Here is a 288,358-nt window from a genome sequence, read left to right on the forward strand (position 1 = left end):
GGATGTGTGTGATGTCCTTAGGTTAGTTAGGTTTAAGTAGTTCTAAGTTCTAGGGGACTGATGACCTCAGGTATTAGGTCCCATAGCGCTCAGAGCCATTTGAACCATTTTTTTTAAATTAGCACTGAAGTTAGCCAGTCAGACGGTTGCGAGCCCAAATTCAAACGGCCCGCCAGATACAATAAATTAGTGTCAGTTGTTCTCATAGCGTAGATGACAGCGTACGTGATTGCTCAGTTTTTGGCCCGGGTTCGATCCGTACTACCATACGACCCCAATTTTTGTATCGCTCACTCGTTCGGTTTTAGGAAACGAAACGAAGTACACATGTTTGGTGACACTGTATTCGGCGGACCGTTCGAATTTGTCCGTATAAAGGCCTAATTGGCTAACTTCATAGCTAATTAACTCGGGAACGGCGCAACGTAGCGTTTTTTTTTAATTATTTCTCAGCCCAACTTACCCTGCAACACCCTTATAATCTTTTCAGGCTGTTTCTGACTATCCTGTATATTGTTTCATCCCCTATTTCAACTCTTTGTTGATCTACGTCTCTGAAATGAATACAGTGCCGAACGATATGATGTGGTGTTCCAGTTTTTCTACAGTGACGGTGTAAATTATTCAACTTATTTGATTCCGGCTGTTAGCACAGAGGGACATTCTCCAACATTAATGACAGTAGTTCAAGGAGAAAGACACGGTAATTTTTCAAGCTGCGACATTCTCGTGAATAAAACAGTGACCCATATAGAGAATAAATTTCCTTTAATTTACGTCTATGGTCACAAACTTTTGTTCACAGATTACCGGTTTCGATCTATAATGACCATCTTCAGATCTGTGTTTTATAAAAACAGTGTCCTAATGTACTTCGGCCACAGTGGCATCGTCAAATGTTAAATGCAAAATCAGCACCAGCGTCGTCAAATATATATAATAACAGCATATGCACGAGTCATGCTGTCAGTAGCACTACATTTAACATTCGACGATGCCACTATGGCTGCAGCACATTTGGACACTGTTTTTATAAAACACAAATCTGAAGATGGTCATTATAGACCGAAACCGGTAATCTGAGAACAAAAAGTTTGTGACCATATGTAAATTAAAGAAAATTTATACGGTAATTTCGTCCACTGAGTGTGTTAAGCAGAAGGTACGGCGCAATCAGATCGTCGTGAAAAATACCTGCCCGGAAATTCATGGTAATTCTCTGTTGTTGGAACACAGATTTGGCTTTTGTGAATGGTGAATATTTCTTCCCTTGTGAAGGCAGTATCGTCAGTAAACAAAGTACGCGTTGAGAACGCCAGGAAGTTTACAATTTGGTATAATACCTTTGTCAGGATTTTACACGCTGGGAAAAGTCATCAGCTTATAGGTCACGTAACTTCTGATACTTGAATGGATACATACCCGCACCGTGCAGGACGCTGCACCTACTGGCGTTGGAGGTATTTAGTTCCTTGGCTATGGAACCTGTGCTTGTGTTGGGCCTGACCTCGTTTCGCTGTAATACAACTTTCTCAAACTGAGCAGTTTGAATACTACGAAGTCTGCCAACTTCCCGTTAGTCTTGTCTGAGGGAACCTGTTTCACGAAGACGATCATCAAATCTTTCAAAGGTTACATGATTTGGTAACCTGCTCCCCGGTAATAGTTCTGCATACAGACGCTATGCTGCTCGTCTGTTACATCGTGTTTTCTCATAAATGAGATGCATGTAAGCTACTTCATCTGATTAGCACTCTGGATATGCATTCGGGAGGACGGCGGTTCAAACCGCGTCCAGCCATCCAGATTTAGGTTTTCCGTTATTTCCCTAAATCGCTTAATGCAAATGCCGGGATGGTTCCATTGAAAGGGCAAAGGGCACGGCCGATCTCCTCCGTCTTTCCCTACTCCGAGCTTGTGCTCCGTCTCTAATGACCTCGTTGTCGACTGGACGTTAAACACTAGTTCCCTCCTCCTCCTTCTCTTCCTCTCACTAAGCTAACTCGTTTAGAGTCTACCTAGTCACCAAGAACCTGTAAACATCAGTAGAAATTTTCATGTAAACACAACATTACATAATGATTAATAATGTAATTGTTTATCCAGGGTCGTGGACGCTGCTAGCAGCAATTGAAACGTATCCTTCATAGTAGTAAGATGTGACAGTGTTGCTGATCCGATTCTAGTGTCAACGTGTTGCACACTAAGAAATCAAAACAACTGTGAACGTCGGTATAAGGGAAGTCCAATGTCAGGCCTTTCACGAACCCACGAGACCCTGTGAGTCTGTGACATTTGTGTCACGTAATAGATGTTTCTTTTTATCTCCTCTAATAACTTTACAAATTTATATACTTATTTTTTGTACACCCTGTATGTTCCTTGAATGCTGTAAGCTGAAAACGGAGATTCAGATAGTCTACACGAATAGAGACTTTAGAACTTGTAAGTAGGCTGTTTAGGTTTTCTTAGCGCTCTGTATGAAAATCACTGGCTGTGCTGTGTGCAGTCTGTGGCTGGTTGGCATTGTTGTAATACTCGCCATTGTAGCGTTGGGCAGCTGGATGTTAACAGCGCGTAGCGTTGCGCAGTTGGAGGTGAGCCGCCAGCAGTGGTGGATGTGAGGAGAGAGATGGCGAAGTTTTGAAATTTGCAATACTGGATATCATGAACTGCTATATACATTATGACTTTTGAACACTATTGTAGTAAATACATTGTTTGTTCTCTATTAAAATCTTTCGTTTGCTAACTATGCCTATCAGTAGTTAGTGCCTTCCGTAGTTTGAATCTTTTATTTAGCTGGCAGTAGTGGCGCTCGCTGTATTGCAGTAGTTCGAGTAATGAAGATTTTTGTTATTCTGATCTTTTATGTATTTACTTATGTCATAATTCCTGTAACACTGATGTATATATCTATTTCTATTCTTTTGTAAAGGCTGTATTACTACAAATGTTATCTGTATTGTTATGTTTTTAATGATGTATTTTGTACCTTTGTTATTGTATTCTTATGTTATAAAATTGTAATTGACACCAGTTCATCAAATTAAGTAACTTGTAAGTCACATTTCACTGCACACGTTTCTGTTGGTCATAGCATATGGACAATACGTGAGAAGTAGGGACTGATAGTGTTTGCACGTGTGTTAATAATTCAGCAAGGGACTGGATAACAGCATTGCTGGTTCGAAGGACATTCCAAAAACTTTGTGAGTGCACAAGTGGTGGTTATGGACTTGCTATATTATCTGCAAGACTCTTCAATGGTGATTGTGCACCCGCACAGTCACAACAGATGGCTGCTGGCCATCTCTACAAGGACTACAGTGGGTCTGCATCTCTGATGGCCCACCAATATCATTATTTCTACAAGGACTGCAGTGGGTTTGCATCTCTGGTGGCCCACCAATACCGTAATCTCTACCAGGACTACAGTGGGTCTGCTCTGTGATGACCTACCTACCAATATTCTTCAAAACGTAGAATGACTCTGCTGTGGGTTTGCTCTGTTGTGGCCCATTACCTGTCAGCATGTCAAGAGTCAGCACTGTCTATCCGTTGGAAGGACAACACTACTTCTTCAAGACTGCATGGAAATCCACTACTTCCGTGTGCATTGTCTTTTACTGCTCAGACTTTGAGAAAAGAAACGGCAGTTTCACTGTGATGAATGATCAGGACTGTCTTTATGGACTGTGAGAAAATTTTAGCTTTTGACCAACATTGTATCAATACGTGTGTGCATTTGATTTCTTTGTTATTGTAATTGTGAAAAAAATTTAACAAATATGTATTGGCCAGTGCCCAAAACAATTTGAAAATTTTTTTGTGGGGAGCATGGGGGCTATGTAAGTAGGCTGTTTAGGTTTTCTTAGCGCTCTGTATGAAAATCACTGGCTGTGCTGTGTGCAGTCTGTGGCTGGTTGTCATTGTTGTAATACTCGCCATTGTAGCGTTGGGCAGCTGGATGTTGACAGCGCGTAGCGTTACGCAGTTGGAGGTGAGCTGCCAGCAGTGGTGGATGTGAGGAGAGAGATGGCGAATTTTGAAATTTGCAATACTGGCTATCATGAACTGCTATATACATTATGACTTTTGAACACTATTGAGGTAAATACATTGTTTGTTCTCTATTAAAATCTTTCATTTGCTAACTATGCCTATCAGTAGTTAGTGCCTTCCGTAGTTTGAATCTTTTATTTAGCTGGCAGTAGTGGCGCTCGCTGTATTGCAGTAGTTCGAGTAATGAAGATTTTTGTGAGGTAAGTGATTTGTGAAAGGTATAGGTTAATGTTAGTCAGGGCCATTCTTTTGTAGGTATTTTTGAAAGTCAGATTGCGTTGCACTAAAAATATTGTGTGTCAGTTTAAGCACAGTCGTATATAATTTTTCAAAGGGGACGTTTCATAAACTCTCACTAGTGCTATTCCACTTCTGTGGTCCCTGCTCTAAAATAGTTTGCAGGAGTCTTTTAGCAAAGCAATAACACGCCGATGACAAAGTCTTAAGCGGAGCGATCTTCCTCCGCTATGAAAAGAATAAAAAATTCTCAACAAATCACCGTGAGTCAGGCCAATAACACTAGCAGTGATTTCCATCTGGAAAGAATTTAAAAAAGTCCGTTAGTGACTGGTTTTCAGCTCCCAATCAAAGGAAGATGGATTTTTTATTCACACATTCGCCGTAAGGTACGGGTAAGTGCATTTCCTTATAGCATTTATTACGTAAATTATTTTTTAGCCATTTTATGTTAGTTATTTGCAGCTTTGCTGTCCTGCTTCCAGTGAACTGCTTCTAAAATTCAACAAAATGGTTGCTGAAATCCAAGAGCGGTTAATGATTTAAAGGTATTCTGATGACATAACATGAGCATGAAGAAAGATGAAGCACGTGCTTAGTAATGACCAGACTGTTCGTTTTGCTCCAACTGTATTTTTTCTTTATTTTACACACGTCTGTCTTCAATGCGTTGACATAGTCTTTTATTTTGTGATGTGATTATTCCGTACTTTTACTTACAACAATTAAATATTTGCTTACAATGCATCCATTTGTGCCACAAGAATAATAAACAGACCGCTAAGTAAATTTTGTTTTCTTCTTGGTTTTATTTATGCTAGGAAAGGAAAATGACAGTGGACATAATAACAGATGTGATTACAACAAAAAATAACTTTTTGTTTCTAGTGACACAGAAAACTCTAAATACAACGTCATTTTGATATTTACACTATGTGCAACACATCATCCATATTTATACACTTTATTAAATAGGAGTGCAGCTCTTGTATGACTGTACACCAAAGTCCGACTCTGGTAAATAGCACATTATCGTTCTTCATATACATTGTTTGATATGCTAAAAAGATATACTGTAAAAACTGCTTACAAATGAACGAAATGAAAATTCAATTTCCGTAACTGAATTCCGAAACAAAAAAAGGGTATGTTCATCAAATGGAAATGAAAATTGGTATCTTTCTCTTATAGGAAATTCTGATACTGCAGGTTAACAAATACCAAACCATTTGTCTCACAGATAACGATTGTGAAGCAACTGTTGCGAAAAAACGCTTTTAATGCACCTACGATGTCTTTGACAACTTACATCACTTAATACACGGACGTTTATTCAACTTCTAACGATTCATTAGTTCTTTTTTGTCTAAATTTCTTTTCTTTTTAAACTATACCAAATATGAAATAATTCTTATAAAACACTGCACGAAATAAATTTAGTGTGGACCAGCAGCTTGCGGTGTAGCGTACTATGACGAGTAAAAGATAACGAGAAGTCAGTGAAAGATGGAAATATAAATTACTTAATAATATGTTTACATATCCTCACTTGTCACATATATTGATTCGTGTAATGCTTTGTTACAGAGTCGGAGCACTTCGAATCAGGTCCTCTCGAGAATGGGTTCTAAATGGAGAGGTAACAGAGACGATAAGGACTATTCTGAATGTGCAAACAACCATGAGTGTTTGTTTTAAGTTTAATACCTCATATGAAACTTAGCTTAAATCTAACAGCTTTTCTGTGTTTATAAAAAGACATTCATGACATCACACATAAGGTAACCACAGAAAAGGAGATTATACTGTGCACGGGCGCAGTTTATGATAGTTGCTTTGGTCCATTACCATTTTTGCTCACTATATGTATGTGCATGAAGGCCGTCTTGCATTCTGGAATGTATAGAATAATACACACAAGCACACATACACACACACACACACACACATACACACACACACACACACACATACACACAAACATTCACAGAGGGCGAGAGAGAGAGAGAGAGAGATAGACAGAGAGAGAGATGTGAAGCTGGAGACAAACGGAGAGCGCAGATTCGTAGTTAAAAATGTTAGTATAAAAAGGTGGCTAAGAACAGTTTTATGTACAGAACAATAATATTTACAGTAAGTGTTAACTGGTTAACTGTGGGGACTCATCTTAATTAGTAAAGCAAAATTACGAATCTTGGAACTGGTTGATTTTAAAAATGTTGATATAAGAGATAACATTTTATATAGCATAATTTTATTATTAGTCCGCAGCTCGTGGTCTAGTGGCTAGCGTTGCTGCCTCTGGATCACGGGGTCCCGGGTTCGATTCCCAGCCGGGTTGCGGATTTTCTCTGCCTGGGGACTGGGTGTTTGTGTTGTTCTCATCATGTCATCATCATCATTCGTGAAAGTGGCTAGATTGGACTGTGTAAAGATTGGGACTTTGCATGGGCGCTGACGACCGCGCAGTTGAGCGCCCCACAAACCAAACATCATGATGATATTGTTAATTTTATCTCTATTTGGGAAATGCATGCTTCATACATATATACGTTTTTAATTCTTTTCTTTATGGTACCCGTATCGCAAGAGAAACTTTGGAATAACTGACAGAAAATAAAATGTATGCCGATAGCCGACAATAATGCACCTACTGGGCGAACAGATAAGGCAGGACATATGTTACTGTTAATACTGTGGTGTGACAGCCAGACATCACACTTGCTAGGTGGTAGCCTTTAAATCGGCCGCGGTCCATTAGTATACGTCGGACCCGCGTGTCGCCACTATCAGTGATTGCAGACCGAGCGCCGCCACACGGCAGGTCTAATCCAGAGAGACTCACTAGCACTCGCCCCAGTTGTACAGCCGACTTTGCTAGCGATGGTTCACTGTCTACATACGCTCTCATTTGCAGAGACAACAGTTTAGCATAGCCTTCAGCTACGTCGTTTGCTATGACCTAGCAAGGCGCCATATTCTTCAAGAATATATTCTGAACAGATATATTGTGAATCATGTACCGTCAAGAGCGACGTTCATCATTAATGGATTAAAGTTAAGTATCAAACTAATTACGTCCGCTTTCTGAATTCTAATTCCTTGTCATGTTCCAGACCTCACGTCAGTATAGTTCTTCCCTCCTCACGCCAGCCTGCGTGAGCTAAAACGCGTGCATTTCGGCCTCCTTTCGTAACACGGTATTGGCTCTTCAGCCAACACAACAAATACAAACGATGTGGAACTTCATGAATTCATGAAATGGTGGTTAAGGCCGCTAGTGGCAAATTTCCACGCCGAGACTGTATATTGAAGCTTGTCCATAGCTAAAATAAATCCCATTAAGTTGCAGGAAATTTTGTTGTGTAGTGCCTTAAGAATGTAGAGTTAAAACAAACAGTAAAAATCGTTACTTATACGAGTAGTAGGTGTACTGAAAACTCATGTCCCAAACAATTTCTGAACCGACCTCGTATTTGGCACTTGCATCTGCTTGACGAATTGGTATTCGTAGGATAGTCATTTATCAGCGTGACGAGAATGTTTTGTTTAATAATCATTCTCGCTCGTATCGCACATTGATGACATCGTTTGCACGTCTAATGGTTAAATCCACAATCTGAACGCCAAGAGTCTTGTCTCTTCAGCGCAGAGGTGCTCTTGGAGAGATAACTTAATCGCAAGAGCAATTCTGACTGTATGGAATATCGTTATTTACGTGTGTCATGGTTGAGTTCATATATGAAACTTATCGTGTAAGTAGCAGATTCTCTGTGTACAGTATAAGGCACTCCCTTTTTATTAGAAACAGGTACATACAGTTAAGCAACATCGCTCGATCTCTGTTGTATACGCAAATAGTAGGTGACGATTAATTTGATGTAAAAATGTAGGTCGATTAATATCTTTATTGACTCGCTATACGTTATTACCTAATAGGAAAGCCGGTCGGGGAGGCCGTGCGGTTCTAGGCGCTACAGTCTGGAACCGCGTGACCGCTACGGTCGCAGGTTCGAATCCTGCCTCGGGCATGGATGTGTGTGATGTCCTTAGGTTAGTTTGGTTTGAGTAGTTCTGAGTTCTAGGGGACTGATGACCTTAGAAGTTAAGTCCCATAGTGCTCAGAGCCATTTGACCCATTTTTGAACCTAATAGGAATGGGAGGGAGAGAGTGGGAGGGAGGGAGGGAGGGAGGGAGGGAGGGGGAGAGAGAGAGAGAGAGAGAGAGAGAGAGAGAGAGAGAGAGAGAGAGAGGCTTTTTTCATAAGAAAGTGTATACAGTTTGTAAGCAGGTTGTTTAGGTTTTTATGTTGGTAACGCCATGCAGCGCTCTATATGAAAATCACTCTATGTAAGTAGGCTGTTTAGGTTTTTATGTTGGTAACACCACGTAGCGCTCTATATGAAAATCACTGGATGTGCTGTGTGCAGTCTGTGGCTGGTTGGCATTATTGTAATATTCGCTATTGTAGTGTTGGGCAGTTGGATGTGAACAGCTCGTAGCGTTGCGCAGTTGCAGGTGAGCCGCCAGCAGTGGTGGATGTGGGAAGAGAGATGGCGGAGTTTTGAGAGCGGATGATCTGGGCGTGTGTCCACCAGAGACAGTAAATTTGTAAGACTGGATGAATGACTTTTGAACACTATTAAGGTAAATACATTGTTTGTTCTTAATCAAAATCTTTCATTTGCTAACTATGCCTATCAGTAGTTAGTGCCTTCAGTAGTTAGAATCATTTATTTAGCTGGCAGTATTGGCGCTCGCTGTATTGCAGTAGTTTGAGTAATGAAGATTTTTGTGAGGTAAGTGATCCATGAAAGGTATAGATTAATGTTAGTCAGGGCCATTCTTTTGTAGGGATTATTGAAAGTCAGGTTGCGTTGCGCTAAAAATATTGTGTCAGTTTAGTGTTGATCAGAATAGGTAAAGAGCGAAATGTCTGAGTACTTTCAGTTTTGCTCAGCTGTTTGAAAATTAAATAGCGTAAGAGTTTTATCAGCACAGTCATTCATAAATTTTTCTAAGGGGACGTTTCAAGTTTATACTGGAGGTACAGAGAAGTGTCGACTTTCTGTTCCTGACACACACCCACACCGACACACACACACACACACACACACACACACACACACACACACACACATATATATATATATATATCTATATATATATATATATATATATATATATATATATATGCGCGCCTTTGCTCCACTTATCCTCGGCCATATATGCACAACCTTTGGACTGTATATCCTTTACTGTACAATACTGTTTATCGTCGTCTTACTCCTTACTCCTTTATCTCGTGACAGAGGAAGTCCCTTCATCCCGAAAGCTAGAAAGAGGACGGTTTTCCGCTTGTTTGCCGACGTTTCGTCACTAGCTGTGTGATGGTGTGAGAGCTGAGTAAGAGTCAGTTGCAGAAGCGTTCAGAAGGGCTGCGAGCCGTCGGGCGCGGTGCACGGGTCCCACTCTTTGAGGCCGACGAGTCGCGCACTTTCCTCCCACAGGCGACGCGCCGTCTCCCCGTCCCGAGCCCGCCTCGACGGCATCGTCCGTCGGCAGTCGCTGTAAAAAACTCATCTCGTCAGCACTCAGCTGGACACATACATACTCAGAATACCTCAATTAACACTGAGGTGACAAACGTCATGAGGGAGCGATATACACATACAGGGAAAAGTATTTAAACCGACAAACTCTGGGAGGTTGTAGGGGACATCAAAACAAATATTTTTCCTGTTGTGTACATAGTTCCGCGTAGTCAGCGCGTACAGAACTTTCCCACTAGAGCGCGCCCCGCTAAGCACAACAGCGCAGGTGCAGCGCTCGTCCATCTCCGCACTACGAGATGGCGCCGCCTTAGAGACGGACCAAATTCTGCTTCCGCCGATCCGCGTATTAATATGTAACGCAGCCAATGAGATTGCTGCTAACGTAGAACCTTTTCTCCTCGCGGATCACACTCGTGCAGTGATACCTGAACGCGCGAGTTACTATAACGAGTGTACAGACCTCCGATCAGTCAGTCTGCATTTGTCTGCATTAGTCTGTACCAGTCTGCATTTGTCTGTACCAGTCTATAGTCAAGTTTCAGTCTGCGCCTAATAAGATTATCATATTCCTGTACATAGCCATGAAGATAAATGTATAGACACTTTGTCAAGTATCAGAGATATGTGAGAATAAGATTAACGTACCAAGGTCAAAGGAACTTCAGATTGTCAGTTGTAAATAGCATCCAGAATCAAGTTAAGTAATGTTTATGCTTGTTATTATTTTAATAAATGTGTGTAAAAATTAATCAAGTTCTGTTTAAAGTTGGTCACCGTCAATCTGCTACTCTAAGCGTGCAAGTGGCATTTCTATCGTCTGACCTAACGGCAGAAGATAAACACGCCACAATAAGACCACGAGACATATTGCTGACACTCGCCTACTTCGTTAGAGCGACAAGTCAAATAATCTGATGGTGTGTGTACCGAAGGTCTTACAGCATGCACACCACATTTCCCTAATGTCGTTTGTTCCTATGAGGAGTATTTAAACCGGTTGAGGAAAATTTCTCTGGCGGCGAATTAATTAAACCAACAAACACTTTTCCATCTATTATGACCAAGAGACAACACATTAACACAACCGAATTTCAATTACGGTAGTATTTCAAAAATTCATCCATTGACACGTAAACAGAGGCTACACCGTCGGACCATGTTCTGACAAGGGCAAACACCCCAGGAGAATCCTGAATTGTTCCTGCTGCTGCTACTATCCGGGCAACCAGATCCTCTTCTGATGCAACAGGAGTTGCGTAAACAAGGTTGCGCATCTCTTCCGACACAAAAAAGTCCAGAGGGGACATATCTGGGGATCGAGCAGGCCATGGTACAGGACCACCTCTGCCAATCCACGTTTCTGGGAACCGTCGGTCCAGGAATCGACGCACACGACGAGTGATATGTGCCGGCGCCCCGTCATGTTGGAACCACATGCGTTATCTTGTAGGGAGCGGGACGTCTTCCAGCAATTCTGGCAATGTCCTGGAGAGAAAATTGTAATGGTGCCTGCCATTTAATGGCCTAGGTAGCAGATACGGCCCAGTTAACCAGTCCCCAACAACACCGACCCACACATTAACGAAGAATCGCTCTTGATGAGCGCTAGTAACTGTGGGTTATCCTCACTCCAAACATGCGAACTGTGCATGTTGAAGAGTCCATCACGCCCGAACGTTGCTTCATCGGTAAACAACACAGAGGATGGAAATGTAGGATGCATTTCACACTCTTCCAGGTACCACTGCGAAAACTGTGCTCTCGGTGGATAATCAACTGGTTCCAGGTTGTGGACACGCTGTAAGTGAAATGGACGTAACAATTGCTCTCGAAGGACTGTTCTTACATTAGTCTGATTCGTCCCCATGTTACGTGCAATTGCACGAGTGCTGATTGAAGGATCCCACTCCACATGCTGCAAGACAGCTTCCTCAAATTGCAGCGTTCTTACCGTGCGACGGAGTCCCTGTCCAGGTAATCTGCTAAATGACCCGGTCTCATGCAGACGTTGGTCCACAGCAGCAAAGGTCGTATGATGCGGGATACGGCGATTCGGATATTGTTGTAGATAAACCCGCTGTGCAGCTCGTCCGTTGTGGTGTGTTACGTAGTACGCACCAACCATATCACTGTACTCACTCCAGGTGTATCGCTCCATTAGTAAACAGAGACAATACACTACTACACTGGTGGACAGCAGTTGCGTACAACTGAAGAGCGTAATACGCCCTCTTAACAACTGAAGAACGTAATACGGCCTCCACCGGTTTAAATAAGCCTCATAGGAAAAAATGACATTAGGGAAAATATTTGTTTAGATGTCCCCTACAACCTCCCAGAGTTTGTCGGTTTAAATACTTTTCACTCTGTATACAGACGGTGGTAGCATCGCTTACGCGAGGCACAAAAGGGCAGAGAATTGGCGGAGCAGTCATTTGTACTCAGGTTATTCGCATGAAAAGGTTTCCGCCGTGATTACAGCCGCACGACAAGAATTAACAGAATATAAACGCGGAATACACTGAAGAGCCAAAGAAACTGTAACACATTCCATATCGTGTAGGGTCCCCGCGAGCACTCAGAAGTGCCGCAACACGACGTGGCATGGACTCGGCTAATGTCTGAAGTAGTGCTGGAGGGAACTGACACCATCAATCGTCCATAAATTCGTAAGAGTACCAGGGGGTGGAGATCTCTTCTGCACAACACGTTGCAAGGCATTCCAGATATGCTCAATAATGTTCATGTGTGCGGAGTTTGCTGGCCTGCGAAAGCGTTTAAACACAGAAGAGTGTTCCTGGAGCCACTCTGTAGCAATTCTGGACGTGTAGGGTATCGCATTGTCCTGCTGGAATTGTCCAAGTCCGTGGGAATGCACAATGGACATGAATGGATGCAGGTGATCGGACAGGATGCTTACGTACGTGTCGTACGTACGAGTCGTATCTAGAAGTATCAGGGGTCCCATATCACTCCAACTGCACACATCCCACACCATTACAGAACGTCCACTAGCTTGAACAGTTCCCTGCTGACTTGCAGGAACCATGGATTCATGAGGTTGTCGCCATACCCGTACAAGTCCATCTCCTCGATACAATTTGAAACGAGACTCGTCCGCCCAGGCAACATGTTTCCAGTCATCAACAGCCTAATGTCGGTAGTGACGGGTCCAGACGAGGCGTAAAGCCTTGTGTCGTGCAGTCATCAAGGGTACACGACTCGGCCTTCGGCTCCGAAAGCCCGTATCGATGATGTTTCGTTGAATGGTTCGCACGCTGACACTTGTCGATGGCCAAGCATTGAAATCTGCAGCAATTTGAGGAAGGGTTGCACTTCTGACACGCTGAACGATTCGCTTCAGTCGTCGTTGGTCCCGTTCTTGCATTATCTTTTTCCGGCCGTAGTGATGTCGGAGATTTGATGTTTTACCGGATTCCTGATATTCACGGTACACTCGTGAAATGATCGAACCGCAAAATCCTTACTCATCGCTACCTCGGAGGTGTTTTGCTCCATCGCTCGTGTTGCGACTGTAACACCACGTTCAAACTCACTTAAATCTTGATAACCTGCCATCGTAGCAGCAGTAACCGACCTAACAACTGCGGCAGACAATTGTTGTCTTATATAGGCGTTGCTGACCACAGAGCCGTATTTTACCTGTTTACATATCTCTGCGTTTGAATACGCATGCCCATACTAGTTTCTTTGGTGCTTCAGTGTAGTGGTTGGAGCTACACGCGTGGGACGTTACATTTCGTAAATTCATTAGGGAATTCAATATTCCGAGATCCACAGTCTCAAGAGTGTGCCCAGAATATAAAATTTCAGGCGTTGCTTCTCACCACGGACAACCCGTGGCCAACGGCCTGCACTTAACGACCGAGTGTCAGTACTAACAGGTAATCAACACTGTGTGAAGTAACTGTAGAAATCTGTGTGGGACATACGACGAATGCATCCGTTAGAACAGCGCGGTGAAATTTAGTGTTAATGGCATGTGATGGCCAATGCGAGAGCCCTTGCTAATAGCACGACGTCGCCTAACCTGGGCTCCTGACCATACTGGCTGGAACCTTGATGACTGGGAAACCGTGGCCTGGTAAGATGAGTCCCGATTTCAGTTGGTAAGAGCTGATGGCAGTATTCGAGTGTGGCAAATACCCTAAGAAGTCGCCGGCCAGTGTGGCCGAGTGGTTCTAGGCGCTTCAGTCTGGAACCACGCGACCGCTACGGTCGCAGGTTCGAATCCTGCCTCGGACATGAATGTGTGTGATGTCCTTAGGTTAGTTAGGTTTAAGTAGTTCTAGGGGACTGATGACCTCAGATGTTAAGTCCCATAGTGCTCAGAGCCATTTTTGAACCCTAAGAAGTCATGGGCCCAAGTTGTCAACATTGCCCTGTGCAAGCTGGGGGTGGCTCTATAATGGCTGTGTTTACATGGATTTGACTGGGTCCTTTTGCCCAACCGAACCGATCACTAACTGGAAATGGTTATGTTCGGCTGCTTGGAGACCATTTACGGCCATTCATGGACTTCATGTTCCCAAACAACTATGCAAATTTTGTGGCTGCCAGTGGCCCAAGTCACTAGTCTGGACAGTTCGAACGAATGATTTGGCCACCCAGATCACCGACATGAATCCCACTGAACAGTTATTGGATACAATCGACAGATCAGATCGTGCACAAAATCCTACGATGGCAACGCTCTCGTAATTATGGACGGCTATAGGGTCAGCATGAGTCAGTATTTCTGCATGGGACTTCCAACGACTTGTTGAGCCGGCCGCGGTGGTCTAGCGGTTCTAGGCGCTCAGTCCGGAGACGCGCGACTGCTACGGTCGCAGGTTCGAATCCTGCCTCGGGCATGGATGTGTGTGATGTCCTTAGGTTAGTTAGGTTTAAGTAGTTCTAAGTTCTACGGGGCTGATGACCATAGATGTCGAGTCCCATAGTGCTCAGAGCCATTTGAACCATTTTGACTTGTTGAGTCCATGCCACATCGAGATGCTGCTCTGCGCTGGGCAAAAGGAGGTTTGACATGATATTAGGAAGTATCCCATGACTTTTGTCATCTCAGTGAATTTTATAGGCAAATAATCAAAAAATTTTGATGATGCATATTGCACTCCTTTCTGAGGCATTGACAGCTTTCATAATGGGTAATATAGTTCACTTTTTCTTCTAGCGTTTTAGATATGGGCATTACTATTTTTTCCAAATAGTGCTGGGTTATTCATGACTAACTTCGCTAGCATTTTGAATTGATTGTGATGGACCTTTTTGGACCTTTTAGACAGACATGAACAGGAACCACTATGTTCTGACCATAAGGGATCATTTCTCGTATGATATGGGAATCAGCAAGCCGACATGGTGGGACAGGCAGTGGTGAATAAATGGTTTCTAAAATATAGTGTTCCAGAAATGTTAATCACTGATCTACTCAATACTGATGAAGCAGTTGTGTCACTTGTTAGATGTTCATAAGCTGAGGATAAGCTCATTGCACTCACAGGCGAATGGAAGAATGGAGCGTGCACATCGAACGATAATAAAAATGTTAAATCACTACGTGAGCAGCCACACGATGACTGGGATGATTTATTGCCACATGTTGTCATGGCTTACAATTCAATAATCCTTGAAGGTACAGGCCTATCGTCTTACAAAGTAGCGTACATTCGAAAAATGCCGTTCACATTTGAGACAGTAAAAACCTAAGGTGGGAAAAATGGTGAGCCAGAGAGAAATTTTACCAAGACACTGCGAAAGATATGGAAGCTGATACAGAGAGACAATACCAAGGACACTGAACATCAGGAAGGGATAGGCAATGAAATGCTAAGCTATTGGAGTAACGTGTGGGTCAGTGGGTAATGCTGACGAGCCCATACACCCCAAAGGGGAAAATTTTCGTCACCTGGTATCACTGTCCATATTAGGTTATATAGATGACTTTGCCAGTCAGTGTTAAATTGTGGCTTGTGAGATGTACAACGATCGTACAAATCGGAAGCATACCTCCTTTTCTGCAACTGCAACGCATACAATATTTTAGTTCCACTAAACCCTGTATGAACTACAATTTTACAATAACGCAAATGGTGTTCAGAAACGTCGAACATTTGTCACACCAAACCCAATATGGGCTACAATTTTACAATAAGACAAACGGCATTCAGAAATGTCGAGCTTTTGCCCATCCAAAACTCTGTGATGAGCTCTATTAATATCTCGCTTAATGTTTACTTCTGCAAGACGCTGAAAGATCACATTCAACATCCTCGAGAGGTCAGTACAAGGACCACGAGAGTACTTTTTTTCTTTTCAGTTTAGGTCTCTAGTCTCCAAATCAGAAATTCTACCTCTATAGTCGCTGTCAACTTTTGCAATAAAAAAATGTACATAACACCAGCACAGCATCAGTTTCGACAGTCAGCTCATGACGATATCAACGGGGGTACTCGTCAAATGCTTGAGACAACATTCAAATCTAATGAGGGAAGCAAAAGGAGAGCATTTAATCCAAGGATGTTGTCACGATACCCTACATTCCCATAACAATATAAACTGCATGACAAAAAAGGAGAGGAGAAAGTAAAATCAAACTTCAGTTGTTGAGAGGGTATGTGATGTTATCTCAGTGATTACAAAATCGAGTCAAATTTACAAAATAAAATAAAAAACGTAGCAGTATGAGCAAACTTATCAGTATGACGTTGCAGCCCCTCTCAACTGGATATATGCTTGTGGTTGGGAAGTGTGTCAGAGAGCCGTTGTGTCCTCTCATGATGCAAGCTGGTTCACAACTGTTGTAACTGATCTTTGATGTCCTGGATACTGGCATGGGGATGGAGTTGATTTCGAAACTGGTCTCACACATGTTCTATCTGATAAAGGTTTAGGGATCTTGCCGGCCGCGACAATGCCTCAACATTACGCAGACAGTTAATAGAGACGAGTGCCATGTGTAGTCAATCACTGTGCCCTTGAAAAATGGTACCACAATTCTGTCACATGAGAAGTAAAACATGATGACGCAGGATATCCTGACGTATGGTTGTACCATCAACGTTCCCTCAGTCACTACCAGCCATGTCCTAAAGCTATACTCTACAGCTTCCTAAACCATGAGGCCAGGAACACCGCCTTTCCGAAACGCTGGGGGAAGTTACCTCTCGCCATGTCGCGCCATCGCTGACGATTGGGCCGTCTGGGGAAGTGCAGAACCATGATCCATTGTTGAGCACAATTGCTGACGCAGTCCATGATTCCTGGTAAGGAATATAAGGGACCTGAACAGCGTAAGATGTTGAGTGACCTCCGTGAAGGACACGGAGATGCCGCGTACACGTGTGAGGCAGCTTTATCAGCATCTGACAGTCTGAAAGGGGGCTCACTGTGGATCTCCATGTGGCTGCTGGTCGAACTGTGCAATAGCCAGATTTGTGAGTCGTTTGTATGTGACAAGAAGACACTAAATGGTTCAAATGGCTCTGAGCACTATGGGACTTAACTTCCGAGGTCATCAGTCCCCTAGAACTTAGAACTAATTAAACCTAACTAACCTCAGGACAACACACACATCCATGCCCGAGGCAGGATTCGAGCCTGCGACCGTAGCGGTCACGTGGTTCCAGACTGTAGCGCTTAGAACCGCTCGGTCACTCCCGCCGGCCAAGAGGACACTGTTGGACTGCGTGGGAATGAGAAGATAGACACACTCATCGTCAAGGTTGCGTTCGAACAAGCTTGACCACCACGAGGGAGGATCGCCGTATTATGTACCAGACACATTGTAACATGTACACACCATCTCCTGCCATCTGAGAACAAGTAATGGACTCCCTACAATATTTGTTATCCTGAACTACTGGCCAGAGATCAATACCTGCCAGACTAGGAAGTTACTTTCCCACGGCCAGGCTGTCGTTAACACTACAACAAAAACGGCTGCATTTGGTGTTTTACCACGACCGGAAATCACGGACTGGTGATGAATTGCGTCCGACTGTGTTCAGATACGTACCGCAGTTCTGTGCTACCCCAGAGTATGGCATCAACATGGGGAGAAGTCTCATTCTACCATTGTTTTGGAGAGGCACTGCGGTGTTGCTGTTGGCTTCGTGGTGTAGGGAGACGTCTGGTATAAATTCAGGTAATGGCTGGCAGTGACTGAGGGACACTGATCGCATAAACTTACGTCAGGACATCCTGCGTCTTCATGTATTAGTTCTTATGTGACTTTATTGTGGTGCGATTTCTCTGCGGGAAAATGCTCGACCACTCATGGCACATCTCTCTACGAACTGTCTGCGTGATGTCGAGGTACTTTCGCTGTCAACAGGATCCCCACATCTGTGACAGGCAGAACATGTGTGAGACGAGCACGGACATAAATCTGTCGGCCTCAGGAAAGGATACGACGGCTCTCTGATACCCTTCCCAACTGCACACATAGTCAGCAGGGATGCAACGTCATACTGGTAAGTGGGCCCAAACTGCTTGTAAATTTGACTCGATTTTGTAATCACTGAGGTAACGTCACATCCCCTCTCAACAAATGAAGTTTCATTTTATATCCTCCTCCCCTTATGAGTGCTTCACTTTTTTGTCAGGCAATTTATAATGCTGAAAGAAAGATTGTGAAGGTTAAGAATAACCTTAGTTAACTAGTTTATGAATGTGTGTACTTACAACAAAAGAAAGCAACGAGTGGATGAACATAGAAAGAACGTAGAAAGAAGGATCCTTTATTGTATGATTATATGATAGCGGAACAAACACTGGTAGCAGTTACTTCTGTAAAATATCTGGGAGTATGCATGCGGAACGATTTGAAGTGGAATGATCATAGAAAATTAATTGTTGGTAAGGCGGGTACCAGGTTGAGATTCATTGGGAGAGTCCTTAGAAAATGTAGTCCATCAACAAAGGAGGTGGCGTACAAAACACTCGTTCGACCTATACTTGAGTATTGCTCATCAGTGAGGGATCCGTACCAGATCGGGTTGACGGAGGAGATAGAGAAGATCCAAAGAAGAGCGGCGCGTTTCGTCACAGGGTTATTTGGTAACCGTGATAGCGTTACGGAGATGTTTAACAAACTCAAGTGGCAGACTCTGCAAGAGAGGCGCTCTGCATCGCGGTGTAGCTTGCTCGCCAGGTTTCGAGAGGGTGCGTTTCTGGATGAGGTATCGAATATATTGCTTCCCCCTACTTATCCCTCCCGAGGAGATCACGAATGTAAAATTAGAGAGATTAGAGCGCGCACGGAGGCTTTCAGACAGTCGTTCTTCCCGCGAACCATACGCGACTGGAACAGGAAAGGGAGGTAATGACAGTGGCACGTAAAGTGCCCTCCGCCACACACCGTTGGGTGGCTTGCGGAGTATAAATGTAGATGTAGATGTAGATGTAGAACACCGAAAGAAATGAATAAGAGAATGAAATCTCTTGCTACTCGTTGTAGAAAACGAATTTTTCATGTGTCTCAAACGAAGAATCTAACCAATGTGTTTGCCAGTTCTAACCTACGTTAATGACACATGGAACTTACACTGATCTACCAAAACATCGTGACCACTGCCCAACGCGACACTGGATGCCAGCCTGGTGGCGTCGCAGGCCTGTGACGCGGTAACAAAAGTATACAGGCTGAGCAGACACGGTCAGGGGAACACCTTAGCCAAGGTATGGGCTGTAAATGGGGAAATCCATTGAGATATGCGACATTTACAAAGGGCAGGCTATGGTTATGCAGAGCCTATGAACGAGTATCTCGAAAACGGCGAAGTTGGTCGAATGTTCATGTCCTACTGCCGCGAGCATCTATGGAAAGAGGCAGAAGGACAGTGAAGCTACCACTGGGCGCTAAATGGTTGGACGTCCACAACTCTTCACAAAATGTGGCGTTCGGAGGCTTATCTCCTCTGTAAATAGATGGATAGATGGTATCTCTCCCGAAAAAGCACAAACTGGTGCACGCACAAGTGTCTCGGAGCGCATTGTTGAACATGGAGTTCCGCAGCATACCACCCCTACGTGTTCAGATATCGACCCAACGACATCGTCAATTACAATCGCTGTGACCATCTGGATTCGACCGTCGTTCAATGGGAATGTGTCGGCTCTTAAGGTGAATCACAGTTTTGCTACACTACGCCGATGGTCATCTCCGCAAATGCTGTCATCGAGGTGAACGGCGGCTCGAAATGTGCAGCGCGCCACGGATGCAGGTCGGTGGGAGCAGTATTATGCTATGGGAAATATCCTCCTGAGCTTGCGTGGGCTCTGTGAAGTAACCGAAGACACGCTGACAGCTGCGAACCATCTGCATCCCTTCATGCTTGATGGCTTCCCCGATGGCGACGCCATCTTTCAGCAGTATAACTGTCTGTGTCTCGGAGGCAGAAACGTTCTACAGGGGTTTGAGGGCCGTTATAGTGAACTCACGTTGATATCTCAGCTACCTAATTCGTTTGAAGTAAATCCTACGGACCTCATCTGGGTCGCTACCGGGCGCCATCACCGCGTGTGCAAATCAACGACCCGTTATTTGTGCGAATCGCATTACCTGTGTTTAGACATCTAATGCCACATACCTCCACAAACCTACCAACAAAATGTCGGATCCCTGATATGCAGAATCAGTTACGTACTCCGTTCCAAAGACAGACAAACAAGCTATTAAGCAGGTGGTCATAATGTTCTGCCTCATCATTGTAAATGAGCGAGGATAACGAAACGTTATGAAACTATAAAGCAGATGGGCGGACCGAAAAATTGTAATATGTTAAGAAGTCTGGAATAAGCCTTCATCCAAGAGTCCACGATGATGATGATAATTGGTGGTGGTGATGACAGTGGTGGTGGTGGTAGCGGTGGTGGTGGTGATGTGATGATGTTAAGTGGGTGTACCTGTAGTAGAGTCCAGTTTCTTTGCTGAGGCTCTCCTCCACAGCGCAGTAGATGGAGGTCTGCGCCCCTTGCTCAGGAGACTTGATGACGAAGCGCGCCATGTTGTTGAAGAGCCAGGTCACCCCAGGGAAATACGCCGAGTCGAAATGTCTGCTCAGCTCAGTCGCAACGACTCCTGGGTGCAAGCTGTATGCTGTCACGCCAGTACCTGCAACCGATCACATCTCTCTAGTCTTGCCAGCTCCGACAAGCAAAATCCAGCTTTATCTCCCATTTCTAATGGCTTCAGGGTTTCGCACTTTTATAGTTTTAAATAATGACATACCAGCACTGCTTATAATGTCTAACTTTCGAGCGTTATATTTACGTTTACCTGTTGTTGAAGAGAAGTTTAATGAGAAATACCAATATAAAATACAAAGAAGTAAATAACTGCGAAATGTATACGTTAGAACGTAGTGTTCACGTGTTACCTGTCTATCACTAATACCACAATAACCTCTAACTACATTTTGAGGCTTTAATTCCACTTCGTAGTTTAAGTAAGCTCATTAGGCCGTAGTATAAATAGGTAAATCACAATTCCAGTCCACAATAACAAATATGTTTGTTGTTTCAGAAAGTACATTCATTTAGAGTTGTATACTTGTGTAACGGGAAGAGATAATGGACTACAGCAATTGTCACGCTTATTATCTATGACAATGCTGTATACAAATTATCCAGTTAATAAGTACTTTAAAACAAATGAAATGGTATTTGTAATAAGATAATATGAAAAGGGAGTCTCTGATTCGTGTTTAATAAGTTAGCTTCGTAAAATATAGGTGTGGAGCTGGACATTCATGATTTCCATTTTCTTGTGATAGTTAAAAGTCTCTTTTATGTTAAAATTTTCCACAAATAGTAAGTTTCAGTGCAAAATCGGTATGCCTCATTGATACCTGTACGATCAGTATGTGTTGAGAAAAAGGGATGTTGACTTGAGAAGTAATACATATGATTGTTGCTTGCTTGGGCTGCATATGCGTAGTTCTGCTTTGTGGAGACTCAGTTTTTTTTACACAAGATACTTAGCAGTCGTATTCGACTTGGGTAATATTAGTTCTTTGTTTGAGTTCACAGTTTTGTTATAACAAGTGGGAATCAACATCGCATTTCCGTTCAATCATCTGGGTTTATAAGTTTATTTTGTCGCAGCTTTTTCACTCCTTAGATAATATCAAGGTTGTTAATACTAATATGGGGTGATTTTCCTTGTCTTTTATATGTCTGTGTTCACGTAAATGCACATGGTCCGCTGAAGGGCACTTTTATGTGAAACATGAGATTTTGCATACATTTCCTGAGTAATATATATTCACTATTCATAAAATTTGGGATTTTATGTACTTACTTTTCTCTCCTCTGGTCTTTATTTAAATCCTTCATGTGTCTACTTAATAACTACGTTGTCGAACGAAATATATTTCGCTTTTACTATATGTCTGGCAACGGCCTTGCCGCAGTGGATACACCGGTTCCCGTGAGATCACCGAAGTTAAGCGCTGTCGGGCGTGGCCGGCACTTGGATGGGTGACCATCCAGCCACCATGCGCTGTTGTCATTTTTCGGGGTGCACTCAGCCTCGTGATGCCAATTGAGGAGCTACTCGACCGAATAGTAGCGGCTCCGGTCAAAGAAAACCATCGTAACGACCGGGAGAGCGGTGTGCTGACCACACGCCCCTCCTATCCGCATCCTCAACCAAGGATGACACGGCGGTCGGATGGTCCCGGTGGGCCACTTGTGGCCTGAAGACGGAGTGCTGCTTTTACTATATGTCTAGAAGAGAAAGAAAAAACTGCCTACAAAAGAGATAATCCCTTCTTATTTTAAATGAAATTTACAGCCAGTCAGATAGGGTCGTGTTACAGTGGAGCTACAAGGCACATGGTTGCACTGGAGAGACTTATACATTTTAGTATCACTCTAGCTTAACTCCTTTCAATTTATTACGTGTTGTGGAATACAGAGGGCAAACACGTTTGCACTGCACTAATTACGCCTCTCTTACGTAATTCATAGACTCAGCGAAGAGCTGCTTGATATCTATTGTAAGGATTATGGTTTCAGTTTTGTCGCGGCTTAGCTTACGTTACACCTCCTTCAATTATTCCGTTGCACTGTGAGAAAGTTCCCTGTTGCTACCAAAACTAAAACAACCTTATTCAGAACGTGTTTGTTCACTTACGGGTCAGATTCCATATAAAGGGGAATGTTTAGGGGCATTACAACCGGGGTCAAGGTCTCATGAAATCGCAGGCTAAGGTATAAAGTAGGGACAGGCTTTCAACTTTTAACTTACTTGCAAGTCATCTTTGAGAGCTTCTAAGCTGACAGCATAAAACACTTTGTGAGAATTCTGAGTATTATACTGCAAAGGTTTTGGACTTACATAGCTGCTCTCATTTCTGTATGAAAACACTGTTGCTTCCCGAACCAATTTGAAACCGTGTTTGTCTAACACCAACGCTCCCACGTAGCTCCAAGAACGTATTTCGGAATGTAAGATGAAATGCTGTTATGAACGAGCTTCATGCCCAAAGAAGTTGCTATATTGTTGTGTGGCGTTGATACTCATTCTCTTTAGTACAATAATCCCCATTGTCCAAATATAGTTCATACCTTTCAATTACTAAATAGATGCAGGTCTCGCCAGTTGCGCCTGTTGTTATTACAACCGCAGGGTTGGAAAGATAGCAACTCATAACTGCAGGCACACCGTGGGGAAACAACGTAAAAGGATTTAGAAGCGTAATGCCTGTATCATGAAGCTATTCGGAGGTACTACAACCGACAACCGTATGTTACGAGTGTGAAACAACGTGCACTTGAATTTGATTCACTGGGAGGTCACAGCCGGACTGAGATCAGCCGATGACTTACGATCATGGTCAAGAGTTTTCTTGGCCGCTGTTCGGCATAGCAAACATGTTAGAACGGAAGACAAACATCAGCCAGACATCTGTATTATGTGAACAGAATATACCTATCGGCGTCAACCATACCGCCCGCTGTTACATCGCGAAGTAGAACGTGAGGATTTCGACGAGCTGATAGCCACTTGCTCCTCTTGCACGCCTTGCTTCTCAAAATGAGTAGACTAAACTTCCTTAAGACGTGTCTTGCAGTTAGAGACAGGTAAGCGTTTATCGATGTGTACAGGAATACATTGCATGAACGGTGTCTAACAACAGGTGACTTTCAAGGCAAACTGCAATCTTTTTGTTTAGATAGACCTTACACAGCGTGGACAGTGACTTTGCGATGTAAAATACCGGGTGATCAAAAAGTCAGTATAAATTTGAAAACTGAATAAATCACGGAATAATGTAGATAGAGAGGTACAAATTGACACACATGCTTGGAATCACATGGGGTTTTATTAGAACCAAAAACATACAAACATTCAAAAAATGTCAGACAGATGGCGCTTCATCTGATCAGAATAGCAATAATTAGCATAACAATGTAAGACAAAGCAAAGATGATGTTCTTTACAGGAAATGCTCAATATGTCCACCATCATTCCTCAACAATAGCTGTAGTCGACGAATAATGTTGTGAACAGCACTATAAAGCATGTCCGGAGTTATGGTGAGGCATTGGCGTCGGATGTTGTCTTTCAGCATCCCTAGAGATGTTGGTCGATCACGATACACTTGCGACTTCAGGTAACACCAAAGCTAATAATCGCACGGACTGAGGTCTGGGGACCTGGGAGGCCAAGCATGAAGAAAGTGGCGGGTGAGCACGCGATAATCAGCAAATGACGCGCGCAAGAGATCTTTCACGCGTCTAGCAATACTTTGTTTTTTTTGGTTCTAATAAAACACCATGTCATTCCAAGCATGAGTGTCAATTTTTACCTCTCTATCTACATTACTCCGTGGTTTATTAAGTTTTCAAATTTATACTGACTTTTTGATCACCCGGTATTTCCTCTTTCGTCTATAATGGAGCAATTAGTGGCCATCACAAGAAAGTTGGAACATTGATAGTAACTATTTCAGGCACAAAGGGCTCGTGGCGTATGGCCATGTTGATGCAATCAACTTAAAATTTTTCCAAAATGAATTAAAGTAATGACAAGACCTTATCCCTGGCTCGCCAGCTCATTTAGTGTTACGACAATAGGTTTTTTTTCCTCATCACTGAGACCTGCCACTCTATTACTTGGGAGACCCTTCAGGCTTCAGGCTACCCATACAACGTCGTGCACAGCTCAGTATGGCCCATGGAGGTCATAAGTTCGAGCAGATCCTTCGGCTAACAGCATACCGAAAGTTGCGTCGTTTATCGTATTTAATAACAATTCTCGTACTACTTCGTCTGTTCCACAACCAATTACGTGTTACTAGCGACTATGCATAAGCTGATAAAAAAAAACTCGTTGCAAAGGGGTATTCTACATTGCCGCATATAAGGTAAAAGGCGAGCATGTTAACGAACACTGTCTAAGTAGGGTTCGAAAGCCCTTCTACCCACGTCTGAATACTACAGCGTTTTAACCCCTCCCCCCACAAATGAACTAACTGATCAAAAAATTAGAAGAACATGACTTTGGGCGTGTGACATAGTCCACTGTTCAGAAATTAACCAAATTATACATTCATAGTTCACAGATTAAGTACACAACATAACGTCATTGAATCCTCGATCATTTATACATTGAAGAACCGAAGAAACTGGTACACCTGCCTAATATCGGTGTAGGGCGCGCGCGAACACGCAGAAATGGTGCACCACGATTTGGCATGGACTCGACTAACGTCTGATGAAGTAGTGCTGGAGGGAATTGACACCATGAATCCTGCAGGCCTATCCATAAATCCGTAAGACTACGAGAAGGTGCAGATATCTTCTAAACTGCACGTTGCAAGGCATCCCAGATACGCTCAATAATGTTCATGTCAGGGGAGTTGGGTGGCCAGCAGAAATGTTTAAACTCAGAAGAATGTTCCTGAAGCCACTCTAGCAATTCTCTATGTATGGAGTGTCGCATTGTCTTCTGGAATTGCCCAAGTCCGTCGGAATGCACAGTGGACTTGAATGGGTGCAGGTGATCAGACATAATGTTTACGTATGTGTCATCTGTCGGAGTCATACCTAGACGTATCAAATGCCCTATATCACTCCAACTGCACACACCCCACACCACCGTGGAGGCATCGCACAATGGGAAGGTCGTCACATCTCGCCTTAACCCCCCCCCCCCTTTCTTTCGACGCCTTTGCAATGGGGGTCAGAACAACGACGCCTAGCGTTGAAATCACGCAGTTTTCTTATGGGTGGCAGAGGAAAACATTTCAGACACACCGCCGTTCAGAATCGACACGAAAAGGCCTTAGGGAGTGCATAAATGGCGTCGATGAAACCACCCCTTACTTTAGGACGCTTACTCCAACACATTTCGCTGTCGAAAATGATAGTTTGCAGTGCGATGAACAACAGTACGACGCTGTTGACAACATTTGAAGGTGATCGCTGGTCTGTAGAGTGCAGTGCGACCGCAGTTTTTGCTCTAGTGTAGAGGATAGAACCATTAGGAACCATTCAAAACCATTCGACGAAATTGGAAAGCGAGTCGAAGCAGCAAAGAGTGCTTATGCTTTTTCAGCCCTCCTGCTTCGCGGCCTCCTGTGGCGTGATCACGGAGGGTTGCGGCATTGACACGTGCATCAATAAAACGACATGGGATCCCTCTAACTCCCTCCAGTTTGGCAACATCCTCTGTGCCACCTTCCTGCCTTTGCTGAGCAGTTTAAAATGTGCCTGTGTGGAGACAAACCGTGACTGAGTCCTAGGCGCTTGCAGATAGGCAACCCCTTGACACCTCTCCCATTCCAATTCCCTACCGTCAGATGCAACAACAGCAGTGTTTGTTTTTCCCTCCTTTACATAGACTGCTTTAAGCACTAATTTTCTGAAGTAAACAAGTACCATACCGAGGAAAAAGTTTCTGATAATTAAAAAAAAATTAAAAACACAAACTACAGAATTCATGAAAATGGTGTAAAAGCTTTTTTTACCATTTCATTTGTTATTGGCATTTGAGATTGTTCAATGACTGCTTTTTATTCGCAATATTCAATTTTATGGTGCAGATAACAATCTCTGCATTCATCTAGCGAGTAAACCTATTCATTTCTTTGTACTTTTTTTTTTTCGAAAGGGACGAATGTTTGTAGAACACCTGTAAACTGTAGGTTGTATAAAACTCGATTGAAATGGTAGACAGCCACTCTCTATTTTCAACATGTTTTCCTCTCGCTCTTAGATGTGTATTTTGTGCTACAAATGGTTTTTGTTTTTAACACTACTGCTGTTGCTCTGAAAGACAAGGTGCGATAAAACAGAGATAGTTGGTGTACACTTTATTTTCATTCCCTTTAAAAAAGCAACGTAAATAGTAAAGATTAAAGTATCATGGAAGTAAATGTTAATAAAATGAGACACAATACAACATTAGCAGTTCGTGAGTGTGATACGGAGTAACTAGGGATACACCCTGCAGCTAAATGTCTCCGGAAACATATTGCTGTTAGTTTCAAAGCCATTTATGGAGTTTAATGTATTTAGGATCTCTTGCTATTGTTACAGCGTTTGAAGTTGAGAGAATTCCTGTCAGTTCTGATACACTAAGGGTGGAATTCATTCCCACGATCTCTGAACCATGGTGAATCGGTGTTTTATGGCATATACAAGGTGAGTCACGTAAGACGCAGCACTCGTTTTATTCGTGAACGGTTCCAGATATCGAAACGAGATTTTCCGCTGTTGATAGTACGCTGAAAGGGCACGTACTTTTCTACTCTTAACTCTTGTGTCGAAAGAGATATTGAAGCAAGTATGACTTTTTAAACACAATGACATTTTTTAAAGGGCCTCCGAAAACGCTTGAAAAAGTGAATACAGTGGTATAATTCTTGTTAACTTTAAGGTTAAACTCTCACGAAAGAATCCGAGAGTATTTCTTGACTGCACTGCAGAACTAGCAGGAGCTGTGTTGTCTATCCGCAGGTCTTTTCTACTTCAACGCTGCCTGCAGACATTCACACCAATGAGAAGACGTTAAACGTGCTACCGTCATACGGTGCCGGCCGCGGTGGTCTAGCGGTTCTAGGCGCTCAGTCCGGAACCGCGGGACTGCTACGGTCGCAGGTTCGAATGCTGCCTCGGGCATGGATGTGAGTGATGTCCTTAGGTTAGTTAGGTTTAAGTAGTTCTAAGTTCTAGGGGACTGATGACCACAGATGTTAAGTCCCATAGTGCTCAAAGCCCTTTGAACCCCCCTTTGAACCGTCATACGGTGAATATCAAGGAAATGCAGTCGAAACAGTACAGCGGTATAGGGATGTCTGTCCTGATCGCCATAGTCCGTTGCACCAGCCACTTGAACAAATTCTTAGATCTCTATTACGAACAGACAGCGCTTGCAATTGGCTTTCGGAACGTTGCCATACAGCCATCTCACCACTGGAAATGTTATACTACAGTTTGGTTTGACAATTTATTGTATACGTTAGTGTAAGTCGTACTATGGTACGAAGTATCCACAGCTCGTGGTCTTGTGGTAGCGTTCTCGCTTCCTGCGCACGGGATCCCGGTCCGATTTCCGGCGGGGTCAGGTATTTTCCCTGCCTCGAGATGAATGGGTGTTGTTGTGTTGTCTTCATCATCATAATTCATTCCAATTACAGTCGGAGGATGGCAATGGCAAACCACCTTCGCTACGACCTTGCCTACGTCCACTGTAAACAAGCAGCTTCAACGTCAGAGGACGAGGATGAAAACAAAATGGTGGCGCGAGAAATACTGCCAAGGCACAGGGTGACAATTATTGAACTATATGAAATAAAATCGTCGTAACATCTGAACGGTTTACGAAAGGACATTCAAACTGCGCGGTTGGCCGCGTGGCATGAAGGTTGATTAGTATGCGCATGCGCACGCGATTTGCTGTTGTCGGCCCACTTCGTCAATAAGTAAAATTGACGCATTTGGGGGACTGAGAATCCGCATTTCACGATCGAGAATTCTCTTCACCCTCAACGGGTGACTGTGTGGTGTGCAACGTCCAGTCACGGAATAATCGGTGGAATATTCCTTGATGGCACGGTGACTACCGAAAGGTACGTGGAGGTTTTGGGAGGTGATTTCATGCCCATTATCCAAAATGACTCTGATTTCGACAATATTCAGTTCGTGCAAGACGGAGCTCGACCCCATCGAAGCAGGAGAGTGTTTGATGTGCTGGAGGAACGCTTTGGGGACCGCATTCTAGCTCTGGGGTACCCAGAGGACACTGGCATGGACCTCGATTGATCACCATATTCTCCGGATCTGAACACACGCAACTCCTTTGTGTGGGGCTATATTAAAGACAAGGTGTACAGCAACAACCCAAAACCATTTCTGAGCAGAAAGCAGCCAGTCATCGACAGCATCGATGTTCACACTTCAGAGGCTCATGCGGAATTTCGCTATTCGTCTGCGCCATATCATCACCAATGATGGCAGACACATTGAACATGTCATAACCCAAATCCGAACAGCTGTAGTGACGTTTACATGTTGAATAAAGTGTGTGCACGCCGTAGTTTGTAACTACTTTACGTGTTTTCATTATTATTATTGTTATTATTATTATTATTATTATTATTATGTAGTATTCTGCCTGGTGGCAGGTCCATGTCTTCGTACGGAGAATTTCTGATTCCACTGTTCCCTGTCTTCGGTTCCTTCCTTCAGTCTGTTGTATCTCCTTCCAGCTTTCATGTCGTCCAGATGTTGAATTCTTCTTCTTCCTCACCCTGCGTTTCCTCTGAGTTTCCCTTCGATGACATCACGTATGAGTCCCTCATGTCTAAGTACATGTCCAATTCAGTTGGCCTTTCTCTGAAGAATTGTACGCAGAATACTTCTCTTCTTTCCTACTCTTCGCAGTACATCGTCATTTTTTATGCGATCTGTCCACTTTATCTTTTCCATTCTCCTCCAGCACCACATTTCAGAGCTCTCTAAATATTCTTTCTCCTTCTTTCTCATGGTCCATGTCTCTGCCCCATACAGTGCAACGCTCCAAATGTAGCACTTTATCAGTTTTTTCCTCAATGCCAAACTGAACTTGCTGGCCAGCAGAGTCTTCTTCTTGTTGAAAGCAGCTTTGGCCATGGCAATTCTTCCTCGGATTTCGTGGGTGCAGTGGGCATCCTTTGTGATAAAACTTCCCAGGTAGTTGAACTGATTCACATTTTCCAGTTCCCGATTGTCAACAGTTATCTTCAAGTGTTTCTCACGTTTTGATATGCGCACCACTTTTGATTTTTCGATGTTGATTTCCAAGCAGTATTTTCTTCCCGTTTCCACCAAATTGTTCATCACGTGTTGGAGCTGTCTCTGGTTTTTGGCGAGCACTACCAGGTCGTCTGCATACTTGATGGTGTTGATGAGACGTCCTCCTACTTTGAAGTTTCCGCATCCTTTCAGCGCTTCTCTCGCCAACATTTCTCCATACAGGTTGAAGATACTTGGTGACAGACAACATCCTTGTCTCACTCCCCTTCCTATTTCCAAACTGGTCGTTTCTCCATAGTTCAGTTGTACCTTTACCCTTTGTCCTAGGTACAAGTTCCTTATAAGTCTCCGATCTCTCCACTTGATTCCTATTTCCGTAAGGATGTTCATCAACATATTCCAATTGACTCTGTCGAAGGCCTTCTGCCAGTCTATAAAACAAACGCAAACTTCTTCGTTATCGGTCAAAACTCTCTCTTGACAATAACTTCATTATGCCAGTGGCGTCACTGGTCCCTTTTCCTTTCCTGAAGCCAAACTGGTCTTCTCCCATCACTTCTTCAATTTTGTTTTCCAACCGTCTATTTAGTATTCTTGTAATGATCTTTGTCACATGCGATATCAGACTAATTGTTCTATAATCACTACTCTTCTTGACTTGCTTTTCCTTCTCAGCAGTAACCATTTTGACGTCCAAAATGACTTCAGGCCATTCTCCAGTTTCATAGATTTTGTTTATGAGTTGTGTCAGAACTTTAAAACTTTCATTTCCCATTTCTTTAAGCAAATCCACTGGTATGTCGTCATCCCCTGTAGCTTTCCTACTCTTCATGTCCTTTATCGCCTTCTTTACTTCCCTTGTCAGTATACTGGGCCCTTTTTCATCTTCATCAATAGCTTCCTCTGGCTCTATGTCGATGTCATCTGAGCGATGTTCTGTATCATATAGTTTCCTTATATATTCTTCCCATGTTTTCAGCGCTTCCACTTGTTCAGTAACCACTTGTCCTCTAGAATCTTCTATTCCGAACGTCCTTACACATTTGTTTTCTCCTTCTCCCAGTTCCTTCGTTTTCTGGTACATGAGGTCGTACCTTCCTCTTCTTTGTAGTTCTTTCATTTCGTCACACATTTCTTCTAAGTACTTTTCCTTCGCTTTGTCTGTTTCCGAAATGAGGGCGTTGTTAAGTCTTCTGTATTCTTCTTCATTAACATTTTTACACTTCCTCTTTTCCTCCATCTTCTCCAGCATCTCATTGGTGATTCAGGGTTTTCTCCCTCTCTTTGTTTCCCTCCCAACTTCACTCTTGAGAGTATTTCACAAAACCATTTTTCATATAGTTCAATAATTGTTACTGTAGTGGACTGACAAGACAGCCATTCCACAGTGACGGGTAACCGAAAGGCACGCGTTTACACACGCCGGCTGGCGTTAGGTCTGAAACAGGATACGTAATGAATGCTATAAAGAAAAGTACGTAACTGCTGGAATACTTAACTTTAATCCATCATTTGTATACAGCATTCCGGATGATACAAGTGAGACTCTCTCTAGAAATGGTTAATGGCGCCTTGCTAGGTCGTAGCCATGGACTTAGCTGAAGGCTAGTCTAACTATCTCTCGGCAAATGAGAGAAAGACTTCGTCAGTGTAGTCGCTAGCAAAGTCGTCGTACAACTGGGTCGAGTCCTAGTACGTCTCTCTAGACCTGCCGTGTGGTGGCGCTCGGTCTGCAATTACTGACAGTGGCGACACGCGGGTCCGACATGTACTAATGGACCCCGGCCGATTTAAAGCTACCACCTAGCAAGTGTGGTGTCTGGCGGTGACACCACAGTTACCCTCTATGGGGAATCAGCCGGACAAGTGTCATTTGCATCTTGTATCGACGCAAATTCCACCCTCGACATCTGTCACAAAATCAGGCACTCGAAGGACGTGATTTCGAATGTCGTATAGAATTTTATCGATTTACTCTGCAGCACTGCTTTTTTTTCAACGTGTGCTCTTTACCAACGAAGCAACGCTTACTAACCGCGGTTATGTAAATTTACATACTGAACTACTTGGAAGTGGAAAATCCACGCTGGCTTCGTCGGGTACAACACCAACGACCATGGACCGTAAATGTATGGTGCAGCAGTATAGGAAATTCCATTGTGGGACCTTACTTCATTCCAGTGGTGTTAAATGGAAAAACATGTGCACACATTCTTACCAACATCCTACCTGTTCTTCTAGAAGAACAGTGTATGTGGGACAGTGTATATGATTCCTACACGACGGCTGCCCAGCTCACTCTTCGCGGTTGCAACGCAAATGTTGAATGATAAGTTTCCTGGGCGTTGGTCCGGAGGGAATGCTGGAGTACAATGGCTGGACTTGGCCACTAATTTTACTCCTCTTGATTTCTTTCTATTTGGAGCACAGTCTATGATGAAGCCCCAACTACGCCAGGTGATATGCGCCGTCGAAGCGCCACAGCATGCAACGACATACCATTCAACGTACTTTCAACTTTTCATTTAGCTCTCGAACGGCATTTTGAAATCTGTCTTGCAGTCGATGGTAAACAATTTGAGCACATAGTTAAGTGTAAAACTATCTTTCGCTAAGAAAAATATTTGTTTTGCGGATGACAAATTCTCAGCCGTTCTGAATAAAATGTTTAGTTCATTTGAAGTGCATCCCATATAACCACAATTTCGAGCAGTACCTATATATACATTTGTCCAGCAGCGGGTGTTTTACCTTCAAGAAGCATTCAGGCATTTCCAAGCAAAACCTCGAATTTGAGATAGCTTTCCTAAACCCCATCTGATGCTCTAGAAGCTAGCATATCCCGTAGTTCTATATGTGATAATTATAGCTGATCCTGTATCTGTGTCATGAAGGAAATGAAGTTTGATCGAAATAGCGTAGGTCTGTCTTGGTTGGTTCAAATGGCTCTGAGCACTATGGGACTTAACATCTATGGTCATCAGTCCCCTAGAACTTAGAACTACTTAAACCTAACTAACCTAAGGACAGCACACAACACCCAGCCATCACGAGGCAGAGAAAATCCCTAACCCCGCCGGGAATCGAACCCGGGAACCCGGGCGTGGGAAGCGAGAACGCTACCGCACGACCACGAGATGCGGGCTGGTCTGTCTTGGTGCATCAAAGATCTGCTTTGCGATGTTTCCACTGCAGTACCCGACTCTGGCCGCATTGCTTTCCAATTTCAATGCATTTCTCGGATTCTTTTGCGAAAGCTTACAACATCGATATTAACAAGCGCTGTATTAATTTAATTTTCTCTTCAAGAGATACTGAATGTAGTTACGAAAAATATACGATTCCACACGCAAAAGAATCATACTTGTTTCAATATCTCGGTTGATACCAGAGTTCATAGTGTTAGCCGTACAAAACATTACACGTATCTCAGCACACTGTCATTTGCGGAAAACTCGGTTCGATATCGGAAACCGCTTGCAAAGTAAAGGGGGGGGGGGGGGGGGGGCATGTGGTCATCACACCGCTCTCCCGGCCGTATGTCAATTTACGAGACCGGAGCCACTACATTTCAATAAAGTAGCCCCTCAGTCCTCACAAGGACTGAATGCACACTGCTTGCCAACAGCGCTCGGCAGACCGGATGGTCACCCATCCAAGTACTAGCCCAGCCCGAGAGCACTTAACTTCGATGATCTGCGGGAACCGGTGTTTCCACTGCGACAAGGCTGTTGATCCATTACAGCATAGCCCACTTTTTATGGCTTCGGCACCATATTTCCCTGTCACAGGTATCTGCATCACTGATGCGTCGCTTTGGAATTCCAGCTCGGCCTGGAACTTCCACTTGTGAAGCTCCTTTTGTTTTGTGGATGGCAGGTTTCGCGATTGCGACATTCATTCTGCAGTGACTTTTGCAGCTGTCGTACTCTTATTTTTTGTCACAATCTTCTTTATTGACCGTCTGTCACACTGAGTCAGCACAGACTTTGGTCCGTGTTGTGACTTAGCGGAAGCCGGCCGTTGTGGACAAGCGGTTCTAAGCGCTTCAGTCCGGAACCGCGCTGCTGCTACGGTCGCAGTTTCGAATCCTGCCTCGAGCATGGCTGTGTGTGATGTCCTTAGGTTAGGTTAGGTTAGGTTTAAGTAGTTCTAAGTCTAGGGGACTGCTGACTCCAGATGTTACGTCCCACAGTGCTCAGAGCCATTTGAACCTTTTTTTTTTTTTTTGACTTAGCGGATGATATTTTCCACTTTCTTTGTATGCGATATAAATCTTCGATACGTTGCCTCTTGAAACACCAAACGCTTCGACTGCCTTGGTTACTTAAGCACTCACCATATGAATACCAATAATTTTCCCATGTTTGAATTCACTTAGCTCTGACATAATGCACTCTCAACTACACAGAACAGGGTTCTGATCAGAAGACAATGAATAACTGCCGTGCAGGGTCAAATACAACAGCGCAACCTGCAACCTTGGCTAACTTCTGCATTTATGTTCAAGCATGCATTTTCGCGGTGTTTCCATATTTTTTGTGCAGCTCCCGTTCATGGCACACAATCTGTGTTACCGGGTGACTGTAACTAAAGTACAGGTACTCAAAGAGCGGCTGTAATTTTCGTATGGCAGAGAATCGTGGTATATATTCTAATGCGTCAATGCGTAACCGATTTACACTGGAAAAAAATTATACATTTATAGGGTGTAGAATAATATCCGCTGCCAGTCACAATTGTAGATGATTTTATTTAATGCACGACTAATTTCAGGTTTGTTCGTGCTCTGTGTTGGAATCACTGTTCAAATAAAAAACAAGTAATGTCATGATGACTAAATAGATCTAACTGAAACAATTGGAAATTGGTAAGCAATATGTTTCGTAATGTACTATAGTACTAACATACAGCTGGGATATCCATGTCGTTTCCACATTACATTCCTCACATTTTTACAAAAATAGCTTGATGTTTACGTATTAACTGTAACTATACATCATGGTAAATACTGGTACTACCATGCTATGCCTTTGATACGTTATTCCGCTGATGCAGCACATGTTATCAATATTATGCTTTTGTAAAAGTGTGATGAATGTAATGTGCAAACGACATAGATGCTCCAGCTGCACGTAAGTACTATAATACTTCACAACGCATGTCGGTTACCAACTTCCAGTTGTTTCAGTTAAATCTATTTAGTTGTAATTATATTATCTATTTTTTTATTCGAACATTGATCTCCAACATTGAGCATGAAACATGTAATTGAATGTAAAACCACCTGAAGATGGGCATAAGCCCGAAACTGGTCGCATATTAAATAAAATTACTTTCTATTGTGCCTGGTAGCGGTTATTGTTCTACACCCTATAAAGGAACAGTCACGGAATTCAGTTGCATCCATTATGGATAAAATTCACGGAAAACATTTCGTTCCAGTTTTGTCCACCTGGTGGAAATCTGAGCTGTTAGTACAAGAAAGCTGTATAGAAATATTTCCATAGGCAATGGATTAAAAATGGGACGTGGGAGAAAATCTCGAACAAGTGAGAAAAGCACAATGTTGGTTTTATTGCTAACCACCGTTTACACAATTTGTTCAGTATGAACATCTGAGACGTCGATGAGATGTTCCATACGTAAAACGACGTTATCATCTATTGCTTGCAGCAGTTTCAGTTCAATCTGAGCAACGTGCTCCTGTATACTTGCTCTCAGATCAGGCAGAGACCTAATCTGTCCCTGGTGAACACGTTCTTTTAGATACCGTCACAGTCAAAAGTCACCTGGATTCAGATAATATGATCTTCACCTGGAAAACCTCTGGAGATATCACGTTCGTGGGAGGTTGCATTAAGCAGAACTTTCACTGGGCAGCCAACACAGGGTGTTATCCCATCTCGCATGAAGACAGAGGTTTCGACACAGTTGCGCTCTTCCAAAGCAGGAATCACATGCTGTTCAAGGATGTCTCGATAATGTGCAGACGCCCTCTGGGTGTATTATCTTCAAAGAAGAACGAACCGAGAATAAAGGAGCTCGTGAATCCACACCACAGTCACATACGACGAGTGCAATGGCTGTTCGTTTACGACACATGGTTTAACAGTACCCCAAATTCGGCAGTTCTGTATATTCACCGCAACCTGTAGTGTAAAATGTGTCTCATTGCTCCATAGAATATTGCCCGGCTACATGTTGTCAACTTTGACCCCTGACAGATACCGAACTGCAAACTGAGAACGTTGCTGCTGATCATGAGGTTTCAGTTGCTGTTGCGTCAGGATCTTGTACGAGTATCAGCGTAAAATAGACAGCAAAAATTTTCGTACTGTTGACCAGGGGATGGACATCTCACACTCGTCACACACTGCACGAGCACTAGCGCTATCTGGAACACATGCTGCATAGTCAGTTACAGCAACAGCAGCCTTGTAAATAATTTCCACTGGGATAGGATACATTCCTGTTCCAAGGGCCACACCAAGCTCAGCAATTTTTTCGAATTTCATTATCATCTTCTTTAAACCATTTAATGACATGTGGCCTCTCCTCAGACCTTTCAGTTGCCGATATTCTCCCAATGCAACACTGCAACTGCTACCGTTCACACAAAAAAGTTTCACTAGCAGCACTCGGTCTCTCTTTTCAATAGCCATACTGTTCACTCATGTTTGGCTTATCAAATGACAGCGCGGATGATATACCGTCATACAAACAGTGTAGAGCACCAGATTTACACCTGGTGGCCAAAATTGGAACTAATTTTTTTCCACTGTCAATCTGTTCTGCATTGTCGCATTAAAAAATCTACCAAGTTTCACTGCCATACGATAATTACAGCGCACACTGGACCTCTGTCAAAAGCTGCACTTTAATTATAACCACCCGGTATATGCTGTGTTGGCACGTGTAGTTCAAAAAAATGGTTCAAATGGCTCTGAGAACTATGGGACTTAACATCTGAGGTCATCAGTCCGCTATAACTTAGAACTAACAGATAAAATACGTATTTCTCAAACATTTTCTCTGATTCGTCACTTCCATAGTGTTGGAAGAACTGAGGACATTAAAAGTTAAATATAATCTTATGGAGAATAAGGACTACTTATTCCCTAATCATTTTCTCTCCATACAGCTGTAGTAGCCTAAGATCAAAAGAGGGAAAAAACACAATTTATTCCTATCTAAGTGTGTGCCCATTGCAACACATACAATGAAGTCCTGTAACTGGGAATTAAAATGCAAGCTCTGGTGATATCCTATACCAAATTTGGTTGAACGTCAAGATTAAATAGTATACAGGGTGCGTCACTAACTATTGCCACCTAGAATAACTCCGAAAGTATGATAGGAGCTGAAAAGTTTGTGGGACAAATGTTGCATGGGCAACGGGAGCCATAATATGACGTTGGTTTTTTGTTGCTAGGTGGGGTCGCTTCAGAGATATGAAGATCAACTTTGTTTTTTTAAATTGGATGCTGTAGTTTGGTGCTTATTTTCTGATAGCTGCTATCGAGACGAATCCAATGATGTGTAATAGTAAGGTCTTTGAAAGTCAACGAGTGTCACAAAGATGGCATGAACGTCCATTTACAGAAGGTGTTCGAAGTGATGACCACTGGTATCAATGCAGTGCTGCAATCTTCTTATCCTGGATTGAGTGGTATTCCTTATCACATCGGCACTTATCGAAGTACATGCTCTGACAACTCTCTCTCGCATATCTTCAGGTGTAGTTGGTACGTCTTTATAAACAATGTCTTTGACGAACCCCCACAAGAAAAAATCCAGAGGCGTCAAGTCCGGCGAACGAGCCGGCCACGACACATCTCCTCTGCGTCCAATCCAACGATTTGGGAATTGTCTCTGCAACTCATTTCTAGCCATCAGCGAAAAATGTGCCGGACACCCATCGTGTTGATACCACATTCTGTTCCTTGTCCCTAAAGGTATTTCTTCCAATAACAGACCTGATGTTTCTTGCAGGAATGTGGTGTGCTTCCTACCATTAAGATTTCCTTCGATGAAATAGGGGCCTATAATTCTGTCTCCCAGAATCCCACACCATACATTCACCGACCACGGGTTTTCTACGTCTACATCTACAACCATACTCCGCAAGCCACCTGACGGTGTGTGGCGGAGGGTACCTTGAGTACCTCTATCGGTGCTCCCTTCTATTCCAGTCTCGTATTGTTCGTGGAAAGAAGGATTGTCGGTATGCCTCTGTGTGGGCTCTAATCTCTCTGATTTTATCCTCATGGTCTCTTCGCGAGATATACGTAGGAGGGAGCAATATACTGCTTGACTCCTCGGTGAAGGTATGTTCTCGAAACTTTGACAAAAGCCCGTACCGAGCTACTGAGCGTCTCTCCTGCAGAGTCTTCCACTGGAGTTTATCTATCATCTCCGTAACGCTTTCGCGATTACTAAATGATCCTGTAACGAAGCGCGCTGCTCTCCGTTGGATCTTCTCTATATCTTCCATCAACCCTATCTGGTACGGATCCCACACTGCTGAGCAGTATTCAAGCAGTGGGCGAACAAGCGTACTGTAACCTACTTCCTTTGTTTTCGGATTGCATTTCCTTAGGATTCTTCCAATGAATCTCAGTCTGGCATCTGCCTTACCGACGATCAACATTATATGATCATTCCATTTTAAATCACTCCTAATGCCTACTCCCAGATAATTTATAGTATTAACTGCTTCCAGTTGCTGACATGCTATTTTGTAGCTAAATGATAAAGGATCTATCTTTCGTTGTATTCGCAGCACATTACACTTGTCTACACTGAGATTCAATTGCCATTCCCTGCACCATGCGTCAATTCGCTGCAGATCCTCCTGCATTTCAGTACAATTTTCCATTGTTACAACCTCTCGATACACCACAGCATCATCTGCAAAAAGCCTCAGTGCACTTCCGATGTCATCCACCAGGTCATTTACGTATATTGTGAATAGCAACGGTCCTATGACACTCCCCTGCGGCACACCTGAAATCACTCTTACTTCGGAAGACTTCTCTCCATTGAGAATGACATGCTGCGTCCTGTTATCTAGGAACTCCTCAATCCAATCATACGATTGGTCTGATAGTCCATATGCTCTTACTTTGTTCATTAAACGACTGTGGGGAACTGTATCGAACGCCTTGCGGAAGTCAAGAAACACGGTATCTACCTGTGAACCCGTGTCTATGGCCCTCTGAGTCTCGTGGACGAATAGCGCGAGCTGGGTTTCACATGACCGTCTTTTTCGAAACCCATGCTGATTCCTACAGAGTAGATTTCTAGTCTCCAGAAAAGTCATTATACTCGAACACAATACGTGTTCCAAAATTCTACAACTGATCGACGTTAGAGATATAGGTCTATAGTTCTGCACATCTGTTCGACGTCCCTTCTTGAAAACGGGGATGACCTGTGCCCTTTTCCAATCCTTTGGAACGCTTCGCTCTTCTAGAGACCTACGGTACACCGCTGCAAGAAGGGGGGCAAGTTCCTTCGCGTACTCTGTGTAAAATCGAACTGGTATCCCATCAGGTCCAGAGCCCTTTCCTCTTTTGAGCGATTTTAATTGTTTCTCTATCCCTCTGTCGTCTATTTCGATATCTACGATTTTGTCATCTGTGCGACAATCTAGAGAAGGAACTACAGTGCAGTCTTCCTCTGTGAAACAACTTTGGAAAAAGACATTTAGTATTTCGGCCTTTAGTCTGTCATCCTCTGTTTCAGTACCATTTTGGTCACAGAGTGTCTGGACATTTTGTTTTGATCCACCTACCGCTTTGACATAAGACCAAAATTTCTTAGGATTTTCTGCCAAGTCAGTACATAGAACTTTACTTTCGAATTCATTGAACGCCTCTCGCATAGCCCTCCTCACACTACATTTCGCTTCGCGTAATTTTTGTTTGTCTGCAAGGCTTTGGCTATGTTTATGTTTGCTGTGAAGTTCCCTTTGCTTCCGCAGCAGTTTTCTAACTCGGTTGTTGTACTACGGTGGCTCTTTTCCATCTCTTATGATCTTGCTTGGCACATACTCATCTAACGCATAATGTACGATGGTTTTGAACTTTGTCCACTGATCCTCAACACTATCTGTACTGTATCTACAAAACTTTTGTGTTGAGCCAACAGGTACTCTGAAATCTGCTTTTTGTCACTTCTTCTAAACAGAAAAATCTTCCTACCCTTTTTAATATTTCTATTTATGACTGAAATCATCGATTCCGTAACCGCTTTATGATCGCTGATTCCCTGTTCTGCGTTAACTTTTTCAAATAGTTCGGGTCTGTTTGTCACCAGAAGGTCTAATATGTTATCGCCACGAATCGGTTCTCTGTTTAACTGCTCAAGGTAGTTTTCAGATAAAGCACTTAAAAAAATTTCACTGGATTCTTTGTCCCTGCCACCCGTTATGAACGTTTGAGTCTCCCAGTCTATATCCGGCAAATTAAAATCTCCACCCAGAACTATAACATGGTGGGGAAATCTACTCGAAATATTTTCCAAATTATCCTTCAGGTGCTCAGCCACAACAGCTGCTGAGCCAGGGGGCCTATAGAGACATCCAATTACCATGTCTGAGCCTGCTTTAACCGTGACCTTCACCCAAATCATTTCACATTTCGGATCTCCGTCAATTTCCTTCGATACTATTGCACTTCTTATCGCTATAAACACGCCTCCCCCTTCACTGTCCAGCCTGTCTCTGCGGTAGACATTCCAATCTGAGTTTAGGATTTCATTACTGTTTACGTCTGGGTTCAGCCAACTTTCTGCCCCTAGTACTATATGGGCGTTGTGACCGTTTATTAATGAGAACAGTTCTGGGACCTTTCTATAGACGCTCCTGCAGTTTACTATTAGCACATTAATATTGTTATTCCCTGTTGCATTTTGCCTACTCCTACATTGCCGCGTCTCAGGAGGCGTCTTGTCGGGCCTAGGGAGGGAATTCTCTAACCTAAAAAACCCCCATGTGCACTCCACACGTACTCCGCTACCCTTGTAGCCGCTTCCGGCGTGTAGTGCACGCCTGACCTATTCAGGGGGACCCTACATTTCTCCACCCGATAGCGGAGGTCGAGAAATTTGCACCCCAGATCTCCGCAGAATCGTCTGAGCCTCTGGTTTAAGCCTTCCACTCGGCTCCAACCCAGAGGACCGCGATCGGTTCTGGGAACGATACTACAAATAGTTAGCTCTGATTCCACCCCGAGAGCGAGGCTTTCCGCCTTCACCAATTCCGCCAACCGCCTGTACGAACTGAGGATGACCTCTGAACCCAGACGGTAGGAGTCATTGGTGGTGTGAAACTTGCTGCAACATCGATTTTCGGTTGCCCAATAGTGCATATTATGCAAATTAACATTTCTATGGTTCGTGAATGCAGCCTCGTCAGTGAATAAAATCAAATTAATAAATATGTCATTTCTCTGCATCTGAAGTTGCATCGACAGCATTCAATGCGACGCATACAATCCGTACCAATTAATTCTTCGTGGAGACTGATGAGCTAAGGATGATATTTATGGCGATGCAGAACACGAACAACACTACTCTGGCTCATGCCTTGCGATTTGACGCGAACTAACAGAAACATATCTAACCACAGTGGCAAGAGTACCAATTTCCGTTTCCTCGTTAGTAACTTTCCTTTGCCGGATACGTTTCCGATGCGTTAAATATCCAGTTGTTCTCAATTTATCACACATATTTAAATGTACGACGTGTAGGGTGAGCACGTCGAGGACATCTTTCAGCATAAAAGTCTCTAGCTCTCACTGAATTTCGTTGGCATTCTCTGTAAATGAGAAGAATATCGACTTGTTCTTCGAAGGAATACATCATTCACATTCGCTTGATTCGATGATACTAGTCTTACCGTTCCTGTTAGTGCTGTAATGCGAAACCCGTCGAATGGTGTTTAGAAGTCAGTGGCATGTTAGATGGATAAGCCGTATTCGGCGAATATTTACCATTTGCACGATATACGAGAGAGAATTGTCAGACCATGTGCTTCGATAAATGCCGGAGTGATAAGGAATACCACTCAATCCAGGATAAGAAGATTGCAGCACTGCACTGATACCAATGGTCATCACTTCGAACACCTTCTGTAAATGGATGTTCATGCCACCTTTTTGACCTTCGTTGACCTTCAAAAACCTTACTGTTAAACATCATTGGATTCGTCTCGATAGCCGCTACCAGAAAATAAGTACCAAACTATAGCATCCCATAAAAAAAAAGTTGACCTTCATATCTCCGACGCAACCCCACCTAGCAACAAAAAACCAGCATCATATTATGGCCTCCGTTGTCCCCATGCAACATTTGTTCCTCAAACTTTTCAGCTCCTGTCATCCTTTCGGAGTTATTCTAGGTGTCAATCGTTAGTGACTCACCCTGTATAACGATATCGGAAAATTACTTAGGGATTAGTGACATTTAATACATTAAAAATTGCAAACAGGAATTTTTTTTCAAAATTTATGCATAAATAAATACACATGCAGCGGCTACCGAACAATACTGGAGTTTATAATAACGAATATAACTGAAATGTTACCCACCTATAGGATTCCGGACAACTGTAAAGAAAAGAAGTCTGTCTTAAGAATATTAACTAAAGAAACAGACTAATAAAAACACACTAAAGATGAGAAACATACACACACTATAACGCTGCGCAACTAATTGCAAATACTCTTACTCTTCGACTATGTACTACGTCCTACAGATAGTGTAATCATCAATCTATTGTCAAGCCGATACTGCAAGACTTAAGTGATAAACATATTCATGGATAGTCGATACATAGAGACTTTTTGTTATAATTTACATGTGACTTAGACTCTTTATCATATAATCTGTACTTTTGTTGGTATGACATGGGCTCTTTATCTTATAAGGTATATTTTTGTAGCTACGTTTCAACGTTTCCTGTGGTCTTGTTAAGGGGCACTGAATCTATATAAAATTACAATAGTGCGCTCTGAAGGAGCTTGTAAGCCACTAACATATAGGTAGGAAAAACTCAACGCTAACTGATTTGAGATTTCAGCGAAACCATAGAATGAATTTCATAAAACAATGACAGTATTTTCTGTCACTTATTAAGTTGCCTAAAGCTCTCCGTAACATAGTGAAAGAGTGCTCAACAGTTTCCTTGGTTTCGCGTTGCTTCCTGGGGAGGTTCCACGTAGAGGCTAGTTGCTTCCTTAATTAGGTCAACCAGTATTCTTCTCAGCCGTTTTCTGTTCCTTTCGCTATTAACAGTAAGACACTCCTGTAGGCTATCTTTTCTGTGCGTAATTTGGTCAAAATACTTTTACTTACGCCCCAAAATTCAACCTCCTATTGGGCTATCGTGATTCGTTTCTTAGTTATTGTGGTCTTCAGTCCGAAGACTGATTTCATGCAGGTCTCCCTGATATTCTATCCTGCGCAAGTCCCTTCACCTCCGAATAATTACTACAACTCACATCTTCCTGAATCTTGGTCTACCTCTACGATTTTTACCCCCCACACGTCCCTTCAATACTACACCGGTAATTCCTTGTTGTCTGAGGATACGTCCTGTCAACAGAATCCTTCTTTCAATCAAGTTCTGCCGAACATTTATTGTCTCTGCTCAATACTTCCTCATTAGTTACGTGATCTACCCATATAATATTCAGCATGCTTCTGTAGCACCACATTTCAAAAGCATCTATTCTCTTCTTGTCTCTACGGTGGCAGGTCCGAATCCTGCCTCGGGCATGGATGTGTGTGATGTCCTTAGGTTAGTTAGGTTTAAGTAGTTCTAAGTCTAGGGGACTGTGTTAAGTCCCATAGTGCTTAGAGCCATTTGAACCATTTAGTCTTGTCTAAAATGTTTATCGCCCACGTTTCTCGTCCACACATGTCCACACTCCACACAAATACCTTCAGAAAAGACTTCCTGACACTTAAATCTATATTCGATGTTAACAGATTTCTGTTCTTCAAAAGGCTTTTCTTGCCATTGTCAGTCAACGTTTTATATCCTCTCTACTTGGTCTTCATCAGTTAATTTGCTGCCCAAATAGCAGAATTCATTTACTGCTTTTAGTGTCTCGTTTCCTAATCCAATGCCATCAGCGTCATATAATTTAATTCGACCACATTCCATTATCCTTGTATTGCTTTTGTTTATGTTCACCTTATATCCTCCTCTAAAGACAGTCCTTTGCATTCAACTGCTCTTATAAGTCCCTTGCTGTCTCTGACAGAATTCTTGCCGGCCAGAGTGGCGGAGTGGTTCTAGGCGCTACAGTCTGGAACCGCGGGACCGCTACGGTCGCAGGTTCGAATCCTGCCTCGGGCATGGATGTGTGTTATGTCCTTAGGTTAGTTAGGTTTAAGTAGTTCTAGGCTCTAGGGGACTGATGACCTCAGAAGTTAAGTCCCATAGTGCTCAGAGCCATTTGAACAGAATTATTACGTCATCGACAAATCTCAAAGTTTTTATTTCTTCTCCCTGAACTTTAATTCCTTCTCCAAGTTTTTCTTTGGTTTCCTGTAGTGCTTTCTCACTCTTCAGATTGAATAATATCGGGGACAAACTACAACCCTCTCTCACTCGCTTCTCAACCACTGCTTCCATGCCCTTCGACTCTTATAACTGTTGTCTGGTTCCTGTACAAATTGTAAACAGCCTTTCGCTCAGTCTGTTTTACCCCTGCCATTTACAAATACTGTAAATGTAGGTTTGTCTTTCCTTAACCTATCTTCTAAGAGAAGTCGTCGAGTCAATATTGCCTCACATGTTCCTATACTTCTCCGGATTCCAAACTGAATTCTCCTGAGGTCGGCTGCTACCAGTTTTTCCATTCTTCTGTAACGAGTGTGTCTTCGTATTTTGCAACCATAACTGTTTAAACTGATAGTTCTGTAACATTCACATCAACACAAACTTTCTTTGGAAATGGAAGTACTGCATTCTTCTTGAAGTCTGAGAATATTTCGTCAGTGTGATACAACATGTACACCAGATGGAGTAGTTTTGTCATGGTTGGCTCTCCCAGAGGTGTCAGTAGTTCAGACGGAATGTCGTCTACTCCATGGGCCTTGTTTAGAGTTAGGTCTTTCACTGCTCTGTCAGACTCTCGCAGTATCGTATCCGCTATCTCATCTACGCCCTCTTCCCTTTCCATAATATTGCCAATACTGTCTTTCTATCTGAGCACTTGATATTCGTATTGATGCTTCTCTTTTCTCCAAAGGCCGCTTTAATTTTCCTGTAGGCGGTATCTGTCTTTCCCCTAGTGAAATACACTTATAAATTCTTACATTTGCACTTCATGTAAATCTCATTTTTTAGAAGTTTGTATTCCCTTTCGAATGCCTCATTGTCTGCATTTTTATACTTTCTCTTTTGATCAGTTTAACTCAATATCTCCTGTCATATCCAAGGATTTCTTCTAGGCTTTGTCTTTATACCTGTTTGATCCTCTAGTGCCTTCACTATTCCATCTCTCAGAGCTAACCATTTGTCTTCTACTGTATTCCTTTCCCTTGTTCTAGTCAATCGTTGGCTAATGCTCCCTCTGAAACTCTCAACAACCTCTGGTTCTTTCAATTTATCCAGGTCCTATCCATTTAATATCCTACCTTTCTGATATTCATCCAGTTTTTATCTACTGTTCATAACCAATAAATTACGGTCAGAGTCCACATCTGCCCGAAATGTTTTACAGTTTAGAGGCTGGTTCCGAAATCTTTGTCATACGATTATGTAATCAGTCTGAAACCTTACAGTGTCTCTAGGTCTCATCCACGTATACAATCTTATTTCATGTTTCTTTAACCAAGTGTTAGTGATTATTATATTATGCTATTTACAAAAGTCTACCAGACAGCTTGCTCTTTCATTCGTTTCCCCCAGCCCATAGTCTCTTCTTTCTCTTCCTTTTCCTACTCTCAAATTCCAGTCACATAACCCAATTAAATTTTCGTCTCCTATCTAAATAATTTCTTTTATCTTATCATATATTTCTTCATTCTCTACATCATCTGCGGAGCTAGTTGGCGTACAAACTCTGTGACGGTGTAGGCTTGGTGTTTAGTTGTCTACGATAATGCGTTCACCGTGCTGTTCGTAGTAGCTTACCCTCATTCCTATTTTCTTATTCGTTATTAAACTTACTCTTGCATAACCACCATTTGATTTTGTATTTATAACCCAGTATTCACCTAAACAGAAGTCCTGTTCCTCCATCCACCAAACTTCAGTACTTCTCACTATATCTAACTTTAACCTATCCATTTCCCTTTTTAAATTTTCTGACCTATCTGGCGGATTAAGGGATCTAACATTCTACGCTCCGACATGTAGGATGTCAGTTTTCTTTCTTCTGATGACATCTTCTTGAGTAGTCCCCGCTCAGAGATTCGAATGGAGGACTATTTGACCTCCGGAATACTTTACCCAAAAATATACCATTATCATTTAAATGTACAGTAGAGTTGTATGCCCTCGGGAAAAATTACAGCTGCAGTTTCCCCTTGCATTCAGCCGTTCACAGTTACAGCACAGCAAGGCCGTTTTGGTTGATGTTACAAGGCAGATCGGTCAATCATTCAGACTGTTGTCCCTGCAACTACTGGAAAGGCTGCTGCCCCTATGCAGGAACCACACGTTTGTCTGGCCTCTCAACAGATACCCCTCCGTTGTGGTTGCACACACGGTACGGCTAATTGTAGCGCTGAATCACGCAAGCCACGCCATCAACGGCATCGTCAGATGGTCATGGGGGTCTACTGAAACTGAAATCCTTACTGTGACCACACTTCTCCATCAGATTGGTTCGAGTGCATGACTTCTTCCACCGCCAGCCTTTCTCATTACCCACTCCTTGTAGCCGTATATCACTGACGAAAAATTCTTTTCTCTGCCTTTGATTTCATAAGGAACCATTGTGCACAGTGACCGTAGGATAGAAACACAATTATCAGTCGCTACCTCATTGGTTTCCTGGTATTCTTGTATATTCAGATATCGGTTATAAATAGCTATCTTCAGTGCTAAAATATAATGAAATTGCAGAATAAGACTGATTAACGTAAACAATAAGAAAAACACTACATTATCCAATATCAATGATCCATTCTACTCAACATACTTTTTGAGTGAGTAATAAGCAAACAAACTCGCAACAGTAGATGCCACCATACAACTTCACTGGTGTAAAGGCAGAAGAAAACTGATGTAGTCGTTTACAACAAATACAGCAGCTTCAGTTTCTGTCATGTAGCCTACGGACCGTCCTCTATATTAAAAAAATAACTAACACAGTTTTATTCCAATATAGTAACTGAAAATCATTTTTAAATAAATAATATTAGCAACTGCATTGAGGTGGCAAAAATCATAGATACCATCTAACATCGTGTCGGACCTTCTTTTGCCTGGTGTAGGACAGCACCTCAACGTGGTATGGACTCAAGTCATCATTGTTTAGAAACATGTACCCCGTTAATGGCTACAAATGGTCTCCAAGCAACCGAACGTAACCATCTCCAGTCAATTATAGGTTCATCTGAACCAGAGGGCCGGCCGAAGTGGCCATGCGGTTCTAGGCGCTGCAGTCTGGAACCGCGAGACCGCTACGGACGCAGGTTCGAATCCTGCCTCGGGCATGGATGTGCGTGCTGTCCTTAGGTTAGTTAGGTTTAACTAGTTCTAAGTCCTAGGGAACTAATGACCTCAGAAGTTGAGTCCCATAGTGCTCAGAGCCATTTGAACCATTTGAACCAGAGGACGCACTCCATCCCATGTAAACACAGCCCACCTCATTATGGAGTCACTGCCAACTTGTACATAACTTCCAGAATGAGATTTTCACTCTGCAGCGGAGTGTGCGCTGATATGAAACTTCCTGTCAGATTAAAACTGTGTGCCGGACCGAGACTCGAACTCGGGACCTTTGCCTTTCGTGGGCAAGTGCTCTACAACCTGAGCGACCCAAGCACGACTCACGGCCAGTCCTCACAGCCTTACTTCTGTCAGTACCTCGTCTCCTACAGGAGAGCTTCTGTATAGTTTGGAAGGTAGAAGACGAGGTACTGGCAGAAGTAAGGCTGTGAGGACGGGCCGTGAATCGTGCTTGGGTAGCTCAGATGGTAGAGCACTTGCCCACGAAAGGTCCCGAGTCTCGGTCCGGCACACAGTTTTAATCTGCCAGGACGTTGCGCATACCTCGTTGATGACCTGCGTCCGTAGCTTCGTGGGGTCTGCACCACACTCGAACCCTACCGTCAGGTCTTACCAACAGAAATCGGGAATCATCTGACCAGGCCACGGTTTCCTAGTTGTCTAGGGTATAGTCCATATGATCACGAGCTTAGGAGAGGGGCTGCAGGCGATGTCGTGCTGTTAGAAAAGGCACTCATGTCGGGTTTCTGCCGCCATAGCCCATTAATGCCGAAATCGTCGCACTGTCCTAACCTATACGTTCGTCGTACATCCCACTTTGATTTCTGATGTTATTTACGCAGTGTTGCCTGTCTGTTAGCACGGACAACTCTACGCAAACGCCGCTGCTTTCGGTCGTTCAGTGAAGGCCGTCGGCCACTGTGTTGTCCGTGGTGGGAGGTAATGCCTGAAACTGGGTATTCTAGGCACATTCTTGACACTGTGGATCTCGGGATTCTGAATTCCTTAACGATATCCGTAATGGAAGGTCCCATGCGTCTAGCTCCAACAACCATTCCGCGTTCAAAGCTTGTTAATTCCCGTCGCGCGGTCACAATTACGTCAGAAATCTTTTCATGTGAATCATATGAGTACAAACGACGGTTCCGCCAATGCGCTGCCCTTTTATACGTTGTGTACGCGATACTGCCGCCATCTGTATGTGTGCATATCGTTGTCCCATGGCTTTCGTTACTTCAGTGTATAGGTAGGGAAATGATTACAGTAAAACTTCTTTTATACGTTTTCTACTAAAGAGTTTATCTCACTTATACTTTTTTTTCGTGTTTCGGCGAAATATAAACAGTGTGCAAAAGTTATGATGCAGTGTTTCAGAGTGGGTTGCCAGGCCGATATTAGACTATAGTAAAATTTGACAGTGTAATAAGGACCGTTGTCAGAGTAGGGGCCGCGCGGGATTAGCCTAGCGGTCTAAGGCGCTGCAGTCATGGACTGTGCGGCTGGTCCCGGAGGAGGTTCGAGTCCTCCCTCGGGCATGGGTGTGTGTGTGTGTTTGTCCATAGGATAATTTAGGTCAAGTAGTGTAAGCTTAGGGACTGATGACCTTAGTAGTTAAGTCCCATAAGATTTCACACACGTTTGAACATTTTTTTTTCAAAGTTAGGCAGTGGCCAAATTTTGTTTGATCAAATCTAGCGCCTCGCCTTAGATTTAGATAATGTTTATCAGTATGACTCCCAAATTTTCATGGTGCGTCGCATATATAACGAAATGGATAAAAAAAATATTTGGGGCAGATGAAGCACTGTGTAGCTTACGACATCCCGAATACAAAAACAGAATAAAAAGTGGGAGATATAAAAAAAATGTGGATGCTATTAGCCCTGAAATACGGCCAGGATACACCTCTGAGAATATAAAGGAGAAAATCTACAACTTCTGTGAAAGTAAAAATTTTTCATGACTGCAGTACGTATTAAATTTATTTGCCTTCACATATTCCTCCTTCACTGCGTAATAAATAGTTTCAAACGTTCCTGGTATTATTTTCGTCAATGTGCACTGCAGCATTAGAGCACTATACCGGTACTGTAAACTAGAGTAGCTAGATGGTTCAGATGGTTCAAATGGCTCTAAGCACTATGGGACTTAACATCTGAGGTCATCAGTCCCCTAGACTTAGAACTACGTAAACCTAACTATCCTAAGGACATCACACACATCCATGCCCGAGGTAGGATTCCAACCTGCGACCGCAGCAGCAGCGCGGTTCCGGACTGAAAGTCCTAGAACCGCTCGGTCACAATGGCCGGTAGAGGTGCTAGAAATCGCAATATTACGGTAAGTCTGTCTTTTGCGGATGTAGCGTTTCGGAGGAGAGTGTTCAGCTTCATAATATGAGGAGCCACTTTCTTGAGCACATACTGAAATATACTCTCGTTCTTTCCCAAAGGGATTTTCATGCGACTTTACGTCCTCGACCTGCAGCTCCCGTAGCAAATTTTGTTGTATATCTTTCGCATCTCGCCGTGAAATCCACGGCTTCACCCAAGTATGTTTCCTTTTCTTGTGCTTCTCTTGCAAATGCAACTGGAGTGCACGCAACTGCAGACCAGGTATAATTTTACTTACGGCATGGGTGGCGTAGTGTGTTGATGTCAACAACCATTAATTGCTGGGAATTCATTTCACCAAGAAGTAAGTAATTAAATCTGTTGTTGCTCTATGGTTGGCAGATTCTTGTATGTACCCTTGTCCGCTAAGTAAATTATTTATACTCAAAATGAACATTTCATAACAAAACATTTGCATTATATGAAGATGGTGTTGCCAACATCAGCACACTACACCCCCGATACCGTAAGTGAAATTGAACTGCAGAGAGCACTATTAAATCGTCGTCGGCCGTTATGAAGGAACTTTGACGAAATATTTGATGACAGTGTAATGCCCCCTTTTGTGCCACGTCTATCCGAGCGGTCTAAGGCGCTGCGGTCATGGACTGTGCGGCTGGTGTCGGCGGAGGTTCGAGTCCTCCCTCGGGCATGGGTGTGTGTATTTGTCCTTAGGATAATTTAGGTTAAGTAGTGTAAGCTTAGGGACTGATGACCTTAGCAGTTAAGTCCCATAAGATTTCATACATATTTGAACATTTTTTGTGCCACGTCAAAGATCATTGTCAAAGAATAATTGATAGTATAATACCGGCCTAAGCTGCATCTATTAACACGGCACCGCGGTTGCCAACTAGAAAATCACTTTTTTGCGAGCATCCGAATCCAACTAACACTTAATTTTTAATGTGTCAGACTTGAGATTGTTTTGTCCATTGACAGATACGCAACAACAGTATAAACTACAATAATAGAGTCGTCACAAAAACCAGATGTTATACAGAGACTGTACAGTATTGGAAAGTATTGGAAAGTACTATTACGGAACTGGTGATAGCCATAGGGAAGGTTGGTAGTAGGCGTAGCACTCATTTGTTTTCCCAAAATTACACGGCTTCTGCCGAACTAGGGCACAACTGGACAAAAATTGTTGCATGTCACTCGGGAATCCCGAAACTCATCACACCTCATACTGTATAGGCTATAGTACCGTATTACTGTATTTCTAATTATTTTGACAACAGGTAACATGAGTGGAAGAAAGACGAAAAGCAGTACTATCGCTGGAAAGCTACGAATTTTGAGAGTCGTGAAGGAAAACAGTAATCAAAAGCGAGTGGATATTGCCAAGGAAATAGGAATTTCTGCATCTATTTTAAATTTTATAGTGGCAAAGGCAAAGAAAATTGAAGATAGTGCTTGTGTGTTCGGTATTTCTGCTAGTAAGCGGACACGCATTCAGGGCGGGAAATATGAAGACGCGGAAGATTGTTGCAGTGGTTCAGACAACATAGAGCAGAAGGCATTCCTATTAGCAGCCCAATGCTTTGTGAAAAAGCAATGAATTTGCAATTCGACTCGATGTGGAAAATTTCAGTGCTTCATCAGGTTGCCTGCACAAATTTAAGGTAAGACATGGCATCAGCTGTCAGAATGTATGTGGCGAAAGCAAAAGTGTCGAACCTGAGACAGTGCGAGATTGGAAGGAAACCCGTTTGAAAGAACTGACATCCCAATATGCTCCTAAAAATATTTTCAGTGCGGATGAGACGGGCTTGTTTTGCAATGTAATGCCTGACCGCACAATGGCATTCAAAGCCGAGAACTGCCACGGAGGAAAACAACGTCTAACAGTGCTGTTATGTGATGCGAGTGAGAAGCTCCCCCCGCTTACGATCGGTAAATTTGCCAAGCCCCGTTGTTTTAAGAACATTATCACGTTTCCCACAAAATACACTAGTAACAAGAAATCGTGGATTATGACAAAAGTTTTCGAAAGCTGGCTTCGAAGTGTCGATGCGAAAATGGGTATTGCAGGCCGGAAGATTTTATTGCTCGTAGACAGGTGTGCAGCACATCTTCCCCTTACTTCCTATTTGAGATATGTGACCGTGGAATTCTTTCCGGTGAATTGAACGAGTAAACTCCAGCCACTTGACCTTGGAGTAATACTTAATTTCAAGTTGCATTATCGCAAAATGATCGTGCGGAATGCCATCAGGTAAACATCGAAAAAAAAGGAAGAAATGAAAATAAACATTTTACAGGTAAGATTTTTACTTGCCATTTATTTCATGTTATGTTACCGGAGCCAAAGAACACTTCGAGAAACTATTAATGAATTTGTTTCTTCTGATAGGCAGTGCACCACTTGCAGCTTCATGGCACAGAGTTTCAGACGATACCATTCAGAACTTTTTTCGAAAAGCCGGATTTGGAAATTAAATCCATGATCATGGCGGAAATGATCATACTAACGTTACTTCATCTAACGATGAAGAATGGAATCGACTTGAAGAGAAGGCACCATTTGAGGATCCGTGACGTTTAACGATGCAGTAAATACGTTAGAAATAATTAAACAATTTGTGACGCGCCGCGATGTTTCTGACGAAATACTGACAGAGTTATCCTGTTTTGAGGGTACAATGTACGCTATTGCCGCGTCAAGGAAAAAACAAGTAAAAATTACGGACTTTTTTACGAAATGACGTTTTCTTTGGTGTATAGGTTTACATTTTTCGTTATATCTTTGTTAAGTATGGTACCTAGTAAGCCTATATAACATTTTGTAGAATGTAATTTTTGATTTACTGGATTTTTTATTTGCGTTTACCAATTAATTTGATAGTATGGTGCTATATTTCATATATACGTTTTTCACACTTATACTTTTTTTCTGCAGTCCGTTGAAAAACGTATAAACGAAGTTTTACTGTAATTCATTGGATTCTTGGATCCGAAACAGTGGAGTTAAAACCTACGTCTTTAAATAGAGATTTAAGTTTTGCCGAAACTGAAATGTTTTTACTCCCGTAAAAAGTTCACTCCTTTTTCATAGGCAGTAGCCACAATATTGCATTAGAAACTGAGCGAAATGGCAGAATGGTAATACATGAACTCGCATTCAGAATAAGGACGGTTTAAATTACTGTTCAGCGATCCAATTATAGATGGTCGGTAGTTTCCCTAAATAACTTAGAAAAAGAACACAGCTGATCTCCTGTCCTATTTTTCCCTAATCTGAAACTGTGCTCCTTCTGTTGACGATGCGTTTTATTTCGTTGAATCTTTGCAGACACACTGTGTGATGTTCGTCATTCACATTATTTTGGTGTTGGAAACTTATTGGAATTGAAACTGGCAGGATATTGTACACGTTTGTGGTTAAGGAAGTTTTACCCAGTTGAAAATCGATTTCTGCGTAGTTGTAAGTGTGCAAATACTGCAGTTAAACTAGAACCTGCATGCCTCTGGAGTTTCTGCAGCGACGTTTCTCGGCTGTATGACCTTGAACCGTAGGAGTCTACTGATGTGTATGAATAAAACGTGTTAACGAGCGCTAACATAAAAGGGAAATCAGCCCGCAGCAACTGGGTCAGAAAACACGTAACAAACTAGGGGGACTGCGGTAAAGTTAGTTGCTATGTAAGCACCTTGGGGCTTTTGATTTCGCGTTCAGTATTAAACATCACTATCTAAGTTAATTATATGGCCTGGAACATACTACACTTTGTGTCATTACAGTAAATGAAACTGGCACAACTGCGCAAAAGCAACATCTAAACGACAGCAAAAACTGCCAATGAAACTTAATGACGCGCAAATTAGGTGCGTGCCGCAGTGCAAGGTGTTGTATATCATTTAAAGCAATGGAAGCTCACGTTTCGAGGAACTTACGGAATTACAATAAAATAGGGAATATATGTAAATCAGGCGAAAGAGGAGGTGTACCGTGAACAAGCAAAGGGAATTACATTTCGCAGATGGAGGAAATTATACCAAAAGTGGTAGAAATAGAGGAAGACAAAGCAGTTAAAATTGCGTTAGTGAATCAAGAGAGAGAATAGAAAACGGTGGATTTAAAAACTAAATATTTCTTGCGTCTGCACAACAATACATTACGATAACGCTCGGATCACAGGTAAAACACAAAAAAGTTTGTGGAACGTTCTTTGCTAAACCTACAGAGCAGTGTGTGTTTTGTGTGCTGAGCTCCCATTCTTGGCATTCTACCAACCTTCAAGTCGTTTACCCAACTCTTTGGTGAACAGGATATTGGCAAGCTTGCTTCTCGCGTAAGCGAAAGTCGCGTTGTAAGATTTCTCCCACATCAGGTCGTCGAAGTCGATAGAACCACCTGTAAATCAGAGCAAACGTTATGGCGTGGTTGACTTTTTACAGAAATATGCTTTCTTTAACAAAGATTCTGTATATTATAGTGGGGAAAATCTCTTAAGCAATACAGACATGTTGAAACACTTAAAATAAACGTTCGTTACAACAATATTACTAAGGAACAAATCCACGAATGGAAGGTAAAAGCATTAATAGATGAAGAATTGAAGTATAATCTCGGTTTCTCCGCAAAACTAAAAAAATTATTTTGTTCCAACAGAGAAAAGATGTAATACACATACCTGTAAAATACACTCCTGGAAATGGAAAAAAGAACACATTGACACCGGAGTGTCAGACCCACCATACTTGCTCCGGACACTGCGAGAGGGCTGTACAAGCAATGATCACACGCACGGCACAGCGGACACACCAGGAACCGCGGTGTTGGCCGTCGAATGGCGCTAGCTGCGCAGCATTTGTGAGCCGCCGCCGTCAGTGTCAGCCAGTTTGCCGTGGCATACGGAGCTCCATCGCAGTCTTTAACACTGGTAGCTTGCCGCGACAGCGTGGACGTGAACCGTATGTGCAGTTGACGGACTTTGAGCGAGGGCGTATAGTGGGCATGCGGGAGGCCGGGTGGACGTACCGCCGAATTGCTCAACACGTGGGGCGTGAGGTCTCCACAGTACATCGATGTTGTCGCCAGTGGTCGGCGGAAGGTGCACGTGCCCGTCGACCTGGGACCGGACCGCAGCGACGCACGGATGCACGCCAAGACTGTAGGATCCTATGCAGTGCCGTAGGGGACCGCACCGCCACTTCCCAGCAAATTAGGGACACTGTTGCTGCTGGGGTATCGGCGAGGACCATTCGCAACCGTCTCCATGAAGCTGGGCTACGGTCCCGCACACCGTTAGGCCGTCTTCCGCTCACGCCCCAACATCGTGCAGCTCGCCTCCAGTGGTGTCGCGACAGGCGTGAATGGAGGGACGAATGGAGACGTGTCGTCTTCAGCGATGAGAGTCGCTTCTGCCTTGGTGCCAATGATGGTCGTATGCGTGTTTGGCGCCGGGCAGGTGAGCGCCACAGTCAGGACTGCATACGACTGAGGCACACAGAGCCAACACCCGGCATCATGGTGTGGGGAGCGATCTCCTACACTGGCTGTACACCACTGGTGATCGTCGAGGGGACACTGAATAGTGCACGGTACATCCAAACCGTCATCGAACCCATCGTTCTACCATTCCTAGACCGGCAAGGGAACTTGCTGTTCCAACAGGACAATGCACGTCCGCATGTATCCCGTGCCACCCAACGTGCTCTAGAAGGTGTAAGTCAACTACCCTGGCCAGCAAGATCTCCGGATCTGTCCCCCATTGAGCATGTTTGGGACTGGATGAAGCGTCGTCTCACGCGGTCTGCACGTCCAGCACGAACGCTGGTCCAACTGAGGCGCCAGGTGGAAATGGCATGGCAAGCCGTTCCACAGGACTACATCCAGCATCTCTACGATCGTCTCCATGGAGAATAGCAGCCTGCATTGCTGCGAAACGTGGATATACACTGTACTAGTGCCGACATTGTGCATGCTCTGTTGCCTGTGTCTATGTGCCTGTGGTTCTGTCAGTGTGATCATGTGATGTATCTGACCCCAGGAATGTGTCAATAAAGTTTCCCCTTCCTGGGACAATGAATTCACGGTGTTCTTATTTCAATTTCCAGGAGTGTATATGTAGGTGCTTACACCTATAATCAAATAATTATTCCTAGTACAGAAATGAATAGGCGTTTTATTTACAAAATGGATATCTAATTTGGTGGTGTCTTAGGTTTATAAGCGTACCACTGTGCGCATTGTTTGAGCTTATTATGTCAAACTGGTACAACCAAAGTTGGGTGGGAATCACTTCTGAAATGTTACCGAATAGACCCTTGCCAAGATCTCGTTTGAACTGAATTCAGAGCGTCCATAGTTTCAACACAGTGGAATTTATAAGGTAGGAAGAATCCAAAATTTTTCTTTCCAGTCCTAATGTAGTAACAAGAGATGGCTTTAGTTACAGACTGGTTGCCTTACAGACGTCATTTTAACTGAAGAGAAGGCAAGAGGGCAGATTTAGAGTTAAAAGTTCAGTCAATGACGAAGTCATTAGTGACGGATACAAACTCTGGGGGTGAGGGAGAGAGTGGAGAATTAAGTTTCAAATGGCTCTGAGCACTATGGGACTTAACTTCTCAGATCATCAGTCTCCTAGAACTTAGAACTACTTAAACCTAACTAACCTAAGGACATCACACACATCCGTGCCCGAGGCAGGATTCAAAGCTGCGACCATAGTGGTCGCGCGGTTCCAGACTGTAGCGCCTAGAACCGCTCTGCCACACGGGCCGGCGGAGAATTAAGGGACCGTATCCAATTCACAGAAACCATCCCGCCATTTGCCTTAAGTGAAGTAGGCAAAATACGGAAAACCTAAATCTGGATGGCTGAACTTGGATCAGAACTACCGCCATCGCGAATGTGGACCCAGTGTCCATCCAGTGCACTCAGAATCTGAAGAGAGTTTTGAAATACACTGGGGTGACAAAAGTCATGGGACAGAGATATGCAGATACACAGATGGCAGAAGTATCGCGTATACAAGGTGTAAAAGGGCAGAGCATTGCCGGAGTTGTGATTTGTACTCAGGTAGATGGAAATGCCGTGTAGCTACGGCCTCCCGTCGGGTAGACCGTTCGCCTGGTGCAAGTCTTTGGAGTTGACGCCACTTCGGCTACTTGCGTATCGATGTGGATGAAATGATGATGATAAGGACAACACAGCACCCAATCCCTAAGCGGATAAAATCTCCGACCAAGCCGGGAATCGCCGGCCGCCGTGGTCGAGCGGTTCTAGGCGCTTCTGTCCGGAACCGCGCGATTCCTATGGTCGCAGGTTCGAATCCTGCCTCGTGCATGGATGTGTGTGATGTCCTTAGGTTGGTTAGGTTTAAGTAGTTCTAAGTTCTAGGGGACTGATGACCTCAGATGTTAAGTCCCATAGTGCTCAGAGCCATTTGAACCATTTGCGACGGTACTAAATATACAGGATGATTCTTACTAGCGATTAAATATCCCCGAACGGACTGAAGCGCCTAGAACCGCACGGCCACACCGGCCGGCACCAAGCTGGGAATCGAACCCGAGCCGTTAGGTATGACATTCCGTCGCGCTGACCACTCAGCTGCCAGGGGCGGACCTGTGCTCAGGTGATTCATATGAAAAGGTTTCCGACATGATTATGGCCACACGACGGGAGTTAACAGACTTTGAACGCGGAATGTTAGTTGGAGCTAGGCGCATAGGGCATTACAATTCGGAAATCGCTAAAGAATTCAATTTCCTAGGTCCACAGTGTTAAGAGTGTGCCGAGAATACACAATTTCAGGCATTACCTCTCACCACGGACAACGCAGTGACCGAGAGCCTTCACTTAACAACCTAGATCAGTGATGTTTGCGTTGTCAGTGCTAACAGAGTTGCAAAACTGCGAGAAAAGACACTGAAATCAATGTGGGACGTACGGCGAACGTATTCGTTAGGACAGTGTGGCGAAATTTGCTGTTAATGGGCTATGGCAGCAGACGACCGTCGCGAGTGCCTTTGCTAACAGCACGAGAACGCTTGCAGCGCCTCTCTTGGACTCGTGACTTTATAGGTTGTACCCTAGACAACTGGAAAACCGTGGTCTGATCAGATAAGTCCTGATTGCAGTTGGTAAGAGCTGATGGCAGGGTTCGAGTTTGGAGCAGACCCTACGAAGGGTATGCATGTCCAAAGAAACATTGCATCGTAATCAGAACAACACAGGAACTGCAATATCTTATTTATCTGCCAACACCGGCAAGCGACTATCCAGTATAACGTCTAACCTTCACGGGAATATACATAATGGCAGTTCAGATCGTAGACTCATTGTTGACGACATATGGAAATTTGGGTCTGGTCGTGAGACGTGCATGGATAGCCAAATGGTAATGTGACCACTCATGACAAGCGGGAAATACGGATTCGAGTCCCGGTCCGGCACAAATTTTGATTGTCATTCCATTCTACAGCTGATGGTAGCCACTATTCGCAATTGCGAATTCATTTGATGTGTGTTGTAACGGCAGAAGTCGGCGCAGTGCCTATTCCTTTGAACATGCATGCATGTCCAACGGAACTTTGTATCGTAATCAGAATAACACAAGCACTGAAATATCGTATGGATCTAAGTTGTCAACAAAGCACTGGGCAAGCTGGTGGTGGCTCCATAATGGTGTGGGCTGTGCTTACGTGGAACGGACTGCGTCCCCCGGTCCAATTGAACCGATAATTGACTGGAAATGGTTATGTTCGGCTTCTTGGAGACAATATGCAATCATTCGTGGAATTTTTATGTTCAGATGGTTCAAATGGCTCTGAGCAATATGGGACTTAACATCTGAGGTCAACAGTCCCCTAGAACTTAGAACTACTTAAACCTAACTAACCTAAGGACATCACACACATCCATGCCCGAGGCAGGATTCGAACCTGCGACCTTAGCGGTCGCGCGGTTGCAGACTGTAACGCCTAGAACCGAATTTTTATGTATGACAGTCGTCATGTCACCGGGCCACATTTGTTTGCGACTGGTTTGAATAACATTCTAGACAATTCGAGCAAATGATTTAGCCGCCCAGATCGCCCGACACGAATGCTATCGAACATTTATGGGGTAAAATTGAGAGATCAGTTCGTGCACAAAATCATGCAACGGCAACACGTGCGCAATTATGGACGGCTATAAAGGCATCATGGCTCAGCATTTCTCCAGCGGACTTCCAACGACTTGTTAAGTCCATGCCACGACGATTTACTTAAGGATTGTCTTTAATGAAGCTGGCAGTTAGAATTTTATCTGCTTGGCATTATGAGGATTTTGCAGCGTGAAATAATTTTACGCTGACCACTGTAATACCATACCCACATCCCAGCTCACTAATGCACTCTACAGCTGTGATGCGTGACCCAGAGGTGGCCAATTCGAGTTATTAGTAATACCTGATGTCGTCAAGAGTGGACAAAAACTATCTTGTAGATGGTTTAAAAATATCTTTAAAACTTGTACATCTTTTTTATAATAGTCTAGATCTCAAATAATATATATAATAGTTTCAGGTTTTTATACAACCATCTTAAGATCATTCAGATCATTCACGGTAAAGTAGTGAGTCAGCATATGGAATAAAGATGCACTGTAACATTTGTGTAGCTTGGTACAAGTTGATACAAGAGGCAACTTTGATAAATGCTGGCTATACAAACACGATAAAAGGCTGATCCTAAAGCGTCAAGTTTGACCAGCATAGGATACCTACATGTAATTTGATCGGTTTTCATAAGTTGACTTTTGTAACGATGAAGTCTAAATATTTTATTCTTGACTGCTATTTTATTAAGCATAGTTTACGATCAGACTTTTTATCTTATTTGTATAGCCTGCATTTTATCAAAGTTGTCTCTTGTATGAGCATATAGCAAGTTTTGTATGAGCATATAGCAAGTTATACAGATGTCGCGGTTCATCTGTATTCTACGCGTTGACATAGTGCTTTACCATGACTGAACTGAAGTTGGTTGTATGAAAAACAGAAACTAGTTGTCAAATTTTAAGATAGTGTATTATTTTTTTAAAAAAATTTAACGTCTAATTATGGTGGTTAGAGACTTTTTCGTCACTCGAAGGAGAAAAGTTGGTGTAAAATTTCAGATTACCAGACTGTTTGTCAATATCGTGGGCTAGATTTCACATCTATCCATGACGTATTATGATGTGAGGGCATACGACTTTATTGTAACGTTATGCTCAATTAGCCCCTTCGTTCTATTCTAGAGTGGTGGGCTATGTGCCAGGACCGAATTTCGTCGTTTCCATTTCTTTGTTTCATACTTATAATTGTCCATAATTAGACACACGCTTTATCACGACGCTTAACCACTTTATCACAGTGTTCAACGCATCTAACGAAAACCGATAAAAATGGAGCAGAGCCTTTGCGTTCAAAGTAATCGCTCTGTACATAGAACTAAAAAAAATATTTTTTTAAATACAATTTTTCCCACAAGTTCGAATCTACCCGTCTGTTTCAGGTTCAGATATTTATGTTCTGAACGTTTAACCTATTATTTCCTTCTTTTTCAAAGGAGGATAATGCAACCCATATCTGAACTACGATTCAAATATCTAATAACCCGGAGATAAATTGACAGTGCAGTTGGTGTCTAAGATTAGAATCCTGTCGCGGAGCTGTCTCGACATTTACGATAGTTATCCTCGAGAATGTTGACTCGCCTACACATATTCATCTAAATTTAGTTCATTGGCTGTCATACAAAACAGGATAACTAGCCTTCCATTTGAAGAACATGGTCAATGCTTTCTTGTCTCAGGTTGATGGAGAAGCAACAAATAGAGAAGAGCAAGAATCTAAATTTGTGAACGTCCAGTTTTTTCTCATGATGCAGATGCAAGGCTTAAGAGGGCACATAGTAATCCGGAAGACAAGAAGGAAGTAATTTCTTGCTGCAGTGCCGTCACCTGGGCAGCCAGATAATCTCGTTTGCTCGCGGGTCTTATGTAACACGTCCCACATACGGCCCATGGCGGAGCGCTATCCTGCTTCTGCATTGGTCGTTTGAGAAACGGAAGTACATCTTCGATTTCTTGCAGCACCTCAAAATTATAACACGTAAAGGTAAAAAGGACTCTCGAGCACACTCTTGGAAAATTCGTTTTGTGGCTCGAATTCAGAGAAACAGTATCTGAGGCAATTGAGAGATTTACACCAAACAGAGTAATAAAAGATGGCGCTGATACCCCATGTTACACAACATAGGTCGGAACACTGTTGCAGAAGCACCAAAAGAATCACGCCAAATGTGAAGGAACACAGTCTCCAATATCGACGATGTTTTACTGAAGCTCGAAACTTAGCATGGGCCCCAGTGCGAGATGCTTTTAATAACTTCCACAACGAAACTCTGTCTCGAAATCTGACAGAAATTCCAAAGATATTCTTGTAGTATGTAAAGTACACTACCTACAAGACGCAGTCAGTACCTTCACTGCGCAATTCCAATGGCAATATAACCAATGACAGCGCCACTAAAGCGGAGTTATTAAACACAGTTTTCCGAAATACCTTCACCAAAGGAGACGAAGTAGATATTCCAAAATTCGATCGAGAACAACTGCCAACATGAGCAACTTAGTGAAGAAGCTTGAATCACGTTTATACAATAACCCCATACACAGCAATCATGTATGTCCGCTCGCTTGAAGAAAGATTCGTACCAAAGAGTGAAAAGTTGCACAGGTTCCACCAAGACTCAAGAAACGAAACAGGAATAATACGCAGAATTACAGATCCCTATCACTAACGTCGATTTGTAATAGAATTTTGGAACATATACTGTATTCGAACATTATGAATCACCTCGAAGGTAACAGTATATTGTCATAGTCAGCACAGATTTAGAAAATATTGTTTTTGTGAAACTCAGCTATCTCTTTATTCTCACAAAGTAATGAATGCTATCAAGAGGGAATCTCGAATTGATTCTCTGTTTCTAGACTTCCAGAAGTGTTTTGATACCGCTCCTCACAAAAGACTTCTAATCAAATTGTATGCCTTGAGTTGTGTGACTAGATCCGGGATTTCCTCTCAGAAAGGTCACAATACACAGTAAATCATAGAGTAAAACAAAGGTGATGGCTGGTGTTCCCCAAGGAAGTGTTATAGTCCCTCTGCTGTACCTAATAAACATAAACGGTTTAAGATATAACCTAAGCAGCCCTCTCAGATTGTTTGCAGATGACGCTGTCATTTACCGTCTAGTAACGTCATCAGAAGATCTAAACCAGTTGCAAAACGACTTAGACATTAATGGTGCGAATAGTGGCAATTTTCTCAATAAGGAACAGTGTGACGTCAGACACATGAGTACAAAAAGAGTTCAGTTGCATTTCGATTACACAATAAATCATAAAAATTTAAAGGCTGTCAATTCGACTAAATACCTTGGAATTACAATTACGAAAAATTCATTTGGAACTACCGCTTGTATACTGTTGTTGAGAAGGCACACCAAACACTAAGTTTTAACGGCAGAACACTTAGACGATGAAACCGGTTTACTAAAGACTGCCAACACTATGCTTGTTCGTCCTCTGCTAGAGTACTGCTGTGCTGCACGTGATCCTTACCAGATAGGATTGACGGACGACATCGAAAAAGTTCATATAAAGGCAGCTCGTCTTGTTTTATCACAAAATAGGGGAGAGAGTGTTACAGTTATGATAAGCAACTTGGTATGATAAACATTAAAACATAGTCGTTTTTCGTTGCGGCCTTCTCACGAAATTTCATTCACCAACTGTCTCCTCCGAATGTGAAAGTATTTACTGGAGAAGTGTCATCATAACAAAATAACAGGACTCAGAGCTCGTACTGAAAGATTTAAGAGTTCATTTTTTCCACGGGCTGTTAGAGGAACGGTAGAGAAGTAATTTGGAGGTGGTTCGAAGAAACCTCTGCCAGGCACTTACGTGTGAATTGCAGAGTAGCCATGTAGATGTAGATGTAGAATACGGTGTAGGAAATCCACTGGCATTCAAAACAGCTTCCGTACGTATCCAGACGGATAAATACTGTACACTCATGCTCTTTAAGGATAATTGCAGAATGTGGTGCCGCACAATGTGGCACTACACAAAACTGGCGCTAATAGCATAGGCACATAGGGAACACACACGACACAGATCTGCTAGTCCACGGTGTTGGTGGTAAGTTGAGAAAACCGTCCCGAAACACATGTGCTACAAAACACCACTGTTTCTTGCACATGTACCCCGACATCAATATGGGATATGATCACCATGCACACGTACACAGGCCGCACAACGGGCTGGCATTCTCTGAATCAGGTGGTCGAGCAGCTGCTGGGGTATAGCCTCCTATTCTTGCACCAGTGCCTGTCGGAGCTCCTGAAATGTCGTAGGCATTTGAAGACGTGCAGCGATACGTCGACCGAGAGCATCCCAGACGTGCTCTATGGGGTTTTGGTCTGGCGAACAGGCAGGCCACTCAATTCGCCTGATATCCTCTGTTTCAACGTACTCCTCCACGATGGCAGCTCGGTGGGGCCGCACGTTATCATCCATCAGGAGGAAGGTGGGACACACTGCACCCCTGAAAAGGCGGACATACTGGTACAAAATGACGTCCCGAGACACCTGACCTGTTACAGTTCCTCTGTCAAAGACGTGCAGGGATGTACGTGCACCAATCATAATCCCACCCCACACCATCAAACCACGACCTCCATACAGGTCCCTTTCAAGGACATTAAGGGGTTGGTATCTGTTTCCTGGTTCACGCCGGATGGAAACCCGGCGAGAATCACTGTTCAGACTATACCTTGACTGGTCCGTGAACATAACCTGGGACCACTGTTCCAATGACCAGGTACTGTGTTCTTGACACCAGGCTTTACGGGCTCTCCTGTGACCAGGGGTCAGTGGAATGCACCTTGCAGGTCTCCGGGCGAATAAACCATGTCTGTTCAGTCGTCTGTAGACTGTGTCCTGGAAGAAAGGATATCGCTGAGATATGGCTTAGCCGCAGCCTGGGGTGTTGTTTCAAGAATGAATTTTCACTCTGCAACCGAGTATGTGCTAATATGAAACTTCCTGATAGATTGAAACTGTGTCGGACCGAGACTTGAACTCGGGATCTTTACCTTTTGTGGAAGTAAAGCATCGAGGAGGAGTGGGAAGTCGTACTCTGGTAGCTCAGTCGGTAGAGTAATTGCCCGCGAAAGGCAAAGGTCCCAACTTCGAGGCTCGGTCCACCACACAATTTTAATCTGCCAGGATGCTTCACTTTGCAATTATTGCTATAGAGGCAGTTTTGCTCAATATTTCTGCAGGAGACCTCCAACGACTTGTTGAGTCCATGTCACTTCGAGCTGCTACACTACGCCGTGCAAAAGGAGGCCGTACATGATGATAGGAGGTATCTTATGCCTTTTGTCACCTCAGTGCATGTTGCAAAATGCCACGCATAAAATGAGATTTTTCTGAGGTTCTATACCTCGGATTCTATTGGTCATAGGTAGCGTCAAGTGTTATGGACAGTCGTTGGGCAGGTGGCCATTAGTATACAAAACAGAACGGTTGTTTTACTCTAACTATTCGACAGCACAGGATGAAAGTTTGACTATTACACTCTTTCTCCAGCTTAGGCAAATGGAGCAAATCGGTTGTTTTTTTTTGCGTTATATGTGGTCTATAGCCTTAGGGGCATCTTGCCAGGAGATCCTCCCCCGTCTCGACAAGCGTCTCGTACACAAGACGTTAGGCATGACTCCACAAGAAGAAACCAAGTGGAGTCAGATCAGGAGGATGAGCTGTCCACTACACAGGGCCTCCTCTTTCTGTCTACTTTTCAGGGAAAGTTTGACACAGATGTTTACTAACAAGATGTACAAAACGAGCTGGGACTCTTATCATGCCGAAACAACGTACATGCATCACGTCATGTGCAGCGCATTTACAGTTTTCTGTATATATGTTTCAAGTTGTACGTCCATATTGTGGAACAGTTTCACGACCCTTCAGCATTTGCAACTACACAGATAAATAAATTTAATTAATAGGTCTCGTATTCCACTACCAGAACCTTCCCGCAATAACTAAGTTGTTTCTGGACCGTGGTTTCTTATTTCACACTGGTACATTTCACTGTCTCCGTCATCCATGAAATTTCAAATCATCGTCACGGAGATGACAACCGTAAAATACCTAGGAGAACCCGTATGGAGCTATCAAAAGTTGAATGCCCACGTAACAGTGGTAGCAGGAAAGGCAGATGCCACGCTGAGAGTCGTTGGAATAATTTAAGAAACATGTAATTCATCCACGTAAGCAGTTGCTTATAAAATATTTGTGCTACTGATTCTTGAGCATTTTTCATCTGTCTGGGACCTTTACTAAATACACTGAAGAGCCAAAGAAACTGGTACACCAGCCTGATATCGTGTAGGGCCCCCGCGAGCACCCAGAAGTACCGCAACACGACGTAGCGTGGACCTGACTAATGTCTGAAGTAGTGCTGGAGGGAACTAACACCATGAATCGTGCAGAGCTTCCATAAATTCGAAGAGTACGACGGGGTGGAAATCTCTTCGGAGCAGCACGTTGCAAGGCATCCCAGATATGCTCAATAATGTTCATGTCTGGAGAGTTTGGCGGCCAGCGGAAGTGTTTAATCTTGGAAGAGTGTTCCTGAGTCCCTCTGTAGCGATTCTAGACATGTGATGTGTCGCATTGTCCTGCTGGAATTGCCCAAGTACGTCGGAATGCACAATGAACATGAATGGATGCAGGTAAACAGACAGGATGCTTACGTACGTGTCACCTGTCAGAGTCGTAACTAGACGTATCAGGGGTCCCATACCATTCCCAACTGCACACGCCCCACACCATTACAGAGTCTCTACCAGCTTGAACAGTCCTCTGCCGACATGCAGGGTCCGTGGATTCCTGAGGTTGTCTCCATACCCGTACAAGTCCATTCGTTTGATACCATTTGAAACGAGACTCATCCGACCACGGAACATGCTTCCAGGCGTCAACAGTCCAATGTCAGTGTTAACGGGCCCAGGCGAGGCGTAAAGCTTTGTCATGCAGTCATCAAGGGTACACGAGTGGGCCTTCGGCTCCGAAGGCCCATATTTACGATGTTTCGTTGACTGTTTCGCACGCTGACACCTGTTGATGGCCCAGCAATGAAATCCGCAGCAATCTGCAGAAGGGTTGCACTTCTGTCACGTTGAACGATTCGCTTCAGTCGTCGTTGGTCCCGTTCTTGCAGGATCTTTCTCTGGCCGTAGCGATGTCGGAGATTTGATGTTTTACCGGACTGATATTCACGGTACACTCGTGAAATGATCGTACGGGAAAATTCCCACTTCATCGCTAACTCGGAGATCCTGTGTCCCATCGCTCTTGCGCCGAATACAACACCACGTTCAAACTCACTTAAATTTTGATAACGTGACATTGTAGCAGAAGTAACCGATCTAATAACTGCACCAGACACTTACTGTCTTATATAGGGGTTGCCGACCGCAGCGCCGTATTCTGCCTGATCACATATTTCTGTGTTTGAATATGCGTGCCTATACCAGTTTCTTCGGCGCTTCAGTGTAGGATTAACAGAAGAGATGGATGAGATACTACGAAGATCAGCACGTTTTGTTACGGGTTTGTTTAGTCAACGCAGGGCGTTATGCAGATGCTTAACAAACTCCAGTGACAATCGCTGCAAGAGAGGTGTTGAGTTTCAGAAAGAGGATTAATAATGAATTTACGGAAGCGTACGTTAGAAGAAAAGTCGGACTACACATTACTTCATTCCACATGCTGTGGGGTGTCGGTTTTGCTGTTCAGCATACATCTAAGATTCTACAGTCTGATCTCCGGTGACCTACAGAGAAGGGAATCACCCCATAAGTTCATCCATGTTAATTTTACGGAATTAATAGTGTCCCGCAAACAGAAACATGTTAGTGAAATGATAATCAGTCTAATAGAAGCGCCGGCTGCTGTGACCGAGCGATTCTAGGCGCTTCAGTCTGGAACCGCGTGACCGCTACTCAGGTTCGAATCCTGCCTCGGGCATGGATGTGTGTGATGTCCTTAGGTTAGTTAGGTTTAAGTAGTTCTAAGTTCTAGGGGACTGATGACCTCAAATGTTAAGCTCCATAGTGCTCAGAGCCATTTGAACTACTTTTCTAATAGAAGTGGCCGAATCAAGCATGAAAATATGGCTGCCAAACCGTGCACATAGAGATATTAATGAGGGGAGTTCATCTGTCTATAACAGAAACAGGTGGTCAAAATGGTAATCAGATTTATCATCGTAGAGCATCAACATGTCAGTTACCTACTGATATAACTGAATGATCATTTAATAAGCGGACAAAGAATTATAGTCGTAAAATCAAAGCTTGGCATAGATTGGTGAGCACGAGTAAAGCGTAATTATGAGAATAAATTGCGGATATGACCAGTGACTGCAAGAGTGGTTAATGGTTGAAGAAATAACATGGAAAAGCATGTACAAACACCAGTAAGATCGCCGAAGTGCATCATGAAAGCAACTAGCTGGTTGCAAGACGTTAAAACTGTGCTGTTGGTCCCTGAAGGGCGATGAATGACATCGCTTCCTTACTGAAACAGTGATGGCAGTGTCGGCCCATTCTTACCATACTCATGCAGTGTGAATGCAGAAGGTGGCCGCAGTAGCGGTTCGAATTCTGAGTTTGGCCTGTCCTCTACAATAAGTGCAAAAGTCCTGCAAGCTTGATCTGGCAGCAAGTCCGTCGTTGGTCTGCACATGTTCTCTGCACTTGTTCTACGGCAAGTCAATTCATCGTACTATTTACAAACACAGGCACTGATAAAAAATGGATCTGAGCACTATGGGACTTAACATCTATGGTCATCTGTCCCCTAGAACTACTTAAACCTTACCAACCTAAGGACAGCACACAACACCCACTCATCACGAGGCAGAGAAAATTCGGGACCCCGCCGAGAATCGAACCCGGGAACCGAGGTCGCTACCGCACGACCACGAGCTGCGGACGAACACAGGCACTGCAATGTCGTACTTATCTGCCGATACCAGGCTAGCGACTTTCGGTTAACTGTCTCTCTTGGCCGAGAATTACGGTAAGTGTACGAGCACAGGCTAATGGGACATGGATGAGGAGGTATGGAAGTCTGGTTTTGGCCGTGAAGCGTGCACGAATAGCCGAAATGGTGAGAGAAAACGCCGGCCGCTGTGGCTGAGCGGTTCTAGGCGCTTCAGTCCGGAACCGCGCTGCTGCTGCGGTCGCATGTTCGAATCCTGCCTCGGGCATGGATTTGTGTGATGTCCTTAGGTTATTTAGGTTTAAGTAAGTCTAGGGGACTGATTACCTCAGATGTTAAGTCCCATAGTGCTTAGAGCTATTTGATTTTGAAAGCAACCGCTCACGACAAGTGGCAAATACGGGTTCGAGTTCCGCTCCGGCACACATTTTCAATGTCATCATTCCATTCTACAGTTGGAGGTTGCCTGTATTAGCAACTGCAAACACATTTCCTGTATTTTATAACAGCTGTAGTTGCTGGTGTCCCTGTTCCTTCGGACATGCATGCATGTCCGGTAGAACATTGCGTCGTACATTCTACGAACACAGGCACCGCAATATTGTATTTATGTGTATTTGTTCTGAATTGAACTGCGTTGTAATAGTAGTAATAATACATGACTAGTGACTAGATTAATTATTGTTTTACTTTTGTAGTATAATAATGATAATAATAATTTTGTGTGGCTCAGTGGCGAAATGCGAGACTTCCAATTGGACGTCACTTCGGCCACTTACGTGTCCCTAATTTACCCTAGTTACCCAACCAGGTTAAGGGGAAATAGGATCCGTACCACATGCCGTTCATAGTAACTCTTTACATCGTAGGAAGGTGAAGGTTGAATAAAACGTAGCGTGAAAAATCCACGTTCTGGTTGGAATCCGGCCCTTCGACCTCTCGTTTTCCAGGCACATGCTGTACAGCTAGGCCATCAGGCCCGATACTTTCGTAATGCGTATAAGTGAAAGAGAATTTTTCTGTAAACAGCCTTAGTCTATTCGCCTCAGTTAACATTCTCATCCTATGCCGATATCGTTTTCATTTTCTTAAGGTAACGAGGTGCTGTCAGAGGCGTATAAATGCAAATGCTTTATGAAAATGTTCGCTGATCAACTATCTATACCAGTGGTTCCCAACAGGCGATCAGTGGACCACTGGGGGTCCGGGAGCCATGCCAGAGGGGTCCGCAAGATGCAATTAGAATAAAATATATATCAAATATATTTCGTATAACAGATTTTTTGTCTTGGACGCTTCCTGCATGAGCACAACTTTAGCGAACGCTAACTTCTGCGTCTAGCGTCTTCCTAGAGCCAACTGACACTAGCACACTCTAGCGCAAAACTAGAATTAGATAGAGGCAAATAACTCTGCTGTATGCCGTTAGACTGCGCGCGCTGGTTGTTTGCAGCTGACAACTGAGAGTCACTTTACACAGAAACTCGCATTTCCGACGACAATCGGCCATTGTTAATTTATTGCCAGTTCTTTCACAGACTGTGTTGTTTACATATTCAGTATTCTGTATTAAAACAGTAGTGTTTGTAATGTGTTCATGAAAAACAAATATAGGAACCGGCTCTACATGCGGTCGGATTTCAGAGTGAAAGTTTCAAGTTTGGAACCTAATGTTTCAGAAATAATGGACTCAAAGGTCAGATTGAACTCATCTCATTAAGAACTGAAAATTAAAACTAACTGTATACTGATTGAGTACTGTTTTCTAACTGTATTGTTTCAAATAAATAATACCTTGTATGAAATTAGTGTTTTTTTTATTTTTCACACGTGCCTACTCCATGCAACCTCAAGTGCAGTACACTGGAAAGACCAATACAATCAGTTTTAATTTTTTCCTGTCATTTTCAGTTCATACTCAATTTTTATTTTTTTAAGGAGTTTGATTTGAAGACAAAGATTTTGAGCAGTAATCAAAAATTTAACAATAACAATGATAGCTAAATTGAAAAAGTTTTAAGCTCAATATTTTTTCAATAACGAATATGTCAATATTTTTTTCTAAGTACCAAAAATAGAAAACGTATAAAAAGACTCTTAATTTGGCTTTTTTAGGTACCTGATACTGTGATATGACAAGGTACCAATCATGCTCGATGAGGGGGTCCTCAAGAAAATTTTGTTGGGAACCCCTGATCTATACAATACGAGTATCAGCTGAGACTCGTAACGTTTCAGTTTGAGATCTAAACTTTCTACCCACTTCGGCAAAAAACAGAGATCTCAATTTGTGCATGGAGTGGCAGACGTGATTTTCTTGGGCTGACATTTACATACACTTGGACGTCGTTAGCGTGTAGACCTTCAGGTAATCAGTCCTCGGTCTGAAGTCGACGGCAACAACATGTGCAATACCCTCTACTTTCACTGTCTTCCGTCCCACTTCCCTGTCCCCCACCACTCTCACCGCGGGACAGTGACAGACAGAAAGACACACTGCACTGCGCAGGGTAAAGTGCCACCAACCTAAATGCGCTAGCGAAGAGACGTTGACGATCCGGGCAGGAGCAGACGCGCGTAGCCTGGGCAGCAGAAGGCACGTGAGGAGGAAGTGGCCGAGATGGTTGACACCCAGCTGCATCTCGAAGCCGTCCTCCGTCACGGCGTGCGGGCACGCCATGATCCCTGCGACACAGGCCGAATGTAAGCTGGATTGGCGATTACGATTACAGGAAAATACAGGGTGTGTACAAAAATATGGAGGCATCAAAAACACAACACATTTACATACCTAATACACTACTGGCCATTAAAATTAATACACCACGAAGATGACGTGCTACTGGCGCGAAATTTAACCGACAGAAAGAAGATGCTGTGATATGCAAATGATTAGCTTTTCAGAGCATTCACACAAGGTTGGCACCGGTGGCGACACCTACAACGTGCTGACATGAGGGAAGTTTCCAATCGATTTCTCGTACACAAACAGCAGTTGACCGGCGTTGCCTGGTGAAACGTTGTTGTGATGCCTCGTGTAAGGAGGGGAAAATGCGTACCATCACGTTTCTGATTTTGATAAAGGTCGGATTGTAGCCTATCGCGACTGCGGTTTATCGTATCGCGACATTGCTGCTCGCGTTGGTCGAGATCCATTGGCTGTTAGCAGAATATGGAATCGGTGGGTTCAGGAGGGTAATACGGAACGCCGTGCTGGATCCCAACGGCCTCGTATCACTAGCAGTCGAGATGACAGGCATCTTATCCGCATAGCTGTAACGGATGGTGCAGCCACGTCTCGATCCCTGAGTCAACAGATGGGGACGTTTGCAAGACAACAACCATCTGCACGAACAGTTCAAAGACGTTTGCAGCAGCATGGACTATCAGCTCGGAGACCGTGGCTGCGTTACCTTTGACTCTGCATCACAGACATGAGCGCCTGCGATGGTGTACTCAACGACGAATCTGGGTGCACGAATGGCGAAACGTCATTTTTCGGATGAATCCTGTTTCTGTTTGCAGCATCATGATGGTCGCATCCGTGTTTGGCGACATCGCGGTGAACGCACATTGGAAGCGTGTATTCATCGCCATACTGGCGTGTCACCCGGCGTGATGGTATGGGGTGCCATTGGTTACACGTCTCGGTCACCTCTTGTTCGCACTGACGGCACTTTGAAAAGTGGACGTTACATTTCAGATGTGTTACGACCCGTGGCTCTACCCTTCATTCGATCCCTGCGAAACCCTACATTTCAGCAGGATAATGCACGACCGCATGTTGCAGGTCCTGTACGGGCCTTTCTAGATACAGAAAAATTTCGACTGCTGCCCTGGCCAGCACATTCTCCAGATCTCTCACCAACTGAAAACTTCTGGTCAATGGTGGCCGAGCAACCGGCTCGTCACAATACGCCAGTCACTACTCTTGATGAACTGTGGTATCGTGTTGAAGCTGCATGGGCAGCTGTACCTGTACACGCCATCCAAGCTCTGTTTGACTCAATGCCCAGGCGTATCAATGCCGTTATTACGGCCAGAGTTGGTTGTCCTGGGTACTGATTTCTCTATGCACCCAAATTGCGTTAAAATGTAATCACATGTCACTTCTAGTATAATATATTTGCCCAATGAATACCCGTTTATCATCTGCATTTCTTCTTGGTGTAGCAATTTTAGTGACCAGTAGTGTACGATGAAGGAAACCGTTGGCTGTAAGAACGTCTTCCAGTCCTCTCGGAATAAATAAATACAGGTCCTGAGTGGTTTTGAAGGGAATCTTATACCATTCTTTCTGGAAAATAATGGCAAGTTCACTTAACTATGATTGAGGTGGATAGCGATCACGATCCTTTCTCTCTCAAGTAGACCGCAGAGACTCAATAAAATTCAGATCTGGTGACTATGGTGGCCAGGGAAGATGCGTCAATTCATTCTCGTGTTCACAAAAACAGTCCTAGACGATGCGAGCAGTGTGGACAGGGGTGCTGTCGTCTTGGAGCATCTGTTACGGCGTCAAGTCAAACGTCAGCACGCCAGTCGGGAACGAGAGAGAAGAGATGGCTGTGAGAAGAAGTCAGCCAACAGCACGCTGACCGACTCCTCTCCTGGACGACAACGCGAAAGCAGCAGTCCCTATGTGAAGAGATCAAAAGAGCCAAGCTCGACTGGTCGCGGCCCAGTTCTACAGACGCTATAGAAGCGTCACCTCTAATCACTTGCTAGAACTGTCTATGTAACACGGACTTGGTAATTGTTATACTGAAGAGATTTCTTATTTTGTCTGCCGCCCTTTGCTTGCGACACATCTGTGTAACACCAGGTTAAGTATCGCATTTTTTTCATTTTGTAATAAAACTCATTAATACGATTTGTTTGAATGTTGTCTAGCGATCCGAGAAAGCAGGTTTCCTGGACACCCCGTATTTGACGACTGGGTTGGATTTAACAGCATCACCACCACTGGAGAACAAACATTGTACCATGGGATCGGCAAGATCAGCCAAAATACGACCTTGCTGGGTGAACATGGGTCTCATGGAGTACCACGATGCGACTGCCCTAATAGAACACCGCCATGTTTTACTCTTGGCGCGTAAACTCTGAAATGCCAGCCTTGTGGCCGAACGGTTCTAGGCGCTTCAGTCTGGAAACGAGCGACCGCTACGGTCGCAGGTTCGAATCCTGCCTCGGGCATGGATGTGTGTGATGTCCTTAGATCAGTTAGGTTTAAGTAGTTCTAAGTTCTAGGGGATTGATGACCTCAGATGTTAAGTCCCATAGTGCTCAGAGCCATTTGAACCACTTGAAAACTCGGTAATAACATGGAAACAGTGTGACTCTAGACTCCGACCAAATGGCATTCTTCCGTTGCTCAATGGTCCACGTTTTGAGGCTTCGGCACCGCATTTTCCTGCAATGGGAATTTGCATCACTGATGAGTTGCTTTGATATTCCAGCTAGCCCTGCAATTCCCAGCCTTTGCAGCTCCCTTCGTGTTTTGATGCTGAGAGGGTTCGCGAGTGCGACATTCAGTTCTGCAGTGTCATTTGTTTTGTATGCGACAGTCATTCAGATTCCCTGACCGAGCGAGGTGGCGCAGTGGTTAGACATGGGACTCGCATTCGGGAGGACGACGGTTCAGTCCCGCGTCCGGCCACCCTGATTTAGGTTTTCCGTGATTTCCCTAAATCGCTCCAGGCAAATGCCAGGATGGTACCTTTCAAAGGGCACGGCCGACTTGCTTCCCTAATCCGATGAGACCGATGACCTCGCTGTCTGGTCTCCTTCCCCAAATAACCCAACCCAACCCTCAGATTCCCTGCCCAGCAAGGACGTGGATATGTCGGAGGCACTAAGGCTGCGAGCGGCGACTGCGGGCCGCCGTCGTGTAAGGGGAGCGACCGCCGAGGTATGCACATCACGTGTCTCGACTGTCTGCCATTGAGCCTGTGGCCCTGGCTCACGGCGCAGCTCATAGCTTGCTGTACTTTGTAGTTCTTAGTATCGCGCCGTTGCACAGCCAATGATCAAATGGCTCTGAGAACTATGGGACTTAACATCTATGGTCATCAGTCCCCTAGAACTTAGAACTACTTAAACCTAACTAACTAACCTAAGAACATCACACAACACCCAGTCATCACGAGGCAGAGAAAATCCCTGACTCCACCGGGAATCGTACCCGGGAACCCGGGCGCTGGAAGCGAGAAGGCTACCGCACGACCACGAGCTGCGGACGCACAGCCAATGTGACTGAGTTTCTTTTCCAGTCTCGAGTGGTTACTGGTCTGGCTGCTGTATACCCATGTTCAGAAAAAACAGAACACCTTGAACTAATAAAGATAGGACAGTCATACTCACAAGATGTACATAGTACGTTCTGCAAAAATGATTAGCATTTGAGCCATGTCGGCCTGTGGGTTCAAGGTCAACAGCTAATCACAGCGCATCACCATCTACCGGTAAAATGTGCCTGCGGATCTCGTTGTCGTTACACACCGAAGGCAATCAGTGTGCTTGAACGGACGTGCAGGATGCCTCGTAGACCTATGCGTGAACCGTATGAGGTGAATGCAGCATGGATGGTTATACCACAGGACGCCATTCGTGCCTTATACATGTCGATGTCGTCACGCATGGAACAAGTTACCGGAAGTGAGGTGACTGAAATGCTAAACATTCCTGCAGAACACACTTATTAATGTACATGTCCTGTATATATGAACGTTCTGTCTCAAGTCGTCCATCTCCCCCACTTCGTTTTTCATCTCCTCCCCCTTTTCTTTCCCATCATCTGTTCAGGTTCCCCCCATGTGCCCTCGGCTGTGGTGTGTCATATTTGTCCCAACTTTTTAGTGCAGTGTTCAAGTGTGTGTTCAGTGTTGTGCGTCTTTCCAAAGTGTTGCGAAAAGAAATCATGCTGTCGCTGGGTGTGATTTTTATATCTCTTGCGAACAACCGCGCGACCGCTACGGTCGCAGGTTCGAATCCTGCCTCGGGCATGGATGTGTGTGTCCTTAGGTTAGTTAGGTTTAAGTAGTTCTAAGTTCTAGGGGACTGATGACCTCAGATGTTAATTCCCATAGTGCTCAGAGACATTTCAACCATTTTTTCTTGAGAACAGAAACCAGACTGTCGCCGTTTTTTTAATCGTCTGTATATTACGTTACCTACCTGCTTCCTGCGTATTTTATTCGCATCACCAACCCTTTGTTTTATGTTTTAAGTTCCACATTTTCCGCCATTTTACCATTTAAGTCACCGATTTTATCGCCTGCTTTTATTATTTGTTATCTTCATTTTTTAAAACAAATTCTGTAGGCTGAAGAGCGGCGTACTAAGCTGCTGACAGTCCGCCCCCTTGTGGGGGAATCGAATCTCAATAAAGGGGAAAAAAAAGAACTAGTCGTTGTCTTCGCTACGTCCCGGACTTGCTAGTGCTTCGTTCACATCGTTAATTCAGTCTATTGCGGACGTATAGGAAGGCGTGTTCGTTTCTTTGTGGTCACTGGAGCAAGTGACGATCAACACTCTACCTACGCGACGCAGGATAGAAAATTTGCAGCTGTCTTCCTCTTATATCTGTCGTCACAATCCTCTTCAATGACCTTCTGTCACGATCACTCAGAACAAACTTTCGCCAGCGTTGTGACTCATTGGGTGACGTTTCTCCGCTGCGGTGTAAATCTGCATCATGATGCCTCTTGAAAGCTCAAACACCTCGGGTGCCTTGCTTACGGAAGCACCCATCATTAGAGTTCCAACAATATTCCTACATTCCAATTCCCTTAGCTCCGACGTAATGCACTCACAAACACACAAAACTGTTCTGGACACGAATGACACTTGCAGTGTATTGAGGGCATTGCATAGGTGCCGTTCATTGTCAAATACAACAGCACAACCTGCAGACTTGGTTATCATCTGCATTTATGTTCAAACGTGCGTTTCTCGAGGTGTTTCCATATTTTCATCCAGCCTCTGTATACTAAGGACAGGATAGATTCCTTATGCATGACCATATTCTGAGCTGGTGCTGTCTCACTACATATTGGCAGCCAGTGCACACGTAACAAACTCATTTCTGGGTATGAAAGCGAAGTGTAAAGTTCTCCGTCTGTCACGGAGATAGTATTGATATTAATGTAACTTTTTTTTGCTACATTGGTGTACGATGCGCAGTAACTTAGGCTGTAAGGGGTATAATACCAAAACGATGGAATTACTGTTTTCTCAATATGTTTTACATTTTACAAAAATGAAAAATAAAAATTGGACAAGTGTGAGTAGGACTCGCGCACTGAGGGCTCCGTACAAATTTAATGATGTATATAGACAGTTGATCCATTGACCCGCCACGTTAGCCGAGAGCGCTAATGCGCTGCTTCGTGGACACGGGTAGGCGCGCCGGCCCCGGATCGAATCCGCCCGGGGGATTACCGACGACGGCCGGGTGTGCCGGTCAGCCTGTATTTTGTTTTTAGGCGGTTTTCCACATCACCCTAGGTGAATACCGGGCTGGTCCGCATGTCCCACCTCAGTTAGACGGCTCGCAGACACCTGAACACTTTCGCATTATTCCATTGATTACACTAGTTGCAGACATTTGGGGTACACTAATTCCGTCCCGAGGGGTACGGGGTGGTAGGAAGGGCATCCGGCCACCACTTAATCTAACATTGCCAAATCCGATTAACCAGGCCGACCCTGCGTCCCTGCGGGAAAAAGGCACAAGCGAAAGAACGAATAGACAGTTCATCCATCCTGAGACTCGAGAATCTCGACCATTTCTCCTTCCTATTATCGATATCGACAATGGCAAGATATCGTCCTGGTAATAGCAAGACCGTATCAAAATCTTTGCAGTAATTCCTAAGGCTAGCTCGGACGAAAATTTAATAGTCATGGGTGACTGGAATTCGAGTGTAGGAAAAGGGAGAGAAGGAAACGTAGTAGGAGAATATGGATTGGGGCTAAGAAATGAAAGAGGATGCCGCCTGGTAGAATTTTGCACAGAGCACAACTTAATTATAGCTAACACTTGGTTTAAGAATCATGATAGAAGGTTGTATACATGGAAGAACCCTGGAGATACTAAAAGGTATCAGATAGATTATATAATGGTAAGACAGAGATTTAGGAACCAGGTTTTAAATTGTAAGACATTTCCAGGGGCAGATGTGGACTCTGACAACAATCTATTGGTTATGACCTGTAGATTAAAACTGAAGAAACTGCAAAAAGGTGGGAATTTAAGGAGATGGGACCTGGATAAACTGAAAGAACCAGAGGTTGTACAGAGTTTTAGGGAGAGCATAAGGGAACAATTGACAGGAATGGGGGAAAGAAATACAGTAGAAGAAGAATGGGTGACTTTGAGGGATGAAGTAGTGAAGGCAGCAGAGGATCAAGTAGGTAAAAATACCAGGGCTCTTAGAAATCCTTGGGTAACAGAAGAAATATTGAATTTAATTGATGAAAGGAGAAAATATAAAAATGCAGTTAATGAAGCAGGCAAAAAGGAATACAAACGTCTCAAAAATGAGATCGACAGGAAGTGCAAAATGGCTAAGCAGGGATGGCTAGAGGACAAATGTAAGGATGTAGAGGCTTAGCTCACTAGGGGTAAGATAGATACTGCCTACAGGAAAATTAAAGAGACCTTTGGAGATAAGAGAACCACTTGTATGAACATCAAGAGCTCAGATGGAAACCCAATTCTAAGCAAAGAAGGGAAAGCAGAAAGGTGGAAGGAGTATATAGAGGGACTATACAAGGGCGATGTACTTGAGGACAATATTATGGAAATGGAAGAGGATGTAGATGAAGATGAAATGGGAGATACGATACTGCGTGAAGAGTTTGACAGAGCACTGAAAGACCTGAGTCGATACAAGGCCCCCGGAGTAGACAACATTCCATTGGAACTACTGACGGCCTTGGGAGAGCCAGTCCTGGCAAAACTCTACCATCTGGTGAGCAAGATGTATGAAACAGGCGAAATACCCTCAGACTTCAAGAAGAATATAATAATTCCAATCCCAAAGAAAGCAGGTGTTGACAGATGTGAAAATTACCGAACAATCAGTTTAATAAGCCACAGCTGCAAAATACTAACACGAATTCTTTACAGACGAATGGAAAAACTAGTAGAAGCCGACCTCGGGGAAGATCAGTTTGGATTCCGTAGAAATGTTTGAACACGTGAGGCAATACTGACTTTACGACTTATCTTAGAAGAAAGATTAAGGAAAGGCAAACCTACGTTTCTAGCATTTGTAGACTTAGAGAAAGCTTTTGACAATGTTGACTGGAATACTCTCTTTCAAATTCTAAAGGTGGCAGGGGTAAAATACAGGGAGCGAAAGGCTATTTACAATTTGTACAGAAACCAGATGGCAGTTATAAGAGTCGAGGGACATGAAAGGGAAGCAGTGGTTGGGAAGGGAGTGAGACAGGGTTGTAGCCTCTCCCCGATGTTATTCAATCTGTATATTGAGCAAGCAGTGAAGGAAACAAAAGAAAAATTCGGAGTAGGTATTAAAATCCATGGAGAAGAAATAAAAACCTTGAGGTTTGCCGATGACATTGTAATTCTGTCAGAGACAGCAAAGGACCTGGAAGAGCTGTTGAACGGAATGGACAGTGTCTTGAAAGGAGGATATAAGATGAACATCAACAAAAGCAAAACGAGGATAATGGAATGTAGTCGAATTAAGTCGGGTGATGCTGAGGGAATTAGATTAGGAAATGAGACACTTAAAGTAGTAAAGGAGTTTTGCTATTTGGGGAGCAAAATAACTTATGATGGTCGAAGTAGAGGGGATATAAAATGTAGACTGGCAATGGCAAGGAAAGCGTTTCTGAAGAAGAGAAATTTGTTAACATCGAGTATAGATTTAAGTGTCAGGAAGTCATTTCTGAAAGTATTTGTATGGAGTGTAGCCATGTATGGAAGTGAAACATGGACGGTAAATAGTTTGGACAAGAAGAGAATAGAAGCTTTCGAAATGTGGTGCTACAGAAGAATGCTGAAGATTAGATGGGTAGATCACATAACTAATGAGGAAGTATTGAATAGGATTGGGGAGAAGAGAAGTTTGTGGCACAACTTGACCAGAAGAAGGGATCGGTTGGTAGGACATGTTCTGAGACATCAAGGGATCACCAATTTAATATTGGAGGGCAGCGTGGAGGGTAAAAATCGTAGGGGGAGACCAAGAGATGAATACACTAAGCAGATTCAGAAGGATGTAGGTTGCAGTAGGTACTGGGAGATGAAGAAGCTTGCACAGGATAGAGTAGCATGGAGAGCTGCATCAAACCAGTCTCAGGACTGAAGACCACAACAACAACAATTACAATTTAAGAATTTTCGGATTTTTTACTTGTACTTTGCAACCTTACTCCTTGCCAAATTTAATGATTGTAGGCCAACGGGTATACTTTAGGTTTTGATGAGCGAGTTTGCGAGTGTTAAAATATGTCATAAATGGTCGTAACTTTTAATTTCGTTGACTTAGAATCTTATATTTTTGACACCGCCAAATGACAAATTTCAACCTGATACGTCAAACTTCATGAGAAAAAGGGGTTTTAACAGAGGGATGGAAAGTCGGAAAACAATTCGCAAAAATGTGTCATTTTTGTGTCTTATAATAACAAATTGACAATTTTCGTATTTTTTCCTTCACTTGCACTGTGAAACCTTGCTTACTGCCGAATTTCAAGATTGCAGGTCAACGGGATCTACTCTATAGGTTTTAATGAGTGAGTTTGCGAGGATCAAAATGTGTCATGAGTGGCCGTATCTTTTGATTATATCGACTTAGGTGTTTAAATGTTTTACTCCGCCAAGGGACTGCATATTTTAGAATGTGACATAAATCTTAAATTGATACGCCTATTCGTTCCTGATGAAGAAAAGGGTCTTGACAGACAGACAAACGGATAAAAATGGTAAAAATATTTTTTCGTGTGATTTAATTACAAATTAACAATTTTGCGGGTTTTTTCCTTTACTTGTACTGTTAAACCTTGCTTCTTGCCACACTTCGTGGTTCAGGTCAATGGAAAGTATCCTATAGGTTTTGATAGGCGAGTTTGTGAGTATCAAAATCTGGGGCATAAATCATTTGATTGCATTGACATGGAAGCTTAAATATTTTCACTGGCAAGGGTCCGAAGGTCTTAGTATGTAGCGTAAATTTCAACTTGAAACGTATGCTCGTTCCTGAGAAAAACGGCTCCTTTCAGTCGTACAGACAGACAGACAGAAACTCGGAAAACAGAGTCATTCTGTAAGGGTTCTGTTTTTACCAATTGAGGTACGAAATGCTATAAAGAGGGCTTTGCGTCTCATCGACAAATGGGTTGTTAAGACGGTGAAATTTACAGCCCAAGCTACGTCGTTTTGGCCTGAGACGGGTCAGTCAGAACCGACCGAGCACCACGTGATCTTCAGCCGATGGCGTCCTTCGGATGTGGTATGGAGAGGCGTTGTGTAAGCACGCAGCTGTCCCGGCCATTGTCGGCTTTGCAGATTTTGGAGCCGCTACTTGTCATTCAAGTAGCTTTCAGTTGTAATCACGAGCCTTAATGGACTTCGTTCCAGTCCTCGCACCAAACAAAATCTCTGGCAATACCGGTTACAGGGCCGTATCCGGGTCATACGCATGACAAATCAGCCGCGCTGCCAACTCAGCTACGAAGGAGGACAATTCATAACCGACGCGGCAGTTTTTTAGGCCTACCTCTTTACGTCCCTAAATGACTTGCATAATCGATGATTAGCTACTCTGCCAGAACTAAGCAGTTGGCGGACACACTCAGTGTGCGATTTGTGCTTTTACCAGTGGGGGGGATGTCTTAGGGGGTTAGTATAATTATATATGTTACTAGCTTGGACCGTGGCCTTACCCATGGTTAAACAGTTAATTATAAATAGATGTTAATGCCTAAACTCACTATTCACGCGTATGCACTATCAGAAAAGCCATCCCTTGTTATATCTTTAAAAGTACATTATAGGTAAATCTTATTTACAAAATCATCTACATACAGGTATACGAGGGGAATTCAAAAAGTAAAGGCACATTTGTGAAAAGCTGTACTTATTCTGATGATAGAAAACTGAAACATGCGTTATTTTTCTACGTAACCTCCCTGGACTTCAATGCAGTTTTCCCGACGTTTTACGAGTTTTTTTATTTCATCAGAAAATACGTTTATCGGTTGCATCTGTAACCAATTTTGCACCGCAGCAATGACGTCTTCATCACTTTCAAATCTTCTTCCTTGTAGTGCTTCCGTTAAGGGTCCAAACATGTGAAAATCGCTTGGAGCCAGGTCTGGACTGTATTGTGGATGTTCCAGCACCTCGAATCTCAACTCATTTATTGCGTCGTCTGTCCGTTTGGCAGAATGTGGGCGAGCGTTATCTTGCTGCAGGATGGCACCTCTTCACAGTTTTCCACGACGTTTGGATCTGATTGCAGGTTTTAGTTTCGTACGCAACACATCACATCCACCATACAATACAGACCTGGCTCTAAAGCCTCGTTTACACTGGGGCGACGTCTTGCAACATTGTGGCATGCTACGGAAATGTGGCGTGCGTCGTTTTGTCATTTAGTTCTAAATGTTTTGAAATGCTTAACTACTACATAACACTTTTTCAAAATTAATAAGTAATCATATTAATAGTATTAATAGTAAACTTTCAGTGTTCGGTTCCACAAATTTAAATTATATGTAAAGTTTTACTCCAGTGCGTGGGAAATAAACATCCCAGGTTGGGATGCATTAACTAAAACCAGAGGAGGGGATGGTCTGATGCAGAGGGGGGCGGTGGGGGGAAATCCCCCCATCCCCCCCTGCAAATCGCACACTGGACACTGATGTTAAAACATCGTTTCATTATTCATGTGTCGTTCCTGGATTGGATTTTGCCTACATAATGTGAGCCTTACTGAGAGCACATATCTTGCTACGCTCTTCGTAACATTCGGTAGCTACTGATTTGTCTTAGTGCGTGTACTTTCTGTGTTTTCGTAGTGATAGTTTAACCTGTACATATTGCTCAAGTTTGAGTGTTACGGGATTTTAAGGTGCTACCTCGTCGAAATGTGGCCCCGGTGGTGAACAAAACGAACGACGCAAATGTCACTGTAGTGGCTCGGAAAGAAACTACCTGTAGAATTTTGCCCTGGGCTCTTTGTTGGTTGTATTGCAGGATTTTTTAAAACATTTTTTGAGTCATCATTCTTCAGACTGTTTTGATACGGCCCGCCACGAACTCTTCTCCTGTGCAAGCCTTTTCATCACAGAGTAGCACTTGCAACCTGCGTTCTCAATTATTTGCTGGATGTATTCCAATCTCTGTCTTCCCCTACAGTTTTTACCCTCTACAGTTCCCTCTACAACCATGGAAGTTATTCTCTGATGTCTTAACAGATGTTCTATCATCCTGTCCCTTCTCCTTATCAGTGTTTTCCACATATTCCTTTCCTCTCCGATTTTGCGCGGAACCTCCTCATTCCTTACCTTAGCAGTCCACCTAATTTTCAACATCCATCTGTAGCACCTCATCGTAAATGCTTCGGTTCTCTTCTGTTCCGGTTTTCCCACAGTCCTTGTTTCATTACCATACAATGCTGTACGCCGGACGTACATTCTCAGAAATTTATTCCTCAAATTAAGACCTATGTCTGATACTATCAGACTTCTCTCGGACAGGAATGCCATTTTCGCCAATGCTTGTCTGCCTTTTATGTCCTTCCTCCGTCCATCATGGGTTATTTTGCTGCCTAATTAGCAGAATTCCTTAACTTCATCTACCATCTACTCCGTGATCCTCAATTCAGATGTTAAGTTTCTCGATGTTCCCATTTCTGCTACTTCTCATTACTTCGGTCTTTTTTCGATTTACTCTCAGTCCATAGTCTGTACTCATTAGACTGCCCATTCCATTCAATAGATCCTGTGACTCTCCTTCACTTTCACTGATGATAGCAGTATCATCAGCGAATCTTATCACTGAAACCCTTTCACCTTGAATCTTAATTGCACTCTTAAACCTTCCTTTTATTTCCGTCATTACTGCTTCGATGTGTAGTTTGAACAGTAGGGGTGAAAGACTACATCCCTGTCTTATACCCTTTTTAATCCAAGCACTTCGTTCTTGGTCTTCCAGTCTTATTGTTCCTTCTTGGTTCTTATACATATTGTATATTACCCGTCTTTCCCTATAGCGTACCCCTATTTTTCTCAGAATTTCGAACATCTTCTAAGATTTGACATGGTCGGATGCTGCTTCCAGGTCGATAAATCGTATTGATATGTCTTGATTTATCTTCAGTCTTGCTTCCATTATCAACCGCGTAGCTAGAAGTGCGCCTTTGATGCGTTTACCTTTCCTAAAGCCAAACTAATCGTCATGTAATAGGACCTCAATTATCTTTTCCATTCTTCTGTATATTATTCTTGTCAGCAACTTGGATGCATGAGCTGTTAAGCTGATTGTGCGATAATTCTCGCTCTTGTCGTCTCTTGCTATCTTCGGAATTGTGTGGATGATGTTTTTCTAAAATTCTGGTGGTATATCATCGGTCTCATACATTCTGCACACTGACTTGAATAGTCGTTTTGTTGCCACTTTCCCCAATGATTTCAGAAATTCAGATGTAGTGTTACCTATCCCCTATGTCGTATTTGATCTTAAGTCGTCCACAGCTCTTTTAAATTCCGATTCTAATACTGGATCCCTTACCTCTTTCCTGTCGGATCTTGTTTCTACTTCTGTCACGTCATTAGACTTGTTCTCTCCCTCATAGAGGCGTTCAATGTAATTTTTCCACCTAGCCGCCCTCTCCCCTGCATTTAACAATGGAATGTCCGCCCCTGGTAGCTGAGTGGTCAGCGTGACGGAATGTCATACCTAACGGCCCGGGTTCGATTCCCGGCTGGGTCGGAGATTTTCTCCGCTCAGGGACTGGGTGTTGTGTTGTCCTTCTCATCGTCATTTCATCCCCATCGACACGCAAGTCGCCGAAGTGGCGTCAACTCGAAAGTCTTGCACCAGGCGAACGGTCTACCCGACGGGAGGCCCTAGCCACACGGCATTTCCAACAGTGGAATTCCCATTACACCCTTAACGTTACCTCCCTTGTTTCTAATTTCACAGAATATTGTTTTGACTTTTCTAAATGCTGAGTCAGTCCTTCCTACAATCATTTCTTTTCGATTTCTTCACATTTTTCCTGCGCCATTTCGCCATAGCTTCCCTACACTTTCTATTAATTCCATTCCTAAGTGACCTGTATTTCTGTATTCCTAAATTTCCCTGAAAATTTTTGTGTTTGCCTCTTTCATCGATCAGCTGAAGTATTTCTTCTGTTACCCATGGTTTTTTTGCAGTTACCTTACTTGTACCTACGTTTGTCTGTTCAACAACGTATAGTCATGTAAAATTCACCAGACAGTCACGTAATTATCATTTATTTCAGGGCCAATTGTCGTGTATTTGTACCTTGATTATTGTCCGTATGTCGTAACATACTCGTGGTGACGCCGTGCTCCAAATATCCTGCACCACAGTTGCTAACTGTACGGAATGTAATCCCGTTGCATGTGTGCTACTTCACGGTAATTGCCACTTTCACGACCTTACATCAACAGTTCATCTCTTTGTTCTTGGTTTGAATAAAGCACCGTTACTAACACACTAACAGCGCCCAGTTGCATAATTCACTAGTCACTGTTCCTGTGGAATTATGTCGACCTTCCTGTAAATCGCGTGCTGTTAACGCGAATGATCGTAGATGCCATTTTTGTTCTATACATCAGAGCAAATGTGATTCGTACTGCAATTAGGGTTTTACAAGGCCCTACTTCGTGCAGTGCCCTGAATCTCACTACCATTGCATTTTAGGATATCTGGCGTAGTAGTCGTTAACCTACAGTAGAAGCGAGCATTCGAGGAACTTTATTTCATTATAAATGACTCTGCAGAGCACTGTAAGATATTATATTTTGAATGTAGTTAGACCGACAGTAATACATTAGTAGTACAGTAAAAAAACCTTGCGTAAGGCCTACAATTGTCTTAGTCGTTCCATAGCAAAATGTGTTTCGGAGGTTTCTAAAAATTCCTAGTCCCATGTAAAATCTTTCAGCGTTTCTATAGATTCCATCTAGTAGCTCATTAATCAGTCTAATGCCGAAATAAATAAAAATGAAAGACGAGAGCTTACAGCTCATTATCATCGTTATATCATTATATTTACTTACCAGTGGAAGGCAGTGAAGTTAACACATACGGTATTGCAACTATAGGAATCGAGTATGGCGCCAGTCCCTATTGAAATACTTTTTAGCTTCTACAGTGAGTTCGCTAAGGATTTAAGCTTTTCTCTTAACTTTTATTGGTCGAAAGTATCTCACAAAGCGATGGGTTGTAGCAAAGAGGACAGACGTCTTTCCTGTATAGAAAGAATGAAATAATACAAACGCACAATTGAAGAGGTCGACGGAAGAAAGTAGTGAATGTTAGTCTGATCTAGTATGTGTATTGTTTTCTACTCCTCCACGTGATAGTAACACATGCACTTATGTTCAGAAAAAAAACGTAACACTTTGAACGACAAGAGATAGAATATTCGTATTCACAGGACATGTACAGTAGTACGTTCTGCAGAAATGATTAGCATTTCAGTCACCTCGGTTCAGCATCTGTCCTGTTGCTTTGTAGGCTTTGTAGGGCCCAGAGAACTTGTTCCATGGGTGATGGCGTCAATGCGTATCAGGTGCGAATGTAGTATAGCCATCCACGCTGCATACACCTGATTCCAAAGTTCATCTGTGATGGTCGGCATTGGCTCACAGCGCTGCACCCGTCGTTTCACTATACCCCGCACATTTTCGATTGGCGACAAGTCTGGTGATCTGACGGGCCAGGGAAAAAGGCTGACGTCCTGTGACACCAAGAAGGGGCGTGTTTGTACAGCAGTATGTGGTCGTGCATTGTCTTGCTGAAAAATGGCGTCTGAAGTGTTGTGCAGAAAGGGAATGGCTACGTGTCACAATGTCATTAACGTAGGGCACACTGGTCACAGCACCCTGGACACGCACCAACTGTGATTTGTGGATGTACCCAACAGCACCCCATACCATAAGGCCTCGAGTTGGCGCTGTTGACGCTGAAAAGACGAGTCTATCCTTGGCTCGAGGTGGTGCAGTTTGGACAAAATTTGTCATTCCTGCGGTTCCTGTAAAAGGGAGAAAGATATATTACCACTCTTGTTGATTGGTTCTAGCTGTGTAACCTGAAAAAGAGAAAGATACACCCTGGTGGGGGGATTAGTAAAACTTCATCCCTCAGCAGGTCTGGCCAACGCGTGGTTGGCCTGTGATGATGTTGTTGGCCCAGTCCACGGATGAGCCGGTTGTGGGAGTGTCCCGTCTTCTCGTAGAACTTCCTGGCGATGGCGCGAAACCTGTCTCGGAGAGGCAGGATCCCGGTGTCCTCGTGGAGTTGGCGCGTCGAGAAGCGCCTCGGAAGATGCATAGCAGTCATAGGGCGCGGTTCCGTATCCGCTGCTGAGTCACAATGTGAGCATCTGCGGCTTTCCCCCAGACCACGGCCGTATACTCTAACAGTGGGCGAACCAATGTTAGGTACAGTGTAATGCCGTGTTGCGGTCGCAATGACGACTGCGGGTTTAGCAGAGGATACAGGGCGCGAAGGCGTCCAATTGCTCTCCCTTTCACATCACGGATGTGATGCTACCAGGTGACCCTGCGGTCTAGGGTAACCCCTAGGTATTTCGCAGTCCCATTGCATGGGATAGGTACTCCCAGGTTTTCGACTGGCGTAAGCTCGGGCGGCAGAAGTCTTCGGGTGAAGACAACTGCCTGGCTCTTCGTGGCGTTGAATTTCAGCCGCCACTTTGTTGCCCATGAGCCCAAGGCGTTGCACCCGCGTTGGAGGCGGTTTCTCAGCACTTGGGCGTTCATGCTGCGAGTGAACAGGGCTGTATCATCAGCGTACTGCGTCAGTTCGACTCCTGCCACTTTCGGGGCGTCGGCAGTGTAGAGGGAGTACAGCGAGGGGCCGAGGACCGACCCCTGCGGCACCCCTGCACGTATCTCCGGTCTGTGGACGTACCGTCGTCAGCCCTCACGCGGAAGTTTCGTTCAGACAGGTACGACCGCAGTAGCGTCATGTGGGTCGTCGGTATCCCTTTTCAGAGTTGGCGCTGTATGTCTTGGGCGAATACTGTGATGACGCTCCCCTGTCTGCGGCTAACCAAAATGTGGTGATCGTTTTCAAACAAACAGAACCTGGATTCGTCCGAAAACACCATCTGAAGCCACTCCTGTCCACACTGACGTCGTTCCACGCACCACTGCCGTCTATCACGTTTTTGCACATTCTTCAAAGGTAGGTGGCGAAGTGGACGACGCGCACGTAACCCGTACGGTCATAAACGGCGTCGGACTGTCGCTCCTGAAAGTATACGATGTGTTACACTGTTCCACTGTTGTGCCAGAACCGAGGAGGACTTAGATCTGCCCTGCAATACCATTAGGATGACATGTCGATCTTCTCGGGGGGGGGGGGGGGGAGGGGGGGGGGGTCTGGGCTGTGCGACCTGACGTATCTCGTCGTGTTCTACCGCCTTCTGTGAACCATTCTGCACACTCCCGTTGCACTTCCAAAACACGAGCAGTAATTTTCCGGATGTATTCATCACATTCTCTCATGCCAATAATGCGACCCGTTTCAAACTTTACTGAACGTGCATACGTCTCCGAGGCATCCTGCACGTCTGCTCAAGTCGCACTGATCCATTACCTTCGGTTCATAGCGACAACGAGAGCTGCAGACACATTTTACCGTTGGGTGGTACTGCGCCGCGATATCGATGTTGACCTTGAACCCGCGGGCAGACATGGACCAAATGCTAATCATTTCTGTAGAACATAGTAATGCACATGTGCTGTGAATATGAACGTCCTATCTCTAGTCATTCAGGTGTTCTATTTTTTCTGAACATGAGTATGTTAGATATGTACCGCAAGAAATCACATTCTGTTATACACGTTGTCTTTAACCTTACTGTGTCCAGCGTCTTGTCTTTCAATTTCATTGCACCTGCCGGCCGTTGTGACGGAGCGGTTCTAAGCGCGTCAGTCCGAAACCGCACTGCTGCTACGGTCGCAGGTTCGAATCCTGCCTCGGGCAAGGATGTGTGTGATGTCCTTAGGTTAGTTAGGTTTAAGTAGTTCTAAGTCTAGGGGACTGATGACCTCAGATGTTAAGCACCATAGTGCTCAGAGCCATTCGCCATCATTGCACCTGTAATATGAAGTAATTCAAAAAACGCTGTTGTAGGTTACGATTTTCTTCCACCGATCCCATAAGTTACAGAGTAATATCACAATTTTTCTCTCTACATCGGAGTATTTAACAATGTGAAACTTCCTGGGTGGTTAAAACTTGAGTGCTGGACAAGGACTCGAACCTGAAATTTTTCACTTTCGGCGGCAAATGCTCTATCGGCTGAGTTACCCAAGCACGACTCAGCACCTGTCCTCGCAGCTTTACTTGTGTCGATACCTCATCTACTACTTTCTAAAGTCCACAGAGGTTCTCCTACGAAAGTTGCAGGACTAGGAAGGAAGTATATTGCGGAGATATTGCTTAGCTACAGCCTGGCGCAGGTTTCCCGAATGAATTTTTCACTCTGCTATGGAGTGTGCGGTGAAATGAAAGTTCCAGGAGGATTGAAACTACGTTCCCCACAGGGAATCAAACGTGTAACCCTTGCCAAGGCAAAAGAAAAGCGTCTTTCAAAAGATTAGACTGCACGCCACGTAACTTGGCGGGTGGCCAGAGACTTCGGCACAGCCAGCTGTTAGTAGTGGTGGGGGAGCCACGTGTTGCAATGTCGCCAGACCGCGCGAGCTGCTTTCCGTTTGGCACTCCCCTACTCCACTCGGCCCATTTAAGTTACGTACCCATACAAGAATGATACAAGCGCAATAATTTACGCCTTTTGTGAGGAAGGTCACGTTATAATACTGTGTGCCTTTAAAATATGGGGCTGTATAAAAAGTCTAACGAACAGTGACAACAATAACCGACAGATCGGCTTTATTAGTGGTTTCCGGCGATCAGTGCTAGAATATACAGTGAGGAATAATTGGAGAAAACCGCGACGTGTTTATCTTTCCCGTTAACACTAAGAAAATCCGTACATCTTGTGATGTCTTGCAAAATAAAATTTAAAAAAGAGAAGAAAAGAAACGTAGCGGAAAATGTATATTTATTGACACGTTCTGGACCAGCAGTGACATCCTCAAACAATTTTTATAATATTCAAAAAATGTTGTGCAATACGTGTGATTACTGGGAAAAACTGTGGTGCATTTACGAGCATTTATCTCTCTCTTCCGAACCCAAATATTACGTTCCCCTCGTGATGGCTTAAAAACTATAGTATTAATTATTTATTTTTTTCAGGGGAACATACGAAATGTATACATGCCATTTTTAAATAAGTTATGCAAATGTCTGAGCGATCTAGATGTGCAGTATCTTTTCGGATTACAGCTGAAAGAATCTTACTTCAGAAAATGTAAAAAAAAGTCTGTCATACACTAAAAATCATTATTAAAAAACTGAGTTTTCTGTTTCTAGACATCTCACTTACAACAAATGAAATATAATTGTCGTCGATATTGTTTCCATTGTACATAGTTATTACCATACATAACATAAAACAAGTTTCCACTCGCTGTTTGTTCGGGATAATCTTGGCGAAAGCAAGATAATCTTTCGAACAAAAATTTTCGAAGAAGATATTAGAATATTTAATCACTGCTATAACTGACGTCTCATGTGGAATGAACGAATGACTAATTTTTCAAAAGTGAAGACAGCATTCCGACTAGCATAAATACAAAAGAAATTTTACATGTTTTTACGGATAGCAGTCAAACTTTAAATGGAGTTCACAAGAAAATCGACGAGTGTGACTGTTGAAGACCGAAGACAAGCTTTAAAAAAATTCAAAAATGGTTCAAATGGCTTTAAGCACTATCGGACTTAACATCTGAGGTCATCAGTCCCCTAGACTTAGAACTACGTAAACCTAACTAACCTAATGGCATCACACACATCCATGCCCGAGGCAGGATTTGAACCTGCGACCGTAGCAGCCTCGTGGTTCCGTACTGAAGCGCCTAGAACCGCTCGGTCACAGCAGCCGGCTAAAATAAGTCCACAACGAAACTCCATAAAGAAGTAAAATCTTTGTATAATTCCATTACCAGCCACGTAAACCTAGTCTAGAGTTACATAATGTAGGCTAAAGTTGCACGATATATTTTTAAATGTAATAAGCACATTTAGCCCAAAAATCGGCTTCACCCTCCTTGTCTGACGCAAACGAATCAGAATCGCGACGATTAATTATGAAAGGCTCCATCACCAAGTCTCTGTCGATTTCCTTTTTAAAATCTTCTTGCTGCAGTGTTTCCGAATTTCTGACGCAGTTAGCCCATCTAGGGATGGTTACACTGGTCACTGCTTCATTTGTGAGTCTTTCGACGTCAGCAGTCCGGAAGGTGCTATTTCTTTCGGCCATATGGCCTTTTAACTCGTGCCCATACCATTTCAGTAGGATTGTGCTGGCAGGAAATATAGTGGTAACCTGATTGCTTGGTGCCCATGCTGTCTTACAAGTTCAGCTGTCTTGTAAGTGCGGTATTTAGGTTTGTATGCATCTACGAGCACGAGTAATTCTGCCCTGGTTTGTGGCTCAGTGTGAAGAATTCCATTAGATGACAACCATGAAATAATTTCATCCTTTCTGGTATTTGAAGTAGGAGCCTTATTCACTTGCACAAAGTGCACACTTGCATTCTCCACGAAAATAACAGAATTCTGCCGGCCGCTGTGGACGACCGGTCCTAGGCGCTTCAGTCCGGAACCGCGCTGCTGCTACGGTCGCAGGTTCGAATCTTGCCTCGGGCATGGATGTGTGTGATAGCCTTAGGTTAGTTACGTTTAAGTAGGTCTAAGTGCAGGGGACTAATGACCTCAGATGTTAAGTCCCATAGTGCTTAGAGCCATTTGAACCATTTTTGAACGGAATTCTCTGCCAGGTTGTTGAACAAACCACACACAGCGTCAGTCATTTCAGAGTGGTAGTCATCTGAATTCTCTGAATTTGATGCTTTAAATATTAACTCACTTTCTGGTACGAAGTCTGTCTCCGCAGAACCATCGTGGAGCACACAATAAGGTGTCTCCCTTTGCCCACAGGCCTCTTTCCTTCTTTCCTTCCAGCAAATTGGTTTTGAATGGTTCTGGTTTATGTACGTTTCACGGAGATAATAAACAGGTGACTTTCCGGCTTGTTTTATCTCGTGAACTGTTCTCAAGAACACAGTTCTTGCTGTTACAGCGTCATTTCTCTCCAAGAGCACTTTTATAGTCATTGATCCCTCTGTATTTATATCCCATTTCCCTGAATATTCTGAGCATGGTAGATTTGCTGCTGTTGAAACTGTCTATTTCTCTCACGTATGAACATAATTTATGTAGTGTCACCGCCAGACACCACACTTGCTAGGTGGTAGCTTTAAATCGGCCGCGATCCATTAGTACATGTCGGACCCGCGTGTCGCCACTGTCAGTAATTGCAGACCGAGCGCCACCACACGGCAGGTCTCGAGATACGTACTAGCACTCGCCCCAGTTGTACGGACGACTTTGCTAGCGACTACACTGACGAAGCCTTTCTCTCATTTGCCGAGAGACAGTTAGAATAGCCTTCAGCTAAGTCCATGGCTACGACCTAGCAAGGCGCCATTAACCATTTCTGGAGAGAGTCTCACTTGTATCGTCAAGAATGCTGTATACAAATGATGGATTAAAGTTAAGTATTCCAGCAGTTACGTACTTTTCTTTATAGCATTCATTACGTATCCTGTTTCAGACCTCACGCCCGTCTGCGTGAGCTTAGCGCGTGCCTTTCGCTTACTTCCGAGTGGCGTGGCTGTCTTGTTACGCCACAACAATTTATTTGCCATAGGATATTCACCTTCACTACACATGTTAAATATTTTGCACTGTAATACATTATTGTTGAAATCGTTAAGTTCACCTATGACTGTCTTTCGATTTCGGCACTTTACCGGGCGATTTAAAAATAGGTGATCCATTCTCTTCAGCAGGTGCGTTGCCTTTACTCGCAATCCGTTTAACTGTTCTCAACCGGATACCGCACACCCAAGCTTTCGTTCTTGGCACTTGGCAACACCAAGAGACGCTTGGCGATCAGACGTGGACGCCGCTCCCATCTCCAGTGTAAAGAACTGATACACACGAGACACTGTTCCTCTCGTCTGCTTGTGTAATACTGGATAAGATTTTGCTTTTGCCACTCATACTGATCAGATTGCCTCGAAATAACTTCCCAAAGAACACCATGCAGAATGATAAAAGCAGTCCTAAACTCACCCCGCACAGTACAAAATAGACACGGGCGTAGCTATGGTTGATTCACTGCTATTGGTCGGCAGATCACATGACGTATCCGCGCTTCTGCGCATCTAGACATCACCTGCCAACTTACGTGACGTGCTCTTCTAGCAGAATCAGAAAACACCAATCGTGGCAAAAATGTCTCCCCCTCTACATACACGATATCTCACAAATCTTGAACGCAGATGAATAGTTGGATTCTGTCTTCCTAGATTTCCGAAAGATGTCCATCATCGAATTGCTCTGCCGGTTGGTGACAACGGCATGAACCTGGTAGGTACCTTACCAAGTACGTGGTAACTTTGAAAAACTCCTGATAGACTGAGCTTACTACGTAATTCTCCACGGAAAATACCCATAAAAAAACATGTAGAGTGGGTGTATCACAACGAAGAGCCATTAAACAACAATTTTTCTCAGTGTATCGAAATAAGTTTTCAGAATCTGTTAGCAGCAATCTCAAATTACTCCTTAAAGGAAGCTACTGACGTCTACAAAAAAAATTCCATATAGTATACATCAACCAGAAACAATGACAAAACAGTATTCGATTGCGCAATTAGTGATAAACTTTTGCACGCTGTCACACCGTTTGAATATCTGGTGGTAGTTACAGGAGGCGATATGAAATGGAACAAACACACAAAATCAGTAGCAGGGAAGGCAAATGGAAGATTTAGATATCTTGGGAGAATGGTGGGAACGTACTGAGTACCTGCAACACTGTCTTCGGACTTATTCCTGATACTGCTCAGATGCTTGACAGTCTTGTCAAGAACAGGTCTGTGTGACTGATAAACAGGTAAATAAGGTTTTAACTGACCTCCTTAGTTCCAACAAAAGCGCTGCTATAATTTCCAGGTGCGTAACTATAGTTCTTCCAGGGGTTGCTATTTTTATTAGCGGGAAACACCACTGTACAATAAATGCGTAGAGTGTACATTTGTGTGGAGATATAGCTACTGTACAAAGCCAGCTAGCTCTTCATAGAAGCCGGCCGCGGTGGTCTAGCGGTTCTGGCGCAGCAGTCCGGAACTGCGGGACTGCTACGGTCGCAGGTTCGAATCCTGCCTCGGGCATGGGTGTGTGCGATGTCCTTAGGTTAGTTAGGTTTAAGTAGTTCTAAGTTCTAGGGGACTTATGACCTAAGATGTTGAGTCCCATAGTGCTCAGAGCCATTTGCCATCTTCATAGAAAAACCACAATGGAAGCTGCAAAGGGCACGTAAATTTCGACGTCTTTACATCTCAGTCTCTTTCCTACAACTTATTTAGCTACTTTCACAAATCATGTAGAGTTGGGGGGGGGGGGGGAGGACGGGACTCGCGTAGGTTTTGAGCAGGTTGTTATAGGAATGCCACTGTACTAAGTCACATCGACTTAGGCAAAACAGTGTCGGGAGAATAACGTGATTAGAAAATACACTGAAGGAAAAAAATCGCGGCACCAAACAATAATTTATGTACAGGAATGAAATTTCGAGAAGGCATTTTCCTAGGTAACTTATTTAAGTGATTAACATTGCAAGATCACAGGTTAAAGTAAGCGCCAGATAAGTCACTGCAACAGTGAAACGCTGGTGCATTAGTAACCGGTCTAACAGCCAGAATGTTGAATGCAAGCATGCAAACATGCATGCATTGTGTTGTACGGTTTGTGGGATGAGTTCCATGTCTGTTGCATTTGGTCGGTCGATACAAGGACGATTAAATGCTGTTTGTGAAAGACGCAGGTGTTGTCTGAGCCGCGCGGGATTAGCCGAGCGGTCTGGGGCGCTGCAGTAATGGACTGTGAGGCTGGTCCCGGCGGAGGTTCGAGTCCTCCCTAGGGCATGAGTGTGTGTGTTTGTCCTTAGAATAATTTGGGTTAAGTAGTGTGTAAGCTTAGGGACTGATGACCTTAGCACTTAAGTCCCATAAGATTTCACACACATTTTTGCCGGCCGGAGTGGCCGTGCGGTTCTAGGCGCTATAGTCTGGAACCACGCGACCGCTACGGTCGCAGGTTCGAATCCAGTCTCGGGAATGGATGTGTGTGATATCCTTAGGTTAGTTAGGTTTAAGTAGTTCTAAGTTCTAGGGGACTGATGACCTCAGAAGTTGAGTCCCGTAGTGCTCAAAGCCATTTTTGAACACACATTTTGAACAGTTATCGACTGATGAAGTATCGTATGCGCTCGATTGGAGACATATGGTGATCGAACAGGCCAAGGCAACATGTCGACACTCTGTAGGAGTGGGTTACAGCAGCGCTATGAGGGCAAGCGTTGTCCTGTTGGAAAACACCCCCTGGAATGCTGTTTATGAATGGCAGCACAACAAATCGAATCACCAGAGTGACATACAGGTTTGCAGTCAGGGTGCGTGGGATAACCACGAGAGTGCTCCTGCTGTCATAGGAAATCGCACCACAGACCATAACTCCAGGTATAGGTCCAGTGTGTCTAGCACGCAGTCAGGATTTTGGAGCATATACTGTACTCAAACATTCTGAATCACCTTGAAGAAAATGACTTATTGATACATAACCAACACGGATTTAGAAAATATCGTTCTTTATTCCCATGAAGTAATGAGTGCTGTCGACAAGGGATCTCAGATCGATTCCATATTCCTAAATTTCCAGAAGGCTTTTGATACCGTTCCTCACAAGCGACTATTAATCAAATTGCATGCATATGGAGTATCGTCTCAGTTGTGTGACTGGATTCGTGATTTTCTCTCAGAGAGGTCACAGTTCATAGCGATAAACGGTAAATCATCGAGTAGAACAGAAGTGATATCCGGCGTTCCGCAAGGTAGTGTCATAGGCCCTCTGCTGTTCCTGATTTACATAAATCATCTACATGATAATCTGACCAGTCCCCTTAGATTGTTTGCAGATGACGCTGTAATTAACCGTCTAGTAAAATCATCAGACGGTCAATTCCAATTACAAAATGATCTAGAGAGAATTTCTGTATAGTGCGAAAAGTGGCAATTGGCATTAAACAAAGAAAAGTGCGAGGTCATCCCCATTGGTACTAAAAGAAATCCGATAAATTTTGGGTACACAATAATTCGCACAAATCTAAGGGCTGTTAATTCGTGTAAATACCTAGGAATCACAATTACGAGCAACTTAAATTGGAAAGACAACATAGATAATATTGTGGGGAAGGCGAAACAAAGACTGAGCTTTGTTGGCAGAACACTTAGAAGATGCAACAAACCCACTAAAGCCGGCCGCGGTGGTCTAGCGGTTCTAGGCGCTCAGTCCGGAACCGCGTGACTGCTACGGTCGCAGGTTCGAGTCCTGCCTCGGGCATGGATGTGTGTGATGACCTTAGGTTAGTTAGGTTTAAGTAGTTCTAAGTTCTAGGGGAACCTGCGACCGTAGCAATCGCGCGGTTCGAGTTCTGCCTCGGGCATGGATGTGTGTGATGTCCTTAGGTTAGTTAGGTTTAAGTAGTTCTAAGTTCTAGGGGACTGATGACCACAGATGTTAAGTCCCATAGTGCTCAGAGCCAAACCCACTAAAGCCGGCCGGTGTGGTCGTGCGGTTCTAGGCGCTTCAGTCTGGAACCGCGTGACCGCTACGTTCGCAGGTTCGAATCCTGCCTCGGGCATGGATGTGTGTGATGTCCTTAGGTTAGTTAGGTTTAAGTAGTTCTAAGTTCTAGGGGACTGATGACCACAGATGTTAAGTCCCATAGTGCTCAGAGCCAAACCCACCAAAGCCGGCCGGTGTGGTCGTGCGGTTCTAGGCGCTTCAGTCAGGAACCGCGTGACCGCTACGGTCGCAGGTTCGAATCCTGCCTCGGGCATGGATGTGTGTGATGTCCTTAGGTTAGTTAGGTTTAAGTAGTTCTAAGTTCTAGGGGACTGATGACCACAGATGTTAAGTCCCACAGTGCTCAGAGCCATTTGAACCAAACCCACTAAAGAGACAGCCTACATCACACTTGTCCGTCCTCTGCTGGAATATTGCTGCGCGCTATGGGATCCTTACCAGGTAGGATTAACGGAGGGAAGCTTGTTTCGTGTTATCGCGCAATAGGGGCGAGAGTGTCACTGATATGATACGCGAGTTGGGGTGGCAGTCACTGAAACAAAAGGGGTTTCCTTGCGGCGAGATCTATTTACGAAACTTCACTCACCAACTTTCTCTTCCGAATGCGAAAATACTTTGTTGACTTCATTTTTTCATTGACTTCATTTTTATGGATGACAATGCGCCATGTCACTGAGCCAAAATTGTTAGCGATTGGTCTGAAGAACATTTTCGACAATTGGAGCGAATGATTTGGCCACCGAGGTCGCCCATCATGAATCCCAGCGAACATTAGTGGAGCATAATCTAGAGGTCTGTTCGGTAACACTTTCGCTCTTATGGACGGATACAGAGGCAGCATGGTTCTTCATTTCTGTTGGGAACTTCCAAAGACTTGTTGAATCCATGCCACATCGAACTACTGCGTTGCTCCGGGCAAAAGAAGGTCCAGCACGATATTAGGAGGCATCCAACACCTCAGTGTCATATCACCGTAATAAACTGCTAGCCATTAAAATGGTTCAAATGGCTCAGGGCACTATGGGGCTTAACAGCTGTGGTCATCAGTCCCCTAGAACTTAGAACTACTTAAACTTAACTAACCAAAGGACATCACACACATCCATGCCCGAGGCAGGATTCGAACCTGCGACCGTAGAAGTCGCGCGGTTCCGGACTGCGCGCCTAGAACCGCGAGACCACCGCGGCCGGCCTGCTAGCCATTAACATTGGAACATCAAGAGGGATAATAACTAACGATTTTTTTCATATTGTGTGTATACAGTATAGCAGTGCAGCAGCGCTGCCTGGCGTAAGCCACGCAGTAATCATGCTGATGGCAGTGACCATGTGGTGCAGCATTTCACCATCGTGGCCCGTCGCCGTACATTGATACAACAACTCGGTCAGCAATCAGCGGTGTTATCAATCCAGCGCGTTGCTGCGTTGCAGCAGGTGAGCTACTTGGACGCCTGGATATTTGCATGTCAACATACCTGGCCCTGGCACGTATAAATTGCTGAATGCCCAAACGTCAGGAGGCATCGAATCTGTGACAGCTGTGGAGTTGGCTACCGCCACGTGGCCTGGTGCAATCACCATCGGCCATCAACTTATGGGTCCGCCAGCTGTATGGATCAGCATCAGCTCTGAAGGGCCGAGGGCCGAACTAGCTCCTTCCCACTCAGCAAGCGCAGGCAGCCAGATGCCGGGGCCTGGGTTTGTTCCCTGGATGCCACTGTCCCCACAGCAAGTCGTCGCCGGCCAGCCAGCAACTTTACAAGGCCACCTTCGGAAACGTTCATTCAAATGATGTAAAATGTGATGTTCTCCATAAAGGAACTAAAAGGAGAAGACTAACATTAATTGAAATTCTGGCCATTAATAAAGACCACTCAGAGAATCCTTACCTGGTCCTTAATGACCAAAGACAGTTCCATTACTCACTCTTATTAAAGTAGAAGCCTATTATTATTTCTCTCACCATTAGCTAATAATCTGCCATTATTCCGTCTGTTCATCACATTCACCAGTTTGTCCATATGACATAGTAGCCTGTGGCATTGTTCACTTGTAGAACATTTCTGTTTCATAAACTCACGTCGTTTTAATATTTGAATATACTGTAATGTAAGATTTATTTGTTCAGTGTCTCTTTAGGCAGTACATCCTGCTTGTGTTTTGGGTCGATATAGTCGTAAAATATTATTGTGGAACATTAATATCCTCTTTCTCTCTCTTTCCTGGCATTTAATCCCGACTAGCGGGGTCTGCTGGTTAACTAGATGTGGCATGTTAATTTGAAGTGGTGGCCAGATGCCCTGCTTGTCGCCACCCTGTGCCCCCCGGGAAGGAAATTGTGTACCCCCACTGTCTGCGACTAGTCTAATACGTGGAATAGTTTGAATGTCTTCAGATGTCTGCGAGCAGTGTAACTGAGGCAGAACGTGGGCACCAGCCCGGTATTCTCCTAGCAGGATGTGGAAAACCGCCTAAAAACCGTATCCAGGCTGGCCGGCACACCCGCTCTCGTCGTTAATCCGCCGGGCGGATTCGATCTGGGGCCTGCCCGCCTACCTGAGTCCAGGAAGCAGCGCGTAAACGCTCTCTGCTACCCTGGCGGGTTACAACATTAATATGCTGTATTCAAGTTATTAACAAAGAAGTATATATTTTTAGAATATGGAGGAATCGTAGAATTTCATTAAATAAAAGATACGGCACAGCCACGGACTTAATAAATCTGACGTATCGGCTGTGCGAACCAGAGGTAGCCAGTCGTCTTGAGTACGTAATGACCCCCATAGCTTAACGTTAGGTCCTAGGCCCATATGACGATGGCGAACGCAGTCTGGCAACGTCTGCCGGCCGCAGTGGTCTCGCGGTTAAGGCGCTCAGTCCGGATCCGCGCGGCTGCTACGGTCGCAGGTTCGAATCCTGCCTCGGGCATGGATGTGTGTGATGTCCTCAGGTTAGTCAGGTTTAAGTAGTTCTAAGTTCTAGGGGACTGATGACCACAGATGTTAAGTCCCATAGTGCTCAGAGCCATTTTTTTTTGGCAACGTCTGTTTTCCTCGGAACCACCACACGTGGATACATCTACCGTAATGCTGTATGCTCAACTTGGACTCGTATGAAAAAAAATACGTGCGGCACTCCTGTCTCCAGTGTTCTCGCTGAAGCAACCCTGTCGGTCAGTCGGTCTCTGATGCCACGTCAAGGGATGCCGCAACTATGGTCGCCCTACTGCAGTTCTCGGTGCTCCAAACGTTGTCGCACTGTCCGTGTGGATACCTATGTTGCTGCAAACAGCCATCTGAGTGGGTCGAAGAGTTCTCAAGTAACAGAACCCAGTGTGTTGTCCTCGACGGCAAGTCTTCATCAGGGAGACGGGTATCGTCAGGAGTGCCACAGGGAAGTGTGACAGGACCGCTGTTATTTTCTGTGTACATAAATGATCTGTTGCATATCTATGTAAACGATTTAGGAGACAATCTGAGCAGTGTAGTATATGTCTGGTAACGGCATGATTGTTAGAGTAGATACACCAAACAGCTGCTTATAGTAAGTAATCTTTAATTACGACAGGCTGTTTTGGCATAGTTGCCATTTTAAAGTACCTGCAATTGGTATCTGTTGTGTACATAATCCCGCATAGTCAGCGCGAACACAACTTTCCCACTACAGCGCGCCCCGCTAAGCACAACAGCGCAGGCGCAGCGTTCGTCCGTCTCCGCACTACGAGATGGCGCTGCTATAGAGACAGACCAAATTCTGCTTCCGCCGATCCGCGTATTAATATTTAACGCAGCCAATGAGATTGCTGCTAACGTAGAACCGTTTCTCCTCGCGGATCACACTCGCGCAGTGATACATGAACGCTCGAGGTATTATAACGAGTGTACAGACCTCCGATTAGTCAGTCTGCATTTGTCTGCACCAGGCTGTACGAGTTCTACATTTGTCTGTACCAGTCTATAGTCAAGTTTCAGTCTGCGCCTAATAAGGTTACCATACACCTGTACATAGCCATGAAGATAAATGTATAGACACTTTTGTCAAGTATCAGAGATATATGTGAGAATAAGATTAACGAACCAATACCAAAGGAACTTCAGATTGTCAATTGTATATAGCATCCAGAACCAAGTTAAGTAATTTTTATGCTTGTTATTATTTTAACAAATGTGTCTGAAAATTAATCAAGTTCTGTTTGAAGTTGGTTACCGTCAATCTGCTACTCTAAGCGTGCAAGTGGCATTTCTATTGTCTGACCTAACGGCAGAAGATAAACACACCACGATAAGACCACGAGACATATCGCTGACACTCGCCTACTTCGTTAGAGCGACAAGTCAAATAATCTGATTGTGTGTATACCGAAGGTCTTACAGTACGCACACCACAGCATCCATACCTATTCTCCCAAAAATTGTAATTACAAGTACTTGAAAATGGCGATTAAGCTGAAACAATTTGTCATAAATAAAGATTACTACTATAAGCAGCTATTTGGTGTATTTATTCTGACAAATTGCGAAACGATTTACATGAGATACCTCAATGCCTAGGAATAGAAAATCTCGTGGGAGAGGCGAACCAAAGACTGCATTTCATCGGCAGAACACTTAAAAGATGCAACAGAGCTACTAAAGCGACTGCTTACACTACACTTGTCCATCCTCTCTTGGAGTACTACTGTGTGGCGTGCGATCCTTACCAGCTAGCAATAATGGAGTACATTGAGAAAGTACAAAGAAGAGCAGCACGCTTTGTATTATCGAGAAATACGGGAGAGAGTGTCACGCACATGATACAGGCTTTGGGGTGGACATCATTAAAACATAGGCGTTTCTCGTGCGGCGAGATCTTCTCACGAAATTTCAATCACCAACTTTCTTCTCCGGAGGCGAAAATATTCTGTTCGCGCTGACCTACATATGGAAAAACGTTCATCATAATAAAATAAGAGAAATCAGAGTTCGCACGGGGAGATATAGGTGTTCGTTTTTCCCCGCGCTGTTCGGGAGTGGAAAAATTATTTTGAAGGTGGCTCGATGAACCCTCTACCACGCACTTACGTGTGATTTGCAAAAAATGGTTCAAATGGCTCTGATCACTATGGGACGTAACTGCTGAGGTCATCAGTCCCCTAGAACATAGAACTACTTAAACCTAACTAATCTAAGGACAACACACACATCCATTCCCGAGGCAGGATTGGAACCTGCGACCGCAGCGGTCCCTCGGTTCCAGACTGTAGCGCCTAGAACCGCTCGCCAACCCCGGGCGGCTGTGATTTGCAGAATATCCACGTAGATGTAGATGCAGATGAAGATTACTCAAGATACGTGGCGCGACTGCACTATCCTGCACGGCCGAGTAAACAATGTGTATGTTCTTTGGGACGCCAGCCGCGCTTGGCTATTGAGATCCTGTATAGCGTTGAGTATGGCCCTCCTGAACTCATAGACTCTATATTAGCATGACAGTCACGGATCCTGGTAATCGTGAGCAGCAACATCACTGACACCTGGGAACCAAGCCTGAAGGGTAACAGACTGATTCGATATTTCTAGAATTTTGTAAGGTATTTGATACGGCGCTACACTACCCACTGTTAACGAAGGTACAAGCCTACGGAATAGGTTCCCAGGTCTGCGAGTAGCTCGAAGGTTTCTTAAGTAACAGAAGCCAGTATGTTGTCCTCTACCGCGAGAGTTCATCAGAGACGAGGGTTTCGTCAGGAGTGTCCCATGGAAGTGTGATAGGGCCGCTGTTTTTCCTGTGCACTTCTAAATAACTGATCTGGCGGACAGGGTAAGCAGCAGTCTGTGGCTGTTTACAGATGAAGTTACGGTGCACGGGAAAGCGACATCGTTGAGTGACTGTAGGAGGATATAAGATGACTTAGACAAAATTTCTAGTTGGTGTGATGAATCCCAGTCACGTCTACTAAATATCTAGGCGTAATGTTGCAAAGCAGTATGAAATGGAGTGAGCATGTAAGAATTGTAGTAGGGAAGGCAAATGGTAGGCTTCGGTTTATTGGAAGTGTGGTTCATTTGTAAAGGAGACCGCATATAGGACACTAGTGCGACCCATTGTTGAATACTGTTAGAGCGTTTGGGACCCGAACCAGGTCGGATTAAAGGACGATACTGAAGCAATTCAGAGGGGGCTGCTAGATTTGTTACCGATAAGTACGAACAACACGCAAGTATTAAGGAGATGCTTGGGATTTCAAGTGGGAATCACTGGAGGGAAACGACGTTTTATTCGAGGAGCACTATTGAGAAATTTAGTGAATCGGCATTTAAGGCTGACTGCAGAACGATTCTACTGCCGCCAACGTACATTTCGCGTAAGGACCATGAAGATAAGAGTAGAGAGATTAGGGCTAGTACGTACGGAGGTATATAGACAGTCATTTTTCCCTCGCACTATTTGCAGCCTGAAAATGAAAGGAAATGACTAGTAATGGTACAGGGTACCCTCCGCCACGCACCATGCAGTGGCTTGCGGAGTATGTACACTGATAAGTCAAAACATTATGACCACTACCCAAGGCGACATTGGATGCCTCCTGGAGGCGTTGCAGGCACGTGACACGGTAACAAAAGTTTGTAACCGGAGCAGACACGGACGGGGGATCATCCTAACGAAGATATGGGCTGCAAATTGGGAAACCCATTGAACTAAGCGACTTTGACAAGGGACAGATTATCGTTAGACAGAGTCTGTGAACGAGTATCTCGAAAACGGCGAAGCTGGTCGAATGTTCGCGTGTTACTGTTGTGAGCATCTACGGAAAGAGGTAGGACAATGAAACTACTAGTAGGCGCTAAATTGTTGGACGTCCACGACTGTTCACAGAACGTGGGGTTCGGAGCTTTATCTACCCTGTGAAGTAGGATAGTTGGTGATCTGTGAACCTCTGCCGAAAGAGTACAGCACTGGTGTGTTTCGGAGCACATAGTTCATCGTACGTTGTTGAACATGGAACTCCGCAGCAGACCACTCCTACGTGCTCACACGTTGACCCAACGACATCGTCAGTTAACAACTGCAATGGGCACCGGACCCCGGGACTCGACCGTTGATCAATGAAAACATGTAGGCTCTTCTGGAGAATCACATTTTTGCTACACTAGGTCGATGGTCGTCTCCATAAACGCCGTCATCGAGGTGAACGGCCCGTGCAGCGCGCCACGGACGCAGGGTGGTGGCAGCAGTATTATGCTGTGGAAGACATTTTCCTGCACTTGCGTGGGACCTGTGGTAGGAACTGAAGACACGCCGACAGCTGCGAACCACCTGCTTCCCTTCACGCCCGATGTTTTCCCCGACGGCGATGTCAGCAGTATAACTGTCCGTGTCTCGGAGCCAGAATGGTGCTACAGTGGTTTGAGCAGCACTATAGTAAGCTCACGTTGATGTCTCGGTGACCAAATTCGCTGATGTAAATCGTATGCAATACAACTGGGTCGCTGTTGGGCGATATGACCGCGTACGCAAATCAGCGGCCCGTTATTTACGCGAATTGCATGACCTGTGCGTAGACATCTAATGCCGCATACCTCTAAAAAACCACCAACAAACTGTCTGATCCCTGATATGCAGAATCGGTGACGTACACTCCTGGAAATTGAAATAAGAACACCGTGAATTCATTGTCCCAGGAAGGGGAAACTTTATTGACACATTCCTGGGGTCAGATACATCACATGATCACACTGACAGAACCACAGGCACATAGACACAGGCAACAGAGCATGCACAATGTTGGCACTAGTACAGTGTATATCCACCTTTCGCAGCAATGCAGGCTGCTATTCTCCCATGGAGACGATCGTAGAGATGCTGGATGTAGTCCTGTGGAACGGCTTGCCATGCCATTTCCACCTGGCGCCTCAGTTGGACCAGCGTTCGTGCTGGACGTGCAGACCGCGTGAGACGACGCTTCATCCAGTCCCAAACATGCTCAATGGGGGACAGATCCGGAGATCTTGCTGGCCAGGGTAGTTGACTTACACCTTCTAGAGCACGTTGGGTGGCACGGGACACATGCGGACGTGCATTGTCCTGTTGGAACAGCAAGTTCCCTTGTCGGTCTAGGAATGGTAGAACGATGGGTTCGATGACGGTTTGGATGTACCGTGCACTATTCAGTGTCCCCTCGACGATCACCAGTGGTGTACGGCCAGTGTAGGAGATCGCTCCCCACACCATGATGCCGGGTGTTGGCCCTGTGTGCCTCGGTCGTATGCAATCCTGATTGTGGCGCTCACCTGCACGGCGCCAAACACGCATACGACCATCATTGGCACCAAGGCAGAAGCGACTCTCATCGCTGAAGACGACACGTCTCCATTCGTCCCTCCATTCACGCCTGTCGCGACACCACTGGAGGCGGGCTGCACGATGTTGGGGCGTGAGCGGAAGACGGCCTAACGGTGTGTGGGACCGTAGCCCAGCTTCATGGAGACGGTTGCGAATGGTCCTCGCCGATACCCCAGGAGCAACAGTGTCCCTAATTTGCTGGGAAGTGGCGGTGCGGTCCCCTACGGCACTGCGTAGGATCCTACGGTCTTGGCGTGCATCCGTGCGTCGCTGCGGTCCGGTCCCAGGTCGACGGGCACGTGCACCTTCCGCCGACCACTGGCGACAACATCGATGTACTGTGGAGACCTCACGCCCCATGTGTTGAGCAATTCGGTGGTACGTCCACCCGGCCTCCCGCATGCCCACTATACGCCCTCGCTCAAAGTCCGTCAACTGCACATACGGTTCACGTCCACGCTGTCGCGGCATGCTACCAGTGTTAAAGACTGCGATGGAGCTCCGTATGCCACGGCAAACTGGCTGACACTGACGGCAGCGGTGCACAAATGCTGCGCAGCTAGCGCCATTCGACGGCCAACACCGCGGTTCCTGGTGTGTCCGCTGTGCCGTGCGTGTGATCATTGCTTGTACAGCCCTCTCGCAGTGTCCGGAGCAAGTATGGTGGGTCTGACACACCGGTGTCAATGTGTTCTGTGTTCTTTTTTCCATTTCCAGGAGTGTATTTCGTTCCAAAAACGGAGAAATAAGCTGTTAAACAGGTGGTCATAGTGTGTTGGCTCATCAGTGTATGTCGATGTAGATGAATGATAAACCGCAGTCTCCACAGGACACGATGCTACCAGTGTCGTATATTGGTGTTGGTAGACGTTTCGCCTTCTTATACGAGGCATAACCCGATTTTCTCACAAAGAACCAACATTCAGATACGATTTCTGCGTGAGAAACCCGCTGCATGATATTTTCTTCCATTCAGTGTGTAGAAGGCGTATCTCATACCTATACTGATGAGCAAAAACGTTGTCCACCGCGAACTTGAATGCCTCTTGGTGGTATTGCGGGAATGTGGCGCAGTAAGGAAAGAACGTTAGCGGAAGAATTACAAAACGTAGAGGTCGGTGGATTACCCACTGTGTCAAATGGCTCTGAGCACTATGGGACTTAACATCTGAGGTCATCAGTCCCCTAGAACTTAGAACTACTTAAACCTAACTAACCTAAGGACATCACACACATCCATGCCCGAGGCAGGATTCGAACCCGCGACCGTAGCAGCCGCGGCCCACTGTGTAATCCAGAATGGGTAGCGATCTGTGGCAGATCTAACTACAGAGTTCAAGGCTTGTGCAGGCACAAATGTTTCTGAGCACACCGTTCAAAGCCATTGTTGAACGTTGAGTTCTACAATCCTGCTCATAAATTAAGGATAATGCTGATACATGGTGAAACAACGCTCTGGTGGGTGGTTTGCGGGTTTAAATCACATCAGGGTATGACTACGCGGTGCATTTAACCTGCGGTCGTCGTACGGTGGCGCTGGCAGCAGTCCACATACGCAGAGGTGTGTTGGTACATGTCAGAGTACGGTGTAGCGAGTAAGTGTGCAGACGTTTCCCGAGGTGCTAATGGTGACTGTGTGTTGAAAATGGCTCAAAGAACACATATTGATGAAGTTATGAGGGATAGAATACTAGGGCGACTGGAGGCTAGTCAAACACAGCAGGTCATAGCACGGGCCGTCCGTGTGCCACAAAGTGTGATCTCAAGATTATGGCCAAGAATCCAGCAGACCGGAAACGTATCCAGGCGCTACAGTACGGGACGTCCACAGTGGACAACACCACAAGAAGATGGATATCTCACCATCAGTGCCCGCTGACGGCCACGGAGTACTGCAGGTAGCCTTGCTCGGGACCTTACCTCAGCCACTGGAACAGTTGACTCTAGACACACAGTCTACAGACGACTGAACAGACATGGTTTCTTCGCCCGGAGACCTACAAGGTGCATTCCACTGACCCCTGGTCACAGGAGAGCCCGTAAAGCCTGGTGTCAAGAACACAGTACATGGTCATTCGAACAGTGGTCTCGGGTTATGTTCAGGGACGAGTCCAGGTTTAGTCTGAATAGTGATTCTCGCCGGGTTTTCATCTGGCGTGCACCAGGAACCAGATACCAACCCCTTAATGTCCTTGAAAGGGACCTGTATGGAGGCCGTGGTTTGATGGTGTGGGGTGGGATTATGTTTGGTGCTCATACACCCCTGCATGTCTTTGACAGAGGAACTGTAACAGGTCAGGTGTATCGGGACGTCATTTTGCACCAGTATGTCTGCTTTTCAGGGGCGAAGTGGGTCCCACCTTCCTCCTAATGGATGATAACGCACAGCCCCACCGAGCTGCCACCGTGGAGGAGTACCTTGAAACAGAAGATATCAGGCGAGTGGAGTGGCCTGCCTGTTCTCCAGACCTAAACCCCATTGAGCACGTCTAGGATGCTCTCGGTCGACGTATCGCTGCACTTCTTCAAACTCCTACGACACTTCAGGAACTCCGACAGGCACTGGTGCAAGAATGGGAGGCTATACTCCAGCAGCTGCTCGACCACCTTATCCAGAGTATGCCAACCCATTGTGCGGCGTGTGTACGTGTGCATGGTGATCATATCCCATATTTATGTCGGGATACATGCTCAGGGAACAGTGGCGTTTTGTAGTACATGTGTTTAAGGACGGTTTTCTCAACTTGTCACCGATACCGTGGACTTACAGACCTGTGTCGTGTGTGTTCCCTATGTGCCTATGCTATTAGCGCCAGTTTTGTGTAGTGCCACGTTTTGTGGCACTAAATTCTGCAATTATCCTTAATTTATGAGCATGAGTGTACATTACACGATCCCTACGTGTTCCTGTGTTGATCGAACGACATCTTCAGGTACGATTGCAGTGGGCACAGAATCAGAGAGTTTTCACCATGGATCAATAGAAACCAGGTCGATGGTTGGGTCCTTACACGCCGTCATCCAGACGAATGGCTGCTTGAAACGTGCACCGCGTCACAAATGAAGGCCGGTGAGAGCAGAATTATGTTACAGGGTACTCTGAGTTGAAGTTCTGTGGGACTTATGGCAGTACTCGAAGACACCATGGCAGCAGTGATTCGTGTGAACATTATTTCGGCCACCTGCATCCCTTCATGTTTGAAGTTTGCTCTGACGAGTACAACATCTTCCAGCAACATAACTCTCCGCTATACAAGGCCAGAATCGTGGTGTGGGATCATGACGTTGAACTTACATTGATGTCTTAGCCAGCAAATGCCCCTGAAATGTACCCACTGGAACACATATTGGGTGCTCACAAACAACCGTCCCGTAATTTGCAGGAATTTAGTGACCTGTTAGTAGACGTCTGGTGCCGTATACCTCTGGAAACCAATCAAGGACTTGTAGAATCCATGCCAAGCAGAATCGCTGTTGCGCTGTGTTTGAAAAGTGGACCAACACGCTATTAAATAGGTGGTCATAATGTTTTGGCACATTGGTGAATTTGTGCTGAAATACTAATCGTTTGCATATCCAAGCATGTAATACACGTCGCGGTAGTCCACCTGCTTAGCTGAGTGGTAACGTGTTTGCCTACCATGCAGCGGGCTCGGGTTCGCTTCCCGGCAGGCTTGGAGATTTTCTCCGCTCGTGAACTGTGTACCGTGTTGTCCTCATCATCATCTCATCGTCATCGACGCCCCATGTGGCGTCACCTGAAATAAGACTTGCAACCAGGCGGCCGAACTTCCCCGGTTGGGGCTTCCCGGCCAGCAATGCCACACGACCTTTTCATTTTTTTTCTTCCCGGTAATTTGACGTTCGTTGAGTCCCGTTTCATTGTGTTGCGGGTTTAATGACCAGGAGCGTATTAAAGAGCGTGAAGATAGCAGTGAGATAACCAAGTAGAGATAAGAAACACGACTACGAAGGAGAGTGTGTGGTATCGTCGGAAGAGTGAGTTTCCAGGTGAAAGTTGGTACCTGACGACGGAGCCGCAAGCTAAAAACAGTCGTTGCTAGACGCTGCCACGTATGAGAGACGTAGGTACAGACACGCACTAAGGGGGTTCGGTACGCTGCTGCTGCTGGAAGTCTACTTAGCAGCGCCGCTCGCCCAACTCTGTGATAGCCGACTATGGTAGCAGCATCGTCACTCCTCAATCCAGCAGCCAGATAGTATTATAATTCAGAACTGCATACCAAACTTACAGTTAAGTGTACATTGATATTAGTATCTCATTTGGTATTGTTCAAAATAATAACTATTATCTCTGTAGTCTGCGACGGTACTAGCTGGCCGCTGTGGACGAGCGGTTCTAGGCGCTTCAGTCCGGAACCGCGCTGCTGTTCCAGTCGCAGGTTCGAATCCTGCCTCGGGCATGGATGTATGTGATGTCCTTAGGTTAGTTAGGTTTAAGTAGTTCTAAGTCTAGAGGACTGGTGATCTCAGATGTTAAGTCCCATAGTGCTTAGAGCCATTTGAACCATTTGCGACGGTACTAAATATACAGGATGATTCTTACTAGCGGTTAAAAATCCCCGAACGGACGTAGATGAAGTTGAGACAAGTAAGTTAATGTCAGACACATGGGGCGGCAATTGTCGGGAAATATCCCGAAAGTGGATGACAAATGTTGTACATGTGACGTCATCAAATGACGTACCTTGCCACACATGAGGCAGTGGGTTTGTCGACGTACCGTCGCTGTTGCACATCGCCCCTCTAGGCTACTCTTGTTTCGAACACCTTTTGTAAATGTGATTTGTTGTAAACGTAGAAGTTACAAATTATTGTCCTCGCTGTAACCAAGCAAAAGCTGTTGTTATTTATGTTTTGTACGACTTTGTACACGATGGTAGCGAGAGGTGAGCTACAGAGTCGTGCAATTACTGTCGTCGTAGGAAACTTGGATAGGAGCAGAGATGATTATCGAACAAGCCTCACAAAAAGGAGTCAATGTGTTCATATCTGAAGACTATGGCGGTCAATCGAGGACCATGCCAGAGGCCTCTGGGTATCCCAGAGCCAGAATGCGGTCCCCAAAGCACTCCTCCAGGACATCAAACACTTTCCTGCTTCGATGGGGTGAGCTCCGTCTTGTATGAACCACATCTTGTCGAAACAAGGGTCACTTTGGATAAGTGGGATGAAATCATCTACCAAAACCTTCTCAGGTACTCCAGAATGAGATTTTCACTCTGCAGCGGAGTGTGCACTGATATGAAGCTTCCTGGCAGATTAAAACTGTGTGCCGGATCGAGACTCGAACTCGGGACCTTTGCCTTTCGCGGGTAAATGCTCTGCCTGGTAGAGTACTTGCCCGCGAAAGGCAAAGGTCCCGAGTTAGAGTCTCGGTCCGGCACACAGTTTTAATCTGCCAGGTAGTTTCTCACGTACTGTCGGAAGTCACTGTGCCATCGAGGAATATCACACCGATTATTCCGTGACTGGACATTGCACACCACACCGTCACCCGTTGAGGGTGAAGAGACTTCTTGATCGCGAAATACGGATTCTCAGTTCCCCAAATGCGCCAATTTTTCTTATTGACGAACTCATCCAAATGAAAGTAGGCTTCGTCGCTAAACCAAACCATATTCACGTCAAAATCCTGTTCGTCAATTCCGTGAACAAAACTGTTTGTGAAACACAGCCGCTGTTACATGGCCCTGAAGCTTAATGGCAGATGGGTTCGAATTTTGTATGGGAACAGATGCAGATCTTCAACGACAAAAGAAAGTTCAAATGTGTGTGAAATCTTATGGGACTTAATGGCTAAGGTCATCAGTCCCTAAGCTTACACACTACTTAACCTAAATTATCCTAAGGACAAACACACAAACCCGTGCCCGAGGGAGGACTCGAACCTCCGCCGGGACCAGCCGCAGAGTTCACTTCAGCGACAATTCGTCGCAGTGTCTCCCAGTTGATTCCCACCTGTTGTCCAGCTCGTCTGATCGAATTCCTGGGTCTGGTTTGAAACACAGCACATGTCTTCTCGATATTTTTAGACGTTTTCATCCTTTTTGGAGGGCCGACATTGCCACCAGTCATCACGAACACTACCCGTTCTCTCAAACTTGCGAATCAAACTCTTGATTGTTAGCACACTTGGACCGGTTGTCTTCAGCTTGAACTCGGTCGCAGACTTCCTTTGAGCCGGAGTTGGGTTGTTATTGCTCGCGTAGTAGGCCTTCATAAGCGCTATACGCTCAGGTACGCTGAATCCTCGTGACATTTTCATGTACAAATGGCCGACAACAAGGTGCGCGCGCATGCGCATACTAATTCCCATCATGCACCGCGGCCAACCGTGCAGTTTCAGCGTCCTAGCGCAAAACCGTTCAGAAGTTACGACGATTTTATTTCATATAGTGGCATCATCTATGTAGCTTCCGGGTTTTTTAAACGTTAGTAAGAATCACCCTGTATACTGTCTTTCATGTGGACAAGGATTGCACATAAATTAACTATTCTTTCTTAAAGAGTTTTACTAAAGTAAAATAATCTTTTACGTGTGCTGTACTTCACGATGGAAGTTGAAAAGGATGGAAAACTTCCGTTTTTAGATGTCTGGGTCTAAAGGAGGGATGATGGGACAATAGGACACAGTGTTTATCGTAATTCCACGCATACAGACGGATATCTTCATACATCAAGTTGTCATCCATCGGCCTCCTCCAGAAGTCAACCTATGGTAATATCATCTTACTGCGGCATACATCAAAGAGAGTGTTGTTGTTACCGGCGTTGTTGATGAGCAGGTGTATTTTAGGGTGCTGCTCCAGGAGCCGTCGTGCGCAGGCGCGAACTGAAGTGAGAGACGCGAGGTCCAGCCTCTGGACGTGCACCTGCCCCGCCCCCTCACAGCTCTGCAATCGCTTCCGAAGGTCCTCCGCCGCTGTTTCCGCCTTTTGCTCGTCTCGGCACGCCAGCACCACGGTCGCTCCTGCAAACACAAATCATATCATTGTTTCTCTCGAGGTGTACACAATCTTTGTGGGCCACCATCTGCAGCTTGGGAACCCGTAACAGGGTAATAATAATAATAAAAAAAGTTATCTGTGTTCCCGACAATAGAAATACACTGAATGTACTAGACACCACTGTTTTTAAACCGCTATTTGACTACATTTCCCGTGTACATTCTAGATTTAGGCTGTGGCTCCGTTTGGAGATAAGTCAACGATGAGTTTATGGTATGGCCACATGAGAGGGAGGCTCTGGATCGTTTCCTAGATAATTTTAATTGTCATAATCCCAATATTAAGTTCACAATGGAAGTTGAAAAAATGGAAGACTTCCGTTTTCAGATGCCTTGGTCTGCAGGAGGAATGGTGGGGCACAGTGTTTGTCGTAAGCCCACGCATGCTGATTGATATCTTCACGCATCAAGTTGTAATCCATCGTATCAACGCAATGGGGTCCTACGTATATTGGTAAAAGAGCTTGCGCCATCTCAGATTCAGATAGTTTGACACAAGAACTGGATCATTTAAAAGCTGTGTTCAAGCAGACTGGTTATACCGACAATCAGATCGGTCGTGCTCTACAGATTGGATCTTCGCGGGAACCAACAGAACATACAAGCAAATCGGTGGTATTCCTACATTTCGCGTAGTGTAATGACTGGAAGTTATCTCTCAATATTAGTAAGTGTAAACTACTGGGTATAACAAAGCGAAAATCCCCATTAATGCACGAGTCCAAAATAAATGCCCAGTCTTTGGAAGCGGTAACATCAGTCAAGTATCTGGGTGTGACTATTCGAAATGATCTCAAATGCAACGTTCAGATTACACAAGTAAATGGTAAGGCGAACTCTAAATTGCGGTCCATTTGTAGAATCCTGAAGAGATGCAGTCCTTCATCAAAGGAAATTGCTTACAATACTTTAGTTCGTCCAGCCTTAGAGTATTGTTCGTCTGTATGAGACCCTTACCGGTTGGGTCTGATTCAAGAGATTGAGAAGATCCAAAGAAGAGCGGCAAGATTGGTAACTGGTACATTTAGCCATCGCGAGAGCGTTACAAAACTCATAGAAAGTTTGAAGTGGTTCACACTTGCTGATAGACGACGCACTAAACGGAAGGGACTGCTCGCTAAATTCCAAAATCCGATCTTCGCCGAGAACGTAGAGCATATATTGTCACCACCAACTTTCATATCGCGAAATAATCACCATTGAAGATAAGGGAAATTAGAGCTGGTACTGAGGCGTTCAGACAGTCGTTTTTCCCTCGCGCGATCCGCGAGTGGAACAGTGAGGGGGGGGGAGGGGGAAATATGACTTTGGCTCGAATAGTGCCCTCCGCCACACACCGATTGGTGGCTAGCGGAATATATATGCAGATGTAGATATGTAGATGTAGAAGCATCTTTTCAAAAATAGGAAGAACTTTAACGAGATTTGATATTAAAAGCGTATTCCGTCCGCCAGATAAGTCTAGAGCTTTGTTGGGCTCGCCGGCCAGTGTGGCCGAGCAGTTCTAGGCGCTTCAGTCTGGAACCGCGCGACCGCTACGGTCGCAGGTTCGAATCCTGTCTCGGGCATGGATGTGTCCTTAGGTTAGTTAGGTTTAAGTAGTTCTAAGTTCTAGGGGACTCATGACCTCAGATGTTAAGTCCCATAGTGCTCAGAGCCATTTGAAACCATTTTTTTTTTTTTTTTTTTTTGGGCTCAGGTAAGGATGATTTTGGTTTGAGGAAGCCCGGTGTCTACAAAATTCCCTGCCATTGCGGGAAAGTATATATTTGAAAAACGATTCGTAGGTCGAGGATCGATGCTTGGAACACCATCACCACTCGCGTTTACTTCAGCCAGAAAAATCTGCGGTTGCGGAACATTGTCTGACTGAAGGACATAAAATGGTGTACGATGAAACACAAGTGGGACTGTTTAGTGAATTATGCTATTGAAATCCGGCTATCTGACAATATTATAAACAGAGATAAGGGGTATCCTTTAAGAAAGAGTTGGAGCTCTATTTTGTTTGACATTAAAAAACAACGATGTTTGTTTCGGTCATAGAAAGCTGTCAGTAGTGTTCGATATCGATTTATAGTTTCCGCGGCTTTTCGCCACCGGTGGTATTTTTAGCCTTGCGCTAGAGGGCAGTTATGTTAGGGGACGCGCGAGACCTTGCAGACTGTGTATAAAGGAGTCGCCGCGGTATGTTTGATTTCAGTTCCGGCGAGTTATTGCGACGGTTTACTCAGCTGAAGATGGCGGCCAGGTGGGCCGCCGAAATATTGTGTCAAAATGACGTTATGTTCCGGCTGGAATATCATAGATTTAGGCTTTCACGCCCTTATCGAGTACGATGGCCATTAATGTATTCTGCTATATAAATGGTGCAAAATTAATGTCTTGTTGGAATGCTACACATTATCGTACAGGCACATCATACATGGACAATCAACCCAAGGCAGGTAAACACCTGTTCACCTGCTTTGGGCTGATTTTCCCTGACATAATGTGCTTGTACGGTAATGTGCTACGCTACTACAAGACGTTAATTTTATACCATTCATATCATGTTAAGTAAATGCGTTGATCTGTACATACGTCATTCTGCACAGTACACAACAAAATACGTTAATGTTCTAAGATCATTGTACTCGAAAGTGGCGTGAAAAACGAAATCTAGATGGTGCATTGGAAATATACAGATACATACAATCAAATGTCGGTGTAATGCTTCAAATGTACTGTATGATTGTAGCTCAGCATCACCGAAACTTTTTACCAGTGTTGTTCTTGTTGTGGTCTTCAATCCGAAGACTAATTTGATGCAGCTGTCCATGCTAGTCCATCCTGTGCAAGACTCTTTATCTCTGTATAACTACAACAACCGACTTACATTTGAAACTGCTTTGCTATATTCGAGCTTTAATCTCCTTCTATGATTCTCTGCAATTTTTATCCCCCACACTGACAATACCTTGATGCCTCAGGATGTATCCTATCAATCCATCCCTTCTTATAGTCAAGTTGTATCACTTCTTTTTCCCCCAGTTCTATTCAGTATCTTCTCATGGCCAGGGGTTGGTCAAAAGCCGTGGAGAAGGAAACGCCTCTAGGATGGGCAGCCAAACATAATGTCGATGGTCCACCAGGTTGGGGGTTGTGTGGAGGGTTACATCTCCGCTCGCACAAAAAAATACATTGGTGAGGACTGTCTACAGAAAGGAAAATATTTGGCCCCGAGAGGGACACCCAGTGACAGGAATGGAGGATATTAAACGACCAGGAACTGGCTGATATATACTCGCAAGCTGATATTGCCCGAAGGATAAAGAGAGGAAGATCTGTTATGGGCTAGAGACCTAATAAGGATCGAAGAGGAAAGACTACCACAGATATCATTCTCAGGATCCGTGGAAGGCAGAAGGGGGTGAGGAAGGCCACGGATAAGATGGGAGGATGATATCAGTAGGGATACGGAGGCGACTCGCCTGAGAATAGGAGAATGGGCTACGAGAAGCAAGGAACAGAAATGACTGGTGGAGGAATGTAGAAAACGCAAATGGTCTCCCAGGCCATAGTGACAGTTAAGAAGAAGACTCTCCTCGCATATTATTCGATCTAACCATCTAATCTTCGGCATTCTTCTATGGCACCATATTTCAAAAGCTTCTATATTCTTCCTGTCTGATTTTCCTATCGTCCACGTTTCACTTCCATACAAGGCCTCACTTCTGACAAACACCTTTAGAAAAGGCAACCTGACACTTAAATTTATATTAGACGTTAACAAATTCCTCTTGTTCAGGCATTTTTGTTGCTATTCCTAGCCTGTACTTTATTTTTCCCTACGTGAACCATCATCAGTTATTTTTCTCCACAAATAACAAAAATCATCTACTACTTCCAGTGTCTCACTTACTAATTTGATTCCCTCAGCATCTCTTGATTTACTTCGACTACATTCAGCTGCCTTTGTCACTATCTTATTCCATTTTATTACACTACAAGACAACATATTTGCATAACAATGATCATCAGACAAAGAAAAATCTAGTATATCAGGCATCTGGTGTTTAGATGTAAGGAAAAAACACGGGTAATTATATGATAAATGAAAAGGTGAACAAAAACTATCAGTTGTCTACATGGAAGTTAGTGTAACTGTTAAGATAATTCCACATTGCGCCAGGGAAGTTGTGACGCGAGCATGTTCTGCAGGACTGAATGCAGCGAGTGTCGAGCTCAGCCAAACGAAGTGTGTGTGTGTGTGTGTGTGTGTGTGTGTGTGTGTGTCAGTGGCGGCGGTTGATCAGAGGAGATAACGGAGGTCGGACCTCTTCACATTTATGTGGTAGAATTGGTAGTAGTAGCAGCAATAATTATTTTTACAATAAACCTTTATCCACTTGTGTCAGCGGGCGTGATTCCTTCTAAACCGCCCGCACTAAAGAGCAAGTCAAAGTGCGAAAGCATTACCGTTCATGTCACCGTAACCGAAGGCACACGAAGGAGCGAAGCATTTGGCGAGAAGGCCAAGTATATGTCAGATCGTCTGTAAACGCTCGGTTGCCGTGGTAACCAAGACGTCACTACTAGGAACAGAGGCGATACAGGGTGTCGTTGCTGTGTGCTTCCGAGGACGGGAGACCAGTTGCTGCCGTGCCGCCTCTCTACGTTTGTCTTAACGTTAGTTGCCCCGTGTCCTGCAGTTATTCCGTACGCAGTGAATATGGATAAACTCTACCTCGTAAAAGTACTGATGTAACTCTTTCGAGTGAGTACATAATTACTACGTTGCAGGAGCTGTCATTTTCAAGGAGGTGTGGAATTGAACGACGTGAAATTTTGAAGAAAGGACGTCCAATATCGGCGTTACACCTTCTTCAGAAAGATAAGTTATAAAATACGAGCCTTCCATAGTTTATGCTATGAGCAGCACAAGTGGTTATGTGCTAGCCCAACAAAGGGAAAAGCCGCCCGGGGTGGCCGAGTGGTGCTAGGCGCTACAGTCTGGAACCGCGCGACCGCTACGGTCGCAGGTTCGAATCCTGCCTCGGGCATGGATGTGTGTGATGTCCTTAGGTTAGTTAGGTTTCAGTAGTTCTAAGTTCTAGCGGACTGATGACCTCAGAAGTTAAGTCCCATAGTGCTCAGAGCCATTTGAACCATTTGAACAAAGGGAAAATTATTCAGCTACCCATGTTTGCTATTAAGCGCAAGAAAAGCTGTATGGTCCACTTAAGGTTTCAACAATCTGAAGAATCTGTCTAGTGGTTTAGTGCGGCACATTTCTTCTAAAGATCATGCAAGTAATTTTATTTCACACAAAGAACAAATGCAAACAAGTGTTTAGTATTTAAGAGCTACTTAATGAACATTGAAAACTGATGAAAAACAGACACGACAATGAAGTGAAAGCTAACAGAGACCCCAAGAAAATTCTAATTGACGCCAGAAGTCTCTTGTGTAAGTATGAGGCTGCTTTCAGACAGAAGATTCCCTAAATCTTTCACAGCCATTTTTAAACGTGCGCTAAAGAGAAACGAAGATCTGAAAGCATACTACAAAAAAAAAAAAAAAAAAAAAATGGGCTGTTTCTGGCAATTTTCAAAAACCGTACAGAACGAACTGATTGAATGTATAAATCAGGAGATTTGTGTGAATATATACATTCAGATTTGGATAGAACCTTCTTTTATATCTGTGTTGTGTATGAAGCGACAGAAGTTTCAGAAAAGTCACAGTGCTTCGTTGTTGTGGGACTAGTGGACTCCACGGCGACATTTAAAAATATTTTTTTGGTTCTCATTATGTTAGGGAAGCTAGAACGGCTACTGCTTTATTCATTGTACTGAGTGGCGTATTTTTTAATTATGATACGAAGGAGAAACCGGTGGTCCAAACCTATAATAGTGGCTCCGTTCTGGCAAGAGAATTAAATGAAGTGCAAGCTAATGTCCATGAAATTATCTCCCTCCCCCCCTTCCCAAAGCTCTTTTAAGTCACTGTTTTTGAAATTGCTTAGATATACTTTTGCAGTAGAGCTGTTCTTGCACAAAACAAATAAGAATTTTTTTCTCCACGCTTCAGGTTATCCCTGCTTTCTTCCAGCGGATTTACAATCGCACTGCAATTATCGACAGTATTGTTGGTAAACAGATTCCTTCGAACAGTGAAACGAGAGGGAACTGTAACGCCAGAACAATATCTGCCATTCACGAAAACCGCCCTGGTCTAAATGAGGCTTTAAATGAAATGATTGACTGTCCAGAGTCTAGTGCAACGACCAAAAGGGAAACCTGTGGTTTCAAAAATAGACTCCTGGACTTTGACTTTGTTTTCCTTTTCTCTACTTCTCATAGCACATTTTTAAAGGCATTCTTCAGAAAAAAAAAATAATTCAGAGTTTTGCAACAATGCCGTCTCACGATGCAATAATAAATGAAGATAAAGGGATAGACTTCTTAAATTCAACGAAACGCTCGTCTATATCGCAAGCTGAGACTTCATTGAATAGAGCTGAAATGACGGATGATTACATTGGCAATCCACTGATGTCATAACACAAACAGTTGTACTTCGAGTTATTAGATAATATTGTAACACAACTGGAAACAAGATTTTCACATTGTGATAAACTGCTCTTTCTTAAATTAGGCGATACTACTCATTAATTACTATCAGCATTTCCCTGTAGACGGTACGGATTCATTATTACAAAAGTACGGTGCGTCCTTCAGTCGCTCGCAGTTGCGTGTAGAACTGAAGGCTGTATTTTCTTCCCAGCATGAGGAAACATTTAAATCCATCAGTTTTGGAGAGGTTATCAAAAGAATTATTGAGAATGAAGCGGACCAAATTCTTCCACAAGTTTTCAAACTATTTTGTCTAATTTCTACCATTTCTACATCAAGTGCTTAAGTCGCAAGGAGTTTTTCTTCTCCAAAACGCGTAAAAACGTATCAAAAGGACATTATGGCCCAGTATCGCTGATCAGCTCTTGCTTGTACCTCAACTGAAAACCTAATACTGCAAACACTTGAAAGTCGAGAACATGGTATGACGATGTCACTGAAAGATTCGGGAAGAAAGAATATTGTCGAGTTAAATAGTTTTAGTGAAACGCCCGCTCTATCAGATCGTTTGTAAATAAAAGTATCATTATTATTATTATTATTATCAGCAGTAGTAGAAGTAGTGATAGTCGTCGTCGTCGTCGTCTTCTTATTAGTAGTGGTTGTGGTAGAGGTCGTTAGGAACCCTAGATATACTCGTATGTACATCCAAAAGGAAGGAAAGGGTATTTTCCAAAATGTTTCCTGGCCTCCCCAGAATTTAGGCTCACTGGTGTGTGTGTGTGTGTGTGTGTGTCTGTGTGTGTGTGTGTGTGTGTGTGAGAGAGAGAGTTTAAGTGTGTGTGTGTGAGTGTGTGTGTGCGGGTGGATGGGTGGATAGGTGAGTGTGTGTGTGTGTGTGTGTGTGTGTGTGTGTGTGTCCGGAGCGATATTGACTCATTTCCGAACTAAACTTTATCGTCCAACACTTACAGTCCATTCTGATGAACAACTGGAACTTTATCAGACATGATCTTGTAGGGGGTGGTATGCTGTCGCCCCCTCTTACCTCTGAAGTGACTTACGCTGCCAATTATAGGGCGACCTATAGTGTAACGTGGACTTCGAACCACGCAGTAACTAGCCATTTTTACGTTCAGATTTATATATCACTGCCAAGCTAAAAGATGCGATAAGTGACTGAAAAAGAAACCCACATGTTACGATTTGCAGTTCGACAGTTACCTACTGAGCAACATTGCCATAATTTATACATTAAAAATGGAAAATAAAATATCTAGTTTTACTTGTTCCCTATAAATTTGTACTCCTTGCCTACCAAGGACAAAAATACCGACTGTTTCGCCATTCATTTGCCCTAAGTATCCAACTAAGTCCGCTGCTCTCATTTCACAGCACAGCACGACAGACTAATACCCTCATCGAAACGAACGTACTACGTATGGCCGAAATACGGCGGACGTGATAAATTTGGTGACTTCTGCTAACACGTGTGCTGCTTTACTATGTTTTTATTTCTATGTTTAATTTTCTGCCCAAGTCGAAAAAGCGGACAGTCTTGGAACATTGCTCTTTACATCCAGATTCCAGTGAGGTATGAATGGAACAAGCGTATAGTTTCGGAAAGTGTCTCCACTTCCGTCATTTGCCTTACAACTAAGAGAAACGTCACGAAATTCTTGGATAGAAATGGGGGCTGGAATTAGTTTCAACTTAGAGGTAGAATAATTATGTTTCACTCAAATTATGCATATATCTAAATGTGCTAAAAGAGTAAAGTCGATGAGTTGCAGTACATGTTGCCAGTCATGCGTACAAGCAGGACTTGAGGCGGTTGAACATTGGCCTCATACACGAAGAGATTACTCCGGAAAATAGAGCACATCATGTTTTCAATCTCAGTAGCCGTCGAGGTTTTGAGAGTGCAAGGATGCTACAAGCTATCACAAAACGAATACGGAGAAATGAGGCTGTGCGAACAATGAGCAAATTCGTACGACGTTGATAACACTGGTGGCTGAGGCCCTCGGCGGTTATTCAGCATTATGATTAGAAAGTTTTTCCTTCCTAGTGTAAAACGTCGCCTTCCCTTCGCGTAGAGTGAGTGTTGTGTCTTAAGTGTATCTGCCCCGTGCAGGAGACCGTATATGTACCAGTAGAGTTCTTGTGCTGTGTTTGTCTAATTGATGCGAAGAAAGAAAGAAAGAGTGAGAGAGAGAGAGAGAGACAGAGAGAGGAAATGGGAGAGGGTGGTTCAAAATGGCTCTGAGCACTATGGGACTTAACAACTGTGGTCATCAGTCCACCAGAACGTAGAACTACGAGGTGCATTCAAGTTCTAAGACCTCCGATTTTTTTTCTAATTAACTACTCACCCGAAATCGATGAAACTGGCGTTACTTCTCGACGTAATCGCCCTGCAGACGTACACATTTTTCACAACGCTGACGCCATGATTCCATGGCAGCGGCGAAGGCTTCTTTAGGAGTCTGTTTTGACCACTGGAAAATCGCTGAGGCAATAGCAGCACGGCTGGTGAATGTGCGACCATGGAGAGTGTCTTTCATTGTTGGAAAAAGCCAAAAGTCACTAGGAGCCAGGTCAGGTGAGTAGGGAGCACGAGGAATCACTTCAAAGTTGTTATCACGAAAAAACTGTTGCGTAACGTTAGCTCGATGTGTGGGTGCGTTGTCTTGGTGAAACAGCACACGCGCAACCCTTCCCGGAAGTTTTTGTTGCAGTGCAGGAAGGAATTTGTTCTTCAAAACATTTTCGAAGGATGCACCTGTTACCGTAGTGCCCTTTGGAACGCAATGGATAAGGATTACGCCCTCGCTGTCCCAGAACATGGACACCATCAGTTTTTCAGCACTGGCGGTTACCCGAAATTTTTTGGTGGCGGTGAATCTGTGTGCTTCCATTGACCTGACTGGCGCTTTGTTTCTGGATTGAAAAATGGCATCCACGTCTCATCCATTGTCACAACCGACGAAAAGAAAGTCCCATTCATGCTGTCGTTGCGCGTCAACATTGCTCGGCAACATGCCACACGGGCAGCCATGTGGTCGTCCGTCAGCATTCGTGGCACCCACCTGGATGACACTTTTCGCATTTTCAGGTCGTCATGCATGATTGTGTGCACAGAACCCACAGAAATGCCAACTCTGGAGGCGATCTGTTCAACAGTCATTCGGCGATCCCCCAAAACAATTCTCTCCACTTTCTCGATCATGTCATCAGACTGGCTTGTGCGAGCCCGAGGTTGTTTCGGTTTGTTGTCACACGATGTTCTGCCTTCATTAAACTGTTGCACCCACGAACGCACTTTCGACACATCCATAACTCCATCACCACATGTTTCCTTGAACTGTCGATGAATTTCAATTGGTTTCACACCACGCAAATTCAGAAAACGTATGATTGCACGCTGTTCAAGTAAGGAAAATGTCGCCATTTTAAGTATTTAAAACAGTTCTCATTCTCGCCGCTGGCGGTAAAATTCCATCTGCCGTACGGTGCTGCCATCTCTGGGACGTATTGACAATGAACGCGGCCTCATTTTAAAACAATGCGCATGTTTCTATCTCTTTCCAGTCCGGAGAAAAAAAATCGGAGGCCTTAGAACTTGAATGCACCTCGTACTTAAACCTAACTAACCTAAGGACATCACACACATCCATGCCCGAGGCAGGATTCGAACCTGCGACCGTAGCAGTCACGCGGTTCCGGGCTGAGCGCCTCTAACCGCTGGGCCACCGCGGCCGGCGGGAGAGGGTGGAATCCGTTGTCTGCACTTAGCCTCCTCTTCTCTATCACCGCGGGGTCCTATCCGGAAAAACGAATCACTCTGAATAGTACCATATGCAAATACCAGGGCAAATCGTGTGACACAAAATTTTGTAACTCTGAAAGACATGTGTCGTATACACTGAGGTGACAAAAGTCATGGGATATCGCCTAATATCGTGTCGGACCTCCTTTTGCCCGGCGTATAGCAGCAGCTAGACGCCGCATGGACTCAACAAGTCGTTGGAAGTCCACTGTAGAAATAATGAGCTATTCTGCTTCTATAGGCGTCCGTAACTGCGAAAGTGTTTCCACTGCAGGATATTGTGCCCGATCTGGCCTCCCGATTTTTTCCCACACATGTTTGGTGGGACTCAGGTTGGACGATCTAGGTGGCCAAATCATTGGCTCGAATTGTCCAGAATGTTTTTCAAACCATTCGCGAACAGTTGTGCCTCAGTGACATGACATCGTTGTTTCGGAACATGAGGTCCACGAACGGCTGCAAATGGTCTTTAAGTATCTGAACATAATTGTTTCCCGCGGGACAGCAGCGTGGTCTAAGGCGTTTTGTCACGTTCCGCGCGGCTCCCCCCGTCGGAGGTTCGAATCCTCCCTCGGGCATGGGAGTGTGTGTTGACCTTAGCGTAAGTTAGTTTAAGTAGTGCGTAAGCTTAGGGACCGATGACCTCAGCAATTTGGCCCCATAAGACTTTACCACAAATTAAAAAAAATAAAATTGTTTCCAGTCAATAACCGCTCTCGCCGACCGGTGTGGCCGTGCAGTTCTAGGCACTTCAGTCTGGAACCGCGTGACAGCTACGGTCGCAGGTTCGAATCCTGCCTCGGGCACGGATGTGTGTGATGTCCTTAGGTTAGTTAGGTTTAAGTAGTTCTAAGTTCTAGGGGACTGATGACCACAGATGTTAAGTCCCATAGTGCTCAGAGCCATTTCAACCAATAATCGCTCCAGATGAACCAGAGGACCGAGTCCATTCCATGCAAACACAGCCCACACCATTATGGAGCTACCATCAGTTTGCAAAGTGCCATGTTGACGACTTGTGTCCATGGCTTGGTGGGGTCTGTGTCATACTCGAACCCTATCAGCAGCTCTTACCAACTGAATTCGGTACCCCTCTGACCAGGCCACGGGCCGGCCGGGGTGGTCTAGCGGTTCTAGGCGCTCAGTCCGGAACCGCGGTACAGCTACGGTCGCAGGTTCGAATCCTGCCTCGGGCATGGATGTGTGTGATGTCCTTAGGTTAGTTAGGTTTAAGTAGTTCTAAGTTCTAGGGGACTGATGACCACAGATGTTAAGTCCCATAGTGCTCAGAGCCATTTCAACCAATAATCGCTCCAGATGAACCAGAGGACCGAGTCCATTCCATGCAAACACAGCCCACACCATTATGGAGCTACCATCAGTTTGCACAGTGCCATGTTGACAACTTGTGTCCATGGCTTGGTGGGGTCTGCGTCATACTCGAACCCTATCAGCAGCTCTTACCAACTGAATTCGGTACCCCTCTGACCAGGCCACGGGCCGGCAGCGGTGGTCTAGCGGTTCTAGGCGCTCAGTCCAGAACCGCGGGACAGCTACGGTCGCAGGTTCGAATCCTGCCTCGGGCGTAGATGTGTGTGATGTCCTTAGGTTAGTTAGGTTTAATTAGTTCTAAGTTCTAGGGGACTGATGACCTCAGAAGTTAAGTCCCATAGTGCTCAGAGCCATTTGAACCATTTGAACCAGGCCACGGTTTTCCAGAGTCAAGGGCCCGCCGATATAGTCACGAGCCCAGGAGAGGCGCTGCAGGCGATGCCGTGCTGTTAGCAAAGCCACTCGTCGCTCGTCTGCTCCATAGTCCATTAACGCCAAAATTCGCCGCACTGTCCTAACGGATACATTCGTCGTACGCCTGACATTGATTTCTGCGTTTATTTCAAGCAGTGTTGCTTGCCTGTTAGCACTGACAACTCTACGCAAACGCCACTCTTTCGGTCGTTAAGTAGAGGCCGTCGGCCAATGTGTTGTTCGTGGTGAGAGGCACACTCTTGACACTGTGAGTCTCGAAAATTCCCTAACGATTTCCAAAATTGAATGCCCTTCCGTCTTGATGAAACTACCATTCCGCATTCAAAGTCTGTGCGACCATAATCACGCCGGAAAGCTTTTCACGTCAATCATCTGATTGCAAATGACAGCTCCTCCAATGTACTGTCGTTTTATACCTTGTGTACGCGATACTACCGTCATCATTGTATGTGCATATCCCTGTACCACGATTTTTTGTCACCTCATTGCAGTTCCAAACGAAGATGGATGCGAATAGCCTTGTTCCTTTTTTGCGTAGGTGTAATTTTAATGTGTATGAAATACACCTTTTGTCTTAGTATCTAGATAACAGAGCATTCTGTAGTAAGAAAATAAATGCATCGAGTGAACAGTCTTGGGAAAGCACTAGAAAAAAAAAAATGGTTCAAATGGCTCTGAGCACTATGGGACTTAACTTCTGAGGTCATCAGTCCCCTAAAACTTAGAACTACTTAAACCTAACTAACCTAAGGACATCACACACACCCATGCCTGAGGCAGGATTCGAACTTGCGACCGCAGCGGTCTCGTGGTTCCAGACTGAAGCGCCTAAAACCGCTCGGCCACCCCGGCCGGCAAAGAACTAGATGTTATTTTAGTAGTGAGTCGCTTCTCCTGCTCATTCCGAATGAGAGTCCAATATCTGGCCTTCATAAGTATGTTGTTAGCACAGCGATACATGCCATTTTCAGTTACATTTAATGAGAGACGACCTTCGTAAGTTTGTTCTTCATATGTGTTGCGCCTGTCACAATCAGTGGCTCAGTTGCCTTTTGTTTAGAGCACGGCATCGATCTCATTTCAAGAGAAAGCGTACTGCATGAATGAGTTTGCATGTAAAGCGTATTAGATGTCATAACAGTACAGCGACACTTTAGAAAGTTCACGTTTTATTTTCTTTAAATTTATATTTCAGTTCGATCTTGGCTAATAGCGAGGTTTCTCCGTTATAGACTCTAGGACAAAAAAAAAAGGTGCACCACGAAGCAATTATCCGAAAGGAACGGAAATCGGTAGATGTGATGTACATATACAAACAAATGATTACAATTTCAGAAAAATTGGATGACTTATTCGAGAAAAAGAGCCTCACAAATTGAGCAAGTCAGTAGCGCGTTGGTGCACCTCTGGACCCTACGCAATCAACTATTCGGCTTGGCATTGATTGAGTTGTTGGATGTACGCCTGCGGGGTATCGTGTCGAGTTCTGTCCAAGGGCATGTTAGATCGTAAACATCTCGAGATGCTCCAACCGTTCTCAATTGAGGAGAGATCCGGCGATCTTGCTGACCAAGGCAAGGTTTGAAAGCACGCAAGCCGTGAGCGGGCGGGAATTATCTTGCTGAAATGTAAGCCCAATATGGTTTGGCACGAAGGGCAACAAAACAGGATATAGAATACAGTCGACGTATTGCTGTCTTGTAAGCATGCCGCGGATGACAACCAAAGGGGTTCTGATATGAAAAGAAAAGGTGTACGAGACCATCACTCCCGGTTGTTGGCCCTATGTCGGGCGACAGTCTGGTTGGTATCCCACAGCTGTCTGTGGCGTCTCCAGACACGTCTTCGGCCTGAAATCTCATTGACTGGAATAGAATTGTCTTCAGTGATGAGTCCCGCTTCGAACTGATCCCCGATGACCAGTGAAGACGTATGGGTCAACGGCCCGGACAGTGGTGGGATACTAACCTGACTGTAGCCAGCCATAAGGCCCGACATTCAAGAGTGATGGACTGGGATGTCATTTCTTTTCATAGCAGGACCCCTCTTGCTGTCATCTGCGGCACCCTTACAGCATAGCAGTACGATGACGATATTGCACGAGGGTGAGGCAAATGGAAACCTTAAATACTTTTTTTAAATATCATTTATTGTGCAGAAGTGGTACAAAGCTGTATCACTTTTCCACATTATCTCCTCCACGCTCAATGCAGGTCCTTCAGCCCTTGCAAAGTGCATAAATTCCTTTAGAAAAAAATTCTTTTGGTAGTCCGCACAACCACTCATGCACCTCTTCATCAGTCCCTCTAAGCATGTAATGCTCCAAAATGACGCCTTTTTCGTCCCAAAAGAAAGTCAGCATAACCTTCCCTGCTGATGGTTCTGTTAGAAACTTCTTTGGTTTTGGTGATGAGGAATGGTGCCATTCCTTGCTCGATCTCTTCGTTTCCTGTTGGTGGAAGTGAACCCTGGTTTCGTCCCCAGTAACGATTCTTGCAAGGAAGCCGTCACCTTCTCGTTCAAAGCGCCGAAGAAGTTCTTCAGAAGCATCAACACGTCGTTCGCTCGTTTCAGGAGTCAGCTGCCGTGGCACCCATCCTGCAGACACTTTGTGAAACTGGAGCACATCATGCACAATGTGGTGTGCTGACCCATGACTAATCTGTAAACATGCTGCAATGTCATTCACTGTCACTCGGCTGTTTTCCTTCACTACCTTCACTATGGCTTCAACTGCTGCAATGTTCTGTGGAGTCACAACTCGTTGTGCCTGACCTGGACGAGGAGCATCTTCCATTGAAGTCACACCATTTACGAACTTCCTACTCCATTCGTAGACTTGCTGCTGAGACAAACATGCATCACCGTACAGAACCTTCATTCATCGATGAATTTCAATAGGTTTCATACCTTCACTACGCAAAAACCGAATAACATAACGCTGTTCTTCCCTGGTGCAAGTCGCAAGTGGGGCGGCCATCTTTATACCGATACTGCGACGGTATGAGTGCATCTGCACTATGCTGCCATCTACAGGCGATTCTGCACGCTGTTTGTAGCTTACCAACTTACAGGATAACGGCACGAAATTTCGATTTCTTATTACAAATTTAAGGTTTTCATTTGACTCATCCTCGTACGTTCGTTTTGTTGCCCTTCATGGCATACCATCCAGAGCTTACATTTCAGCAACATAATACCCGGCCGCTCACGTCTTGAGTTTCTGCTGCTTGACTTCGTTCATATCTAACCCGACCTTGGCCCGAAGGTCGCCGGATGTTTCCCCATTTAAGAATATTTGGAGCATTATGGGCAGGGCCCTCCAACCAGCTCGGGATTTTGACTATTTAACGCACCAGTTGGACAGAATTTAGTAGGATATCCCTCAGGAAACCATCCAACAACTCTGTCAATCAATGCTGAGCTTAATAACTGCCTGCATAAGGGCCAGAGGTGGCACAACGTGTTATTAAGAAATAGTTGAAATGTCTCTAAGCACTATGGGACTTAACATCTGAGGTTCAAAATTCAAATGGCTCTGAGCACTATGGGACTTAACATCTATGGTCATCAGTCCCCTATAACTTAGAACTACTTAAACCTAACTAACCTAAGGACATCACACAACACCCAGTCATCACGAGGCAGAGAAAAATCCCTGACCCCGTCGGGAATCGAACCCGGGAACATCTGAGGTCATCAGTCCCCTAGACGTAGAACTACTTGAACCTAACTAACCTAAGGACATCACACACAGCCATGCCTGAGGCAGGATTCGAACCTGCGACTGTAGCAGCCGCGCGGTTCCGGACTGAAGCGCCTAGAACCGCTCGGCCACAGGGACCGGCAACGTGTTATTAACTTGCTCAATTTGTGAAGCTCTTCCTCTTGAATAAATCATCCAATTTTTCTGAAATTGTAATCATTTGTTTTTCTACATCTACATCCATACTCCGCAAGCCACCCGACGGTGTGTGGCGGAGGTTACTTTGAGTACCTCTATCGGTTCTCCCTTCTATTCCAGTCTCGTATTGTTAGTGGAAAGAAGGATTATCGGTATGCCTCTGTGTGGGCTCTAATATCTCTGATTTTATCCTCATGGTCTCTTCGCGAGATACACGTAGGAGGGAGCAATATACTGCTTGACTCCTCGGTGAAGATATGTTCTCGAAACTTCAACAAAAGCCCGTACCGAGCTACTGAGCGTCTCTCTTGCAGAGTCTTCCACTGGAGTTTATCTATCATCTCCGTAACGCTTTCGCGATTACTAAATGATCCTATAACGAGGCGCGCTGCTCTCCGTTGGATCTTCTCTATCTCTTCTATCAACCCTGTCTGGTACGGATCCCACCTGGTGAGCAATACTCAAGCAGTGGTCGAACAAGTGCACTGTAACCTAATTTCTTTGTTTTCGGATTGCATTTCCTTAGGATTCTTCCAATGAATCTCAGTCTGCAACCTGCTTTACCGACGATCAACTTTTCTGCGCATATACATCACATTTACTGATTTCCGTCCCATTCGGACAATTCCTTCGTAGTGCGTCTTTTTTTCTGTCTTAAGAGTGTATTTTGTTCGCATTGTTTCATTATTCTGTCCGCACGTTCACTCTTTTTAGTATGGTGTCACAGTATTAAATACGAAGTTACATGTGTTGGTCTGCGTTATTCATATAAACCAAAGAATAAAAACTACCTGTAACTCAATCGAAAGACTTGTAAATGAAGGAGCAGTGATTATATTTTGAGTTCTTTTAACAAGCACGTTGCAAATGAACAAGATGACTTACCTCTGCGGGCCAGGTCCAACGCAGTCTCTTTACCGATGCCTGTGTTGGCGCCAGTGATGATGGCCGTCTTGTTGTCGAGACGCGCCTTGCTGTAGCATCGTCCACTAAACACAATGCCCATCTTCTTCGAGCTGCAACATAAGGCATTTTTAAGTGAACCACCGCACAAGAACATACGCTACACATTACAAGTTCAGCAAGGCGTCCTATAAAACGCATTGTTACTAATTGGTGCTGATATACAGCAGTCCCACATTTCGCCTTCACGACGACTCTTGTCACTGCCGAAATATAAAATTTAGCCGTTGAAGACCAAAATGTAATGTTGGTATATTTCGTTTTGGTCGTGGTTGTTTCGCTAGGTTTTCACTTTGCAATGATATCGCAAAACGTTCACCTCGGCTAGTTTGGGAGAACTAAAATTTTCACATCGAACTTTGACCATTTTTCTCAGCCTGTTACTGTGCGAGATTGGATGTCCGTGGCAACAACAAACGAAGCTGTATGTTCTGTTCTGTTATATTACCGAGACATCGTACACTATCTACTGTCTCCACGAGTTGTGACGTCAGAGTACTTACGATACCACTCCCAGGAGCCGCCTCGGTGCTTGTGATACTTAGTGAATGTCGTGTCTTTCAAGTAATCAGTTAATTTCTTTCCGTTTCGGGACTTCACTTGCCTCTTAATTGACTGAGTTCATTGAAATGTCAGGTGACAATGTGGACATCATCAGTACTATGTATAGGACGTGCAAAAAAATAGAACAGCAGTTTCATAATATTTTATTCAATTATTTTATGTGTGTTCGAAAATAAAACGGGACAAGCTGTGACCTTGTTGGCTGGACTAATCAATAAAGATACTGAGGATGACATCATAGATTAATTTACGATGACCTCGAAACAGACTTCTTGTGAACCTATGGATCAGTCAGCAGTTTCCTTCGTACAACTGTGTCTGTTTCTAAGGCGTACTAGTGTCTTGTCGCATGTCGCTATACAATTATATATCTACAATTAGACTTGCCTTGTTCTTCGCAAATGAAATGCAATAAGTAAAATGTACAGCAGTGAAAGCGGAACCACACGTAGCGAAAAACGACGAATCCTTTCTCCGGAAGAGAAAGTCGCGTGTTAGAGGAGAACGCCGAGTTCGCAACTGGGTCAGACGGACTTCTTCTTATCTTGTAGCTCCTGACACCACTCGGATTCACACTCATGCGTGATAGATTTCGTCAACAGCAAGATTATGATTAGCAGAGGAGCAGGGGGATATATGGTTCACCGTTTACACTATGTGACAATTTAATTTCCGTAGAATTCTATCTGCTCTGCTGCCCAGTAGAGACACCATTTACGAAGGATATCCAGTAAGTAAGTTTCTCTATTTTATAAAGAACATTACACACAATTTATCATTTTGAAAAAAAAATTTTGACATTGTACACTGCTTCTGTTGCGTTTCTGCGTAGTCGCCACGTTTTTCTAAGTATTTTTGGTAACGTGACACATGCTTTTTCAAGCTAATGTTTATGAGGTCGGGTGCTGCGCTCGTCTTGTGGAATCTGCGAGCTTCCATCAAAATAAAACTTCTTGGACTTATGTCTCACAAAGTTCTCTTTCTTTATGACAATGTTCGGACTCATACATGTCCAACGACTCAGGCAGAGCTCGGAACATTCAACTGGGAAGTGCTCCCCCATCCTCCATATTCACCAGATTTTGTCCCAAGTGATTTTCACATTTTCCCTCAATTCAAAGCTCATCTAGGAGGCAAGAACTTCAAAAAGAAGATGAAGTCACACCAACAGTGAACAGATGGTTAGTAGCGGAGGTTCCAACCTAGTTTGGAAAAACTTGTTACCTTACCAGACGTACTTTGAAAACCATGGTGACTATGTAGAAAAGTAACAGATTGTACAGTGTCAATAAACTTATTTCAACATGCTAAATTCTGTCTAATATTTTTCCTTTTATAACAATAGGGAAACTTTCTTATTGGGCCCCCTCGTAGTTCTGACTTTTAAGTAGTTTGTAGAACTCCTATGTGGTAGAAATTGTTTTTATTTGCTATGTACAAGTATTGAATAGTTTTTCCAGCCCTCAGCTGGTGGGATGGATGAGCAAATTTAGTTGCTAACTATCCCCCCTCCTCAAAGAAATAATAATGAATTATGTTTCGAAACAATAAAAGAAAAACATATATGTCCACCTGCACTTCAGAATGTTGGTAGTACATCAAATTGTTTGAAACTTTAATGTTACACGATTAATTGTAATCTTGTTCATATTTGTCATGTTATTGTGAAATAACTCCAGCGAGTACATTACTTTTAACAACAAAGTTTATTTCAATCAAGTTCTCTAGTAAATTCATTAATGGCAAAACCGGTTTCGACTGATTTGTTACTATCACTAGGCGAAACCGCTTTAAGTATTACAGAATTTTGTGCGATCATTTGACTGAAATAAACTTTATTGTTCCGCTAAGAGTGAATGTATCTACCCAACCTCCCTTCCATCCAACCTCATGTCAATCCACCTCTCACAACCTCTTAGTAATTTTTGGAATTCGAGTGCTGCATAATATTTTATTGCCACGAAACCGTTTTAAACTCAAAGAAATATCTCTCAGTCGTAGTCGAGATAAGTAAAGAGGGGAAAAAGTAAGACCATCCGGATGGCACAGGAAAAATGCGTGGAGCACAAGTGTCACACATAATAAACAAACTGCATCTCTAAAGGACATAGCGTGTATTCTGACGGCAACGGGTTCTTAAAACAGGCCACCATACACTGGGATTGCGTTTTAAAAAAATCTGCTGAGCTGTGGCTACGTGGTGAATTAAGACAGCGGATTCCTGTTAACGAGGAGGACACGACAATTGGCAGCGCCCGATTTCCAAGAAACGTTGGTTAGTGGAAGAGAACTCTCAATAAGCGAACACGGGTCGCGGGTTGTACGTAGATACTCGATCGTTTCTGAGAAAAGGACGGTCAAAGTTTCCGCCGTAATTTATATGCCTTTTAGCATGCAGTAAATTCAACTGAAGCGGTGGCACAGTAGTTAGCGTCATAGACTAACACTTTTGCGACTCGTTTTCGAAATCCGGTTACTGTTTCTATTTTATTTCATAGTAATTTTATTTTTTAATTTTTAATTTATCTACCCATGATGCTTCTTATCAAATTAGGAGATATAAGGGCGTTATATTAATTGTAAAATTACAGTTGGGTTTCACAATAAATGTCGTATATTTCGTAATATATGTATGTATGGTATTTTCAGGTGTTACAGTCTTTTTAAATTCTCAAATTCTTATATTTCATTCTTATATCAGTTCTTATATTAGTTCTTACATTTTATTCCTATGTTTATTCTTCAGGAAAATTTGTTGCTTTCCCTTGGATGATACCTTTGTAGAAAGACTGGAAACATGCAAATTCCGAACACCACGAGTACCTCGCGAAGACAAGTTTATCATAGCGACATTTCTTCGTATGAATCTCACTCGAGAAAGCAACGTCGTTAATATTGTTAAATATCTGACGCGTTGGTAGTAATTTCGTGGTATACCACGCATAATGGATAATTTTTCCCAAAACTGTCACTTGCAGTTGAATATGAATCATGATACACTACTGGTAGTTCACCGAAAACAATTTCAAATGATTATCTAATTCATTTATTTTTTAATTCATTTACCAGACAGGCAATTGCTAGACGAACAAGGACAACGTTAATCAAAATATCCACGGATGTACTGCCGGTCTACAGTGTCCAACGGGCACAATATTTCGGCGGTCAGCTGATGATGGCGACATGTATGATCGCCGAAATATTGTGCCCGTTGGCCACTGTAGACCGGCAGTACACCCGTGGATATTTTGATTATCAAATACGCTGGGAGAAACTCAAGAATCACATGGAAAACGTTGTTTCAGCATACATTGGGAAATGGTCGTGTAGTAATCTTCTACGGACTTGGTCAAGTAAATAAAAAATAGAAACAAAAATAAAATAATAATCCAGTTTTGAACATTTTTCGGTGAAATTACCGTAGTGTATCTTGATTCATAATCACCTACGAGCACCAGTTTCCTGAAAAATGATCCGTTAGGTGTGGTTTGCCGCGAAATTATTATCAACGCGTGAAATCTTCAGCAGTGTTAGCGACTTTCCTTTCCTGCGAGAGATTCATATGGAGAAATGTCGCTGTGGTAAACCTACCTTCGCGCGATGCTCGCTGTCTTCGGAATTTGTATGTTTCCACCGTTTCAACGATTGTTATCACCCATGGGAATGTACCAAATCTTCCTGCAGAATAAACGTAAGGAACAAAATGTAAGAACTAACATAAGAACTGATAAAGAATGAAATGTAAGAATTAATATAAGAACTGCTATAAGAATGAAATGTAAGAATATGAGAACAGAGTGAATTCTCACTCTGCAGCAGAGTGTGCGCTGATACGAAACTTCCTGGCAGATTAAAACTGAGTGCCGGACAGAGACTCGAACTGGGACCTTTGCCTTTTGCGAGCAACAAGTGCTCTACCAACTGAGCTACCCAAGCACGACTCACTCCCCCTCCTCACAGCTTCACGTCTGCCAGTATCTCGTCTCCTACCTTCCAAACTTCACAGAAGCTCTCCTGCGAACGTTGCAGAACTAGCACTCCTGAAAGAAAGGATATTGCGGACACATGGCTTAGCCACAGCCTGGGGGATGTTTCTAGAATGAGATTTTCACTCTGCAGCAGAATGTGCGCTGATATGAAACTTCCTGGCAGATTAGAACTGTGTACCAGGCCGAGACTCGAACTCGGAACCTTTGCCTTTCACGGGCAAGTGCTGTACCAACTGAGCTACCCAAGCAAGACTCACGCCCCGTCCTCATAGCTTCACTTCTGCCAGTATCTCTGGTAGAGCACTCGCCCGCGAAAGGCAGAGGTCCCGAGTTCGAGTCTCGGTCCGGCACACGGTTTTAATCTGCCAGGAAGTTTCACATCAGCGCACATTCCGCTGCAGAGTGAAAATCTCATTCTGGAAGCATCCCCCAGGCGCTATGGCTAAGCCATGTCCCCGCAGTATCCTTTCTTCCAGAACTGCAAGTTCTGCAAGGTTCGCAGGAGAGCTTCTGTGAAGTTTGGAAGGTAGGAGACGAGATACTAGCAAAAGTGAAGCTGTGAGGGCGGGGCGTGAGTCGTGCTTGGGTAGCTCAGATGGTAGAGCACTTGCCCGCGAAAGGCAAAGGTCCCGAGTTCGAGTCTCGGTCCGGCACACAGTTTTAATCTGCAAGGAAGTTTCATAAGAATATGAGAATTAAAAAAAAAATTATAACCTCTTAAACTACTATACACACATATATTGCGTTATGTACGACACTTCATTGTGAAACCCAGTTGTACTTTTGCAATAATATAACGCCCTTGTACGCCTTAATTTGATAAGCATTCTTGCAGTAGCCTTCCAAGGACATGGATGGGTAATCAAAAGAAAAACAAAAAAACAATAACTGGGTTTCGAACACGGGTCGCGAAAGTGTTTAGTAACGACGCTATCCGCTGTGCCACCGCTTTGGCTGAAGCTACTGTGTACTAAAAGGCATATAAACTGCGGTGGAAACTTCGACCGTCGTCGTCTTGGAAACGGTCGAGTATCTACGGATAAGCCGTGAGACATGTTCCGTTATTTTGGCCCCTCTTAATCTGAGCAAAGTTTCTGGGAAATTGTATGGTGGCACTTGCCATATTCTCGCCTGAGTAAGACTTGGGACACAGCAACGACAGTCGGTGGAAAGATCCACTCACGCTACGCCAACTGAAGAGCAGAGACGACACCACGCAGACGCGTCGCGATACCTGCGGTGGCAGCACACACACTGAGGACTGCGGCTCGGGTCCCGACTGCGCAACTCTCCCAACTCCCACCGCACCCACCACACCACCCTCCACTGCCACTTCGCCAGCGGAGTAGCCTGGCCCAGCTGGCGACAGCTGGAGGGACGTGTGTGGGAGGGGGCTTCAAAAAGTAAGCTGCAAATTATTACAGCAGGCCAAGTAAACTTTATTGAGTGCTGCACCACATTTCAAACTGACCCACACACCATTTTTGAAAATAGTCATCAAGTCTCTGTAAACAACGTTCTACCAGTCGTTCAATTCCTCGGAAGTAGAAATCTGTTTCTTGGGCACAGAGCTATTCGAAAACCGCTGTGTGAACGTTTTCATCTTTCCCCCACGTGTCCTTTCGGCTTGCCAAAGGTTGGATATTGTATTGTGTAAAATCTCGAATTGCCAATCACCATCACTCACGCCTGTGCGGCATTGGCCAAGTAGTTGGCATCATCTCACTGCGGTGTGCGCGCATTGTACACTACTGGCCATTAAAATTGCCACACCAAGAATAAATGCAAATGATAAACGGGTATTCGTTGGACAAATATATTATACTGGAACTGACATGTGGTTACTTTTTCAAGCAATTTGGGTGCATAGATCCTGAGAAATCAGTACCCAGAACAACCACCTCTGGCCGTAATAACGGCCCTGATACGCCTGGACATTGAGTCAAACAGAGCTTGGATGGCGTGTACACGCACAGCTGCCCATGCAGCTTCAACACGATACCACAGTTCACCAAGAGTAGTGACTGGCGTATTGTGACGAGCCAGTTGCTCGGCCACCATTGACCAGACGATTTCAGTTGGTCCGAGATCTGGAGAATGTGCTGGCCCGTACAGGACCTGCACCATGCGGTCGTGCATTATCCTGCTGAAATGTAGGGTTTCGCAGGGATCGAATGAAGGGTAGACCCACGGGTCGTAACACATCCGAAATGTTACGTCCACTGTTCAAAGTGCCGTCAATGCGAACAAGAGGTGACCGAGACATATAACCAATGACACCCCATACTATCACGCAGGGTGATACGCCAGTATGGCGATGATGAATACACGCTTCCAATACGCGTTCACCGCGATATCGCCAAACACGGGTGCGACAATTGTGATGCTGTAAACAGAACCTGGATTCATCCGAAAAAATGACGTTTTGCCATTCGTGCACCCTGGTTCGTCGCTGAGTACACCATCGCAGGCGCTCCTGTCTGTGATGCTGCGTCAAGGGTAACCGCAGCCATGGTCTCCGAGCTGATACTCCATGCTGCTGCAAAAGTCGTCGAACTGTTCGTGTAGTTGGGTGTTGTCTTGCAAACGTCCCCATCTGTTGACTCAGTGATCGAGACGTGACTGCACGCTATTGAGAGATGCTTTAATTTGAAATGCAAGTAAATACGCTGTTTAGTTTGTCTAATATTAATAACAGAAGATTATCAATTTGTGCGCCCAACCTCCGAACGCAGCAGCCATTTGCAGAGAAGGATCACAATTTAGGCGGTCTTTCTCACGATCCCCATACCTAAGAAACCACCTGTCATCGCTACCTTACACCACATTACGTCATCTTGCCACTGCTGCCTTCTCAATTGCTCTAAGAAGAGCTTCTAGTAGCTAAATATGATGGCTTCAAAGCCAAAAATATTACACATCCCCCTCCTTCTGAGATTTCGAAAAATTGGTATGTTCTCGCAGACAGCAATCAATTTTGGGAATAAACAAATTTTTATTCCAATTTTTGTCAATTTTTAGTTATCATCTCTCAAGAGCCATATCATTCCACTATACTTGTATTTTGTCAGCGTTTTTCAGAAACACAGTCTACTTTATATTTTTTCATTCTCAAATTATTAATCAACATTTGTAATCATAGATTTAATTAGTTTGTAATTAGAAATAACTGACTGTTACCCTCAATAAATTCGTGTACCACCTTATATCCCAAAATCATAAATCTTTAGTTACACTTTCTATACTAATTACATCATTGTTTAAATAGTGACGATTTTCAAAGTTGCATCATTTTGCACCTTTATGTTATTGACGGTCTTTTTTTAGTTACAATCTTTCATTTCTGCTAGATTACTCTATAGTCGTCCGCTGTTTCCTAGCCAAGTTTCAATCACAAAATTTTATAATGCTGTTAAACTACTATCGGCGCATTGCAGTCCATTAAATTCGATGAAACGTTCTTTAAACTTTTCACTTTTCCTCACCATGGCGTCCTGTACTTAATTATATTTGAATGCATCGTAAAGACGACCACTTCAAATGGTTACAAATAAAACAACACAAGATTTTGTTGTCCATTATGTGATCTTGCTTTGTGAAACCGCCGACTTCCAAAGTGGTGTTGAGTTCCACAACTATCAGTCCATTCTCCCATCTCCAGCCTCAGCATACAGCTCCAGTGCAATTCAATGAAACAATACAAAATGCCTTAAATTACTTTCCTATAATTTTACACAAATTTTAAGTAAAGATGTTTCCATACACTATTACAATATAAATACATGATACATAATATATTGTTTTGAGTTTGGATGTTTATAGACAATATCATTGTTTACATCGACAGTGGTACATCAGAAATTTTGTTTTGATCACAGCTGTAGCTATATGCAGATTCGCACTCTTGAAGAGCTCTGTGGTTGCTCGCACCATCTGTTACTAATGAACTGCTTCGCTAATAACTCACGCCGCTAGCAGGCGTCACTTGCTATGCTCTTTAAATCTTATCTACGGAGGCTTACAACTGCGATTCACAGACATATCGAGAGAAGCTTTTAGAATCTTGTTTCGTACATAGTGCACAAAAACTCATTTATCAAATCGTTGCTTCATTCCGCTTTATGAGCCATCATTCCTTCTACATTTGAGTGTCACTGTTGCTACAAAAAGTACTAGTGGAACTCTATTTATGTAATGACTGTGTGTTTTCTACTGACTTTCATATACGAACGGTATGTGAGTTTGTATAATGTAGGGGCCAATTACCTTATTCTTAGCTAGACCTTTATTCCACATTCCTTCCATATTTAAAACCAGTGTGTGTTATTACTCTCTATACTTCATATTACATGGCCTTCTGTCCAAACCTTACTTTCTAAGTTTATGTTTTATGAGATTTCCACGTCAATGTTGGGTCTTATGTCGACAATGTGTCTACTCCCTTGTACTTAATAAAATAGTTGGCGTAAACCACTTTGCCCATAAATACTACTTAATGGCAGACTTACATGTGGCCTTTTGCGTTTCTTCCCTCACTCTTCATAAATGACTGGCCGACTTTCCTGTCGCCCAGTAATAATACTTCAGCTTTCCCTTTCTATGTACACAATTGGCCCACTTTTCTGTCGCCTATTAACCATAACCTCTTTGGCAGGACAATTCCCAGCCTATCAGTGTATCATAAATCATTGCAGTGGAAAAAACGCCGCCGTTTCAATTCATACTAAATAGTAACGATATGTCTATGTTGACACAATCTGTAAGTCATCTCAAGACAGCATTTAATTATTTCCACTTTTTTTTCTTTTTTTTTTTTGCCTCCATAATTTCTGCTATGGTATATTTTCATATTCACTTACCTGGTTTAGCATCACCCTCTTCTTATGCAATCCTCAGCTTATTTTTATGCATTATTTCATCTGTGTTATCTCTTGTTTTCCTAATCATAAAAGGTTTATGTATCGTTGTTGTAAATATCTAAAAGTTGTCCCACTACGTACCTTATATTTTTTATGTGCGTTAATATGGTCGTTGTGTCTTGTTGTAACTGTATACTGTTTTCTCTTGCTGGTGTATCTGTAATCCTATATTGCTAAACTCAGGCCTGTCCACGTAATTCCAGTAAATGTCTGTTTTTCATCCATGTTAAGCAGTAGTTTATTCTGCTGGGTTATTTTGTTTGTGTAATAGCTTGTTTCTTTATTATCACATTCCTGCAAGAAAATTTGCTCATCTTAGCCTTGATAGTGAGGAGCGTTAAAGAAAACAGATTTAGTTCTGAGTGAAAGAAGGGGAAGAACTAACAGCAGGATAAGAAGATGAAGTATGCTGTCAGTTAACTCGGGCACCTGGTAATCGCCAATTACCTAGCAATACAAAGAACGTTATTGCCCCTGAGGTTAGTATTTATAATATTTTTTTCTTGTCACTGACTCAGATTTCATATATAATTGTTGTGGCAGTATTTCCGTGGCAGAATGAGGCTCTTCATTCAAAAATTTCTCAAATTCAACCACGTAATCTACATGATTAGTGAACTGATAACTTTGTCTCCCACAGACGAATACAGTATACATTTGACCATTTTTTGCTAGCGGCCTATGAGAGAAGCTGGCTGTCAAGACTATGTTTATTGATATCTTGACGCCATTGAACTTCGGTAAAGGATCATATAGTACCTTACTCCTAACCATTTGCGTTCTAATGACATTTTCACTATCAACCCTTCTGTCTACAAATACTTCACCTTTCGCTGTTCTGCGTGCTCCAAGACCAGTCTTGATTCAAGAATGGTTGAACAAATTCTTTATACGTTTTGCATGTGTTAGTCACCCCTGTTCCCCGTGATTCAGCTTTTCCTTTTGACCTACTGGCCACGAAATCGATCTTTTGTTGTGAAAACATGGTTTTAGGAATGATGCTCTCGAACTCTCTAATAAAGGCTACTAGCTGTATAGTTGCCTTACTAGATAAATGATGGCATTTAAATGCATTAGCGAAATTTGCTATGTCACTTACATGAGTAATACCTTTCTTTCCTGTACACACCAAATTTCGACTTTTTGTTTAACTTCATTTTCTATTTTGTCTTACATCTCATGAAGTACTTTTTGCTCTATTTCTCTCAGTTTGCTCTGAATCGCAAATGTGTTGCCTTTACAAGAGGATTTTACATGTTAAAATATTACGATTAAATATTCCATGGTCGTTTTGATACTTTTTATATTATTCGTGATAACTTTGCTTTGCTCTTGTCTTACATTACTAATGTCATTAATTGCCGTTTGTATTCCCGCTTTGGTCCTGCAAATTCTTATCTAACTTTTTGATTTCGTGGTCGAACTTTTGAGTCATTGCTGTCTTACAAACTTCTAATTTTTTACGCCATTCTTTTGTTTCATGATCCATCTCTTTGCAACTCCCTCAGCTTTAGCTTCAAGATTTGTACAATTTTGTTTCAGAGCATCGAACTTAGCGATAATGTGAACCCTTCATCTATTTTATTTTTAGTTTTACTTAATTTCTCCTAATTTTCCTTTTGTTCTCGCAAATTTAATTTTCTTAATTCATCTTTGTATTCTTTTTTTGCTTTTCTTCATTTCTCCTTATATCCTTTTTGTACCTCTCTTTGTTCTTGTAAAATTAATTTTAGCATAGACCTTATATCCTGATTGGTAAAGTGTCAGCTGATGCTGTACCATGACTTAATGTATGTAACTCATCTGTTGGCTCGTTAGTAATGTCGACGTCAGAGTCATTTTCTCTGGAATCGTCATTCCAATCCATTATTTCATTTTGACTATGTACCACATACATTGCCACTGTTTCCCACTAAATCTACATTTTCAGTGTTTTCATTATTAGTTAACCTTACACTCCCAGTGAAATCATTCATGGCTACTTCAGAATTCTCAATGAGATTATTGGTTGTATTGTATTTACTACACTCCTGGAAATGGAAAAAAGAACACATTGACACCGGTGTGTCAGACCCACCATACTTGCTCCGGACACTGCGAGAGGGCTGTACAAGCAATGATCACACGCACGGCACAGCGGACACACCAGGAACCGCGGTGTTGGCCGTCGAATGGCGCTATCTGCGCAGCATTTGTGCACCGCCGCCGTCAGTGTCAGCCAGTTTGCCGTGGCATACGGAGCTCCATCGCAGTCTTTAACACTGGTAGCATGCCGCGACAGCGTGGACGTGAACCGTATGTGCAGTTGACGGACTTTGAGCGAGGGCGTATAGTGGGCATGCGGGAGGCCGGGTGGACGTACCGCCGAATTGCTCAACACGTGGGGCGTGAGGTCTCCACAGTACATCGATGTTGTCGCCAGTGGTCGGCGGAAGGTGCACGTGCCCGTCGACCTGGGACCGGACCGCAGCGACGCACGGATGCACGCCAAGACCGTAGGATCCTACGCAGTGCCGTAGGGGACCGCACCGCCACTTCCCAGCAAATTAGGGACACTGTTGCTCCTGGGGTATCGGCGAGGACCATTCGCAACCGTCTCCATGAAGCTGGGCTACGGTCCCGCACACCGTTAGGCCGTCTTCCGCTCACGCCCCAACATCGTGCAGCCCGCCTCCAGTGGTGTCGCGACAGGCGTGAATGGAGGGACGAATGGAGACGTGTCGTCTTCAGCGATGAGAGTCGCTTCGGCCTTGGTGCCAATGATGGTCGTATGCGTGTTTGGCGCCGTGCAGGTGAGCGCCACAATCAGGACTGCATACGACCGAGGCACACAGGGCCAACACCCGGCATCATGGTGTGGGGAGCGATCTCCTACACTGGCCGTACACCACTGGTGATCGTCGAGGGGACACTGAATAGTGCACGGTACATCCAAACCGTCATCGAACCTATCGTTCTACCATTCCTAGACCGGCAAGGGAACTTGCTGTTCCAACAGGACAATGCACGTCCGCATGTATCCCGTGCCACCCAACGTGCTCTAGAAGGTGTAAGTCAACTACCCTGGCCAGCAAGATCTCCGGATCTGTCCCCCATTGAGCATGTTTGGGACTGGATGAAGCGTCGTCTCACGCGGTCTGCACGTCCAGCACGAACGCTGGTCCAACTGAGGCGCCAGGTGGAAATGGCATGGCAAGCCGTTCCACAGGACTACATCCAGCATCTCTACGATCGTCTCCATGGGAGAATAGCAGCCTGCATTGCTGCGAAAGGTGGATATACACTGTACTAGTGCCGACATTGTGCATTCTCTGTTGCCTGTGTCTATGTGCCTGTGGTTCTGTCAGTGTGATCATGTGATGTATCTGACCCCAGGAATGTGTCAATAAAGTTTCCCCTTCCTGGGACAATGAATTCACGGTGTTCTTATTTCAATTTCCAGGAATGTATTTCGGATTCATCACCAAAGTTTGAATTTACATTTTCACTTGCGTTATTTGTGACTAAATTTGACGTATCATTAAACCGATATCTGTCTTCACTACCATTTATTTGTATCCGACCCACCGGATCGTCACTACCACTGTGAGATTGAACTCCTGTACTTCTGAGAGCGTATCTTACTTCCGATTCTCCAGATATTATACTAATACTACTACTCTAATTACAAATCTTAGACTGCTATATGCAAGAGCAACACTTACACTACTTTTCTTCCACCACGTACTGCCGCTGATTCTCGTAGCTACGGGCTGCACCGCTGGTTGCAACTCCGCTGTTGTGGTGTGCTGAAGCTGGAACTTCAAACTCTCCCTGTGTTGCTAAATGCGCCGCCCGCTGCTTGCTATCGCCGCACCTGTTGTCTGTGGCTGCTTTATACCCTGCTCTGCACGCTGCGCCGACTCGTAGCATGAAGAATTTGAAGTGACGAATTTTAACGCAGTCCCATGGGCCACGCACACAACGTTAACTTTTATTTTCATAGCACTTCAGCACTTCCTATACCTCAGAACTTTCACTGTAACGATGAATTTGATTTTGCAGCATCAGATATTATAGTTCAACTAAAGTTAAAAAAAAGTTCACTGTTCAAAGCCTACTAATCACAACTGCCATGCAGTTCTCTGGTCAGTCACAGTTCACACGTGTCACAGTCCTTACACATTTCGCTGGTCGGTTACAATTCACAGCTCTCGCTAATAAAATCTAGCCTCATAATTCCAAAGCACTTCGATTTCAAAGATTATTCCAGCAAGGGATGTCATGTACGGCAAGTTGAAAGATAGAGGGAGGGAGAGAGGGAGATATAAACGTGTGTATGTGGTAAGCCCCTTAGCTCGAAAACTTCTCAAGTTGTGACCGAGCGGTACTAGGCGCTTCAGTCCGGAATCGCGCTGCTGCTACGGTCGCAGGTTTGAATCCTGCCTCGGCCATGGATGTGTGTGATGTCTTTAGGTTAGTTAGGTTTAAGTAGTTCTACGTCTAGAGGACTGATGACGTCAGATGTTAAGTCCCATAGTGCTTAGAGCCATTTGAATCTGATCTTAGAGCCGAACCACTATGCGTGCCATCCAAGTTAGGCGCGATACGACCACCGAAGTGCTTCGTCTGCCTTTTCATTTAGCGTTGTTTATTATTAACACTTGTGCCAGCCGTGGTGGCCGAGTGGTTCTACGCGCTTCAGTCCGGAACCGCGCGACTCCTATGGTCATAGGTTCGAATCCTGCCTTGGGCGTGGATATGTGTGATGTCCTTAGGTTAGTTAGGTTTAAGCAGTTCTAAGTTCTAGGGGACTGATGACCTCAGATGTTAAGTCCCATAGTGTTTAGAGCCATTTTTTATTGACACTTGTGAAACTATGGAAGGACAGCACGCTAGTGAGAGATGCTTTAATTTAAAATGTAAGTAAATACGCTGTTTAGTTTGTCTAATATTAGTAACAGAAGAATATCATTTTGGCGCGCAACTTCCGAACGCAGCAGCCAATATTACGCAGCAAATATTACAACGGCACCACAGCATGGTAATCGTATCTGAAAAAAAACTCGGTTACGGTGCGCCTTTCATCATAAGAAATCCAATTTTAAAAAATCAATGAGGTTGTGGTCCAAACAGGGGGTCTTGCGTGGCATTCTGAGAAAGAAACAGCCGTTGAAGAAGTCAAAAGAAGGGCCTGGTTCATTGCCGTTTCTACACAACATTCACACCAGAAGTATTTCACGTAAGCTTCAGGCGGACCGATGATCCTCGTGCGCGACGCAGCACCGTCAAAGATAAGGAGAATTTTTGCGCAAACTAGAAGGAACCAAAGGCAAATACAAAATCTTTTTTTTTAACTGAGTGGTGAAAAGTCACGTAACACGTTGTCTCATTTGAAGCTGTGCCTTGTACGTCACCCGAATGTTAGGTTAGGTGGGGTGTGCGGCGAGAGCGTAAACACGATACCTGAGAAGTCTGTCATAGACAGCAGTGTAGTAAACACGGCAACACGTTGCGATTCAGCCGACTTTCTGCGTGGGATGATAACCGGTGCAATTGGTGAATTTGGGTTTCCGCGGACAACGGCGTCTGCGGTGGATCTCCAGTGTTACGGAGACAGTATGTTCAGTGGAGTAAACCACCGGACAGGCCGATCACAAGTGTTTGACGAAAGAACGTCACGTCGCTCCACAGAGCCACTTCGGACAATCGGTGGAGTAAGCCCCACTTACATGAGGGGCTTTCTGGTCAAAATCGACTATTCGAAATGCGTGCGCCTTTCATGCTTGCGTGTTAATCAGCAACCAACCACAACGCGAGCGTGTCTGTGCCGAGTGTGGAGGTCTATATTTCCGAGTATGTCGCACACTCAGCGTGCGCAGAAGCGGGGGACTATAGCTGCGTCTGCTAGCGTCGTAAGTCGCGTTGATCATCACTGCAGCAGGAGATTCGTACATAGGCTATTGCCTGTATTTGTCACACTAACGACACGGGTAATTTGAAAATGGACAGAGGTGTCCGAAACTAATCTCCATCAAGAAATAAAGAAATAAGATACTTCTCAATGCAACTTATGACGCTGCTACAGCAATTTATTTCAATTATAAGACAAGTTGCGGATCTATTTTTCACCTGTGGCATGCTGCAAGTTCCTAGAGTTTAGGAATAATAATAGATGAAAATCTAAATTGGCCTGCATGGCTTTTCTCAAAAGATGGTTCAAATGGCTCTGAGCACTATGGGACTTAACAGCTGTGGTCATCAGTCCCCTAGAACTTAGAACTACTTAAACCTAACTAACCTAAGGACATCACACACATCCATGCCCGAGGCAGGATTCGAACTTGCGACCGTAGCAGTCGCGCGGTTCCGGACTGCGCGCCTAGAACCGCGAGTCCACCGCGGCCGACGGCTTTTCTCAGGAAAGCTCACGGCACCTGAAACTGGTTGTGAATACCTTAACCACATTTCACTATCATATGCACAGCTGTCCGGGCTGCAGGCAGACAAGCGCAGAGATTTCCATACCCTGTATCTTCTCTACTGTCTAATCAATGAACACTGTTCTCATATCCCTCCTCCACCTTAACGCTCTTGTCTGAACAACACGGCAGAAACCCCCGTTCTCATCAGAGCAAAATCCTTTCTGTCCCACTCCATTGTCCAGCTACCTTCTCGGAATCCTTCTGAGTAGCAGGAACCCGACTCTGAAATAACCTACCGTATTATTTTAGAGAACTGAAACACACTCTCAGCTTCAGAAGACAGGCAGTCGCATATCCATTAAAGCAACAATAAGATTATCGTTATCCCTGAAAACACTCGTTACCCTTGTGCCCTCTTTCCAAACGGACCTCCCATATTTCCCAGTATTCTTCGCCGATGTAGTCTCCTTCAATTTCCTTTTCCCAGAACTCGCTGCTTCAGAAAACATCTATTTTGTAGACCTATTAATTCTTCTTACATCTATCAATATCATTATTGTTATTAATGTCGTAATTGTTGCCATTATCATTATCACTGTTATCACTATTTGTGGTTGCAGCTGCAGTCGCACAAGTAATTCCATTATTGACTTTGTTAGTTCATAGCCAGTATGCTCGTAATTTACTCCCACTTCAACTTTGAGACAGTTATTTTAATATTAGTTGGTATATTAAAATTGTTACTTCTTAGGAAAGTATGACGTAATAGATACTGAATGTTTGAAACCCTGGTCCGATGTAAGAGGGGGCCTTATGGCCCTAATCAGATCATGTTAAAAAATTAATTAATTAATTAAAAAATGTTTATCACAGACCAAGAGAGATTAGGTAGTGTTCTCGCTCCCAGAGCATGGGATCCCGGGTTCGATTCCCGGCGGCGTCATGGATTTTCACCTAACCCGAGATGACTGGGTGTTGTTGTGTCGTCTTCTTTTTCATCATTCATCCACATTACGGCCGGAGGGACGCAACGGCAAACCACGTCCATTAGGACCTTGCCTAGTACGGCGGTGCCGGTGTCCCGCATCGTTCCCCTACGCTCTGTCAAGAAGCAAGGGACTTCATTTCCATGTCCACCAAGAATAACTCTCTGAATGTCCTAAATGAGTTACTGGGAGGGGCACGTAACTAAAATAAATAGATCTTCTGGCATTCTTTGCTCATAATTCACAAGATACAGTCCAGAGAGAAGCCTCTGGAATAATTCAATCCGTAATTGCTCGAATTTTACGTGCCAAAAGGTTCCATCAGTATCATGTCACATCATCAGCAGATTAATCAGCGGGATTTCAGAGGACACAGGGAATCTTGCCATCTGGTTCTGAAGCGACACAAGGACAATAAGTTCTTCCTTCAAATTATTTTCTTGATCCAGGAATTGATATTTCACGTCATAGGACGTTGGAAGTAAGACATTACATCATTAGACCGTTGGAATTCGCATTGGGTGAAGCAGTTTGAACAAGAAAAGATGTTGATTGTGAACTTTTGGTGTGAGATTATTGAAGATTATGCAATTTTTCTTCATTGTCTGAAGAAACGTAGTAACAGTGACGCAGAGTTTCTTACCGAAGTGCTACCGACTCTCCTAGAGGAAGTACCACTTACAATTAGTAGATGAATGTGGTACCAGCACAATGCTTACTGTCTGCTGTGGCTAGGAAAGCGCTCACCCAGCTCTGTCCTGATCGGTATATATAACGTGAAGGCGTTATCAGTTTGTGTGCACATTCGTCTGAAATGGGACTGGTTATTTCTTCTGTGGTAAACGCATAGGTGAAAACTGTTCATGGGTTCCGGAATCATAAGAGGATTTAAGATACTGCACTATTACAGGGAGCAACGATACCAAAGGAATCACTTCAGTCTGTCCAGTAAATCCTCGAACCAGCGACTGATAAAGCTTGCAGCAGTAGACGGTGCACATTTTGAAAGATCGATGATTTAAACAGAATTTTATGGAAGCGTTTCTGAACACTTTCTTTTGTCTTTTTTTTTCGCTGCTGTTTCTGATATAATTTTTCAATGTAAGTGTGCATCTCAAAATGCTAATATTTTATTTCATGCAAATTTATTGTTTAATGATCTTTGTACTCAGTTTCCCGTTTTATAAATCCATTCAGTTTGTATTATTCACCTATCTTCCAGATACAAAAGCATAATTGTTATTATAGTTAACTCATGACTGTTCCTTAGTTGCTGTGTCCTTTGCCCCTCAGTTGTTGTATTACTGGTTCAACCACATTTAACCAAGTGTGATTATTCAGACAATGGGAACTCATGGTGGGAATATCAACCATGTAGGAAATGATACATTGCTACTTACCGTAAAGTAGGCACGTTAACTTGCAGACAGACACAATTAAGACACTTAAATAAAGCTTTCGGCTAAAGCCTTCATCAGCAAAAGAGAAGCGCACACCATTCATAAGCCATCAGCATTCTAGACCGAGTTGCCGGAGTTTGTTGTCATGTGCCCGTGAGGTGTGCTCGCCGTGTGTCTGAATGATGTGTGCCACTCTTTTGCCTGTGGCCGAAAGCTTTATGTAAGTGTCTTTTAATTGCGTCTGTCTACAAGTTAACGTGTCTTCTTTGCGGAACTATACGTCCATAAAAAAATCTTCTTTACGGTAAGTGACGATTTATCTTTTCCTATACTATCAAGTATGGTTAGTGTCGGTTTCAAATAAAAAATTTTCACAACTGCTATGAATTGTTGATTAGGCCTTTTTAGCGGCGACAAGTTAAAGCGTCCCATCAATCGAATGCAATCGTTCCGCATAAGAACTTTTGTATATGACAGCGTTCCGTTTGATGCGCAAAACAGATAAACCAATGTTCTAATGCACTGAATAGCCAAAGAAACTGGTACACCTGCCTAATATCGTGTAGGGTCCCCACGAGCACGCCGAAGTGTCGCAACACGACGTGGCATGGTCTCGACTAATGTGTGAAGTAGTGCTGGAGGGAACTGACACCATGAATCCTGCAGGGCTGTCCATAAATCCATAAGAGTATGAGGGGGTAGAGATCTCTTCTAAATAGCACGTTAGAAGGAATCCCAGATATGCTCAATAATGTTCATGTCTGGGGACTCTGGTGGCCAGCGAAAGTGTTTAAACCCAGAAGAGTGTTCCTGGAGCCACTCTGTAGCAATTCTGGACGTGTGGGATGTCGCATTCTCCAGCTGGAATTGACCAAGTCCGCCGAAATGCACAATGGACAGGAATGGACGCAGGTCATCAGACAGGATGCTTACGTACGTGTCACGTGTCAGATTTAGACGTATCAGGGGTCCCACATCACTCCAACTACACACACCCCACACCATTACAGAGCCTGCAGCAGCTTGAACAGTCCCCTGCTGACACGCAGGGTCCATGGATTCATGAGGTTGTCTCCTTACCCATACACGTCCATCCGCTCGATACAAACTCAAACGAGATTCGTCCGACCAGGCAACATGTTTCCAGTCATCAACAGTCCAATGTCGGCGTTGACAGGCCCAGGAGTGGCGTAAGGCTTTGTGTCGTGCTGTCATCAAGGGTACACGCACGAGTGGGCCTTCGGCTCCGAAAGCTGGTATTGATGATGTTTCGTTGAATGGTTTGCGCGACGCTGACACTTGTTGATGACCCAGCTTTGAAATCTGCAGCAATTTGCGGAAGGGGTGCACTTCTGTCACGTTGAACGAGTCTCTTCAGTCCTCGTTGGTTCCGTTCCTGCAGGATCTTTTTCCGAGCGCAGCGATGTTGGAGATTTGATGTTTTACCAGATTCCTGATGTTCACGTTACACTCGTGAAACGGTCGTACCTGAAAATCCCCACTTCATCGCTACCTCGGAGATGCTATGACCCATTGCTCTTGCACCGACTGTAACACCACGTTGAAACTCACTTAAATCTTGATAACCCGCCATTGCAGCAGCCGTAACCGATCTAACAACTGCGCCAGACACTTGTTATATAGGCGTTGCTGACCGCAGCGCCGTATTCTGCCTGTTTACATATATCTGTATATGAATACGAGTGCTTGAACCAGTATCTTTGGCTCTTCAGTGCATTTTAATTTCTCCGGGACTAGTTCTCAGACATTGAAGGGTGTTAACGCGATTGGCTTTGCCTTGTTGAAGTGCATGATATTAGCAGCACAAATGATTATAGTACGAGACGAAAAAACAAAGTTGATACCGATGTGAATTTTAAAATTTTCCCGTCGAATTAAATGTTAAAGTCAACGCATAACATTTCGACTGTACACCAGCCGGTCAATTTCAGGTGAGCCGTCGAAGACTGATGAAGACTTTCTCCGTGACGCCATTTATAGCGAGCTGCGAGTGTTTCAGGCATGCGTCAAAATTCGAGGTAATAGACGGACAACACTTCCCGGCGGCAGCGCCCTCGCTGGTGGAACCGCGGAACTCAGCTATCCTCTGCGCACTCTGTCATTGAGATGATGGGGTTCCACGCACTGTCCAACTGGTAGCCGCTATCACGGTTCGTCAGATTTTCCGCCAGGCATATTTCCACCAATTCTTTAATAATGGAGTCCCAAATAAATGTTGCTGTGATCAGAACCATAGTTCTATCATACTCCATTGAATGTCTAATGGAAGCACAGTGTTCGACAGTGGCGGATTTGCTTGGTTGCAAAAAGGAGAACGCAACGTTGATATTCGGTGAAGCGTTCTTTCACAGTGCCTGTGTCTGTCCTACGTAAGCCATACCACACTTACAAGGTGTTTTGTAACTCCCGGTCATCCTAAATAACAAAGTATGCTTCACAGATCTCAAAAGGTCTGCAGTCTTAGATGGTGGACGGAAAATCACTTTCGCCTGAAATTTACAGAGGATTCTTGCTATTTTAAATGAAGTATTGCCCGGAAAAGGAAGAAAATCTAAAGATTTTGCTGGCGTGTTCTCCTCTTCTTTGCTAGACAAGACGAAGACTAGATGCCATTTCAGAAGAACTGTACCAGTTACATCTAAAGGTTGCAGCACATCGCTCTTCTGTATCATGGAATTGAGTTGATGGATTGACTTTGTTCAAGTTCGGTTGGATCCACAAGGATGCAAGTTTACGGCAGATCTCAAAATTTGATCATCTGTTGCCACAGGGGTCATCGTCGCAAGAGGTAACTTCAAGATGTTCCGTTGTCAATTTCACGGAGAAACATTGACCGATGCGACGCTGTCTGTATTAAGCAAGGGGCTCAATTTCATACCTACACCTAGAACTCTGCCTTTAATTAGTTCTGTGTGGGTGTTGAAGAAGCCGTACAACGCCTTCCTTTGGAAGCTGCAGAAGAAGTAAGAAGGGAAACTTTTAATGTTCTTTCGAAAGCTCCTCCTCAACGTAGTAACTTAACCTCTGCAAGAGGGGCTGCACTACGAAATATACGAGAGGACGCTGATGTAGTGGTACTGAAAGACGACAAAGGTAATGCAACGGTTTTGTTACCTCGTAGTGTGTATGATGATAAGATGTATGGTCCGCTAAGTGACTTAACCTATAGGAGGATTGATTATGACCCTGTAGGACGTGTACAACGGAAAACCTCTGCGCTAATGAATTTCTCCTCCTCACCTGAAGAGATCATTGAGAGTTTAAGACCACATGATTCTGTACCACCAAGACTCTACGGTCATTCAAAAATTCATGAGGAAAGGGGTTCCATTACGTCCAATAACGAGCAACATTGGAGCGCCTACATATGATTTAGCCAAAAATCTCGCTTCTTTGCTGAGACTGTTGGTGGGAAAATGCCGACATCACATCCGTAACTCTGCTGACTTAATCAATAGACTGGGGCTCTCCGTCTAAGCAGTTCTGATCATTTGGTTAGCTTTGATGTCGTACCACTTTTTACAAAGGAACGTCTCATTGATTCTTTGGCACAAATTGGCAAAAAGTTTCAGGTGAAAATCACTGCTTCGTTTCAGAATGCTCTATCCTCAACCTATCTTATATTCAACCAAGAATATTCTGAACGGACTCAATGCGTCGCCACGGGCAGCCGTCTGTCTCCCTTGGTGGCCAACATTTTTATGGAGGATTTCGAAGAGAGAGAGCGCTTGAGTCAGCTGCCATTAAAGTAACTGTATTTTGGAAGTATGTGGACGATACCTTCATAGTGTGGCTTCCTGGAGAAGATAAATTGATGGAGTTTCTTCACCACCTCAGCTCCATTCATAACAACATTTGGTTCACTATGGAAATGGAGAAATGGTAGTCAGCCTTTCTTGAATGTCTTAGACGAAAGAATGAGGCTCTCTGGGGCGTTCAGTTTGTCGTAATCCCACTCATACTGATTTATATTTGCAAGCGTCAAGTTGTCATCACCCGTCGCAAACACTCGTACACTCGTGCAATTCAACAAGATTCATTTTACAAATGTATCGACCGATTATACCACAAGCTTAAACTAAAAATCAATTGTCACTGACTCAGTACATTTAACTTCTTATCTAATACCCTCATAAATTTCTTGATTTTTTTTTATTATACGACGTCGTTGAGGTGGCTCCAAATGTTAAGTCGTATCAGAATGGGAATCCGTGTCTGATGTGTTTGTTTCAAAGTGGATAACATTACCAACCTGTTTTGCTGAACAATATGATGCAGTGTTCAAGAGACCGAAATGTGTTCTGGAGGAGCATATTTCAAGTATAGCAATGGATGAGATGGTGCAGTTGTTAATGCACTAGATTCCTTTCGGGAGGTACGGAGTACAAACTCCCATCCAATCGTCCATATTTAGGTTTTCCGTAGCTCCAATAAACTTTTTAACATGAATCCTCGGATGTTTCCCTCAAATGGTGCACCGTAGATTTCCTTCCCAATCTCGTCTAATCCGAGCTTCTCATCAGACTCTGCTGCTGTTCCATTTCTGATGAGCTCTATTTTGATGGGGCATAAGACCCCATGCTTCCTTCCTTTTTTTCTATCTCTGCTCTAATATCTCTGGTGAGATACTGATGTGACTCGATATTAATGTAATACAACATGTAACGGAACTGAAATGATGGTGGGCTGACAGTAATTTGGAGCCCGAGCGTCTGAAACGGGCGCGCTTGTGTGAGACTGCCAGGGAGTGCACCCTGATGCCATCTATTGGCGAAACTGGGAATAGCGCTGCCTGTCAGACAATGCACTAAGCTCTCAGAGTCAAATGTATTCTTTTTCTTGGTAATTATAAGTTATTACTGTATAATTTAATGTTGTAAAGCACTAGTAGTAAATTATTATGATTGGTATGGACTCCAGGGTAGTAAATATAAATATTCTTAAATACTAAATGATTTCGGTAAAAAGGTGGTAGGGGAACGCCCCCACTCTTGGTGATACGAGCGTAGCTAGGGGTAGCTGGAGACACAGGGACTGAACAAGGAATGGCCTGGGGAGTGTTGACGTGATCGGACGTGCGTAACTGTGCTCACGCAAAAGTGATTGTGCAACAGCGAAGAGGCGAATATCGTCGCCGTTTGTGGAGTAGAACGCGACGAATGGTTGTCGAAGCCGCCTCTATGCCACTGGGGCTGATTGTAAGAGTTCCTGCGCCCAGAATTTATGGCGGACGTGCAGTAGCTTATACGAGTGCTGCAGCTCGTAGTTCCAGCCGCCATTAAGGGCATGAGGCGTGAAGAGCTGTGTTAGCCACGTGCATCTCACCACCAGCACCGACACGTCTACCCAAGGCAAGACTGCTTGCAACTGTTAAGTCGAACTTTGTATACATGTAAAAGGAGAATACCAGTTTTCTTTTATGCAAGTGCAGAGGACAGAATATAGTAATGAGTAAAATTACGACGCATGTTGTTCATTGTAAAGTGTAGTAACCTCAAACATAGTATAGTGAAATCAGACTGAGGCCACCATCGCCTCTTTCATTTACAATTCTTTTGGTTGTAGAATACTTTAGCGTATAAGAATGTTGAAAAGAGCAATGGTCACACCAGAATGAGTCGCCTATTTACAGTTACTTAAATTTTTCTGAGCAACCTTTCAAGTAAAGTCACTTAACTGATTCTGTATCAATGGTCCAAAGAGTAATATCCAAAATCATTAAATAAGTTGAAGGATAGAATTTTGTTAACCGAAGTTGCATAAACTGTCTTGGTAGTAATTACCAAGCCACCTCACAGAAATTGAGAGAGTATTTGCTTTGTAGAATCATCTAGAATGATCAGAAATAGTAATATTCAGAATTAAGTTTAAATTCAACTCAAGCCATTTCACTTTGAAACGAGCCCAAAAATTGATTTATTCTTTTGCTCCTTCAGAGCTGGCGACCGTAGTTATAAGTATTTTCAGGAGGATTCGACGGTAAGTCTGCTGCTCTCGTCGTGCTGATAGGATTATCCACTGCTGCTAGCAGTGGTGATTGGATACATAAGCTCACTACCAAGTTAAGTGGGTCAGGTAGGCAGTGTTACCGTGTGAACTGTAGGGCACTGTAGGCCGTGGATCGAACCCGTTCAATCATCACAGCTCTTAGGGAAATAGTCCGGTTAGGAGTGTACTATTCATTAGGTAAATACTGGCGAGTAACGGTCAAAAATGTATACGCAAGTGAATTTAGCAAGGTCCACGTAGCACCTAGTTAATGTGGTGCAATGGCGAGGGTAGGAGTGGAGTAAAAGTGAGCTGAGCTTGTGGCAGCTGTGCCGGATTCAAATATTAACTATGTGAATCCACTACTGCCTCTTACCATTGGGACTGAGCTATTTACAGTTAAAATACGTAGCAGTAAGCGCAAAGGCGTGACAGCTACAAGTCCGTATTGGTTTTATACATACGGAATTGGAAAGTGGGTCATTCCGTCAGTGGAGGGGGTTAAAACAACCGAGTCAGTGGAGAACATACCCCATTTACTGATGGAAAGATTCAGCGGTTCGGTCGCAAACAGTATGACGATTTACCCATAGTTAAACAATAAGTTCTACCGGAATAGCCTTAAGTCAACACGTGTAGAAACAGCAATAAAGTAATTAGCTACACAACAGTTTCCGTACGCTGCGGGATATAATTATCGGCGGTTTATGGGTCGGAGGATCTGCAACAATGTAAATAATTCGGTATCCGAAGGTCACTTATTATGTTGTCATCATCCCATCTTTGTTCATTCAAGTAAGATGAAATTACATCATATTCAAGAGGAGCGCAAGAAAAGTTCCTGTGGGCTTTAATCTATTTAGTTATCCTGATATCAGTTTTCGCCTGCTGAAACAAATCTTTATGACCTACGACTTCGAGGTGTAGTACTGATTCTTCAGTAATTAAACCGGGCGAGGTGGTTCAGTGATTAACACACTGGACTCGCTTTCGGGAGCACGACGGTTCAGATCCGCTTCCAGCCTTCTTGATTCAAGTTTTCCACGATATCCCTAAATCACTCCAAGGAAATCCCGGGATGGTTCCTTTGAAAGGGCAAGGCCGATTTTCTTCCCCAACCTTGAAAAATCAGAGCTTGTGCTCTGTCTCTAATGACCTCAATGTCGACGGAACATTAAACCCTAATCTTCCTTCCTTCCTTTTGCAATATTTAACACGTTTAATGGATGTGATACTGTACAAATTACTGGCAAACGCATGTACCTATTGTTTCGCTTTAGTGCCCAGCCATCATTGACGTAATAAATGAAGGACTACTCGCTCCTTCTTCTCGAAGACATCGGAGGAAACCCATCCTGATCTTACTGGTGGAAACATCCCTGAAATCAATTTTAAACACTAATAAAAGTCATAAAAAACTGAAATCAAGATGACTGGTCCTAAGTTCAAGTCCAATAATGCGTTAATACAGCAGCGGCATAACTGAAAATAAGTAACATACAGAATGAATAATATTTTTATGCAAAGGTTCTGTTGCGATACGGGTATCATATAGGAAGTGCAATTGAGAGAGAAAAATGTGAAAAGGTTTTAGAATCAGCAACCTGCAGGACCACTCGAAGAAATAACATACATGATGCACAGCAGAGTTGGCTGATCCCGCAAGGGGTTAAGTCTCCTAAACCGGGGAAAATTCTGTATTTGTACCTACTGTCTTTATTTCTTTGCACGGTGCGAAGTGAAACTCCTTACTATAGGCGAGTATGGTGCATGAGGGTGGCTGTGTAGTGTTTGCAGTGTTGACGGCAAAGTGAAGGGAGAAGGTGAAACGCGCTGCCGACTCGGAGCCTGCTTGTCCCGAACACTCGAGAGGACCACCGGGTTGAACTTTCCGATCAAGAGTGCTTCATGCCCTCATTCCATGAGGCACCGAGCAGACTTCTTAAGATGTAACCGAGAACATCGGCGCATAGTGTGGTGAACAAGAACTGTACACCCTCACTTGATGACGAAATAGTTTCAGTAAAAATTTCTACTAATATCAGGGTTCAAACCGAGTAATGCAGGATCGAGCGCCATACCATACACTACGGTGGTGGGATATCCATCTTTTCTCCAATGCTATTATAAATCTCAATACGAGGTGCATTCAAGTTCTAAGGCCTCCGATTTTTTTTCTCCGGACTAGAAAGAGATAGAAACATGCGCATTGTTTTAAAATGAGGCCGCGTTCGTTGTCAATACGTCCCAGAGATGGCAGCACCGTACGGCAGATGGAATTTTACCACCAGCAGCGAGAATGAGAACTGTTTTAAATACTTAAAATGGCACGTTTTCCTTACTTGAACAGCGTGGAATCATCCGTTTTCTGAATTTGCGTGGTGTGAAACCAATTGAAATTCATCGACAGTTGAAGGGGACATGTGGTGATGGAGTTATGGATGTGTCGAAAGTGCGTTCGTGGGTGCGACAGTTTAATGAAGGCAGAACATCGTGTGACAACAAACCGAAACAACCTCGGGCTCGCACAAGCCGGTCTGACGACATGATCGAGAAAGTGGAGAGAATTGTTTTGGGGGATCGCCGAATGACTGTTGAACAGATCGCCTCCAGAGTTGGCATTTCTATGGGTTCTGTGCACACAATCCTGCATGACGACCTGAAAATGCGAAAAGTGTCATCCAGGTGGGTGCCACGAATGCTGACGGACGACCACATGGCTGCCCGTGTGGCATGTTGCCAAGCAGTGTTGACGCGCAACGACAGCATGAATGGAACTTTCTTTTCGTCGGTTGTGACAATGGATGAGACGTGGATGCCATTTCTCAATCCAGAAACAAAGCGCCATTCAGCTCAATGGAAGCACACAGATTCACCGCCACCAAAAAAATTTCGGGTAACCTCCAGTGCTGAAAAAATGATGGAGTCCATGTTCTGGGACAGCGAGGGCGTAATCCTTACCCATTGCGTTCCAAAGGGCACTACGGTAACAGGTGCATCCTACGAAAATATTTTGAAGAACAAATTCCTTCCTGCACTGCAACAAAAACGTCCGAGAAGGGCTGCGTGCGTGCTGTTTCACCAAGACAACGCACCCGCACATCGAGTTTACGTTACGCAACAGTTTCTTCGTGATAACAACTTTGAAGTGATTCCTCATGCTCCCTACTCACGGGACCTGGCTCCCAGTGACTTTTGGCTTTTTCCAACAATGAAAGACACTCTCCGTGGCCGCACATTCACCAGCCATGCTGCTATTGCCTCATCGATTTTCCAGTGGTCAAAACAGACTCCTAAAGAAGCCTTCGCCGCTGCCGAGGAATCATGGCGTCAGCGTTGTGAAAAATGTGTACGTCTGCAGGGCGATTACGTCGAGAAATAATGCCAGTTTCATCGATTTCGTGTGAGTAGTTAATAAGAAAAAAAATCCGAGGCCTTAGAACTTGAATGCACCTCGTAGACCCTCACACATCGCTACATTACAACTTTACAGCGGACAATATTTCGCATATCTGTTGCCAAATAACAATATAGGATATCATATACAGGGTGTTTCAGAAGGTCGTTTAAGAATTTGGAGACAGGTTCCTTACACCAAAACAAGAAATTGAGTCCAGTAAAAATGGACTCTAAAATGCACATCTTAAAAGCTATGTGTACTTGTTCATGCTCAAAACTGCAAGACACATCTCTTCTACCGCAAGCTCTTTCCTTTCCATGTGTTGGGAGGAGCCAGTACGTACCAAAACATGAAAGGATAAGTACAGCATACATGGGCTCTGAAGTGCATACCTTAACAGTTATGAGGGCTGATTCTTCTTGGCTACTCTGAAACACATCTTAAACAAGTGTTCGTAGCCTTAAACTATGCACTTTAGAACCAATATTAACTGGGCATCCTTTCTTTTTTTTCCACACTACCTCCTCCCAGAACATGCAAAGCACAGAGCTTGCAGTAGAAGGGATGTGTTTCGCAGTACCGACGAGGAACAGGTGCTCATCTACATCTACATCTACATCTACATCTGCATTTATACTCCGCAAGCCACCCAACGGTGTGTGGCGGAGGGCACTTTACGTGCCACTGTCATTACCTCCCTTTCCTGTTCCAGTCGCGTATGGTTCGTGGGAAGAACGACTGCCGGAAAGCCCCCGTGCGCGCTCGAATCTCTCTAATTTTATATTCGTGATCTCCTCGGGAGGTATAAGTAGAGGGAAGCAATACATTCGATACCTCATCCAGAAACGCACCCTCTCGAAACCTGGACAGCAAGCTACACCGCGATGCCGAGCGCCTCTCTTGCAGAGTCTACCACTTGAGTTTGCTAAACATCTCCGTAACGCTATCACGCTTACCAAATAACCATTTGACGAAACGCGCCACTCATTTTTGGATCTTCTCTATCTCCTCCGTCAACCCGATCTGGTACGGATCCCACACTGATGAGCAATACTCAAGTAAGCTCGAACGAGTGTTTTGTAAGCCACCTCCTTTGTTGATGGACTACATTTTCTAAGGACTCTCGCAATGAATCTCAACCCGGTACCCGCCTGACCAACAATTAATTTTATATGATCATTCCACTTCAAATCGTTCCGCACGCATACTCCCAGATATTTTGCAGAAGTAACTGCTACCAGTGTTTGTTCCGCTATCATACAATAAAGGATCCTTCTTTCTATGTATTCGCAATACATTACATTTATCTATGTTAAGGGTCAGTTGCCACTCCCTGCACCAAGTGCCTATCCGCTGCAGATCTTCCTGCATTTCGCCACAATTTTCTAATGCTGCAACTTCTCTGTATACTACAGTATCATCAACGAAAAGCCGCATGGAACTTCCGACACTATCTACCATGTTTACTCGACATTTTTTCCTGTTTTGGTGTAAGGAACCCGTCCCAAAATTTTTAAAATGTCATTATGAAACACTCTGTATATGATGAAAATTAAAAGCCACATCTACGCCTACGGCGAGACTCGAACCTACCATCTTTTCTTCATAGTGGGTGCCACAGCAATGAATTTACTAAAATAAGGTGGCATTTTCCACTTTCCCTGCAATAATTTTAATAATTCACAACTAGTTTCAGTCTTCTAGACCATTCTCAAATGATTTCGTGATTCTGAAAGAGAAAACTATCCATAAGTATTGAAGTGGTATCGTTCATAAATCTGTGTTACCTATTCGTGTTGGTTCACATATGCTGTCTTGTTGATTTGACAGCTTGATATTTGCGAAAGTATTAAATTACTCAAAGAGTAAAGCTAAACATGGAATAAACGGAATAATAATTTCATGTGCTATGACTGTATATTTATGTGTGTATTTGAGGAGAGCTAGAAAAAAGTAAGAAATAAAATAGTAAGCAAAATAAAATAAAAATATTAAAATATATGGCAAGGTAAGATCAAATTTTAGATTTCATTTTATTGTATAGATTGTTTTTATTGGTCATTAGCAGAATGCGGCAACAATTATATAGATAATTTTTGAATCGTCATTAACAAAATGTGACTGAAGTTATATAGATGAGTTTTAATCGGTGAATAGTAGAATGTAACTGAAGTTATATAGATGATATTTGATCGGCCATTAGGAGAATCAGAGTGAAGTTATATCAGCGATTTTCCCGTCTTACGAATCATAATTAATTAAGTCACTTTTAGAGATATTTCTGATGCAAAAAACGCTCTTGATTAGTTTAATGCAGCAGGGACAGACAGTTCTATGGTTATCATGCATGTTAGCAGTAATAATAATGGTGCAGGTAAATAGTTGTACAAGTATTAGATATAATAGGAAGAACAATGATGGTGATGATAGTTGTAACAATAGGTAAAACAGTTTTATTTGCTGCTTTCTGGCCGTAGCATCATTTTTATGTACCATACAACTGGGTAACTTTGTGACACTTTTAGCACTTTTTGGAACATAACCCTATGTAATTATGTAATGCGACATTTAGCTTCCAGATATGTGGAATTTTATAACCTTTATCCACTAATTTTGGGGGACAATAAAGCTTTTATGTGCACTGAGGTATTCAGAATATGGAATATTAATAGTCACAAAGATACCTCTCTCTCAGAACCACAACGTGACATGAGGGTAAGACAGCGAACGCAGAGTTAAATTCACCTACCAAAAGGATGGGCTGTTTATGACACACAATTATTTATGTGTTACAAATTTCCTCAGTTTTATGACTTTTGTGTTACTAATACATAGAAAAACATTTTTCACATGGTTTGCCAATTTAGTGAAATTAATTTTTCAACTTTCTTAAAATTTAAAATGATTATAGACCCACACAAATGAAGTGACGCAATTTCAGAGACTTTACGCGTCTCAAACAGATATGATTTTATTTATATGGACTGAAGCGGCGAGCGGAAATTTGTACAAGTCCGGGAATCGAACCTGGGTCTCCTGCTTACTAGGCAGGTGTACTAGCCATTAAGTCACCTTTTTTTGGGGGAGGGGGGGGGGGCTCCATCCTCCCCTCACAGCCCAGCCTTACACTCGCCAAATCTCGCCTTCGTCGGCGCTGCCGCATAGGTCATAATTCTTGAATTATCGACGCGAAGAATTGTCACATGTTTGTTTCCATGTATGCCTTAAACTGTGAAACAAAACTGAAGCAGGAACCTAAGGTAAAATAAATTACAGATTGCCACTTCCAATGGCGAGAGTTCTTTCTAGGACATAGCGCATAACAGTCAAAATGGTGATAGAAAAATTCGTAAGAAATATTCATTCGGAAACATTTTCACAATTTGAGTTACTATGCACTGGCTGCAATGAGATGCCTGTTAAGAAGCTATATATCTTTCGACAAATGAAACAAAATTCGGCTCTGAAGGGGTCTGCCATATTAGGACAGTTTTCATTTTAGAACCAAAATAAGATGATTTCCAGAGTAATAACAGAAGAGGAAAGAATAAGTATTCCGCTTCCAGTTAGCAAAACCGTCCTCCTTATAGTATCCTACATAAAGCAAAAGATAAAAAGTTTTGAAATAAATCATATTTATTATTCTTTTGCAACTTCAAAATGTTCTTCTGCAATAGAAAACGTGCACTCTTCTAAGTTCGACGTTTTGTCTGTTAACACGTAAAACACAAACTGTCCCAGAAGCCACGAATAACTGTTACTCTTTGCGGACGGGTAACATTTCCAGTCGGGTTGTAAAGCTTCAGTCTATTGGTATATGACTTTCTGTGGTTCTTTTGATAAATGCTAACTTCTTCCTAGTCCAGTTCCAAATTCTGATTTTATTTTCACATAATACAGTTTCTACACGCTGACGTTTGTCGTAGTATGGAGACGGTCTCAATTTGTTTTTGTACAATCGTTCCGCTGTGGACATGGTGTCGTACACGACGTCATGCTATACGGCACTGACTTTAGTTGGTAGAGTTTTATTGTTGATATTTATCCAAATGTTCATCCAGTTTTTCGCAGGATATTTTACCTCAGTTGGGTTGTGAAGATTATTTCTAGTAATATAATAATAGACGGTTCTGGTATTGCATTGTGCTGGAGGAAGTCTTAGATAGCTCCAATCGACATAGTACTTTCGGACGTAATCTAGGCTGGCATCTATACGTGCTGCATTAAAGGGAGCGTTTCTCTCCCCAGGATCTAACGAGAGGAATAGAAGTTTCGTAATGCCTGCCTTAGTGGCATGTGTTAGTTTGAAAGCATGAGTTAGAAACAGTGCGTCACAACTAGATGTAACGTCTTTAATTCGAGTTCCTCCTTGTGCCGCTGCAAAGTCGTCGTGTGGAAGAGTACGTTGAAGATATGTTGTTTCCATACATATGAACACGCAGCTGCTAGTATTTTCTGTGCAACGAGGTGCGGTATCGGTAACGCTGCTGCAGCATGATACATTTTGCTGATTATATATATTTATAAACTGAGCTTTCTGTAAACGATCTAAGGATCGCGAGTTATGTTGCTTCAGCAGGGCTCTGATGATATTAAATTTCCGCTCCCAGTTGTTCATAGCCATGAGCTTGGGATTCGTCCCTAAACACAACCCGTGTTGGCGTCTCTCTTAAGTTGCATCTAACCAATGCGCACCTACTGCACTATTGTAAGAACCAAGATGCATTATTTTGGATTTTTGAAGATTCAGTTTTGTGCCAGAGGATCGTGAGTATTGGTTTATCACACGTCGCACTTCATCGACGTCACTGTTCGAAATAATGTCATCAGCATAACCGTGACAGACTGTCTTAGTATTGAAGACCCGTAGTCCTCTCAACTTGTGGTGCCGTGTGTAAAGCAAAGATTCCACCGCGATCGAATATAATGTCATAATAGACAGGAGGCATCCTTGACGTATTGATTGTTGAATTGGAGATGCTTCAGTCAGTTGTTCATTGATTTTAACCCTTGAGAAAAAATGGTTCAAATGGCTCTGAGCACTATGGGACTCAACATCTTAGGTCATAAGTCCCCTAGAACTTAGAACTACTTAAACCTAACTAACCTAAGGACATCACACACACCCATGCCCGAGGCAGGATTCGAACCTGCGACCGTAGCAGTCCCGCGGTTCCGGACTGCAGCGCCAGAACCGCTAGACCACCCCTTGAGAAAGCACCACCGATACATTTACGTATGACAGTTATAAAGTGATCGTTGAAACCCATTTTCTGCGTGGTGCTGAGTAAGAAGCCATGATTGATCCTACCAAAGGCTTCATCAAAGTCTAAAAACAATAAGGAAAGACTACTGTCATTTACCAAAGTGATGTCTATTACGTTCCTGTACTCCTTTTACTGCACTCGTTTGGTAACGACATATGACATTTTTCAGGAGGGGCTTCAACCATCTATTCAAAATACGAGTGAGAATTTTAAAGTCAGCGTTGAGTAAAGTGAGTGGTCGTAAATCATGGATCCTCTTGCTGCTCGGTTATTTGGGAGTACAATCATTGCCTCCGCAAATGTAGGACGTAACGCCTTGTTGGTTCATAACTCATCGACCTGGAGGCCATCGGGACATGCTGACTTGTTCCTCGTAGCGTCGTTAATTATGGTTTTTATTTCGTCCTGGGTTATATGTTCGATTAGGCTGGCAATGTCCTACTCACGTATTCCCGTCGTAACGTTTTGCATATTCGGTCCACCAAATTATTCACTCCCGATACTTAGTTTGGGAGCGTAAGCATTTCTACCAAGCCGGCCGGTGTGGCCGTGCGGTTCTAAGCGCTTCAGTTTGGAACCGCGTGACCGCTACGGTCGCAGGTTCGAATCCTGTCTCGGACATGGATGTGTGTGATGTCCTTAGGTTAGTTAGGTTTAAGTAGTTCTTGTGGTGTCACCGCCAGACACCACACTTGCTAGGTGGTAGCTTAAATCGGCCGCGGTCCATTAGTACATGTCGGACCCGCGTGTCGCCGCCATCAGTACTTGCAGACCTAGCGCCACCACATGGCAGGTCTAGAGAGGCGGACTAGCACTCGCCCCAGTTGTACGGACGACATTGCTAGCGACTAGACGTACGAAGCCTTCCTCTCATTTGCCGAGAGACAGTTAGAATAGCCCTCAGCTAAGTCCATAGCTACGACCTAGCAAGGCGCAGTTAACCATATCTGTAGAGAGTCTTACTTGTATTCACCATAGAGATGTACCACACAAGAGAATAAAGTTAAGTATATGAGACGCTCCGTTCTTTTCTTATTAGCATTCATTAAGTATCCTGTTCCAGAACTCACGCCAGCCGGCGTGTGTGTACGCGTGCCTATCGGTAACCTCACCCTGTGTCTAGACTGTCTTGTATAGACACAACAGTTCTAAGTTCTAGGGGACTGATGACCTCAGAAGTTAAGTCCCATAGTGCTCAGATCCATTTGAACCATTTCTACCAAGTTGGTCCGATCTATCTATTTGCGTTCCAGCGTAGGTACCCCTATAATACTTCGAATATATTGTTTTATGGCGGTCTGAATAGTGTGTTCTCCTCTTCCATCGTCCGCCAGCGCGGTTATTATTCTCTGTTTCCCTCTGATTGTCTCCCTTTTTACGTGGTATTAATACGTACGTTCCGGCATAAGATCGTCCTTACCTCGGGCTCGTTACGCACCCTGTCCAGACGCTGCTGGACTAGGGCGATTACATTCGACTTAAAAGCGTTTCAACTTGATTATATTAGCCGAAAGGCCATCTGGTTGTTTACAAAGGTGTTGCAAACAGGAGAAGTTTGTTTATGCCATTACGCTTGGATCTTTGCATACTGTACAATGCATTTACGAATGAAAGATTTTGCATGTTCGGTCCACCAAATTATTCACTCCCGATACTTAGTTTGGGATCGTAAGCATTTCTGCCAAGTCGGTATGATCTATTGCTTATATTCAGCTTCCTGCAATAGTGAGATCTTAAGTTGCCATACTCCACGGCCACGAAAAGATTTTGTCGGATTACCTGAGTGAAATATATGGTATGAACAATGGTCGGAGAAGCTGATAAGCCATATCTCTGTCATCGATATTGCGCATGAATTCTTTGGCAACACAGATTCTGTCTAACTTGCTTGCTGATGTGCTACTGACATAACTATAACCGGTATGGTGGGGATTCAACTAAGTCCAGGTATCTTGCGGTTCTAATTCATTCACCAATGTTTGTAGCTCTTGACACGAGTTAAAATTAGGCGCCTGGTCTTCACAGCGCAGCACACAGTTAAAATTTCCGGCAAGCATGGTGGCGGCCTCAACGTTCGCTAGCATTTCAACTATCCAGTTCCGATAAAAGCTACTTATATGCTGTCTTTCGTTAGTCCTATCTGGCGCATATGCCCCAATCCGTCTCTAAAATATCTTGAGCTAGACGTCCAATACCCTCTTTGAAAAAAATTGCTGCTCCTCCTTCATTTAGGATGTTGACCATGGTTTCACAACCTGTTATTTCCGCTACTTCAATTGCTACAACCTCTTGTAACATGGAAACATATGTATCAGCGACATAAAGATAATCCTTCAAAAACAGTAACTTTACCACCAAACTTATCCGGGAGACATTGATTGTAGCCAGCTTGTAAGTCTGCATATAAATGCTTGCTATTGCTCAGTATCTTCCGACCAAAGCATGCTCGGATCCCGAAGAGACGGGGAAGTTGCGAACACCATTGTGTTCATGTGACTGTGCACATGAACATCCCCATCCTGAATGGGACCCATTATCCTCGTTGCATCAGCCACTAACGTTTCTCCTGTTGAGATTTCTTAAGCATTTCTCTGGTGTGTGTCCTTTTCCTTTCTAATTCTTGTGTCTCTTCCTGACTTTGTATTCTAGGAGGCCATTTCGTTTGTTTACACGATTTTTTCGAATTGTCCTTACTTGATATTGGATGATCAGACCGGTCGTTGAAAATTGGGTTGTTCTGGTATGTGTCCTAGTCAGCTAGCATGTCGCTCAGTGGAACATCATATGGATTGCCGCCTAATGGTACCTCGGGATGTTTCACAACCACAATACTTTCCTTTCCAAATGTCTAGCTTTCGTCTAATTTCTTGAGATTAGAGTCTCCTGCAGAGACCTGATTTGAACATTTTGGCAGGGTAACCGTTGGACTCTATTCGTTCGGCATCACCCAATTTGCAGCTGAATCCTAATTCTCTTCATTTTCTCCCCAACGCAATATGTCAGGATCCTGCCAATTCCCGGTTTCCTGCAATGGGGCTGACAAAGTCTGCGCATACGTCGGTTTTTGTTGATGTCGGAGTTCGCCCACGGAGGTGAATGCCTGGTTTTCCCTCCGTAAAGATTTAACACGGGAGCTCGTTGCCTTAATATGATCCGTGGATCCAAATACTACGCAGGTCCTCGGTTGGCCATCATAAACATCTAAGGCTTTGAAGACTTGAACCATAATATACGACGGGATATGCTCATGAAGATCAGTTTTAACATTTCGCACACCATTGTCAACAGTGAAATGTTTGTTGCCCGTCCATTTCTCATAATCTGCAAAACCGTGCCATAAGACATCAACGCTTCTTTGATGAGATCGAACTTCAGTTCAAAAGGAGGTTGAATACGCGCACAGATCGCAACCCTAAACCGGCATAGCTAATCGCAGTTGAACTACAGGGTGTTTCAAAAATGACCGGTATATTTGAAACGGCAATACAAACTAAACGAGCAGCGATAGAAATACACCGTTTGTTGCAATATGCTTGGGACAACAGTACATTTTCAGGCAGACAAACTTTCGAAATTACAGTAGTTACAATTGTCAACAACAGATGGCGCTGCGGTCTGGGAAACTCTAAGGTACGATATTTTCCACATATCCACCATGCGTAGCAATAATATGGCGTAGTCTCTGAATGAAATTACCCGAAACCTTTGACAACGTGTCTGGCGGAATGGCTTCACATGCAGATGAGATGTACTGCTTCAGCTGTTCAATTGTTTCTGGATTCTGGCGGTACACCTGGTCTTTCACGTGTCCCCACAGAAAGAAGTCACAGGGGTTCATGTCTGGCGAACAGGGTGGCCAATCCACGCCGCCTCCTGTATGTTTCGGATAGCCCAAAGCAATCACACGATCATCGAAATATTCATTCAGGAAATTAAAGACGTCGGCCGTGCGATGTGGCCGGGCACCATCTTGCATAAACCACGAGGTGTTCGCAGTGTCGTCTAAGGCAGTTTGTACCGCCACAAATTCACGAAGAATGTCCAGATAGCGTGATGCAGTAATCGTTTCGGATCTGAAAAATGGGCCAATGATTCCTTTGGAAGAAATGGCGGCCCAGACCAGTACTTTTTGAGGATGCAGGGACGATGGGTCTGCAACATGGGGCTTTTCGGTTCCCCATATGCGCCAGTTCTGTTTATTGACGAAGCCGTCCAGGTAAAAATAAGCTTCGTCAGTAAACCAAATGCTGCCCACATGCATATCGCCGTCATCAATCCTGTGCGCTATATCGTTAGCGAATGTCTCTCGTGCAGCAATGGTAGCGGCGCTGAGGGGTTGCCGCGTTTGAATTTTGTATGGATAGAGGTGTAAACTCTGGCGCATGAGACGATACGTGGACGTTGGCGTCATTTGGACCGCAGCTGCAACACGGCGAACGGAAACCCGAGGCCGCTGTTGGATCACCTGCTGCACTAGCTGCGTGTTGCCCTCTGTGGTTGCCGTACGCGGTCGCCCTACCTTTCCAGCACGTTCATCCGTCACATTCCCAGTCCGTTGAAATTTTTCAAACAGATCCTTTATTGTATCGCTTTTCGGTCCTTTGGTTACATTAAACCTCCGTTGAAAACTTCGTCATGTTGCAACAACACTGTGTTCTAGGCGGTGGAATTCCAAAACCAAAAAAATCCTCTGTTCTAAGGAATAAACCATGTTGTCCACAGCACACTTGCACGTTGTGAACAGCACACGCTTACAGCAGAAAGACGACGTACAGAATGGCGCACCCACAGACTGCGTTGTCTTCTATATCTTTCACATCACTTGCAGCGTCATCTGTTGTTGAAAATTGTAACCACTGTAATTTCGAAAGTTTGTCCGCCTGAAAATGTACTGTTGTCCCAAGCATATTGCAACAAACGGTGTATTTCTATCGCTGCTCGTTTAGTTTTTATTGCCGTTTCAAATATACCGGTCATTTTTTAAACACCCTGTAGATTCGCCACTGGAACGAAGAAAGTTCTGGAAATCGCCTGTTTTTGCCATAATCCGGGTACATGTTTCAGCGTCTCGCACTTTAACATACGCTGCATTACCAAGTAAATCATACGTCGAACCGTGAACGTCATCATCTTGTAAACTTACCTTTTCGAACAACCAATCGTCGAGTTCAAACACTTTCGGCCTGTCATATCCGTATAAGAACGAAAACTTTATCGTAGACTTCCTACTCTGAGCTTCCATAGCTGGATGGCTATGTCGTACTCAGAAGCTACAGGGATACATGGCCGACGACGCGCCCCACTCGCGGCGAGCTCCGCGCGCGACGGCGGCTAGGTCAGCACCGTGTCCTTGACACAGTTCTGCGAGCCGCTCCGCCACAGTGGTTTAGTTACTTGCGCGTCAGTACGGCAAGGACGCCCAGTGTCGATGGCTTTGTGCGCCATAGCATTAGACCGACTCCTCCGACATACGCCCAACGATTGCCGTGGGGTCGCAATAGGCAACGACTAGCTGATTTGCAGGGCTTATGCTGATGACCTCGGAGTTTTCATGGAACAGCGAGCAAATGTGGACAGGCTCGCCAGTACGAGAAGGCAACAGGAGTGATTGTCAATCCCAAGAAGACAGTGTTATTCCCCTTGATGCGTCCCGGGTGGAATATTCAGCGGAACTGGTTCTGTGTCCAGAGACAGCACGAAGTCCTCGGAGTCGTCATGTCTGCAGACAGTCCGCTTGCTTAGCTGAGTGGTACCGTGTTTGCCTACCAAGCAAGTGGGCACGGGTTCGATACCCGGCCCGGTTGGAGATTTTCTGCGCTCGTGGACTAGGCGTTGTGTTGTCCTCATCATCATATCATCCTCATCACCGACAAGCAAGTCGCCCAATGTGGCGTCGACTGAAATAAGACTTGCACTAGGCGGCCGAACTTCCCCGGATGGGGCCTCCCGGCCAATAATGCCATACTATCATTTCATTTTTTACCTGCAGACAAAGGAGGCGCTCAACTGTCGTACCTCTCTGCATACAATCAGAGCGGTAGGCAGAAATCTTCGGTCAGGGCCATGGATCTTCACGAAAAGGTGGAGATCATTAACATTTACATCCTAGCAAAGGCCTGGTATCTGGCTCAAGTTCTGCCAGTACCCAAACAAATAGCATGCACGATTAAACAGGACGTATATTGGATGTTGGGTAGGGGTGAGGAGGGGGGGGGGCAAATTTTCAAGGTCTCTGTGCAAACTTATAACTGAGTCATGAAGATGGCGGACTGGGGTTAATAGATTTCCAAGCCAAATGTGCGGCGCTTTTCATCAAACGCACCAAATCAGTGATTGAAAAATATTCTGTAATATCGAGCCACAATCACTGGATGTCCCCATCCAAAGCAGCAGCATCCACTCTGCGCTAAACTCTGCCCTTCGGTTTTACCTCGACACCAGCTACCTTCTAAATAGTGACCTGAGCCGCAACATCCACTTCGTGGATCTCCAATTCGGTATAAATGGGAGTTGCGACTGCCACAACACAAGTGGAACAGTGTGTGGCAAAACCTAGCCTCGAAGGTTCTAACTGTGAGTGTGCGCACAACGTGGTACAAGGTCGACAATCGCACTATTCCAACAAACCCAAACTTTCCTCAATTCTCCTAATCCGATCCAGTGACTGTGAGTGTGTGGTGAAGAGAACGCAATTGAACATCGCTTTGCGTGCCGCAAATTTCGTATCATCTGGGGCACTGCAAGGGACATGCTGCGATTGATAAACAGAGTTGCTATGAATCACATTACGGTGTCAGACGCCATCATATCACAATGGATGGTGGTGATTAGTGTTTAACGTCCCGTCGACGACGAGGTCATTAGAGACGGAGCGCAAGCTCGGGTCAGGGAAGGATTGGGAAGGAAATCGGCCGTGCCCTTTCAAAGGAACCATCCCGGCATTTGCCTGAAACGATTTAGGGAAATCACGGAAAACCTAAATCAGGATGGCTGGAGACGGGATTGAACCGTCGTCCTCCCGAATGCGAGTCCAGTGTGCTAACCAATATCACAATGGAATCCCTATCCCCGAACACTGAAAAATGCCACGACCTGGATTGTAGGATATACAATTTACGCAATATTTTCCTTAAAAATGGCTGATAAATTGGATTTCCTGGTGTATTTGTGGAACGAACATGGAAAGGAACAAACACGACAGAAACATAGTGACACCTTGGCCAATATCCTGAAAATAAAATTGCAAAAAGCGTATGGTGATAAGGGACTATGACTTTACTTGTTCTACCCCTTCTTTTGTGTTAACTTTTCTTTTCATTTAATGTGATTTCGTGATTTACTGTGCTGCCTGAAGTCCTTATTTACTTTCCTACACTCCATGAACTGCATATTTTCGTTATGTAACTTCGGTTAGAAGAGCACTAACTGAAAACAGACTTAGGCAGCCTTGTCCCATGAGTGTGATGGACTTGCTTGGTGTTGTGGATATTCCAATGCATGTCTCCTTGTGTGTTGGAGCTAGGCGGCTTGTGTATTGAATGACACTGCCTAAGACTGGACCTGCAGAACAGCTGGAAGAAACTTTTATTTCCTTTATCTTAAGGTACATTTTTATTTGATTTTACAACAGGGTGTAACCTCTGGGGATGAACTTTTACTTTTAAGTGTCAGTGAGGATGTCTGATGCCAAGTTCAGCTAATTTGTTTTCAATATTTCCATTGGGTGTTTCCGATTTAGAAGACAATTATTTTGTTAGTGACTAAGTACTTCGAGAACGACTATTATTTTTTTGCAGCAGCCAGTGACTGTTTTTTTTTTTTTTTTTTTTTTTTTTTTTTTTTTTTTTTTTTTTTGCCTACAAAGTAAGGCTACAGGCTTTAAACTCTACTGCCGAACTGTCAATTCGTCCATTTGCTGCACGTTGTGGTTTTGTCCTTCGTTCTTTATTTGGTTTTGAGAAAAGGAACAGTAGTCAAGATATTCATTTCTCAAATCTGATTCATGAAGAAATACACATTCTGTTCCACTATATATCGAGAAGGTTTATTTCACCACAAGGAACTTCCGTCACGGAACATGAACCATGAGGAACATCTACAATTTCATTTCATTTATTTCATGATTTTGTTTACATTGCTCTAAAGGTGGAAAGATTATGATCATCCTTTGTCGGAAGATGGCATCTATATGTTAATTTACATAAAGCAGTGAAGCTCGCAGAAGAAGGCACCCTTGCAGAGCGCAAGGGAGGCCCTATCCATAAAAAGAAAAACAAAACCAAAAAAAATTGCCGCATCCGGATTCGATCCCTGACATTGGCACACATTTCCTCTCGTTGCTTCAGTCTACGTACAGAAAATTATAGACCTATCCTCATTGAAACAAAATAAAACTGAAAAAACTTAACTGCATAAGTAAGGTGATTAAACGAAACTTTTATATACTTATTTATGCATTTGATCAGTTGAACCATGTGATAAATAAATAGGTCACAAAATTTGCATTTAACACAATCTAGGCAGTTGCTTCAAACTGTCAGACACTTGCAAGTTCAGTGGTATGAAGAAACGAATTCGTGAGACATTTAATACGACATTCTGAACAAGTGCATGTTACATTTATAAACGAAGTTATAATGCGAAATAAAACTTTGTCTTTTTAAATAAACCGTTCCAAATGTCCCTAATTAAATTAAGGAGACTTGTTTTCTACAGTTTAAACCGTTACACTTGTTTCTGCAGGTATGTGTGCTGTCACAAAGCTACCCCTATAATCTATGGAAATAATTTTTCCCCTTTCCAGTGACTGTGGAAAATTTTTGTAAAATTTAAATATTATACACAGTGGTCTGCACATGTAACTTACTTACGTTATCTTACCTTCAGTTACACAGTTCTTCATTTTTATCGGCAGTAGGAGAAAGCATCCAAAAAATCCACAAACAAAATGGTTTTGTGACCACTCAAGTGTAACGCTTGTGCTTGTAGCTCCCATCGCTAATTGTAGCACTGTGCATTAGCTCACTATATTGGAACTGTATGTTGAATGTTGACCCCAGTTACAGCATTTAAGAATAAAATACCACAGCGTGCTATTATTACAAAGTAATATACAGAGTGCTTTACAAATCATGTTACGCACTTCTATAGGTTGTAGAGGGAAATTAGTAGACCAAGTTTTACGTAGGAACCCATGTACGGAAACGTCATCCGACAATGTTACAGAGCTTCAAAGTTGTAGGCGCGGGGGCCTGTAAATGTATGTACATTCAGGGGGATTTCGTGATGATGTTATAGTCTTTCAAGGACGTCGGAGACGAATAAATGTATCAGATTGAGGTAAGGGTCCTTGGTTCGGAAATGATCGAGTCGATAGCTACAAGCGAAAATCAATCTGATACCTCCGACTTTGGAATACATGTACCAGTACTATTGATGCTAAGAATGTAGGGTATGTAAATTTCTGAAGTGGTAGTACGGAACACGGCAAGAAAAAAAGTCTAGTAAACATGGACTCTAAAATGCAAACCTGCGAAGCTATGAGCACTTTTTCATCTTCACTAGTGTGAAACACATCTTCTCTATTGAACAAGTACTCATAGCTATTAAGGTATCCATTTTAGAGCCCATGTTTACTAGATATTTTGTTTTGGTCCATATCACCACCTCTGAAAGTTGCCAACCCTGCAAGCTTAGCAACAACAGTACCGGTACATGTCTGTCAGAAGTATCAGAATGGTTTTCACTTATAACTTTCGACTCGTTCGTTTCTGATACGGGAACCCTTACCTTAAACTGATATATTTATCTTTCATCATCATCTCTGAAATTTTGTAACATCATTACGGATTCATCCTGTACATACAGGGTGTTCGGAAATTACCGTTACAAATTTCTAGGACTTTGTAGAGGGGAGTAAGTACAGAATATTTTGAATAGGCATCCATGCCCGGAAACGTCACCTTTCCGTTCTATGACGATTCCAGTTCAGATGTTTAATTCATCCACTTCTGCAGGAGGAATGAATTAGGCGTGATGCAGTATAAGTATTGGGTAACAATTCGAAAGGAAATGTAACGAAACATACATTTATCACTTAAGCAGATTTGTCTGTACTAACACTTGAACATTACGCTCTGTACTTGCAGCACGCTGGGTTCTGCTTTGTTTTGGAATACTGTAAACACGTAATGCTTAAGTGTTAATACAAACAAACGTGCTTAAGTGATAAATGGCTGTTTCGTTATGTTTCCTTTCGAACTGTTTTGAACATTATGTTCTACAAGTGCTGTATGCTGGGTTCTCTTTTGTTTTGGAACAATTTAAACCCGTAATGTTTAAGTGTTAATACAAACAAACGTGCTTAAGTGATAAATGGTTGTTTCGTTATGTTTCCTTTCAAACTGTTTTGAACATTATGTTCTACACGTGCTGTATGCTGGGTTCTCTTTTGTTTTGGAACCATTTAAACCCGTAATGTTTAAGTGTTAATACAAACAAACGTGCTTAAGTGATAAATGGCTGTTTCGTTATGTTTCCTTTCGAACTGTTTTGAACATTATGTTCTACACGTGCTGTATGCTGCGTTCTCTTTTGTTTTGGAACAATTTAAACACGTAATGTTTAAGTGTTAATACAAACAAACGTGCTTAAGTGATAAATGGTTGTTTCGTTATGTTTCCTTTCGAACTGTTTTGAACATTATGTTCTACACGTGCTGTGTGCTGGGTTCTCTTTTGTTTTGGAACAATTTAAACACGTAATGTTTGAGAGTTAATACAAACAAATGTGCTGAAGTGGTTAATGGCTGTTTCGTTATGTTTCCTTTCGAATTGTTTTGAACATTATGTTCTACACGTGGTGTATGCTGAGTTCTCTTTTGTTTTGGAACAATTTAAACAATGTTTAAGTGTTAATACAAACAAACTTGCTTAAGTGATAAATGGCTGTTTCGTTATGTTTCCTTTCTAACTGTTTTGAATATTATGTTCTACACCTGCTGTATGTTGGGTTCTCTTTTGTTTTGGAATAATTTAAACATGTAATGTTTAAGTGTTGATACAAACAAATGTGCTTAAGTGGTAAATGAATGTTTCATTATGTTTCCTTTCGAATTGTTAATAACTGAACTGCGACACGTCTACTTCAATTCCTCGAGCAGAAAAGAATGAGTTAAACATCTGAACAGAAACCGTCTTATAACGGAAACGGTACGTTTCTAGACGTGGATCTCTATTCAAAATATTAAGTACTTCTTCCTCTTGAGAAGTCATACAAGTTTGTAACGGAAATTTCCGGACACCCTATACATACATTTACAGATGCCGGTGCCTATAACTTTGACACTCTGTAGCGTTGGATGACGTTTCCGGACATGGAGTCCTACGTAAAACTTGATCTGCTGAGTCCACTCTACAACCTCTAGGAGTTTGTAACACGAATTCTGAAACACCCTGTATAAGACACACAGTTGCCCAGTTTTGTGGTGAACTGATTTGGATGTAGGAATAGATCTGTAGTGAGAAAATACATGCTATTGTAGAATAGTAATACAATGTAGAATAAATAAAAATGTAAAAGTGGGGCAGGTGAAGAGATACTTTCTGAGAAGTAGCGGTCACAACTGCAGATTGTCACAAGCAAAGTCCTAGTTTCGTAACAATACACCGATAGGTCAACTGACTTTCGCGGGGTGGTCAGTCCGGAATAGGTTTCACACGAACGCCATAGGACACTGCAAAAACCGCTCGAGTAGTGACTCCAAAATTGGTAGCTGGAATGTTACGTTATTTATTGAGTAGCTAGGCAATTTCTGTGATACGTACCGTAGGTTAGACACAGCAGATGTGGAGTGGAGACAGCGCGGTGCTCTCGAATGGCGAGTTGCGGCGGTGGCTGCGCAGTGCCTACTGCCTACTGCCGCGGTTTCGTGCAGGACCCCCGGGTACTCGGCCCCCACCTTGGCTGACCCAGCGCCACACACACACCTCACAGGCTTCCCCAGCGCCTCTGCCAATTTTTCGCTCGCCCTGCAGCAGTCAGACTTCACGTGGCCGGCAGCCCCTGCAGCCACAACGCAGTCGTTCCTCCTACAACCGCTAGCTTTCTACAAGATGACAGCACTCGTAAACCGGTACAAAGTACTGAAGCAGCAATAGAAAGCAGTGGCTCTGTACACTAAAAGTAACTCCGAAGATCGTTTTCAACTAGATTTGTAAAACTACCGTAGGCTACTAAGCGTAGACTATGGTACCCTACAGGCCATTAAAATTGCTACACCACGAAGATGACGGGCTACACAAGCGAAATTTAACCGACACGAAGAAGATGCTGTGATATGCAAATGATTAGCTTTTCAGAGCATTCACACAAGGTTGGCGCCGGTGGCGACACCTACAACGTGCTGACATGACGAAAGCTTCCAACCGATTTCTCATACACAAACAGCAGTTGACCGGCGTTGCCTGGTGAAACGTTGTTGTGATGCCTCGTGTAAGGAGTAGAAATGCGTACCATCACGTTTCCGACTTTGATAAAAGTCAGAGTGTAACCTATCGCGATTGCGGTTTATCGTATCACGACATTGCTGCTCGCGTTGGTCGAGGGTAATACGGAACGCCGTGCTGGATCCCAACGGCCTCGTATCACTAGCAGTCGAGATGACAGGCATCTTATCCGCATGGCTGTAACGGATCGTGCAGCCACGTCTCGATCCCCGAGTCAACAGATGGGGACGTTTGCAAGACAACAACCATCTACACGAACAGTTCGACGACGTTTGCAGCAGCATGGACTATCAGCTCGGAGACCGTGGCTGCGGTTACCCTTGACGCTGCATCACAGACAGGAGCGCCTGCGATGGTGTACTCGACGACGAACCTGGGTGCACGAATGGCAAAACGTCATTTTTTCGGATGAATCCAGGTTCTGTTTACAGCATCATGATGGTCGCATCCGTGTTTGGCGACATCGCGGTGAACGCACATTGGAAGCGTGTATTCGTCATCGCCATACTGGCGTATCACCGGGCGTGATTGTATGGGGTGCCTTTGGTACACGTCTCGGTCACCTCTTGTTCGCATTGACGTCACTTTGAACAGTGGACGTTACATTTCACATGTTTCACGACCCGTGGCTCTACCCTTCATTCGATCTCTGCGAAACCATACATTTCGGCAGGATAACACACGACCGCATGTTGCAGGTCCTGTATCGGCCTTTCTGGATACAGAAAATGTCCGACTGCTTCCCTGGCCACCACATTCTCCAGATCTCTCACCAACTGAAAACGTCTGGTCATTAGTGGCCGAGCAACTGGCTCGTCACAATACGCCAGTCACTACTCTTGATGAACTGTGGTATCGTCTTGAAACTGCATGGGCAGCTGTACCTGCACACGTCATCCAAGCTCTGTTTGACTCAATGCCCAGGCGTATCAAGGCCGTTATGACGGCCAGAGGTGGTTGTTCTGGGTACTGATTTCTCAGGATCTATGCATCCAAATTGCTTGAAAATGTAATCACATATCAGTTCTGGTATAATATATTTGTCCAATGAATACCCGTTTATCATATGCATTTCTTCTTTGTGTAGCAATTTTAATGGCCAGTAGTGTAGCTTTCCTAGTAGCTTTGCTCAGTTAAATTCGTACCCATGTTACCTGTACGTTGGGCGTGTTACATATCTCTTGGGCGTTAGGCCTACTTCATAAAAATCGCTTGCTTTACATATGCGATCAGTGTTAATTAGATTTCCCTAAAAGCTGGAAGCGGTGAACTATCCACTGGACTCGCATTCGGGAGGACGACGGTTCAATCCCGCGTCCGGCCATCCTGATTTAGGTTTTCTGTGATTTCCCTAGATCACTCCAGGCAAATGCCGGGATGGTTACTTTGAAAGTGCACGGCCGACTTCCTTCCCCATCCTAATCCGAGCTTGTGCTCCGTCTCTATTGACCTCGTTGTCGACGGGACGTTAAACACCAATATCCTCCTCCTCCTCCGGTGAACTATCCAGAAACTGACTGAGGAAATGGCTGGGTAACCTACGGAATATTAGTTTTCTATATAGTTATTCTCCTGACTGTTACTTAAGAATAAACAGTATTCATACCAAAACCGTCCGCCCCCGGTAGCTGAGTCGTTAGCGCGACAGATTGTCAATCCTAAGGGCCCGGGTTCGATTCCCGGCTCAGGGACTGGGTGTTGTGTTGGCCTAATCATCATCATTTCATCCCCATCGACGCGCAAGTCGCCGAAGTGGCGTCACATCGAAAGACTTGCACCAGGCGAGCGGTCTACCCGACGGGAGGCCCTCGTCACACGACATTTTTTTTGTACCAAAACTGAAATTGTCAACTTTTAATTCAGTTTTATTCGAAAATCGTGAAAAAGATGAATTTTGGAATGAAAATAAAGAAAACAGTACAATTTTGGGGTAACTCAACTCTTACGTAAAAACACAACACCCAGTCACCTAGCGCATAAAATCTCCAACACAGCCTTTGAATCGAACCCAGGCCCACTTGCACAGGAGGCGAGCAAGGTGCCACCCAGCTATGCAGGTGGACAACACTTAGGTAAAAAGTATTCACTGCTCAGAAGAAAGTGGTTAGAATAATGCGTGCGGGTCTTGGTTTCACACCCTATAGGCAGCTGTTTAAAAGGTTAGGAATTCTTACAACAGCCTCACAGTAAATTTACTCAGTAATGAAATTTGTTCTCAACAACATTGACCAGTTTAAAAACAACAGTGACATTCATGATTACAATACCAGAGGAAAGAAAGACTACTTAACCTATCTTTGGCACAGACAGGGGTAAAAAATGCTGCTGTGAAACTTTTCGATAAATTACTAGATGAAATAAAATGTCTGACAGACAGGAGTAATAGTTTCAAAAATAAACTGAAATCGTATCTCTTTGACGACGCCTTCTATACCATAGATGAATTCTTGAATAGGAATAAATAAATCTATAGGTATAACATATGCGTTTTGTGCCATTTAAGGGAATCCGATAGATAACAAAAATTTTAAGTTATTTTAATGACCTTGATTCATTTGTGCATTTCTTACGCACATGACACGTTCCATATCATAACGGTTGCCGTGAGATTGATCAATGGAACACGTAACCAACTAACTAACTTTATTATACAGTCCACTCCCTTAGCTGAGTGATGCAAGCACGGTAGCTCAGCGTGTTCTGTCAGAGTGTTAACTACCTTCTGCAATAAAAAAAAAAAAAGGAGTGAACAGATCAACGAACAACCTGCACGGGTGTCACCGGACATTCGCCCCGAACAAATTCAACGAACAATATAAAACAAAATAAGATCGCAAAAAAAGTGGTCAGCACATACGACTACCATGCAGGGAGTCCAGCTTCGATTCCCACCTGGGTTGGAGGTTTTCTTTGCTCTGGGAGTGGGTGTTCTGTTGTCCTCATCATCATCATTTCATCATCATAGACACGCAAGTCACCCAGTGTGGCGTCAACTGATAAAACCTGAAACTCGGTAGCCGAAATTCCCAAGGGGTGGAGGCGGGGGGGGGGGGGGCTCCTGGCCATCAATGTCATACGATCATTTCATTTTTTTGATATAGCGCTAGAAAGCGCAATTTCCCCCAAAAAAAAGGTAAAATAAAAAAACCACAAGACAAAAATATACCAGACATCGCTTCAATACTTTGTCGAACTTATGTAAAACATGTTTCTGTTATTTATAAATAACTTTCGCATTTATCAATATTAACAAGAAACTCTTGCCTTTGATCACGATGAAGAACGTTCTAAATGGCTCTAAGCACTATGGGACTTAACATCTGAGGTCATCAGTGCCCTATACCTAGAACTACTTAAACTTAACTAACCTAAGGACATCACACACGTCCATGCCCGAGGCAGGATTCAAGCCTGCGACCGTAGCAGCAGCGCGGTTCCGGACTGAAGAGTCCAGAACCGCTTGGCCATAGCGGCCGGCGAAGAACGTTCTATCGGGCACAAAGTCACAGCAATAATTACATATATTTTTTATGTTTATGCATATAAGCTGTTCTTGCATGAAAATTAATTGTTTTCGTTATACAAAAGCGCAGAAGTTACGCGATCAACTAATTTTTATTATTTATAAAACGTACTTTACGATCTGTAACACAATACACAATGGACCAACACTGAATGATGTGCGGTTCTAGTTATGTGCAAAACAAATACCAAATAAAGAAAAAGAAAACGGAGAGAAGTCGTTGGTTCCCATTTTATCTCATACAAATTCATTTATGTTTATTTCCCCACCGATGCTCCCAGAACTAGCGTTAATCCTACCATTTTCGTAGCGTACCAAAACTGCCGGACCATAGTGTTGGTAGAGAGCAACTCTATTTGTAACATCACAGTTTCTTACTAATTATGGTTCTATTGGGAATTTCATGCACATGCATTTCCTATGACCTTGAGAATTGGCTCTCCCAGCCAGTGGCAGAAGGACGTTTTAAGCTGACAGCTGGAGATCAGTGAAACTAGATTTTTTCTTATAAATAAATAACTTTCAAACGTTGGCGACACGTTGACTGTGAGAAGAAAGTCAGGGATGAAACGAGAATAAATCCCCAATATCTATGAGAATTGGAAAACCATACAGCAATAGTTTCTACACTCCTGGAAATTGAAATAAGAACACCGTGAATTCATTGTCCCAGGAAGGGGAAACTTTATTGACACATTCCTGGGGTCAGATACATCACATGATCACACTGACAGAACCACAGGCACATAGAGACAGGCAACAGAGTATGCACAATGTCGGCACTAGTACAGTGTATATCCACCTTTCGCAGCAATGCAGGCTGCTATTCTCCCATGGAGACGATCGTAGAGATGCTGGATGTAGTTCTGTGGAACGGCTTGCCATGCCATTTCCACCTGGCGCCTCAGTTGGACCAGCGTTCGTGCTGGACGTGCAGACCGCGTGAGACGACGCTTCATCCAGTCCCAAACATGCTCAATGGGGGACAGATCCGGAGATCTTGCTGGCCAGGGTAGCACGGGTGGCACGGGATACATGCGGACGTGCATTGTCCTGTTGGAACAGCAAGTTCCCTTGCCGGTCTAGGAATGGTAGAACGATGGGTTCGATGACGGTTTGGATGTACCGTGCACTATTCAGTGTCCCCTCGACGATCACCAGTGGTGTACGGCCAGTGTAGGAGATCGCTCCCCACACCATGATGCCGGGTGTTGGCCCTGTGTGCCTCGGTCGTATGCAGTCCTGATTGTGGCGCTCACCTGCACGGCGCCAAACACGCATACGACCATCATTGGCACCAAGGCAGAAGCGACTCTCATCGCTGAAGACGACACGTCTCCATTCGTCCCTCCATTCACGCCTGTCGCGACACCACTGGAGGCGGGCTGCACGATGTTGGGGCGTGAGCGGAAGACGGCCTAACGGTGTGCGGGACCGTAGCCCAGCTTCATGGAGACGGTTGCGAATGGTCCTCGCCGATACCCCAGGAGCAACAGTGTCCCTAATTTGCTGGGAAGTGGCGGTGCGGTCCCCTACGGCACTGCGTAGGATCCTACGGTCTTGGCGTGCATCCGTACGTCGCTGCGGTCCGGTCCCAGGTCGACGGGCACGTGCACCTTCTGCCGACCACTGGCGACAACATCGATGTACTGTGGAGACCCCACGCCCCACGTGTTGAGCAATTCGGCGGTACGTCCACCCGGCCTCCCGCATGCCCACTATACGCCCTCGCTCAAAGTCCGTCAACTGCACATACGGTTGACGTCCACGCTGTCGCGGCATGCTACCAGTGTTAAAGACTGCGATGGAGCTCCGTATGCCACGGCAAACTGGCTGACACTGACGGCGGCGGTGCACAAATGCTGCGCAGCTAGCGCCATTCGACGGCCAACACCGCGGTTCCTGGTGTGTCCGCTGTGCCGTGCGTGTGATCATTGCTTGTACAGCCCTCTCGCAGTGTCCGGAGCAAGTATGGTGGGTCTGACACACCGGTGTCAATGTGTTCTTTTTTCCATTTCCAGGAGTGTATTTATAACAACACTGGCTGTGAAGGCTCCGCAATATTTGTTCACAAGCTTCTGAATGTGTTGCCCGCTTACAAGACAATCGTAAGACTATGAAATCGTTCTACTAAATTGGAAAATAAGAAACGATCAACATGGTAAAGCCGGCCGTGGTGGCCGTGCGGTTCTAGGCGTTCCAGTCCGGAGCCGCGCTGCTGTTACGGTCGCAGGCTCGAATCCTGCCTCGGGCATGGGTGTGTGTGATGTCCTTAGGCTAGTTAGGTTTAAGTAGTTCTAAGTTCTAGGGGACTGATGACCACAGCAGTTGAGTCCCATAGTGCTCAGAGCCATTTGAACCAACATGGTACAGTATTACAGAGGTTGGACAAAAATGTGGAGACACTATCAAATGGCTCTGAGCACTATGGGACTTAACTTCTGAGGTCATCAGTCCCCTAGAACTTAGAACTACTTAAACCTAACTAGCCTAAGGACATCACACACATCCATGCCCGAGGCAGGATTCGAACCTGCGAACATAGCGGTCGCGCGGTTCCAGACTGTAGCGCTTAGAACCGCTCGGCCACTCCGGCCGGCGAGACACTATCAATGCATTCTTGAACATAAATGCAGACACTAATCAAGCCTGCACATTACGCTGTTCATTTGACTACGAACGGCACCTTTCCAATGTCGTGAATACGTTGTAAGTGTCAGTCGTGGTCAGAACAGAGTTCTGTGTAGTTGAGAGTGCATTATGTAGCAGCAAAGTGAGTTGGAACGTAGGAAAATTGTTGGTGCTCTTATGATGAGCGCTTCCGTAACAAAGGTATCTCGTGTTCGGTATTTCAAGGGCCTTCGCGTCGAAGGTTTGTAATGGACACAGGCAAAACAGAACAACATCATTCGTTAAGGATAACTTATGTGAAGCCATCATACAACTGTTATTCAAGCGGTATTCAGGATATTCAGTCCAGTTGTCAATCGTGTGATTTCCGTTTAGTCCCATAACCCGCCCCCTCCTCCTAAATCAGTCAATCAGTCTCGTTATTATTACCACAATAATCACAAGATTGACAACTGGGCTGAATATCTCCAATAATGAATCATCCGTTGAGTCACAGCGCGGACGGAGGTGTATGTTGATTGATGGGCACAGACGGTCATTGAAGAGGGTTGTGACAAGGAATAAGAGGACGACAGCTGCAAAAGTCACTGCAGCATTGAATGTCGCACTCGCGAACCCTCTCAGCACCAAGCAACACGATGGGAGCTCCATAAGCATGGAATTGCGTAGCGAACTGGAATTTGAAAACCACACATCAGTTATGCAAACGCCCGTAACCGGAAAACGAGGTGCTGAAACTATAAAACTTAGACTACGGAGAAATCTAAGAATGTCGTTTGGTCGCATGAGTACTGTTGCGCACCGTTTCCATCTTTTATCCGAGTTTACGCCCCCGGATGAAACATGGCGGGCGTTCGGTGATGATTTGGGCAGCCGTGTCGTAGTATTCCGTGGGCCTGATGGGCACTCTGCAAGGTAGCATTAGTCAAGGATTACGTGACCATTTTCGCTGATCTGGTCCATTCATGGTAAAATGTTTGTTTCGCGATGACGATGCTGTGTTTCAAGACGACAGAAGGCCGGCCAGGATGGCCGAGCGGTTCTAGGCGCTACAGTCTGGAACCGCGCGACCGCTGCGGTCGCAGGTTCGAATCCTGCCTCGGGCATGGATGAGTGTGATGTCCTTAGGTTAGTTAGGTTTAAGTAGTTCTAAGTTCTAGGGGACTGATGACCTCAGAAGTTAAGTCCCATAGTGCTCAGAACCATTTGAACCATTTGAAGACGACAGAAGTGCTGTTCGTAAAACTCGCATCGTCCAGAACTGGTTTTGTGAGCACGACAATGAATCTCCCCTGACCATCATAGTCAGCAGCTCTCAAAATTATTGACACATTGTCGTCTATTTTGAAAATAAGGGTGCATGATTGCGATCCACCTCCATCATCGTTATCTGAACTTGTCGCTATTTTGCAGGAAGAATGATATAAGATTACCTTGAAACCGGTTTTCTCACACTCTATTATGCATGTTAATAAGGTGTATTTTTGGTGTTTCCACAGTTTTGTCCTTCCTTGTAGTTGGAAATAGACGTCTGGCCTATAGTGACACAAAACGACAGTGAATCTTCCATATTCAATAAAGCTATACTACTGGCCATTAAAATTGCTACACCACGAAGATGACGTGCTACACACGCGAAATTTAACCGACAGGAAGAAGATGCTGTGATATGCAAATGATTAGCTTTTCTGAGCATTCACACAAGGTTGGCGCCGGTGGCGACACCTACAACGTGCTGACATGAGGAAAGCTTCCAACCGATTTCTCATACACAAATAGAAGTTGACCGGCGTTGCCTGGTGAAACGTTGTTGTGATGCCTCGTGTAAGGAGGAGAAATGCGTACCATCACGTTTCCGACTTTGATAACGGTCGGATTGTTGCCTATCGCGATTGCGATTTATCGTATCGCGATACTGCTGCTCACGTTGGTTGAGATCCAATGACTGTTAGCAGAATATGGAATCGGTGGGTTCAGGAGGGTAATACGGAATGCCGTGCTGGATCCCAACGGCCTCATGTCACTAGCAGTCGAGATGACGCATCTTATCTGCATGGTCAACAGATGAGGTCGTTTGCAAGACAACAACCATCTGCACGAACAGTTGGACGACGTTTGCAGCAGCATGGACTATCAGCTCGGAGACCGTGACTGCGGTTACCCTTGACGCTGCATCACAGACAGGAGCGCCTCCGATGGTGTACTCAACGACGAACCTGGGTGCACGAATAGCAAAAGTCGTTTTTTCGGATGAATCCAGGTTCTGTTTACATCATGATGGTCGCATCCGTGTTTGGCGACATCGCGGTGAACGCACATTGGAAGCGTGTATTCGTTATTGCCATACTGGCGTATCACCTGGCGTGATGCTTTGGGGTGCCATTGGTTACACGTCTCGGCCACCACTTTCAACAGTGGACGTTACATTTCAGATGTGTTACGTCCCTGGCTCTACCCTTAATTCGATCTCTGCGAAACCCTACATTTCAGCAGGATAATGCACGACCGCATGTTGCAGGACCCTTACGGGCCTATCTGGATACAGAAAATGTTCAACTGCTGCCCTTTCCAACATATTCTCCAGATCTCTCACCAATTGAAAACGTCTGGTCAATGGTGGCCGAGCAACTGGCTCGTCACAATACGCCAGTCACTACTCGTGATGAACTGTGGTATCGTGATGAAGCTGCATGGGCAGCTGTACCTCTACACACCATGTGAAAATGTAATCACATGTAAGTTCTACTACAGTATATTTGTCCAATGAATACCCGTTTATCATCTGCATTTCTTCTTGGTGTAGCAATTTTAATGGCCAGTAGTGTATATGATGTAGCGATTGAAACATAATGTGAATGTTTCGCTGAGCAAAGAAAAACCCAGATATCCTGTGTGTGTGTGTGTGTGTGTGTGTGTGTGTGTGTTTGACTTCCTAAAGGACCAACCTCCTGACGTCATCGGTCCCTATACTTACACACAACTTAAACTAACTTATGGTAAGAACAATACGCACACCCATGCCCGAGGGAGGACTCGAACCTCCGGCGGGAGGGGCTGCGCAATCCGTGACATCTCGCCTCAGAACTGGCGGCCTTTTGGCGTGGCAGATATCCTGTGTATGATACAGTTCAACAGTATCGGTTGCCAGACAAGTGACACTAGACACTCGCAACCTTACGAAATTCCTAACGTCTTCGGATGTTTTTATACCGACCGTCTTACAAGCTCAAAGAAACAGCGATATGTTTGGTATAGAAAAGAAGAAAAATTTGGAAATTTGTGGTAAGGTCTTATGGGACCAAACTGTAGAGGTCGTAGGTCCCTAAGCCTATGCACTACTTGATCTAACTTAAACTAACTTACGCTAAGGACAACACAAACACCCATGCCCGAGGGAGGACTCGAACCTCGGACGGAGGGAGCCGTGCGGACCGTGACACGACGCTCCAGACCGCTCGGCTACCCGGCGCGGCTAGAAAAGAAGTAGTTTTCCCAAATAAGTCTAGAGGGAAATCACTATGACTCCTTAAACCAGACCACTTTCGGTTCCTTTGTCCACTCTCTTCAGTTCCAAGCTAGTGTTGTATCTCCAACTAGTCGAAATGGACAGGACGTTAATATCTGGCGTTCTTTCCTTTCTTTTTTTAACACCAACTTTCGTAATAAACCTGTGAAAAACTCATGTTACATGGCATTATTAATGTAACACAACGATAGTAGCATTAAGAACTTCGTAAACCAACAACCTGTTTATCTGAGGAAGACATTGCATAATACACTCCTGGAAATTGAAATAAGAACACCGTGAATTCATTGTCCCAGGAAGGGGAAACTTTATTGACACATTCCTGGGGTCAGATACATCACATGATCACACTGACAGAACCACAGGCACATAGACACAGGCAACAGACCATGCACAATGTCGGCACTAGTACAGTGTATATCCACCTTTCGCAGCAATGCAGGCTGCTATTCTCCCATGGAGACGATCGTAGAGATGTTGGATGTAGTCCTGTGGAACGGCTTGCCATGCCATTTCCACCTGGCGCCTCAGTTGGACCAGCGTTCGTGCTGGACGTGCAGACCGCGTGAGACGACGCTTCATCCAGTCCCAAACATGCTCAATGGGGGACAGATCCGGAGATCTTGCTGGCCAGGGTAGTTGACTTACACCTTCTAGAGCACGTTGGGTGGCACGGGATAAATGCGGACGTGCATTGTCCTGTTGGAACAGCAAGTTCCCTTGCCGGTCTAGGAATGGTAGAACGATGGGTTCGATGACGGTTTGGATGTACCGTGCACTATTCAGTGTCCCCTCGACGATCACCAGTGGTGTACGGCCAGTGTAGGAGATCGCTCCCCACACCATGATGCCGGGTGTTGGCCCTGTGTGCCTCGGTCGTATGCAGTCCTGATTGTGGCGCTCACCTGCACGGCGCCAAACACGCATACGACCATCACTGGCACCAAGGCAGAAGCGACTCTCATCGCTGAAGACGACACGTCTCCATTCGTCCCTCCATTCACGCCTGTCGTGACACCACTGGAGGCGGGCTGCACGATGTTGGGGCGTGAGCGGAAGACGGCCTAACGGTGTGCGGGACCGTAGCCCAGCTTCATGGAGACGGTTGCGAATGGTCCTCGCCGATACCCCAGGAGCAACAGTGTCCCTAATTTGCTGGGAAGTGGCGGTGCGGTCCCCTACGGCACTGCGTAGGATCCTACGGTCTTGGTGTGCATCCGTGCGTCGCTGCGGTCCGGTCCCAGGTCGACGGGCACGTGCACCTTCCGCCGACCACTGGCGACAACATCGATGTACTGTGGAGACCGCACGCCCCACGTGTTGAGCAATTCGGCGGTACGTCCACCCGGCCTCCCACATGCCCACTATACGCCCTCGCTCAAAGTCCGTCAACTGCACATACGGTTCACGTCCACGCTGTCGCGGCATGCTACCAGTGTTAAAGACTGCGATGGAGCTCCGTATGCCACGGCAAACTGGCTGACACTGACGGCGGCGGTGCACAAATGCTGCGCAGCTAGCGCCATTCGACGGCCAACACCGCGGTTCCTGGTGTGTCCGCTGTGCCGTGCGTGTGATCATTGCTTGTACAGCCCTCTCGCAGTGTCCGGAGCAAGTATGGTGGGTCTGACACACCGGTGTCAATGTGTTCTTTTTTCCATTTCCAGGAGTGTAGGATGGATGTTCATTAAGTAATGCAACACCTTTTTTTCTCAGCTAGTAGCGATTAAAAAAATGCGTACTTCAGCCCCTATAGTTTCATGAAGTTTCGACAAGTGGTAGTGCTATACGTAGCCTTCAAAATGGCGTCTGTAACGGAGGTGCGTTCCAAGCACAGAGCTATCACTGAGTTTCTTTTGGCGGAGAACCAGAGCATCGTAGATAATCGTAGACGCTTGCAGAATGTCTATGGAGACATGGCAGTAAACGAAAGTACGGTAAGTCGTTGGACAAGGCACATGTCATCGTCGCAACAAGTTCGCACTAACCTGTCCGATCTCCCTCGTGCCGGCTGGCCGCACACAGACGTGACTCCTGCAGTGTTGGAACGTGCGGACACTCTCATTCGAGATTATCGACGTATCACAATCAAACCCCCCGCTGCTTAATTTGACGTCTTTGTTGGCAGTACTGCGCACCCGAGAGGACCTCCTAAATCTTCACTGGACTGTTCTTCCTCATGCACCCTCCAGCCCAGACCTTGCACCTTTTGATTTCCTGCTCTTTGGCCCAAAGAAGGGTGCACTCCGTGGGAAACAGTACGTGGATGACGGGGAGATTTTTTGATGCAGTAAGACGTTGGATCTAACGTGAACCAATAGAGTAGTACAATGCGGGCATAGAAACCCTCAGTGTAAGGTGGCTTAAGGCCGTCGCATTGACCGGAGACTATGTTGAAAAACAGGGTTTTGCAGCCAGAAGAGTGGGGGATAATATGGTGAATTGGCATCCTGAATAAAACCAATCTGCTTTCAGAAAACAATGTGTTACATTACTTACTGGACGCCCTTCGTATATCCTCAGTGAAGTTACTGAGGAGTGGATCGTCTCACAATCATATGGCCATCCTTAAAGAGTAGACCGAAATGATACTCATCATAAATGACGAATTCATACATCTTGAACAAAAGAATGTGTGCACACAGCGCTTGGTGCAGAAGATGCATGCGGATGGTGGAGACAAGGCAGAGGCACTGCTGCCATTGTGCTGTAAGTGGAGTGCTGCAGATGATTCTCTTCGGTTCGTCACAGACATGCGCGAGATACTTACGACCCATGTTTTGCGGTCAACTCGTCCAGCTGTCTTCTCACACATTTCTCACAAATGCATCTTTCTAGTAGGATTATCCCATGGGTTGCATGCAGTATTCGATTACAATTAGTTGTATAATCTGTCGGTCGGAACAATTTATAGAAAGCTGACGTGAACTTCTTTTTCGAACAGAACAGGCGAACTGTCTATTCATTGAACGAAAGAAAAAGAAGAACATTTACAGGATCATTCTCTGCGATTGAAGACTGATGACTGAATAGATGTGCTCATATGGTGTGCGCGTTCCAATACTATAATATGCTTTATTATATATGTTAAGTGGATTGATTGGCTAGAGTGAGAAAGTTATTATTATTATGCAATAGATATGCTGACGGAGTATTCGTTATATTTCAGACACAAATATTTGACAGGGATATAAAGCTGTGATTAGTATTAGGAAAAGCATAATTTTATGGCTTGGATTAGATTTTATAAACAGAAAACAGACTAACATACGAACAAATTTACAACTTCATAAATATCCCGGGAAAAAAGTGACTTATGCTAAGATGTGAGAGTGTGAATAATTTTTAAAGAAAAACACTGTATAAATCTATATTATATAGCCGATTTTATGTGTTTTTCGGCATAGGGGCCATAGGTTTGCGGTTTTATTTCTTAACATTTTTCTTTATTTGGATTCATACAATTAATAACTTAATTCTAAATATAATTTTTCTTATTCTGAATATACAGAACATAATTTAAAGAAGGAGTAAGACTTAAGCTTTTGTAGCCGGCTGACTCCAGGCGTGCAAACCGCAAACCTGTTGCGATGGGTGGCGGGAGGGGGGGGAGAGGGGGCGCGTGGGGGGAGGGGGGCAGTGAAAAGTACAGCGTCGGGGCTCGATCCAGAGTCTTCAGCAGCGATGCCATCGTCGCCGGAAAACTGGTTTCTGCCGGCGTGACAACAGTGCGTCCTCGTCTTCTTCAATTTCCGTGACGGGAGCGGATTTCCACGAAGGTTGCCGCTATGTTGACCGTGCTCAGGGCTGGGTCCAAGACGTGCTTAATTGAAAATAACTGTCTTTATTTATTTTTCGTCATGTAGTCGGATTCCTATTCTTTTAGAATATAGTACCAGTAGGTGCTGCATTGTTGCATGTCCGTGCGACATGCAGTGGTCTGCCACAGGAGACTGTAGGTTGCTTGTTGTCCGTGTACCGTCCGGATAGTCTGGCTGGTTCAAATGGCTCTGAGCACTACGGGACTTAACATCTGAGGTCATCAGTCCTTTAGAACTTAGAACTACGTAAACCTAACTAACCTAAGGACAGCACACACATCCATGCCCGAGACAGGATTCGAACCTGCGACCGTAGCAACAGCGCGGTTCCGGACTGAAGCGCCTAGAACCTCTCGGCCACAGTGGCCGGCCCGGATAGTCTGGCCTACACACATTTTCCCGTACTGGCAAGGGGATGCGGTAGACTCCCGGATTCCGTAGTCCTCGATCACCCTTGACTGAGCCCAACAAGGATTTCTTCTTGGCTGGTGGGCGGAACACAGACTTCACCTTAAATTTCCGGAGTATTCTTCCAATTTTTGCTGGCGTGTTACCAACGTATGGGATAATAGCCGTCGCAACGGATTTCTCTTCATTCTCAGCAGGCTGTGGTGTCGGTTTCTTCGATCTGAAGGCATGTTGTATCTGGCGGTATCTGTAACCATTTGTACAGAGCACGACCTGTAGGTGCTATAATTGGGCTGCTACAATGATCTTTCGCGTGCTCTGTGGACTACTGTGATTAAGGCACCTAGTTGAGAAGGGGAATAACAGGTAGAAGCATGGAAGTACATATCTGTATGTGTTGGTTTTTAGTAGACGTTGTGTCCTAGTGTGCCATCCGGTCGTCGCTTGACGAACACATCCAGAAATGGAAGTTGCTGGTTTTCTTCTATCTTCATATGAACTTGATATTCTGATGCAGTGAATTCAAGTGTTGCAGGAAATCATGTAGTTGGTGTCATCTGTGCGGCCAGATTACGAACGTATTATCTGCATATTGGAAAAAGCACGATGAGTTGTAAACTGACGACTCCAGGATTTCTTCTTCAAATGCCTCCATAAACGTATTGGTCACCACTGATGATAGCGGGGCAGCCCATCGCTACTCTGTCGGTTTGTTCGCAGTAATTTCCGTCGAACTGAAAGTAGATCGATGTAATCACCAATTCAAATTGTTTCGTCAGTGCTGACCTAAACTTTTCTGCCATGAGGGATAGGGAGTCTCTTGGGGGTACCTTCGTAAAGAGAGATTCCACGTCGAAGCTCACCATGAGGTCTTCTTGACCCAGTCAGTAGTTGTGGAGCTGCTGGATGAAATGCTCCGAATTATGTATGTGGTGCTGGCATTTTCCCACAAAGGGACTGTCAATTGTTTCGCTAATACATATGTTGGTGCGACAATGTTGCTAACAATTAGACAGAATGGCATTCCTTCTTTGTGGACTTTAGGTAGCCTGTAAGGTCTAGGTGGTGCAGCTGCTCATGTACGAAGTCTCTTCACCGTCTTCTTATTCCCAGATAAGAAGCCGACGAAGAGACTTTTTGCTGAAGTACCCAAAGAAGGTCTATTTGACACAATGATTGAATTGTACTTATGGCAGGTTGGAACTACTGCATATTCCTCATGAGTTTCTCAATGAAAGCGATAGGGGAATGGCGAGCACTTGTGTTTGTAAGGCTGCACATCACATGATAACTGCATAAAGGTGTCCCTCGCGATCCACTCAGGTATTCATAGTTATCTGAAGGAGCCAGGATACATCATCGTCTTGCAGTAACGTTTTACGTTTTGAGACCTTGTGACATAAAGTAAGTCTCCGCTTCATGTAATTAGTACAGATTTGAGTTGTCTGAAAACCAGACGATGCAACAGAATCGTACACCGAACACGATAGTCTTCCCACTACGTAGCGCCACGTGGTCGGCTGGAGCTCGGTCTTGTTGCGAACGTACCTTCCCGTAACCGCCGCTGCCGCCAATCATATACAGTGGCTCTATTCCTGCCAAGTCTTTCTGCAATATCGCAGAAGGAACATCCAGCTTCTCTTAGCGGTATTACATAACCTCATTCAAAATTGGTGAGCTGTCAATGGCTTCGTCGTCTTCAAGGCATTCTTGATTAACATCTCACTACATCCATCCTCAAAGATAACTAACGCCCACGACCTTTACAGGACATATTTCAAGCAACCCTGATTTGAATCCTCATAGTGGCGCTTCTAGCGGCAGTCTAATGCGACTGGCCCGAAATTAAAACAGAGATCATCTTTCAGATGTAGAAACACGCCTACCAACTTTGGTTTATCTCACACAACTCCTTCTTGGTTTTCGAATGTTTTTCGTCAGTGTATATTAATATTCCTAGTAAAAATGTTTTTCTTAGTTATAAATCCCTGCTGAGATTATACTAACGAAGTGACAAAGTTGCTTCACCCGCTCATTTCTGTGACCTTATTGATTTTTATATCGGTTTTAATTTCTCCTATATTTTTCGTAAACCATTACCTTGTTTTCCATTTCTTCACTTTTAACTTCCATAGTTTAAGACTGATAGAACTTCCAGTATATTACTCATTTCTTTTTCGAAGTCTGTAACTATTAGAATGCCATCAGCAAATCTTATACAATGGTATCCTATCACCACGGACTTTTATTCGCTGTTTCTTCTCCTTCATGCTCTGAATAGCTTCCTCAATGAACACATTAAACAAATTTGGATAGAGTGGATAACTTTATCTAACTCCTTTTTTTAAATCTTGGCCTCTTTCCCTACGTTATTAATGTTTACTTTTTTGCTTCGGTTCTGATACAGTTGACTAATCATTTTTCTATCTAGTCAACTCCATTTGATGTCTAATGATTGAAGGACTTTGCACTTCTCTTTCACACTCAGTGATGTCTTTTATTTGATTACTTTCATTCTTGAAGCCTTTATCATTACACAGTTCTTCTGTGTATTCTACCCAACGAGCACATTTCTCTTCATTGTCTGCCAATAACATTCCTCCTTTATTTGTAACTACTACTGATTTCGTTCTCGGTTTGTAGTGAAGGGCTCTAATTTTCTTATAAACTGGATCCTGTTTTCCATTTTTCTGACCTTCTTCTATCTCTTCAGCGATGTTTTTGTCCATTTCTCTTTTCCTTCTCTGCATTTGATTGTGATGTGATATTTAATTCTTTTGTGGGCATCCACATTGTTTTCCTTTCTGAGCTTATTCCTTCCCTGAACTAGGTGTAGTATTTCTACCGTCAATCAAGGTCTTCTGGGTTCCAGTTTCCTTTTTTCTAAAGCCTCATTTGTTGCTTCAATTATCCCATCTTGATATTATTCCACTGTATTGACTCACCACTTCCATTAGCTATTTTACTTGGTTCTTTCTTCAAAAGCCATCCCAATTCTTTCTTCTTTCAATCCTTCTATTCTCCCTTTCTTTATGACAGATTTCTTAGTTCTTTTAAATCTAACGTTGCACCTGGCTAACACAAGTGTATGGTCACATCTGTGTGCGGACCCGATTAACTGTGGTAGGATTTTATCGGATTCCTGTAACTTTGCTTCATTAGTATATAATCTAATCTGAAATCGTCTTTTGAATGGTGACTCCTATGTTCACAGCCTTCTAACATGAACTTCAAATATTTTGTTTATGATAACCATATCAACCTCACTGCAGAAATCTATCCAAATTTCATCTTTCATTTGTTTCCCGAAAGCGAAAATTTACTATTGTCTCATTGCCTGTATGGGTCCTACTACGGCATTAAAAACATCAATTATTACAGCATTATCTCTCTCTTTAGTTTTTAAATCTATGCTGGGTAAATATAGTTTCCTTTTGTTAAAAGTGTTCCTACTGTGAACATAATTTGGGCGACGTCTGTTAAATGAGGAACAAATTTTTAGTGGTCTGTATCATCTTCAACATCAACGAACCTCCTAACAGAAACGATGCAGGTTTATTTTATTCGCCAAGTTGAATGCTCTGGTAAAATGTTGATTCTGAAGTGGTACTAATTAAATAAACAGAGTTCTTCATACACTCAACAGTTGCGAAACGCCAACTGAGCTACAGAACACGAGCCCTGTGGCTGCTATAAGGATCTGCATCAGTTGGACTATTGAGAGAGAGATCGGTCCTGCACGCATCTCGTGGTCGTGCGGTAGCGTTCTCGCTTCCCACGCCCGGGCTCCCGGGTTCGATTCCCGGCGGGGTCAGGGATTTTCTCTGCCTCGTGATGGCTGGGTGTTGTGTGCTGTCCTTAGGTTAGTTAGGTTTAAGTAGTTCTAAGTTCTAGGGGACTTATGACCACAGCAGTTGAGTCCCATAGTGCTCAGAGCCATTTTTAGATCGGTCCTCGACGACCTCAGATACTGAATTAAGAACTGTTGCGCAACGGATATAGTGAAATGTGTCAAACAAGTGGTTCAGGTAAATCGGTCCTTAGTGTTGGTCTTCACATAAATCAGTAATGGTATACTGCATGGAACTGGCTGGCGTTCACACCGCAGCAGTGCGTAACCATATATTGCTTCAGGGTGGCTCGTTAACGTGATTCGTGGCAAATTTTTTAAGCCTATTGTATTAATGAGAAATGACAATGAAATTCAACGTAATGAGAACTGATAATGAAATTCAACTTCTCTATTAATATTTTAATGCTGCAAAAACGACGGGTGGCAGCTAAGTAAGATACATTGTATTTCTTATCACTGTTGCAGCGTTATGATGACCTAAATTTAAAAGGACAACTTTGCATTTGGTTACCATTCTATTTAAACGTTAAACATAAAAACATAGAATGTCAATGAGTGTAACTTACTTTGATTTTCACTAAAGGATCAATGTTTCTGTGGTGTCACCGCCAGACACCACACTTGCTAGGTGGAAGCTTTAAATCGGCCGCGGTCCATTAGTACATGTCGGACCCGCGTGTCGCCACTGTCAGTAATCGCAGACCGAGCGCCACCACACGGCAGGTCTAGAGAGGCGGACTAGCACTCGCCCCAGTTGTACGACGACTTTGCTAGCGACTGCACTGACGAAGCCTTTCTCTCATTTGCCGAGAGACAGTTAGAATAGCCCTCAGCTAAGTCCATGACTACGACCTAGCAAGGCGCCATTAACCATATCTGGAGAGAGTCTCATTTGTATAGTCAAGAGCGATGTACCACAAGGATGAATTAAAAGTTAAGTAAACAGACGCTACGTACTTTTCTTTAGGGCATTAATTACGTATCCTGTTCCAGAATTCACGCCCGTCTGCGTTAGATAGCGTGCACTGCAGCCTCCTCTATCTACAAGGTGTTGGCACATTTGCCTACACATCAGTTTCGTACCACTTTTAGAGTAATGCTAATTCGGAGATAAGCTCTTAAGCCGAAGTCCGCCAGTGAGGTTCTGTGGATGGATTTCGTTCTCTTCACTGCGTAACAAAAGCAGTTTGTACATGTGAGTCTAAACATTGACATAATCGTAGCTACAGACCTGCAAAGTCGTGAAAATTTACAATGGGGAGATAGAAATCTACGAGACTAATTTTGCGATGAAACTAATCGCGCAAACCTCACAGTGTATGTGTACAAGTTGTAGCTGTAGCCGAGTTTACACACTGTCAATGTAACCCGAAAATCAGAGAAACTGCACAACCCTTTGCAAGCTGGAAAGAAGTATGGTAACTTGATCTAACTGTAGATTCATTCGTTGAGTGTTCCTCCTGGGGCAGCGCTGGATTAGCCGAGCGGTCTCAGGTGCTGCAGTCATGAACTGTGCGGCTGGTCCCGGCGGAGGTTCGAGTCCTCCCTCGGGCATGGGTGTGTGTTTGTCCTTAGGATAATTTAGGTTAAATAGTGCGTAAGCTTAGAGACTGATGACCTTAGCAGTTAAGTCCCATAAGATTTCATACACATTTGAACATTTTGTTCCTTCTGAAAACAAAACTGTATTTTCATAGCGAAATTTTGGGAAAATTATTGAGACGTTTATTTCGCTTTTCCCATCTGATGAATACTTTCTTGAATCATATCGCTCAGAAGCAAATTTTTCAAAATTTTTGCGCATCGGCTTCTCGCTGTTCGCCTTCCAAGTGTCCTTAATCCTTTGCATGAAATCTGTAGTAATGTTGTTATAAACTTAATTTTTTCGTTGTGTTCAAAGTTTTGAAGCACATTAATAGAACACTAAACGTATGAAGACACCATCGCATACAATAAACATAAAGACTACGTATCCTGCACAGATACGTTGATGTTAATGCGTTTGACCGCTTTGAAGTTCCTAATTCGGCAACGTCCTACTTTTCATTCCTTTAAAAAAGCTGCTCTCCATTTTAAGGGGGAACACCACCCTAAAACTTCAATTTAAAAATATATATATATATAATGGCCATTTCATATCTTTGGAGTGTTTAAACTTAGATCCCAAAACGATTTTGCTGCATCCGTATTACATGTACATATAAGAAACATTTGAAATACGCACTGTGTAAGAGGCTGTGGCACACCAAAGGATGCCAAAGATAATTTTTGGTTTCTATCACCATCAAATAGAACCATCTTTTCTCCGAATTTGGCATGAACTCAAACTGAGAAAAGCACGTTGCAAGATTTCCAGGGAAACTGGAGCGAAGCAATTAGCAGCCAGTCGTTGGAAATCAATTCCTTTGCTTGTTGACTGTGTAAAAATAAATTTAGGGAATACACCGAAGTCGTGTTCAGTACAATTAACAAGCTCCAAGGAAATACAGTCAAGTATCCCTACCACTACACCTCCTCAAGAAGGTTGTAACTTTTGCTCAGAAAATACAAGAAAAAGGCTACCCTGATTTTGAAATCACAAGAAGGAACCTCATATAAGCAAGAAAGGAAAACGTCATGATGTCGGTGAATTTTAAATGGTCTGTGTCTTGTAGTAACATTAATTTTTTGATAAAATGTTAAAAAACATTTACCATAACTTTGTTTTTTTTCAGATCAGTGCCAACGTTTTTATTATATATATTAACCATTTGAATGAAATTTTTGGAGGAAGTAATCTAGAGCTGCTAAATCAGAACACATTCTTATGTAAAGTGTATTTCCCTGTTTTCCTTATAGGCTGGAACGAGGTCACAACACTGAACTTGCTTCCACAAACATCGATTAAAATGATAATTGCAACCACTAGTCTCTGTTCCACAGTTGTTTGGACGATAGGTCAATCATGATAGATGCAGGGTTCCACCAGGCGCGTTAGGTTTAATAATTAAAAAAAAATCTTTCATATGTTTCTCCCTTTCTATTTGACAGCAGAGCGTTAACGACTGGAATGGTGTTTGTTCCCTCCCAAGGACTATTAAGGTCGGCGTGGATTACAAACGACTGCCAAATTGCTTGCTCGAACTCTTGAACGTTCCATCTACAAAGAATGATTCGCAGTTTGATTAACAAACTTTTCCCTTTTCGCTGGCAAACACCAGTATTCTGTCATTCGGTCCCCTGTTATCATCTGCAAGAAAAAAACCGCTACCATCATTCACCAGTAAATAATTTTCTTGGAAGAATGTTCCTGCAGAATCGCTGAGATCCTGTGTATTTCCCATATACACTCCTGGAAATTGAAATAAGAACACCGTGAATTCATTGTCCCAGGAAGGGGAAACTTTATTGCCACATTCCTGGGGTTAGATACATCACATGATCACACTGACAGAACCACAGGCACATAGACACAGGCAACAGAGCATGCACAATGTCGGCACTAGTACAGTGTATATCCACCTTTCGCAGCAATGCAGGCTGCTATTCTCCCATGGAGACGATCGTAGAGATGCTGGATGTAGTCCTGTGGAACGGCGTGCCATGCCATTTCCACCTGGCGCCTCAGTTGGACCAGCGTTCGTCCTGGACGTGCAGACCGCGTGAGACGACGCTTCATCCAGTCCCAAACATGCTCAATGGGGGACAGATCCGGAGATCTTGCTGGCCAGGGTAGTTGACTTACACCTTCTAGAGCACGTTGGGTGACACAGGATACATGCGGACGTGCATTGTCCTGTTGGAACAGCAAGTTTGATGACGGTTTGGATGTACCGTGCACTATTCAGTGTCCCCTCGACGATCACCAGTGGTGTACGGCCAGTGTAGGAGATCGCTCCCCACACCATGATGCCGGGTGTTGGCCCTGTGTGCCTCGGTCGTATGCAGTCCTGATTGTGGCGCTCACCTGCACGGCGCCAAACACGCATACGACCATCATTGGCACCAAGGCAGAAGCGACTCTCATCGCTGAAGACGACACGTCTCCATTCGTCCCTCCATTCACGCCTGTCGCGACACCACTGGAGGCGGGCTGCACGATGTTGGGGCGTGAGCGGAAGACAGCCTAACGGTGTGCGGGACCGTAGCCCAGCTTCATGGAGACGGTTGCGAATGGTCCTCGCCGATACCCCAGGAGCAACAGTGTCCCTAATTTGCTGGGAAGTGGCGGTGCGGTCCCCTACGGCACTGCGTAGGATCCTACGGTCTTGGCGTGCATCCGTGCGTCGCTGCGGTCCGGTCCCAGGTCGACGGGCACGTGCACCTTCCGCCGACCACTGGCGACAACATCGATGTACTGTGGAGACCTCACGCCCCACGTGTTGAGCAATTCGGCAGGACGTCCACCCGGCCTCCCGCATGCCCACTATACGCCCTCGCTCAAAGTCCGTCAACTGCACATATGGTTCACGTCCACGCTGTCGTGGCATGCTACCAGTGTTAAAGACTGCGATGGAGCTCCGTATGCCACGGCAAACTGGCTGACACTGACGGCGGCGGTGCACAAATTCTGCGCAGCTAGCGCCATTCGACGGCCAACACCGCGGTTCCTGGTGTGTCCGCTGTGCCGTGCGTGTGATCATTGCTTGTACAGCCCTCTCGCAGTGTCCGGAGCAAGTATGGTGGGTCTGACACACCGGTGTCAATGTGTTCTTTTTTCCATTTCCAGGAGTGTATCTTCGCCTAATGCGATGTAAGAATTGTTTCGCACTCGTGTGCGATGGTAACACTGTTACTCGGTCGTAGCCTCGATTGAAGAGCTGCCCTACTTCCTCAACGTAAACGGATGAAACTAAGGTATCTGTTTCTTTTGCCCGCTTCTTTGTGCTGACAGAATGTTTTCGCACTTAATTTGCTGCTTTATCTGGAATACAAACATGGCTACCTTCCCCAGAAACTGTGTTGTTTTTTGAGTATAGTCTTCCATTGCATTCAATCTTTTCAAAGTTTACACCACGCCAGACTGTCGTTTCTTGTTTGTTTGTATAGTCCACTGTATACTGACGCACGTTGTCAATCTGTAAAGGCTTCACTTTGGTGATCTCGGTGAACGCCATTAACTTAGCACTAAAACAGTTAAAGGTCAACTGCAGTACTAAACTCTGGGAGAAAGCCACGTAAACCACGAACTGGTGCAGGGAAAGGGAACTTTATGCAGGAAATGGGCTTTGGCATTCCCCAGAATAGGTAGCAGTGGACAGGCCGGTGTATCCTACATCTGGAACATACTGCCAACTACCTACAGTGTCGTGGGCTCCGTATAAATGTCGACACATTCCCTCTCCGTAGAAGTGTCAGTCTGTGTAGGTTTCAGAAACCCGATGAATGTGGTAACAGCATGTTGACTGTTCCCTTTGAGGCAGGAGGCACATGGGTGGTGACTGCCACGCATGAAGGGCTGTAAACAGTGCGCTACTGCGGTCCACCAAACCCATACAAATAGTTACCAAATATACACTGAAGCGTCAAAGAAGCTGGTATAGGCATGCGTACTGAAATACAGAGATATGTAAACAGGCAGAATACGGCACTGCGGTCGGCAACGCCTATATAAGACAGCAAGTATCTGGCGCTGTAGCTACATCGGTTACTCCTGCTACAATGGTAGGTTATCAAGATTTAAGTGAGTTTGAACATGGTGCTATAGTCGGCGCAAAGCGATTGAGCACAGCATGTCTGAGGTAGCAATAAAGTGGTGACTCTCCAGTACGACCATTTCACGAGTGTACCGTGAATATTAGGAATCTAGTAAAACATCAAATCCCCGACATCGCTGCGAACGGAAAAAGATTCTGCAAGAAAGGGACCAACGATGACCGAAAAGAATCATTCAGTGTGAAAGAAGTGCAACCCTTCCGCAAATTGCTGCAGATTTCAGTGCTAGGCCATCAACAAGTATCAGCGTGCATACCATTCAATGAAAATGCAGGATTGGTTCAAAAATGGTTCAAATGGCTCTGAGCACTATGGGACTCAACATCTTAGGTCATAAGTCCCCTAGAACTTAGAACTACTTAAACCTAACTAACCTAAGGACATCACACACACCCATGCCCGAGGCAGGATTCGAACCTGCGACCGTAGCAGTCCCGCGGTTCCGGACTGCAGCGCCAGAACCGCTAGACCACCGCGGCCGGCAAAATGCAGGATTCATGGTGTCAGTTCCCCCCAGCACTGCTTCAGATATTAGTCGAGTCCATGTGACGTCGTGTTGTGGCCCTACACAGTATTAGGCAGGTGTACCAGTTTCTTTGGCTCTTCAGTGTAAATCGAGTCTGACGATCGATCTACAATACTGAAGTCCTTTCAACACAGTGAGCCAGTTTCATTACGTACACAGCCAACAGACAAAAGACACGTCCTCACACATACACAAATTCTGACATTCACCCAGGCAAACCGTTTACAGCAAAACATGATTCACAGAGGAATAGAACTAATACACTCTTAAGAAAGGATGGATGATAGTGAGAAAACTACAAACATTTAAAACGTTAGTTTTTAATTATTTCGAAGCGTCCAAGTGTAAGGAAAATACGTTTAGATCATACAAGAAGGTGTGAAAGGGAGCACACTGACAAGTGGCAAGGTAAAAAGGGAAGAGGCTGCAGTCTAAATAAAGGGGATAACCTTTGAATATCGTAGCGTATCATACCACCCAGATAGATTACGAAAGTAGTGAAAATATATACCAAGAGAACCTAGCCTTAAGAAATAAACAATGAAAGCAACAAAACAGTAGTTGCAGCGACTCTCAGAAATTGGGAGAAAGGAAATAGTTATCAGAAAGGGAACATGTACCCCTGTGAGAAAAAATCATTTGACTGGCATTCAAGGATAGTAACCCAAGATGAAGGAAACATAACAAATAGGGAGAAACTAAGAGGATATTTAAAGGATTCATTGGAAACGAAAAGGGGAAGTTTTTTTTTCTTTATTGAATTTCGATCCCCCCGAAGGGGGCGGGCTGGCAGCAGCTTATTACGCTGCTCTGCAGCCTACAGACTTTATAAAACGTAAGAAGTAGATAAGAAACAATAAAAGCAGGTGATAAAACGGTGACTTAAATTGTAAAACGGCGGAAAATTGGGGAAAGTTAAAACATAAAGCAAAGGGTTGGCGAAGCTAATAAAATACACAGGAAGCAGACAGGTAACATAGTAGACAGACAATTAAAAAAACATGGAGACAGTCTGCTTTCTGTTCGCAAGAGATATAAAAATCACACCCAGCGACAGTATGATGTCCGTTCGCAACACTTCGGACAAGACACACAACACGGAACACTCATTGTAAACACTGCACTAAAATTTGGCACAAAGATAACACACCATAGCCAAGGGCAGATGAGGGGGGGGGGACCTGGACAGATGGGGGGGGGGGGGCAACAAGGAGGGAGGAGAGGAAAAACGACAGGGGGAACCAAAGGAGGGAGAGGACTCATAGGGGAGGGGAGGGGCATGGCAGACGTGAGAGGGAATGGGAAAAGGCAGAGGAGGGGAATGCAAAAGGAAAAAGGAAAGAAATATGTTGATCATTTATTTGAACATTAGTAACAATCAACAATCGAGAGAGAGACATTCTTAGTATTAAAGGAACTGTAAATCGTGTTGAAACTGCTTGAGTGCTGGGACGAAAGGCACAGCAAGGTAGTTTAGTTTTAAGTGAATTCAAACCGCTTTATTATAGGTATTGTTTTGTTTTATTTTTGTAACTGTATTCTATATGTAAATGTAAACTCTGGAGCCAGAGTAATGTTGTCTTGTAGCTGATCCACCGTAGTTTGTATCGCCAGCACTTCCTTCAGAGAGAGCTGACTAGGGAAGTCAATTGCAGTGACTCAGGCAGCTGACAAGGACTGACTAATTTAAATCAACAACAGCTGGCCTCCAAAGACCCCAGGCAAGAGGCAAGCAGACTCCTGCCGCACAGGCCGGCCGTTGTGGCCGAGCGATTCTAGTCGCTTCAGTCTGGAACCGCGCTGATGCTACGGTCGCAGGTTCGAATCCTGCCTCGGGCATGGATGTGTGTGATGTCCTTAGGTTAGTTAGGTTTAAGTAGTTCTAAGTCTAGGGGACTGATGACCACAGATGTTAAGTCCCATAGAGCTCAGAGCCATTTGAACTTTTTTTTTTTTTTTTTTTTTTTTTTTTTTTTTTTTTTTTTTTTTTTTTTTTTTTACTGCGGCACAGAAGAGAAGTGAAATATGCAAATATGCAGTGAGCACCGCCGAGAACTGGTTGCAGCCTCTGGCCACGAGGTCTTGGACCTGGTAGCCAGGAGAGGTGGCTGCCCACAACCGGCTGCAGTCAGTGGGTCGACCCCCACTTCTTACCGACTGCAACTTCCTGCCCCTCCCCACATCGCCTCGGAGCTACTCTGCTGGTCACTGGCCGCAGCTGCGCTCTTTCGTACTTGTGCATGTGTCGTGAGTGGCAGTGTCCGAGTACACAGGAGGAATGTGAAACTTAATGAAGGAAGAAATGAAGGAAGATCAGGTTTAACGACCCGTCGACATCGAGGTCATTTGAGATGGAGCACAAACTCAAAAATGGTTCAAATGGCTCTGAGCACTATGGCACTTAACAGCTGAGGTCATCAGTCCCCTAGAACTTAGAACTACTTAAACCTAACTAACCTAAGGACATCACACACATCCATGCCCGAGGCAGGATTCGAACCTGCGACCGTAGCGGTCACGCGGTTCCAGACTGAAGCGCCTAGAACCGCACGGCCACACCGGCCGGCTCCCTCTTAGGACAGACTGCCTTTCCCAGATTAAAAAGTTAAGACAGAGAGGTCACAGTTCGCAGTGATAGACGGTAAATCGTCGAGTAGAACAGAAGTGATATCTGGCCTTCCGTAAGGTAGTGTCATAGGCCCTCTGCTGTTCCTGATTTACATAAATGCTCTAGGTGATAATCTGAACAGCCCCCTTAGATTGTTTGCAGATGACGCTTTAATTTACCGTCTAGTAAAATCATCAGACGCTCAATCCCGATTACAAAATGATCTAGAGAGAATTTCTGTAAAGTGCGAAAAGTGGCAATCGGCACTAAAGAAAGGAAAGTCGAGGTCATCCGCATGGGTACTAAAAGAAATCCGATAAATTTCTGGTATACGATAAATCGCACAAATATAAGGGCAGTCAATTTGACTAAATACCTAGGAATTACAATTACGGGCAACTTAAATTGGAAAGACCACATATATAATATTGTGAGGAAGGCGAAACAAAGTCTGCACTTTGTTGGAAGAACACTTAGAAGATACGACAAACCCACTAAAGAGACAGCCTACGTTACACTTGTCCGTCCTCTGCTGGAATATTGCTGCGCGGTATGGGATCCTTACCATGTAGGATTGACGGAGGACATCGAAAAAGTGCAAAGAAGGGCAGCTCGTTTCGTGTTATCGCGCAATAGGGGTGAGATTGTCACTGTTATTATAACGCGAGTTGGGGTGGCAGTCACTGAAACAAAGGCGGTCACCAACTTTCTCTTCTGAATTCGAAAATATTTTGTTGACACCCACCTACACAGGGAGAAATGATCATCATAATAAAATAAGAGAAATCAGAGCTCGAACGGAAAGATGTAGGTGTTTCTTTTTCCTACGCGCCTTTCGAGAGTGGAATGGTAGAGAAGTAGTACGAAAATGGTTAGAGTGAATTGCAGAGTAACCATGTAGATGTAGATGCAGATATATATTAAATCGAGAAAAGGACCTTTAAACAGTTTTTAGATTGGTTCAAAGATAACTCACTTATAAACATTAATTTTTCTATCTGTTGCAAGAACCGCCAACAGAACATGGCGCCAGTTTCGTAATTAAGTTAAGATTTTGTAAAGTGTTTATGTACAGAGGTACCCCTGAGGGAAACAGCGTTTTTTAAATTTTGTACATATTTCTTGCCTTTGTAATTTTTCAATATATGTGTTCAGATTTCTGTGTTTGTGTCTGATGAATAGGGAAGGATTCTGCTTTCTTCGTGGACAGCTGTTCTTCAACTTGGAACCCTTGAAGGCAGCGGTTACAGCACGGAAACTTTTTGAAAGCCTACTACATGCATGGTGCAGCCACAACAGCTGTCCAGGTCAGTCTTTATTACAATGAAAGCGGGCCGAATAAAATTAATTTGATAATACCAATTACAGTTTCGGGTTACCTGCAATATTCCGAGCTTGTTGATAATAGTCTCATTCCGCATGGAGCATTAATTAAAAAGTAATGAAACTTAATTGACCAATTTACGTAATTAGATTAATTTTCTGCTAATGAATATCATCGATGGACTGTATGCATGAAAGACTGATGAATGGAGGGACTGAATTAATTTCGACAGTCAGCATTTCATTAATGAAGAACTTGTTGAAGATGGCGAAATTCTATTAAACTTGCGGGACATTACATTTGAATTTAAGCTGAAGGCACGTGGTGGTGAATTGGCACCCAAACAGGTGTCCCAACATTTGAGTCAAAGAGACCGTGCCACCTGCCGAGAGCGAGGCTGCACCAGCGGTTCGTTTCCACCCCCTGTCATGTTGGCTGTGGGGGACTATCTGTTAACTTGAGACGTACACTATGTTGCGACGTCCGAGTTTACAAATAGCATGGAAAGCTACTCTTAACCCCATTCGGCTGCTGATACTGTGCGGGTACACATCGCAGATACACTATGTGATCAAAATATTCAAGACACCCCCAAAAACATACGTTTTTCATATTATGTGCATTGTGCTGCCAGCTAATGACAGGTACTCCATATCAGCGACCTCAGTAGTCATTAGACATCGTGAGAGAGCAGAATGGGGCGCTCCGCAGAACTCACGGACTTCGAACGTGGTCAGGTACTTGGGTATCACTTGTGTCATACGTCTCTACGCGAGATTTCCACAATCCTAAACATCCCTAGGTCCACTGTTTCCAATGTGTTAGTGAAGTGGAACCATGAAGGGATACGTACAGCACAAAAGCGTACAGGCCGACCTTGTCTGTTGACCGACAGAAACCTCCGACTGTTGAAGAGGGTCGTAATGTGCAATAGGCAGACATCTATCCAGACCATCACACAGGAATTCCACACTGCATCAGGATCCACTGCAAGTACTATGACAGTTAGGCGGGAGGTGAGAAAACTTAGATTTCATGGTCGAGTGGCTGTACATAAGTCACACATCACGTCGGTAAATTCCAAAAGACGCCGCGCTTGGTGTAAGGAGCATAAATATTGGACGATTGAACAGTGGAAAATTATTGTGTGGAGTAACGACTCACTGTACACAATGTGACGATCCGATGGCAGGGTGTGGGTATGGCGAAAGTCCGGTGAACGTCATCTGCCAGCGTGTGTAGTACCAACAGTAAAATTCGAAGGCGGTGGTGTTATGGTGTGGTCGTGTTTTTCAGGGAGGGGGCTTCCACCCCTTGTTGTTCTGCGTGGCACTATCACAGCAAAGGTCTATACTGATGTTTTAAGCACCTTCTTGCTTCCCACTGTTGAAGAGCACTTCGAGGATGGCGACTGCATCTTTCAACACGATCGAGCACCTGTTCATAAAGCACAGCCTGTAGCAGAGTGGTTACACGACAATAACATCCCTGTAATGGACTGGCCCGCACAGAGTCCTGACCTGAATACTATAGAACACCTCGGGCATGTTTCGTAACGCCGACTTCGTGCCAGGCCTCACTCGACCGATATCGATACCTTTCCTCAGTGCAGCACTCCGTGAAGAATGGGCTGCCATTCCCCAGGAAATCTTCCAGCACCTGCTTAAACGTATGCCTGCGAGAGTGGAAGCTGTCATCAAGGCTAAGGATGGGAAAACACCATACTGAATTCTAGCATTACCGATGGAGGGTGCCGCAAACTTGTAAGTAGCTTTCAGCGAGGTGTCCGGATACTTTTGATCACATAGTGTACTGCGAACGCTACAGCCATTTTGATAGGCAAACGTTGTATTCCAATACATTGGCAGCAGCCTTCTTCTAAGACCTATCCGTTTAGGTCAGCATCTTTCGTGATATCAAGCGCGCGGCAAAAATGTTATTTGTTTTCGTGCAATCACGCTGTTTTGCACCGCCAGAATCCGGCATCGCAACTCCATAGATCCCTCCGTGATAAGCCCTTGCCTCTGTGTACATAATACGGAACTCAAAAATAACAACACTCAATTTGATTGTTACAGTGAGTGTGTGTTTCTACAGTGTCGGTACCTTCGCATTACAATCTCCTGTAGACATAAGTATATTGTAATGTGTAGATTCAGATATTGTATAAACACAGACACTGAAACCATAAATGATGCATCCACGTCCCAATGGGCTAAAACGTTAAAATACGAGCACTATTCGGAAAGTAAGTTCCGATCGGTCGTGTAATGGAAACCACTGTGAAAATGAAAAATGTTTTATTAGCAACAGTTAACTACACACACCTTCCACCCATTTCTCTACATATTCACTGCTCCGACCTAGACATTTGCCGTAGCTTTGCATCAACTTTCAAATACCCTCGTCATAGAAAGCAGACGCCAGTGCTTTCCACCAGTTCTCTACGCTGATTTACAGCTCCTTGTCTGTGCCAAAAACGTTGTTTTCATAGTCAGCAGTTCATGTGAACGGACATTAAATTCAGTGGGAGCCATTTGTGGGCTGTGTTGTGGATGAACAGACACTTACCATCAAAAACGATGCAGGAGCATCTTCATTGCCTGTTCAGAGTGCAGCTGAGAATTATCATGAAGGAGGAACCGGCCGGCCGGTGTGGCCGAGCGGTTCTAGGCGCTTCAGTCTGGAACCGTGCGATCGCTACGGTCTCCTCGGGTATGGATGTTTGTGATGTCCTTAGGTTAGATAGGTTTAAGTAGTTCTCAGTTCTAGGGGACTGATGACCTCAGATGTTAAGTCCCATAGTGCTTAGAGCCATTTGAAGGAGGAACCGCAGTGGCCGTGCGGTTAAAGGCGCTGCAGTCTGGAACCGCAAGACCGCTACGGTCGCAGGTTCGAATCCTGCCTCGGGCATGGATGTTTGTGATGTCCTTATGTTAGTTAGGTTTAACTAGTTCTAAGTTCTAGGGGACTAATGACCTCAGCAGTTGAGTCCCATAGTGCTCAGAGCCATTTGAACCATTTTTTTTTTTTAAGGAGGAACCGCATGACAGTTGTGTTATGTGGGCTGCATGACATCAGGCGAAATCTCTCACCAGGCCCTCGTACGTGGCGGGAGAAGCTGTTTCTAAGGCATCTTTACATGATCATTGTGCACACAGGACTGAAAAGAGCGACGTGACGCGATCGACGGGCATACTAGAGACACTGCCCCAACATGCATGTGCAAAGCTCCATCGGTTTCCATTTCGTGACCGGTCCAACTAATTTTCCAAATACCTTGTCTCTCTCTGTGCGATAACCACGAAATGTGATGTTGTACGGGTTGTGGATTCCATGGCATATGGAAGCTTGAGTCGGTTATGGAGCCATGCTCAGGTAGTCGAAGTGGGTGAGGCGTCCGCAGAGGATAAGTGGGAAATCTGGGTTCGAGTCCCGGTATGGCACCAATTTTCATCCGTTACAAACAGTTGAAGTCAATCCAAATTCGAAAAACGCGAATTAATTTCGTAACTCTCAGTTTGTTGATTCACTTCCGTGAAACATTCGTCGCTCTCTAGGGACTGGACGTATCCTCGTTTAGATTTCTCATTGAGTTTTAATGTGTTTTCAGTTTCCATCGTTGTATAGCAAGATGGCATCTCACCAAGTCACTCAGAATTGTGGGTGCATGCCGTAAAACACTGTGACAGGCTACATCACATTTGTGTACCTTTTTGCAATATACATTCAGATATAATTGCGTTTGCTGGATATCACTGGTCCACAGCTACCCACTGTTCTTTCTTTTTCTTTAAATTAAACTATAAATTAGGCGATGAAACAACTGCAAAGAGAAGCAGCTAGAACCCTTCACCGTCGAGGGACAGAATATTAGCATGTGAGTAATACTATCTGTCTGATACAGAAACAGTGATACACAGTTTTATACGTCTCATTCATCTATTACAGATCAGTCGCTACATTTTTTTAAACAAATCTTCTATGACATCAGGAAAACCAGCATAATGTCGCAACGTCCTTTATCCTGATAATTCCATCTTTAACACAGCTCTTCAAATAATTGATTATTTTACGGAGAAGAAAATGTACTAATATCACAATTACGTTTTTTTTTTTTTTTTTTTTTTTTAGACCTCTTCTCCTGGTGGCCGGAGAGTAGTTTACAACGACGTTATCTCATTATTACGTGATGAAGTTCTCCACATGTTATACCTTTGAATTCCCCTTTGAAGGCTCTTTCCAATATCACAGGAAAATCATACACTAATCTGAAAGTATTTGTATGGAGTGTAGCCACGTATGAAAGTGAAACATGCACGATAAATAGTTTAGACAAGAAGAGAAAAGAAGCTTTCGAAATGAGGTGCTACACAACAATGCTGAAGATTAGGTGGGTAGATCATAAAACAAATGAGGAGATACTGAATAGCATTGGGGAGAAGAGGAATTTGTGGCACAATTTGACTAGAAGGAGGGATCGGTTGGTAGGACACATTCTGAGGCACCAAGGGATCACCAAGTAAGTATTGGAGGTAAGCGTGGAGGGTAAAATCGTAGAGGGAGACGAAGAGATGAATACAGTAAGCAGATACAGAAGGATGTACGTTGCAGTAGTTACTCGGAGATGAAGAGGCTTGCACATGATAGAGTAGCATGAAGAGCTGCATCAAACCATTCCTTGGACTGAAGACAACAACAACAACAACAGCAATCAGCCAGAACGTTATGACCACGTACCTAATAGCCAATATGTCCACCATTGGCAACAGCGGCTACGCATCGTGGCATGAAAGCAACGAGGCCTTGGTAGGTTATTGGAGGGAGTTGGCACCACATCTCCACACACAAATCAACTACTTCTAGTAAATTCCGGCGAGGGGCGATAAGCTCTGACGTCACGTTCAACCACATTCCATATGTGTTCGATTGGGTTCAGATCTGGCGAGCTGGGGTCCAACATATCGACTGGAACTCGCCACTGTCTTCCTCGAACCACTCCACAATACTCCTGGCCTTGTGACATGCTGCATTATCTTGTTGAAAAATGCCACTGCCGTTGGGAAACGTAATCGTCATGAAGGGATGTACGTGGTCTGCAACCAGTGTAAGATACTACTTGGCGGTCATGGTGCCTTGCACGAGCTCCATTAGTCCCATGAATGCCCAAGTGAACGTTCCGCAGAGCATAATGGACCCGCAGTCTAGATGTTAAGGAGCTGTTTCCCTGGACGACGACGCGCCCTCCCGTCCGCAAGGTATCGGGTTCATCAGATCATGCAACGCTCTGCCACTGCACCAACGTCCAGTGCTGATTGTACATTAGCACATGAATGGGTCATTTGCTACGGAGACCCATCGTTAGGAGTGTTTGTTGCACTTTGTGTTCAGACACACTTTTACTCCGCCCAGCATTAGTCTGACGTTAGTTCCGCCACAGTTCGCCGCTTGTCCTGTTTTACCAGTCTGCCCAGCCTACGACGTCGAACTTCTTTAATGAGGGGTGCCGCCCAACACCACAACGTCTGGACGTGGTTTCACCTTGGTTTCGCCACGTGTTGAAGACACTCACCACAGCACTCCTCGAACACGCGACATGTCGTGCAGTTCCCGAAAGGCTCGTGCTGAGCCTGCGGGCCATCGCAATCTGCCCTCGATCAAACTCAGATAGATCGCGCGCCTCCCGCATTCTACACACGGATAGCAATGCACCGGGCGTGTGTCTGACTAGTAATCATCCCTTGACAGGTGACGCTGCTATCGCCTGAACGCATTTATGTCGATATAAGGCCGGTGGTCATAATGTTCTGACTGATCAGTGTATAGTTACATTTAAAAATTCGGTGTCGTAATTCGGCAGCTACAAACGTTGAAAGTAAGTTGCGTACCTCAAATAATTCATTACTCTGTCCTCTAAAATTGAGCGAAAACTGCGCCTGCAAAACCTACTCGATCTCGATATACTGAACGGTCAGATACAGTCTGAAAAGCTCGTAAGGATGATTACATCTACATCTACATCTACATCCATACTCCGCAAGCCACCTGACGGTGTGTGGCGGAGGGTACCTTCAGTACCTCTATCGGTTCTCCCTTCTATTCCAGTCTCGTATTGTTCGTGGAAAGAAGGATTGTCGGTATGCCTCTGTGTGGGCTCTAATCTCTCTGATTTTATCCTCATGGTCTCTTCGCGAGATATACGTAGGAGGGAGCAATATACTGCTTGACTCTTCGGTGAAGGTATGTTCTCGAAACTTTGACAAAAGCCCGTACCGAGCTACTGAGCGTCTCTCCTGCAGAGTCTTCCACTGGAGTTTATCTATCATCTCCGTAACGCTTTCGCGATTACTAAATGATCCTGTAACGAAGCGCGCTGCTCTCCGTTGGATCTTCTCTACGTCTTGTATCAACCCTATCTGGTACGGATCCCACACTGCTGAGCAGTATTCAAGCAGTGGGCGAACAAGCGTTCTGTAACCTACTTCCTTTGTTTTCGGATTGCATTTCCTTAGGATTCTTCCAATGAATCTCAGTCTGGCATCTGCTTTACCGACAATCAACATTATATGATCATTCCATTTTAAATCACTCCTAATGCGTACTCCCAGATAATTTATGGTATTAACTGCTTCCAGTTGCTGACCTGCTATTTTGTAGCTAAATGATAAAGGATCTACCTTTCTGTGTATTCGCAGCACATTACACTTGTCTACATTGAGATTCAGTTGCCATTCCCTGCACCATGCGTCAATTCGCTGCAGATCCTCCTGCATTTCAGTACAATTTTCCATTGTTACAACCTCTCGATACACCACAGCATCATCTGCAAAAAGCCTCAGTGAACTTCCGATGTCATCCACCAGGTCATTTATGTATATTGTGAATAGCAACGGTCCTATGACACTCCCCTGCGGCACACCTGAAATTACTCTTACTTCGGAAGACTTCTCTCCATTGAGAATAACATGCTGCGTCCTGTTATCTAGGAACTCCTCAATCCAATCACACAATTGGTCTGATAGTCCATATGCTCTTACTTTGTTCAATAAACGACTGTGGGGAACTGTATCGAACGCCTTGCGGAAGTCAAGAAACACGGCATCTACCTGTGAACCCGTGTCTATGGCCCTCTGAGTCTCGTGGACGAATAGCGCGAGCTGGGTTTCACATGACCGTCTTTTTCGAAACCCATGCTGATTCCTACAGAGTAGATTTCTAGTCTCCAGAAAGGTCATTATACTCGAACACAATACGTGTTCCAAAATTCTACAACTGATCGACGTTAGAGATATAGGTCTATAGTTCTGCACATCTGTTCGACGTCCCTTCTTGAAAACGGGGATGACCTGTGCCCTTTTCCAATCCTTTGGAACGCTACGCTCTTCTAGAGACCTAGAATAGGTTGTGGTGAGAAATAGTTGTTCACAAAAAAATTCGGTACATTGTGCCGTTACCGAATTACTTAACACTGAAGTCAGCCACTCGAGCCACTGCGCACACAAATTCAAGCTGTTCGCCAGATATAATTTGCGTCAGTTGTCCTCATAGCGTCGGTGATAGCGCACAAGGCTGCTCGCATTCGGTCCTTACTACTGCCCCATGTCCAATTTTTCTGTTGGTCTCTTGTTCGGTTCTAGGAAACCAAACGAAGCACATTTTTGGTGTCACCGTCTCTGCGGGCCGCTTGAATTTGGTGCCCAACAGCCCGATTTTCTAACTTCAATGGTAATTAACTCGGAATCGGCGCAGAGTTCAAATGGTTCAAATAGCTCTGAGCACTATGGGACTTAACATCTGTGGTCATTAGTCCCCTAGTACTTAAAACTACTTAAACCTAACTAACCTAAGGACATCACACACATCCATGCCCGAGGCAGGATTCGAACCTGCGATCGTAGCAGTCGCGTGGTTCCGGACTGAGCGCCTTAACCGCGAGACCACCGCGGCCGGCTCGGCGCAGAGTATCAAATTCTTTCTTATCAATTACTTCCCACCACAATCTACCCTGCAACAACCTTACAAGCTTTTCGGACTGTCTCTGTACACCCTGTATTTTGAGTTGTCTGTGTTAGCTGCCCGCTCTGAATAACAGTTAACCAGGAGTTTATTTGCATTAATATTTTATTTCTATATTTACATTTCTAGCATTTGTAAACTTAGAGAGAGCATTTGACAATGTTGATTGGAATACTCTCTTTTAAATCCTGAAGGTGGTAGGGGTAAAACACACGGAGCGAAGGGCCATTTACAATTTGTACAGAAACCAGATGGCAATTATAAGAGTCGAGGGACATGAAAGGGAAGCAGTGGTTGGGAAGGGAGTGAGACAGGGTTGTAGCCTCTCCCCGATGTTATTCAATCTTTATACTGAACAATCAGTAAAGGAAACAAAAGAAAAATTCGGAGCAGGAATTAAAATCCATGGAGAAGAAATAAAAACTTTGAGGTTCGCCGATGATATTGTAATTCTGTCAGAGACACCCAAAGGACCTGGAAGAGCAGTTGAACGGAATGGATAGTGTCTTGAAAGGAGGATATAAGATGAACATCAACAAAAGCAAAACGAGTATAATGGAATGTAGTCGAATTAAATCGGGTGATGCTGACGGTATTAGATTAGGGAATGAGACGCTTAAAGTAGTAAAGGAGTTTTGCTATCTGGGGAGCAAAATAACTGATGATGGTCGAAGTAGAGAGGATATAAAATGTAGACTAGCAATGGCAAGGAAATTGTTTCTGAAGAAGAGAAATTTGTTAACATCGAGTACAGATTTAAGTGTCAGGAAGTCGTTTCTGAAAGTATTTGTATGGAGTGCAGCCCTGTATGGAAGTGGAACATCGACGATAAATAGTTTAGACAAGAAGAGAATAGAAGAGTTTCGAAATGTGGTGCTACAGAAGAATGCTGAAGATTAGATGGGTAGATCACGTAACTAGTGAGGAGGTACTGAACAGAATTGGGGAGAAGAGAAGTTTGTGGCACAACTTTACTAGAAGAAGGGATCGGTTGATAGTACATGGTCTGAAGCATCAAGGGATCACCAATTTAGTACTGCAGGGAAGCGTGGAGGGCAAAAATCGTAGAGGGAGGCCAAGAGATGAATACACTAAACAGATTCAGAAGGATGTAGGTTGCGATAGGTACTAGGAGATGAAGAAGCTTGCACTGGATAAAGTAGCATGGAGATCTGCATCAAACCAGTCTCTGGACTGAAGAGCACAACAACATTTTATTTTGTACTTCCAGTAACTGTGAACACTTTGCTTGAACTTGGATTTCTACTTCTAGTGGCGTTTCAGTGCTGAATTAGCTAGCTAATACGGTTACTTTTGCCGTCTTCAGGGAGTAGCATGTTGTCTCACGAAAATTAGTGTTAAACATAGTTCCTGCCTTTTTTTATCATTCCGCGAATACATCTGTCCGTCCATGGAAGAAACAACATTTCGTTGAAAAATATAAGGGGGAAAAAAACATATACGGGCGTCCCTCCAATGAGTTGTCGGGCGCATTGTCTGGTGTTTCGGCAGATATTAGCAATTTCATTTTTGCAATGTGTAGCTGGAGTCATCCCAGACAACTACTGTCCTTCACGTTTGTAACGTCCCCTTAGAAAAATTATGAATGACTGTGCTAGTAAACTTCTACGTCATTTGGCAGAAAGACAGCTGAGTAAAACTGAACGTACTCAGACAGTTCTCTCTATACTTATTTTGATCATCAATAAACTGACACACAATATTTTTAGCGCAACGCAATCTGACTTTCAAAAATCCCTACAAAAGAATGGCCCTGACTAACAATAACCTATACCTTTCATGAATCACTTACCTCACAAAAATCTTCGTTACTCGAACTACTGTAATACAGCGAGCACCATTACTGCCAGCTAAATAAAAGACTCCAACTACTGAGGGCACTAACTACGGATAGGCATAGTTAGCAAATGAAAGATTTTGATAGATAACAGGCACAAGTACATAACAGCGATCTCAGAAAGGTACCAGTTAGTTGAATGTAGTCAATTACAGTCATTGGAAAAGGAATGGACACGGTACAGGGACACAGTACTAGAAGTGGCTAAAGAATGTCTTGGAACAGTAGTGTGTAAAAGTAGGATGAAGCAAACAGCTTGGTGGAATGATACAGTCAAGGCAGCCTGTAAAAGGAAAAAGAAGGCGTATCAAAAATGGCTACATACCAGAACCCAGGTAGACAGAGAAAGTTATGTTGAAGAAAGAAACAAAGCCAAACAGATAACTGCAGCATCCAAGAAGAAATCGTGGGAAGACTTTGGGAACAGGTTGGAGACTATGGGTCAAGCTGCTGGAAAACCATTCTGGAGTGTAATTAGCAGTCTTCGAAAGGGAGGTAAGAAGGAAATGACAAGCATTTTGGACGGGTCAGGAAAACTGCTGGTGAATCCTGTGGATGCCTTGGGCAGATGGAGGGAATATTTTGAAGAGTTGCTCAATGTAGGTGAAAATACGATCAGTAATGTTTCAAATTTCGAGGTAGAATGGGATAGGAATGATGATGGAAATAGGATCACATTTGAGGAAGTGGAAAAAATGGTCAATAGATTGCAGTGCAATAAAGCGGCTGGGGTGGATGAAATTAAGTCGGAACTCATCAAATACAGTGGAATGTCAGGTCTTAAATGGCTACACAGGATAATTGAAATGGCCTGGGAGTCGGGACAGGTTCCATCAGACTGGACAAAAGCAGTAATCACACCAATCTTTAAACATGGAAACAGAAAAGATTGTAACAACTACAGAGGTATCTCTTTAATCAGCGTTGTGGGTAAAATCTTCTCGGGTATTGTTGAAAGCAAAGTGCGAGTATTAGTTGAGGACCAATTGGATGAAAATCAGTGTGGGTTTAGGCCTCTTAGAGGTTGTCAGGAACAGATCTTTAGCTTACGGCAAATAATGGAGAAGTGTTATGAGTGGAACAGGGAATTGTATCTGTGCTTTATAGATCTAGAAAAGGCATATGACCGGGTTCCTAGGAGGAAGTTATTGTCTGTTCTACAAGATTATGAAATAGGAGGCAAACTTTTGCAAGCAATTAAAGTTCTTTACATGGATAGTTAGGCAGCAGTTAGAGTTGACGGTAAATTGAGTTCATGGTTCAGAGTAGTTTCAGGGGTAAGACAAGCCTGCAACCTGTCTCCACTGTTGTTCATATTATTTATGGATCATATGTTGAAAACAATAGACTGGCTGGGTGAAATTAAGATATGTGAACACAAAATAAGCAGTCTTGCATATGCGGATGACTTAGTTGTGATGGCAGATTCGATTGAAAGTTTGCAAAGTAATATTTCAGAGCTAGATCAGAAATGGAAGGACTATGGTATGAAGATTAGCGTCTCCAAAACGAAAGTAATGTCAGTGGGAAAGAAATATAAACGGATTGAGTTCCAAATAGGAGGAACAAAGTTAGAACAGGTGGACGGTTTCAAGTACTTAGGATGCATATTCTCACAGGATGGCAACATAGTGAAAGAACTGGAAGCGAGGTGTAGCTAAGCTAATGCAGTGAGCGCTCAGCTACGATCTACTCTCTTCTGCAAGAAGGAAGTCAGTACCAAGACTAAGTTATCTGTGCACCGTTCGATCTTTCGACCAACTTTGTTGTATGGGAGCGAAAGCTGGGTGGATTCAGGTTACCTTATCAACAAGGTTGAGGTTACGGATGTGAAAGTAGCTAGGATGATTGCAGGTACTAGTAGATGGGAACAATGGCAGGAGTGTGTCCACAATGAGGAAATCAAAGAAAAACTGGGAATGAACTCTATAGATGTAGCAGTCAGGGCGAACAGGCTTAGATGGTGGGGTCATGTTACACGCATGGGAGAAGCAAGGTTACCCAAGAGACTCATGGATTCAGCAGTAGAGGGTAGGAGGAGTCGGGGCAGACCTAGGAGAAGGTACCTGGATTCGGTTAAGAATGATTTTGAAGTAATAGGTTTAACATCAGAAGAGGCACCAATGTTAGCACTGAATAGCGGATCATGGAGGAACTGTATAAGGGGGGCTATGCTCCAGACTGAACGCTGAAAGGCATAATCAGTCTTAAATGATGATGATGATGATGATGATGATGATAGATAACAAACAATGCATTTATCTTAATAGTATTCAAAAGTCATCATATATATATATATATATATATATATATCAATTCATGACATCCATCTTTACAAATTTGCTTTTTCTGACGGACACACGTCCAGGTCGTCCGCTTATAGCAACCTATCAAAACTCTGGCATCTCTCTCTCAACATCCACCACTGCTGGCGGCTCACCTCCAACTGCCCAATGCTACGCGCTGTTCACATCCAACTGCCCATCACTACACAAGCGAATATTCCAACAATGAGTCCAACCAGCCACAGACTGCACACAGCACAGTCAGTGATTTTCATACAGAGCGCTACGTGGCGTTACCAACATAAAAACCTAAACAGCTTATTACACGTTTTTCATGCGACGCTCAGTGCCGACGGAAAGCATCGGTTTGTTTCCCGTTAGAAAAAAAAATAATTTTTAAAGCGGAGTTTTACGAGCCCATTCGATAGAGCGGTCTCAAATTAGTGTACTGCGATATTCGTTTTATCGATATGTGTAAATGTGGACAGCAAAGCACGAAGAACAATCAGGACTCGAGCAGCGACAGCACGGCTCTGGCCTGCCCTGATTGCTACCGCCATGCAACAGCGCTCTTTAGTCGCTGCTGGAATACTGTTTCTCTGTCCCTGTTAGTACCTATACCTAAAAAGAATACCGCACTAGACTAATCTAGAACCGCTGTATCGAACTGGGGCTTTAAAGTCACCTTTAAATATCGTTTTTATTCGCAGCAGGTAACAAAATAACGCTTCCCGTCGACATTGGGTGTTGCAGGATTGATTTGACGAGCAGTATATGTTTGGGCTGACTGCAACCACACATTGCAAAATGGAAATTGCAAATATCTGGCGAAACACTGGAGATAATGCGCGTGACAACTCTTAAGAGGGACACCTGGTATATTAAGCGGTAGCACTGTCCGCCTAATTAGTCAGCGTCCACGTTAGTCGTTGGGTACTGTTGCAATTTAGAAGAAGTAAATTACTGTGCAGAGATCGTTATGCTAAGGAATATGAATATATTTGTTGCTATAATAAACAGAACTACCGTTGAGTAAAGAAATACAACACTCCTTGATGCAATAACATACTAACAGCCGTATGATTTGTAGAAGTTTATTTTATTTTATGAACTTCTATGTGCTACTAGTTTCGGCAATACATTGATGCCATCTTCAGGCCCCACTCGTCATAGTCGTAACATCGCTATACACGGAAGGAGCCATATAAATGGATCCGTGAATCAATCGTCCTGCAACAGCTCTCGGTGGCCAGGCGACACATACTGTAAGCCATGTAAGGTGCGGAAGTTGACTCAGGATGGATCGAATGGGAATTAAATCCCTTTACTCTAGATACAGCCCCAGTGTTTCACGTTGTGCTACAAGGTTACGTACCCCTGAGCTACGTCAGTCTACCGGCATTGCGGAACGTGAAACACCAGCGAACCGGAATTCTGGTCTACAGTTAATGAAATGCGCGCAGAAATGATTTTGCTCAAGAACACATTTCCTTGAATCAAAGAGCCTCATCTACATGATAGATAATTGTTGTTATTGTTGTTGTTGCAGCGGTCTTCAGGCCGATATCGGGTTTTCAACTACTCTCCACGCTAGTGTGTCATGTGCAAGCCTCTTCAGCTTTGCCTAATGTTGAAACCTACAGGTATTTGTACATTTCAAGATTTAAATTTATATTCGATGTTCACAAATTTCTCTTCTCCGGTAGTGGTTTTCTTGTTATACCCACTCTACATTTTACGCTGATCAGTCAGGAAACTACACTCCTGGAAATGGAAAAAAGAACACATTGACACCGGTGTGTCAGACCCACCATACTTGCTCCGGACACTGCGAGAGGGCTGTACAAGCAATGATCACACGCACGGCACAGCGGACACACCAGGAACCGCGGTGTTGGTCGTCGAATGGCGCTAGCTGCGCAGCATTTGTGCACCGCCGCCGTCAGTGTCAGCCAGTTTGCCGTGGCATACGGAGCTCCATCGCAGTCTTTAACACTGGTAGCATGCCGCGACAGCGTAGACGTGAACCGTATGTGCAGTTGACGGACTTTGAGCGAGGGCGTATAGTGGGCATGCGGGAGGCCGGGTGGACGTACCACCGAATTGCTCAACACGTGGGGCGTGAGGTCTCCACAGTACATCGATGTTGTCGCCAGTGGTCGGCGGAAGGTGCACGTGCCCGTCGACCTGGGACCGGACCGTAGCGACGCACGGATGCACGCCAAGACCGTAGGATCCTACGCAGTGCCGTAGGGGACCGCACCGCCACTTCCCAGCAAATTAGGGACACTGTTGCTCCTGGGGTATCGGCGAGGACCATTCGCAACCGTCTCCATGAAGCTGGGCTACGGTCCCGCACACCGTTAGGCCGTCTTCCGCTCACGCCCCAACATCGTGGAGCCCGCCTCCAGTGGTGTCGCGACAGGCGTGAATGGAGGGATGAATGGAGACGTGTCGTCTTCAGCGATGAGAGTCGCTTCTGCCTTGGTGCCAATGATGGTCGTATGCGTGTTTGGCGCCGTGCAGGTGAGCGCCACAATCAGGACTGCATACGACCGAGGCACACAGGGCCAACACCCGGCATCATGGTGTGGGGAGCGATCTCCTACACTGGCCGTACACCACTGGTGATCGTCGAGGGGACACTGAATAGTGCACGGTACATCCAAACCGTCATCGAACCCATCGTTCTACCATTCCTAGACCGACAAGGGAACTTGCTGTTCCAACAGGACAATGCACGTCCGCATGTGTCCCGTGCCACCCAACGTGCTCTACCCTGGCCAGCAAGATCTCCGGATCTGTCCCCCATTGAGCATGTTTGGGACTGGATGAAGCGTCGTCTCACGCGGTCTGCACGTCCAGCACGAACGCTGGTCCAACTGAGGCGCCAGGTGGAAATGGCATGGCAAGCCGTTCCACAGGACTACATCCAGCATCTCTACGATCGTCTCCATGGGAGAACAGCAGTCTGCATTGCTGCGAAAGGTGGATATACACTGTACTAGTGCCGACATTGTGCATGCTCTGTTGCCTGTGTCTATGTGCCTGTGGTTCTGTCAGTGTGATCATGTGATGTATCTGACCCCAGGAATGTGTCAATAAAGTTTCCCCTTCCTGGGACAATGAATTCACGGTGTTCTTATTTCAATTTCCAGGAGTGTATGACCACCGACCCACTATCGATATAAACCAGTCCAGGCGATAGCAGCGACACCTGGCGAGGAATGACTCTGGTCAGACACGCGCACGGTGAACTTAGTCTCAGTGAGCGTGCTATCGTTGTGTTGAATGAGGAAGGCTCGCAGTCTAAAAACATCGTTGAAAGGGCTCTAAGCACTATGGGACTTAACATCTGAGGTCATCAGTCCCCTAGACTTAGAACTACTTAAACCTAACTAACCGATGGACATCACACACATCCATGCCCGAGGCAGGATTCGAACATGCGACCGTAGCAGCTGCATGGTTCCGGACTGAAGCGCCTAGAACCGCTCGGTCAAGGCTTGCAGTCTATCTGAGTTTTACTGAGGGCAAATTGTGATGGCCCGGACGCTCGGAGCTAGCCTTTCGGAAACTGCACAAGTTGTCGGATGTTCGAGGAGTGCTGCTATGTCTGTCTTCAACACGTTGCGACACGAAGGTGAAACCACGATGATGATGATGATGTTTGGTTTGTGGGGCGCTCAACTGCGTGGTTATCAGCGCCCGTACAATTAGCCAATCTTTGCTCAGTCCAATTTCGCCACTTTCCGGGATGATGATGAAATGATGAGGACAACACAAACACCCAGTCATCTCGAGGCAGGTGAAAATCCCTGACCCCGCCTGGAATCGAACCCGGGACCCCGTGCTCGGGAAGCGAGAACGCTACCGCGAGACCAACTAGCGGCGGACAAGGTGAAACCACGTCCAGACATTGTGGGGGTTGGGCGGCCACACCTTATTACAGATGTGTGACGTCGTAGACTGGACAGACTGGTGAAACAGCACAAGCAGCGAACTGTGGTGGAATTAACAACAGACATTATTGCTGGGCAGAGTACAAGTGTGACTGAACACAGAGCACACCGAACATTCCAAACGATAGGCCTCCGCAGCCAACGACCCATTCATTTGCCAATGTTAACATCACGACATCGGCAAATACGACTTATACGGGCACGTGACCATCGGCACTGGACGTTGTCGCAGTGGCAAAGCGTTCCCTGATCTGATGGATCCCGATACCTTCTCCATCATGCGGATGGGAGGGCGCGAATTCGTCGTCTTCCTGGGGAACAGCCTTCTGACACCTGTAGTGTTGGACGGAGGCAAGCTGGCGGCGGCTCCTTTTTGCTCTGGGGAGCATTCACGCGAGCATCCATGGGTCCAGTGGAGCTCGTGCAAGGCACCATGACGGCCAAGGAGTATCTTACACAGGTTGCAGACCACGTACACACCTTAAGGGGCTCCGGAAAGGCTCAAAATCATGAAAAGTTCAATTTTTACTTTTTTGCGTTTTCTGAATCTGCAGACTATTACCTTTTAATAGATATATAATTTATTCAATTCCGAAGACTACAACTATTTTTAATTTTTTTTTGAAATGTGTTCTACATGGGCGTGACCCACTGCGGCCCTGTTAAACTGCTGTCAAATGGTGTTATTATTAACGTCCGTGTTCATCAGGTACATTTTAGTGATGTGAGATAAAGTATGTGTTGTGGCTAACCTGTGATGGTTCAATATATATCGCTGGTGTGATTGTCGATTGTTTCGTGTTTATTTACTCTGTCGTTATCTCGAAAATATTCGTAATTAATTCTGTTTCTTGAGTCTCTGTTTTGTTGAAGTATAATAATGAGTAAAAGTAAAGTTGCTGTTGCGACTTTCAATGATGGCAACATTGTAAGGTGCAAGGCATTTAGAAATATGGGAATGAAGATAGGTTCTAACATGGTACGAGCGATGCTTGCTTTAGACAAGGAACGCCTTCGGGCTGCAGACAGGGCTGTAAAGAGTCTACAAATACAATCAAGAGTAAACAGGAGGAAGAACAAGAGGAAGCTGGAGGAGGAGTTTGCAGAGGATGAAGATAATCCATCCTATGGACCTGGAATGCACTAAAAAGTTAATCCAATCTTTGTCGCTCGATTCCCAAAACTTTTATTTTCTCATACTAATTACATGTTTTCTAAGGATCTTCCAAACACATTTGTTTCAAACTTTCAGTAAATGTTACACAGTACCTTCTGCATAATTTAACACAGCCTTTTTCCAAAAAACTGTATATTTTTGAATATATAAATAAAAAATTGCAAAAAATGTTGTGAATTTTCATTACAATTGAAAAAAATCATCTTTAATAACTGAACTAAAATTTTGTAAAATCCCTGTGTTAAGTTGTAGCCCATATTTCAATAAATAATCTGTAAAAAGTTCAACTTCTTACCTCAAATACTTTGTGAGGAAATATGTAATTTATAAGCGTTATTTTAACATTGCAAGTATAGGGCGTTCCGGAGCCCCCTTACATGACGATCATGTTTCCCGACGCCAGTGGCATTTTTCAGCAAAATAATGCTGCATGTCAAAAGGCCAGGAGTGTGTTGGAGTGGTTCGAGGAACACAGTAGCGAGTTCCAATTGATGTGCTGGCCTCCCACTCTCCAAATTTGTACCCTGTCGAACACACCTGGGATATGATTGAACTTGGCGCCAGAGCTCATTGCCCCCCTTCCCGGAATTTACGCGTATTAGGTGACTTGTGTGTGCCGATGTGGTGCCAGCTCCTTCCAGCGACTTACCGAGGCCCCATTGCTTCCATGCCACGACGCGTCACAGCTGTTATCCGCTCTAAAGGTGGACATACCGGCTGTTACGTCGTTCGTCATAATGTTCTGTCTGATCAGTGTATATCTTCTCCACTTCGGCGGTCCTCACTTATCCTCCTGCCCAAATAACAAAACTCTGCTACAACTTTTAGTCTCTCAGTTACTAAACCAATTTCTTCGCCATCCTCTGATTTAATTCGACTAAATTCGATTACTCTTGATTTAATTTAGTTGAAATTTATCTTACAAGCTCTTTTCAAGATACCTTTCATACCAGTCAACTGACCTGATGTTCTTTGGCGTCCCTGACAAAATTGCAGTGTCACCGGCAGATCTGAATGTTAATTATTGCATCGAATTGAATTTTAAATCGCTTTCCAAAATTCTTATTAGTTTGCTTGACTGCTTGCTCAGTGTACTGATTGAATAATGTCGGAGACAGGCTACAACCCTTTCTCACTCCCTTTTCAACTACTGCATCCCTTTCACGTCCTTCGATTCTTATAACAACAATCTGGTTTCTGTACAAGTTGTAGACAAACTTCAGCTACCTTCAGAATATCGAAGAGAGAATTCCAATCCACTCTGTACAAAGCGTTCTCTAAATCTACGAATGCTGTAAGCGTAGGTTTGTCTTTTTCAGTTCATCTTCTAAGATAAGTCTTCTTACACTTCTCTGGAGTCCTAACTCGCTTTCTCTGAGGCCAGCTACTACTAGTCTTTCATGCTTCTCTAAATAATTCCTGTCAGTATTTTGGAACGTGAAAGTTTTAGATGGCCGAAAGCGTGAAATCAGGATGCGATGTGGCCACAAGTGATGGATGCTATCAAAAACGATCCATCCTTTCTAAATAAGTCTGGTTTTACAGTGCTTTCCTCCACACTATAGCCGGCAATAATCCGTCCATTAACTACCGTGAAATCTGTTAGTAACGAGCTCTTTCACCTCTGAATATTTGTCATAAGTCTGTTAGGGCTCTGTTAAATTCTCTCTTCTTATTTGAGAATTCAAGCCAAACTTGCCTGAAAATTCAAGCTAACCGACATAAGAATGACTACAGATATAAACCTACTCAGTAAGATTCTTAGCCGGCCGGAGTGGCCGAACGGTTCTAGACGCTACAGTCTGGAACCGCGCGACCGCTACGGTCGCAGGTTGGAATCCTGCCTCGAGCATGGATGTGTGTGATGTCCTTAGGTTAGTTTGGTTTAAATAGTTCTAAGTTCTAGGGGACTGATGACCTCAGATGTTAAGTCCCATAGTGCTCAGAGCCATTTTTGAGTAAGATTATTACCCTGCGAGGTTATACCTTTTCTGTTTCCTGATTTGTTTGTCATCGTGGTTTGTGAGTTTGATTGTTCTCGTTGAGCAACGCGGTGTAGCCGCGCAGTCTTGGGCGGCTCGTCACGGTTCACACGGCTCCCGCCCCCCCCCCCCCCTCCCCACCGCGGTGGACGGTCGAGTCCTCAGAGGGTTCATATGGCTCTGAGCACTATGGGACTTAACATCTGAGGTCATCAGTACCCTAGAACTTAGAACTACTTAAACCTAACTAGCCTAAGGACATCACACACATCCATGCCCGAGGCAGGATTCGAACATGCGACCGTAGCAGCCGCCTGGTTCCGGATCGAAGCGCCTAGAACCTCTCGGCCACCGCGGTCGGCTAATAAATACAGTAATGTTGTTGTTGTTGTGTCTTCAGTCCAGAGACTGGTTTGATGCAGCTCCCCATGCTACTCTATCCTGTGCAAGTCTCTTCATTTCCAAATACCTACTGCAGCCTACATCCTTCTGAACCTGCTTACTGTACTCATCTCTTGGTCTCCCTCTATGATTTTTACCCTGCACGCTTCCCTCCAGTACTAAATTGTTGATCCCTTGATGCCTCAGACTATCAACCGATCCCTTCTTCTAGTCAAGTTGTGCCACAAATTTCTCTCCTCCCCAATTCTGTTCAGTACCTCCTCATTAGTTACGTGATCTACCCATCTAATCTTCGACATTCTTCTGTAGCACCACATTTCGTAAGCTTATATTCTCTTCTTGTCTAAACTATTTATCGTCCATGTTTCACTCCCATACAGGGCTACACTCCAAACAAATACTTTCAGAAAAGACTTCCTGACACTTAAATCTGTACTCGATGTTAACAAATTTCTCTTCTTCAGAAAAGCTTTCCTTGCCATTGCCAGTATACATTTTATATCCTCTCTACTTCGACTATCATCAGTTACTTTGCTCCCCAAATAGCATAACTCATCTACTACTTTAAGCGTCTCTTTTCCTAATCAAATTCCCACAGCTTCACCTCATTCAATTCTACTACATTCCATTATCCTCGCTTTGCTTTTGATGATCTTCATCTTACATCCTCCTTTCAAGACATTGTCCATGCTCTTTCAGGTCCTTTGCTGTCCCTGACAGAATTACAATGTCATTGCGAAACCTCAAAGTTTTTATTTCTTCTCCATGGATTTTAATTCCTGCTCCATATTTTTCTTTTGTTTCCTTTACTGCTTGCTCAATATACAGATTGAATAACATCGGGGATAGGATACAACCCTGTCTCACTCCCTTCCCAACCACTGCTTCTCTTTCATTCCCCTCGACAATAATACAGGGTGTTACAAAAAGGTACGGCCAAACTTTCAGGAAACATTTCTCACACACAAAGAAAGAAAATATGTTATGTGGACATGTGTCCGGAAACGCTTACTTTCCATGTTAGAGCTCATTTTATTACTTCTCTTCAAATCACATTAATCATGCAATGGAAACACACAGCAACAGGACGTACCAGCGTGACTTCAAACACTTTGTTACAGGAAATGTTCAAAATGTCCTCCGTTAGCGACGATACATGCGTCCACCCTCCGTCCCACGGAATCCCTGATGCGCTGATGCAGCCCTGGAGAATGGCGTATTGTATCACAGCCGTCCACAATACGAGCACGAAGAGTCTCTACATTTGGTACCTGGGCTGCGTAGACAAGAGCATTCAAATGCCCCCATAAATGAAAGTCAAGAGGGTTGATGTCAGGAGAGCGTGGAGGCCATGGAATTGGTCCGCCTCTACCAATCCATCGGTCACCGAATCTGTTGTTGAGAAGCGTACGAACACTTCGACTGAAATGTGCAGGAGCTCCATCGTGCATGAACCACATGTTGTGTCGTACGTGTAAAGGCACATGTTCTAGGAGCACAGGTAGAGTATCCCGTATGAAATCATGATAACGTGCTCCATTGAGCGTAGGTGGAAGAAACGAAAATGAGCTCTAACATGGAAATTAAGCGTTTCCGGACACATGTCCACATAATATCTTTTCTTTATTTGTGTGTGAGGAATGTTTCCTGAATGTTTGGCCGTACCTTTTCGTAACACCCTGTATTTTGTCCTAATGCCGAGCATTTCATTTTACGCACGGTATTCGCCTCTCCAGCCAACATGCGGTTTGCAACGTGATGATCAACAGTAATGTTGCTGGATACGTACGTGATGTCTTACTGCTTACAAAATTCGTCTAATGAGCCGCGTGCTAGGCAGTTTCTTTTCCAATTTATTTCAAGGCCTACAATAATTATACTCCAGGATGCGGGTATCCTCTGACAGACTTATTAACGATATCTCTGACAGCGGCAACACGTGTAGTGTTTCACTGTCGCTGTGATGCTGAGTGTTTGCGGAAATCTGAGCTCGTTACGTTATTTCCCAATCATCATAGGGTGGAGCAAAGATTAAAAATTTAACCTGCATCTTCCGACCACGAGGTTTTAGGAGTCGTTAGACAATATATACGTTTGGTTTGATGGTTCTCCGTAATTCATCCATGTCAAAGACACCCAATATAACAATTCCCTATTTTTCGCTTAGACTGTAATATCTTGGATGGACTTTGTGTATCGTGAATAGTTTCGTACAGACTTCTTTTACAAACTAGTTTTGACTTAAAAATGCATATAAAATCTTCTGATGCAAATTTTTGTTTACACCCATCACCTATATTAATACGAGTAAACAACATAATTTCCAACGGCCTTGCCGCAGTGGTAACACTGGTTCCTGTCACATCACCGAAGTCAAGTGCTGTCGGGCTTTGCTAGCACTTGGATGGGTGACCATCCAGTCTGCCGAACGCTGTTGGCAAGCGACGTGCCCTCAGCCCTTGTGAGGCCAATGGAAGAGCTACTTGATTGGGAAGTAGAGGCTCCAGTAAAGAAAACCAACTGCCAGGAGAGCGGTGTGCTGATCACATGCTCTTCCATATCCGCATCCAGTGATACCTGTGGGTTGAGAATGACACGGCAGTCGGTCGATACCTTTGGACCTTCAAGGCCTGTTCGGGTAGAGTTTAGTTTGGTTTAGTTTAGTTTTAGTATACCGGGTGATCAAAAAGTCAGTATAAATTTGAAAACTGAATAAATCACGGAATAATGTAGATAGAGAGGTACAAATTGACACACATGCTTGGAATGATATGGGGTTCTATTAGAATAAAAAAAAATTACAAAAGCTCAAAAATGTCCGACAGATGGCGCTTCATCTGATCAGAATAGCAATAATTAGCATAACAAAGTAAGACAAAGCAAAGATGATGTTCTTTACGGGAAATGCTCAATATGTCCACCATCATTTCTCAACAATAGCCGTAGTCGAGGAATAATGTTATGAACAGCACTGTAAAGCATGTCCGGAATTATGGTGAGGCATTGGCGTCGGATGTTGTCTTTCGGCATCCCTAGAGATGTCGGTCGATCACGATACACTTGCGACTTCAGGTAACTCCAAAGCCAATAATCGCACGGACTGAGGTCTGGGGACCTGGGAGGCCAAGCATGACGAGAGTGGCGGCTGAGCACACGATCATCACCAAACGACGCGTGCAAGACATCTTTCACGCATCTAGCAATATGGGGTGTAGCGCCATCCTGCATAAACATCGTACGTTCCAGCAGGTGTTTATCAGCCAGGCTGGGGATGATGCGATTGTGTAACATATCGGCGTACCTCTCACCCGTCACGGTAGCAGTTACTGACGATTTGCTGTCCAGCGCCATCTGTCGGACATTTTCTGAACTTTGTTTTTTTTTGTTCTAATAAAACCCCATGTCATTCCAAGTATGTGTGTCAATTTTTACCTCTCTATCTACATTATTCCATGGTTTATTAAGTTTTCAAATTGTTACTGACTTTTTGATCACCCTGTATATCGTAATTAAGGTTACTACGTGGGGACTTCAGAAAGTAAGTGAGTCACGTCGTCCCACGCTAAGACAACTGCACAACAACAGTGGCACATTTTAATAAAAGAATACATGCTCTGGGTTTCCTGTAGAGACAGTTCTGCTGCGCTACGGTTAACAGGTGCATTGCAGTGTGCGAGTGAAATTGCCGCGGCAGCTGGGAATGTACTTGAAAGTTGAAGCATGGGGGACAGTACAATTCTTGGCAGCAGAAGTTCTAAACTGCTCATAGATTCATTTGAAATTCTGGCGCTTCATGGGTCAAATGCAATGTCGCGTCGAGCCGTAGTGAAATAGTAGCAACAATTAGATCAAGGCCGCGTGAGTGATGCTGATCGAGAAGGAAGTTATCGACATCGATCACAGACGACAATGCCCAGGCAGTCGAGTAACTGATACGCACTAATTGCAGATATTCCAACGATGAGTACTTTCACACAGCGGTTCTCGAACGGCTCCATGGCCAAGGAGCGGATTTTATTCGTCGAGGATTTAAACGATTGTTAGAAGGTTCCGCTCTTTGTTTACAGAGACTGTGTTGAAAAGTAGCGTCATGTATCTGTGTCACTTTAATATGTAGTGCAGCATTCCATAAAAGTTACTTGGCCTGCTGTAATAATTTACAGCTTGCTAACCGAAGTCCTCTCGAAGAGGGCTGTTATTCCACACATTAATAGCTTTACAGTATAAACACGTCAATCGATCTTTTTTTATTTTTTTTTTAAAAGAAGAGCGTTGCTGTTACACCTTTCCGAATTCTTTCAGTGTCACGCCTACTTGGTAAGGACTCCAAACTATGGGACAATACTCTGGAAGTGGTAACATCAGCATCTTGTATAGGCTGAGCCGGCAAAAGTCATGCGATAGCGATATGCACACATACACATTGCGCTAGTATCGCGTACACAAATTATAAAATGGCACTCCATTGGTTCAAATGGCTCTGATCACAATGGGACTTAACATCTGCGGCCATCAGTCCCCTAGAACTTAGAACTACTTAAACCTAACTAACCTAAGGACATCACACACATCCATGCCCGAGGCAGGATTCGAACCTGCGACCGTAGCGGTCCCGCGGTTTCAGACTGAAGCGCCTAGAACCGCTCAGCCACATCGGCCGGCGGCAGTGCATTGGCGGAACTGTCATTTGTAACCAGATGATTCACGGGGAAAGGTTTCCGACATGATTATGGCCGCAAGATGGTAATTAACAGACTTTGAGCTCGGAATGGGAGTTGGATCTAGACTCATGGGACATTCCATCTCGGAAATCGTTAGGAAATACAATAATCCGAGATCCACGGTGTTAAGAGTGTGGTGAGAATATCAAATTTCAGACATTACCATTCACTAGGGGCAAGGCAGTGGCCGAGGGCCTTCACTCAACTGCCGAGAGTAGAGGCGTGCGGCGAACATACCTCTTATGACAGTGTCGCGAAATTTGGCGTTGATGAGCTATGGCAACAGACGACTGACGCTAGAGCCTTTGCTTATAGTGTGACATGGCTTGCAGCGCCTCTCGTGGGCTCGTGACTATATCGGTTGACCCGGCCGGAGTGGCCGAGCGGTTCAAGGCGCTACAGTCTGGAACCGCGCGACCTCTACGGTCGCAGGTTCGAATCCTGCCTCGGGCATGGATGTGTGTGATGTCCTTAGGTTAGTTAGGTTTAAATAGTTCTAAGTTCTAGGGGACTGATGACCTCAGTAGTTAAGTCCCATAGTGCTCAGAGCCATTTGAACTATATCGGTTGGATCCTAGACGACTGGAAAACCGTGGTCTGGTCTGATGAGTCCCGATTTCATTTCGTAAGAGCTGATGACAAGATTCGAGTATGGCGCATTTCCCCACGGAGCGATGGACCCAAGTCGTCAACAATGTTGAAACTGGTGGTAGCTCCATGAATGGTGTGGGCTGTGTTTACATGGAATGGACTGGTTCCGCTGGTCCAACTGAAGCGGTTATTGACTGGAAATGATTATGTTCAGGTACTTGGAGACCGTTTGCAGCCATTGTTGGACTTCAAGATCCCAAACAACGATCTCATGTCAACGGGCAACAATTGTTCCCCACAGGTTGGAATAACATTCTGGAATTTGAGTGAATGATTTGTCCATCCAGATTAACCGATATGAATTCCATGGAACATTTATAAGACATAATCGAGAGGTCAGATAGTGCACAAAATCCTGCACCGGCTACACTTTCGCAATTATGGACGGCTATAGAGGCAGCATGGCTCAATATTTGTGCAGGGGACTTCCAATGAGTTGTTGAGTCCATGCCACGTCGAGTTGCTGCACTACGCCGGGAAAAGTCCGACACGATATTAGGAGGTATCTTATGACTTTTGTCAACTCAGTGTATGTGAGCTATGGTGCTCAAACTGCAGCCAAGAGTTGTATTCCATCGCTATTTTAATCGGTTCGTAATACACACTCTCATCTGGGTAAATCATTTACGTATCTATCAAGGGCTTGGAAAGGATGTTCTAAAACTCCCCTCACTGATTAAACTGGGGAGCACCGTCATATCTTAGCAAAAGATCTTGGCGACAACCCGAGAAAATTCTGATCCTACGTAAAATCGCTAAGCGGGCCTAAGGCTTGTATACAGTCAGTCGTTGACCAGTCTGGTGTGTCAATAGAAAACTGGAAAAGTAAACCCAAAGTTTTAAATTTAGCGTTTAAGAAATCGTTCATGCAGGAGAATTGTACAAACATACCGTCGTTTGAACATCGCACAGGCTCCCGTATGGAGGACAAAATAATAAGCATCCCTGGCGTAGAGAAACAACAGAAACACTTGGAAGCAAAAACCTCGCCAGGTCAGGATGAAATCTCAATTCGGTTTTACAAAGACTACTCTGCGGCACTGGGCCCTTGCCTAGCTTGCATTTATCGCGAATCTCTCGCCCAGCGCAAAGTCACAAGCGACTGGAAAAAAGCGTATATGACTCTTGTATATAATAAGGTTAAAAGAACGAACTCGCGAAATTGCAGACCAACATCTCTAACTGCAGTTTGTTGCAAAATCCTTGAACATACCCTCAGTTCGAATGTAATAAATTTCCCTTGGCCTGAAAAGCTTCTGTCCATGGTTTTAGAAACCATCGCTCGTGCCCTTTTCTCACGTGATATTCTGCGAACCATCGATGAAGGGCAACAGGCAGATTCCACACCCCTAGATTTACGAAAAGCATTTGAGAAGGTGCCCCAGTGCAGACTGTTGACAAAGGTGCAAGCATATGCAATAGGTTCCCAGATATGTGGGATACTCGAAGACTTTTTAAGTAAGGGAACCCATTAAGTTGTACTCGACGGCTGTGTTCATCACATACATGGATATCGTAAAGTTGGAAATTTGTGGTATGGCCTTACGGGACCAAACTGCTCAGGTCATCGGTCTCTGAGCTTAAGCACTACTTAATTTAATCTAAACTAACTTACGCTAAGGACGACACACACCCATGCCCGAGGGAGGACTCCAACCTCTGACGGGGGGAGCCGCGCAGACCGTGACAAGCTGCCCTAGACCGCGCGGCTACCCCGCGAGGCATGGATATCGTCAGAAGTCTTATAGGACCGCTACATAAATAATCTCACGGACAGGGTGAGCAGCAATCTGCGGTTGTTTGCTGATGTACCGCAAGGTGTCGTCGAGCGACTGTAGGAAGATACAAGATGACAGAGAAAATTTGTTGTTAGTTTGAAGAATTTTAGCTAGGTCTAAATATATCAAAATTTAAGTTAATGCAGATGAGTAGGAAAAACAAAACTGAATTGTTGGAATACAGCATTAGTAGTGTGCTGTTTGTCACAGTCACCTCGATTAAAGAAAGTTGCAAAGCGATATGAAATGCGACGAGCGTGTAAGCATTGTAGTAAGGTAGACGAAAGGTCGACTTCAGTTTATTGCGAGAATTTTACGAATGTGTGGCTCATCCGTAAAGGATACTCCGTATAGAACACTGGTGCGACCCATTCATCAGCACTGCTCGTGTGTTTAGAATCATCATCAGGTTGTATTGAAGGAACATATCAAAGCAATTCTGAGGCGTGCTGATATGTATGTTACATGTTCGAACAACACCCAAGTATTACGGAAATGCTTCGGGAACTCAATTGAGTTTGCATGGACGGAAGGCGACGTTCTTTTCCAGGAACACTACTGAGAAAATCTTGAGAACCTGCCTTTGAAGCTGACTACAGAACGTTTCCACTGCTGCCAATGTAAATTTCAAGTAAATACCACGAAGATAATAAAAATTAGGGTTCATACGGAGACGTATAGACAGTCGTTTTTCCCTCGCTCTAAGTGGAACGGGCAAGGAAGTGACTAGTAGTTGTACAGGGTACCCTAAGCTACGCACTGTACGGTGGCTGCGGAGTAGGTATGTAGATATAGAGGTAAAAGATTCATTGGCGTAGAAACTACATGAATTTGCAGGAGATTGTCTGCTGAATGATCGATATCTTTCCTAAACTTGTGATTAATCTGAACATCTCAGACAAAAATGGAAAACGTTTCTATTACCATGGGGATGGATTTAAAGCGGCGATTCTCTCGCGAATGTTATCTGTAGATCAACGTGCCACGTTTTATCGAGCGGTTATTAAATACTCAAGCGTCAACGCGCGAATAGTTTGAAAGCTGGTTTATGTACTTATCTCACAACTGTTTCAGTGAACATTATTCATTTACACGCATACGACATTGTTCAGAATTAATCGAAACAACCTCGTTATTATTCACGGTATTCCCTCCTGACGATGAGAACATGAGGACGATCGAGCCGAACTGATAGTGCTGGAGAAACGTCCCCATCCAATGGACTGATCACCGGCAGTAGTGACACATGCTCACACTTCATGAGACGCTGCGGAGAGGTTTGGTATTTAAACCAGGACATTGGCACAGAAATTTTTTTCACCACCAGGATACGAACCGCGTTATCCCCAGATCGAGCGCCTCTGCACAACCATGCTTTAATGACCTATTTTTATATATTTTAAAGAAGAAAAGGTGTCCCCGTTTCCTGGGAGGATAAAGGAGAGGTTGCGGGAAGGAAACATTGTACATTTATGTAATTCTGCATTTTTTTTATTTATTGAATTTTAATGTCCCAAAAAAAATTTCATTCGAAAAAGAAAGGAAAGAAATATGGGGCCAAAGTGACATCCTCATCAATTCACTCATCAATTCACTGAGAGTAATATCCTATCCCGCGAAACTACGTAATTCTGGGACTTCTCATCGCTTGGAGGGTCATGATACATGCTGCCTAGAAAGTTCAAAAAGTACGTTTTGTATGTGGTGTGACGTCGGATGATTTCGCGTTGTTTAGTACGTAATGCGAGTAGTCCATGCCAGATACCACGGTCCGTGAGAGCACGTAGTGCGATGCGTGTCCTGCAATCCAACGGATTGCCGACGTTTTCGGTGGGGGGAAAAGACAACGTCTGGGAAAAATAAAGCGTCCGTCGTGACCGTGGAGTCGTCGTTGCGTCGGAGGAGTGCCATGATGCGTTGCGGCAGCCGCCAAACCTCCTTTGCCTCACAGCACTGCAGAGAATGTTCTTCAGTGTCCTGCATGCCACATATAAGGCAGAGCGGGGAATCTACCACGTGAATGTCGTACAACCGTCGGCGGGTCCCTGTCTTGCGGTTGATTTATGTATACCAAGACGATCGCACCGCCGTGGTGAGGAGAGGCGTATGGACAGCTCGCCAAATCTGTCGCCCAACCGTCGATGGGTATTTAAGTTCGGCAACATTGCTGCCATGATGCTCAAAATGGCTCTGAGCACTATGGGACTTAACATCTCAGGTCATCAGTCCCCTAGAACTTAGAACTACTTAAACCTAACTAACCTAAGGACATCACACACATCCATGCCCGAGGCAGGATTCGAATCTGCGACCGTAGCGGTCGCGCGGTTCCATGCCATGATGCCGCCTCAAGTATCGATAAATCTCACAGGTAGTGGGGATCCTTGTAGAACGTATTTGCAACTGAGCATAACTAAAATCAACAAAGAATCGCGCAAAGTGAGAAAAAGAAGGTGATATTGTACCTATCGCCACCGGCGGTTCAAAGGATGAGGGATGAAGCACGTTCAGGATCTCCAACGTGATGGCGTGTTGCCGTTGGACCCATGTCCGTAACGTTGTTCGCAGGTTAGAGCCAGAGCCTTGTTCCGCACATTCGTGAGATTAAGTCCCCCAGAATGGTGTGGGAGAATTAAAGTCTGATATTTGACCTTAAACAACATCCCTTGGCTGACATAGTATCCTAAGGCCGCCATTAACCTGTCAGCAATATCATGTGGCATTGGCAGTACCTGTGGCAGGTGCGACAGTCGCAAGGCCAGATGAACATTAGTGTATTCCACCCTTTGGAGGAGGTCGTGGGTTCAGAGGGAATTGTTGCAAATGGGCAGTCGGACGTGCTGGAGCAGTCGTCGGTAGCTCGCCGCCACTGATTGTCATAGAGATCGGGTGAATAATACTCCTAAGCATCGCAAGATGTCCACCGTCGTAAATTGACAATGCAGAGCGTCCATCCTACGTCCGACGTACATAATCTTGGTTTTATTCATGTTGACCCTGCTACCCGCCGCTACTCCGTACGTAGTAAGAAGAGCAACCACCTAACGTACTTCGTTCTGCGACCGGTCGAGTATCATCAAGTCGTCGGCATATGCACGACACGTGAAGGAAATCGCACGGAGTCGGACGCCTGTAAGATTCCGTCTAAGAGTCTGCATCAGTGGTTCGAGCGCTATTGCAGACAGCATCATCGACAAGGGATATCCTTGCCTAACTGTTCATCGAACACTTCTGTTAAGGAAAATAGGCCCCGCGGCAAAAAGAATAAAATCGTCATTTGAGATGTGTAAAATTCACTGACGAGCCAAAAAAATTATGACCACAAACTTAATATCGTGTTTATCCACCTTTGGAACGCAATACAGCAGTGACATGAGTTAGATAGGTCCATGATGATTTGCTAGACGTACATGCCAGCAGATGTTTGCTGAAGTCACAGTTAATTCCTGTAAGTTACATGTCGGTGGTTTGTGGTAGCGGATCTGGCACCCGATAGCGTCCCAGATGTGTTTCAGCGTGTTCATATCAGATGAATTAGGTGGCCAAGCCATCAGTGTGAGTTCATTAACATGCTCCTCAAACCAAGAAAGACGGTTACTGTTAATGAAGTAAAAGATCCATGCAGTGGACACCAAATGAAAAATCTACTCCTTATGTTTCTGATCTAGACTGCCATAAAAATGCGAAGGAACTGTTAATCAGAACTCAGGGAGAAGTTGTAGTCTAATTCACAATCGAGTTATTGATTTTAAACAAGACAAGACAACAAAATTATTAAAGAAACATCATACAAAAATTATTTATTTAACAAAAGCCTTACTAAAATGGGATCTATGGTGGTGAAAGTGATCTGCTTGGGATCGACACACGACACTAGCCAGAACACTACTCGCTTTATCTCACTTCATACACGTGAATCTATGTTATGGCATCAAAGTGCGCCACAACCAAGCATCTATATTCTACCATACAAAAAAAAAAAAATGAAAAATATGGTTTGCAAGAACAGGGTGCTGAGAAATAGATATTATAGCCCTACTTCACAGCAGCAAATACTTTACCATCCTACTGGTCAAGGTGCCACACTACGATGCATTCGGCGACAGAAGTCATGGACGGCGGCAATCTGTTATTAAATGCGCGTTCCCGAAAAATGCAAGTACGCGGTCTTGCGTTTGGTTAATTCAGAATACAGGTACTTCCCTAAGAGCCTCTGAAATCCCGACGGATTCCAGTGTGCAGGTGGACCCCTTTTGCTGGTCAGCCAAACCAGTTTGACTCCGTGCCATGACTGTGCATGTCAGAATACGTCAAATGTTTAGGTGGCCGACTCAAGACAAGTAAGTACACCCACGCATCACTCGTTGTGACCGTGATGATATAAGCAGTACCTCTGACGGATCAGAAGGTGACTGGCACAGGCTCTAAGTCGCGCCCTAGTAAAGGTCATTTAGGTAGAGACTTGCAGTTCTTTACTAGCGAAGCGCCAGTACAAGAGACTTGTACCAGAGTCCAGATCTCCCTTTCTCTGTGTTGCCTCCTCAGCTCGGTTCCAAAAGCACATTTCTCTTTTTTGACTTCTCCCAATTTCGCACAAGCCAATCACGAGCTGGAGCCCGGCATTCTAAGCTCGGTGAATGGTCTTTGCATTGCAAACCGATTTGACCAATGAGAGACTTAAAGTTAATTGGCATAAAATGGAAAAAAATTCAGCTTCGTGGCCTCTTTCCCACACGTTTGCTGTGTCTTTCGCTAACACAATACAGGGTGGAAGCACAGCCCTCCATAAACAGCTTTTTATCTCCCCCGTTACGTCAATTTCAAAGTTTGCAAAGAATGGCCATAAACTCGCATTGACAAAAGATGTTTTGAAACAGAGTCTGCACGTCTGGGCGCCAGTTTTCCTATCCCACGGACATTTGCAGAACGTTTACATTTCTTTTGGCGGCTTGCTCGCTAACAAGGCCTACAATGCGCTGTTGGCGACTTTTCGGCGCTAGGCCATATACCTGGACGTCTGGCGCCAAAGCTAATGTGTTTTGCACAATACGACCGCGGCACAGAGCCGTCTGGAAATGGCTCTTCATCGTTCTCCAGGAAAAACGCGCTTTGTCGCCCCACGAACGCCGTGCTTTTACTGCAGTCGTTTAAGTCAGCACCCTGTTCCTGTGAACGCAGGTAAAGCTTACCATATTTCTTTCCCTACAGCACGCAAACAAGACCATAAACTCCTGCCCACCATTTCATCACAATGTATGAAGTCAAATCGCTGTAGATCGTATTCCCTACACCAAATCAGAAGTGAGAGTGCCCTGCAATCTCTCAACCATTGGAGCACAAATATAGCCTCACGCGGGGACAGGTATTCTGTGGCAAGATCAAGAATGAAGGTATACTTCGATCAGGGAAATGTTCCCCATAGCATAATACTGCCCCCACCAGCCTGTGTCCATGGCATGCTGTACTTTTCATGCAACTGGAAAGAACGATTTGAAGTGGAATGATCATATAAAATTAATTGTTGGTAAGGCGGGTACCAGGTTGAGATTCATTGGGAGAGTCCTTAGAAAATGTAGTCCATCAACAAAGGAGGTGGCTTACAAAACACTCGTTCGACCTATACTTGAGTATTGCTCATCAGTGTGGGATCCGTACCAGATCGGGTTGACGGAGGAGATAGAGAAGATCCAAAGAAGAGCGGCGCGTTTCGTCACAGGGTTATTTGGTAACTGTGATAGCGTTACGGAGATGTTTAACAAACTCAAGTGGCAGACTCTGCAAGAGAGGCGCTCTGCATCGCGGTGTAGCTTGCTCGCCAGGTTTCGAGAGGGTGCGTTTCTGGATGAGGTATCGAATATATTGCTTCCCCCTACTTATACCTCCCGAGGAGATCACGAATGTAAAATTAGAGAGATTAGAGCGCGCACAGAGGCTTTCAGACAGTCGTTCTTCCCGCGAACCATACGCGACTGGAACAGGAAAGGGAGATAATGACAGTGGCACGTAAAGTGCCCTCCGCCACACACCGTTGGGTGGCTTGCGGAGTATAAATGTAAATGTAAATGTAAATGTAAATGTGATTCGTCCAACTGGGAGAACGTTGCCGCTGGTCCATGCACGAAACTCTTGAAGATCTAGTCCCCACTGCAATCGCAATTGACTCAGTCGTTGTGTGAATATAGGAACATGTAGTGGTCGTCTGTTTGGGAACATCATGTACAAAAATTTGCACTTAACAGTGTGCAGAGTCCCCTGCAGAAATATCGAGCCATGCTGCATCTATAGCCATCCATAATTGCGAATGTGTAGGTGGGGCAGGATTTTGTGCATGATCTGCCCTCTCGATTATGTCTTATAAATGTTCAATGGAATTCACATCGGTTAATCTGGACGGCCAATTCATTCACTCGAATTATCCAGAATGTTCTTAAAACCAGTCACAAACAACTGTCGCCCCTTGACATGACATCGTTGTTAGGGATCATGAAGTCCATCAATGGCTGCAAATGATCTCCAATAACCCGAACATAATCATTTCCAGTCAATAACCGCTTCACTTGGACCAGAAAAACCAGTCAATTCCATGTAAACACATCCCACACCATTATGAAGCTACCACCGGCTTCAACAGTGCCTTGTTGACGACTTGCGTCCATCGCTTCATGGGGTGTGCACCATATTCGAACCTTGCCATTAGCTCTTACGAAATGAAATTGGGGCTCATCAGAGCAGGCCACGGTTTTCCAGTCGTCTAGGGTCCAACTGATATGGTCACGAGCCCACGAGAGGGAATGGCTCAAATGGCTCTAAGCACTAACTAACCTGAGGACATCACACACATCCATGCCCGAGGCAGGATTCTAACCTGAGACCATAGCAGTCACGCGGTTCTAGACTGAAGCACCTAGAACCGTTCGGCTAGTGAAGGAAACGAAAGAAAAATATGGAGTAGTAATTAAAATCCATGGAGAAGAAGTAAAAACTTTGAGGTTTACCAATGACATTGTAATTCTGTCAGAGACAGCAAACGACCTGGAAGAGAATGGACAGTGTCTTGAAAGGAGGATGTAAGATGAAAGTCAACAAAAGCAAAACGAGGATAATGGAATGTAGTAGAATTAAATCAGGTGAAGCTGTGAGAATTTGATTAGGAAATGAGACAATTAAAGTAGTAGATGAGTTTTGCTATTTGGTGAGCAAAATAGCTGATGATGATCGAAGTAGGCAGGATATAGAAGAGAAATTTGTTAACATCTAGTAGAGATTTAAGTGTCAGAAAGTCCTTTCTGAAAGTATTTGTATGGAGTATAGCCATGTAATGAAGTTAAACATGGACGATAAACAGTTTAGACAAGAAGAGAATAGAAACTTTCAAAATGTAGTGCTACAAAAGAATACTGAAGATTATATTGGTAGATCACGTAACTAATGATGATATATGGTACAGAATTGGGAAGGAAAGAAATTTGTGGCACAACTTGACTAGAGAAGGGATCAGTTGGTAGGACAAGTTCTGAGGCATCAAGGGATTACTAATTTAGTATTGGAGGGGAGCGTGGAGGGTAAAAACCATAGAGGGAGACCAAGATATGAATACACTAAGCAGATTCAGAATGATGTAGGTTGCAGTAGTTACTGGAAGATGAAGAGGCTTGCACAGGATAGAGTAGCATGGAGAGCTAATCAAACCAGTCTCTGGACTGAAGACCACAACAAAAACACCAACAAGACTGTATGTAGCTGGGGGAAATTGATGTCTGTTACTGGTGAATATCTCACAGCAGATAGGTTGAGTATGATCGTGAAAAGGATTTTACGAGTTAAGATTTCGATTGGCAAGTAATTCTGGAAGATAGCCATGAGGTTTGTGGAAGACTTAACTACTGAATGTATTTTGTGATGGGACTTTGTTGGTAAGACATGACTGATTCTGGATTTGGCAGGCCACTAGTTTTAGTTCGAGTTTAGGCCTCAAGTTCAGATTCAGTTTTGTCGACATGGGCAGAAGCGGATGGTCAACTTGGCATATGATAAACAGGCTACTGAAATGCGTATTTAGGGGAGCTCACTATCGATTTTCAACAGTTAGGTAACCTACAGTTTCCTAATTGAGAAGATTAAACTTGTATGTAACCAGTTTCCAGATGTGTTAACAGAAGATTTGGGGACAACGGATTTAAGTGAATATCGTAAAGATTTAACGGATCAGAGTGTCGTTAAAAATGGGCTGTGTAGGTTATCTTGCCTAGAACGAAGGAACTAAGGGAGCACGTAGGGAAAATGTTCCAACAAATTGTGGTACCATCATCCAAGTCACCATAAGCTGCACCAATATTCTTGGTGCTAAAGGCACACAGGGGATAAAGCTCAGTTGTGGAATATAGAGACTTAAATAAGGTGATATAACGATATATACCTCTGGTGGACTTCATGTTTTATATTGTTTAAGGGAGCAAAGAAGTGGGATGCGGAAGTACTAAGGAATGACGACATACGCTTGAAGTTCTCTGCAATAGATACAGCAATAAGGAGTACTTCAGAAGACAATACAGTTGAAGGGGAATGGACATCTCTAAAAAGGGCAATCACAGAATATGGAAAGAAAAACGTATGTACAAAGAAAGTAACTGCGAAGAAATCATGTGTAAGAGGAGAAATATTTCAGTTGATCTATGAAAGAAGAAAGTACAAAAATGTTCAGGGAAATTCAGGACTAGAGAAATACAAGTCCCTGAGAAATGAAATAAATAGAAAGTGCAGGGAAGCTAAGACGAAATGGCTGCATGAAAAGTGTAGAAATCGCAAAAGCAATGATTGTTGGAATTAATGACTCAGCATACAGGTATGTCAAAACAATCTTCGGTGAAATTAAAAGCAAGGGTGGTATCATTAAGAGTGCAACGGGAATTCCACTTTTAAATGCAGAGGAGAGAGCGGATAGGAGGAAACAGTACATAGAAGGCTTCTATGAGGGGAATGATTTGTCTGATGCTATAGAAGAAGAAACAGGAGTCGATTTAGAAGAGATATGGGATACAGTATTAGATTCAGAATTTAAGAGATCTTTGGAGGACTTAAGATCAAATAAGGCAGAAGGGAGAGATAACATTTGGGATGTGGTGCTACAGACGACTGTTGAAAATTGGATGGACTGATAAGGTAAGAAATGAGGAGGTTCTTCGCAGAATCTGGGGGAAAGGGATATGTGGAAAACGTTAACAAGAAAAATGGATAGGCTGAAAGGACATCTGTTAAGACATCAGGGAAGGACCTCCACGGTACTAGAGGGAGCTGTAGACGGCAAAAACTGTAGAGTAAGGCAGCGATTGGAAAACATCCAGCAAATAATTGAGGACGTAGGTTGCAAGTGCTACTCTGAGATGAAGAGTTTGGCACAGGACAGGAATTCGTGGCGGACCGCATCAAACAAGTCAGAAGACTGATGACTCAGAAAAAAAAAAGAAAAAGGACCAAAATATTTACCACGTTAGATCTTAATCAGGCATACAATCAAATTACGTTAGAAGAAGGATCGAAGTATGTAGCTGCACGACAAATTGAAACCTATTTGAATTTAACCACGTACCATTTGGGTTGGCTACAGGCGCAGCCGTTCTCCTGAAGTTAATGGTGTAGTGTTTTTTTTATATCAATTTTTATTATCTCTGTCATTATCCTGATGATCGGGTATATACAGTAACTCGGCTCATGAGCATGTTCGACACCTAAGAGAAGTTTGCGTAAGTTGAGGAGCAGGGCTTACGTTATAAAGGGTGGTTTTTGCTTGTTGTGCCATAAAGTTTTTAGGACATATAGCCTGCGGCGAAGAAATTTCCATCGCTCTGGAAAGAGCTGACGCAATCACACAGTATTTCCAGTCACGAAATGTGAAGGAAGTGACAAGACTTGTTGAGATAGCCAATGTTTTCAGGAAATTTATTTGCGGATTCACGGAGAAGGCAGCACTCCTCAACGGACTCAAGACGAAGGGATGCTAGTTTGTGTGGGGTTCGACCCAGAAAGATTCATTTGCAGCATTGAAGGAAGCTGTGCAGTCAACGCCAGTATTAGCCTTGCCTGAGTTCAATAAGAAATTTATCTTATGGACAGATGCACCATCTATGGGAGTGGGAACACTCCTGCTACAAGAACAGGAAGGCGTCAAAAAGGCGACTGCCTAAGGTTCCAGAGATTTCAATCATTTAGAGAAGCTTCAGCTGTATTGTTCAGTATGGAGAAATTTAGACGCTACATAGGCAATTCAGCCTCGAAATGGACAACCAGGTACTTAGTTCGGTGTAGCTGAGCCCCAGAAAGACTGATTACATAGCCAGATGGGTGGACAGGATATTAACATTCAAGTTTGAAGTGAATAATATACGAGGCTCTGAGAATATGACTGCTGATGATCTGACCCACATGTTTGGAGTAGAGGGAAAGGGACAAGAGACGAACAGCAACAGAAGGATTATAGTGTGAATACTATAGTGGCCTCTGTCCTCGCAAAGATTCCGCACTTATAGGGAATTTCAGGACTCTGCTGAACATCTTAAGAGAATTAAAGAAAGGCTCGTAGGAGGGGAGAATGTTAAGCCCTCTGTAAATAAATTGCAGTTGTTTCAAAGAAAATGCCTTTTTTGCATGCTGCACATCGAAATTTTTATTTTTGTTTATGCACCCAGACGCGTTTCGCCTGTATAACAAGGCATCTTCAGTGGGTGTCAGGTAACTTCTAATTCATTGCATCTAAGGAAACTGCTTTTTGTCATCTGGCAACCAAGTGGACATCTTACAGTTCACTTTCAGTTCACTGTTTACGTTACACATCACTGTAACTGCCGTCTTTTTAATATTTTCATAATATCTTTTTAATATTTACTAATTTTAATAATTAAAAAGATGGCAATTACAGTGATGCGTAACGTAAACAGTGAACTGAAATTGAACTGTAAGATGTCCACCTGGCTGCCAGATGAGAAAAAGCAGTTTGCTTCGATGTAATGAATTAGAAGTTACCTGACACCCACTGAAGATGCCTTGTATTAAAGGTGAAACGCGTCTGGGTGCATAAATAAAAATAAAAATTTCGATGTGCAGCATGCAAAAAAGGCACTTTTCTTTGAAACAACTGTAATTTATATACAGCTGCCGCGAAAATGGCAACTAGAAAAAACGTGTTAAGTCCTATGTGTTGAAAGAAGAGGTGGTTTGATGTAAGGTGAAGAGCAACGTTGATCTGAAGGTAGTTGTGCCTAGGGAAATGGTTTCATTACTGTTCAGAAATTTTCCTGAGTCACCAGTGGGTGTAAAAGACAAGTGAAAAGATCAGACAAATGGCTGTGGGTGGATAATTAGATTTCAGTTGTGAGGTGTATGTCATGAGCAAACCCAGCCGGGGTAGAAGGGTTGGATATTTAGCTTCCAACACAGTGCGCAGGCCCTCCCAATAGATTTACATTGATTTTGTCGGGCCTCTACATACATATAAGACTGACAAGAAGTGAATTTTCGTGTGTTGGATGCCTTGATGCGTTTATCAGGTTTGGCTGGTTGTTACCAACTGGAGGGCCAACGACACAAATCATTATTCAGAAATTGCAGGGTATATCTGGCACCTTTGCACCGCCTCCCCCTCGCAGTCTATATTTACCGACAATGCGACTGTATTCACAGCACACCAATTCAGGAAGTTATGTCTTGGAATGGGTATACGGCACATCACCACCACGTCATGCAAACCCCTCATGTGCGGGAATTATTAACAGACGTCTCCGATCTTCCCATACAGCATACCAAAGTGGACGTGTTTGCTCACCTTCTTGGTTAACCATGGCATTCAGAGCCGTGTGGCACAAGAGCCACCAGTCCATACCTATGCCCTCGCTCCTGGATTACCAAATCGCAGCTCCGCTATACAATTTATGGTCCATTGAGTGCCTATTGCCTGAAAGGAAGAGAGCTCAGTAGGTGGTTGCACAGTGGAAGAAAGCGAAGAGGAATAACCAGAAGGCTCATAGGTAGGAAGCCACGAGGTACAATGGGGGTGGCGGCCAACAGCTTCCAAATTTGGGACACGTTATTTGTCAGAATTTCCAAGAAGAGAGCAAGGCGTCAAAGAAATAAAATAAATGTTGTCCAGATTCCACGGACCCATTAAAATTTAATATTTTTTTAACACCAGTGACCGTCCGTTTGAAGGAGCTCCTGACAGGGAAGGAGAACCAGGCGGATCTAACTCAGTGTGAAGCCCAGTCCTCGGAGTTGATTCCGGAGTTCCTTTGGCAGGTTGCCGTATAGCGGGGGAGAGTATGTGCCGTGTTCAGCACTCTGCCCTAAGCTGGCAACACCGGAACTGTTATTCTAACTTCGCCACGCTCCTTATCGATGCTGCTTGTGGCCTCCCTGACAGAGAGAAGGGTTTATCTGCGCGAGTGCAGTGCGGGAAAGAAGTGACGCCGACAGCCGGCTGGAATCAGCATTGCAAGTAAGCAGGAAGTTGTCACTGACTGTGAAGGAACGCCCTACACGGATGGACTGTGTATTTAACTCGCTCTGCCTATGCGAAAGGGATCGTGGTATGTCGCATTGTTTATTCTTGGCAGTAACAAACTGTGGACTTATGGAATGTGAATAAGCCGGACGCTTATAAATTGGATGTCGTGACAGTGACGGTCATTTATTTCCGTCAGGTACTGTATACTGATGGCCGTGTCACCATTTCATTATTTTCCACTCTTTTGGTGTACTGCTACTTGCTCACAAAACTGTTCGTATATATTTTATGTGCTACGTGATCTCTAGAGACTAAATACCTTCGTGTACACACCTTGTTCCAGAGGAATTTGCCATAATAAGCTTGTGCAGAGCAGATGCATCAGTAAACTTTGTAGTGTGTGTATCTAACACTGGCCTATACACTATGAGATATTGTATCCCAATTGTCATGTGAAAAAAATCGAAGGTTGATGATACAAATACTGCATGTAAGGACACAGCGCCTCAAACGTAAAAAGGCTACGCAAAAAGGGAGGGAACCGTTAAAACACTTACTTCTGTTCTGTGTTTACTAGTCGATGCTAAATCAAGCCATTCCGAATGTTTATCTGCCAGTTAGATAAAATCTGAAGAGCTCTGTACAATATACTGTTGTTCTTGTGGTGTTTCTGCTGAAAGTACAATCTTCCATAATTATCTGAAACATGTATGTGAACTTTTAATATTGTATTTTTTAATTTCTACATTTTGGAGGAATTTGCGCAGAGTAAGCTGTCAAAAAACTATTTTACTACAGTAATTTGTGCTAATTATCGTGTCTGGGTTTCCTTGGAAAGTGAATAATTCTTATGCCCTTAAAATAATTTAAGTAAAAAACTCTGTTAGGTTCCAGAGTAAGTAATTGTCAGGTTTGATTATCAAACAATACTGAAATGTTGCTCACTTCTGGATTCCTGTACTGAATAATCATCATGGTTCAATTTTATTAATTTGTTAACGGTTTGGATTGTGTGTGAATTTTAAGAGAAATTGTTGTACCAAGCACGGGCTGGAAACTTGTTAAGAGCTGTGAGACTATTAATAAATGTGCCATGTGTTAATGTAATTTTCTTGTCCTAGGTCCCAGTCAACACCACACTGTAGAGGCTGGATACCCATCAGTTTTATGAATTTTCCTCTCAAATTTCCGGCTCCATCTAATGACAGAGTTGTTTATGGAGACTGAATAGCTAAAGCCGGTGTGACAGCGATAAAGTTGACTTCTGCAAAAGCATGCCTGTCACACGTGAGAATTCCAGTTTCCAAAAATATTTTCGCAGCAATACACCTCGTCTTGCACTGCAGGTAGGCTTTCCCAAACAACTGAGATGTATCATTGGAACCTATCGGCTGGTTACTGTGCCACAACCACTGGGAGTCATAGTCAGCATAATAGGTTTTGAGAGTGCCCATCGTACTGTTATCGAGAGGTTAAGTTTTATGAGAACTGTGAGTTAGGATGTTCACGACTGTTGCCTCGTGATGGCTGGGTGTTGTGTACTGTCCTTAGGTTAGTTAGGTTTAAGTAGTTCTAAGTTCTAGGGGACTTATGACCACAGCAGTTGAGTCCCATAGTGCTCAGAGCCATTTGAACCATTTGTTGTTTACGACTGTAACACAGTTCTCCATTGCGCGTTCTGTAATTTTCAAGATTTCCGGAGCTACCGTTGTACTCGTCGAGAATTAGCAATACAGAAGTCTATTATGAAGGATGTGCCTTAGAAATGAAATTATCAAACCACTTAGTGAAGAGCTCCTTTTGAATCCAGCCTGAAGGATAGCATTTTCCGATTGTTCCAGGTAGTGCTCCTTACAGTAGTACAGTCTTCTTCTTCCTGAGAAAGATCATCATTGGTGGTATGAAAGTACCTCCAGCACTCATGCAGCATGTGGCAGTCAACAGGAATCCTCACTGTGCCGATGTTATGGAACCTATTTGACGTTTATCTTTCATTCCAATCACATGTGCTGTCCAACTTCCAAAACATGGAAAAAATTGTCAGTAGCTACTATGTTGTAAACGTTTGCTCTCGAGAATGAGGTCCCCATAAGTTTGTTGACTGTGGGTTTGTTTTTGGGTCGGCTAAGAGAAAGGTGAAATCAAACTCTACCTGCAGCATTTTGTTAAAGGATGATGGATATTATTTCTTTCCGCTAGTTGACCTCTAAACTGGCGAGGCCACAGAAGCTACTATCCATTACAACAAGATACTCAGCTGTTTCTCAATAGAGTCAGGAAGTACAGGCTATGCCCAACTTCTAAATAACCACTTTCTTCAGGTGACACTCCACTATGCACAAATCTTTGAAGTGTCGTCTGAGGTACAATGAACGCTGTTACTGCTCATCTTAACCGCATCTGCTTTTCCCTTAACTCTGTTATAGCCTTAATGATGGTTTTAGCATCCCATTTCTTCTCCTTGTGTCCTGATCAGCTTGCGTCCATGTCATCTAAAAATACACGAAAAACGAGTTAGAAGTACAGAAGAGTCCCGTTAATCCGAATTAATTGGGATATGACGTTCAGATTACCGATTTGTTCGGATTAGTCGGAATTACGGTGACAAGTTTCTGGAATGAAGTATACCAAGCAGATAAGTAGGTACACACGTGGTAACAAATGCGAACAAGTGTGGGACCAATGGCTCACTCTCACTCCCTGCCTATGTTGTTGTGCATTGTTGAGACCTTTGTTGTGCCTTGGGTCAGTGCACTGCCAGTTGGCTCGCAAAGCGCTTGGTTATGTTAGCTATCGATTGCTGGCACGCATAACAGTTGTATTCGTTCAGGTGTAGTGGTGTACGTATTTTCGTCATGAGTAAACGGAAACACAACGTTAACTCTCAAAGAAAAACTGAATGCTTTGAAGCGGATAGACAATAGTGAGAATGTATCTAAACTGGCAACGGAACTGGATGTTGGTAAAGCAACCATTTGTGATTGGAAGAAGAACCGAGTGAAGTTTGAACAGTCCTGTGCAACGTCTTCAGGAAAAACACTCGAAATTCGGCAGAGTTTGAAACAGTCCCAGTACGATAAGTTGGATGAAGATCTTTTCCTTTTGCTTATTCAGGAAAGAGAAATGGGAACTCATTTGATTGGAGCACTGGTTCAGGAGAAGGCTGTTTACCTGAACAAGTTAATGAATGGTTCAAATGGCTCTGAGCACCATGGGACTTAACAACTATGGTCATAAGTCCCCTAGAACTTAGAACTACTTAAACCTAACTAACCTAAGGACATCACACAACACCCAGAGTTAATGAATGGTGATGAGTCTTTTAGTGTGAGTACAGGTTAGTTCGACAGATTCAAAAAACGTCATGGAACCCGTCAGCTAATAATTACTGGAGAGAAGCTTTCATCTGATCTTGATGCAGCGAAGGAATACTTGGGTGAGTTTGAAAAAATTATAAGAGAGGGAAAGTATTCTCCCCGACAAATTTATAACGCTGACGAGACTGGCCTTAATTTTAGGGAATTGCCAACAAAAAGCCTGACATCAAAAGCAGAGGACCATGCTCCTGGTTTTAAAATGTGCAAAGATCGTGTGGCTTCATTAGCGTGCAGCAACGCTGCTGGTAATCGCAAGCAGCCTTTAATCCTGATCGGCAAATCTGCTAGGCCCACAGCTTTTTAAAACTGCAATATGAAGCCCGTATATTATCGCAACCAGAAAAAAGCATGGATGGATGGTAAGCTGTCAAAGAATGGTTTCACAGCCAGTTTGTTCCCTCTGTTCGACGGTTTTCTATGGAAAATCATTTGTCTCTTCGTGCAATCCTTTTGATTGATAACGTGCCATCTCACCCCAGCACTGAGGAATTATGTGATGGAGAAATTGTGGCGAAGTTTTTGCCGCCAAATGTTACACCACTTCTACAGCCGACGGACGAGGGCGTACTGCAAACATTGAAACTGATTTACAGAAAACAATTCTTAAGAATGTTGATCCAAGATGATAGCATTCCTTTAGTGGACAAAATAAAAAAGACCAATGTGAAGGACGTTGTTTATTGGGCCGCTGAGGCATGGCACAATACACTCCTGGAAATTGAAATAAGAACACCGTGAATTCATTGTCCCAGGAAGGGGAAACTTTATTGACACATTCCTGGAGTCAGATACATCACATGATCACACTGACAGAACCACAGGCACATAGACACAGGCAACAGAGCATGCACAATGTCGGCACTAGTACAGTGTATATCCACCTTCCGCAGCAATGCAGGCTGCTATTCTCCCATGGAGACGATCGTAGAGATGCTGGATGTAGTCCTGTGGAACGGCTTGCCATGCCATTTCCACCTGGCGCCTCAGTTGGACCAGCGTTCGTGCTGGACGTGCAGACCGCGTGAGACGACGCTTCATCCAGTCCCAAACATGCTCAATGGTGGACAGATCCGGAGATCTTGCTGGCCAGGGTAGTTGACTTACACCTTCTAGAGAACGTTGGGTGGCACGGGATACATGCGGACGTGCATTGTCCTGTTGGAACAGCAAGTTCCATTGCCGGTCTAGGAATGGTAGAACGATGGGTTCGATGACGGTTTGGATGTACCATGCACTATTCAGTGTCCCCTCGACGATCACCAGTGGTGTACGGCCAGTGTAGGAGATCGCTCCCCACACCATGATGCCGGGTGTTGGCCCTGTGTGCCTCGGTCGTATGCAGTCCTGATTGTGGCGCTCACCTGCACGGCGCCAAACACGCGTACGACCATCATTGGCACCAAGGCAGAAGCGACTCTCATCGCTGAAGACAACACGTCTCCATTCGTCCCTCCATTCACGTCTGTCGCGACACCACTGGAGGTGGGCTGCACGATGTTGGGGCGTGAGCGGAAGACGGCCTAACGGTGTGCGGGACCGTAGCCCAGCTTCATGGAGACGGTTGCGAATGGTCCTCGCCGTTACCCCAGGAGCAACAGTGTCCCTAATTTGCTGGGAAGTGGCGGTGCGGTCCCCTACGGCACTGCGTAGGATCCTACGGTCTTGGCGTGCATCCGTGCGTCGCTGCGGTCCGGTCCCAGGTCGACGGGCACGTGCACCTTCCGCCGACCACTGGCGACAACATCGATGTACTGTGGAGACCTCACGCCCCACGTGTTGAGCAATTCGGCGGTACGTCCACCCGGCCTCCCGCATGCCCACTATACGCCCTCGCTCAAAGTCCGTCAACTGCACATACGGTTCACGTCCACGCTGTCGCGGCATGCTACCAGTGTTAAAGACTGCGATGGAGCTCCGTATGCCACGGCAAACTGGCTGACACTGACGGCGGCGGTGCACAAATGCTGCGCAGCTAGCGCCATTCGACGGCCAACACCGCGGTTCCTGGTGTGTCCGCTGTGCCGTGCGTGTGATCATTGCTTGTACAGCCCTCTCGCAGTGTCCGGAGCAAGTATGGTGGGTCTGACACACCGGTGTCAATGTGTTCTTTTTTCCATTTCCGGGAGTGTATTTCAGAAAATACTCTGAGAAAATCATGGAGAAAACTGTGGACATCTCTTGAATTTCAGGACAACCTAGCTGACAATCAAGGGGAAAATCTACTACAAATGATACAGACAATTGAAACTTCCTGGCAGATTAAAACTGCGTGCCCGACCGAGACTCGAACTCGGGACCTTTGCCTTTCGCGGGCAAGTGCTCTACCATCTGAGCTACCGAAGCACGACTCACGCCCGGTACTCACAGCTTTACTTCTGCCAGTATCTCGTCTCCCACCTTCCAAACTTTACAGAAGCTCTCCTGCGAACCTTGCAGAACTAGCACTCCTGAAAGAAAGGATATAGCGGAGACATGGCTTAGCCACAGCCTGGGGGATGTTTCCAGAATGAGATTTTCACTCTGCAGCGGAGTGTGCGCTGATATGAAACTTCCTGGCAGATTAAAACTGTGTGCCCGACCGAGACTCGAACTCGGGACCTTTGCCTTTCGCGGGCAAGTGCTCTACCATCTGAGCTACCGAAGCACGACTCACGCCCGGTACTCACAGCTTTACTTCTGCCAGTATCTCGTCTCCCACCTTCCAAACTTTACAGAAGCTCTCCTGCGAACCTTGCAGAACTAGCACTCCTGAAAGAAAGGATATAGCGGAGACATGGCTTAGCCACAGCCTGGGGGATGTTTCCAGAATGAGATTTTCACTCTGCAGCGGAGTGTGCGCTGATATGAAACTTCCTGGCGGATTAAAACTGTGTGCCCGACCGAGACTCGAACTCAGGACCTTTGCCTTTCGCGGGCAAGTGCTCTACCATCTGAGCTACCGAAGCACGACTCACGCCCGGTACTCACAGCTTTACTTCTGCCAGTATCTCGTCTCCCACCTTCCAAACTTTACAGAAGCTCTCCTGCGAACCTTGCAAAGCTAGCACTCCTGAAAGAAAGGATATAGCGGAGACATGGCGTGAGTCGTGCTTCGGTAGCTCAAATGGTAGAGCACTTGCCCGCGAAAGGCAAAGGTCCCGAGTTCGAGTCTCGGTCGGGCACACAGTTTTAATCCGCCAGGAAGTTTCATATCAGCGCACACTCCGCTGCAGAGTGAAAATCTCATTCTGGATACAGACAATTCCTGGATGTGAATAAGGTAGTGAAGGAGACGTAGATGAGTGGATGGCAACGGATGGGGCATGTGTGGAGAACCTTACTGACGCTGATTTAGTTCAAGAACAGGAAGAAGTGGACTGCTGTGACGGAAGTGACAATGGAGAGCGGGAGCCACACAGTGACGCAGTAGAAGCCCTTGACCTCGCGCCACGTTATTTGGAGCAACATCCTACTGCTGCACCTGCTGATTTGATGTTTATGAGAGGATGGCGCAACTATGCGTCATATAACATGCTGTCTTCATTAAGGCAAAAAACAATGACTTAGTTTTCGTCGTCTAAAAAGTAGGGATAAAATGTCCGCTGTATTTTAGTAAGTTTGACAGCTTTCCTTTCATTGTTATGCATTATTGTGCATTGTTTTAACCTGATGTTTTCTTGGAAATTTCTCTAATATATATTTACTGTACTGAGTAAATTAAAATAGTGTGTATGTACAGCAGTTTACTGCACAGTTTTCCATACTTAGACTAGCATTTTTCATGTTCGGATTAACCGAACGTTCGGATTACCGGGGTTCGGATTAGCGGGACTCCACCGTAATTTATTAGATGTAGGCATTGTGTAAACGTTTCGAAAATGTAAACTTATGTATCCTTCCGTTTTACCCACAGACTAACTGTATTACATTTCGGTAGATGACTTTAAGAAACTGTTCAGTTAAGATTGATTCAAGACTGTCAGAATCTTCTATGTACCTCCCTTTATAAGCTACCTGACTTGAAAGAAGATAACTGAATATAAATCGACAAATTTAATACCGAGAACTTACTCCTAAAAACGTTTAGAAAAGTTGCAAATGTATTTGAATAGTTATCAATGTTTCTATGGCTTAAATGATTGTTAGACCTCTAATCGTGGCGAATGGGAACTTCTGCAACAATGTCCCGCAACTCTGCTAAGGCGCTGCACTCTACAGGCCAGATACTAGATGTTTTCGTATCATCCACATGCTTCCCTATTTACACACCTACCTCTAGTTTATTGGTTTCTTCAGTGAGACTAGGAATGCTGTTGTATGTTTCCAACCTAATAAGAGCCATACTGCTTAAATAAACTGATGGAAAGCTATTCGCTCATAGATCTGACGATCGTTGTTTTAAACTCAGAGTGTATGACATCACATCTAAAACCTCAACTGATGTAGCGCAATGCAGTGAGTTGCTTTCTATGCAGTTACCATGAGAAATTGATGGAAAGTTATTCGCTGATAGATCTGACGATCGTTGTTTTAAAGTCAGAGTGTATGACATCTCATCTAAAACCTCAACTGATGTAACGGAATGCAGTATGTTGCTTTCTATGCAGTTACAATGACAAACATGAGGCATAAATGTCCACACAGATATGTATTGAAGTTCCGGTGGCGTCAAAAATTGTAGAACACACGGTTGTTGAAAACAGTACAGTTCATCAGGCAGGCATAAGTTTCCAAATGAATCAAACTAGTTGACATTATCCTGTTTTTTTTTTAACATATGGAACCCAGTAGCTTCCAGGACGTCCTGCAGCATCAAAATTTACAATCCTGCGTTCTTTAGCTTTCCATATTATCTTAGGCATTGTATTGCGCTTAAACACTCCATGAAATCTTCGAATGCGAAATTTGCTTACGAATTTAATAGGACCTGTATTACTGTATGTACTCTACCAGGTATTACAGCTAGGAGATCATTTTTATGAACAATCCAAGCACTTTTGTGAGTGGGTTTAAATTTGGTCATTTCCCAGTAGCGACAGATATCATTATCTTATTGTGTCTTACCGCCTTATCAAACTGTCCTTGAGCGCTGTTTCGGCAATAGCCGATGCTCCCTCAGCTAGAAGTCCAATTGTTGAAAGTCATACCATTGCAGGAATTGGGAATGAGGTAACTCCACCCAATCTGTTGGATAATGATAGAGGTACTTTAACCCCCCCCCCCCTGTTTTTCTTACTGCCAACGACCTTGCCACAGTGGTAATGCCATTCCGGTTATATCACCAAAGTTAAGGGCTGTCGGTCTTGTCTAGCACTTGAATGGGTGACTGTTCAGGTCTCCCGAGCGCTGTTGGCAACAGAGTGCACTCATCCATTGTGATGCCAATTGAAGAGCTACTTGACTGAGAAGTAGCGGCTCCAGTCACGAAAAGTGACTACGACTGGAAGAGCGATGTGCTGACCACATGCCCCTCCAGACCCACATCCAGTGACGCCTGTCAGTTGAGGATGGCACGACGCTCGGTCGGTACCGTTGGCCCTTCCGCGGCCTGTTTGGACGGAAGGAGATGAGTTTATTCTTATTTCTGTTTCAGGATACTTTTAGTTGCTGGCACTGATGATTGGATGCAATTTTTTAAACAACTTTGAGTTTTCTTCTTCTTCTTCTTCTTCTTCTTCTTAAGTGGCCACTCATAACCTTATTGTAAGTTTATTCCACTATCCAGCTGAAGTTTGGTGAACATTGTTTTATCAACTGCAAATGCTGCAATGCCCTATACCTATAGCAGTGTTCCTTCTTTCACAAATTTGCTTGGTTCTTATCAGCTAAAATTTGAATCGCAGTGTGATGTTCTGCCAAAACTTTATTTGCAGTATATGCTATATTTTGCTCTTTGCAAGCCTCATCCAACAGATTAATTCTGTCTTGTCAGCAAATGGTAGCTGCTTTTCCAACATTGTTCCAAGTCAACAATTGTTATATGAGGAAATGTGTAATTCTAAAGGTGAGGAAGACTACCACTACCACAAGCAACGCACATCCTACCAGACACAGTATGCTGCTGTATGGTTGGAGGTTTACATGCCATGTTACATACCACGTCTTTAACATTCACACAACTGTTGTGTAATGATGGGAAGCCAAGCCGTTTAACAAGATCTCTATCCCTCCATTGTTTTATCACGTACTCGATGAGAAATACATCTAGTTCACAGCTTCTCTTTCTAGGACTACCAGGTATTTCACTGCAACTGTTATCCTTTAAGATGCAAGTTGTAGGGTTTGTTTGTCGCACTTTGGAAACTGTAAATATCTTTGTCGAAGTTCGGTACGTATGATTTCTTCAGTGTAGTCTTGTATCTTGATATACTTACAAAATGACCAACATTAAATTTCTGCTTCCTTGGATCCACCATTTTAATAGTGGGTTTCCTGTGTGCTGTTGTAAAATGAGATGCACTCAATCCTTGTGAGACCAGTTCAGGAGCTAGTTGATTGAAAATTATTGGTTCTGGTCATGACAGGGAGTGCAGTGTGCTGAACACATGCACTCCATACCCACATCCAGTGATGACTACGGGGTGAGGATGATATGGCGGTCAGTCAGTACCATTGGGCCTTCAGGGCCTGTTCAGACTTTTTTTTAACTGTATTTGGTAGCTCATTATTATGAACATCAATTAGTTTCATTTTGATTGTTTGATGTACAGATCGTTTACACATCCCATTAATTTGTGAAAGGCCGGCCGGAGTGGCCGTGCAGTTCTAGGCGCTACAGTCTGGAACCGCGAGATCGCTACGGTCGCAGGTTCGAATCCTGCCTCGGGCATGGATGTGTGTGATGTTCTTAGGTTAGTTAGGTTTAAGTAGTTCTAAGTTCTAGGAGACTGATGACCTCAGAAGTTGAGTCCCATAGTGCTCAGAGCCGTTTGAACCATTTGAATTTGTGAAAGACTATCCATACATTTGTATGTTCTATGACGGTTAAAATGCATCCACGTATGGGTTTTCATCATTCTGTTCAAATTTCCACTATACTTTCCTTCATATCGGAGAATGTTGAGTATTGGTGCATTCCATACTGATCCATTACAACTAGGGGCGTAGATAATTTTTTATTCTGGGGGAGGGGGGTTTTTAATTCTGTTGAAGTACAAGATGTTCATTCAGATTAGTATATCAAAATACCGGCATCTGAAGTATCATTAACAGTTTCAACGTTTAGAATTGGAACACAGGTTGTACCAACTGAAAATTCTGAGACTATGGTGGTAAAAATGGTGGTGCTGGGTTGAGAGATGTGCAACAACATTCAGGAAACATTTTTATTAATCACATAAAATCTTAATTGACAAATCAAACTCAAGAGCCCCCTCCAGATTAACCTTACGATATACTACACAGCTTATAGTGAACTCAAAACAAGGGCATTAAAAGAAAATAGAATAGAATTATTTACACAGAAATACATCAGATTTAATTCTCACAGTAGGAAACTGCGCATGCCACAACTGAAATGCCCTAGAAATCTCAGATATATGGCGCCATTTACATTTGCCTTGTTAAACTGATTATATAACATGCATTATGACTTTAAATCCAGACAGATCTTTCCAAAATAAAATCAACCTCAACAGAGGTTTTAAGAAACACATGATAGTCAAAAATAGGACCACCCGAAACACTCAGTACTCAGAACATTAGCAATAATGATGGCTATTACAGATAAGCTTAGAGAAAAAACACAGCTACCCTTCCGTCGGGCGCGGCTGCTCTAATTGATACACGGCGATATTTGCTGTAAATTATTTGTCAACAACTGGCAGAACTAGCGTCTTCTCGCTAGTAGCTTCTCTTCACCGAACGCTTTCCATTGTTGTGTGCTTCAGTATCAACGTGACTGCTCTGTTGTCGAGATATTTGCTGATTGCTCAGTTTGATACATCGAGCACGTTCCCGTTACATTTCAACAGGTAATTTCTTTGATTATCAACTTTACTTAGTAAGTACACTACTGGCCATTAAAATTGCTACACCACAAAGATGACGTGCTACAGATGCGAAATTTAACCGGCAGGAAGTAGATGCTGTGATATGCAAATGATTAGCTTTGCAAAGCATTCACACAAGGTTGGCGCCGGAACCGACACCTACAACGTGCTCACATGAGGAAAGTTTCCAACCGATTTCTCATACACAAACAGCAGTTGACTGGCGTTGCCTGGTGAAACGTTGTTGTGATGCCTCGTGTAAGGAGGAGAAATGCGTACCATCATGTTTCCGACGTTTGATAAAGGTCGGATTGTAGCCTATCACGAGTGCGGTTTGTCGTATCGCGACATTACTGCTCGCGTTGGTCGAGATCCAATGACTGTTAGCAGAAAATGGAATCGGTGGGTTCAGGAGGGTAATACGGAACGCCGTGCTGGATCCCAACGGCCTCGTGTCACTAGCAGTCGAGATGACAGGCATCTTATCCGCACGGCTGTAACGGATCGTACAGCCACGTCTCGATCCCCGAGTCAAAAGATGGGGACGTTTGCAAGACAACAACCATCTGCACGAACAGTTCGACGACGTTTGCAGCAGCATGGACTATCAGCTCGGAGACCATGGCTACAGTTACCCTTGACGCTGTATCACAGACAGGAGCGCCTGCGATGGTGTACTCAACGACGAACCTGGGTGCACGAATGGCAAAATGTCATTTTTTCGGATGAATCCAGGTTCTGTTTACAGCATCATGATGGTCGCATCCGTGTTTGGCCCCTGGTTACACGTATCGGTCACCTCTTGTTCGCATTGACGGCACTTTGATCAGTGGACGTTACATTTCAGTTCTACATCTACATCTACATCCATACTCCGCAAGCCACCTGACGGTGTATGGCGGAGGGTACCTTGAGTACCTCTATCGGTTCTCCCTTCTATTCCAGTCTCGTATTGTTCGTGGAAAGAAGGATTGTCGGTATGCCTCTGTGTGGGCTATAATCTCTCTGATTTTATCCTCATGGTCTCTTCGCGAGATATACGTAGAAGGGAGCAATATACTGCTTGACTCTTCGGTGAAGGTATGTTCCCGAAACTTTGACAAAAGCCCGTACCGAGCTACTGAGCGTCTCTCCTGCAGAGTCTTCCACTGGAGTTTATCTATCATCTCCGTAACGCTTTCGCGATTACTAAATGATCCTGTAACGAAGCGCGCTGCTCTCCTTTGGATCTTCTCTATATCTTCTATCAACCCTATCTGGTACGGATCCCACACTGCTGAGCAGTATTCAAGCAGTGGGCGAACAAGCGTACTGTAACCTACTTCCTTTGTTTTCGGATTGCATTTCCTTAGGATTCTTCCAATGAATCTCAGTCTGGCATCTGCTTTACCGACGATCAAATCACTCCTAATGCGTACTCCCAGATAATTTATGGTATTAACTGCTTCCAGTTCCTGACCTGCTATTTTGTAGCTAAATGATAAAGGATCTATCTTTCTGTGTATTCTCAGCACATTACACTTGTCTACATTGAGATTCAATTGCCATTCCCTGCACAATGCGTCAATTCGCTGCAGATCCTCCTGCATTTCAGTACAATTTTCCATTGTTACAACCTCTCGATACACCACAGCATCATCTGCAAAAAGCCTCAGTGAACTTCCGATGTCATCCACCAGGTCATTTATGTATACTGTGAATAGCAACGGTCCTATGACACTCCCCTGCGGCACACCTGAAATCACTCTTCGGAAGACTTCTCTCCATTGAGAATGACATGCTGCGTCCTGTTATCTAGGAACTCCTCAATCAAATCACACAATTGGTCTGATAGTCCATATGCTCTTACTTTGTTCATTAAACGACTGTGGGGAACTGTATCGAACGCCTTGCGGAAGTCAAGAAACATGGCATCTACCTGTGAACCCGTGTCTATGGCCCTCTGAGTCTCGTGGACGAATAGCGCGAGCTGGGTTTCACACGACCGTCTTTTTCGAAACCCATGCTGATTCCTACAGAGTAGATTTCTAGTCTCCAGAAAAGTCATTATACTCGAACACAATACGTGTTCCAAAATTCTACAGCTGATCGACGTTAGAGATATAGGTCTATAGTTCTGCACATCTGTTCGACGTCCCTTCTTGAAAACTTAGATGACCTGTGCCCTTTTCCAATCCTTTGGAACGCTACGCTCTTCTAGAGACCTACGGTACACCGCTGCAAGAAGGGGGGCAAGTTCCTTCGCGTACTCTGTGTAAAATTGAACTGGTATCCCATCAGGTCCAGAGGCCTTTCCTCTATTGAGCGATTTTAATTGTTTCTCTATCCCTCTGTCGTCTATTTCGATATCTACCATTTTGTCATCTGTGCGACAATCTAGAGAAGGAATTACAGTGCAATCTTCCTCTGTGAAACAACTTTGGAAAAAGACATTTAGTATTTCGGCCTTTAGTCTGTCATCCTCTGTTTCAGTACCATTTTGGTCACAGAGTGTCTGGACATTTTGTTTTGATCCACCTACCACTTTGACATAAGACCAAAATTTCTTAGGATTTTCTGCCAAGTCAGTACATAGAACTTTACTTTCGAATTCATTGAACGCCTCTCGCATAGCCCTCCTCACACTACATTTCGCTTCGCGTAATTTTTGTTTGTCTGCAAGGCTTTGGCTATGTTTATGTTTGCTGTGAAGTTCCCTTTGCTTCCGCAGCAGTCTCCTAACTCGGTTGTTGTACCACGGTGGCTCTTTTCCATCTCTTACGATCTTGCTTGGCACATACTCATCTAACGCATAATGTACGACGATTTTGAACTTTGTCCACTGATCCTCAACACTATCTGTACTTGCGACAAAACTTTTGTGTTGAGCCAACAAGTACTCTGAAATCTGCTTTTTGTCACTTTTTCTAAACAGAAAAATCTTCCTATCCTTTTTAATATTCCTATTTACGGCTGAAATCATCCATGCCGTAACCGCTTTATGATCGCTGATTCCCTGTTCTGCGTTAACTTTTTCAAATAGTTCGGGTCTGTTTGTCACTAGAAGGTCTAATATGTTATCGCCACGAGTCGGTTCTCTGTTTAACTGCTCAAGGTAGTTTTCAGATAAAGCACTTAAAAAAATTTCACTGGATTCTTTGTCCCTGCCACCCGTTATGAACGTCTGAGTCTCCCAGTCTATATCCGGCAAATTAAAATCTCCACCCAGAACTATAACATGGTGGGGAAATCTACTCGAAATATTTTCCAAATTATCCTTCAGGTGCTCAGCCACAACAGCTGCTGAGCCAGGGGGCCTATAGAGACATGCAATTACCATGTCTGAGCCTGCTTTAACCGTGACCTTCACCCAAATCATTTCACATTTCGGATCTCCGTCAATTTCCTTCGATACTATTGCACTTCTTATCGCTATAAACACGCCTCCCCCTTCACTGTCCAGCCTGTCTCTGCGGTATACATTCCAATCTGAGTTTAGGATTTCATTACCGTTTACGTCTGGTTTCAGCCAACTTTCTGTCCCTAGTACTATATGGGCGTTGTGACCGTTTATTAATGAGAGCAGTTCTGGGACCTTTCTGTAGACGCTCCTGCAGTTTACTATTAGCACATTAATATTGTTATTCCCTGTTGTATTTTGCCTACTCTATACCTTGCCGCGTCTCAGGAGGCGTCTTGTCGGGCCTAGGGAGGGAATTCTCTAACCTAAAAAACCCCCATGTGCACTCCACACGTACTCCGCTACCCTTGTAGCCGCTTCCGGCGTGTAGTGCACGCCTGACCTATTCAGGGGGACCCTACATTTCTCCACCCGATAGCGGAGGTCGAGAAATTTGCACCCCAGATCTCCGCAGAATCGTCTGAGCCTCTGGTTTAAGCCTTCCACTCGGCTCCAAACCAGAGGATCGCGATCGGTTCTGGGAACGATACTACAAATAGTTAGCTCTGATTTCACCCCGCGAGCGAGGCTTTCCGCCTTCACCAATTCCGCCAACCGCCTGTACGAACTGAGGATGACCTCTGAACCCAGACGGCAGGAATCATTGGTGCCGACATGAGCAACAATTTGCAGTCGGGTGCACCCAGTGCTCTCTATCGCTGCCGGTAGGGCCTCCTCCACATCTCGGATGAGACCCCCCCGGCAAGCAGACAGAGTGAACACTGGCCTTCTTCCCCGACCTTCCCGCTATTTCCCTAAGGGGCTCCATCACCCGCCTAACGTTGGAGCTCCCAATAACTAATAAACCCCTCCCCCCGTGTGCCTGCTCGGACCTTGCTGAAGGAGCAGCCACTTGTCCACCCACAGGCAGAGCGGGCGATGCCACACGGCCAGCCTCCACATTGACCCTCCGCCTCGTGCGCCGCGAACGCCGCTGAACCCTCCATTCCCCTTGCGGAGAGGGTGGCCCAACCGCGCCCAGTACCCGCGAAGATGTCTCGACAGCAGGGACAGTGGGTGAAGCATGTAAGACCTGGGGTGTACCTTGCGACGCACCAGACTCCCCACTGCCGCTACACTCCGAGGTAGCAGCCTGAAGACGGCTGACCGCGGCCATCAACACGCTCAGCTGTTGGCGAACAGTGGCCAGCTCCTCCTGCGTCCGTACACAGCAGTCACACATCCTATCCATCCTAAGGAATCAATTTACTGAAGAGAGTTAATCAACCTTTAACTAGACTGCTAATTCACTAAAGGCGGCTGTTTATTCACTAAACTGTGGTTGCTAGCCACTTCTTGTAGAAAACAATGAAAATAGCACTACCTGTCTCTGGACTGTATTGAAAACAAACACTAGCACTACTGGCACTATGGTTGACTAAAGGGACTCTCTCTGACTGTATTCAAAACAAACACGAAATCTATGGAACACTACTAATAGCACCCGACAGTTAAAGCTTCCTAAAAGCAAATACACACGGAAGAAGAATTGACAAGTAAGAAAAATACAGTTAATACTTAAATTAAGGTAGCTCGCTGCACAGCAGACGTGAAGCAGACGGCAGTTACGACGACACTGACTCTACTGGCACTATGGCTGACTAAAGGGACTCTCTCTGACTGTATTCAGAACAAACACGAAATCTATGGAACACTATTAATAGCACCCGACAATTAAAGCTTCCTAAAAGCAAATACACACGGAAGAAGAAGTGACAAGTAAGAAAAATACAGTTAATACTTAAATTAAGGTAGCTCGCTGCACAGCAGACGTGAAGCAGACGGCAGTTACGACGACAGTTGTGTTACGACCCGTGGCTCTACCCTTCATTCGATCCCTGCGAAACCCTACATTTGAGCAGGATAATGCACGGCCTTTCTGGATATAGGAAATGTTCGACTGCTGCCCTGGCCAGCACATTCTCCAGATCTCTCACCAATTGAAAACGTCTTGTCAATGGTGGCCGAACAACTGGCTCGTCACAATACGCCAGTCACTACTCTTGATGAACTGTGGTATCGTGTTGAAGCTGTATAGGCAGCTGTACCTGTACACGCCATCCAAGCTCTGTTTGACTCAATGCCCAGGCGTATCAAGGCCGTTATTACGACCAGAGGTGGTTTTTGTGGGTACTGATTTCTCAGGATCTATGCACCCAAATTGCGTGAAAATGCAATCACATGTCATCTCTAGTATAATATATTTGTCCAATGAATACCCGTTTATCATCTGCATTTCTTCTTGGTGTAGCAATTGTAATGGCCGTTAGTGTTGTAGAAAGCTAATTTAGAATGTAAAATGCACTTTTTTTTTAGCGTTTAGTCGTCTTTCACAGTTGACTGAATACCAAATATGAAATTGATACCCCGCGCCCGATTGTTTTTTATAGGAATTTTATGATTTTAGGTCGGATATACTTCATGATGGCAGGCTACAGTAAGACATATAACCTCCTCGAACCAAATCATGTTGCAGAAATCTAAAAGATGCTATTCGAAGAGGATAATAATTAATTTCAAGAGGATTTTGAAGACGAAGTGGTCACAGATGGTGATGACGTAGTTGAAGTCCGGCTGGAAGATTCAGAAACAGAGGAAGATGACGAGGAAGTACTTGAGGAAAACGGCTTTTACTGTATTCGAAGGGTCAAAGAGACAAAATGGAATGAAGTGCCACCATCACAGAGAGTAGGTTTCAGGGCTCTCAATATTATTCAGAAGTTACCTTGACCAATAGGTGTGGCAAAAGCAACGAGAACGCCTTTGAAATGCTGGATTTGCCTGATAGATGACAAAATTTTGTCTATTATAGTTTTGTGTACAAATCCGTATACTGAGAGCTTCAAAGCTGCATTCCAGCGTGAGAGAGACGTAAAACAAATAGATATTATTGAACTGAAAGCCTTCATCGGTCTCTTATTTTTAGCTGGAATAAACAAAAGTAACAGACAAAGCTTAGAGGATCTGTGGGGCATTGATGGGGGTGACACTGAGAAATTTCGCCTCGTAATGAAAATAAAACGTTTCAAATTCATTATACGGTGTCTTAGATTTAACAGTCCTGCAACTCGCGAGGAAAGGAGACGATGACACAAGATAACAGCGATTCGGGAAATATTTTCTACATTTGTACAGAAACTGCCAGAAATCCTATCCCCTCGTATAAAATGTTACAGTAGATGAGACCCTGGAAGGATTCGGTAGAAGGTGCAGTTTTCACCAATATATACCCAGCAGACCAAACAAATATGAGATTAAGATATATGTTCTTGTGGATTCCCAAGTACTTTACCTGTATAATTTGGAAATATACAGTGGGCTGCAACCAGAAGGACTATGTCACGTAAGCAATAAACCTTCCGATGTTGTTCTGCGACTATCTGAACCTATTTATCAGTCAGGTCGAAATGTGACCTCAGGCAACTGGTTTACTAGTTTTGGCTTGATAGAAGAGTTCGAACTATGAAGAAAATCATGCGTGAGATTTCTCCGGAGTTCGCTACCAGCAAAGGAAAGCCTGCCAAAAGTTCACTTTTTGGCTTCAAGAAAGGATGTACTCTGGTTCCCAATATTTCTAGAAAGAGGAAGTATGTGATCCTAGCCTCAAGTTAGCATGACGATAATTCAATAGATGCTGACACTGGAGATAAACTAAACCATCGATTGGAACATTTTATAATAGCAACAAAGGTGGAGTCGACACTACAGATAAGTTGATCTCTTTGTACAGTGTTGCAAGAAACGTGCGCCGTTAGTCCATGGTTATATTTTTTGCAGTGATCAATATGAGTGAAATCAATGGACAAGTAATCTATTGTGGCAACAATGAGAATTGTATCAGAAGAAAATGATACCTGAAACAACTATCCCAGGCATTAGTTCCACCTCACTTGGTTCGTAGAAGTTTAGACACCACAGACGTTCACAGTGTACTGCACGGTAAAGAAAAGACTTGCAAAATGTGTCAAAAGCCAAGCTGTTTGATGCACATTGAACCATTTTGTTCTGACTGTGGTAAATTTCCTCATATCTTACCGCAATAAAAAATGTTCAAATGTGTGTGAAATCTTATGGGACTTAACTGCTAAGGTCATCAGTCCCTAAGTTTACACACTACTTAACCCTAAAGTATCCTAAGGACAAACACACACACCCATGCCCGAGGGAGGATTCGAGCCTCCGCCGGGACCAGCCGCACAGTCCATGACTGCAGTTACCGCAATCCAAAAGTGACGATGATACAACTGAATAAGTAATGTTACCATTGTTATTGTGCTATAATGTCATTTTTGAGTTTCCATAAGATATTTGCCATTTTTAATGAGTTTAATTAGTGAAATGCAATAAAGAAGAAAGTGAAAAAAGGTGATGTTATCATTTGTTACCACAATCCAACACTGACGAAAAGAAGTCTGAATGAATCATATTTCTATTGCTGTTGTGCTCTTATGTCTTCTTTGTCTTTCTTTAAAGATATTTTTAATTTATTGTGTGTTTCGTTAATGCAATTTAATGCGCGTGAGTAAGCGATATGATCAATTTGATACACCGCGCCAGATCTCGTTGCGAGAAACACCACGCCCGACAGAAGGCTACTGTCACCGCAATGGCAACATAAATTAAAATGGAACTTATGGCTACTAGCCACTAATGAATAGAAAACAATTGTAGAAATAAAGAACACAAGCTCCATTGAACATGTCGATAGCGAAGTTTATAGGACGTCCGTAACAATGTACCTCTGACACCCAACAACGTCCTAATGAGACAAAAATTCAGTACACTGGAGCCTCATTTCATACAAGCCAGACTATGGCAAAACTGACCCAAGGTGATAAGCCGGTGGCAAATCATGTTCGTTAGTGCAACGAGTCTGCAAATCGAGGCACGTGGCGCACACAACCCATGGATAGATAATGTTTTCCAGCTGATTGCTCCACAGGGAATATCACTCTCGGAAAGCAGCGACAACAGAATGAGCCCCGTGGCGTCCCCGCGGCAAATGTGCCGAGCGTGTGTAATTCAACTGTTGCCGCATAAGATTTTTAGAGCTTATAAATATTAATAAATCGTAATCTAAAAATTGTTATACACTGAAGAGCCAAAAAAAAATGGTATAAGCATGCGTATTCAAATACAAAGATATGTGAACAGGCAGAATACGGCGCTGTGGTTGGAAAAACCTGTATAAGACAAGTGTCTGGCGCAGTTGTTAGATCGGTTACAGCAGCTACAATCGAAGGTTATCAAGATTTAAGTGAGTTCGAACGTGGCGTTATAGTCGGCGCAAGAGCGATAAGACACAGCATCTCCGAGGTAGCGATGAAGTGGGGATTTTCCCGTACGGCCATTTCACGAGTGTACCGTGAATATCGGGAATCCGGTATAACATCAAATCTACGATATCGCCGCGACCGGAAAAAGATCCTGTAAGAACGGAACCAACGACAACTGAGGAGAATCGTTCAACAAAACAGCGGTGCAACCTTTCCGCAAGTTGCTGCAGATTTCAATGCTGGGCCATCGACAAGTGTCAGAGTGCGAACCATTCAATGAAATATTATCTATATGGGCTTTCGGAGCCGAAAGCCCACTCGTGCGCCCTTGATGACTGCACGACACGAAGCTTTACGCCTCACCTGGGGCCGTCAACACTGACATTGGACTGTTGATGACTGGAAACATGTAGCCTGCTCGGACGAGTCTCATTTCAAATTGTATCGAGCGGATGGACGTGTACGCGTGTGGAGACAACCTCATCAATACATTGACCTTGTATGTTAGCAGGGGACTGTCCAAGGTGGTGGAGGCTCTGTAATGGTGTGAGGCGTATGCAGTTGGAGTGATATGATACCCCTGATACGTCTACATACGACTCTGACAACAGGTGACACGTACGTAAGCATCCTGCCGGATCACCTGCATCCATTCATGCCCACTGTGTATTCCGACGGACTTGGGCAATTCCAGCAGAACAATGCGACACCCCACACGTCCATAATTGCTACAGAATGGCTCCAGGAACACTCTTTTGAGTGTAAACACTTCCGCTGGCCACCAAACTCCCCATTCATAAACATCATTGAGCATATCTGGGACGCCTTGCAACGTGCTGTTCCCAAGAGATCTCCACCCCCTGTACTCTTTCGGATTCATGGACAGCCATGCAGGATTCATGGTGTCATTTCTATTTCAGACATTAGTCAAGTCCATGCCACATCGTGTTGCGGCACTTCAGCGTGTTGGCGGGGGCCCTACACGATATTAGACAGGTGTAACAGTTTCTTTGGCTCTTTAGCGTATGATGTGATGTAATAAACATCAAAACTTGTATGTCCTGTTGAACTTCGCAGGTATGTCCTGGTCCTCTTTGAAGTAAATAATGCCCTCTCTGCTGTGGCTGTAGCTGTAGCTACAGGAAGTGTGGTCAATATCACCAGAAGGTTATTCATATTTGGATACATCTCTTCGTTGTGTAACTGCAGTGCCTCGACGGCAAATGAAGATCTTGAATCTTCTTTCACAGATTCCCTTCTCCATAAATGTAATTTAGAAAAAACATCTTCAACTCCACATTTCATTTCTTCAATGTAGAATTCAATAACGGCCTTCAACTCTTGTCATTATTTATGTTTAAGAGTACTTCACTGGCTGAAATCGGAAACACTGAAAAAAATTCAAACGGAACATTCTTGTGTTCTGCAACTTTTAACTCCATTATACAACAAACTAAAAGTGGGATAAAGACCGCCCCTCGTTAACACTCTCCAGAATTTGTAGCCCTTCTCTATTGTCTTCAGCTAATTCCATGACTTCTCCCAAACACAGAGTTGGTTGGTTTATGAAGTAACATTTCCACTCTTAAAGTGGCTTTTTTCCACAGTTGGTCTTTTGGAGCTTGTTTTTAATGCATTTAAAAGGCCACTAAAAACAAACTATTTAAGGTTTATTTCCCTAACCTTAATGTTAAACAGATAACACAAAAGTTACATTTGTTATCATATAAGGTTCATGTGATGGAATTAACACAGTTATTTAATAGCACTTCATTCTTCGAAATCATAAATAAAAAGACTTACTGTAAAATATCGCTTCAGGTGAACTTAATCTCAATCACGCTAAGTACTGCAAGTCTCTTCTTGCTGTCAGTGTGATGAAACATTTTAAAACTTCCACAGATGTATTCGTTTGTTAACCCATATGTAAACAAACACATACTCAGTGATTGATCAGTGACCCAACGACACAGTCATCGGATGTTGTTATGTCACTGGAAATAGATCCAAATTATGTATTTGGTATATCAATATTACACCACTTCAAATGGAACTCTGAGACACTCTAAAGTCTAAAGCATCAAAAGCCTTCCAGTTTTTGGTAACCTCTATGTTGTTTAATCCAAAATGCTTTTATTTTAAGTTGTAGAGATCTCAGATGCAGTTGTTCTATTCTGTAGATATCTACGGATGTTAATATAAATTGCCAGTGGTAAGGTTCTTTTTATTTAATTCATTAATGGCTGTTGGGTATCACTCACGTAGTCAGTCTCACGCCCATAAAAAAACTAATTATCTGTTACATTCATTTAAATTGAACCTAAGTCAATGATTTAAACAAATTAACATACACTCTAAGTGTTGTGACTTGGCAAGACAGCCAAGCCACTAGGAGGAAGCCGAAAGGCACGCGTTTAAGCTCACGCAGGCTGGCGTGAGGTCTGGAACAGTTAAGTGAATTTATAGTAGCAAAGAACGTAAGTAACTACTGGAATACTTAACTTTAATTCATAATTGGTGAACATCGGTCTGACGGTACATGCATCACAAGATAAATAGCAAATGATAATGGCGCCTTGCTAAGTCGTAGCAAATGACGTAGCTGAAGGCTATGCTAACTATAGTCTCGGCAAATGAGAGCGTAATTTGTCAGTGAACCATCGCTAGCAAAGTCGGCTGTACAACTGGGGCGAGTGCTAGGACGTCTCTCTAGACCTGCCGTGTGGCGGCGCTCGGTCTGCAATCACTGATAGTGGCGACACGCGGGTCCGACGTATACTAACGGACCGCGGCCGATTTAAAGGCTACTACCTAGCAAGTGTGGTGTCTGGCGGTGACACCACACTAAGACAAAAAAAGACACACCATGAAGGAATTATCCAAATCGGGTGGAAATCAGAAGATGTGACGTACATGTACAGACAAATTCAGAAAAAAAAATGGCCGACTTATTCAAGAGAAATAGCTTCGCAAATTGAGCAAGTCAATAACACGTTGGTCCATCGTCCATCTTTGGCCTTTGTGCAAACAGTTATTCAGCTTAGCATTGACTGACAGAGTTGTTGGATGTTCTCCTGGGGGATAACATGCCAGATCCTATCCATCTGGCGTGTTAGATCTTCAAAACACCGACATGGTTGGAAGGCCCTACCCATGATCCTCCAAACGTTCTCGATTGAGGACTGGTCCATAGAACTTGCTTGCCAAGCTAGGGTTTGGCAAGCACAAAATGGCTCTGAGCACTATGGGACTTAACTACTGAGGTCATCAGTCCCCTAGAACTTAGAACTACTTAAACCTAACTAACCTAAGGACATCACACACATCCATGCCCGAGGCAGGATTCGAACCTGTGACCGTAGCGGTCGCGCGGTTCCAGACTATAGCGCCTAGAACCGCTCTGCCACTCCGGCCGGCGGCAAGCACAAAGACAAGCAGAAGAAACTCTCGTTGTGTGTGAGTGGGGCATTATCTTATTGAAATATAAGCCCAGAGAGATCAACCAGAGGGGTCCTGCTACGTAAAGAAATGGCATCCCAGACCATCACTCCTGTCTTTCAGATCACATGGTGGACAACAGTGAGGTATATATCCCACCACTGTCCAGGCCGTGTCCAAACATGTATTCTGCCTGGAATCTCATTGACTGGAATAGAATTATCTTCAGTGATAAGTCCCACTTTGAACTGAGCCGCGACGACCAGTGAAGACGCGTCTAGAGACGCCCCAGACACTGATGGGATACCAACCTGACTGTCTATTTTTTTTACTGTAGTGCTACAGCTGTTGGGTCACTGAAGCTGGCAGCAGTCATAAACATAAGAAGTCGACATGAAGTGTACCGATATACAGGGTGAGTCTCCTATCGTTACCGCTGGATATATTTCGTAAACCACATCAAATACTGACGAACCGATTCCACAGACCGAACGTGAGGAGAGGAGATAGTGTAATTGTTTAATGCAAACCATACAAAAATGCACGGAAGTATGTTTTTTAACACAAGCCTACGTTTTTTTAAATGGAACCACGTTAGTTTTGTTAGCACATCTGAACATATAAACAAATACGTAATCATTGCCGTTTGTTGCATTGTAAAATGTTAATTATATCCGGAGGTATTGTAACCTAAAGTTGACGCTTGAAACCTCCGACGTTCAGTTGCGTCTTGTAACAAACACGGGCCACGGTCGGCGAGCAGCATCTGCAGGGACATGTTTACGATGACGACCGTGTTTACGAGTGTGGCTGTAGTGCACTGTTGTGGTTTGGTCTAGCAGTCGCAGTGTCCGCATGTAGCCGGCCGGAGTGGCCGAGCGGTTCTAGGCGCTACAGTCTGGAACCGCGCGACCGCTACGGTCGCAGGTTCGAATCCTGCCTCGGGCATGGATGTGTGTGATCTCCTTAGGTTAGTTAGGTTTAAGTAGTTCTAAGTTCTAGGGGACTGATGACCACAGCAGTTAAGTCCCATAGTGCTCAGAGCGATTTGAACCATTTGTCCGCATGTAGCGCTTGCTGGTATTGTTATTCTGCATTCGTCTCCGCACGCTGACCAACTGTAGTACACCGTGTTACCAGACGTCTGAGATAGTGTAGTGTTGTAGGAACTGTGACCATGGTGTATTCGAACGCTGAAAAGGCGGAGATGATACTCATCTATGGCTAGTGTCGACGAAATGCAGCTGAAGCCTGCAGGGTGTATGCAGAACCGTACCCGGACAGAGATCATCCAACGTGCCGCACATTGCAAAACATCTACCGCCAACTGTATGCAACAGGTATGGTCGTAGCACGCAAACGGGTCCGTAACAGGCCCGTCACAGGAGAAGCGGGCGCAGTTGGTGTGTTAGCTGCTGTTGCCATGAACCCATACATGAGTACACGGGACATTGCGAGAGCCGGTGGACTGAGTCAAAGTAGTGTCATGCGCATACTGTATCGTCACCGCTTTCACCCGTTTCATGCGTCGCTACATCAGCAATTACATGGTGATGACTTTAATCATCGAGTGCAATTCTGTCAATGGGCATTAACAGAGAATGCGTTGCAGTTCTACCTGTTTACCGATGAAGTGGGTTTCACAAACCACGGGGCAGTGAATCTACGGAACATGCAGTACTGGTCCGTGGACAATCCTCCCTGGCTCAGACAGGTAGAGCGACAGCGACCGTGGTCCTCACTTCATTGCAGGGGCCCAAACAGCTGCAACATACATCGCGTTTCTACAGAGTGATCTGCCAACGTTGCTCGAAAATGTCCCACTGGAAACACGTCGACGTATGTGGTATCAGCATTAACACAATGCTGACCCTTGACAGGATGTTCGGCGGGCGTTTCATAGGACGTGGAGGACGCATAAATTGGCCAGCCCGTTCTCCTGATCTTACACCTCTGGACTTCTTTCTGTGGGGTACGTTAAAGGAGAATGTGTACCGTGATGTGCCTACATCCCCAGAGGATATGAAACAACGTATTGTGGCAGGCTGCGGCGACATTACACCAGATGTACTGCGGCGTGTACGACATTCATTACGCCAGAGATTGCAATTGTGTGCAGCAAATGATGGCCACCACATTGAACATCTATTGGCCTGACATCTCGGGACACACTCTATTCCACTCCGTAATTGAAAACGGAAACCACGTGTGTACGTGTACCTCACCCCTCATGGTAATGTGCATGTGCGTCAGTGAACAATACCAATAAAAAGGTATTAGCATGTCGACGTAATGTGCTGTTCAAGTCTCTTCTGTACCTAAGGTCCATCACCGTTCCCTTTGGATCCCTACGTAATTCGGTGCTCTCCGATACACACGATCGAACAGCGTAGGAGTGGTACTCAAGCGTCAACTTTAGGTTACAATATCTCCGGATGTAATTAACATTTTACAATCCAACAAACGGCACTGATTACGTATTTGTTTATATGTTCAGATGTGCTAACAAAACTAACGGGGTTCCATTTAAAAAAACGCAGGTTTGTGTTAAAAAACTTACTTCCGTGCATTTTTTTGTGGTTTGTATTAACCAATTACACTAGCCCCTCTCCTCACGTTCGGTCTGTGGAATCGATTCGTCAGTATTTGATGTGGTTTACGAAATATATCCAGCGGTAATGTTAGGTGACTCACCCTGTATAGTGATAACAAGTAGGGAACCGAACCTCAACTTAGAAATTTACAATTTAAGCCATGTCCACACTGTGTTGCGCAGTCTCACGCAGAAACGTATGGCGCAAGTCGTAGTGCACTAAGGGAACACACAAGCACACTGTAAGCAAGTATGACAACATCATACCTAGCAACTACGCAGGTTGGATGCCCAAACAAGTGTTAGTATGAGTTAGTATGAAAACTCTCGCAAACGACTCGCCTTAGAATCCTGCAACGAACACCACTTACATTCTAATTTGCCCTAGTTTAGTCACTATATGCATTATTCCATTTAAAAGCGTATGTTCGCACAGAAAATACACTTTCTAAGTATTATTACACTCTGTTTACTGGCTAACAATACAAGCCTTGATTACCAATCCATTCTGTCAATACAGCACATCAATAGCACTCGCTATTTATGCAATATTAGCTCTGAAAACTTTAGATGATTCACCCTATATGCTCTGAAGAGCTGTGTTGAACGTCTTTTTTTTATACCATCACGCTCTTTTTTCAATTTCTCGAACGTTTGCACTTATTGTACTTATGTGAGCCACAACGCCTCTATTATTGCTCTCTTCTCGAAAATTTAGAGCAGTGTCTTTCAGTGATCATTATAAGCAAGCTAAAATGAGTTTTCGCTTTATGACATATAAGATTTTCACTGAGAGTTTCAGGTTATTGAATATTTGTAGTATATATCTGATAGTATCACTCAACATTCCATTTTACAGGGACTAAAATTTCAGAAGTTGATTGATCGTCTGGATATTCAGTGTTTGTCTTTCAGTACTATCGCTTATTGTTTACGTTTCTGTAGGTTTATGTTTACAACTTTCATTGATAGGTTCAGCATCAACATACAAACAGATGTTTGGCCTGTGCATCAACCCATCAGAATGAATACATGACATTCATGTGAATTTGTCCATGGTATGAAATACACTAAAACAGTAACATATTGCTACGTTATCTTTTACAAAGAAACTCCTGGAAATTTCAGCTAGATCACCCATCATTCAATTTTCGTGTTTTATGAATAACCAAAAACCCACACTGTGTGTGATACCGGCAATCTCGACACATAGCTATAAATTCATTGAAAGTCATGCCAATTCCTATATGTGCCTGATAAATGCATTTGAAATTAATATTGTCTTGTTTGAAAGTTCTAATGAGGCTTGTATTATCTCTCAGCAACTGCTTCGGAATACAAGAATATGTTTGACTCAAAAAAGAAATCATCTAATGTATGAAGACAGAAACAGATATATTTCCGACTTTTATCCTGGCTTTTCACAGCAACATCATCATCAACAATAACCTTTATTCAAATACAAACAATCTTCTGAAAATATTGGCCACACTTCCTGTAACTACAGCCACACCAGAGAAATCATTCACCACTTTCGAGCGAATCAAGACATACTGGCAAAATTCAATAGGATATGCAAGTTTTGAAGTTTATGGTCTCGCATTAAGTCATAACAATTATTAGATTATCATTTATTATTATTTACTAGTTTTAAAAATAAATAAGGTACGGTGCTGTAGCAGTTGAATTAAGTTGATAATTGTGTTTTATCATTTCAGAGAAGACTAAATGGAATAACCCACCTTACCACTCATGGTTCAGTGCCTACTACACCATTAGAGTGGATAGACAACCTCGGCAACAGAAATAAGAAACTGGATATGTCATTATAGGGAAGATATTATTTCCTCGTACTTTTGTTTTCCTTTTGATTATTTTAATCCATAATTTATGTATTTATTCATCTGTAGAACTGTTCATGTGGTATGCACGTCGTCAATGCTTCGCACAATGCTTCTTACATTTAGTCCTAAAACGCTTTTCAGAGACACTAATCCTCAGGTTGACAATGATTTACTCTTTTATTCGGATGCGTCCGTGTTCTGTAAAATGCTTTCTTTCCAAATCAACTATGCTGAGAAAGGAAGTATCTGAAGTGGACTGCCGGCCGCGGTGGCCTTGCGGTTCTAGGCGCTGCAGTCCGGAACCGCGGGCCAGCTACGGTCGCAGATTCGAATCCTGCCTCGTGCATGGATGTGTGTGATGTCCTTAGGTTAGTTAGGTTTAAGTAGGTCTAAGTTCTAGGGGACTGATGACCTAAGGTGTTCAGTCCCATAGAGCTCAGAGCCATTTGAACCCCTTTCTTTTTTTTTTTTTTTTTTAAGTGGACTGTCGCAAGACATACAGTTTACATACGCTAAATATTCGCGATTTACGTCAACATCAGTACGCATCGGAATTTTTCTGCTACAGAGCTTTCACAGCCATTCATTTGTATCTGTGACGGTTCAGTTTCGTTACGTCATCCAGCCGGTTGGAATAGCCGTAGAACGGCCCCGGCGCGTCCTGCGCGCGTCGCCGGGAAAGTACACACCACTATACGCTGCTGAGAGGATTCTCCGAGCTCCGGGGTCCGCTCGATAGAGCTGTCAGCAAAGAAACATCGTCTGTCATCAGACCGGCGGCACGTGGGTTGAGTGCAGCATGTGACCCGTTCCATTTCAATTCGGACAGCGGGAAGCCTTGCATTCTTTTGTGGGGTTTCAATTGTTTGTCAACTAAAGTACACGTTAAGTAAATACACTGATCAGCCAGAACATTATGACCACCTACCTAATAGCCGGTATGTTCACCTTTGGCGCGGACAGTAGCGGCGTCGCGTCGTGGCATGGAAGCAATGAGGCCTTGGTAGGTTGCTAGAGGGAGCTGGCACCACATGTGTATACACAAGTCACCTAATTCCAGTAAATTGCGGGGAGTTGGGTGATGAGCTCTGACGCCACGTTCAGTCACATCCCAGATGTGTTCGATCGGGTTCAGATCTGGCAAGTTGGGGATCTAGCAAAAAATATGGTTCAAATTGCTCTGAGCACTATGGGAGTTAACATCTATGGTCATCAGTCCCCTAGAACTTAGATCTACTTAAACCTAACTAACCTAAGGACATCACACAACACCCAGTCATCACGAGGCAGAGAAAATCCCTGACCCCGCCGGGAATCGAACCCGGGAACCCGGGCGTGGGAAGCGAGAACGCTACCGCACGACCACGAGCTGCGGACGGGTATCTAGCACATAGATTCGAACTAACCACTGTGTTCCTCGAACCACTTTATCAAATTCCTGGCCTCGTGACGGGCACACTATCTTGTTGAAAAATGCCACTGCCGTTGGAAAGCATGGCCGTCATGGAGGGGTGCACGTAGTCTGCAACCATTGAACGATACTGCTCGGCCGTCATGGTGCCTTCCACGAGCTCTACTGGAGCCATGAATGCCCACGTGAATGTTTTCCAGAGCATGCAGGAGCCGCCAGCTTGCCTCCGTCCTGTAGTACAGGTGTCAAGGAGCTGTTCACCTGGAAGACAAAGGATTCACGGCCTTCCACCGGCCTGATGAAGAGAGATTTATCATACCATGCAACGCTGCAGCAACGTCCATTGCCGATGTTCTTGCGTCCATTTCAGTCGCAGTTACCGATGTCGAGGTGTTAACATTGACACATGTGTGGGTAGTCGGCTGTGGGGGCCCATCGTTAGGAGTGTTCAATGCACTGTGTGTTCAGATACTCCTGTACTCTTCCCAGTATTAAAGTCCGATGTTAGTTCGGCCACAGTTCGTCGCCTGTCCTCTTTTACCAGTCTTCCCAGTCCATGACGTCCGACATCTGTAATAAGGGGTGGTCGCCGAAACCCACGACGTCTGGACGTGATGTCACTTCGGTTTCACCACGTATTGAAGATACTCACCACAGCACTCCTCGAACACCCAACGAGTCGTGCAGTTTCCGAAACGCTCGTGCCCAACCTCCGGCCATCACAATGTGCCCTCGGTCAAACTCCGATAGATCGCGCGCCTTCCCCATTCTACACACTGACAGTATGCTCACTGGTATTACACGCACCGTGCATGTGTCTGACTAGCAGCCATTCCTTGCCAGATGACGCTGCAATCGCCTGGACGGGTTTGTATCGGTAGTACGTTGATGGTTATAATGTTCTGGCTGATCAGTGTATCTTTTGCAAATCGCAGTTGGGATGAACAGCGTCAAAGTTAGCGCAATTTAATAAAAATACACTATTCTGAGAATCGTAGCTCAGAAACTATTCAAAGTTAAATTCTTGAATATGATTCAAAATTAGGGTGGTATTTATACACTCCTGTTGTAGCCAATATGCAGGCGATCTGAAGTTTATGGTAACTAAAGGAAACTTCACAAGCTAAGATCGCTAATAGTGTATTTGTTGGATGACTGGTTTCGACAGAGCTATGCTGTCTTTGTCAATATTACAACATATTGACCATCAGTGTTGTAAGTCGTTTCACATTCCATACAAAGTTCCCACTATCATGAAGTTCCCTACAGATCGGCGTGTCAAATGTAAAATTATTATGCACAAGCATGAACACTTGTAATCGGCGCGCCGGTCGGTGTGACCGAGCGGTTCTAGGCGCTTCAGTCTGGAACCGCGCGACCGCTACGGCCGCAGGTTCAAATCAGGCCTCGGGCATGGATGTGTGTGATGTCCTTAAGTTAGTTAGGTTTAAGTAGTTCTCAGTTCTAGGGGACTGATGACCTCAGATGTTAAGTCCCATAGCGCTCAGAGCCATTTGAACCATTTTGTAATCGGCGCAATCTTACATTTGACATGCCAATTTGAAGTGACCTTCATGATTGTTCTGGCGTAACCAAAAGCGCCGGAACAAAGAAGAAGAATGCAAGAACAGAGAAGGCGGTGAGACGACATCAGCCAATAGCGCGCTGACCAGGACGTCATCACAATAGAAACGGCATCTAGACGAAGTCAATATAAGCGCCGCTCCTGCCAACCTCGCCCACCTCCCGTAAACTTGATCCTCCTCACCCGCTCGTCTCCCCGATCCTCTCCCACCCCCGCCTGCTGCCGCGCCTGTATTCCCACGTCCCACCCGGTCTCCATCTCTCCACCCTTCTTACCCTCTCCCAAGGTGGCTTCCGCCAGCTCCCCCTCCCTGATGATGTCCTCCTCCCCTCCATCTACCCCTCCTATCAACTTTGACCCTCCCCCCCCACTTCCTGTGTCCTTTCCTTTAGGCACCCTCCCTCCCTCCCTTCCCTTCCCTTCTCTTTCCTCTCCCCCCTTCCTCCTCCCCTCTTCCCCCGGGCTTCCCCTCCCCCTTCCTCCCTCCCCCTCTCTCATCTGCCCATGGCATCTCTTCTCTCTTCTCTCCCCTCTCCCATTCCCCTCCTCCTCCTCCTCCTCCTCCACCACTCTTGGCAGGTCCCCGGACTCGTACACGCTCAGTGGACTTTCGCGCTGGAGATCATCGCCGTCTGTGTGTTGTGTGTGTGCCTCGATTTGTGTTTAGTGTTCTGTCACCGTCACGCCTCAACTGTTCACGTGTGCCGTCGCCGTCATCCGTGTTCTGTGCGCCATGTCCTCAAGTGTTACTGTTTTTTCGCGTCCAGCGTGAACGGCTTCTTGTTTATTGTTTTTTGTATCTTTTTTTTTTTTTTTTTTTTTTTTGCCCGCCGTTTTTACTGTCTTGTCTGTATCACCTATATGTCGTGTTATTGTTCCACTTAAGGCTGAAGAGCAGCGTACCATGCTGCTGCCAGCCCGCCTGTATCAGGTGATTAAAATTACAATAAAGGAAAAAAAAAACCAACCTCGCCCGGACATTAGTGGACAGGATTTGCAGAGTATTAGCACGGCCTAGCAGAGAGTGCGACGATATCAGATTGTAGTGATCCATATCCATTGCTTGTTTGGACATTGTATAATAGCAAAGGACTCGGATTTATTTTGAATGTCGCCCATCGCTTGTGACAACTTTGTAAAGTCAAGTTAAGTATTGTCATCCTGCTTTATTGAAATAAAACTACTAATGGTATTTGCTTGAATTGTTCTATAGCATTCTGAGAGCGCAGCATCCCTTAGACACCGTATACGAGACGAGTGGACAAGACTCCACATTGGCGATGAGGACTTCCAACCGAACTCCGTGTGACTGGTGGCGACGGCATACTCGTTTTTTTTTTTTTTTAGCTTCTTGTTGTTTTTTTTTGCTAATTCTTGTTTTCAGGTGGGCTTTGCAGAAAATTTCTTTGATTTTGTCGTTATTTAGATTTCTTGCCTTATGTATTTGTTGCATTTGCGTCTTTCAAAACGCCCACCTCTCCTGACTCGACCCCTGCTCAGGCCCCACAGCCGCAAGCGTTAGATGCCACACAGCTAATGCAGATGTTTCAGTTCCAGATTCAGCAGATCTCAGCACTACTCAACACAGTGCAGCAGCTACTCGCCAACGCTGAGCACCCGACGGAACAAGCACCGCCTACTACAGCTGCTGTACCACCTTTTCGACAGTTTAGTGAACAAGACGAGGAATGGCTCGAGCCCATAAGCTAGCTAGTTCGATGCCCATAAGCTAGCTCACATCGTCCCATTTACTGTGAAACTTCCATATCTATTATCCACGGTAGAAAGAACAGTGTTAAGAGTAATTCAAAAACTCTTGCCTAACGCCACTCCGAGTGAACTTGCGTATAACAATATTATCGACTAGCTAACAATTATGACCAACAAGTGAATGTGGTAGCAGCTAGGAATCGATTCTTTAACTGCAAAAAGCGGTCAGAACAAACTTATCGCGAGTGAGTAACAGATTTGCAGGAAATGACAAGGGCCGGCCGAAGTGGCCGTGCGGTTCTAGGCGCTGCAGTCTGGAACCGTGAGACCGCTACGGTCGCAGGTTCGAATCCTGCCTCTGGCATGGATGTGTGTGCTGTCCTTAGGTTAGTTAGGTTTAACTAGTTCTCAGTTCTATGGACTAATGACCTCAGGAGTTGAGTCCCATAGTGCTCAGAGCCATTTTGAAATGACAAGGAAATGCAAATTCAAATGTGCTTGCAGTGCTTTATATTCAGATGTTATGTTGCGTGATGCGACTGTGCACAATGTACCTGATGTCAAACTCAGAGAACAAATTTTGAAACAGTTCAAAAATGGTTCAAATGGCTCTGAGCACTATGGGACTTAACATCTGTGGTCATCAGTCCTCTAGAACTTAGAACTACTTAAACCTAACTAACCTAAGGACATCACAAACATCCATGCCCCAGGCAGGATTCGAACCTGCGACCGTAGCAGTCGCGCGGTTCCGAACTGTGCGCCTAGAACCACTAGACCACCGCGGCCGGCTGAAACAGTCCGATCCATAATTTCAGCAGATAGTGCAAATACTAGATCAGTAAGTTTCCGGTGCCTTGTCAGCCCATACATTTGAACAGCCACCAGCTATTTGCTGGGTTAAGTCCATAGCTTGCGCTCGCCCCATTCTGCACCGGCGTCCTGCGCTAGCGACGCAGTCAACAACGCTGCGTGCCGCATACGCAATTCGGTAAACAGGCGGCTACACAGGCGAACAGAATTAAGTCTTGCCATAGGCATTATTCACGGCACAAAAGCCAAGACTGCCCCTCCCGACGAGCTCAGTGTTACGCTTGTAGTAGGAAAACACATGTACAATCTGTATAAGAATTTGGCGAACTCACAAAAATCTAGTCACAAGGCCCATGCCATTAATGCTGTATATTCAAAATCTGCAACAGGGAAGCGTGCAGTTTCTTCAGTGATACGCCAGTCAAACAAACTTTCTTTTTCATTTACTTATTTGTGGGAAAGGTGTGAAATTTCAGTTGGGCACGGGTACCTCTGTCACATTGCTCAATCGTCACAGATATGAACCGTTAGGCTCCCCACGCCTTTCTAAAATTAGCATGCAACTGACGGCTTATAATGGACAGGACATTCCCATTCTCGGAACATGTACTTTGCCTGCTATATATTGCTCGCATACCCGAACAGTGACTTTTACAGAGCTACAATCACGCGAGTGTGAGAAGATATTTGGTCTTGATTCTTTTCATTTGTTGTCAGTGTCTGCCTTCAATGCAAAAGACAGAGTGAAAGGTCTCTGTTGGATTCCTTTCATGTTTAATTTCTTAAATCTGTTGCCATTTATGGAATAAATTCCTCTTCTAAATGTACTGTGGCGTTTCTGACTGTCTGGGAGGAGACTGAGCAGTGGAACGTGTTACTTTTACACATAAACAAGAACGATCTGTCACACTACTACACTTTAAAGCACAGTTTATATGTAATTCTTATATGTAATTCATGTCACACAGTCTCATACGGAACCTACATCCGCTTTCTTTTATATACTGTATATGATAAGATACTGTCATCCCCCTTCCCTTTTGTGTGAGAGGATGAATGAGCATATGTATTTCTAGTTGCATGCTTGAGGGTAGCAGACAAGCCTGTCTGCTAGAGAACAGTAGGGCCAACGTCGGAACAGGTAGCTACGCTTCCTAAAAGCAAAGAGGTTTCCATCCTTAGTATGGTCCTGTCCGTCCGTTGTCATGTTGGTATAGGAAGCTGCCCCTCTGGCCACTTCCGTTGGTCTTTGTGAGCCACCCAGAGGAAGCACGCTCGGCAGTAGGGCAGTTGCAGGGTGGCCGTGGCGAGAGTCTGAAGTGGTAAGATCTCCGGCTAAGCGCGTGTCTGTTAAGTCCGTAGGACAATGGATTTCTTAAGTTCAGCCTAACTGAAAATTTAATCACTTTTATTTCGGGTTTAGGTCTAAAATATCCGATGTTATCTTAAATTGCAGCGCAGTGTAATTATCGTGTGAAGTTCAGATTATTTTCCGGTAGTTGCTTTGTTACTACTTTGTGAGTAAAGTGGAACCACGTGTTGATCAGTAACTCTAACTAAGTTCATCAATCTTAAATCCGAATGTGCGTGAGATTATAACGTCTCGTCTTGAGAATATTTTTTTAATATAGCAACTTTTCTTTATGCTTTTCTTTATGTTCAACCCACGTGGGGTGTACTTTGCGAGACCAGTACCACGTGCTTATATAACTGTTTGACCCATCAGGTTAATAGTAAGACGTTAGTAACCAGTTCAAGGTTTTTCTTTTGTCAATTGCTTTTCGATCTAATGTATTTTAATTATCAAAATTATTGTGGAGTTGTACGCTTTGTGTAAACCAAGTTGACCACGTGGAGCATGTGGTGTAATCATCAAAGTAGCCCTCAGCTATTCTTTTTGCGAAGACTTCACAAAGAGTTAATATGAATTTAGTATACCACTGTGTGGTAATTACATGACGGACAGGATTGTGGTATGAACGTAATTTCTTTGGGTAAAAACTGAATCTGTTGGTTGTGGTTAATTTCTTATTGCTTATGTTTCAATGTTCTTCGTGTGTGATGTTATGAATGCAGTGTTGTATACAGTCTCCCAATCTTGGCTCCATATTTTATGTGTTCCGTAAAATTAAAATCTCACATTTTTTTTTAATCGTAAATAAGGCACCAGCTCAGTTATAACTCACGTATAATACGCTGAAATTTCAATGAACAATCTTAAAATACATTTCCAAATATAAACTGATTTCTTTCTTTTTATTTAAATTATCCTTTATATATATATTACCGGTTTTGTATGACTATTAAAAGATTATCATTAATGTTAGTCTGGTTGGTAAACCAAGACTAAATATCTGATGAAACAGTTGCCCAGTAAGCCACGGTTAACGTCCCCAGACAGATCACGGCTTTTAACCCAGCTTTTATTGTCTATTAGCACCGATCTCAGCATAAGAAAATTAGAGTTACAACGTTACAAGAGTAGCTAGCTTGCTAAAAGAATTCCCGGAACTCTTTTCTGAAGGTTTAGGCAAAGGTAACAGTTTTGTTGCACGTATTACTCTGAAAGACAACGCTCAGCCGAAATTTTGCTGGGCCAGAACTGTTCCCATTGCATTGCAGCATCGCTTAGGCACCCTATACGAGACGAGTGGGCAAGATTCCACATTTGGCGACGAGGACTCAACAATGATAGTGGGATTTGTGTACACCATGTAAACACTGATAGACAATATGTTGCAGCAGTTGAAATTATAAGTTCCGATATTGAGAGCATAGCTCTATCGAAGCCAATTACTCAATAAAATGCTTTTTTAGCGATGTTGGCTTGTGATGTTTCCTTCAGTTACGAAGGTAATACTGTATAGTTTGAGGTGGAAATTATGAGGTATTTTCACCCTGTTTCATAGTTTTTCTGAAAAAAACTTAAATGGAATAAAAATTATGCCATATCGTTAAAATTTGATTTAAAAACAATATCAGTAAACATTTTGTGGTAGTTCCACTGTAGAGCTGTAGATAAAATAAAAAACTTGTGCAGTAGCAAATTATGCTGGTTGCACTACGCAGTATTACGCAACACAACGCTGCAAGGCCGCTTCCCCAATTGAGAGGCAGACGAGGGCCCACTGCAATCTAAGTACAGTTTGAGCGTAAATATTTAGTATTTATCTTTTTCCAAGCTTCAGACAAGCGGCTTCGTGAAACTTAAAACTTAAATCAATGTGTAATAAAAAGAGATTCAAGCCTACGTAAGTTTAATATTTAGGAAAATTGTGTTTACGCTTAATACATGACAGACGTTGTAAAAAAAAAAGTATTAATTATTGCGATATTGTTGATACACAACTCCCATTAACAACCGACATGAAGCTTTTAAATGAATCGTAGTTCACTGAAATCCGATATAAGATTCTAGGGTTTCACAGCACACAAACTGTCTCGTTCAGAAAATAATGCAAATTTTACTGATTTTAACTCGAAAACTAGTAAACATTTAACAGGTAACTTCATGACAGTTCCTTTCTTTCACAGTAATTGAGACTTGTGGCAGTTATTAATGATTAAAAAAGTAAGAGGTCAGTTTTCTAATGTTCATCTACATCTACATCCTATACTCCGCAAGCCACCTGACGGTGTGTGGCGGAGGGTACCTTGAGTACCTCTATCGGTTCTCCCTTCTATTCCAGTCTCGTATGTTACAGCCGATTTCAAATGGAATAGCATATGTGCGTCGACTTGCCATTGAGCTGCACTGACCAGAATGATTTACCGACGGCACATTGCCTTGGGTCGGTTTGGGCTCTGTTTGGCTTGTGTGAAATGGAGCTCAAGTGAATTGTCTTTCTCGCTTGTTAGGGACTTACTGGATGTCAGGGGCTCTCTGTTACAGACGTCCGATAAACTTCACTACTGTTAACGTAAAAGTGACTGTGTTCTTTATTTGTACAAATGTTTCTATCCATTACTGACATTATGACAGTCCTGTGTTTTAACTTAGGTTGCCATTTGAATGGTAGAAGTTCTGTTTTTACCTAAGCCCATCTTTGATAATAATTGGCAGCCACACTTATTCCTAATGTTTTGAGTACTGAGTATTTTGATTCGTCTATAATGCACATATGTAATTATTTTAAGAAGTCACGTGGAAATGACACCACAGTTATCAGATTTCTCAGGCTGCTTTCTATCTTCTTTTAATGTTCGTGTTTTGAGGTCCCTATAAGATGTGTATTGTATTGTATGGTTAACGAGGGGGAGGCGAACGAACATCTAGTTATTGATGAAAACTGAACCTCTCCCAGAAGAAAAAATTATCTACGTACTGGGTGCCCGAATTTCTTAGTCCGTGTCTTCACCAGGCTTTATTGAATATACACTACTGGCGAGTCAAAGTCCAGCACCATAAATGCGGCATGTAACAAATATGAAATTCGTATAACTAGCATTTCAGCACAACCGCAGTACAAAATGGCTCTGAGCACTATGGGACTTAACTTCTGAGGTCATCAGTCCCCTAGAACTTACAACTACTTAAACCTAACTAACCTAAGGACATCACACACATCCATGCCCGAGGCAGGATTCGAACCTGCGACCGTAGCGGTCGCGCGGTTCCAGACTGTTGCGCCTAGAACCACTCGGCCCCGAGGACGGCCAAACGCAGTAACGCCATCTACATTTTGCATACAGCAAAAGAATATACAAGCGTGTTTCTCACTCAGAAATCACTTTCGAATTAAAGTTGTTTGTGTTAAGATTGTTTTATGCCTCGTGTAAGAAACAGAAACGAATACCAGCAAGTGTCAGAATTTGACAGTGGCTGATTGACCTTTGAATACTGCAATCTACATCTAGATACATACTCCGCAATCCACCATACGGTGCTTGACGGAGGGTACCTCGTACCACAACTAGCATCTTTTCTCCCTGTTCCACTCCTAAACAGAACCAGGGAAAAATGACTGCCTATATGCCTCTGTACGAGCCCTAATATCTCTTATCTTATCTTCGTGGTTTTTCCGCGAAATATAAGTTGGCGGCAGTAAAATTGTACTGCAGTCAGCCTCAAATGCAGGTTCTCTAAATTTACTCAATAGCGATTCACGAGAGGAACGCCTCCTTTCCTCTAGAGACTCCCATCCGAGTTCCTGAAGCATTTCCGTAACACTCGCGTGATGATCAAACCTACCAGTAACAAATCTAGCAGCCCGCCTCTGAATTGCTTCTATGTCCTCCCTCAATCCGACCTGATAGGGATCCCAAACGCTCGAGCAGTACTCAAGAATAGGTCATATTAGTGTTTTATAAGCGGTCTCCTTTACGGATGAACCACATCTTCCCAAAATTCTACCAATACATAATTACTCTACAAGGATTGGACAAAATACGGGAACACCAAAAACACAACACATTGCGATACCTAATACGGCGTAGGAAAACCGTTGGTATTTAAATCAGCTTCCAGTCATTTCGGAATGGTTAAATACAGGTCTCGTTTGGTTTTCAAGCGACTCTTATACCATTCTCTCCGCAAAATGGCGACAAGTTCATGGAACGATGATGGAAGTAGATAGCTATGACGCGCCCATCGCTCCAAAGTAGCCCACAAATGTTCAATAATATTGAGAGCTGGTAACTGTGGTGGACAGGGGAGATGCGACACTTCATCCTCGTACTCACAAAATCAGTCCTAGGTGATGCGTGCTGTGTGAACAGGGGCCGTGTTGTCAGGGAACACAGTATCACCATTGGGGTACAGCCGACCGTGGTGGCCGAGCGGTTCTAGGCGCTACAGTCTGGAACCGTGCGACCGCTACGGTAGCAGGTTCGAATCCTGCCTCGGGCATGGATGTGTGTGATATCCTTAGGTTAGTTAGGTTTAAGTAGTTCTAAGTTCTAGGGGACTGATGATCTCAGCAGTTATGTCCCATAGTGCTCAGAGCCATTTGAACCAGAACATCGTTCTTGTGCAACGCAGCTAGCTCTTTATTCGCACGAAGTAATGGCCGCTATCGACAGGGGATCTCAAGTTGGTTCCGTATTTCTAGACTTCTGGAAAGCTTTTGACACCGTTCCTCACAAGCGACTTCTAATCAAGCTGCGGGGCTATGGGGTATCGTCTCAGTTGTGCGACTGGATTCATGATTTCCTGTCAGGAAGGTCGCAGTCCGTAGTAACAGACGACAAATCATCGAGTAAAACTGAAGTGATATCAGGTGTTCCCCAGGGAAGCGTCCTGGGACCTCTGCTGTTCCTGATCTATATAAATGACCTGGGTGACAATCTGAGCAGTTCTCTTAGGTTGTTCGCAGATGTTGCTGTAATTTACCGTCTAGCAAGGTCATACGAAGACCAGGATCAGTTACAAAGCGATTTAGAAAAGATTGCTGTATGGTGTGGCAGGTGGCAGTTGACGCTAAATAACGAAAAGTGTGAGGTAATCCACTTGAGTTCCAAAAGAAATCCGTTGGAATTCGATTACTCGATAAATAGTACAATTCTCAAGGCTGTCAATTCAACTAAGTACCTGGGTGTAAAAATTACGAACAACTTCAGATGGAAAGACCACATAGATAATATTGTGGGGAAGGCGAGCCAAAGGTTGCGTTTCATTGGCAGGACACTTAGAATATGCAACAAGTCTACTAAAGAGACAGCTTACACTACACTCGTTCGTCCTTTGTTAGAATATTGCTGCGCGGTGTGGGATCCTTACCAGGTGGGATTGACAGAGGACATCGAAACGGTGCAAAAAAGGGTAGCTCGTTTTGTATTATCACGTGATAGGAGAGAGAGTGTGGCAGATATGATACGCGAATTGGGATGGAAGTCATTAAAGCAAAGACGTTTTTCGTCGCGGTGAGATCTATTTACGAAATTTCAGTCACCAACTTTCTCTTCCGAATGCGAAAATATTTTGTTGAGCACAACCTACGTAGGTAGGAATGATCATCAAAATAAAATAAGAGAAATCAGAGCTCGAACAGAAAAGTTTAGGTGTTCGTTTTTCCCGCGCGCTGTTCGGGAGTGGAATGGTACAGAGATAGTATGATTGTGGTTCGATTGACCCTCTGCCAAGCACTTAATTGTGAACTGCAGAGTAATCATGTAGATGTAGATGTAGATGTAGATGGGGTACAAGCATTGTACTACGGATGAACCTGATCAGCAAAAATGGTTACATACTCCTTGACTCGAAGGTGACCTTGCAGAGTAACCATTGCACTTATGGGATACCATGATATGTTTGTTCAAATCGTCACCAAACCCCTGTCATGTTTCGCTGTTAGGACAAAAACTCAGTCATAAGTTGGAGGCAGTGTGGAACAAGGCTCATCCGACCAAATGACTTTCTTCCGTTGCTCTTTGGTCCAGGTTTTATGGTTTCGGCACCACGTTTTACTGTTACAGGCATTTGCATCACTAGTGAGTGGTTTTGAAATTCCAGCTTATGGAGTTCCCTTCGTGTTATTTTTATTTATTTATTGTGGTAACAGAGTTCGCGAATGAGATATTCATTTCTACATTGACAACTGTGAACTTCCCATGTTTCGTTACAATCCTCTTCAATGACGTCTGTCACGATCACCCAGCACACACTTTCGTCCGCGTTGTGACTAAGCAGATGATGTTTACCGCCATCCCTGTATGCAGTGCCTTTTGAAATACCAAACACTTTGGCTGCCTTGGCTGCAGAAGCACCCGCCGAACAAACATCAACAATTCGCCCATGCTCGAGTTCACTTCGCTCCGACATTTCACTTAGCCCCGACATAATGCTCTCACAACTACACAGAATACTGTTCTGACCACGGCTGACGCTTGCAATGTATTGACGACATTGCACAGGTGCTGTTCGCGGTCACATACAAACTGGAGCCTTTTCTAACGTCTGCATTTATGTTCAAGCAAGCATTTCTCGCTGTGTTCCGATACTTTCGCCCAATCCTTGTATATTGCCGATTACTTTGGTTGGGATCCCACGACTGACATGTAAATATCGAATCGATGTTGCCAATAGGGCTGTGCTCGGTGCTATACAGGACCTCAACGAGCACACGCAAGAGGACTGGCATACCGTTAGCTGTGCAGAATTGTACATCCGGATCACATACAAGGGGTTACCCAAAAAAAAAAAAGTAACATTTCAATGGACGGAGCTTGAGTAGTACGCATTTCTGCCGCTAGACGTGTATAGAGCAACTCACTGCCAGTTCAGTGCCGCCTGTGTTGTCGATCTGGCTTGTTCCGTACATCTGCAATGATTCTTTTTCTAGCACTGTTTTGTTCTTGTTTCGTTTCTTATGATGGCGAGTTTAAGTGAGCAACGTATAGCTGTGAAATTTTTTTTCTACTCGGTAAAAATGCAGCTGAAACATTTTAAATGTCGAAAACATCTTACCAAGATGAAGCTATGGGAAAAACTCAAGCGTACGAGTGGTTTGCTCGATTTAAAAATGGCGACATGTCGATTGATGACAAACCTCGTTCTGGACGTCCATCAGCTGCTCGAATCGACGAAAATATTGAAAAAATTCGAGAGCTTGTGCTCGCAGACCGTCGACAAACAATTGATCAACTGTCAGAGATTAGTGGGTAATCTTGGAGCTCTGTTCAGCGAATTTTGACGAAAGATTTGGGAATGAAAAGGGTTGCTGCCAAGTTTGTTCCTCGGGTTCTGATTGACAATCAAAAGGAATGTCTAGTTGAAACATGTCGTGCTTTGAAACAACAGCTTGAAACTGATTCAGATTTTCTGTCAAAGGTCATTACTGATGAGTCATGGTGCTATGGTTAGACCCAGAAACAAAGCAACAGATAAGCCAATGGAAGACGTCATCGTCACCCCATCCAAAATAAGTTGACGAATCAAACCAATGCTGATTTGCTTTTTTCATGTCAAGGGTGTAGTTCATTCAGAGGTTGTTTGCCCAGTTCAGACCGTCAATCGCACTTTTCATTTGGAAGTTTTAAAAAGATGCGCAACAGTGTTCGTCAAAAAAGATCCAATTTTTGGTAGACAGGACACTGGTTCTTCCACCGCCACAACGCTCCTTCACACACAGTTTTTGGCTAAAAATCGCATGTCTCCGCTGCCCCACACACCTTTCCCGCCTGACCTGGCTCCGTACGACTTTTTTCTTATTTACACCCGATAAAAGTGGCGCGAAAGCTCACCGTATTGACAACACTGAAGAAGTCAAGAAAAAAACGAGGGAGGAGCTGTCAGCCATTTCTAAAGATGACTACAAAAATGTTTCGAACAGTGGAAGTACCAGTGGGACAAATGTATTAGTTGTAATGGAGAGTATTTTGAAGGGGATAAGGTTGGTTTGTACATATTTGGAAAATATATAGCTTTTAAAAAATAATTCCAGTGTTTTTGTGTGCCCCCTCGTACTCTGAGTGGGGAAAGGGGCATATTTGCAGCGAGAAAGGTATCCTCACGGTCTGAAGAGCCATTGACTGTCAGCATGCCGACCGTGGTTTCAGCTTCCCGTGATAGGGCAGCAGAGAGTGCCACGTCGGCCATGGGGCACGCAACGCCAACACAGGACACAGCAATGCACCATGTTGTCTTTGCAGAGGACTCCAGATTCTGCATGACGGTGGGCAAATCAGTGTGTAGAATCCCGGAGGGTAACAGACGTTGCCAGATGTTACATTCGTGACGTGTTACGGGTCTCCGTGAAGTTATCTTCACTTACCTTTCACGATTTAAATAACGAAAACTGCAACAGTTACTTATTTTTTGATGCTCAGTACCACACGTTTCGAGGATTTCAGTTGCAGGGTTTCCTGAAACATTTAATACGACGAATGCTAAGTAGCTCGTGGAGTTTTCGTTATTTAAATCTTGAATAACACAGTGCTAGCTTTTCTGAAATATCTAATATGACGGATTAATTTAAGTTATTTACTTATGTTATGGCATGTTGTCCTTGCTGCCCTGACCTACCTTGATAAAGGAGTGTAGGACGGTTGCCCTGGACGGCACGTTCTCTAGATCTCTCACCCACTGAAGACACATTCTCAGGGTTCGGCAAAAGAATGGCACGCCACCATTGGCTAATCACTACTATTAAGGAACTCTGGCACAGAAAGGCGTATGACAAATTTGACTGGGATTCCCCTTCTGGGAAGATTGGCTGCCTGATAAAGTCTTTTTATTTGACGAGACTTCACCAAGTTGCGCGTCGTTGAGGACAACACACACCAACTCAAGTGCGAAGAAAATCCACAACCTGGCTGGGAATCGAACCCGAAGCCCCGTGATCGAGAGTCAACAATGCTAACCACAAGACGACAAATGCTGACCATGACACAGAGTTGAATCAGGGTGGAATGACGTTCCTGTAACTGTCACTAAAGCTTAGTTCAACTCGACGTCTAGCCAGCTTTGATCCAGAGATGACAGCTCTGCGAACAATATTTCTGTACCTTCTCTGCCCCAAAATCACCTTCAAATGCAATCTTGCACTCTCCCTGCTACACTGTATACGCACAATGAGCAAAAGTTCGTTATTTCCCATCCTTCCTTATCGCAGTTTTAATGACAAGCAGCGTATTTAGCGTCGCAGTTATCATTTGGTGTGAGTACTTCCCTCTGCTTGCTTCCTGTAGAGCGAGTTGACGCACAGACTACAGCTCTGAAATTATCGCAGCCCGTCGTCGGCATCCTGATAGGACTTTTTGCCTAATAACTTCAACTTACTTCTTTCATTATGCTTGTTCAGAGGAGCTGGTACTTTCGTTTCCATTCCGAAGCACGAGACTGCACGGTTGTGTTCTGGTCACCAGGCAGCCGCTTCGCACCGGAGGAGGAAGTTGATGACCAACTTCGCCCCCAGGAACGCCTGTGGCTGTGACCAGGTGAAAGCTCTTACGCTGAACCAACTCCTGACTAATGTACAACGGCCTATCAAGAATGCCTTCAATTACGTTCTGCGGACTGGCGTGGAAACACGCAAAGGTGGTTGCCATTCCTAAACAAGGCAAAGACGCGAGCCTTCCTCAAAACTATCGACCAGTGAGTCTGCTTGCTGTTCTGTCTAAAGTGTTCGAACGAATTTACATCAAATGGCTCAGCGAGCATTTGGACAGGGAGTGGCTGATTCTCTCAGAGCAGTTCGGCTTCCGGCACGGCCACAGCACGCAACACCATCTACTGCGTGTTGTCCAGGACGCGATGGGAGCCCTGGAGTGTCGGGAGTACTCAGGTGCTGTACTCTTGACTTCTCCAAGGCCACTGACTGCGTGTGGCACGAAGGCCTCCTCTACAAACTTTTTGCGCTGGGGATTTGGGCGGCGCGCGTCAGACTCATCGCGTCTTACCTGCGTGACCGGACTTTCCACGTTCGTGCCGAAGACAGCATCTCAGCTAATACGTGCGGGGGTGCCGCAGGGGTCTGTTCTCGGCCCCCAGCTGTACTTCCTGTGTACAGCTGATGCTTCGCACACAGACAGAGTATCTATAGTATTATATGCGGATGACACCGCACACTACGCGCGTTCCCAAAGGATCGACGTCGTCCGTCGCCATTTACAGGAGGCATGGGATGCCCTACGAACCTGGACTACGAAATGGCGGCTCAAGTTCAATGCCGCGAAAAGCCAGACTTCCGTAATAACGCGACGTAGCGTGCCCATGGACCTTCAGCCGGTGCGAATCATGGGAGACTCCCTCCTCTGGTCTCGCACGGTTAAGTATCTAATGGTGATAGTTACTATTAAAATCAGTCTTTATCACAAATTTATTTATTCTGGTAACCGTTTTGGACCACGCCGGTGGTCATATTCAGAGCTACAAGTCAAATACAAAGTCTGATCAGAGGGCTACATACATTGAAGGAAATTACGTAAAACTACAAAGTTATAAAATGATGAATTACCAAAATGCTGTATGCGCAGGAGCCCCCTTCTGGTGGTAAATCACTGCTAGAAAGAGCAGTGCACGTCTTACTTATATACTGGAGGCTCCGCCCACTTTTGACAGAATGATATCATCAATAACCAATGGGTTAAAAGTCAAATAACAGCGTAAAATTTTCGCAATTAAAAGAACAATGACAAGAAAATGGTTCTGAGCACTGTGGGACTTAACATCTGAGGTCATCAGTCCCCTATAACTTAGAACTACTTAAACCTAACTAACCTAAGGATGTCACACTCATCCATGCCCGCGGCAGGATTCGAACCTGCGACAGTACCAGTCGCATGGTTCCGGACTGGAGCGCCTATAACCGCTCGGCCACCGCGTCCGGCAACAATGACAAGAATGAAAAATAAAAATACATGGAACTTAGCTGGTTCAACAGCTATCGTTAGATAAAAAATGTAAAAATATTACACATATGAGATAAATAAAAATCGTTTCGACAGTACATGGGTTGCCCTCTGTGGGCCTGTTGGAGAACCTCTTAAAAGCTACTGGTTTTAATTACGAAATTTTTACGTTGTTATTTGACTTTTAACCCATTGGTTATTGATGACATCATTCTGTCAAAAATGGGCGGAGCCTCCAGTATATAAGTAAGACGAGCTCTGCTCTTTCTACCAGTGATTTACCACCCGAAGGAGGTACTTGCTCATATAGCATTTTGGTAATTCATCGTTTTATAACCTTGTAGTTTTATATAATTTTCTTCAATGTATGTAGCCCTCTGATCAGACTTTGTATTTGACATGTAGTTCTGAAGATGACCACAGGCGTGGTCGAAACCGGTTACCAGAATAAATAAATTTATGATCAAGACTGAATTTAATAGTAACTATTAGTAATAACACTGATCATTGTCTACTCCCACGATGTATTCAAAAGTGATCTAATGGTGACTTTTGATGGGCATCTGGTCTGGAAGCCACTTATCCGTGAGGTCTGGGGGAAAGCGCATACCCCGTTTGAAGGCACTTAACCCCTATTAAATCCGGAATGAATATTTCCTCCACACTGTGGAATTACGCTATATATATACTGATCCGACCAGTGCTAGAATACACGTCCGCAGCTTGGGGAAACCCAGCCGATATCCATATTTGTCGGCTCCAGGGGGTGGAAGGGGGAGCTCTGCGACTCGCCTTGCACTTACCACGGGACTAACCGACCATGGCCTTGCACGAGGAAACAGGTATCCCAATGATAAGAAATCGCATAAAACAGACTGCCCGGCGGTTCTATGAAATGTCGCGAAAGTCTGACAATCGGTTAGTCTCAAGTCTGGGAAACCAGCAGCACAGACGACGGACTACCAGAAGGCCCGAACTGCTTGGATAGTGAGGTAAGCTCAAAACACATGCGTCAATGCCCTCGACGCAGAGATGACAAACAAAACAGTTAGGTGAAAAGAAATACAGGTCGTACCGGCGGGCCGGCTACAGCACGCGTTTCTGCGCGCGCAGCGGACCTCCACCTGCCCCACCGTGTGGACG

General features: G+C 44.2%; 1 protein-coding gene and 1 pseudogene across 2 annotated transcripts; one reads left to right on the forward strand and one right to left on the reverse strand.

The window, feature by feature from the left end:
• Positions 1-9,481: 9,481 nt before the first annotated feature.
• On the reverse strand, positions 9,482-173,636 carry LOC126183338 (retinol dehydrogenase 13-like). 2 transcript variants are annotated; one of them, XM_049925203.1, is made up of 8 exons: positions 173,552-173,636; positions 128,711-128,841; positions 111,523-111,726; positions 70,823-70,981; positions 54,464-54,583; positions 42,726-42,743; positions 20,788-20,995; positions 9,482-9,871 (listed from the first exon to the last, which is right to left on the reverse strand). In XM_049925203.1, exons 2-8 carry the CDS (start codon positions 128,829-128,831, stop codon positions 9,733-9,735), a joined length of 969 nt encoding a protein of 322 aa, XP_049781160.1. In that variant the 5' UTR covers positions 128,832-128,841; positions 173,552-173,636; the 3' UTR covers positions 9,482-9,732. The 2 variants fall into 2 exon arrangements, with proteins under 2 accessions (XP_049781160.1, XP_049781161.1); XM_049925204.1 differs by lacking the exon at positions 42,726-42,743.
• LOC126185922 (5S ribosomal RNA) lies at positions 22,277-22,393 on the forward strand (annotated as a pseudogene).
• Positions 173,637-288,358: the final 114,722 nt, after the last annotated feature.

The sequence above is a fragment of the Schistocerca cancellata genome, chromosome 4 (assembly GCF_023864275.1).
Source record: "Schistocerca cancellata isolate TAMUIC-IGC-003103 chromosome 4, iqSchCanc2.1, whole genome shotgun sequence".
In the NCBI taxonomy this organism is placed as follows: Eukaryota; Metazoa; Arthropoda; class Insecta; order Orthoptera; family Acrididae; genus Schistocerca; species Schistocerca cancellata.

Bases quoted from the DNA above. Each gene is read 5' to 3' on its own strand.
- LOC126183338 (XM_049925203.1), bottom strand. From the start codon at position 128,831: ATGGGCATTGTGTTTAGTGGACGATGCTACAGCAAGGCGCGTCTCGAC. The intron at 70,982-111,522 runs GTAACAACAACA...CCTGTGTCGCAG, and splicing joins CCTGCTCATCAACAACGCCG to GGATCATGGCGTGCCCGCAC. The intron at 9,872-20,787 runs GTACACCCACTT...AGTTTTTTACAG, and splicing joins GAAACTGGACTCTACTACAG to CGACTGCCGACGGACGATGC.